Raw genomic sequence first — 288,358 nt, forward strand, 5'->3', positions numbered from 1 at the left:
AAACAAAGAAATGAAGTTTTATTTCAGTGATGAAACCTCTCGTCTGGCGGTGACAGTTGACGTTGTCATTCTTTAAAGGGCTTTAATACTTGACCAATGTAGTTGAATGGAGGAGACACCCACCCAGCTAGCATACAGACTTCCCTCCAGACTCTGAGGAGGAGTCATTTTTTTATCCATCCTAAACAGATTCTTATTGAACAGCAGATTTCATTAGCCCCAGTGAGGGTTGCGTAATGGAGTAGAGACGAAAGGGCGGCCATTTGGGTGTAAAACGGAGTGGGCCAAGATGAGGAGGAGAGAGAGTGAGCCAAGATAAGGAGGCGAGAGAGTGAGCCAAGATAAGGAGGCGAGAGAGTGAGCCAAGATAAGGAGGCGAGAGAGTGAGCCAAGATAAGGAGGCGAGAGAGTGAGCCAAGATAAGGAGGCGAGAGAGTGAGCCAAGATGAGGAGGATAGAGAGTGAGCCAAGATGAGGAGGAGAGAGAGTGGGCCAAGATGATGAGGAGGAGAGAGAGTGGGCCAAGATGATGAGGAGGAGAGAGTGAGCCAAGAAGAGGAGGAGAGAGAGTGAGACAATATGAGGAGTATAGAGAGTGAGCCAAGATGAGGAGGAGAGAGAGCGGGCCAAGATGAGGAGGAGAGAGAGTGGGCTAAGATGAGGAGGAGAGAGAGTGGGCTAAGATGAGGAGGAGAGAGAGTGGGCCAAGATGAGGAGAGCGTGAGCCAAGATGAGGAGGAGAGAGAGTGAGCCAAGATAAGGAGGCGAGAGAGTGAGCCAAGATAAGGAGGCGAGAGAGTGAGCCAAGATTAGGAGGATAGAGAGTGAGCCAAGATGAGGAGGAGAGAGAGTGGGCCAAGATGATGAGGAGGAGAGAGAGTGGGCCACGATGATGAGGAGGAGAGAGTGAGCCAAGAAGAGGAGGAGAGAGAGTGGGCCAAGATGAGGAGGAGAGAGAGTGGGCCAAGATGAGGAGAGCGTGAGCCAAGATGAGGAGGAGAGAGAGTGAGCCAAGATAAGGAGGCGAGAGAGTGAGCCAAGATAAGGAGGCGAGAGAGTGAGCCAAGATGAGGAGGATAGAGAGTGAGCCAAGATGAGGAGGAGAGAGAGTGGGCCAAGATGATGAGGAGGAGAGAGAGTGGGCCACGATGATGAGGAGGAGAGAGAGCCAAGAAGAGGAGGAGAGAGAGTGAGCCAATATGAGGAGGATAGAGAGTGAGCCAAGATGAGGAGGAGAGAGAGTGGGCCAAGATGAGGAGGAGAGAGAGTGGGCCAAGATGAGGAGGAGAGAGAGTGAGCCAAGAATAGGAAGAGAGATAGTGAGCCAAGAAGAGGAGGAGAGAGTGAGCCAAGAAGAGGAGGAGAGAGTGTGAGCCAAGAAGAGGAGGAGAGAGAGTGAGCCAAGAAGAGGAGGAGAGAGAGTGAGCCAAGAAGAGGAGGAGAGAGAGTGAGCCAAGATGAGGAGGAGAGAGAGTGAGCCAAGATGAGGAGGAGAGAGAGTGAGCCAAGATGAGGAGGAGAGAGAGTGAGCCAAGATGAGGAGGAGAGAGAGTGAGCCAAGATGAGGAGGAGAGAGAGTGAGCCAAGATTAGGAGAGAGGGAGTGAGCCAAGATTAGGAGAGAGGGAGTGAGCCAAGATTAGGAGAGAGGGAGTGAGCCAAGATTAGGAGAGAGGGAGTGGGCCAAGATAAGGAGAGAGGGAGTGGGCCAAGATAAGGAGAGAGGGAGTGAGCCAAGATAGGGAGAGAGGGAGTGAGCCAAGATAAGGAGAGAGGGAGTGAGCCAAGATAAGGAGAGAGGGAGTGAGCCAAGATAAGGAGAGAGGGAGTGAGCCAAGATAAGGAGAGAGGGAGTGAGCCAAGAAAAGGAGAGAGCGAGAGTGAGCCAAGATAAGGAGAGAGGGAGTGAGCCAGGGAGATGTTTGTGTGTGTGTGTGTACAAGAGAGGGAGATGAGGGTATTACATGCAGTGTTTCTAACGGTCCTCAAATAGTTTATCTCTGATATTGAGACACATTTTTCTTCAAGTGTGTAAGATGAGAGAAATAAAGAATGTGCAGTAGAAAGGTGTGTGTGTGTAGAATAGGAGTAGAGAAAGTGTGTGTGTGTGCGCGCAGGGAAATGAAAAATAATTTGCTTATTGAGCAGTTTCAGACCACACCCTTATCGCTGTGCGCAGGGCCACGGTCCAATGAGACTGCAACATGACCTCCAGCCCTCCAATCAGTACATGATCAGGAAGTAGAAATTAGTTGTGACAGAGTCAACAAGCAGAAGGCCTGGCGATGCACATGAATCAGTCTTGACCGTTTCTTACCAAACTGAACAGGGGTAATGGAAGCCCTCCTAGGACAGTAACGCAGGCACTGTGTGTGTGTTTGCTTGCGTGCCTGAGCATACTGTACGCCTTTGGGTGTGTGTGTGCACCTTCTCTTTTGTATATGTGAGTGTGGTTCTCTGCATACGCCTGTGTGTGTATGTCTATGCATGTATGTCTGTGTGCGTACGCCTGTGTGTGTATGTCTATGCATGTATGTCTGTGTGCGTACGCCTGTGTGTGTATGTCCATGCATGTATGTCTGTGTGCGTACGCCTGTGTGTGTATGTCCATGCATGTATGTCTGTGTGCGTACGCCTGTGTGTGTATGTCTATGCATCTATGTCTGTGTGCGTACGCCTGTGTGTGTATGTCCATGCATGTATGTCTGTGTGCGTACGCCTGTGTGTGTGTATGTCCATGCATGTATGTCTGTGTGCGTACGCCTGTGTGTGTATGTCTATGCATGTATGTCTGTGTGCGTACGTCTGTGTGTGTATGTCCATGCATGTATGTCTGTGTGCGTACGCCTGTGTGTGTATGTCCATGCATGTATGTCTGTGTGCGTACGTCTGTGTGTGTATGTCCATGCATGTATGTCTGTGTGCGTACGCCTGTGTGTGTGTATGTCCATGCATGTATGTCTGTGTGCGTACGCCTGTGTGTGTATGTCTATGCATGTATGTCTGTGTGCGTACGTCTGTGTGTGTACAGTAGGCTCATGCGTTGGAGGCTATGGGCAGAACAGTGAGCTCAAATACCTCAGAGAACCTTTAGCACAGGAAATGATTCATCATAACATATGTGGGGGAGATATTTTCCGTACTGAACCAATTAGGGCCTGTCCTCTATAACCTGGGATGTGTCCCAACATAGTATTCCCACTAGGGAACCATTTGGGATGTAGACCTGCTGCTGGACTGAGAGAAGCTGAGGGGGCTCTGGAGCGTGGTACACTGCAATAATTACATTGTGATTCAACACACATGGCTCGTGACCCTGCATGGATATACAGAGAGCCGTGACCTGTCCAGATATCTCTCTCTTGCTCTCCTTTCTCTCTATCAGAGCTGAGAAGTTGCCAGAAACCAGGACGTACTTAAGGAGTGAGGGAGGGAAGGAGGGATGGACGGAAAGATGTATGAACTTTATGAAAATAAAGGGACAGCTGGAGAACAAAGATTCCTTTATGTCCCAGCTGGCCACCGCCGCTGCGGCTGTTTTGCTGCGTTAGCGAACATGATGTGAAGCCTGGATATCTTCTCTGGTGTTCTACTGGAGCTGAAGATTAGGACGGTGTTCTACTGGAGCTGAAGACTAGGGCGGTGTTCTACTGGAGCTGAAGATTAGGGCGGTATTCTACTGGAGCTGAAGACTAGGGCGGTATTCTACTGGAGCTGAAGACTAGGGCGGTGTTCTACTGGAGCTGAAGACTAGGGCGGTATTCTACTGGAGCTGAAGACTAGGGAGGTGTTCTACTGGAGCTGAAGACTAGGGCGGTGTTCTACTGGAGCTGAAGACTAGGGCGGTATTCTACTGGAGCTGAAGACTAGGGCGGTGTTCTACTGGAGCTGAAGACTAGGGCGGTGTTCTACTGGAGCTGAAGACTAGGGCGGTGTTCTACTGGAGCTGAAGACTAGGGCGGTGTTCTACTGGAGCTGAAGACTAGGGCGGTGTTCTACTGGAGCTGAAGACTAGGGCGGTGTTCAACTGGAGCTGAAGACTGGGGCGGTGTTCTACTGGAGCTGAAGACTAGGGCGGTGTTCTACTGGAGCTGAAGATTAGGGCGGTGTTCTACTGGAGCTGAAGATTAGGGCGGTGTTCTACTGGAGCTGAAGATTAGGGCGGTGTTCTACTGGAGCTGAAGATTAGGGCGGTGTTCTACTGGAGCTGAAGACTAGGGCGGTGTTCTACTGGAGCTGAAGATTAGGGCGGTGTTCTACTGGAGCTGAAGATTAGGGCGGTGTTCTACTGGAGCTGAAGACTAGGGCGGTGTTCTACTGGAGCTGAAGATTAGGGCGGTGTTCTACTGGAGCTGAAGACTAGGGCGGTGTTCTACTGGAGCTGAAGACTAGGGCGGTATTCTACTGGAGCTGAAGATTAGGACGGTGTTCTACTGGAGCTGAAGACTAGGGCGGTGTTCTACTGGAGCTGAAGATTAGGGCGGTATTCTACTGGAGCTGAAGACTAGGGCGGTATTCTACTGGAGCTGAAGACTAGGGCGGTGTTCTACTGGAGCTGAAGACTAGGGCGGTATTCTACTGGAGCTGAAGACTAGGGAGGTGTTCTACTGGAGCTGAAGACTAGGGCGGTGTTCTACTGGAGCTGAAGACTAGGGCGGTGTTCTACTGGAGCTGAAGACTAGGGCGGTGTTCTACTGGAGCTGAAGATTAGGGCGGTGTTCTACTGGAGCTGAAGATTAGGGCGGTATTCTACTGGAGCTGAAGACTAGGGCGGTATTCTACTGGAGCTGAAGACTAGGGCGGTGTTCTACTGGAGCTGAAGACTAGGGCGGTATTCTACTGGAGCTGAAGACTAGGGCGGTGTTCTACTGGAGCTGAAGACTAGGGCGGTGTTCTACTGGAGCTGAAGACTAGGGCGGTGTTCTACTGGAGCTGAAGACTAGGGCGGTGTTCTACTGGAGCTGAAGACTAGGGCGGTGTTCTACTGGAGCTGAAGACTAGGGCGGTGTTCTACTGGAGCTGAAGACTGGGGCGGTGTTCTACTGGAGCTGAAGACTAGGGCGGTGTTCTACTGGAGCTGAAGATTAGGGCGGTGTTCTACTGGAGCTGAAGATTAGGGCGGTGTTCTACTGGAGCTGAAGATTAGGGCGGTGTTCTACTGGAGCTGAAGATTAGGGCGGTGTTCTACTGGAGCTGAAGACTAGGGCGGTGTTCTACTGGAGCTGAAGATTAGGGCGGTGTTCTACTGGAGCTGAAGATTAGGGCGGTGTTCTACTGGAGCTGAAGACTAGGGCGGTGTTCTACTGGAGCTGAAGATTAGGGCGGTGTTCTACTGGAGCTGAAGATTAGGGCGGTGTTCTACTGGAGCTGAAGATTAGGGCGGTGTTCTACTGGAGCTGAAGATTAGGGCGGTGTTCTACTGGAGCTGAAGATTAGGGCGGTGTTCTACTGGAGCTGAAGATTAGGGCGGTGTTCTACTGGAGCTGAAAATTAGGGCGGTGTTCTACTGGAGCTGAAGATTAGGGCGGTGTTCTACTGGAGCTGAAGATTAGGGCGGTGTTCTACTGGAGCTGAAGATTAGGGCGGTGTTCTACTGGAGCTGAAGATTAGGGCGGTGTTCTACTGGAGCTGAAGATTAGGGCGGTGTTCTACTGGAGCTGAAGATTAGGGCGGTGTTCTACCGGAGCTGAAGACTAGGGCGGTGTTCTACCGGAGCTGAAGACTAGGGCAGTGTTCTACCGGAGCTGAAGACTAGGGCGGTGTTCTACCGGAGCTGAAGACTAGGGCAGTGTTCTACCGGAGCTGAAGACTAGGGCGGTGTTCTACCGGAGCTGAAGACTAGGGCAGTGTTCTACCGGAGCTGAAGACTAGGGCGGTGTTCTACTGGAGCTGAAGACTAGGGCAGTGTTCTACCGGAGCTGAAGACTAGGGCGGTGTTCTACTGGAGCTGAAGACTAGGGCGGTGTTCTACTGGAGCTGAAGACTAGGGCGGTATTCTACTGGAGCTGAAGACTAGGGCGGTGTTCTACTGGAGCTGAAGACTAGGGCGGTGTTCTACTGGAGCTGAAGACTAGGGCGGTGTTCTACTGGAGCTGAAGACTAGGGCGGTGTTCTACTGGAGCTGAAGACTAGGGCAGTGTTCTACTGGAGCTGAAGAGGGCGGTGGAGCTGCCCTAGTCTTCAGCTCCAGTAGAACACCGCCCTAGTCTTCAGGGCGGTGTTCTACTGGAGCTGAAGACTAGGGCGGTGTTCTACTGGAGCTGAAGACTAGGGCGGTGTTCTACTGGAGCTGAAGACTAGGGCGGTGTTCTACTGGAGCTGAAGACTAGGACGGTGTTCTACTGGAGCTGAAGACTAGGGCGGTGTTCTACTGGAGCTGAAGACTAGGGCGGTGTTCTACTGGAGCTGAAGACTAGGGCGGTGTTCTACTGGAGCTGAAGACTAGGGCGGTGTTCTACTGGAGCTGAAGACTAGGGCGGTGTTCTACTGGAGCTGAAGACTAGGGCGGTGTTCTACTGGAGCTGAAAACTAGGGCGGTGTTCTACTGGAGCTGAAGACTAGGGCGGTGTTCTACTGGAGCTGAAGACTAGGGCGGTGTTCTACTGGAGCTGAAGACTAGGGCGGTGTTCTACTGGAGCTGAAGACTAGGGCGGTATTCTACTGGAGCTGAAGATTAGGGCGGTGTTCTACTGGAGCTGAAGATTAGGGCGGTGTTCTACTGGAGCTGAAGATTAGGGCGGTGTTCTACTGGAGCTGAAGATTAGGGCGGTGTTCTACTGGAGCTGAAGATTAGGGCGGTGTTCTACTGGAGCTGAAGATTAGGGCGGTGTTCTACTGGAGCTGAAGATTAGGGCGGTGTTCTACTGGAGCTGAAGATTAGGGCGGTGTTCTACTGGAGCTGAAGATTAGGGCGGTGTTCTACTGGAGCTGAAGATTAGGGCGGTGTTCTACTGGAGCTGAAGACTAGGGCGGTGTTCTACTGGAGCTGAAGACTAGGGCGGTGTTCTACTGGAGCTGAAGACTAGGGCGGTGTTCTACTGGAGCTGAAGACTAGGGCGGTGTTCTACTGGAGCTGAAAACTAGGGCGGTGTTCTACTGGAGCTGAAAACTAGGGCGGTGTTCTACTGGAGCTGAAGACTAGGGCGGTGTTCTACCGGAGCTGAAGACTAGGGCGATGTTCTACCGGAGCTGAAGACTAGGGCGGTGTTCTACTGGAGCTGAAGACTAGGGCGGTATTCTACTGGAGCTGAAGACTAGGGCGGTGTTCTACTGGAGCTGAAGACTAGGGCGGTGTTCTACTGGAGCTGAAGACTAGGGCGGTGTTCTACTGGAGCTGAAGACTAGGGCGGTGTTCTACTGGAGCTGAAGACTAGGGCGGTGTTCTACTGGAGCTGAAGACTAGGGCGGTGTTCTACTGGAGCTGAAGACTAGGGCGGTGTTCTACTGGAGCTGAAGACTAGGGCGGTATTCTACTGGAGCTGAAGACTAGGGCGGTGTTCTACTGGAGCTGAAGACTGGCGGTGTTCTACTGGAGCTGAAGACTAGGGCGGTGTTCTACTGGAGCTGAAGACTAAACTCCTAGCCTGGTTAAACTCCTAGCCTGGTTAAACTCCTAGCCTGGTTAAACTCCTAGCCTGGTTAAACTCCTAGCCTGGTTAAACTACTAGCCTGGTTAAACTCCTAGCCTGGTTAAACTCCTAGCCTGGTTAAACTCCTAGCCTGGTTAAACTACTAGCCTGGTTAAACTCCTAGCCTGGTTAAACTCCTAGCCTGGTTAAACTCCTAGCCTGGTTAAACCCCTAGCCTGGTTAAACTACTAGCCTGGTTAAACTACTAGCCTGGTTAAACTACTAGCCTGGTTAAACTCCTAGCCTGGTTAAACTCCTAGCCTGGTTAAACTCCTAGCCTGGTTAAACTCCTGCTAAACTCCTAGCCTGGTTAAACTCCTAGCCTGGTTAAACTCCTAGCCTGGTTAACCTCCTAGCCTGGTTAAACTCCTAGCCTGGTTAAACAACTAGCCTGGTTAAACTACTAGCCTAGTTAAACTCCCAGCCTGGTTAAACTACTAGCCTGGTTAAACTCCTAGCCTGGTTAAACTACTAGCCTGGTTAAACTACTAGCCTGGTTAAACTCCCAGCCTGGTTAAACTACTAGCCTGGTTAAACTACTAGCCTGGTTAAACTCCTAGCCTGGTCAAACTACTAGCCTGGTTAAACTCCTAGCCTGGTTAAACTCCCAGCCTGGTTAAACTCCCAGCCTGGTTAAACTACTAGCCTGGTTAAACTCCTAGCCTGGTTAAACTCCTAGCCTGGTTAAACTACTAGCCTGGTTAAACTACTAGCCTGGTTAAACTCCTAGCCTGGTTAAACTACTAGCCTGGTTAAACTACTAGCCTGGTTAAACTCCCAGCCTGGTTAAACTCCCAGCCTCGTTAAACTCCTAGCCTGGTTAAACTCCTAGCCTGGTTAAACTCCTAGCCTGGTTAAACTACTAGCCTGGTTAAACTCCTAGCCTGGTTAAACTACTAGCCTGGTTAAACTACTAGCCTGGTTAAACTCCTAGCCTGGTTAAACTACTAGCCTGGTTAAACTCCCAACCTGGTTAAACTCCTAGCCTGCTTAAACTCCTAGCCTGGTTAAACTCCTAGCCTGGTTAAACTCCCAGCCTGGTTAAACTCCCAGCCTGGTTAAACTCCCAGCCTGGTTAAACTCCTAGCCTGGTTAAACTACTAGCTTGGTTAAACTCCTAGCTTGGTTAAACTCCTAGCTTGGTTAAACTCCTAGCTTGGTTAAACTCCTAGCCTGGTTAAACTACTAGCCTGGTTAAACTACTAGCCTGGTTAAACTCCCAGCCTGGTTAAACTACTAGCCTGGTTAAACTCCTAGCCTGGTTACACTACTAGCCTGGTTAAACTCCTAGCCTGGTTACACTACTAGCCTGGTTAAACTCCTAGCCTGGTTAAACTACTAGCCTGGTTACACTACTAGCCTGGTTAAACTCCTAGCCTGGTTAAACTACTAGCCTGGTTAAACTCCTAGCCTGGTTAAACTACATGGTGAAGGCAGCGTTCAGTCTGGTTTAACCAAAGAACGTAATCCTAGAGTTGTTCCTCATCATGTGGCCCGACCTGGAAAGACTCTGATTATAACTCTGGTTGTAGGCAAGCTATAACTAGGGAGTTTTTCCTGGTTTGCGTCCCAAATGGCACCCAATTCCCTTTATTGTGTACTACTTTTGACCAGGGTCCATAAGGCTCTAGTAGTGCATCATATAGGGGAATAGGGTTCCATTTGGTACAGCCACCTGTCTGTAGGCTCTTTCAATAAGGACAGGCACCTGGCTGTAGGCCCTTCCAATAGGGACAGACCCCTGGCTGTAGGCCCTTCCAATAGGGACAGGCACCTGGCTGTAGGCCCTTCCAATAGGGACAGACCCCTGGCTGTAGGCCCTTCCAATAGGGACAGGCACCTGGCTGTAGGCCCTTCCAATAGGGACAGACCCCTGGCTGTAGGCCCTTCCAATAGGGACAGACCCTTGGCTGTAGGCCCTTCCAATAGGGACAGACCCCTTGCTGTAGGCCCTTCCAATAGGGTTCCATTTGGGACATACCCCTGGCTGTAGGGCCAAGCCTTCCAACCCTGGCTCTGAGTAACCAAACCAGCTGGGACTCTCCCTGTGCCACTTTATGATTTCACTCACTTGACTTCTAGAAAGACAAGCAAACGTTACTGAGGGGCCGGTGACCTCATCATCCCAGCCTTCCTGTTATTTCAGCTTAGGCTTTTCTCACAGTCCACTGTAGAGGTGCCTATAGGGGACAAGTTACTGCAGGGCCTCTCTGATTCTGAGAATGGAGTGTGTGTGTGTGAGAGAGCCTGGGAGAGAGGGAGGGAAGGGGTATGATGAGGTCACCGGCCCCTCAGTAACGTTTGTGTTTAAACTCCTTGACATCAGGGTTTGCTTGGGTGTCAGTGTGTGAGTCTGTAGAGCTACATCCTCCTCAGTCTGATCCAACTAGCACACGCTAAGGCCTGCATGCACTTCACAAATCACTGCAGACCAAACTATTATTTACTCATCTCTCCCCACACTCTCTCTCGCGCCTCTCTCTCCAGCCCCACGCTCCTCTCTCTCCCCTCTCTCTCCATGCTCGCTCCTCTCTCTCCAGCCCCACGCTCCTCTCTCTCCCCTCGCTCTCCAGCCCCATGCTCCTCTCTCTCCAGCCCCACGCTCCTCTCCCTCTCTCTTTCACTCTCTCTCCACTCTCCGTTGTCAGGCTGTGGGTGCAATCAATGGAGGTTGCAATGCAGGAGGATTTCTCCAAAGTGGTTGAGATTGTTTTCAGGGGAGCAGGTTTGGAGCGGGTGCAGGAGTCTGACTGTCTCTCCTCTACACTCTGTAATATCAGTGCTCCACACTAGGGGAATGTGAAGCTATAAAGCACTCTGCTATATGAGAAATGGCCTCCTCTTTGTCAGGCGTGTGGTGTGAGGGAGGGTTAGGCCCAGCTCAGCTCAGCTCAGCCTCTACTCTGCAGCTCTCTCCTCTCCTGGGAAGTGCCCTATAAATCTCCCCACTCTTATCCCTGTGCTGTATTGATGAGCTCTGGCTAGGGCAAAGGAAGAGGGAGAGTTGGGGTGAAGAGGTGGAGGGAGAGTTGGGGACTGGAGGTGAAGAGCAAGAAGGGGGAGAGGGAGTGGATTTGGGGGAGTTGTGAAAATAACTTAACCACCACTTGGTTCTTGGTTCACTTCATACTAAAACAAACTTTATTCAGTTCTAACAAGTTCCTTCCTTAGGATTGACCCATTATTGAACTTTAAAAAAAAGTTATCCCTTCATATGCATTTATTTTGAGAAGAAACCTTGAAAAGAGACTTCAAGTCCCACTGTCATTGAATATTATACATGTGCATCTGTAAACACACACTCAGCTCCTACGCCCTGAAACAGTCAAAACAACAACGGACCCCCTCCACCTCAAGCAACCTTCCACCTCGACGCAACTCTTGCTATAACAAATTCCATGAGCCACTGTATTCAATGCAGTGGTGTTGGATATCCATATCGACACAACATCTACAATCTTCAGCTGCACACCTACAGTACACACTGTTGCCTTTTATTGCACTGTGTTGATTAGTGGTGTCACAACCATACGTCTAAAGATGGCTTTCAGGCTCACGCATCTCCTGTATCAGGCCGTTCACACTACGGTTATGTTCCAAATGGCACCCTACTTTATCTGTAGTGCACTTCTTTTCACCAGAGCCTTATGGGCCTTGATCAAAAGTAGTGCACCGTGAAAATGATGGTGCCATTTGGGACACAGCCTGTATCAGGTACCCGATCAGGCAGACACACAGCAGGAAAGCTCTGCCTTGTGACTTTTCCCAAGAACCCCCACTTGGACCCTTTGTAATAAAAATGACACTAGGGATGGTTTTGGGGGGAGCGGGTGAAGATCTGTCTTCATCTGCAGGATGATGCTGAGAGCTAGCGTGTCATTTCTTTGACCTCTGAACTCCCTGCAGGACGATCGGTCACTGCCACAGTTCCTCCAATGAGCTCAGAGTTCGCCAAATGAACTGCTACTGCTCTGTGTTGGACTTAAACGGCAAGTTTGAACAGAACTTCATTTACAAAAGGCATCCATTTTCATAAAATAATTTTTTATTACAAAAAAAATTAAAAATAAATCGCTAATGACAAATCAACAAAACAGTCATACAGAACATAAATAGTTTCCTTGCTGCCAGACTTACTCAAATAACGCAATAGATAACATATTTCCAGAATACTGTTCTCAGTGCAGATTATAGATTCTTATAGGAGTATAACGATGACTTGAAGCTCTATGGCGGTGGTCATCAAGTCCTTGGTCCTGGAGAGCTACAGGGTGTGATAATGCTGGGTTGGAACAAAGGTCTGTACTACTCTAACGCTCCAGGACCTGAGCTGGTGACCACAGGTAAATATACAACGTTTTTGCTTGATTCATTTGCAACCTCTATCCTCATCTCCCCTGATCTTTTCAAATGTGTTTTGAGGAGGCGGCAAGGAATGAAGGTCACAAAGAATGAAGGAAAGACTAAAGAGATGCTGGGTAAAGTCTAAACCAAAATGAAGCCTTCACTCTTAAGAGTACCCATTTTAAAAAGCCAAGCTTCACCACATTGGGGTACATGCAGACAGGATCAATGATCAATGTGTTGACTGGGATGGTCTTAGTGTCCGTGTGTCAGAATGATCAAGTGAAAAATATCCCAAAAAGAGCGGCATAATTGACATGACAGGGTTGAGGGTAACGATAGTTGTTTTTCACTTTGGTCCTGAAACGAGAGAAAACAGGTCGTAAACAGTTGAACTTGGATACTCGAGGCAGTCAGTGTTACATTGTTATGTGGCCCTGAGATACATGCAGTAAAATGAAGGACTGAGAGACTGAAGAACTGTAGAGGTGTGGATGAAGATTTCATCGCTCTCTCTATTTGTCTGAGCGTAAACACTCAAGGGCTTGTAATGGACTCCACATGTGTATAATTGAACCAAACACCCCCGTCACCACAAACACACTGCAGCTTCTATAATGCTAACCAGAGACAAAGGAGCCATAGAAAACAGAGAGTGGGGAGAGCTGAAATCTTGGGAGATTTAAAAATGTAGATATTTTGTTGTTGTTGACAAACTGTGTGAAAGGGTGTGTGACTCTCGTTGCTCTGTGGTAGAGCTCAACCGACGAGGGACGCCTATGCCAGGTATAATAACTGCACTCTCACGACCCTTTTCCCCCTCAGTCCTGAAGTGCCACCCTCCCCAAACATTTACTTAGCAGGCTGACATTTAAAAATTCCCTCCCCAGGGTAGAAGGTCCGTCCTAGAGTACCAGAGAGAGAGGGGGGGGGGGGGGGGGGGGGTCCATATCCATGGATAGGCCAAGTTGTCCTTGACTGGGTGTTTGCCTTTACCCCCCATAGGTCATACAAGCTACAGAGTGGTGCAAAACCACACAACCTTGGGATCTGGTTCACTTTTAGTGTTAGAGACGTTCAGAGTTTGTCTTTCCACTTGACTGTGTACATGTCATTTTGTATTTTTTTATTTAACTCGGCAAGTCAGTTAAGAACAAATTCTTATTTACAATGACGTCCTAGAAACAGTGGGTTAACTGCCTTGTTCAGGGGCAGAACGACAGATATTGGGTTGCTAATTTCTGGGAACGTTCAATAGATTGGAAAGATGTAGAAGGCCAAAACACCAATCTTTTAAACTTGTCTAATAAAACTAGAGAGTGTTGCGCCTTTTCAATAGATTCCCTGGTTTCCCTGAAATCCCGGTTGGAGGATTCACAGAATTATGAGGTAATAAGCAGGAAATCCAGAATCCTCCAGCCACGATATCTGGAAAACCAGGGCATTTATTGAAAGTTAGAGAATTTCGCAACCCTATACAGATGTAATAATTAGACAATGAAATTGACATTAGTACAGGGGTAGGTGGAAAGACATACAAACTGTTACATAGTGAATAATCATTTGTGGACAGACTACGTAACATACGTTTAGTGTACAAAACAATAGACTAACCAGGTGAATCCAAGTGAAAGCTATGATCCCATAGGAACTCCCGGGTGGCGCAGTGGTCTAAGGCACTACATCGCAGTGCTAGCTGTGCCACCTTAAATGATGGGTTCGAGCCCAGGCTCTGTCGCAGCCGGCCGCGACCGGGAGGCCCATGGGGCGGCGCACAATTGGCCCAGCGTCGTCCGGGTTAGGGGAGGGTTTGGCCGGCAGGGATATCCTTGTCTCATCGCGCACTAGCGACTCCTGTGGCGGGCCGGGCGCAGTGCACGCTGATCAGATCACCAGGTGTACGGTGTTTCCTCCGACACATTGGTGCGGCTGGCTTCCGGGTTAAGTGGGCATTGTGTCAAGAAGCAGTGCGGCTTGGTTGTGTTTCGGAGGACGCATGGCTCTCGACCTTCGCCTCTCCTGAGTCTGTACAGGAGTTGCAGCGATGAGACAAGACTGTAGCAATTGGATACCACGAAATTGGGGAGAAAAAGGGGGTAGAAAAAGAAAGCGATGATCCCTTATTGATGTCACTTGTTAAATCCACTTCAATCAGTGTAGATGAAGGGGAGGAGACGGGTTAAAGAAGGATTTTTAAGCCTTTAGACATGTATGTGTGCCATTCAGAGGGTGCATGGGCAAGACAAAAGATTGTGCCTTTGAACGGGGTATGGTAGTAGGTGCACCGGTATGAGTGTGTCAAGTACTGCAACACTACTGGGTTTTTCACGCTCAACAGTTTCCTGTGTGTATCAAGAATGTTCCACCACCCAAAGGACATCCAGCCAACTTGACAACAGTGAGAAGCATTAGGCGTCAACATGGGCCAGCATCCCTGTGGAACGCTTTCGACACCTTGTAGAGTTCATGCCCCGACCAATTGAGGCTGTTCTGTCGGCAAAAGGGGGTGCAACTCAATATTAGGAAGGTGTTCCTAATGTTTTGTACACAGAGAACATGTAAATGGTAGCTGATGATGTTACATACAATTTTAGTTCTGAGTTTCCACAATTACACAGTGAATGACTCACCAAAGCCTATTGTCTATCTAACTAACACGTTACTAGTGTAGTTACCTTCAGGGAGACATCTGGGTTCTTCTGTAAGTCTCATTGGTGATGGAGAGGCGTGTGAGTCTGGCACCGTAGTAGTCCACTATGTAGTCAGACTTATCTGACGGACCCACAATCTAAAGGAAGAAACGAGAAAAGACATTAGGGTACAGACGGTGAAATCCTGGGTACAGCAGGTAACACATATCTGGCAATCACAGCTGAGGGGGACCAGTGACAGCACTCCACCTTCTGATTCCAGGCCAACAGCACTCCACCTACTGACCAACAGCACTCCACCTTCTGACTCCAGACCAACAGCACTCCACCTACTGACCAACAGCACTCCACCTACTGACCAACAGCACTCCACCTACTGACTCCAGGCCAACAGCACTCCACCTACTGACTCCAGGCCAACAGCACTCCACCTACTGACTCCAGACCAACAGCACTCCACCTACTGACCAACAGCACTCCACCTACTGACCAACAGCACTCCACCTACTGACTCCAGGCCAACAGCACTCCACCTACTGACTCCAGGCCAACAGCACTCCACCTACTGACTCCAGGCCAACAGCACTCCACCTACTGACCAACAGCACTCCACCTACTGACTCCAGGCCAACAGCACTCCACCTACTGACTGCAGGCCAACAGCACTCCACCTACTGACTGCAGGCCAACAGCACTCCACCTACTGACTCCAGACCAACAGCACTCCACCTACTGACTCCAGACCAACAGCACTCCACCTACTGACTCCAGACCAACAGCACTCCACCTACTGACCAACAGCACTCCACCTACTGACTCCAGACCAACAGCACTCCACCTACTGACCAACAGCACTCCACCTACTGACCAACAGCACTCCACCTACTGACCAACAGCACTCCACCTACTGACCAACAGCACTCCACCTACTGACCAACAGCACTCCACCTACTGACCAACAGCACTCCACCTACTGACCAACAGCACTCCACCTACTGACCAACAGCACTCCACCTACTGACCAACAGCACTCCACCTACTGACCAACAGCACTCCACCTACTGACCAACAGCACTCCACCTACTGACCAACAGCACTCCACCTACTGACCAACAGCACTCCACCTACTGACTCCAGACCAACAGCACTCCACCTACTGACTCCAGACCAACAGCACTCCACCTACTGACTCCAGACCAACAGCACTCCACCTACTGACCAACAGCACTCCACCTACTGACCAACAGCACTCCACCTACTGACCAACAGCACTCCACCTACTGACCAACAGCACTCCACCTACTGACCAACAGCACTCCACCTACTGACTCCAGACCAACAGCACTCCACCTACTGACTCCAGACCAACAACACTCCACCTACTGACTCCAGACCAACAGAACTCCACCTACTGACTCCAGGCCAACAGCACTCCACCTTCTGGACTTCAGGCCAACAGCACTCCACCTACTGACCAACAGCACTCCACCTACTGACTCCAGGCCAACAGCACTCCACCTACTGACTCCAGGCCAACAGCACTCCACCTACTGACTCCAGGCAAACAGCACTCCACCTACTGACTCCAGGCCAACAGCACTCCACCTACTGACTCCAGACCAACAGCACTCCACCTACTGACTCCAGACCAACAGCACTCCACCTACTGACTCCAGACCAACAGCACTCCACCTACTGACCAACAGCACTCCACCTACTGACCAACAGCACTCCACCTACTGACCAACAGCACTCCACCTACTGACCAACAGCACTCCACCTACTGACTCCAGACCAACAGCACTCCACCTACTGACTCCAGACCAACAGCACTCCACCTACTGACTCCAGACCAACAGAACTCCACCTACTGACTCCAGGCCAACAGCACTCCACCTTCTGGACTTCAGGCCAACAGCACTCCACCTACTGACCAACAGCACTCCACCTACTGACTCCAGGCCAACAGCACTCCACCTACTGACTCCAGGCCAACAGCACTCCACCTACTGACTCCAGGCAAACAGCACTCCACCTACTGACTCCAGGCCAACAGCACTCCACCTACTGACTCCAGACCAACAGCACTCCACCTACTGACCAACAGCACTCCACCTACTGACCAACAGCACTCCACCTACTGACCAACAGCACTCCACCTACTGACCAACAGCACTCCACCTACTGACCAACAGCACTCCACCTACTGACCAACAGCACTCCACCTACTGACCAACAGCACTCCACCTACTGACCAACAGCACTCCACCTACTGACCAACAGCACTCCACCTACTGACCAACAGCACTCCACCTACTGACCAACAGCACTCCACCTACTGACCAACAGCACTCCACCTACTGACCAACAGCACTCCACCTACTGACCAACAGCACTCCACCTACTGACCAACAGCACTCCACCTACTGACCAACAGCACTCCACCTACTGACTCCAGACCAACAGCACTCCACCTACTGACTCCAGACCAACAGCACTCCACCTACTGACTCCAGACCAACAGCACTCCACCTACTGACTCCAGACCAACAGCACTCCACCTACTGACTCCAGGCCAACAGCACTCCACCTTCTGGACTTCAGGCCAACAGCACTCCACCTACTGACTCCAGGCAAACAGCACTCCACCTTCTGGACTTCAGGCCAACAGCACTCCACCTACTGACCAACAGCACTCCACCTACTGACCAACAGCACTCCACCTACTGACCAACAGCACTCCACCTACTGACCAACAGCACTCCACCTACTGACCAACAGCACTCCACCTACTGACCAACAGCACTCCACCTACTGACTCCAGGCCAACAGCACTCCACCTACTGACTCCAGGCCAACAGCACTCCACCTACTGACTCCAGGCCAACAGCACTCCACCTACTGACCAACAGCACTCCACCTACTGACTCCAGGCCAACAGCACTCCACCTACTGACTGCAGGCCAACAGCACTCCACCTACTGACTGCAGGCCAACAGCACTCCACCTACTGACTCCAGACCAACAGCACTCCACCTACTGACTCCAGACCAACAGCACTCCACCTACTGACTCCAGACCAACAGCACTCCACCTACTGACCAACAGCACTCCACCTACTGACTCCAGACCAACAGCACTCCACCTACTGACCAACAGCACTCCACCTACTGACCAACAGCACTCCACCTACTGACCAACAGCACTCCACCTACTGACCAACAGCACTCCACCTACTGACCAACAGCACTCCACCTACTGACCAACAGCACTCCACCTACTGACCAACAGCACTCCACCTACTGACCAACAGCACTCCACCTACTGACCAACAGCACTCCACCTACTGACCAACAGCACTCCACCTACTGACCAACAGCACTCCACCTACTGACCAACAGCACTCCACCTACTGACCAACAGCACTCCACCTACTGACTCCAGACCAACAGCACTCCACCTACTGACTCCAGACCAACAGCACTCCACCTACTGACTCCAGACCAACAGCACTCCACCTACTGACCAACAGCACTCCACCTACTGACCAACAGCACTCCACCTACTGACCAACAGCACTCCACCTACTGACCAACAGCACTCCACCTACTGACTCCAGACCAACAGCACTCCACCTACTGACTCCAGACCAACAGCACTCCACCTACTGACTCCAGACCAACAGAACTCCACCTACTGACTCCAGGCCAACAGCACTCCACCTTCTGGACTTCAGGCCAACAGCACTCCACCTACTGACCAACAGCACTCCACCTACTGACTCCAGGCCAACAGCACTCCACCTACTGACTCCAGGCCAACAGCACTCCACCTACTGACTCCAGGCAAACAGCACTCCACCTACTGACTCCAGGCCAACAGCACTCCACCTACTGACTCCAGACCAACAGCACTCCACCTACTGACTCCAGACCAACAGCACTCCACCTACTGACTCCAGACCAACAGCACTCCACCTACTGACTCCAGACCAACAGCACTCCACCTACTGACCAACAGCACTCCACCTACTGACCAACAGCACTCCACCTACTGACCAACAGCACTCCACCTACTGACCAACAGCACTCCACCTACTGACTCCAGACCAACAGCACTCCACCTACTGACTCCAGACCAACAGCACTCCACCTACTGACTCCAGACCAACAGAACTCCACCTACTGACTCCAGGCCAACAGCACTCCACCTTCTGGACTTCAGGCCAACAGCACTCCACCTACTGACCAACAGCACTCCACCTACTGACTCCAGGCCAACAGCACTCCACCTACTGACTCCAGGCCAACAGCACTCCACCTACTGACTCCAGGCAAACAGCACTCCACCTACTGACTCCAGGCCAACAGCACTCCACCTACTGACTCCAGACCAACAGCACTCCACCTACTGACCAACAGCACTCCACCTACTGACCAACAGCACTCCACCTACTGACCAACAGCACTCCACCTACTGACCAACAGCACTCCACCTACTGACCAACAGCACTCCACCTACTGACCAACAGCACTCCACCTACTGACCAACAGCACTCCACCTACTGACCAACAGCACTCCACCTACTGACCAACAGCACTCCACCTACTGACCAACAGCACTCCACCTACTGACCAACAGCACTCCACCTACTGACCAACAGCACTCCACCTACTGACCAACAGCACTCCACCTACTGACCAACAGCACTCCACCTACTGACCAACAGCACTCCACCTACTGACCAACAGCACTCCACCTACTGACCAACAGCACTCCACCTACTGACCAACAGCACTCCACCTACTGACTCCAGACCAACAGCACTCCACCTACTGACTCCAGACCAACAGCACTCCACCTACTGACTCCAGACCAACAGCACTCCACCTACTGACTCCAGACCAACAGCACTCCACCTACTGACTCCAGGCCAACAGCACTCCACCTTCTGGACTTCAGGCCAACAGCACTCCACCTACTGACCAACAGCACTCCACCTACTGACTCCAGACCAACAGCACTCCACCTACTGACTCCAGGCCAACAGCACTCCACCTACTGACTCCAGGCAAACAGCACTCCACCTTCTGGACTTCAGGCCAACAGCACTCCACCTACTGACCAACAGCACTCCACCTACTGACCAACAGCACTCCACCTACTGACCAACAGCACTCCACCTACTGACCAACAGCACTCCACCTACTGACCAACAGCACTCCACCTACTGACCAACAGCACTCCACCTACTGACTCCAGACCAACAGCACTCCACCTACTGACTCCAGGCCAACAGCACTCCACCTTCTGGACTTCAGGCCAACAGCACTCCACCTACTGACCAACAGCACTCCACCTACTGACTCCAGACCAACAGCACTCCACCTACTGACTCCAGGCCAACAGCACTCCACCTACTGACTCCAGACCAACAGCACTCCACCTACTGACTCCAGACCAACAGCACTCCACCTACTGACCAACAGCACTCCACCTACTGACCAACAGCACTCCACCTACTGACCAACAGCACTCCACCTACTGACCAACAGCACTCCACCTACTGACCAACAGCACTCCACCTACTGACCAACAGCACTCCACCTACTGACCAACAGCACTCCACCTACTGACCAACAGCACTCCACCTACTGACCAACAGCACTCCACCTACTGACCAACAGCACTCCACCTACTGACCAACAGCACTCCACCTACTGACCAACAGCACTCCACCTACTGACCAACAGCACTCCACCTACTGACCAACAGCACTCCACCTACTGACCAACAGCACTCCACCTACTGACTCCAGGCCAACAGCACTCCACCTACTGACTCCAGACCAACAGCACTCCACCTACTGACTCCAGGCCAACAGCACTCCACCTACTGACCAACAGCACTCCACCTACTGACCAACAGCACTCCACCTACTGACCAACAGCACTCCACCTACTGACTCCAGGCCAACAGCACTCCACCTACTGACTCCAGGCCAACAGCACTCCACCTACTGACTCCAGGCCAACAGCACTCCACCTACTGACTCCAGACCAACAGCACTCCACCTACTGACTCCAGGCCAACAGCACTCCACCTACTGACCAACAGCACTCCACCTACTGACCAACAGCACTCCACCTACTGACCAACAGCACTCCACCTACTGACCAACAGCACTCCACCTTCTGGACTTCAGGCCAACAGCACTCCACCTACTGACCAACAGCACTCCACCTACTGACCAACAGCACTCCACCTACTGACCAACAGCACTCCACCTACTGACCAACAGCACTCCACCTACTGACCAACAGCACTCCACCTACTGACCAACAGCACTCCACCTACTGACTCCAGACCAACAGCACTCCACCTACTGACTCCAGGCCAACAGCACTCCACCTACTGACCAACAGCACTCCACCTACTGACCAACAGCACTCCACCTTCTGGACTTCAGGCCAACAGCACTCCACCTACTGACCAACAGCACTCCACCTACTGACTCCAGACCAACAGCACTCCACCTACTGACTCCAGGCCAACAGCACTCCACCTACTGACTCCAGGCCAACAGCACTCCACCTACTGACTCCAGGCCAACAGCACTCCACCTACTGACTCCAGGCAAACAGCACTCCACCTACTGACTCCAGGCAAACAGCACTCCACCTACTGACTCCAGACCAACAGCATTCCACCTACTGACTCCAGACCAACAGCACTCCACCTACTGACTCCAGACCAACAGCACTCCACCTACTGACCAACAGCACTCCACCTACTGACTCCAGGCCAACAGCACTCCACCTACTGACCAACAGCACTCCACCTACTGACCAACAGCACTCCACCTACTGACCAACAGCACTCCACCTACTGACTCCAGGCCAACAGCACTCCACCTACTGACTCCAGGCCAACAGCACTCCACCTACTGACTCCAGGCCAACAGCACTCCACCTACTGACTCCAGGCCAACAGCACTCCACCTACTGACTCCAGGCCAACAGCACTCCACCTACTGACTCCAGGCCAACAGCACTCCACCTACTGACTCCAGGCCAACAGCACTCCACCTTCTGGACTTCAGGCCAACAGCACTCCACCTTCTGGACTTCAGGCCAACAGCACTCCACCTACTGACTCCAGACCAACTTCAGCTAGGCTACCACTCAACTATGATGCATTCCAGCCTATATTTAATCCATAGCAGATAGTGGCTTTAGTGATCGGGTTTTCAGAAGTGGGTTTGATTTTCACAACAACGTATGCCGGCCTGGAAACCCACTACCTTGAATTTTTTTAATCCCATGCCTGACACACAGCTCCCTCCGTTCACGTTCCATCTATCTATCACATCTGTCTAGCTCCTCCTCTGCCCAGTTTGAGAGTAAATTGGAAAATTCCCCAACATCATTCATCTGGTGTGGACCTCGGTCTTTCAATAGAGAGAGAGCGAGAAGCCTCAAACAAACGCTGTCCGGTCTCCTTTCATCTAGCCCCGTCCAGCCAGAATCTATTAATAATAATCTCAGGTATTTATTCATTAGTTCAACTTCTCAAAAATGCATTTGCCTGCTCCGACATTGCGCTTAGTCACAATAGTTAGCCTTTCAAATATAGGGCAGCGCCTCGCTCGAAGGTTAAATGGGTTCTCCGGACACGCAGAACTCTTTATCAAAAGTGTCACTCTTTATAAAAGGTGAGAGAGCCCAGACGCAGCGTATACATCTAATTGAGAATGTAAGTGTTGCGCTGGGGCGTGCCAGCCAAAGCAGCTTAAAAGCATTCCTCTCCCAGGCCCTTCAATAATACATTAGGAGAACAATAAACAGTGTGACGGTCGCCTCGTTTAATCAAAGTGGCCGAACGGACGCTGCTGCCGTTTTCAAATGAAATCGCAAATTTATACAGGCCTGCTACACAGTCGGATGTAGTGTAGAACTGGAGAGGAAGAGGAAGGGGGTAAATAGAGGAAGAGGGGTATTCTGTTTCTTTGAAGGGTGTATTATAATTTGTGTTTTGGTCTCAGATGTGATACAGGGTGACTCCAGCAGCATAGGCCTTGGTTGAAATATAATTCAAGATGAAGGCATACAGTCCTAAAACTACACACACCGCCACTAGTCTATATGACAAACTAACACGGGGGGAAAAAACTATGAATCCCAAACAAATAAGCCTACTTTTCATTATAAACACATCCCACCATGTTGACTGAGTTAAATCTGAAGGTTTGCTCTATATGCTGATGCTTGTCGTATTCATTAGTCAAATCAAATTGTATTAGTCACATGCGCCGAATACAACAGGTGTTGACCTTAGTGAAATGCTTACTTACGAGCCCCTAACCAACACCACAGTTTAAAAAAAATACGGATAAGAATAAGAAATAAAAGTTAAGAGTCAATGTGCAGGGGCACCGGTTAGTTTAAAGTATGTACATGTAGGTAGAGTTATTAAAGTGACTATGCATAGATGATAACAACAGAGAGTAGCAGCGGTGTAAAATAGGGGGGCAATGCAAATAGTCTGGGTAGCCATTTGATTAGATGTTCAGGAGTCTTATGGCTTGGGGTTAGAAGCTGTTTAGAAGCCTATTGGACCTCGACTTGGCGCTCCGGTACCGCTTGCCATGCGGTAGCAGAGAGAACAGTCTATGAGTAGGGTGGCTGGAGTCTCTGACAATTTTTAGGGCATTCCTCTGACACCGCCTGGTATAGAGGTCCTTGACGGCAGGAAGCTTGGCCCCAGTGATGTACTAGGCCATACACATTACCCTCTGTAGTGCCTTGCGGTCGGAGGCAGAGCAATTGCCATACCTGGCAGTGATGCAAACAGTCAGGATGCTCTCGATGTTGGAGCTGTAGAACTTTGAGGATCTGAGGACCCATGCCAAATCCAGTTGCAGAGGGGGGTGTTTAGTCCCAGGGTCCTTAGCATAGTGATGAGATTTGAGGACACTATGGTGTTGAACGCTGAGCTGTAGTCAATGAATAGCGTTCTCACGTAGGTGTTCCTTTTGTCAAGGTAGGTAAAGGCAGTGTTGAGTGCAATAGAGGTAGAGATGGCAGGAAGCTTTGGCCCGGTGATGTACTGGACCGTTTGCACTACCCTCTGTAGTGCCTTGCGGTCGCAGACCGAGCAGTTGCCATACCAGGCAGTGATGCGACGAGTCAGGATGCTCTCGATGGTGCAGCTTTAGAACCTTTTGAGAATCTACAATTGGCTCATTCATCCCCCTCCTCTCCCCTGTAACTATTCCCCAGGTCGTTGCTGCAAATGAGAACGTGTTCTCAGTCAACTTACCTGGTAAAATAACGGTGGTAAAAAAAAAAAAAAAAAAAAAAAAAAAAATCTGAGGACAGATGCCAAATCTTTTCATTCTCCTGCAGGGGAATAGGTTTTGTCGTGCCCTCTTCACGACTGTCTTGGTGTGCTTGGACCATGTTAGTTTGTTGGTGATGTGGACACAAAGGAACTTGAAGCCCTCAACCTGCTCCACTGCAGCCCCGTCGATGAGAATGGGGGCGTGCTTGGTCCTCTTTTTCCTGTAGTTTACAATCATCTACTGTGTCTTGATCACGTTGACGGAGAGGTTCTTGTCCTGGCACCACACTGCCAGGTCTCTGACCTCCTCCCTATAAGCTGTCTCATCGTTGTCGGTGATCAGGCCTACCACTGTTGTGTCATCGGCAAATTTAATGATGGTGGTGTAGCCGTGCCTGGCCATGCAGTCGTGGGTGAACAGGGAGTATAGGAGGGGACTGAGCACGCACCCCTGAGGGGCTCTTGTGTTGAGGATCAGCGTGGCGGATGTGTTGTTACCTACCCTTACCACCTGGGGGCGGCCCATCAGGAAGTCCAGGATCCAGTTGCAGAGGGAGGTGTTTAGTCCCCGGGTCCTTAGCTTATTGATGAGGTTTGAGGTCACTATGGTGCTGAACGCTGAGCTGTAGTCAATGAATAGCATTCTCACATAGGTGTTCCGTTTGTCCAGGTGGGAAAGAGCAGTGTGGAGTGCAATAGAGATTGCATCATCTGTGGATCTGTTGGGGCGGTATGCAAATTGGAGTGGGTCTAGGGTTTCTGGGATAATGGTGTTGATGTGAGCCATGACCAGCCTTTCAAAGCGCTTCATGGCTACAGACGTGAGTGCTACAGGTCAATAGTCATTTAGGCAGGTTACCTTAGTGTTCTTGGGCACAGGCACTATGGTGGTCTGCTTAAAACATGTTGGTATTACAGACTCGGACAGGGAGAGGTTGAAAATGTCAGTGAAGACACTTGCCAGTTGGTCAGCACATGCTCACAGTACACGTCCTGGTAATCCATTTTGCCCTGTGGCCTTGGGAATGTTGACTTGTTTAAAAGGTCTTACTCACATCGGCTGAGGAGAGTGTGATCACACAGTCTCCCGGAACAGCAGGTGCTCCCATGCATGTTTCAGTGTTATTTGCCTTGAAGCGAGCATATAAGTAGTTTAGCTCGTCTGGTAGGCTCGTGTCACTGGGCACCTCTCGGCTGTGCTTCCCTTTGTAGGCTGTAATGGTTTGCAAGTCCTGCCACACCCAACGAACGTCAGGGCTGTTGTAGTACGATTCAATCTTGGTCCTGTATTGACGCTTTGCCTGTTTGATGGTTCGCCGGAGGGCATAGCGGGTCCGGGTTAGAGACCCGCTCCTTGAAAGCGGCAGCTCTAGCCTTTAGCTCAGTGCGGATGTTGCCTGTAATCCATGGCTTCTGGTTGGGGTATGTACGTACGGTCACTGTGGGGACGACGTCATCGATGCACTTATTGATGAAGCCAATGACAGATGTGGTGTACTCCTCAATGCCATCGGAGGAATCCTGGAACATATTCCAGTCTGTGCTAATAAAACAGTCCTGTAGCTTAGCATCCGCTTCCTCTGACCACTTTTTTTATTGTTCGAGTCACTGGTGCTTCCTGCTTTAATTTTTGCTTGTAAGCAGGAATTAGGAGGATCGAATTGTGGTTAGATATACCAAATGGATGGCGAGGGAGAGCTTTATATGCATCTCTGTGTGTGGAGTAGAGGGGGTCAATTTTTTCCCTTCTGGTTGCACATGCTGATAGAAATTTGGTTAAACAGATTTAAGTTTCCCTGCATTAAAGTCCCCGGCTACTAGGAGCACCGCCCCTGGGTGAGCGTTTTCTTGTTTGAGCAGTAGCAAAACATTTTCAGATGGAAGTTTAGCTAGATCCCTCTACACTTTGGTTCCTAGTGAATAGTACCCATGTTTGGCTTCCCGCTCCCACACTGGTTCCCCAATGAGGACGGAGAGGGGTGAGCTGAGGCCCTAACAGGATGAAAAATGGATTGGCTTCTCTCCCTGTCAGGCTCTGTGGACTAAACAGGTTAGGGGGGTCCTGGGGGAACGAGGGGGAGAGAAGTCCTTCTGCGAAAACAAACAAGTCTCATTAACCCCCATTTATAGAGAGCTTAGTGCTGAGAAGAGCAGAGGGCTGCGGCTGCACTGATTGAGACACAGGTGCCCTCTGAATACAAACAGATATTCACACACACACACACACTCCTCCTGACTGGCTTGGCTATGATTCTGCGCAATGTTCCATGGTTTACTCTGATTGGAGTGTGTGAAGCATGACCATTGTAGCAAAGCCCAGTCTGCTCTGTGATGAAAAAATGTGCTCCACTTCCTTGATTACCATCACTGTTAGTGGGAGAAAGAGCTACTGTTTATACATTAGTCTGTGCCCAAATTGAGCAAGTTGTTTTGAAATCTTACAATTATCAAACTTGTATGAAATCCATTCGATTCTGATATCACAGTTGTTCCCTAACTCACTTTGCAGTGTAACCCAACTCACCTTTTGTGTCTTGTGGCCAACCAATGTAATCATCAGCTGTGACCCAAAAGGAGTCAGCTTCTACCCAACATTAGGGAAATACTGACCTAACCCACCCTTGTCATCAACACACCACATAAACCATTCCTTTCATGGTTACTGTGAAAAGAGCATCTTCACAGACATAACCAACAGATAAGAGGGATTACTTAACAGCTCTGTGTTCCACAGCTGTCCCCTGAACGCCACTCACCTGCATTGAGATCAACATGAAATCCACCAAGCTCCCAATCCCACAGAAGCCAACTGTGCAGAATTTGAGCAGCCCTAGAGAGAGAGAGACATGTTGGAGTTAAATAGGGTATAAATCAGGGAGGGCTCTCCAACCGTGTTACTGGAGAGGTACCCTCCTGTAGGTTTACACCAGGGCTCTCCAACCATGTTACTGGAGAGGTACCCTCCTGTAGGTTTACACCAGGGCTCTCCAACCCTGTTACTGGAGAGCTACCCTCCTGTAGGTTTACACCAGGGCTCTCCAACCGTGTTACTGGAGAGCTACCCTCCTGTAGGTTTACACCAGGGCTCTCCAACCCTGTTACTGGAGAGGTACCCTCCTGTAGGTTTACACCAGGGCTCTCCAACCGTGTTACTGGAGAGGTACCCTCCTGTAGGTTTACACCAGGGCTCTCCAACCATGTTACTGGAGAGCTACCCTCCTGTAGGTTTACACCAGGGCTCTCCAACCGTGTTACTGGAGAGGTACCCTCCTGTAGGTTTACACCCGGGCTCTCCAACCGTGTTACTGGAGAGGTACCCTCCTGTAGGTTTACACCCGGGCTCTCCAACCGTGTTACTGGAGAGGTACCCTCCTGTAGGTTTACACCAGGGCTCTGCAACCCTGTTACTGGAGAGCTACCCTCCTGTAGGTTTACACCAGGGCTCTCCAACCGTGTTACTGGAGAGGTACCCTCCTGTAGGTTTACACCAGGGCTCTCCAACCGTGTTACTGGAGAGCTACCCTCCTGTAGGTTTACACCAGCACTCTCCAACCCTGTTACTGGAGAGCTACCCTCCTGTAGGTTTACACCAGGGCTCTCCAACCCTGTTACTGGAGAGCTACCCTCCTGTAGGTTTACACCAGGGCTCTCCAACCGTGTTACTGGAGAGGTACCCTCCTGTAGGTTTACACCAGGGCTCTCCAACCGTGTTACTGGAGAGCTACCCTCCCGCAGGTTTTCGCTCCAACCCCAGTTGTAACTAACCTGACTCACCTTCTCAACCTGTTAATTATTAGAATCAGGTGTGCTAGATTAGGGTTGGAGTGGAAAACCTACAGGACTGTAGCTCTCCAGGAACAGGGTTGGAGAGACCTGGTATAAAGCTTTATAGGGTACTCCATGCCTCTTTAAAGTTGGCGTAAATAAAACCCTACGTGCCCCTAATCATTATTTGCTAGCTATTGTGTGAGCGACGCTTTGTTGCTTACATGAAAACTCTCCAATCCAGGCGACTGGGCAAGGTTTCAGTTTATTCCCCATGTTCGGTTCCAACTTTGCCCATGTGTGGCTGAATGGGAAACTTGCGAGGCAAAGGTGAATGATATTGAACGCTTTCACTGCTGGGCGGCGGAGTGGAGAGGCTATGTGGGTATTGGGTGTTTAGTTGTTTACTGCTTTAAAAAAAAAAAAATTCTCCCCAATTTTCGTGGTATCCAATCGCTAGTAATAACTATCTTGTCTCATCGCTACAACTCACGTACGGGCTCGGGAGAGACGAAGGTCGAAAGCCATGCGTCCTCCGAAGCACAACCCAACCAAGCCGCACTGCTTCTTTAACACAGCGCGCCTCCAACCCGGAAGCCAGCCGCACCAATGTGTCGGAGGAAGCACCGTGCACCTGACCCCCTTGGTTAGTGCGCACTGCGCCCGGCCCGCCACAGGAGTCGCTGGAGCACGATGAGACAAGGATATCCCTACCGGCCAAACCCTCCCTAACCCGGACGCGACGCTAGGCCAATTGTGCGTCGCCCCACGAACCTCCCGGTTGCGGCCGACTGCAACAGAGCCTGGGCGCGATCCCAGAACCCTCCCTAACCCAGTTGTTTACGGCTTGATTTGCTTTCAGAGGGAAATCGTGCCAAGTCAACTTTGTGTCCAAAACAACTGAGGATTGGGAATAACAGGTCTTTATCGTTGAGAGGAGCAGTGAAGAAGAGTAAACATGAATGTGTGCAGCTGAGGGTGTGAATTGGATGTATGAAAACACAGGGCACGGCGAGCAGGTCATTCAACTAAACACATCATTCTGTCAACATTCACACTGTCACTAGCTTACGACATAACTGCAAGGTAGACCCGGGGATGACACTACTGCATGTCTGAGCGTACTCACTGCATTACTGGGCAATGACTACTGCTACACACACACACACACACACACACACTGAATTGCAGGTAAATTATGGAATCGCCAACTCTTGTAATTAAAACATAATTACTCCAAATGATTGTTAACACTATTGTAAATTGCTCCATTGGGAGGTAACAGGGGTAGCTTTGTTGATTCCAGGGTGGACGTTTTTAAAAACGATGCCAGTCGGGTGGCTCATCTACAAAGCAGAAGCCCACTTAATAACCCACCGTTCCATGGTGATGCCCGAGCCAACTGTGCCAAACCAGGCCAGGTGTTGCTCAGTGCAGCCTCTAAAGCCGGCTCATGCCCGTGTGGCTCTGCGATCCAAAGTACTCCATGCTAGTTGGAAAAACTAAAATCCCCCCCAAAAAACAAGGCAGGGCTTTCAGCCACCAGCCACGGTAATCTTGCAGGTGCCTAATTAAGAACAAGAATAAAGGAAAGGGACAAAAAGAGGAAGAAACAGCAGTGTGTTTCACTCCAGTGTCTGGGTTTACCACTGTTTTATAATGTCATGTAATAGTGGTTTCTTTCAGGTCCTCACAGGAAGTAGTGACCCTCTGTTTCTTATAGACCTGCTTCATTGATTAATGCTCAACTCTGATAAATGGTCTTCTTCATACTAATCCACAAACATGTAAGTTGTGTTTCTGTCCAAAACCAGCAGATCTTTTCAAAGTCTCATATAAAAAACATGATAAATAAATCCAATAAATGAATGGGTAGCTAGTCATGCATTTCAACATGTGTTCTTCCTTTTCTAACAAAAACAATTACAAAGAAAATATTTCATTGTATTTAGACCGGTATGTTAGCAGCAGATAGGATTTGAAAATGAATATACTTATAAATATAATATCCATTGCATCCCCATGTCAGTTGTTGAGAGTGTACAGCAATAACAACAGTCAGACTGTACCTAAAGCTGGGTATCCCAGGTAGAAGCGATCTGCTCCTAACCATCCCAGGAAGAGCGACAGGGCCACCGCTACTTTGTAGGAGTAACCGCTCCTGTAAGGAAATAACATGTTAGCTCAAAACAGTTCAATAATGTTTCACATTTGTACAAAAACATCACATAACTATATGATGGTATATGATTTAGCCTAATCAATATCAATTGAAAATAAAACATGTTCAGGGTCATCACAGCTAAAACGTTTTGCTATGGTGTGCCCTAATGAATACAACCCTGATACAGCCTATACAAAACATTAAGAACACCTGCTCTTTCTATGACCGACTGACCAGGTGAAAGCTATGACCCCTTATTGATGTCACGCATTAAATTCACTTCAAATCAGTGTAGATGAAGGGGAGGAGACGGCTTAAAGACAGATGTTTAAGCCTTTAGACAATTGAGACATGGATTGTGTGTGTGAGCCACTCAGAGGGTGAAAGGTCAAGACAAAAGATGCAAGTGCCTTTAAACGGGGTATGGTGTCAAGAACTGCAATGTTACTGGGTTTTTCATGCTCAACAGTTTCCTGTGTGTATCAAGAATGGTCTGCCACCCAAAGGACATCCAGCCAACTTGACAACTGTGGGAAGCATTGGAGTCAACATGGGTCAGCATCCCTGTGGAACACTTTCGACACCTTGTAGAGTCCATGCCCCGACAAATTAAGGCTGTTCTAAGGGCAAAGGGGGGTGGTGCAAGTCAATGTTAGGAAATTGTTCCTAATGTTTGGCATACTGGGTGTACATGTGCAACACTTCCACAGTGTCTGGTACTGTACATACACATTCCTGCAAGGGAGGCTTTTGTTAAAGCCCACTTCCTCTCCGCTGAATCGAAACTCTGTCCCATTGGACAAGCGGCAGCTGACGTTTGGAGCAGGTAGGCATTCCACTGAAAACCACAACAGATGGTTAAGCATAAAGCAACACAGAAAAGCAATTATGTGGGGACCAATGTGTAGATTCTGATGGAAATACACATTGATAAAAGTAGTACAAAATATTATGACAGTTAAGAACCAGGACCTAAATGACCTATTAGGGCTACCTATTATAATTTCTCGTCCCTGCAAATTAGTCTTTCAATTTGAGTTAGGCTACGTGGTACCTCCATGCATATACTGTGTCAACTACATTCTAATTCCCAAAGTACTTATAGATGGAGAAAGTATTAGAACCAATCATTATGGTGGTCCTCTGTAGCTCAGTTGGTAGACCATGACGCTTGCCACACCAGGATAGTGGGTTCTATTCCTGGGACCTTCCGTACGTAAAATGTGTGCATGAAAGACTAATGATCGTACGAACTCAAAAAGCACAAAAGAGGATTTCACCACCCATCATCTAAGATTGTTCTAAAATAATTTATGTTAAAAACAGATATGATTAGCATTCATGCAATCATTAAGCTCATTGATTGCATCCAAATTGGCCATCTACATTTTTAGGATTCATATACTACTCAATAAATATAGTCCCTAACATCCGATTTTGGACCTAACTTTGTTCTGACAATGAGTTAGACATTGGTCAACAGCCACCAACGGACCCACCCCCCCACCCCAACAATTGGTATACAGTATCAGTTCTGTGTCTGACCAGGAGTATGGAGCTGCGGCTCTAAGTGTTGTTTCTTCATACTATTCAATGTATTACCAGGGAATTTGGTGATGTTTGTTTTTACCCCTGTTCAGAGAAATTTGTCATTTAAGTTGTTAGGTTAATGTCCCATCTTACATCCGGATATTACCGGATTCTGACCACTAGATGGTGCTGTTCCTACTATTAAGTTAAAGTTTCAAGACCCCCGAACCCCCACCCTCAATGTTAAATGGATAGTTCACCCAAATTACTAAATGACATTGCTTACAGGGTAAGAAAACTGTCTGTTGACAAGGTATGGCAGAAACATATGCTTTGGTTTTGTTGGCCACTGTTTGAAATGCTAACTTTTTAGCATTTGTGGAACAAACCCAATGCAAGTCAATGGTCCCTCTATTAGCATTGTCACACTTCATGTTCAAATCATCCTAAAGTATCTAGAAATGTATTGCGTAACACAATGGATGTTACCACCCACGGTCCGTGGGTGGCTTCTAAAAATGTCTTTGGATTCCTCATGTCTTAGAAAAACATAACATACTATATTTATTGAATACTAAATGAATCATACAAATCTTTTTTTTAACTTAAATGATGTTCCAGGAATGCTTATCTAACTACAGGAACGATTTCAGAACAATCTGAGATGGTGGGTGCTAAATGGCATATTATTATTACAATGAACAAAAATAAACACAACATGCAACAAATTCAAAGATTACTGAGTTACAGTTCATTTAAAGGAAATCAGTCAACTTAAATCCATTAACTAGGCCCTAATCTATGGATTTCACATGACTGGGTATACAGGTATGCATCTGTTGGTCACAGACACCAATAAAATAAAAAAGTAGGGGCTTGGATCAGAAAAACAGTCAGTATCTGATGAGACCACCATTTGTGTCATGCACACATCTCCTTCACATAGCGTTGATCAGGCTGTTGATTGTGGCCAGTGGAATTTTGTCCCACTCCTCTTCAATGGCTGTGCGAAGTTGCTGAATATTGACGGGAACTGGAACACGCTGTCGTACATGTTGATCCAGAGCATCCCAAACATGCTCAATGGGTGACATGTCTGGCGACAGGTAGCCTAGTGGGTAGTGTGTTGGGCCAATAACCGAAAAGTTGCTGGATCGAATCCCCGAGCTGACAAGGTAGAAATCTGCCATTCTGCCCCTGAACAAGGCAGTTAACCTACTGTTCTGCGGTAGGTGTCATTGTAAATAAGAATTTGCTTTTAACTGAATAGCCTAGTTAAATAAAGGCTAAATAAATAAAATAAAAATATGCAGGCAATGAAAGAACTGGGACATTTTCAGCTTCCAGGAATTGTGTACAGATCCTTGTGACATTGTGCCATGCATTATCATGCTGCAACATGAAATGATGGTGGTCGATGAATGGCACGACAATGGGCCTCAGGATCTCGTTAAGGTATCTCTGTGCATTCAAATTGCCATTGATAAAATTCAATTGTGTTTGTTGTCTGTAGCTTATGCCTGTCCACACCTTAATCTGACCACCACCATGGGGTACTCTTGATCGCAACGTTGACATCAGCAAACCGCTCGACCACACGATGCTGTCTGTCATCTGCCCGGGACAGTCGAAACCGGGATTTATCCATGGAGAGCACACTTCTCCAGTGTGCCAGTGGCCATTGAAGGTGAGCAGTCTGTTATGATGCCAAACTGCAGTCAGGTCAAGACACTGGTGAGGACGACGAGCACGAAGATGAGCTTCCCCGTGCAAACCCACAGCTTCATCACCTGTCCGGGTGGTTGGTCTCATCCCACAGGTGAAGAAAGTGGATGTGAGGGTTCTGGGCTGGCGTGGTTATATGTGTTCTGCAGGTGTGAGGCCAATTGGACGTAATGCCAAATTCTCTAAAACAACACTTATGGTTGAGAAATTAACATTAAATTCTCTGGCAACAGTTCTGGTGGACAATCCTGCAATCAGCATACCAATTGGACGCTCCCTCACAACTTGAGACATCTGTGGCATTGTATTGTGTTCCAAAACTGCACATTTTAGAATGGCCTTTAATTGTTCCCAGCACAAGGTGCATCTGTGTAATGATCATGCTGTTTAATCAGCTTCTTGATATGCCACACCTGTCAGTTGGATGGATTATTTTGACAAAGCAGAAATGCTCACTAACAGGGATGTAAACAAATTTATGCACAACATTTGAGAGAAATAAGCTTTTTGTGCGTATGGAACATTTCTGGGATATTTTATTTAAGCTCATGAAACCAACACATCACATGTTGCGTTAAAATGTTTCTTTCTTTCAGTATATTATACCTCACTCAACCAGAACCACTTACCCCAAGCAATCATGTCCTTGCAATTCTCAGGTTCTTGAGTGGCATCGTCTATCCTTGGTTCTTTACAAATATACTTGAACAGTATTAAGGCAACAACAAAATATCAACTGTCATCCACAGAATATTAAATAATCTAACATGATATCTAACAAATTGTGCTTGTCAGGTTGATATACAGTACCAGTCAAAAGTTGACACACCTATATAAAGTGTTAAACAAATCAAAATATATTTTAGATTCTTCAAAGTAGACACCATTTGTCTTGATGACAGCTTTGCACAAGCTTGGCATTCTCTAAACCAGCTTCACCTGGAATGCTTTTCCAACAGTCTTGAAGGAGTTCCCACATATGCTGAGCACTTGTTGGCTGCTTTTCCTTCACTCTGTGGTCCAACTCATCCCAAACCATCTCAATTGGGTTGAGGTCGGGTGATTGTGGAGGCCAGGTCATCTGATGCAGCACTCCATCACTCTCCTTCTTGGTAAAATAGCCCTTATTTAACCTTTATTTCACTACACAAGTCAGTTAAGAACAAATTCTTATTTACAATGACGGCCTACCCCGGCCAAACCGGGACGACGCTGGGCCAATTATGCGCCGCCCTACTGAACTCCCAATCACGGCTAGTTGTGATACAGCCTCGAATCGAACCAGGGTCTGTAGTGACGCCTTTATCACTGAGATGCAGTGCCTTAGACCGCTGCGCCTTCTTGGAAAAATTATCCTTGCACAGCCTGGAGGTGTTTGGGTCATTGTCCTGTTGAAAAACAAATGATAGTCCCACTAAGTGCAAACCAGATGGGATGGTGTATCGCTGCAGAATGCTGCGGTAGCCATGCTGGTTAAGTGTGCCTTGAATTCTAAATAAATCACAGACAGTGTCACCAGCAAAGCACCCCCACACCATCACACTTCCTCATCCATGCTTCACGTGGGAACCACACATGGAGATCTGTTCACCTGCTCTGCGTCTCACAAAGACATGGCGGTTACAACCCAAAAAATCTCACATTTTGATTCATCAGACCAAAAGACATATTTCCACCGGTCTAATGTCCATTGCTCGTGTTTCTTGGCCCAAGCAAGTCTCCTCTTCTTATGGGTGTCCTTTAGTAGGAGTTTCTTTTAGAGGTCGACCGATTAATCGGAATGGCTGATTAATTAGGGCCAATTTCAAGTTTTCATAACAATCGGAAATCTGTATTTTTGGACACCGATTTGGCCGATTTTTTAAAATATATTTTTGACACCTTTATTTAACTAGGCAAGACAGTTAAGAACACATTCTTATTTTCAATGACGGCCTATGAACGGTGGGTTAACTGCCTTGTTCAGGGGCAGAATGACAGATTTTTACCTTGTCAGCTCGGGGATTTAATCTTGCAACCTTACAGTTAACTAGTCCAATGCTCTAACCATCTGATCACATTGCACTCCACGAGGAGAATGCCTGTTACGCGAATGCAGTAAGAAGCCAAGGTAAGTTGCTATCTAGCATTAAACTTATCTTATAAAAAACAATCAATCAATCATAATCACTAGTTAACTACACATGGTTGATGATATTACTAGTTTATCTAGCGTGTACTGCGTTGCATATAATTGATGCTTTGCGTATTCGCGAAAAAGGACTGTCGTTGCTCCAATGTATACCTAACCATAAACATCAATACACAAGTATATATTTTTAAACTTGCATATTTAGTTAATATTGCCTGGTAACATGACTCGTTGCGAACTGTGAAGACTATTTCTTCCTAACAAAGACAGCCAACTTTGCCAAACGGGGAATGATTTAACAAAAGCGCATTTGCGAAAAAAGCACAAATCGTTGTACCTAACCATAAACATCAATAAATTTCTTAAAATCAATACACAGAAGTATATATTTTTAAACCTGCATATTTAGCTAAAAGAAATCCAGGTTAGCAGGCAATATTAACCAGGTGAAATTGTGTCACTTCTCTTGCGTTCATTGCACGCAGTCAGTGTATATGCAACAGTTAGGGCCGCCTAATTTGCCAGAATTTTACGTAATTATGACATAACATTGAAGGTTGTGCAATGTAACAGGAATATTTAGACTTAGGGATGCCACCCGTTAGAATAAAATAATAAACGTCTTGTTTTCGAGATGATAGTTTCCGGATTCGACCATATTAATGACCTAAGGCTCGTATTTCTGTGTGTTATTATGTTATAATTAAGTCTATGATTTGATAGAGCAGTCTGACTGAGCGGTGGTAGGCAGCAGCAGGCTCGTAAGCATTCATTCAAATAGCACTTTCGTGCATTTTGCCAGCAGCTCTTTGCTATGCTTCAAGCATTGAGCTGTTTATGACTTCAAGCCTATCAACTCCCGAGATTAGGCTGGTGTAACCGATGTGAAATGGCTAGCTAGTTAGTGGGGTGCGCGCTAATGGCGTTTCAAACGTCACTCGCTCTAAGACTTGGAGTGGTTGTTCCCCTTGCTCTGCATGGGTAACGCTGCTTCGAGGGTGGCTGTTGTCGATGTGTTCCTGGTTCGAGCCCAGATAGGGGCGAGGAGAGGGATGGAAGCTATACTGTTACACTGGCAATACTAAAGTGCCTATAAGAACATCCAATAGTCAAAGGTATATGAAAATACAAATCGTACAGAGAGAAATAGTCCAATAATTCCTATAACAACTACAACCTAAAACTTCTTACCTGGGAATATTGAAGACTCATGTTAAAAGGAACCACCAGCTTTCATATTTTCATGTTCTGAGCAAGGAACTTAAACATTAGCTTTTTTACATGGCACATATTGCACTTTTACTTTCTTCTCCAACACTTTGTTTTTGCATTATTTAAACCAAATTGAACATGTTTCATTATTTATTTGAGGCTAAATTGATTTTATTGATGTATTATATTAAGTTAAAATAAGTGTTCATTCAGTATTGTTGTAATTGTCATTATTACAAATACATAAAAAAAAATAAGAACGATTAATCGGCTTTTTTTAAATCCTCCAATAATCGGTATCGGTGTTGAAAAATCATAATCGGTCGACCTCTAGTTTCTTTGCAGCTATTCGACCATAAAGGCCTGATTCACACAGTCTCTTCTGAACAGTTGATGTTGAGATTTGTCTGTTACTTGAACTCTGAAGCATTTATTTGGGCTGCAATTTCTGAGGCTGGTACTCTAATGAACTTATACTCTACCTTTCCTGTGGCGGTCCTCATGAGAGTCAGTTTCATCATAGCACTTGATGAAACTTTCAAAGTTCTTGAAATTTTCCAGAACGACTGACCTTCATTTCATCAAGTAACAATGGACTGTTGTTTCTCTGCTTTTTTGAGCTGTTCTTGCCATAATATGGACTTGATCTTTTACCAAATAGGGCTATCTACCAAATAGGGCTATCTTCCCTTACCTTGTCACAACACAACTCATTGGCTCAAACACATTAAGAAGGAAATTCACTTTTAACAAGGCACACATGTTAATTTAAATGAATTCCAGGTGACTACCTCAAGAAGCTGGTTGAGAGAATGCCAAGAGTGTGCAAAGCTGTCATCAAGGCAAAGTGTGGCTACTTTGAAGAATCTCAAATATAAAATGTGTTATTTCACAGTTTTGATGTCTTCACTATTATTCTACAATGTAAAAAAGTAGTAAAACTAAAGAAAAACCCTGGCATGAGTAGGCGTGTCCAAACTTTTGACTGGTACTGTATATTCATCCATTCGGTCATCAGCATCGTCCTGAGGAACATATCCACATGACATTACAAAAATGCATACCAATGATTAATGGTTGACAGAATAGTAGCGTTAGTTATCTATCTTACACATGCTGTCAATAAAGACCCGAGAACACATCTTGATGAAAAAAACAAGACTCTTGCCAAGAGTTAACGTTACATGGAAGATGACAGGTGAACAGACGAGACAACATAACTATACTATTCTTCTGCTTCAAAATCTGATTAGTTATGTTTTCCAAAAGTACACAACATGCAGGCTTATGTTTGCTAGCTAGCTAAGAGAATGCATGCTAACGTCAGTTAGCCAGGTAACATTAGCTAGCTAGGGTGCAAACCCTGTCATATTTTCGTGATTTGCAAGTAATCACGTGTAAAAGGATATTGTCCCAGGCGTAGACTTTCACAACTATCGACATCATTTGCTAAAACAAATTGGAAATGGCAATACGTACAGTAAAACAAAATGCCCAACGATATGGTCCGTAAAGAAAACAGACGACTTCTGGGAAACGCCATGTTGACAACGCTCCCACTTGGTCACGTGACATCGTTTTTAAAGCGACACCTCTGTCTGAGTATCATCCAAAACCAAAACCTTGTGAATTCGTACCAGTAAGACTTGTTTTCAACTTTAAAAGTAGTTTAACTGAAACATCTGAACAGGTTAAGCTATAAGAGTGTTACAATGCAAGTGCAATGCAAGTTAATGAAATTAATGTATCCTTGTAGTAGGATAATCTTACCCCATTTGCACACACTGTATATATATTTTTTTATATTGTGTTATTGACTGTACGTTTGTTTATTCCATGTATAACTCTATGTTGTTGTTTGTGTCGCACTGCTTTGCTTTATCTTGGCCAGGTCGCAGTTGTAAATGAGAACTTGTTCTCAACTGGCCTACCTGGTTAAATAAAGGTGAAATAAAATAAAATAGTATGCAGAAACATGTTCATGCTAGCTAGCAAATCACTTTCTGTATCGCAACAGCTAGCTAACGTTAGCTAAATAGAACAGTAGCTGACTCATTTAAGTTGGCTAACTACTGACTGTAGCTAGCTGACTCACTTAAGTTAGCGGAACATTTCGAGAAGCTCATTTAAAAGTTGTTTTATGGAGTTATTTGATGTTCAGTCAAAGCTCCTGTTAAAGAGAATCTACACTTTCTTTAAAAAAAAGTTTAGTTCATACATTTAGACTAGCTATGCTAGTTCGCTGGACAGAAAGAAATGATGATGTGCACCTGCTGATTGTAAAGCAAAGCAAGTGTTTGCTAACGTTAACTACATCTCTACATTTAGAGGGCTCTCACAGCTTAAACGTAGCTCACTAACAAAGTGATAGTTCAGTGATTTTTGTGGAGCAGTTTCTCCAGTTCGTTATTTTTCTCTCGCCCCACTGATTCGTTTAAAACTTTACATCCTGGTTCAGGTAAGGGGCGGGTTCATTTATAAACTTCCGCTGTACCGGTAAGGTGGAACAAAATCATATCTCTTCCTATAGCTAGATAGTTTAGTAGCTAGTTAGCTAGTTTTATCTTCTTTTGGGTTTAGCTTACACATTTGTTGTGGTTAACTTGAGACATCTGTGGCATTGTGTTACTTGGCAAATATAAACGTGGCTTAGCTTACCTGTCGAAACTTGTTTACCACTGGTTATGTAAATAGTTAACCCATGCTAATGGCTTGCTGACAGAAGGACAATTGTGTATTTCTCACAAAGATTTGAACGTATACTTTTAGTGTTGTATTGTGAAGTGTTGCAAAAGGGCTGTATTGTGATGATGCTTAGCCAACTTGATGGACCCAGCTCAAAAGCAGTACCACTTTGTACTCTGTAGTAATGGAGGCGATCACTAATTGTTCTTGATAGGCCTTTTATTCGATGCATTGTCATCTGCCTAAAGATGATTAGAATTGTTGTTATGAGCTTTGTTTTTCATGTAAACTTGCCCTGCTTCCTCACAGGCAGCATCACAAAGATACTCTGAGACCGAGCTAGGACAATGTATGAAAATGTCCCAACAAGTACGTTTAAGTCAGCTCCCATTATTGAACTGTTTTATGAACAGTACTGGATAAAAATGTGATACAAATGAACTTTTCCATAATAAACATTGTGTGTTTGCGTGCGTGCGTGTACGAGCACATGGGGCTGTGTGTTTATGATGTGTATGTGTGTGTCAGTCTCCACAGTGGAGCGCCAGCAGATATTGCAGGCTTTGGAGCGGCTGCAGGTCAAGATGGCCCAGAGGGAGGAGTGGACCCACAGTGAGAGGCTGGGGGTGCTGAGGGATGCCCTACAGAGCCCACTGCTAGGACACATCCTCACGCTGCAGCATTCAATCAAACAACTCAAAGACCAGGTAATGATGGATACCTGCAGAGAAAGGGAAAACCTGCTATTAAGACCCATGGCTTGTGAATAGCACTTAGGAGATTTCATTAGTGAGGGAAAGGGGGATACCTTGTCAGTTGTACAACTCAATGCATTCAACTGAATTGTGTTTTCTGTATTTAACCCAACCCCTCTGAATCAGTGAGGTGCCATAATCAACATCCGTGTCTTTGGTGCCTGGGAACAGTGGGTTAACTGCCTTGCACAGGGGCGAACGACAGATTTTTACCTTGTCAGCAACCTTTCGGTTACCGGCCCAATGCTCTAACCACTAGGCTACCTGCCGCCCCCTGTGGCCACTTATGAGGCTAAAAAGCAACAAATTTGAATTTTTGGAATGGAAGTGAAAGACCAGACCTAATCCTAATTGAGATGTTGTGGCAGGACTTGAAACGAGCAGTTCATGCTTGAAAACCCACAAATGTCGCTGAGTTAATGCAGTTCTGCATGGAAGAGTGGTCCAAAATTCCTCCACAGAGACGTGAGAGACTGATTAACAACTACAGGAAGTGTTTGTTGAGTCATTGCAGCTAAAGGTGGCACAACCAGTTATTCAGAGTAAGGGGGCAATACATTTTTCACACAGGGGAATAACTTTGTTTATGAAATTAATGAAATAGGTATGTCATTTGTGTTATTTGTTCACTCAGGTTCCATTTATCTAACATTACAGTAGGTTATGGTTGAAGATCTGATAACATTCAGTATAAAAAAAATATGCAAAAGTAGAGAATTAGAAAGGGGGCAAATACTTTTTCACAGCACTTTAGCAACAAATAAACCTTGTTTTGGAATATGTAACATTTCAGATTGTGATGAAATGGTAAAACCACTCAATATCAGTGTGCTTTAAGTCTACAGAACACAGCATTCCAAACCTTTCACTTGCGCTTAAAAGGAGGCATGGGAAAAACCTCCCAGCCACACTCGAAATCATTTGTATTCAGGTTGCATTGTTATTGACGTAAAAAAAAGAACCCTTGAAATAAACAATCCACATGCCAAATTAAGATAATGGCAATAACCAATGCCTGCCTTCATATTCTAAGTGCTGCGAAGGTCAGCCGATTGTCTATGAATGCTTCAGGTAAAAACGTATGGCGTGATAGCAAGGCGGAGGTGGCGTAGCGGCTTTCCTGTGCATTTATCAAGCTTTAATATCAACTGGCGGGGCTTGAGTAAGTGCCTTGTCCAAGATGTATTGATGAAATGGTGGGGAAAGGCTGCGCCGTCAGCCCGGGCTAAATAAGCAAGGAGACTGATAACTTTCCACAATGTGAGTCATTAATGCATTACCTGTTTGGGACCGGCCAGAGCTGCTGCAGAGGATTTTATTGTGGCTTACGGTTGTTGGTGAACGAAAGCAGCATAGAATGTCAGCCTTTCCTTGGATACTTTTTTTGTGTGGCTTTATCGAATTAGATGTCTCTGAACTATCTTAGTTCACAATCACATTAAATTATTCTACTGAATTTTTGTAAACGGTAAACAAAGCAGCTCTACCTTAGCTTTCTATGTATCCTCCTCCACTGTGAAATGACACACCAAACCTCCCTCTCCTCCCCCCCAGCTGAACTGCATGCCTCCAGACACCTGCAGTGATTTCAGCTTCTCTAGGAAGGGCCAGCTGATTGTCAGTGCCAGCCGCCCAGCCAGCAGCCTGTGCACGTCCGGCCCTGGCTCTGTGTTGTCCAACGGCTCGGCCCTTGCCTCCCCCGACCAGCTCCAGAGATGGTTCTGCACCTCCTCTAAGGTGGGCGGCTGTACCGGTTCTGCCCACACACACTGCCCACCTGATGCTATGGTCACAGCTAGCTAGGATATTCCACTGTGGAGAGATTATGGTTTTAGAGTAGACTGTCATTTTTGTGTTGGTGTGCTGTAATTGGTAGAGAATCAAGACAATATGGGTTTAAATAGTTTTACCTGGGTGTTTTATGTAGGCCAAACAGAGGTTTAATGCTTTTAATTGTTTTACTGCATCAGGGATAGCGTACACAGACGTTTCAGCTTTACAGCCTTCAGTGTATAGGTACAATTTTCTTTCATTCAAAACAGCATTTATAAAGAACAACGGATGAGCAGCTGGTGCTTCTAATCAGGGTTTCAGCTCATCTGCCAATCCAACACATTGGTTAAATCAGATGGGGTCAAAGAGAGAAAAGAGGGATTCATAAAAGGATGCTTCCCCTGTAGATCGTGTATCTCTTGTAGCACCATAAGGAAATGTTTTAACTTTGTATGCCCTCAGACTTCTAGGACCTATAAGATAGGTCCTAGAAGGATAGAACCTATAAGGTTCGCTGCCCTGGCACCCCAATGGTGGAACAAACTCCCTCACGACGCCAGGACAGCGGAGTCAATCACCACCTTCCGGAGACACCTGAAACCCCACCTCTTTAAGGAATACCTAGGATAGGATAAAGTAATCCTTCTAACCCCCCCCCCCCCCTTAAAAGATTTAGATGCACTATTGTAAAGTGGTTGTTCCACTGGATATCATAAGGTGAATGCACCAATTTGTAAGTCGCTCTGGATAAGAGCGTCTGCTAAATGACTTAAATGTAAATGTAATAAAGTCATGTATAACTTGCACTACTAAAGGAGTTACCTAGATGTTAGTGTTCTTGTAGTAAGATTTATATTGGAAAAACATCCTTGAAAGTACGCCTTGGAGAACATAAATCCACTATTAGATGTCAAGATATCACCTCGCCAGTTGCGAGACACTTTATAGAACAGAATCATTCTATTAATGAATTGCGTTGAGTCGGGATGGAAAAAGTTCATCCAGCACATAGAGGAGGTAACTATGACAACAAAATACGGTGGCTATATAAATCACATTCTTTATCTCCACACGGTTTAAACAAAGAATTCGATTTCACCTCCTTCCTATGAGCCACAGTTAGATTGTTATACAAGAACACTGTCCATATCAGATTTTGCATTTAGTTCATGAGTTGGCCCCACATGTTTATGAATGGCTTTGCCTGATGTGCTTTGTGGTGGGCTATCTCATGAATTGATGTGATGTATTTAGGTGAGCAGACATCTGGGCCAATTGATTTGTGAGTTGCCCTTCGTCCCTGCTCCCATAACCTATAATTCTGTATCTCTTTGTGACTTATTTGTATACAATTAGGGCAGAAAAGCCACGTCCCTGATTGGCAGATGAGTGTCAACCCTGATTAGAACCACCTGCTGCTCATCTGTAGTTCTTTACAAATGCTGTTTTGAATTAAATAACATCGCACTGAAGAAGGCTGTAAAGCCGAAATGTCTGTGTACGCTATCTCTAATACAGTTATATCTATATATTTTTAAGAATGAGGTAAGTTTTATGCAACGTACACCTCTTTTTGTTTGCCAGAATATGTGCGTTTTACGCACCAGCCAAGCTTTTGGGAAAGCACCAAGGATCCCTGTTGATTATGTAGGCCTACTGCTGTTGGTGGAGATATACATTCACCGGACAGTTTATTAGGTGGCTTGCTATATAAAGCTGGAAGATGGGCATCAAGGAATTCAGTTACTGTTCGATTGAACGTTAGAATGGGCAAAACGAGTTAACTAATCGACTTTGAGCGTGGGATGATCGTCAGTGCCAGGCATGCCGGATCCAGTGTCTCAGAAACTGACACCCTCCTGGGCTTTTCACACACGACAGTGTCTAGGGCTTCCAGAGAAGGGTGTGACAAACAAAAAACATCCAGTTAGCGGAAGACCTGTGGGCGAAAACCGCTTGTTGATGAAAGAGAATGGCAAATTCTGCCAGCTATCAGGCTGGCCACAAACAGACAATTAACGGCGCAGTACAACAGTGGTGTGCAGAACGTCATCTCGGAATGCACAACTTGTCGATTCTTGTCACCTAATGGGATATTGCAGCAGACGACCACACTAGGTTCCACTCCTATCAGTTGAAAACAACAAGAAGAAGCAGCTCCAGTGGGCTCGCAATCACCAACCTTGGACAATCGAGCGATGGAAAAACATTGTCTGGTCCGACAAATCCCGGTTCAGGATTTGGCGCAGGCAGCATGAATCCATGGACCCATCCTGCCTGGTGCCAACGGTACAGGCTGGTGGCGGTTGTGTACCGCCATCCAATATGCAGCAACTGCGTGATGCCACAGGGACCAACATCCCTGTGGAATGTTTCCGACTTGTAGAATCCATGCCCGGATAATTCAGGTTGTTCTGGAGGCAAAGGGGGGTCTGAACCAGTACTAGATGGGTGTACCTAATAAACTGTCTGGTGAGTGTAGCTTAAGGTTTTCCCTGGGTATTTGCAATCTGTAGATTTTGACCTGATTTCAGATTTTTCCCCTACCAATGCAATTTGAGTGTTTTTTAGATTTTTATTTGAAAGTTTTGACTGTGATGATTAATTCATTACCTATTTATTCACTGTGTCTTCTTGTGATGTAGGGGAGGCAGACAGAGCACATCAGCCTGCCCAAGCCCTTGTCTGGGGGCCTGGGCTTCAGTGTGGTGGGCCTAAGGGCTGAAGGGACAGGGGGCCACGGGGTCTTCATCAGACAGGTCCAGCCTAGGAGCATCGCATACTGGTACTGCCTACTCTCTCACCAGCTCCTCCTCCTCAATCTCTTTACCAAGCCAACACAATCTTAGTCAAGGATATCTCATGCTGATTTAGAATGTTTGACAGCTCGTATTAGAGCCCCTTTTAAAGGAAACATTACACATTTATGAGCATGCATGCACTCAACAATCATAAATGCTTCTATTAGCTTATGTTAACAACAAAGAGTATGCAGTGACATTTGTAGTTAAATTAGCACAGCTTGTAAAGGCACTGCCAAAAATGAGATACACAGACCACATACCGTTCTAGAAAAAGTAATATGAGCAAAGATGAGATAATCTTCTAAAAATACTTCCTGGTTCAGTAAACGTTACATGAAAAAAACCATACAAGATATACTTCTTGGTAGACTCCTGTGGCGGGCCGGGCGCCTGCACGCTGACACGGTCGCCAGGTGTGCGGTGTTTCCTCTGACACATTGGTGCGGCTGGCTTCCGGGTTAAGTGTGCATTGTGTCAAGAAGCAGTGTGGCTTGGCGGGGTTGTGTTTCAGTGGACGCACGGCTCTCGACCTTCGCCTCTCCCGAGTCTGTACGGGAGTTGCAGCGATGGGACAAGACTCTAACAACCAATTGGATACCGCAAAAAAGGGGGTCAAAAAAGTACATACATTATAATATATGAAAAATAAAAATAAACCTTTTGAGTCTTCTTGCTCTTTGGGATCAAGGCGGGGTTACTGTAAAAATACTTTGCGACCATTTCTGATGTACAAATTGCTTTATAAATACATTTGATTGATTTGTGTTCTGCGTGCCGGTAGGGATGGGCGCATACAGGAGAACGACCAGATCCTGGTGATCAACGGGACGCCCCTGGACCAGAGTGTCAAGAGTGTCACCCAGCATCAGGCCATCGCTCTCCTGCAGCAGCCTGGGGACAGGGTGGATCTAGTGGTGGCCAGGGACCCTGCCACCATCACACAGCATACAAACACCCCCCCGCCCCCACTCCCGCCTGGACCCAGTCACAAGGTAAGGGTGGAGGGCACATTTATGTATCTCAGTATGAAAATGTTTTTATACTGCCATGTTGGCAGGGTAGCCTAGTGGTTAGAGCGTTGGACTAGTAACTGAACGGTTGCAAGTTCGAATCCCAGAGCTGACAAGGTACAAATCTGTCGTTCTGCCCCTGAACAAGGCAGTTAACCCACTGTTTCTAGGCCGTCATTGAAAATAAGAATATGTTCTTAACTGACTTGCCTAGTTAATTAAAGTTAAAATAAAAATAAAAAAATAAATAAATGTCTTGATGCAATCAATCAATTAAGCTAGCATGGTGCTATCAATCAATCAAATGTATTTTCTAAAGCCCTTTTTACATAAGCAGTTGTTCATTGGATTTAATCCTTACACGGAACCCAAACCGACTGCGCGCGTGCGCTATCGTGCATACATTTATTTTGTGCCCCTACACCAAAGACGATCACGACACGCAGGTTAAAATATCAAAACAAACTCTGAACCAATGACATTCATTTGGGGACAGGTCGAAAAGCATTAAACATGTATGGCAATTTAGCTAGTTAGCTTGCACTTGCTAGCTAATTTGTCCTATTTAGCTAGCTTGCTGTTGCTAGCTAATTTGTCCTGGGATATAAACATTGAGTTGTTATTTTACCTGAACTGCACAAGGATCCTCTACTCCGACAAATTAATCCACACATTAAACAGTCAACCGAATCGTTTCTAGTCATCTCTCCTTCTTCCAGGCTTTTTTGTCGTTGAACCTATATGGTGATCGCATTTCAAACTTTCATAGTATTACCACGACTACAGGCAAAACAGTTCGTCTTTCAATCACCCATGTGGGTATAACCAATGAGGAGATGGAACGTGGGTACCTGCTTCTATAAACCAATGAGGAGATGGTAGAGGCAGGACTTTCAGCGCGATCTGCGTCAGAAATAGGAATTACTTCTATTTTAGCCCTTGGTAACGCAGACGCTCGTTGGCGCAATAATTGAATAACATGGATTTTAAAATTGATTTTGCGACGCTCGCGCACGTGACGTGTCCGGTCTGGTCTGCATGTTAGAATAAATACTTTTAAGGCATTGCGTTTTCACTGTTTTCAGTGTTGCATGTAGGACTGTGACGATCATGGAATTTGGGAGGACTGTAATTGTCCAACCAAATGACTGCGGTGTCTGTAATAACCGTTTGGGGAAAAAACATTTACACACATTTTCTCCTCCTCTCCTGACTGCATGTGCTGCCATAGAAATAGAATTAATAAAATGGGGAATCCCATTCAAGTCAATGATGGCTTAAGTGTGGACTGGCAGCCATGGATGCAGTGAAGTGGTAAATCGGTAGAGGTCAATAATAGAACGCAGATGTTACATTGACCAGATTGGCACACATTAAGACTGCTAAATGCTAACTCACGTTTGTATACAGTAAGCTGGTTTGCATAGCTAGCATACAGAAATGGGTGGTGGTAGTCATTCGTTTTTAACTGTAGTGCAGTTGATTGGTAAAGATGGCATGAACATGTGTTGGGGTAGACATCCATACAGGCGTTATACTCTGATTTTTACCTTAACATATTGTGAAATACACATATAACTAATAGTCTAAATGTAGGCTAATTTTACAGAGGGACAATGAGGCGACAGAATCTTCCCCCCACGCGTTTCCATGACAATTCCATTGTTTTTTAGAAGCAAAGCAGGAAGTAGAATATGTGCTAAAATATTTGTTGAGTCATCTCAACTGACAGTACAAAAAATACATTCCATTGCATGAGCCACATCAGTGGACATAATTTGAATGAACATTCTACATTACTATGGAAATGATTGCATCACAATATCAGGCAGTCATTTTGTGTGTACCCATGAGTTTGCCAGGGTTAAAGGTTCCAAGTATGTTCTATTCATTCTATTTCTGTGTGTGCTGCTGCATTGTGGGAGGCATTGCCTAGGCAAACAAAGTCTAGTTTGCTTGTTTTAGCAAGAATCAACCAAGTTTCATCACGTTGTTAAGAGTCCATGTTACGGCAGAAACGGACACAACCACACGAATGCCTGACCATCCTGTCTTCAGTTAGCTGTTCGTTCCACACAATTGTATTTTTTTTAAACAGTTTTGACTATTATTTTAATTTCATGAGTCTTGATCAATAACTGTCAGTTATATGGTAATTGTGCCAGCCCTACCTAGTTGCATGACACATAATCCTCCATTTAAGTGTCTTTTTTTGTTGTTACATAAGTAAGTTGAGATAAATTCAGGAAACCCGTCAGAAGATATAGGAGGCAACTCTTTCTCATTTGAAAAGTTGTCGATTTATTGTGGTACATTTTTGTATATATATATTTTTCTCTGATGGTCTTCTGGTCAATGTTTTTAACCAGACCAATAAACACAAGTACTAGAAAGGAGTCTGGTCCAGAACAATGCCCTGTGATTTCTGGCTGCACATCAACTCGTCTTGTCTACTGACCTCTCGCCATTTGACTCATATGCAGTGGTCAATAGGTCACAGGGCGTTGTTATGTTTAACTTTGTCATAAGGCTATTTCCTGTCACTCAAAACAGGCACTTGACCATCACTGGAGACTAACGTTTGGAGGGCAGTTTTTAGGTGACTGCTTAACTCTGTAGCAGTCAACATTCTGATTTGAAATTCATATTTATGCAGTAAGGTACCGGACTGTGGGCTGTTGACATTGAGTGTATGATGTTGATGTCCTTATAGCCTATAGGAAATTAAGTTAGTGCTTCATTTGCAGGATTGCCCTGACAATGTATTTAAGTTATACGCAATTGTATTTATAAAAAATGTCCAGACAGTCTGTCCAGATCTGGAAGGACAACAGTATCCAGTGGTGTTTTGACTGTACTATGTGGGAAGGTTTTGAGAACAGCAGCTTGATGAACTTACAGATGTTGTTACAGACTATGTAAACTTCTGTGTTGAATCAGTTGTGCTAAATAAAATCTGTAAAATCTTCCCTAACAATAAGCCTTGGGTATCAAAACATCTAAAATCACTACTTAATAGGAAGAAGGCAGTTCATGCTGAGGGTGATAGACAGGTTTTAAGAGATGTACAACGTGAGATCAAAAAACAGATACTGGTGGACAAGGAGGCATACAAGCAAAGGTTGGAGAGGACTCTCTCCCCTGGAAACTTGAGGGTGGCCTGGCAAGAGATTAAATCCACGGCTAGTGCCCCCCACATATACAGGGGAAAAACCAGTGCTGAGCTTGGGAGACATGAGGGCCAGAACATGACTAATGAACTGGACGTTTTCCTCTCAAGATTTGAGTCAGACAATTTTTGTGTCGGAGGTAAAACAACTGGAAGCATCATTACAAATGTTTGAGAGGGTTGTTGTTTTGTTTGACAGGCGGATGTTTTTTTATTTATTTTTTATTTATTTAACCTTTATTTAACCAGGTAGGCAAATTGAGAACACGTTCTCATTTACAATTGCGACCTGGCCAAGATAAAGCAAAGCAGTTCGACACATACAACAACACATAGTTACACATGGAGTAAAAACAAACATATAGTCAATAATACAGTGAAAAAAATAAATAAATAAGTCTATATACAATGTGAGCAAGTGAGGTGAGATAAGGGAGGTGAAGGCAAACAGATATATGTATAAATAAATAAAAATATAAAAAGGCCATGGAGGCGAAGTGAGTACAACACAGCAAGTAAAATAAAAACTAAAAAAAACACTGGAATGGTTGGTTTGCATTGGAAGAAAGTGCAAAGTAGAGACAGAAATAATGGGGTGCAAAGGAGCAAAATAAATTAATAAATAAATACAGTAGGTAAAGAGGTAGTTGTTTGGGCTAAATTGTAGATGGGTTATGTACAGGTGCAGTAATCTATGAGCTGCTCTGACAGCTGGTGCTTAAAGCTAGTGAGGGAGATAGGTGTTTCCAGTTTCAGAGATTTTTGTAGTTCGTTCCAGTCATTGGCAGCAGAGAACTGGAAGGAGAGGCGTCCAAAGGAAGAATTGGTTTTGGGGGTGACTAGAGAGATATACATGCTGGAGCGCGTGCTACAGGTAGGTGCTGCTATGGTGACCAGCGAGCTGAGATAAGGGGGGACTTTACCTAGCAGGGTCTTGTAGATGACCTGGAACCAGTGGGTTTGGCGACGAGTATGAAGCGAGGGCCAGCCAACGAGAGTGTACAGGTCGCAGTGGTGGGTAGTATATGGGGCTTTGGTGACAAAACGGATGGCACTGTGATAGACTGCATCCAATTTATTGAGTAGGGTTTTGGAGGCTATTTTGTAAATGACATCACCGAAGTCGAGGATTGGTAGGATGGTCAGTTTTACAAGGGAATGTTTGGCAGCATGAGTAAAGGATGCTTTGTTGCGGAATAGGAAGCCAATTCTAGATTTGACTTTGGATTGGAGATGTTTGATGTGGGTCTGGAAGGAGAGTTTACAGTCTAACCAGACACCTAGGTATTTGTAGTTGTCCACATATTCTAAGTCAGAGCCATCCAAAGTAGTGATGTTGGACAGGCGGGCAGGAGCAGGCAGCGATCGGTTGAAGAGCATGCATTTGGTTTTACTTGTATTTAAGAGCAGTTGGAGGCCACGGAAGGAGAGTTGTATGGCATTGAAGCTCGCCTGGAGGGTTGTTAACACAGTGTCAAAAGAAGGGCCAGAAGTATACAGAATAGTGTCGTCTGCGTAGAGGTGGATCAGAGAATCACCAGCAGCAAGAGCGACATCATTGATGTAAACAGAGAAGAGAGTCGGTCCAAGAATTGAACCCTGTGGCACCCCCATAGAGACTGCCAGAGGCCCGGACAACAGACCCTCCGATTTGACACACTGAACTCTATCAGAGAAGTAGTTGGTGAACCAGGCGAGGCAATCATTAGAGAAACCAAGGCTGTCGAGTCTGCCAATGAGGATGTGGTGATTGACAGAGTCAAAAGCCTTGGCCAGGTCAATGAATACGGCTGCACAGTATTGTTTCCTATCGATGGCGGTTACGATATCGTTTATGACCTTGAGCGTGGCTGAGGTGCACCCATGACCAGCTCTGAAACCAGATTGCATAGCGGAGAAGGTGTGGTGTGATTCGAAATGGTCGGTAATCTGTTTGTTGACTTGGCTTTCGAAGACCTTAGAAAGGCAGGGTAGGATAGATATAGGTCTGTAGCAGTTAGGGTCAAGGGTGTCCCCCCCTTTGAAGAGGGGGATAACCGCAGCTGCTTTCCAATCTTTGGGGATCTCAGACGACACGAAAGAGAGGTTGAAGAGGCTAGTAATAGGGGTGGCAACAATTTCAGCAGATAGTTTTAGAAAGAAAGGGTCCAGATTATCTAGCCCGGCTGATTTGTAAGGGTCCAGATTTTGCAGCTCATTAAGAACATCAGCTGACTGTATTTGGGAGAAAGAGAAATGGGGAAGGCTTGGGCGAGTAGCAGAGGTTTTGAAGTAGTTCAGGGGATGTAAAGCACACAAAAGCCCAGGCCCAGACAAAATATGTGGACGTGTTAACATACTGTGCTGAACAATTGGCAGGTGTTTTCACAGACATTTTCCAATCCTCACTCGACCAGCAACACGTGCCAGTATTGTGGAAAAACTCAATAACTATACCCATTCCTAAAGCTTCTAATCCCTCTGTGCTGAATGACTACCACCCTGTTGCCTTGACATCCTTGAGAAAATGCCTTGAGAAAATGATGAAAACTCATGTTCTCAGCAACACCCAGAAGCTCCTCAACCCGTTTCAGTTTGCCTATCAGCCCAGCAGAGGAGTTGATGATGCCATTCTTACTCTCCTCAACATGTTCGATAGACATCTGGAGGGAGCAAATCCCATGTCAGGGTTTTGTTGTTTGACTTTTCTTCTACCTTCAACACAATCCAGCCTTACATTCTGGCACAGAGACGTTTAGTCCCCACTCCACCACCAACACAGGCTCTCCTCAGGGATGTGTTTAGTCCCCACTCCACCACCAACACAGACTCTCCTCAGGGATGTGTTTAGTCCCCACTCCACCACCAACACAGGCTCTCCTCAGGGATGTGTTTAGTCCCCACTCCACCACCAACACAGGCTCTGTTGCATGATGACGAGGAACACCATGGCCCGGTCCTAAATGACTTTCTAGAGTGGTGTGAGGAATCACACTTGGTCCTCAATACCAACAAGATCAAAGAGATGTGCATAGACTTCAGGAAGCGTACAACACCTACCTCTGCAACGTCTATCAGAGGTCAGAACATAGAGATTGTAGAGGAATACACATATCTGGGTGTCCTCTTGGACAGTAAGTTTCAGTGGAGTAAATGTACAGACCTGATCTACAAAAAGAGTCAACAGAGACTGTGCTTTCTCAAAATGGTGGGATCTTTTAATGTTGACTGTACTATACTGACTCTGTTTTACAAATCTTTCATTGAGAGTATTTTAACATTTTGTATTGTTTGTTGGTTTGGCAATGCCCCTGTCAACCAGATAAATATGCTGAGAAGGATTATCAGCAAGCAATGTACTTGGAGTCAAACAGGCCTGGATGAGATCTTGAAGGTCAGGGCCTTCCAGAAGGGTCACAAAATCATTTTAGACCCAAGCCACCCCCTGTACCTGGACTTTGAATTACTCCCCTCTGGGCGCAGGTATAGGGCACCCCTCAGCAGGAAAAACAGAACTAGACAATCATTTGTGCCAGGTGTGATATCCCTCCTAAATAGCTCGGGCTAATGTTCCTATCCACCCAGTAAGATCAGCAGGCTAGTCTCTTTTTATTGGTTTGTAACTGTTATGAAAGTTGTATTGTCAATTTGTTTTGTATTTAAATGCCACTTTAAACGTGTACATGACACTGCAACAAAATTTCCCCATGGGGACAATAAAGTCAGTAAAGTAAAGTCGCTGTACACTGCTTTAATCAATGTAGACATGACATGGAAGTCAAGCAGATGAAAGCAGAGAGCGTTAGAACACGTAATGGAAAAAAATGTAGACCTAGATTACAGATTTGCTGTTGTTTTTAAAACTACGGTGAGCGATATGGTTCAATGTGCCAATATATCAACACAATCTACTTTTTCGTTTTTTTAACTTGCTGGCGTCTTGAAACTAAAGTTGGTGTATACTCTGCTAATGACCATACCAAAAAAGAGTAACGGAGAGCAATGTACAATACAGCAAACTTAGCTAAACAAGGAATTAGTGGTAAGTGCATGGGAGCTGCCATCTTCATGCACCTCAGCTATTGCAATTATTAGGCCTACAATCTGACAAAATGCAATACTTAACCTAACACTTTTCAGCAATGTTAATCTTGAAACTTTACGACTATAACAAGCTCTGTTTTTAGTGGATCCATTTTTCATTCAAACAATTAAATGAGGTTTAAATGTATTATGGTTATTCAGTGTAGGGTGACCCATACTTAAGCAAAGAGTAGTGGTTATTAACAAAGCATAATTTCCATTCAACTCAATAGGCTAAAATGGGTGTTAATTTACATCAGAACTGACAAGTAAAGGGAGTAGTAGAATGAAAAGCAACACAGACTGGCTGATCCCTCTGTTTTCTTACGGACGGAAAATAAACATGAGCGGATGAAAACGAGACTGGGATAGATCAACACTGGGGTGATCGACATGATTAACCTGAAGCTCCAACAACAAACAGAACCAGCTCCACCCGCCACAAGTTTAATTAAATAACCCCAAAGAAAAGCCTTCAGAAATCCCTCCTGAACAAAACTTTTCGGGGGGGGAAAATATGAGAAACGAGTGTCAGACGCCCAAATCTTAGTTTAATGCAAAGGATACGACACAGACAAGTTAGGCTGCCTAGTTCCAGCCATTATGATAATGTAGTGCCTATTTCTGGGTCATTATCGTGTGCTATTTCACTATTCCTGTTGTTTTTAATCCTGTTTGGATTGAGGCCATATCCTGCATTGTATCAAGCCTGGGCCTTGCTTTTGCCTTGTGTTTTATTCATGTGCTATTTCCCTTGAGGTTGTTTAATGGAACGCTGGCTTAAAAAAAGACTGATGTCTGGATTTGATTTTTATTGCCGTTTTCCCCGGCCTAACTATCTGTCACCCGAGCCAAGCTTCTACAAAAACCCAGATGCCGGTGCTGAGTCTCTTTATTAAAATGTTTAAGTGTCAGCTTGGCACCACTCCCTCTATTAGCTCTCTCCATTCTGATTTGTCAGAAAAACCTGACAATAAATACTGAAAATGTGGGAATAACAACTCCTGAAAGGCCCATATAAATTAAATTTACTGAACAAAAATATAAATGCAACATGATTAATTTTCAAAGATTTTACTGATTTACAGTTTGAGGAAATCAGGCAATTGAAATAATATATAATAATAATAATAATAATAATAATAATATATTCATTAGGCCCAAATCTATGAATTTCACATGACTGGGAATACAGATAAGCATCTATTGGCCACAGATACCTTAAAACAAGATACGGGCATTGATCAGAAAACCAGTGTGTGACCACCATTTTCCTAATGCAGCGCAACACATCTCCTTTGCATAGATTTGATCAGGCTATTGATTGTGTCCGGTGGAACCTTGTTCCACTCCTCTTCAATGGCTGTGTGAAGTTGCTGGATATTGGCAGGAACTGGAAAACTCTGTTGTACATGTCGATCCAGAGCATCCCAAACATGCTCAATGGGTGACATGTCTGGTGAGTATGTAGGCCATGGACAAACTGGGACATTTTCAGCTTCCAGGGATTGTGTACAGATCCTTATGACATGAGGCTGTGCATTATCATGCTGAAACATAAGGTGATGGTGGCGGATGAATGGCACGACAATGGGCCTCAGGAACTCATCACGGTATCTCTGTGCAGTCAAATTGCCATTGATAAAATGCAATGTGTTCATTGTCCGTAGCTAATTGCATGCCCACACCATAACCCCAACGCCAACATGGGGCACTCTGTTCACAACGTTCACTTCAGCAAACTTCTTATCCACATGACGCCATACATGTGGTCTGCAGTTGTGAGGCCGGTTGAACGTACTGCCAAATTCTCTACAACACCATTTGAGGTGGCTTATTGTAGAGAAATTAACATTAAATTATCTGCGAACAGCTCTGGTGGACATTCCTGCAGTCAGCATGCCAATTGCACGCTCCCTCAAAACTTAACATATATATTATATGTTATATATGTTATATGTGGTATTTCATAGTGTTGATGTGTTCACTATTATTCTACAATGTAAAAATAAACAAAAACTTTTGAATGAGTAGGTGTGTCTAACCTTTTGAATGGTACTGTACAGCAAAAGTCAAATCGCTCTGCCGCGATCCTGTTTATTGCGTGTTTATTCTGTCGTTGTTTTCCGTCTGTACAGGACCCTGTCATGATCTCCTCTTTCCTCTCGAGGAACTCCACAGGCAACCTGAACTCCGCATGATGAGTCGCATGTCAATCAAAGATGTCGTCCTGCCCCTCTCAACCCCAATACCCATTAAGTGATTCTTCCCCTTAAAAACAAATGTTCCTAATCCCTACTCTCCCCTTTAAACAAGCTCCCCTGCCCATCCAAACCGTCTCTCTAATTGTGAAAAGCTGAGAAAATATTGAGTTAGGTTGGCTTCAGGGATTCCTTCCCTTCCGTGCCTGAAATGGCAGATTGTACAGTCTGTTTCTCTGGTGCGTTGCTCGCTCTCATACACCCACCTGACCTCATACCTGTCATTCTCACCGAACATGGCTTCTAGAGGCTGTTGCCGTTATCTTGAACCCTAAGTTCCTTGAAACATTGTAAAACAAGTCTGACGTTATCCCTTTCTACACTGAGTAGGAGTGCTGATCTAGGATGAGTTTAGCCTTTTAAGTCAAGATAAACAGTATTATATCAACAAGGCTGATCTGATCCTAGATCAGCACTCCTACTCCAAGATGAATGATCTAGATGCCATGTTGTCCCAGGTTCACAGTAGAACAGTTTTTTTCTTTTCTCCCTGAAACAGAGTGCCTGGAATCCACGTTCCCATTATGGCTTTCTCATTAAAACTGTCATTAACCCACACTCTCTGTTTGTCTAATAATTCTGTAACGTCTCATGGGGCAGAACTGTCAATATGGAAGGACATGCAATTTTAGGCCAAACCTTGCAATCAGGATAATGTTTTGTATGTGTTGTTGAGAATATCTCTAATATGTTTAGTATTTAGTTCTTTTAATTAAGTGTGTTTAATTCAATCTCATGATGTCTAGTGAATATTTTCTGTCCTGACAAACATAATTCTGTTTTATGATAATTCAGACTCTGTTCCATTGTCAAGTTAACACAGTAGTATATAAACATACCATATTTCGGTGCTAAAATGAATTAGCCTAAGCCACAGAATGTATTTTTGAATACTGTAAAACCAGCAAGTAGACCTTCTCTTCACATCTAGATGTTGAGTTTTCAGTAGGGCTGGGCGATTTTTATATAGAATAAATTCAATTAATTAAAATGTATGATTTACTGCAATGTTCCACATTTTTATTTCGCAAGAATCAATTTTTTGTATTTTTTTTAATGAGTGTTTTGTCTTATTGTCCTCGTCTTCTCCCCCTTCATTGCTATGTGCACTGTGTACCTTCCCACTCACACAGACACCAAGCCCCTCCCACTCACAACAACAAAGACGAAAGACGTCTTCCTCTCTGACAACAAGCAATTTCAACTTGCTCTTTGCATTTGAGGTTTGGTTCCAACAGAATCGATCTATTCCCCTTCCAACGATAACGTTTTAAGTATCAACTCCCAAAATTTAGAACAGAGCAAACCCTACTAAAACGGGAGTATCAATTAACATGATTGTGGAAAATGTGTTTGCCGCCCATGACATTGCGGTACCAAGTACTGCTAACAGCATTTTAGTCTCCTGCTGTTATGTGCTAGCTGTATAAGGTGTGTTTATAAATGTGCAATGACTAAAAATACTAATTTATATAAGGAATTGGCAACTCATTCTCATTCTGAAAAATAGGTGTCTTCTTATTCAGGTAGGCCACTTGATTCAACATGTGAACAGGCCATGTTGTTCTAACAGTTGGAGACGGACAGGAGGGTCTATTCATAAGTTCTACCTTGTTAGAAAGCAAATAGGTCCGAGTTGTCTAGACCTTAAATACAAAGATTAGCTGGCTACTAAGTAGCACATGGGCTTGTACTTGAGAGATTGTTTATGAGACCTGTGTTAATTTTCTATAATGCGTGCTACCAGAAGTTGATCATTATTAGTGAATGTGCATGGTTCTGGTTAAATTTGTGTCAAAAAATACATTTTCATAGACAGACATGAAAGCCAGATCAGTAATTATTTCAAAACAGCAGGTTAAACTATTATGGTAAATTTAATACAATTATTAGTGGGTGTTAAGGTTGTGGAAGGCTTATATGTAGCCTTGGTATCATTTTACAAGCCCTAAATTCATTCAGTTATTACTGACTGGTTGAAATGCGGTGTATTGACCATTAATTGTGCAACAAAGCCTTTTTAGAGAACTGTGTTGTTGTTGATATACAGTATATTGTGAATCGCCCATAAGTTGGAAAAAATCAAGAACGTGTCTTATTTTCAGAGTAAGACATCTTCACACAGACCGTACAAATTGTCAAACAAGTTTCATGGAATCTGTTGTTTCACGAAATTGCTTATTGAACTAAACCAAGCCTGCTTACATCTCAACTTGTAAGGAAACAGGCAACACTTGTTCATTTGGCCTGAAAGCTATAGACGAAAACCAGCCCTCGACAAAAAAATAAACATCTGTGTTACTGACTGTGAAGCTCCACTTCTTATCTGGGGAAATGACTCTTAGTCATTTCTGTAGACGGGATAAGCAGTGAGCAGGAGGGGTAGAAAAGTGTTGACTCCCCAGGGGCTGCAGTACGTAAGACACCACAATAAGGTTTCATTAGATAGAGAGCAAACTGCACAGGACGTTAACTATCAGATAACGCTGTGTAATAAGAAAAAGAGCTGCTGTGATTGCAGCCTGCTAGTTGGTTAATAAAGAGCCTAGGAGGAGACGTCGTCGTGATTAGGCTGGGCTGTGTGTGTGTGTGTGTGTGTGTGTGTGTGTGTGTGTGAGAGAGAGAGATCAAAGAGGTAGTAACAGGGGCTAGACAACAGGACACAAGGGATTCCCTGACCTGGACATTAATCAGCCTCTGCTGCTCGTTTGTATTTCAAACGTTTAGTGAAAACCATTAAAAGTTGGTCTGATAATGCTCCACAGCCATGTGCAGTTAGACACCATGGTTAAGTTAATAAGGCTTGACTGTGGCAGGGACGAGACTAAATGTTCAGTGGACCTGCTGTACCATCCTACATGTATGCACTAATGTATGCATTGTCATTGGAGATGTGATTTCCCCCTGATTTAATCAGGATTACCTGATATTTTTACCTGAAAAAATCTGTAATACTTACATCTGTGTTTTATCCTTAAACTGAACCAGTAGCCTTTAATCACTGCTTCTTTATTGTACCAATCACGGCCCTCCTTAGGCTATATATTGGGTTATATCCACCAATCACAGCCCTGCTTAGGCTATATCTTGGGTTATATCCACCAATCATTGACGCTGTCTTCTCTTTATCTCCTTCTCTTCCTCTATGGAGCGTCCAGGAGCAGTGGGGCCACATGGAGGAGATGGAGCTGCTGAACGACGGCTCGGGCCTGGGCTTTGGGATTGTTGGAGGCAAGGCCACTGGGGTGGTGGTGAGGACTCTGGTTCCAAACAGTGTGGCTGACAAGGTACAATACTGGACATTACATACACTCTAAACAATCAAAGCTAACAGACAAAGCAGTCTGCTAAGACTGGTACCTGGGATGTGGTCATTAGGCACTAAACAGAAGAAAAGGGTCTAATCTGAACTGGTCCAATAAGACAGGGGTTTTCCAACTTTTCTTGACCAGGGACCCATGCTCCAGCAAACTGGCGACCCAAGGACCCCCATTGTATGTTAGAAAGAAATGATCACGTCTTATCAGGTGAATGATAATGGAAAGTAGAAGTAATCAACATTTTAAAATGAATAGATTTGGAACCAGAGTCCTGTTTCAATATGAAACAGTCTATCACAGTTCATTGGAAGAGGAAGTGTAAACTCAAACATAGTCTATTACCTAGAAAGGTAACAGACTATCTTGGTGGCGTAGAGAAAATGTTGCTGTTGTAAAGCACATTTTCTGCAAATGTATTTATTTTTAGCTGAGAGACAATTTAGCAATTTTGAAGCTCATTTCCAGCAATTATCTATAGTTTATCATGGAACTGAGACTATTTGTGTAACGTCCTGACCAGAGCTCGTATGTGTTTTGCTTGTTTAGTGTTGGTCAGGACGTGAGCTGGGTGGGAATTCTATGTTGTGTGTCTAGTTAGTCTGTTTCTGTGTTCAGCCTAATATGGTTCTCAGAGACAGCTGTCAATCGTTGTCCCTGATTGAGAGTCATATATAGGTGGCTTGTTTTGTGTTGGGGATTGTGGGTGGTTGTTTCCTGTCTCTGTGTTTTGCCTGCACCAGATAGGTCTGTCTCGGTTTTTTCACATTTGTTATTTTGTATGTTGTTTGTAGTGTTCCACTTGTTCTTTAATTTAACATGTTGAACACTAGCCGCGCTGCACTTTGGTCCTCTCCTTCACCCCTGGAAGAAAGCCGTTACAATTTGTCAGTTTTAAAGCACATTTTCTGCAATTCTATGCATTTTGCCATGGCTACTACTGTGTTCCTCTGCTCAAACATTGTAACAATCAATGGCCATGTGCCCTGAATGCCTGATTCTGCCTGACTGTCTAGCTTTTATTTAATTCTTAGTTCGTCTCAAGATGGTATTATTAAAACATATAATATATATATATTTGATTGAGGTTGGGGGATTGTGGAGGCCAGATCATCTTCATTCTTCATCTTCATTTTAAGATATTAAATTAAGATAATTTGGCAAGACGATTAAGATGTTGGCTGTGACCTTTTTCCATTGCACAACAGTTCTCCGCAGTAGGCCTACTAAACCATTACATACTCAGGGCTTCCTTCTCTCTCTTCCTCCTGATCCTTTGGTAACAGACTGGTCATCCCCTATGAATAGTAACCACCAGTTTAGCTGAATTAATGCTGAGCGTGTCCCACAAAGGGCTCAGTTACCTTGTAAGGAGATTACATCCTGGCTACACAGAGCACGCTAGGCCTGCGTCCTGCTCGAAGGACCGCTTTTCTGTTCGCAATTACAGAGATGTTCGCGAAAGGTTTTTTCGTAGAAGTCCCTGACACAGCCGATGCTCATTTACAAGCAGACCCTTTCTTTTCTTTTCCCACTAGAACGCTTTTCTTTGTCCTTCATTTTGTGAGCTTGGGGTGTATTCAGTTATTCAGCGAGTTAACATGGGAACATGTCATTTGATTTGTAAAAAAAAACTGTCTGTTGTAACCTTTTATAAGAAAGTGTTATCCAAGAGGGATCTGGATTTAAAAAACCTTGTCCCTTGTTTCTGAAACCACTTTGCACCACTCCTCTCTTTTTCTTTCTCTCTCTCGCTCTCTACCCCTCCCTCCTTTCCTTTTCACTCTCTCTCTCATTCTGTCTACCACACCCTCCCTTTCTCTCTCTCCTCTCCTCTCCTCTCTCTCTCTCTCTCTCTCTCTCTCTCTCTCTCTCTCTCTCTCTCTCTCTCTCTCTCTCTCTCTCTGTCTCTCTCTCTGTCTCTCTCTCTGTCTCTCTCTCTGTCTCTCTCTGTCTCTCTCTGTCTCTGTGTGTGAATGTCCAAGAGAGCCCAGGCTGGGCAACAAAACCCTGCTTGTTCAAAAGGCACAGTGCAGCATTTCACACATCACTGGATCTTATGCTCCAAAAAAGCTGTCAAAATTGGGGCTTTGTTAGACCCTGGCGTTTCCCATTTCAATGTTTAATGGCCAGGGCTGGCTTCAATGCGCCCCCGTTGTCCTGTGCACAGACCCAGGGAGAGAAGTTGGGGAGATTTCCTGCACCACGGTTATGCATCAAACACTTTTCATCCCTCTTTCCACAAAGGATGCTGTTCTCCCCTCTCTTTTGACTTTTTCCCTCGCTGAGTTTATTCTGCTTGACCTGCGAGTCGGTGAATACATTTCCTAGCTTAGTACCGCGGGGCCAGGCCCAGACCAGGGTGGGACTAGCCTGTTCAAGTGGGATGTAAAATGCGTTGGACCACATTGGCTGAAATAATCAAATGGTCCAACTAAGCGAAATGTTGAATATGAGCAGATTCTTTGGGGTAGTTCTTTCATGTACTAGCAACCAACAGTGGTGGGAAAAGTACCCAATTGTCATACTTGAGTCATTTTCTATTAAGGTATCTTTACTTTTACTCAAGTAAAAGTAAAATTCACCCAGTAAAATACTACTTGAGTAAAAGTCTAATTACGGATAGCCAGGGGTACACTCCAACACTCAGACATCATTTACAAAGGAAGCATTTGTGTTTAGTGAGTCTACCAGATCAGAGGCAGTAGGGATGACCAGGGATGTTCTCCTGATGTGTGTGTATTGAACCATTTTCCTGTCCTGCTAACCATTCAAAATGTAACAAGTACTTTTGTATGCCAGAGAAAATGTAAGGAGTAAAAAGTACATTATTTTGTTTAGGAATGTAGTGAAGTAAAAGTTGTCAAAAATATAAATAGTAAAGTAAAAAAAACGACTTAGGTAGTACTTTAACATATTTTTACTTAAGTACTTTACGCCACTGGCAAATAATACCATTCTGTAACAAATGGTGAAATACATATAGGTTGCTGTTATTGCTAGGCCCTGAACCTAACTATAATGCATGGTGTATTATTCATATTTCCAGTTTGTACAAATGTTAACATTGTCTTCTTTTTCTTTCCCTCCACCTCTCTCCCCCCTATAGGATGGGCGCCTGCGTACAGGTGACCACATCCTGCGTATTGGTGAGACCCCCACAGGTGGCCTGACCAGCGACCAGGTGGTCAAGGTGCTGCAGGGCTGCGGGAGCCACGTGCGCATGCTCATCGCCCGTGACCCCTCGGGACAGCACTCCACCTCCCCGCCACCCCCTCCCCCGCCCGCCACCAGCCCCGTCTCTGCCTTACCCGCTGGAGTCGAACCCCAGAGCAGGGTCAGCAGGACGGTGAGTGAGACAGGAGGATGGGGAACGCACACACACACATACACACACACACAAACCTAGACATGCACACACCTCCTCCTGTGACCCCTGCCCCTCGACTGCCCTACATATTGTGGTGAATATGTCCGTGACATTAGAACGTCAGTACATGTACAGCATATCTCTATGGTTTTCCAGCCCAACCTGGAGGGTTATGAGATCCATGAAGTGCCTCTGAGGAAGAAGGAGGGCCAGAGCCTGGGGATCACCATCATCGGATACAACTTCTTAACCTGCGAAGGTAGGCCCATGCGCAATACCATGTCAACTCCTGGCTCCTTAGCCTTTTACCCTTAACCCAGGTCCCGAACCCAGGCCCCTAATTCTAGTCCCCTAGCCCCTTACCCTGAACCCAGGTCCCTAATCCTACCTCTCTGACCCTTAACTGCAAAATCTGCAAAATCTGGACCCCTACAAATCAGCCGGGCTAGACAATCTGGACCCTTTCTTTCTAAAATTATCTGCCGAAATTGTTGCAACCCCTATTACTAGCCTGTTCAACCTCTCTTTCGTGTCGTCTAAGATTCCCAAAGATTGGAAAGCAGCTGCAGTCATCCCCTTCTTCGAAGGGGGGGACACTCTTGACCCAAACTGCTACAGACCTATATCTATCCTACCCTGCCTTTCTAAGGTCTTCCAAAGCCAAGTCAACAAACAGATTACCGACCATTTCGAATCCCACCATACCTTCTCCGCTATGCAATCTGGTTTCAGAGCTGGTCATGGGTGCACCTCAGCCACGCTCAAGGTCCTAAGCGATATCCTAACCGCCATCGATAAGAAACAATACTGTGCAGCCGTATTCATTGACCTGGCCAAGGCTTTCGACTCTGTCAATCACCACATCCTCATCGGCAGACTCGATAGCCTTGGTTTCTCAAATGATTGCCTCGCCTGGTTCACCAACTACTTCTCTGATAGAGTTCAGTGTGTCAAATTGGAGGGCTTGTTGTCCGGGCCTCTGGCCGTCTCTATGGGGGTGCCACAGGGTTCAATTCTTGGACCAACTCTCTTCTCTGTATACATCAATGATGTCGCTCTTGCTGCTGGTGAGTCTCTGATCCACCTCTACGCAGACGACACCATTCTGTATACTTCTGACCCTTCTTTGGACACTGTGTTAACAACCCTCCAGGCGAGCTTCAATGCCATACAACTTTCTTTCTGTGGCCTCCAATTGCTCTTAAATACAAGTTAAACTAAATGCATGCTCTTCAACCGATCGCTGTCTGCACCTGCCCGCCCGTCCAACATCACTACTCTGGACGCTTCTGACTTAGAATTTGTGGACAACTACAAATACCTAGGTGTCTGGTTAGACTGTAAACTCTCCTTCCAGACTCACAGCAAACATCTCCAATCCAAAGTTAAATCTAGAATTGTCTTCCTATTTCGCAACAAGGCATCCTTCACTCATGCTGCCAAACATACCCTTGTAAAACTGACCATCCTACCGATCCTCGACTTCGGCGATGTCATTTACAAAATAGCCTCCAATACCCTACTCAATAAATTGGATGCAGTCTATCACAGTGCCATCCGTTTTGTCACCAAAGCCTCATATACTACCCACCACTGCGACCTGTACGCTCTCGTTGGCTGGCCCTCGCTTCATACTCGTCGCCAAACCCACTGGCTCCAGGTCATCTACAAGACCCTGCTAGGTAAAGTCCCCCCTTATCTCAGCTTGCTGGTCACCATAGCAGCACCCACCTGTAGCACGCACTCCAGCAGGTATATCTCTCTGGTCACCCCCAAAATCAATTCTTCCTTTGGCCGCCTCTCCTTCCAGTTCTCTGCTGCCAATGACTGGAATGAACTACAAAAATCTCTGAAACTGGAAACACTTGTCTCCCTCACTAGCTTTAAGCACCAGCTGTCAGAGCAGCTTACAGATTACTGCACCTGTACATAGACCATCTATAATTTAGCCCAAACAACTACCTCTCCCCCTACTGTATTTATTTATTTATTTTGCTCCTTTGCACCCCATTATTTCTATCTCTACTTTGCACATTCTTCCACTGCAAATCTACCATTCCAGTGTTTTACTTGCTATATTGTATTTACTTCGCCACCATGGCCTTTTTTTTGCCTTTACTTCCCTTATCTCACCTCATTTGCTCACATTGTATTTACTTATTTTTCTACTGTATTATTGACTGTATGTTTGTTTTACGCCATGTGTAACTCTGTGTTGTTATGTGTCGAACTGCTTTGCTTTATCTTGGCCAGGTCGCAATTGTAAATGAGAACTTGTTCTCAACTTGCCTACCTGGTTAAATAAAGGTGAAATAAATAACCCAGGCCCCTAATCCTAGTCCCCTAGCCTCTTACCCCTACCCAGGCCCCTAATCCTAGTCCCCTAGCCCCTATTAGTACTCCGATCCAGTATTGTTGACACTGTTTGAGATGTATTGTTTTGATGGTGTCTCTCTATTCCCCTCTCCTTGGTCTCTCTCTCTGCTCTCTCATTCTTTCCTTCCGTCTGTCTCACTTTCTACACCCCACCTTCTCTCTCTCCTAGACGCGGTCGGCGTGTTTGTGAAGAACGTGGTTCCTGGGAGTGCCGCTGAGCAGAGCGGAAACATCCGGATCTATGACAGGATCATAGAGGTGAGACCATTAATCAGCTTTTAATGAGCGCAACCCTCATTAACCTCAAGGTGTGTGTGCGAGTGAGAGAGAGTGAGTGCGAGTGCATGCGAGAGAGTGAATATTCCAAAATAAGTGAATATTTTCTAGAAATAGGCATGGAATAATTGATGAGACAACCCATATTCAAGAATAGCTTAGGAAAATAACCCAAACTAAAAACATTTCTTTGAATTACCTTGCTTAAACCGAGTGATGCTTTGTGACATCCCTCTGGTAGTGGATCAAAACAAACCTAAAACCAACAGACAAACAAACAAACATGGGGAAACAATAGAAAAATACAGACACTGTTGAAAAACAGAAGGGGGGTAGAGCCTTCAATTAGGCGTTGATCAATACAAACAAATCGTTCTGTAATTGCAAAATGTCATCGGAATACAATATCGAATTAAACAAACATTCCAAAGGATACAGAGGCAACTTCAGGAGTAATGCAAGAGTGCGTGCGAGAGAGAGAGAGTGCGTGCGAGAGAGAGAGAGAGTGCGTGCGAGAGAGAGAGAGAGTGCGTGCGAGAGAGAGAGAGTGCGTGCGAGAGAGAGAGAGTGCGTGAGAGAGAGAGAGAGTGCGTGCGAGAGAGAGAGAGAGAGTGCGTGCGAGAGAGAGAGAGAGTGCGTGCGAGAGAGAGAGAGAGAGAGAGTGCGTGCGAGAGAGAGAGAGTGCGTGCGAGAGAGAGAGAGTGCGTGCGAGAGAGAGAGAGTGCGTGCGAGAGAGAGAGAGTGCGTGCGAGAGAGAGAGAGTGCGTGCGAGAGAGTGCGTGCGAGAGAGAGAGAGTGCGTGCGAGAGAGAGAGAGTGCGTGCGAGAGAGAGAGAGTGCGTGAGAGAGAGAGAGAGTGCGTGCGAGAGAGAGAGAGTGCGTGCGTGCGAGAGTGAGTGAGAGAGAGAGTGCGAGAGAGTGCGAGAAAGATAGAGAGAGTGCGAGAGAGTGCGAGAAAGAGAGAGGGAGTGCGAGAGAGAGAGAGAGAGTGCGAGAGAGAGAGAGAGAGTGCGAGAGAGAGAGAGAGTGCGAGAGAGAGAGAGAGAGTGCGAGAGAGAGAGAGAGAGTGCGAGAGAGAGAGAGAGTGCGAGAGAGAGAGAGAGAGTGCGAGAGAGAGAGAGAGAGTGCGAGAGAGAGAGAGAGAGTGCGAGAGAGAGAGAGAGTGCGAGAGAGAGAGAGAGAGTGCGAGAGAGAGAGAGAGAGTGCGAGAGAGAGAGAGAGAGTGCGAGAGAGAGAGAGAGAGTGCGAGAGAGAGAGAGAGAGAGCGAGAGAGAGAGAGAGTGCGAGAGAGAGTGAGTGCGAGCGATAGAGACTCTGACACAACCATACACCACACTATAACACATCCATACATCACACTATAACACATCCATATACCACACTATAACACATCCATACATCACACTATAACACATCCATATACCACACTATAACACAACCATACATCACACTATAACACATCCATATACCACACTATAACACAACCATACATCACACTATAACACATCCATATTGGGTCTTCATTGTCAGGTTTCTATTGAAAATGTGTTCTCACCGTCTTACCTGCTTAAAATAGAAAAATGTCATAAACCCCCTGTCAGAGTTTACGGGGCCAAGGGTGAGAAGTAATTTTGGCCTGTTTCATTGTGCCAGCTGGACGGGGTGAGCCTGCAGGGCTTCACTAACCAGGAGGTTCTGGAGGTGATGAAGCAGACAGGCCAGACGGTCCACCTCACCCTGGTCAGGAAGATAGCCTCGCCCAAACTGTCACTGGAGAGGACCCTGGACAAAGGTAAGGACTACTAGGACTCGTTACCTGTGAGTGTGTATCACTAGTCCTACTACAGCAGAAATACAGCCGGTATTATGCGTTTTGCATCACGTAAGGCTGCGTTTTGCATCACGTAAGGCTGCGTTTTGCATCACGTAAGGCTGCGTTTTGCATCACGTAAGGCTGCGTTTTGCATCACGTAAGGCTGAGTTTTGCATCACGTAAGGCTGCGTTTTGCATCACGTAAGGCTGCGTTTTGCATCACGTAAGGCTGCGTTTTGCATCACGTAAGGCTGCGTTTTGCATCACGTAAGGCTGCGTTTTGCATCACGTAAGGCTGCGTTTTGCATCACGTAAGGCTGCGTTTTGCATCACGTAAGGCTGCGTTTTGCGTCACGTAAGGCTGCGTTTTGCGTCACGTATTGATGCGTTTTGCGTCACGTCAGGATGATTTTTGCGTCACGTCAGGATGCGTTTTGCGTTTTGCGTAATGTAAGGATGCGTTTTGCGTCATACCGGCTGTATTTTGAATGTTACATATATCTTGATATATATCTTTGATATATATCTTTTGTGACTATATCAACAATGGACTAATGAAACAAATACCAGTTTGGTGGAATTTTCCTGTAAGACCAATGGATTTATTCAGAAATGCAGACTTTCATAAAGGGTACATTGGTGGCTTGGGAAGTGCACTGTCTAGCACTCGTTCTGTGCACCGGTGTAATTAGTGAAAGGACATCCCTAAACCCTCGGGAGTGTACATGTAACTGTGACAGGATGATAAGGTGGACACGAAGACAGGGCCTTTTAAACTACCATCCTAATAGATACATACTCCACTGTCCTGCAGTCCAATGAGTTCAACCTCCCTCCTGCCATCTGCAGTCCAATGAGTTCAACCTCCCTCCTGCCATCTGCAGTCCAATGAGTACAACCTCCCTCCTGCCATCTGCAGTCCAATGAGTTCAACCTCCCTCCTGCCATCTGCAGTCCAATGAGTTCAACCTCCCTCCTGCCATCTGCAATCCAATGAGTTCAACCTCCCTCCTGCCATCTGCAGTCCAATGAGTTCAACCTCCCTCCTGCCATCTGCAGTCCAATGAGTTCAACCTCCCTCCTGCCATCTGCAGTCCAATGAGTTCAACCTCCCTCCTGCCATTTCTAATTACCATCCAGCATCAGAGGGGAAGATTAATATGACAAATTTGTTTACTACTCTCTACAGTAATTTTCAAAAAGTCTCGGGGAAAGCATCCAAAGATCTATCAACTAATTTCCTGTGACTTCTCAGAGGCTTGCTGCATTGGTCACTTCCTTGGCCATTGGTCAGTTGAGTGTGTGACAGAGGTGATTTAGAAGAGGTTGAGTCACCATGGAACTCTTATCTCTCCTGGACTCTTTGTTTCATTACACCGGTTAGGGAGAGGGATACAACACCCTCTGAGCTAACTGGAGACTGCTAACCTTGTAAAGTGAGCGGTCTGATTTCACACACACGCACGCACTGGTGTTATCCCTCACGTACAGTCTGCTTGACTTGTTGTACTTGGATGGCCTAGTACAGTGTCTTCAGAAAGTATTCACACCCCCTGGACTTTTTACATGTTTTGCTGTGTCTGAATTAAAAAAAAAATATTAAACATATTTTTTTGTCTACACACAATACCGCATAATGAAAACATGCTTTTATAAATTCTTGCAAATTTATTGGAAATAAAATACAGAAATCTGATTTACATAAGTATTCACACCCCGAGTCAATACATGTTAGAATCAACTTTGGCAGCGATTACAGCTGTGAGTATTTCTGGGTAAGTCTCCAAAAGCTTTGCACACTTTGATTGTACAATATCTGCACATTATTCTTCAAGCTCTGTCAAGTTGGTTGTTGATCATTTCTAGACAGCCATTTTCAAGTCTTGCCAAAGATTTTCAAGCTGATATAAGTCAAAACTGTAACTAGGCCACTCGGGGACATTCAATGTCCTCTTGGTAAGCAACTGTATATTTGGCCTTGAGTTGTAGGTTATTGTCCTGCTGAAAGGCGAATTTGTCTCCCAGTGTCTGTACAGCAGGGATCATCAACTATACTGAACAAAAATATAAGCGCAACATGCAACAATTTCAACAATTTTACTGAGTTACAGTTCATATAATAAAATCAGTCAATTGAAATAAAGGAATTAGGCCCAAATGTATGGATTCCACATGACGGGAAGTGGCGCAGCCATGGGTTAGGCATAGACCCACCCACTGGGGAGCCAGGCCCAGCCAGTCAGAATAATTACACTTTGAATGTTGTATCAATACACCCAGTCACTACAAAGATACAGGCATCCTTTCTAACTCAGTTGCCGGAGAGGAAGGAAACCACTCAGGGATTTCACCATGAGGCCAATCGTGATTTTAAAACCAAGTTTAATAGCTGTGATAGAAGAAAACAATGGAGGATGGATCAACAAGATTGTAGTTACTCCACAATACTAATCTAAATGACAAACAGAAAAGAAGGAAGCCTGTACAGAATAAAAATATTCCAAAACATGCATCCTGTTTGCAATAAGGCACTAAAGTAATACTGCAAAAAAATGTGTCAAAGAAATGTACTTTTTGTCCTGAATACAAAGCATTATGCTTGCGGCAATCCAACACATCACTGAGTACCCACTCTTAAAATGTTCAAACATGGTGGTGGCTGCATCATAATAGGGGCATGCTTGTAATCAGGAAAGACTAGGGAGTTATTTTAGGATAAAAATAAACAGAATAGAGCTAAGCATAGGCAAAATCCTAGAGGAAAACCTGGATCAGTCTGCTTTCCAACAGACACTGGGAGACAAATTCACCTTTCAGCAGGACAATAACCCAAAACACAAGGCCAAATATACACTGGAGTTGCTTACAAGATGACATTGAATGTTCCTGAATGGCCTAGTTACAGTTTTGACTTTAGAATCTATAGCAAGACTTGAAAATGGCTGTCAAGCAATGATCAACAACCAACTTGACAGAGCTTGAAGAGTTTAAAACAGAATAATGTGCAAATATTGTACAATCCAGGTGTGCAAAGATCTTAGACTCACAGGTGTAATCGCTGCCAAAGGTGATTCTAACATGTATTTACTCAGGGGTGTACAAAAATAAATGTGCACAAAAAAATCCCAAAATCTCTTTTTACTTTGTCATTATGGGCTATTGTCTGTAGATGGGTGTGACAAATTCAGTCTGCAACAACAAAATGTGGAATAAGTCAAGGGGTATGAATACTTTCTGAAGGCACTGTACAAGTCTCCCCTTTTCATATGTGTCTGGTGTTAGCTAGTTACTGGATGGAACAAAAGAGGGTTATGATTTTGTAATGAGATGTTCGACGATCAGGTGTCCACATACTGTTGGTCATGTAATGTATGTTTTTCTCATTTAAAGGTGATAACTAGGGAAGTACCACCTGAAGCAGAAATACACGAGTTCTGTCCCAAATGGTAGTAAGTGCCAGGCGCACCGATTTGAGTGTGTCAAGAACCACAAAGCTGCTGAGTTTTTACACGCTCAACAGTTTTGTGTGTCTATCAAGAATGGTCCACCACCGAAAGGACATCCAGCCAACTTGACACAACTGTGGGAGGCATTGGAGTCAACATGAGCCAGCGTCCCTGTGGAACGCTTTCAACACCTTGTAGAGTCCATGCCCCGAGTGCAACTCAATATTAGGAAGGTGTTCCTAATGTTTTGTACACTCAGTGTATAGTGCACTTATTTTGAACAGAGCCCTATGGGCTCAAAGTAGTGCCCTAGGGAATAGGGTGCCATTTGGGACAAATACATGCTTTGTTATACAGTGGGGCAAAAAAGTATTTAGTCAGCCACCAATTGTGCAAGTTCTCCCACTTAAAAAGATGAGAGAGGCCTGTAATTTTCATCATAGGTACACTTCAACTATGACAGACAAAATGAGAAAAAAAATCCAGAAAATCACATTGTAGGATTTTTAATGAATTTATTTGCAAATTATGGTGGAAAATAAGTATTTGGTCACCTACAAACAAGCAAGATTTCTGGCTCTCACAGACCTGTAACTTCTTCTTTAAGAGGCTCCTCTGTCCTCCACTCGTTACCTGTATTAATGGCACCTGTTTGAACTTGTTATCAGTATAAAAGACACCTGTCCACAACCTCAAACAGTCACACTCCAAACTCCACTATGGCCAAGACCAAAGAGCTGTCAAAGGACACCAGAAACAAAATTGTAGACCTGCACCAGGCTGGGAGGACTGAATCTGCAATAGGTAAGCAGCTTGGTTTGAAGAAATCAACTGTGGGAGCAATTATTAGGAAATGGAAGACATACAAGACCACTGATAATCTCCCTCGATCTGGGGCTCCACGCAAGATCTCACACCGTGGGGTCAAAATGATCACAAGAACGGTGAGCAAAAATCCCAGATCCCAGAAACTGATTCTAGTCCATTCCACTGCAGAACAACTGTTGGCTGATGTGCACATGGAGGTTTTCAGTGAGTCCATTCTTAACTGAAGCGCTGATGTGGGCTTTTTAGTTTTTACTGTAGTTCAGTGTAGTGGCACAATGAGCTGTCAATCACGTAGAACAATGCATGTCTGAACCATTGACATTCGCAGTACATTACACAACACATTTGCAAAAAAATCTCTTATGGTAGTGCCACTGTGCCAGTACAGTAACTTAACACTTGAACCAGTCTGATTGTACTTGTCCACCCTGGCTCCCACGTCCGCCCTGGCTCCCACGTCCGCCCTGGCTCCCACGTCCGCCCTGGATCCCACGTCCGCCCTGGCTCCCACGTCCGCCCTGGCTCCCACGTCCAGCTGTTCTCTTTCTTTCTTTCTCTCTTGTTTCTCTCTCTCCCTTCCCTCTATTTTTCTTTGCTAACTGACTGAAATGTATTGTAAATATTTAGGGTGTGTGTATTATATTCATCAGGGATGGCCATTAGCTGTTTCAAGGCAGCTACTCTTCCTACGGTGCGAACACATTAAGGCACTTACGTCACTTCCAACTTTGTGGCAACAGTTTGGGGTGGGTGTGTGTGTTCGTGTGTGTCCTCCGCCTGGCCCACAGATGTTCCTTTCTTCTTGACATCCCAAAATCATGTATTAGGCTATTTATTCAGTGAAACGTTGGAGAGGAATTGCGCAACGGTGCGGGGTTAGCCATGTTAATTAATCAGGTACAGTACTGGAGCTCATGTCACAAGCCTTTGAGTTTTTACACACTGGGCTGACAGAAAGCGAGAGAGACACACCATGTAGGACTCAAACGGTTCCATGTGTGTGGGGAGTGGTTGTGGTCAGTCCAAGGGAGCTAGCTCTGAGGAGTTTCTCTTTACATCTTTACACTGGTAATGAACACGCAGCGTAAAATAATTCCTCCATGTCCTGCTGCTGATTTCCCCCCAGGTTCACTGTAAAAAGTCCTACAGTACAGTTGTGGGGGAGCAGAAATCATGTCTGTCTCATTACTTCCTGGATCACAATCAGCAATATTGTTACCCTGTCAGTGTCCCAGGGTTGACTTCTCACTCAGTTAAGCTTAAAGGGAAATTCTGCCACTTTTCAACGTCATGTTCATCACCTCCAGCAACAAACCAGTGTCTACGTAGAGTATGTGAAAACAGCAGGTTTCTATAATCTGTGGTTAAAAATATAAGAAGAATGGTCCTAAAAAAATGCTTCTCTGTGACAGGTAGGATTCAAAGTAAAAAACTATGATTTTCAAAACCTGCAATGATTTCTTAGCTCAAACGAGTTTTTTTTTGTGGAACTTTTGCTGATTTCTACAAAATGTAAATGTGCCGTTTTCACATATGTTGACGCTGGTATTGTGCTGGGGATGATGAAAGTGAGGTTGTAAAGTGGTGGAATTGCCCTTAACAGCGAAGTTCCATTCAAAATACAATTGAACATGTTTTGTGTTGTTCCTCATGTCCCAGAGTTATTAACATGTGCATTGACGCTGTCCTTGTGTCTTACAGGTGTGGAGGAGATATCTCTGTCTGAGCTGAAGGACAAATGGGAGCAGTCTCTGGGGCCACAGTACGATGTTCTGGTGAGATTCTAACTGACAGCAGGAAATGAACATATGGACAGAATACCAACACACCACAGACAAGCTCAGAGAAATCAGTCATGTCAAATCAGTAACAGTTTGATTTGATATCAAGCAAGGTTTGATCATCCCATAGGGAAGGAATTATATAATTAAGCAATAAGCCACGAGGGGTTGTGGTATGCTGACCAGACCGCTCGCACTCCCGCTATCACGCTCATGTTGATTTTGTCCACCCACACCAGACGCGATTAGGACACATGTTTATATATCAAAATATATCAACTTTATTAATTTCCGTCAATTTAGCTAGCTAGCTTGCTGTTGCTAACTAATTTGTCCTGGGATATAAACATTGGGTTGTTATTTTACCTGAAATGCACAAGGTCCTCTACTCCGACGATTTTGTTTCTAGTAATCTTTCTTCCTTCAGGCTTCTTCTTGGGATTTTATATGATGGTTGCAACCAATTTTAAGGTGCATTACCACCACCAACTGGACTGGAGTGTAAACCTTAGTTAATTTTTCAATCACCCACGTGGGTATATGCTCCTAAAATACAATGAGGAGATGGGAGAGGCAGGACTTGCAGCGTGTCAAGCGTCACAAATAGAACCAAGTTCTATTTTAGCGCCTGGCTACGCAGATGCTCGTTGACGCGCGCGATCAGTGTGGGTGCAATGATTGAATAACATGTATGTGTACATTTATTTTGCAATGCTTATGCACGCGTCAGCATGTAAGGGCTGTTCTTGACGCGGATACAGCCCGCAGCCGTGGTATATTGGCCATATACCACAAACCCACGAGGTGCTATTATTGCTATTATAAATTGGTTACCAATGTAATTAGAACAGTAAAAATAAATGTTTTGTCATACCCGTGGTATACCGTCTGATATACCACGGCTTTCAGCCAATCAGCATTCAGGGCTCAAACCACCCAGTTTATAATGACCATTGTTTGTGTGTTTTCCCTCCCAGGTGGTTGAACTGGACCCTGTTATTGAAGATGATGCTGAACTACAGAATTACTCCAAGGTGATCACCAGTTACCATCAAATATTGGCGCTTAATGCTTATGCCACACAGTTCCCTTTGACAAAACCGCCCCAGTTATCACAGGGATGTTAAAGAATGGCGCCGGAGGGGGAAGGCTGCCGTTTTACGGGCACCCAACCAACTGTGCTATTTTGTGTGTTTTCTCACATTGTTTGTAACTTATTTTGTACATAATGTTGCTGCTACCGTCTCTTATGACCGAGAAGAGCTTCTGGACATCAGAACAGCAATTACTCACCTCAAACTGGATGAATATATTTTCCTTTAATGAGTCTGACGCAAAGGACATACTGTTTCTCCCAGACCAGGCCCAAATCCCTGTCATTCGCGTGAAGAACAGACGGAGGTACAGGGGTTGGAGATCGGTGTGCCTTGTGAAAATTTGTTGGTGAGTGGGTAAGAATAAACTGGATGAGGTCCGTTCAAGACTATCCTACCAGCGGGACATTAAAACTGTGATATATTATGTTTCGCCAAGTCGTGGCTGAACGACGATACGGATAATATACAGTTGGCTGTGTTTTCCATGCACTGGCAGGACAGAACAGCTACGTCCGGTAAGATGAGGGGTGGTGGTGTGTGTCTATTTGTCAATAACAGCTGGTGCGCGATGTCTAATATTAAGCCTCAAGGTATTGCTTGCCTTAGGTAGAGTACTTAATGATAACCTCGGTTTGTTATTTTTGATTAAAACAAAACCATTATTCATTAAATACGAATACGGAACTTGTTTTGCGTGGATTCCACAAAGCGGTTAGCTTTTAACAGCTAGGACCGCTATTTCTTGTCCCGGAATCCTGCTTAACAGACAGGTTGAAGCCTGCTTGACAGAGACGATAAGCTGCTAGCCATCAAGCTAACTAAGTTGCTACCAGATGAGTTTAGCAATGGAGCCCTCTTTGTCTGGAGAAATAAATCAACGGTTTCTGCGCTGTAGGAGCTGGATCTACTACGCTTTGTTTCTGGACAAACTGGATCACTCAGAGTTCTGATGTGGCAATTGTTTGCTTGCCGAGGATTATAGACTTGAGGTGGCTTCCTTGATCACACAGGTCACCAGCCTACGTAAGAAACTGGGGAAAACGCAGAGTGGAACTTTTATATTTTCAACGCTGGTGGCTGGACGGCGTGCACGCATGTTGGATGCAAACAACAAATATTTTGGCCGTCCTGGATCTTCCTGCACTTTCATCGCTGGGTGTGCCTGTGTCTTGTCGGGCGCAGTGCCTACTACTATGATTTTGAAGTCGATATCGCCAACCTTCCATCCCTGCTCTGGATCGAGCGGGGTGTCTCCATCTGCCGGAGGACTGCGCCAGGAGAAATGGGCTCAAGTTATCCTTCTTCTCGCCCGTCCATAAAGGGTTCTCTGAATTCTGTGAAGCAAGGGTGTGGGCGGATTTCCTTGTCTTTCTTGCCAGCTGTGATTTTGGGCAGCTCCATGGTAACTAATGTGACTGTTCCTGGTACAAAAACGATGTCCTATCCCGGAGCTCGAGTAAAGGACATGTGGGTTTTAATGACATGAAGGGTAGCCCTGAACAGTTGAAACTGGATTTTAAAGGGCCGATTGACTCTCTGCTAGACACTAACAAAAGACCCATCTGGCCCTGTGCCCTCTCTGAATCATGGCATTAAATGCTTAAGCAGGATTATTTCTCTTCACAACTGGCTATGTGATTATTGCAGCTCAATGGGTATAACTTTTGTTGACATTTTCAATACCTTTTGGAAACAAAACACGTTTTATAAGGAGGATGGGATCCACCCAAATCATTTGGGTTCCTGGATCCTTTCACAGCATTTTAACGCTGTGTTGAGACAATGATTTTTCAATGACCCAAGCCCAGCCCAGCTAATCCCTACCATTGTGATGTGGAGTTGTCATAATGCTTCAGCAAATGTACATTACACCAGAGGCATTGGTAGACACAATCTTCCCAGTAACGCAATGAAAACAAGTAAACATCCCTGAAGAAAAGTGCTCACAATAGCCCACTTTAACATATAGGCTTAAGAAACAAGGTTCATGAAATCAATAATTTGCTAGCATAGGCTGTTGCTGTAAAAAAATGTATGTGTAATGGCTTTACACCCTCTGCAATATTGTGGATAAAGAGTTACCTGTCTAACAGAACACAGAGGATGTTCTTTAATGGAAGCCTCTCCAACATAATCCAGGTAGAATCAGTTATTCCCCAGGGCAGCTGTCTAGGCTCCTTACTTTGTTCAATCTTTACTAATGACATGCCACTGGCTTTGAGCATTATTTCAAATCAAATCAAACTTTATTTGTCACATGCGCCGAATACAGTATGTGTAGACCTTACCGTGAAATGCTTACTTGCAAGCCCTTAACCAACAGTGCAGTTCAAGAAAGAGTTAAGAAAATATTTACCAAATAAAAAGTAACACAATAAAATAACAGTAATGAGGCTATATACAGGGGATACTGGTACCGAGTTAAAGTTTGGGGGGTACATGTCAAGGTAATAGTCAAGGTAGTCAAGGTAATTTGTACAGTTAGGTAGGTGTGAAGAGACTATGCATAGATAATAAACAGATTGATTTGGGACAAATCATTCACTAAACCCTAAACTTCACTAAACCCTAAAATCAACTAAATCTTGTAATAAATCATGTGGAAATTGAGCAAGTTGAGGTGACTAAACTGCTTGGAGTAACCCTGAATTGTAAACTGTCATGGTCAAAGCTAATTGATACAACAGTAGCTAGGATGGGGAGAAGTCTGTCCATAATAAAGCGCTGCTCTGCATTCTTAACAACACTATCAACAAGGCAGATCCTACACGCCCTAGTTTTGTCACACCTGGAATACTGTTCAGTCATGTGGTCAGGTGTCACAAAAAGGGACTTTTTTTGCAATTGGCTCAGAACAGGGAAGCACGGCTTGCCCTTGGATGTACACAGAGAGCTAATATTAATAATATGCATGTCAATCTCTCATGGCTCAAAGTGGAGGACTTCATCACTACTTGTATTTATGAGAGGTATTGACATGTTGAACTCAAAGAGCTGTCTGTCTAAACTACTGGCACACAGCTCGGACACCCATGCACACCCCACAAGACATGCCACAAGAGGCCTCTTCACAGTCCCCAAGTCCAGAACAGACTATGGGAACTCTATTTCACATCAGGTAACTGATGCAAGTAGTAAAATTTTATTTAAAAAACATATAACAAACATTTTATGGAACAGCGGGGACTGTGAAGCAACACAAACATAGACACATGCATACACACACACACACACACACGATAACATACGCACTATACACACACATACACATGGATTTAGTACTGTGGATATGTGGTAGTGGTGGAGTAGGGGCCTGAGGGCACACAGTGTGTTGTGAAATCTGTGAATGTATTGTAATGTTTTTATAATAGTTTTTACACTGCTGCTACTCACTTTTTATTATCTATGCATAGTCACTTTACCCCTACCTACATGTACAAATTACCTCGACTAACCTTTACCCCCGCACACTGACTCGGTATATAGCCTCAGTATTGTTCTTTTATTGTGTTACTTTTTATAAAAATTTTATAAAATTGTACTTTCGTTTATTTAGTAAATATTTTCTTAACTCTATTTCCTGAACTGCATTGTTGGTTAAGGGCTTGTAAGTAAGCATTTCACGGTAAGGTCTACACCTGTTGTATTCGGCGCATTTGATTTGAAAATAAAGTATTCTATTCTTTTCTATCCTAGCTGCTACCCATCCACACCATGCGTCTGGGGGTGGAGTTGGACTCGTTTGACGGCCACCACTACATCTCCTCTGTGGCCCCAGGGGGCCCTGTGGCCAAACACGGCCTCCTGAGACCAGAGGACGAACTACTAGAGGTACTGGACAGGCATCGAACAACAACACACCGCACAACACACATACAACATTTTCCTTGTCTAAATGCATACAAAGTAACCAAACCATGACATTTAATAATGGATGGGATGTAGCATAAAGATCAGTAAGGGATAGATAACCCGTGATCTGCCAGTCATAATGCATTGGTTATACATGCAGGCTTTACCTGGCGGAACCTCAAAATTATGGTTGCACACATTTAATGTGTCATAACTTAAAATAATTTCCTAGTATATTTTGTTCCCTATCACCTTGAGCCTGTCCAATGACCTTGGTGGTCAGGCGATGTCCCTGGCTCCAGTTCAGATGTAGCTGTGACTGGAGGGGGTTAGTTAGACCTGTGTCTAATGTACACTACGGGGGAACTCTGGGCTGTTGTATTTTCTGTTGTTCATTAGGCTTTTTCATTATAGGTGTGTGTGTTTGTCTATATGAGTTTGTGGTTGGGGGAGTGTGTGTGTTTGTCTATATGAGTGTTTGGTTGGGGGAGTGTGTGTGTTTGTCTATATGAGTGTGTGGTTGGGGGAGTGTGTGTGTGCGTACATACTCCTGTGAAGAGGGGTTAGCAGGCTAACCGAGGCCATCTGTACGTCAGACCCCTGCCTCCCTCGCCCCCTCTGTGCCACCCCCTGCGCACCCCTACCCCTCTTCCTGCCCGCTCCCTCTTCCTGCCCGCTCCCCTCCCTGGCATGGCTTGGTGCAGATTCACCACTGTGCCCTCAGCCTGTTGCTGTTGGCAGTCGTGGCAGAAGCAACCACCATGTTACTGTGGCACACACAGGACAGGAATACTCTAGGAGAGGAGAGTGAGGAGGGGAGGGAGGCAAGTTTGTAGAGCTCCAAATGTATCGCTAGATTCATGTTTTAAATGCCCGAAGGTATAGCTCAATTTTATGTCAGGCTTCGTCACATCCCCAACCCTGCATACTAGTACACACACATTTTTCTGAGCCGCAGTCTCCCGGTAAGATGGCAGGCCCCTAAACCTTAGTAGAGGTGGCCAGGTCGTCCCTACATCTCTGGGCAGATGGCACGGAGCAGCCAGCGTCAGCCAGGCTCTCCAGATGCTCCTGCACATCCCGCTCCATTAAACAGCAATCAAGAGGCCCAGCGGCTCCCTGAGTCCCCTCACTGAGAATAGGGCTATACCACTGGGTTGGCCCCTCTGATCTCACACACACACGCGCACACACACATGCATGATCACGAGCACACACACACACACACACACACACACACACACACACACACACACACACACACAGGCGCATGTACAGACACACACACAGGCGCAAGTACCAACACACACCCTCCTCCGGGCTACTATATCTCTCTTGGTTCACTTCATTAACAGTGAGATAACCTTTGTTGGGAATTGTTGAAGTCACAAATTGACTCCATTAGCTTCTGATGTCTTACACTACATGACCAGAAGTATGTGGACACCTGCTCGTCGAACATCTCATTCCAAAATCATGGGCATTAACATAGAGTTGGTCCCCCCCTGCTGCTATAACAGCCTTCACTCTTTTGGGATGCCTTTCCACTAGATGTTGGAACATTGCTGCGGGACTTGTTTCCATTCAGCGACAAGAGCATTTGTGAGGTCGGGCACTGATTTTGTGCAATTAGCCCTGGCATGCAGTCGGCATTACAATTCATCCCAAAGGTCTTCGATGGGGTTGAGGTGAGGGCTCTGTGCAGGCCGATCAAGTTCTTACACACCGATCTCGACAAAACATTTCTGTATGGACCTTGCTTTGTGCACGGAGGCATTGTCATGCTGAAAGAGGAAAGGGCCTTCCCCAAACAATTGTCACAAAGTTGGAAACACAGAATCGTCTAGAATATCATTGTATGCTGTAGCATTAAGATTTCCCTTCACTGGAACTAAGGGGGCCCAAACCATGAAAAACATCCCCAGACCATTATTCCTCCACCAAACTATACAGTTGGCACTATGCATTGGGGCAGGTAGCTTTCTCCTGGGATCCGCCAAACCAAATTTGTCCATCGGACTGCCAGATGGCTCCAGAGAATGCGTTTCCGCTGCTCCAGAGTCCAATGGCGGCGAACTTTACACCACTCCAGCCGACGCTTGTTATTGCGCTTGGTGATGTTAGGCTTGTGAATCTGCTCGGCCATGGCAATCCATTTCATGAAGTTCCCAACTAAGTTATTGTGCTGACGTTGTGTCCAGAAGCAGTTTGGAATTTGGCAGGGAGGGCAGACGATTCTTACGCGTTACGCGCTTCAGCACTTACCGGTCCCGTTCTGTGAGCTTGGGTAATATACCACTACGCGACTGAGCCGTGGTTTCTCCTAGACATTTCCACTTCACAATAACAGCACGTACAGTGGACAGGGGCAGGTCTAGAAAGGCAGAAATGTGACGAACTGACTTGTTGGAAAGGTGCCATCCTATTATGGTGCCACGTTGAAAGTCACTGATCTATTTAGTAAGGCCATTCTACTGCCAATGTTTGTCTATGGAGATAGCATGGCTGTGTGCTCAATTTTTATACACCTGTCAGCAATGGGTGTGGCTGAAATAGCCGTATCCACTAATTTGAAGGCGTTTCCACATACTGTTGTATGTACGGTACCAGTCAAGAGTTTGGACACACCTACTCATTCAAGGGTTTTTGTTATTTGTACTATTTTCTACATTGTTGAATAATAATGAAGACACCAAAACTATAAAATAACACATATGGTATCATGTAGTAACCAAAAAGTGTTAAACAAATCAAAATATATTTGAGATTCTTCAAAGTAGCCACCCTTTGCCTTGATGACAGCTTTGCACACTCTTGGCATTCTCTCAACCAGCTACATGAGGTAGTCACCTGGAATGCATTTCAATTAACAGGTGTGCCTTGTTAAAAGTTAAGTTATGGGATTTCTTTCCTTAATGCGTTTGAGCCAATCAGTTGTGTTGTGACAAGGTAGCGGTGGTATAGAGAAGATAGTGTATATTATAGCAAGAACAGCTCAAATAAGCATTACTTTAAGACATGAAGGTCAGTCAATCCAGAAAGTTTCAAGAACTTTGAAAGTTTATTCAAATACAGTCGCAAAAACCATCAAGCGCTATGATGAAACTGGCTTTCATGAGGACCGTCACAGGAAAGGAAGACCCAGAGTTACCTCTGCTGCAGAGAATAAGTTCATTAGAGTTACCAGTCTCAGAAATTGCAGCCAAAATAAATGCTTTATTCAAGTAACTGACACATCTTAAGTTCAGAGGAGACTGCGTGAATCATGCATTTATTGTCGAAATGCTGCAAAGAAACCACTACTAAAGGACACCAATAAGAAGATGACTTGCTTGGGCCAAGAAACACGCACAATGGACATTAGACCGTGAAAATCTGTCCTTTGAGATTTTTGGTTCCAACCGCCGTGTGTTTGTGAGATGCAGAGTAGGTGAACGGATGATCTTTGCACCGTGAAGCATGGAGGAGGAGGTGTGATGGTTTGGGGGTGCTTTGCTGGTGACACTGTCAGTGATTGATTTAGAATTTAAGGCACACTTAACCAGCATGGCTACCACAGCATTCTGCAGTGATACACCATCCCATCTGGTTTGTGCTTAGTGGGACTATCATTTGTTTTTCAACAGAACAATGATCCAACACACCTCCAGCCTGTGTAAGGGCTATTTGACCAAGGAGGAGAGTGATGGAGTGCTGCATCAGATGACCTGGCCTCCACGATCACCCGACCTCAACCCAATTGAGATGGTTTGGGATGAGTTGGACCGCATAGTGTGCTCAGCATATGTGGGAACTCCTTCAAGACTGTTGGAAAAGCATTCCAGGTGAAGCTGGTTGAGAGAATGCCAAGAGTGTGCAAAGCTGTCATCAAGGCAAAGGATGGCTGATAGAATCTAAAATCTAAAATATATTTTGATTTGTTTAACACTTTTTTGGTTACTACATGATTCCATATGTATTATTTCATAGTTTAGATATCTTCACTATTATTCTACAATGTAAAATGAGTAGGGTGAGTAGGTGAATGAGTAGGTGTGTTCAAACTTTTTGAATTGTACTGTATAGTGTATCTTCCCTTTTGAAACTGGTCACCAGCCAAAAGTTGGCTGTGTATTTACTCTAAGTGAAATGTGTGTGTGTGTGTAGGTGAATGGCGTGCTTTTCTGTGTGTCTGCCTTGTGCAGGAGATAGAGCACCTCTGTGTGTTATTGTGTTTATGATATCTTAAGGGAATTTCCTGTACGCTACATGTGAATTGTGTTTGTGTCGCTGTACGTGCTTACGTGTGTCTCTGTCTACAGGTAAACGGAGTGCAGCTGTACGGCAAGTCGAGGCGCGAGGCGGTTGCGTTCCTTCGTGAGGTTCCCCCTCCCTTCACCCTGGTGTGCTGCAGACACCTGACAGAGGAGAACTCAGACTACCAGCTTGACCGGGACGATGAGTGGCGCTCGCCCAGCACCGCTGCCAGCCTCTCTGAGGTCAGGACACACATTCAGACAGTCACACACGTGCACACACACACACACACACACACATATGTAAGCACGCACACGCATGTAGACACACACACATACATACGTATGATAGCCATGCTGCATGTCCTTACTGTGTGTAATGTAGCAGATGACAGTTGCCAGGTGACAGTCAGTGTTGTAGCATGATGTACTACAGTACAACACATATCCGTTTTTATCTGGTAAAGATGTTCCGGAACCTAAAATATCCTGTCTTAACCGTGTTCCTCTTTCACCCAGCAGGACCAAGCCACCCTAAAGGAGATCTCAGAGGAGGAGCAAGCGCCCACATACCCCAGCCACCAGAAGGAGAAAGTGCTTGAGGAAGGAGAAGAGGAGGAGGATGAAGAGGGAGAGCTGGCTCTGTGGTCCCCAGACATCCAGTTGTTGGAGCTGGAGAAGAGAGAGAGAGGCCTGGGCTTCAGCATCCTAGACTACCAGGTAGGGAGAGAGAGGCCTGGGCTTCAGCATCCTAGACTACCAGGTAGGGAGAGAGAGGCCTGGGCTTCAGTATCCTAGACTACCAGGTAGGGAGAGAGAGGCCTGGGCTTCAGCATCCTAGACTACCGGGTAGGGAGAGCGAGAGAGGCCTGGGCTTCAGCATCCTAGACTACCGGGTAGGGAGAGCGAGAGAGGCCTGGGCTTCAGCATCCTAGACTACCAGGTAGGGGGAGAGAGGCCTGGGCTTCAGCATCCTAGACTACCAGGTAGGGGGAGAGAGAGGGAGGCCTGGGCTTCAGCATCCTAGACTAGCAGGTAGGGAGAGCGAGAGAGGCCTGGGCTTCAGCATCCTAGACTACCAGGTAGGGGGAGAGAGGCCTGGGCTTCAGCATCCTAGACTACCAGGTAGGGAGAGAGAGAGGGAGGCCTGGGCTTCAGCATCCTAGACTACCAGGTAGGGGGAGGGATGCCTGGGCTTCAGCATCCTAGACTACAAGGTAGGGAGACCGAGAGGGAGGCCTGGGCTTCAGCATCCTAGACTACCAGGTAGGGGGAGAGAGAGGGAGGCCTGGGCTTCAGCATCCTAGACTACCAGGTAGGGAGCGAGAGACCTGGGCTTCAGCATCCTAGACTACCAGGTAGGGAGAGCGAGAGAGGCTTGGGCTTCAGCATCCTAGACTACCAGGTAGGGAGAGAGAGACCTGGGCTTCAGCATCCTAGACTACCAGGTAGGGGGAGAGAGAGAGGCTTGGGCTTCAGCATCCTAGACTACCAGGTAGGGAGAGAGAGACCTGGGCTTCAGCATCCTAGACTACCAGGTAGGGGGAGAGAGAGAGGCCTGGGCTTCAGCATCCTAGACTACCGGGTAGGGAGAGCGAGAGAGGCCTGGGCTTCAGCATCCTAGACTACCAGGTAGGGGGAGAGAGGCCTGGGCTTCAGCATCCTAGACTACCAGGTAGGGGGAGAGAGAGGGAGGCCTGGGCTTCAGCATCCTAGACTAGCAGGTAGGGAGAGCGAGAGAGGCCTGGGCTTCAGCATCCTAGACTACCAGGTAGGGAGAGAGAGAGGGAGGCCTGGGCTTCAGCATCCTAGACTACCAGGGTAGGGGGAGAGAGAGGGAGGCCTGGGCTTCAGCATCCTAGACTACCAGGTAGGGAGCGAGAGACCTGGGCTTCAGCATCCTAGACTACCAGGTAGGGGGAGAGAGAGAGGCCTGGGCTTCAGCATCCTAGACTACCAGGTAGGGAGCGAGAGGCCTGGGCTTCAGCATCCTAGACTACCAGGTAGGGGGAGAGAGAGAGGCTTGGGCTTCAGCATCCTAGACTACCAGGTAGGGAGAGAGAGACCTGGGCTTCAGCATCCTAGACTACCAGGTAGGGGGAGAGAGAGAGGCTTGGGCTTCAGCATCCTAGACTACCAGGTAGGGAGAGAGAGACCTGGGCTTCAGCATCCTAGACTACCAGGTAGGGGGAGAGAGAGAGGCCTGGGCTTCAGCATCCTAGACTACCAGGTAGGGGGAGAGAGAGAGGCCTGGGCTTCAGCATCCTAGACTACCAGGTAGGGAGCGAGAGGCCTGGGCTTCAGCATCCTAGACTACCAGGTAGGGAGCGAGAGGCCTGGGCTTCAGCATCCTAGACTACCAGGTAGGGGGAGAGAGAGAGGCCTGGGCTTCAGCATCCTAGACTGCCAGGTAGGGAGAGAGAGGCTTGGGCTTCAGCATCCTAGACTACCAGGTAGGGAGAGAGAGAGGCCTGGGCTTCAGCATCCTAGACTACCAGGTAGGGAGAGAGAGAGAGAGGCCTGGGCTTCAGCATCCTAGACTAACAGGTAGGGAGAGAGAGAGAGAGGCCTGGGCTTCAGCATCCTAGACTACCAGGTAGGGAGAGCGAGAGAGGCCTGGGCTTCAGCATCCTAGACTACCAGGTAGGGAGAGAGAGAGAGGCCTGGGCTTCAGCATCCTAGACTACCAGGTAGGGAGAGAGAGAGAGAGATGCCTGGGCTTCAGCATCCTAGACTACCAGGTAGGGAGAGAGAGAGAGAGGCCTGGGCTTCAGCATCCTAGACTACCAGGTAGGGAGAGAGAGAGAGAGGCCTGGGCTTCAGCATCCTAGACTACCAGGTAGGGGGAGAGAGAGAGGCCTGGGCTTCAGCGTCCTAGACTACCAGGTAGGGAGAGAGAGAGAGAGGCCTGGGCTTCAGCATCCTAGACTACCAGGTAGGGGGAGAGCGAGAGGCCTGGGCTTCAGCATCCTAGACTACCAGGTAGGGAGAGAGAGAGGGAGGCCTGGGTTTCAGCATCCTAGACTACCAGGTAGGGGGAGAGAGACCTGGGCTTGAGCATCTTAGACTACCAGGTAGGGGGAGAGAGGCCTGGGCTTCAGCGTCCTAGACTACCAGGTAGGGAGAGAGAGAGAGAGGCCTGGGCTTCAGCATCCTAGACTACCAGGTAGGGGGAGAGCGAGAGGCCTGGGCTTCAGCATCCTAGACTACCAGGTAGGGAGAGAGAGAGGGAGGCCTGGGTTTCAGCATCCTAGACTACCAGGTAGGGGGAGAAAGACCTGGGCTTGAGCATCCTAGACTACCAGGTAGGGAGAGCGAGAGAGGCCTGGGCTTCAGCATCCTAGACTACCAGGTAGGGAAAGAGAGGCCTGGGCTTCAGCATCCTAGACTACCAGGTAGGGAGAGCAAGAGAGGCCTGGGCTTCAGCATCCTAGACTACCAGGTAGCGAGAGAGAGGCCTGGGCTTTAGCATCCTAGACTACCAGGTAGGGAGAGCAAGAGAGGCCTGGGCTTCAGCATCCTAGACTACCAGGTAGGGAAAGAGAGGCCTGGGCTTCAGCATCCTAGACTACCAGGTAGGGAGAGAGAGGCCTGGGCTTCAGCATCCGAGACCACCAGGTGTGGAGAGAGAGACCTGGGCTTCAGCATCCTAGACTACCAGGTAGGGAGAGAGAGGCCTGGGCTTCAGCATCCTAGACTACCAGGTAGGGAGAGAGAGGCCTGGGCTTCAGCATCCTAGACTACCAGGTAGGGAGAGAGAGGCCTGGGCTTCAGCATCCTAGACTACCAGGTAGGGAGAGAGAGGCCTGGGCTTCAGCATCCTAGACTAGCAGGTAGGGAGAGAGAGGGAGGCCTGGGCTTCAGCATCCTAGACTACCAGGTAGGGAGAGAGAGGCTTGGGCTTCAGCATCCTAGACTACCAGGTAGGGAGAGAGAGGCTTGGGCTTCAGCATCCTAGACTACCAGGTAGGGAGAGAGAGGCTTGGGCTTCAGCATCCTAGACTACCAGGTAGGGAGAGAGAGGCCTGGGCTTTAGCATCCTAGACTACCAGGTAGGGAGAGCAAGAGAGGCCTGGGCTTCAGCATCCTAGACTACCAGGTAGGGAGAGAGAGGCTTGGGCTTCAGCATCCTAGACTACCAGGTAGCGAGAGAGAGGCCTGGGCTTTAGCATCCTAGACTACCAGGTAGGGAGAGCAAGAGAGGCCTGGGCTTCAGCATCCTAGACTACCAGGTAGGGAAAGAGAGGCCTGGGCTTCAGCATCCTAGACTACCAGGTAGGGAGAGAGAGGCCTGGGCTTCAGCATCCGAGACCACCAGGTGTGGAGAGAGAGACCTGGGCTTCAGCATCCTAGACTACCAGGTAGGGAGAGAGAGGCCTGGGCTTCAGCATCCTAGACTACCAGGTAGGGAGAGAGAGGCCTGGGCTTCAGCATCCTAGACTACCAGGTAGGGAGAGAGAGGCCTGGGCTTCAGCATCCTAGACTACCAGGTAGGGAGAGAGAGGCCTGGGCTTCAGCATCCTAGACTAGCAGGTAGGGAGAGAGAGGGAGGCCTGGGCTTCAGCATCCTAGACTACCAGGTAGGGAGAGAGAGGCTTGGGCTTCAGCATCCTAGACTACCAGGTAGGGAGAGAGAGGCTTGGGCTTCAGCATCCTAGACTACCAGGTAGGGAGAGAGAGGCTTGGGCTTCAGCATCCTAGACTACCAGGTAGGGAGAGAGAGGCCTGGGCTTCAGCATCCTAGACTACCAGGTAGGGAGAGAGAGAGGGAGGCCTGGGTTTCAGCATCCTAGACTAGCAGGTAGGGAGAGAGAGGCCTGGGCTTCAGCATCCTAGACTACCAAGTAGGGAGAGCAAGAGAGGCCTGGGCTTTAGCATCCTAGACTACCAGGTAGGGAAAGAGAGGCCTGGGCTTCAGCATCCTAGACTACCAGGTAGGGAGAGCGAGAGAGGCCTGGGCTTCAGCATCCTAGACTACCAGGTAGGGAGAGCGAGAGAGGCCTGGGCTTCAGCATCCTAGACTACCAGGTAGGGAGAGAGAGGCCTGGGCTTCAGCATCCTAGACTAGCAGGTAGGGAGAGAGAGGGAGGCCTGGGCTTCAGCATCCTAGACTACCAGGTAGTGAGAGCGAGAGAGGCCTGGGCTTCAGCATCCTAGACCACCAGGTGTGGAGAGAGAGACCTGGGCTTCAGCATCCTAGACTACCAGGTAGGGAGAGAGAGGCCTGGGCTTCAGCATCCTAGACTACCAGGTAGGGAGAGAGAGGCCTGGGCTTCAGCATCCTAGACTAGCAGGTAGGGAGAGAGAGGGGGGCCTGGGCTTCAGCATCCTAGACTACCAGGTAGGGAGAGAGAGGCCTGGGCTTCAGCATCCTAGACTAGCAGGTAGGGAGAGAGAGGGAGGCCTGGGCTTCAGCATCCTAGACTACCAGGTAGGGAGAGAGAGGCTTGGGCTTCAGCATCCTAGACTACCAGGTAGGGAGCGAGAGGCCTGGGCTTCAGCATCCTAGACTACCAGGTAGGGAGAGGGAGGCCTGGGCTTCAGCATCCTAGACTACCAGGTAGTGAGAGCGAGAGAGAGGCCTGGGCTTCAGCATCCTAGACACCCAGTTGGGGAGAGAGAGGCCTGTACGACATACGTATTTGATCACCTACCAACCAATAAGAATTCCGGCTCTCACAGACCTGTTAGTTTTTCTTTAGAAAGCCCTCCTGTTCTCCATTCATTACCTGTATTAACTGCACCTGTTTGAACTCGTTACCTGTATCAAATACTTGTTCTCCCCACTGTAGGTAGGAGCTACCGAATGTCATTTTTGGTGAGTTTGGACACTTACAAGAGAATGTGAACGAGAGACATTGTCCAAATGAGCAGTACTGACTCTGGAGCAGCACGTGTACAGTTTCAACTGTATTGATGGTATTGAAAAAGCATCCCGTGTGCAGTAAATATGGTATATCGCCAAAGCCTAATTCCTGTTTCTTTTCTCTCACTCTCTCTCCCTCCTCCCTATCCCTCTTTCTCGCTCTATTCCTCCTCCTCCCTCTCCTCTAATTTGGGGAAAAATATGAACTGGAGGGAGAACGTGAGAGCTTGATCCCCATACCAACAGCAGTGACCCTTGCAAACTGCCAGGTGGTTTTACCAAGAAATAAACAAAGAACATTTTCTGGGAAAATAAACAAAGCAATTGATAATAGATGGAGCCTGGGGTGAGGAGGGGTAGAATGGAGGAGGAGTCTCAAAGGGACTGTCTGAGTTCTGTATGTGACCACAGTGGGGGAGGGAGTGGGCTGAAGCAGACTAATGCCTGGTTCATATTCATGACAGCAGACTAATGCCTGGTTCATATTCATGACAGCAGACTAAAGCCCGGTTCATTTTCATGACGGCAGACTAAAGCCTGGTTCATATTCATGACAGCAGACTAAAGCCTGGTTCATTTTCATGACAGCAGACTAATGCCTGGTTCATATTCATGACAGCAGACTAATGCCTGGTTCATATTCATGACAGCAGACTAATGCCTGGTTCATATTCATGACAGCAGACTAAAGCCTGGTTCATTTTCATGACAGCAGACTAATGCCTGGTTCATATTCATGACAGCAGACTAAAGCCTGGTTCATATTCATGACAGCAGACTAATGCCTGGTTCATATTCATGACAGCAGACTAATGCCTGGTTCATATTCATGACGGCAGACTAAAGCCTGGTTCATTTTCATGACGGCAGACTAAAGCCTGGTTCATTTTCATGACGGCAGACTAAAGCCTGGTTCATTTTCATGACGGCAGACTAAAGCCTGGTTCATTTTCATGACGGCAGACTAAAGCCTGGTTCATTTTCATGACGGCAGACTAAAGCCTGGTTCATTTTCATGACGGCAGACTAAAGCCTGGTTCATTTTCATGACGGCAGACTAAAGCCTGGTTCATTTTCATGACGGCAGACTAAAGCCTGGTTCATTTTCATGACGGCAGACTAAAGCCTGGTTCATTTTCATGACGGCAGAAGTTGAAACAGAAGAGGAAAATAAACGTGTTTTATTGTCGTCCCTCCCTATTTTAGTCTACCTTTTTTCTTCATTTTGGTGTCTAATGAACATGACCCGACCAAATCCTTCTACCTCGGCTGGTTCTCTTCAGGGATGGGGGGGATGCAACAGGAGGAGGGAAAATAAGCTAATGAAATCCCGCTTGTCTTTTCTCATGTAGTCCGATCGGAAAAAGAAATGTGCACGACCGTGTCACATGTCATCGTGTAAGGGACAACAAAAGGAAACAGTCTGTAGTTGGGCTTGGCAAGGGGCCGCGGTGTTGCCTGGAGCTGGGCTAGCCGCCAAACATCACACACGTCAGACACAGGCACCCAGCTCCATATCGCTTGATTGTGACTGGAAAACACAAGAACTACAGTGCCGTGAAAAAGTATTTGCCCCCTTTCTGATTTTCTCTATTTTTGCATATTTTTTATTCTGAATGTTATCAGATCTTCAACCAAAACCTACTAGATAAAGGGAACCTGAGTTTACAAAACAAGAGAAGTATACTTTATTTATTTATTTAATTTCTTAATAAATTAAATAAGTATTTAATTGTTGTGTTATTTGTTCACTCAGGTTCCTTTTTATCTTAAATTAGATTTTGGTTGAAGATTTGGCAAAACATTCCGTATAAACAAAATATTAAAAAGGAGATCAAATTAGAAAGGGGGTAAATACTTTTCACAGCACTGCATAATAAGGCCCTAATCACAGTCAGAATGAACTCCACAGCAGAAATCACTAAATGATCAATGGGGTAGACCCAGGGTACTGTTCAATCAAAATCAGATATCCAGGTATACCAGATTAAAACTAAAAAACATTTCAATATAACGTTATTTTTTTGTACTTTACAAAATGATGCTTCCAGTCAGAAGCAAACAACACTCACCTGCTAACAATACAAACAGAACACTCACCTGCTAACAATACAAACAGAACACTCACCTGCTAACAATACAAACAGAACACTCACCTGCTAACAATACAAACAGAACACTCACCTGCTAACAATACAAACAGAACACTCACCTGCTAACAATACAAACAGAACACTCACCTGCTAACAATACAAACAGAACACTCACCTGCTAACAATACAAACAGAACACTCTCCTGCTAACAACACAAACAGAACACTCACCTGCTAACAATACAAACAGAACACTCACCTGCTAACAATACAAACAGAACACTCACCTGCTAACAATACAAACAGAACACTCACCTGCTAACAATACAAACAGAACACTCGCCTGCTAACAATACAAACAGAACACTCACCTGCTAACAATACAAACAGAACACTCACCTGCTAACAATACAAACATAACACTCACCTGCTAACAATACAAACATAATACTCACCTGCTAACAATACAAACAGAACACTCACCTGCTAACAATACAAACAGAACACTCACCTGCTAACAATACAAACAGAACACTCACCTGCTAACAATACAAACAGAACACTCACCTGCTAACAATACAAACAGAACACTCACCTGCTAACAATACAAACAGAACACTCACCTGCTAACAATACAAACAGAACACTCACCTGCTAACAATACAAACAGAACACTCACCTGCTAACAATACAAACAGAACACTCACCTGCTAACAATACAAACAGAACACTCACCTACTAACAATACAAACAGAACACTCACCTGCTAACAATACAAACAGAACACTCACCTACTAACAATACAAACAGAACACTCACCTACTAACAATACAAACAGAACACTCACCTGCTAACAATACAAACAGAACACTCACCTGCTAACAATACAAACAGAACACTCACCTGCTAACAATACAAACAGAACACTCACCTGCTAACAATACAAACAGAACACTCACCTGCTAACAATACAAACAGAACACTCACCTGCTAACAATACAAACAGAACACTCACCTGCTAACAATACAAACAGAACACTCACCTGCTAACAATACAAACAGAACACTCACCTGCTAACAATACAAACAGAACACTCACCTGCTAACAATACAAACAGAACACTCACCTGCTAACAATACAAACAGAACACTCACCTGCTAACAATACAAACAGAACACTCACCTGCTAACAATACAAACAGAACACTCACCTGCTAACAATACAAACAGAACACTCACCTACTAACAATACAAACATAACACTCACCTGCTAACAATACAAACATAACACTCACCTGCTAACAATACAAACAGAACACTCACCTACTAACAATACAAACAGAACACTCACCTACTAACAATACAAACAGAACACTCACCTACTAACAATACAAACAGAACACTCACCTACTAACAATACAAACAGAACACTCACCTACTAACAATACAAACAGAACACTCACCTACTAACAATGCAAACATATTAACAATATAAACAGAACACTCACCTGCTAACAATACAAACAGAACACTCACCTGCTAACAATACAAACAGAACACTCACCTGCTAACAATACAAACAGAACACTCACCTGCAAACAATACAAACAGAACACTCACCTGCTAACAATACAAACAGAACACTCACCTGCTAACAATACAAACAGAACACTCACCTGCTAACAATACAAACAGAACACTCACCTGCTAACAATACAAACAGAACACTCACCTGCTAACAATACAAACAGAACACTCACCTGCTAACAATACAAACAGAACACTCACCTGCTAACAATACAAACAGAACACTCACCTGCTAACAATACAAACAGAACACTCACCTGCAAACAATACAAACAGAACACTCACCTACTAACAATACAAACCTATTAACAATACAAACAGAACACGCACCTGCTAACAATACAAACATAACACTCACCTGCTAACAATACAAACAGAACACTCACCTACTAACAATACAAACAGAACACTCACCTACTAACAATACAAACAGAACACTCACCTGATCACAATACAAACAGAACACTAACCTACTAACAATACAAACCTATTAACAATACAAACATAACACTCACCTGCTAACAATACAAACAGAACATTCACCTGCTAACAATACAAAACAGAACATTCACCTGCTAACAATACAAACAGAACATTCACCTGCTAACAATACAAACAGAACACTCACCTGCTAACAATACAAACAGAACACTCACCTGCTAACAATACAAACAGAACACTCACCTACTAACAATACAAACATAACACTCACCTGCTAACAATACAAACATAATACTCACCTGCTAACAATACAAACAGAACACTCACCTGCTAACAATACAAACAGAACACTCACCTGCTAACAATACAAACAGAACACTCACCTGCTAACAATACAAACAGAACACTCACCTGCTAACAATACAAACAGAACACTCACCTGCTAACAATACAAACAGAACACTCACCTGCTAACAATACAAACAGAACACTCACCTGCTAACAATACAAACAGAACACTCACCTACTAACAATACAAACAGAACACTCACCTGCTAACAATACAAACAGAACACTCACCTACTAACAATACAAACAGAACACTCACCTACTAACAATACAAACAGAACACTCACCTGCTAACAATACAAACAGAACACTCACCTGCTAACAATACAAACAGAACACTCACCTGCTAACAATACAAACAGAACACTCACCTGCTAACAATACAAACAGAACACTCACCTGCTAACAATACAAACATAACACTCACCTGCTAACAATACAAACAGAACACTCACCTACTAACAATACAAACAGAACACTCACCTACTAACAATACAAACAGAACACTCACCTGATCACAATACAAACAGAACACTAACCTACTAACAATACAAACCTATTAACAATACAAACATAACACTCACCTGCTAACAATACAAACAGAACATTCACCTGCTAACAATACAAAACAGAACATTCACCTGCTAACAATACAAACAGAACATTCACCTGCTAACAATACAAACAGAACACTCACCTGCTAACAATACAAACAGAACACTCACCTGCAAACAATACAAACAGAACACTCACCTGCTAACAATACAAACAGAACACTCACCTGCTAACAATACAAACAGAACACTCACCTGCTAACAATACAAACAGAACACTCACCTACTAACAATACAAACAGAACACTCACCTGCTAACAATACAAACAGAACACTCACCTACTAACAATACAAACAGAACACTCACCTACTAACAATACAAACAGAACACTCACCTACTAACAATACAAACAGAACACTCACCTACTAACAATACAAACAGAACACTCACCTACTAACAATACAAACAGAACACTCACCTACTAACAATACAAACAGAACACTCACCTACTAACAATGCAAACATATTAACAATATAAACAGAACACTCACCTGCTAACAATACAAACAGAACACTCACCTGCTAACAATACAAACAGAACACTCACCTGCTAACAATACAAACAGAACACTCACCTGCTAACAATACAAACAGAACACTCACCTGCTAACAATACAAACAGAACACTCACCTGCTAACAATACAAACAGAACACTCACCTGCTAACAATACAAACAGAACACTCACCTGCTAACAATACAAACAGAACACTCACCTGCAAACAATACAAACAGAACACTCACCTACTAACAATACAAACCTATTAACAATACAAACAGAACACGCACCTGCTAACAATACAAACATAACACTCACCTGCTAACAATACAAACAGAACACTCACCTACTAACAATACAAACAGAACACTCACCTACTAACAATACAAACAGAACACTCACCTGATCACAATACAAACAGAACACTAACCTACTAACAATACAAACCTATTAACAATACAAACATAACACTCACCTGCTAACAATACAAACAGAACATTCACCTGCTAACAATACAAAACAGAACATTCACCTGCTAACAATACAAACAGAACATTCACCTGCTAACAATACAAACAGAACACTCACCTGCTAACAATACAAACAGAACACTCACCTGCAAACAATACAAACAGAACACTCACCTGCTAACAATACAAACAGAACACTCACCTGCTAACAATACAAACAGAACACTCACCTGCTAACAATACAAACAGAACACTCACCTGCTAACAATACAAACAGAACACTCACCTGCTAACAATACAAACAGAACACTCACCTGCTAACAATACAAACAGAACACTCACCTGCTAACAATACAAACAGAACACTCACCTGCTAACAATACAAACAGAACACTCACCTGCTAACAATACAAACAGAACACTCACCTGCTAACAATACAAACAGAACACTCACCTGCTAACAATACAAACAGAACACTCACCTGCTAACAATACAAACAGAACACTCACCTGCTAACAATACAAACAGAACACTCACCTGCTAACAATACAAACAGAACACTCACCTGCTAACAATACAAACAGAACACTCACCTGCTAACAATACAAACAGAACACTCACCTGCTAACAATACAAACAAAACACTCACCTGCTAACAATACAAACAGAACACTCACCTGCTAACAATACAAACAGAACACTCACCTGCTAACAATACAAACAGAACACTCACCTGCTAACAATACAAACAGAACACTCACCTGCTAACAATACAAACAGAACACTCACCTGCTAACAATACAAACAGAACACTCACCTGCTAACAATACAAACAGAACACTCACCTGCTAACAATACAAACAGAACACTCACCTGCTAACAATACAAACAGAACACTCACCTGCTAACAATACAAACAGAACACTCACCTGCTAACAATACAAACAGAACACTCACCTGCTAACAATACAAACAGAACACTCACCTGCTAACAATACAAACAGAACACTCACCTGCTAACAATACAAACAGAACACTCACCTGCTAACAATACAAACAGAACACTCACCTGCTAACAATACAAACAGAACACTCACCTGCTAACAATACAAACAGAACACTCACCTGCTAACAATACAAACAGAACACTCACCTGCTAACAATACAAACAGAACACTAACCTACTAACAATACAAACCTATTAACAATACAAACAGAACACGCACCTGCTAACAATACAAACAACACTCACCTGCTAACAATACAAACAGAACACTCACCTGCAAACAATACAAACAGAACACTCACCTGCAAACAATACAAACAGAACACTCACCTGCTAACAATACAAACAGAACACTAACCTACTAACAATACAAACCTATTAACAATACAAACAGAACACGCACCTGCTAACAATACAAACAGAACATTCACCTACTAACAATACAAACAGAACATTCACCTACTAACAATACAAACAGAACATTCACCTGCTAACAATACAAACAGAACATTCACCTGCTAACAATACATTTACATTACATTTAAGTCATTTAGCAGACGCTCTTATCCAGAGCGACTTACAAATTGGTGCATTCACCTTATGATATCCAGTGGAACAACCACTTTACAATAGTGCATCTAACTCTTTTAAGGGGGGGGGGGGGGTTAGAAGGATTACTTTATCCTATCCTAGGTATTCCTTAAAGAGGTGGGGTTTCAGGTGTCTCCGGAAGGTGGTGATTGACTCCGCTGACCTGGCGTCGTGAGGGAGTTTGTTCCACCATTGGGGTGCCAGAGCAGCGAACAGTTTTGACTGGGCTGAGCAGGAACTGTACTTTCTCAGAGGTAGGGAGGCGAGCAGGCCAGAGGTGGATGAACGCAGTGCCCTTGTTTGGGTGTAGGGCCTGATCAGAGCCTGAAGGTACGGAGGTGCCGTTCCCCTCACAGCTCCGTAGGCAAGCACCATGGTCTTGTAGCGGATGCGAGCTTCAACTGGAAGCCAGTGGAGAGAGCGGAGGAGCGGGGTGACGTGAGAGAACTTGGGAAAGTTGAACACCAGACGGGCTGCAGCGTTCTGGATGAGTTGTAGGGGTTTAATGGCACAGGCAGGGAGCCCAGCCAACAGCGAGTTGCAGTAATCCAGACGGGAGATGACAAGTGCCTGGATTAGGACCTGCGCCGCTTCTTGTGTGAGGCAGGGTCGTACTCTGCGAATGTTGTAGAGCATGAACCTACAGGAACGGGTCACCGCCTTGATGTTAGTTGAGAACGACAGGGTGTTGTCCAGGATCACGCCAAGGTTCTTAGCACTCTGGGAGGAGGACACAATGGAGTTGTCAACCGTGATGGCGAGATCATGGAACGGGCAGTCCTTCCCCGGGAGGAAGAGCAGCTCCGTCTTGCCGAGGTTCAGCTTGAGGTGTTGATCCGTCATCCACACTGATATGTCTGCCAGACATGCAGAGATGCGATTCACCACCTGGTTATCAGAGGGGGGAAAGGAGAAGATTAATTGTGTGTCGTCTGCATAGCAATGATAGGAGAGACCATGTGAGGATATGACAGAGCCAAGTGACTTGGTGTATAGCGAGAATAGGAGAGGGCCTAGAACAGAGCCCTGGGGGACACCAGTGGTGAGAGCACGTGGTGCGGAGACAGATTCTCGCCACGCCACCTGGTAGGAGCGACCTGTCAGGTAGGACGCAATCCAAGCGTGGGCCGCGCCGGAGATGCCCAGCTCGGAGAGGGTGGAGAGGAGGATCTGATGGTTCACAGTATCAAAGGCAGCCGATAGGTCTAGAAGGATGAGAGCAGAGGAGAGAGAGTTAGCTTTAGCAGTGCGGAGCGCCTCCGTGACACAGAGAAGAGCAGTCTCAGTTGAATGACTAGTCTTGAAACCTGACAGATTTGGATCAAGAAGGTCATTCTGAGAGAGATAGCAGGAGAGCTGGCCAAGGACGGCACGTTCAAGAGTTTTGGAGAGAAAAGAAAGAAGGGATACTGGTCTGTAGTTGTTGACATCGGAGGGATCGAGTGTAGGTTTTTTCAGAAGGGGTGCAACTCTCGCTCTCTTGAAGACGGAAGGGACGTAGCCAGCGGTCAAGGATGAGTTGATGAGCGAGGTGAGGTAAGGGAGAAGGTCTCCGGAAATGGTCTGGAGAAGAGAGGAGGGGATAGGGTCAAGCGGGCAGGTTGTTGGGCGGCCGGCCGTCACAAGACGCGAGATTTCATCTGGAGAGAGAGGGGAGAAAGAGGTCAAAGCACAGGGTAGGGCAGTGTGAGCAGAACCAGCGGTGTCGTTTGACTTAGCAAACGAGGATCGGATGTCGTCGACCTTTTTTTCAAAATGGTTGACGAAGTCATCAGCAGAGAGGGAGGAGGGGGGAGGAGGGGGAGGAGGATTCAGGAGGGAGGAGAAGGTGGCAAAGAGCTTCCTAGGGTTAGAGGCAGATGCTTGGAATTTAGAGTGGTAGAAATTGGCTTTAGCAGCAGAGACAGAAGAGGAGAATGTAGAGAGGAGGGAGTGAAAGGATGCCAGGTCCGCAGGGAGGCGAGTTTTCCCTCATTTCCGCTCGGCTGCCCGGAGCCCTGTTCTGTGAGCTCGCAATGAGTCGTCGAGCCACGGAGCAGGAGGGGAGGACCGAGCCGGCCTGGAGGATAGGGGACATAGAGAGTCAAAGGATGCAGAAAGGGAGGAGAGAAGGGTTGAGGAGGCAGAATCAGGAGATAGGTTGGAGAAGGTTTGAGCAGAGGGAAGAGATGATAGGATGGAAGAGGAGAGAGTAGCGGGGGAGAGAGAGCGAAGGTTGGGACGGCGCGATACCATCCGAGTAGGGGCAGTGTGGGAAGTGTTGGATGAGAGAGAGAGGGAAAAGGATACAAGGTAGTGGTCGGAGACTTGGAGGGGAGTTGCAATGAGATTAGTGGAAGAACAGCATCTAGTAAAGATGAGGTCAAGCGTATTGCCTGCCTTGTGAGTAGGGGGGGAAGGTGAGAGGGTGAGGTCAAAAGAGGAGAGGAGTGGAAAGGAGGCAGAGAGGAATGAGTCAAAGGTAGACGTGGGGAGGTTAAAGTCACCCAGAACTGTGAGAGGTGAGCCATCCTCAGGAAAGGAACTTATCAGGGCGTCAAGCTCATTGATGAACTCTCCAAGGGAACCTGGAGGGCGATAAATGATAAGGATGTTAAGCTTGAAAGGGCTGGTAACTGTGACAGCATGGAATTCAAAGGAGGCGATAGACAGATGGGTCAGGGGAGAAAGAGAGAATGTCCACTTGGGAGAGATGAGGATCCCAGTGCCACCACCCCGCTGACCAGAAGCTCTCGGGGTGTACGAGAACACGTGGGCAGACGAGGAGAGTACAATAATACAATAGTACAATACAATACAAACAGAACATTCACCTGCTAACAATACAAACAGAACATTCACCTACTAACAATACAAACAGAACATTCACCTACTAACAATACAAACAGAACACTAACCTACTAACAATACAAACCTATTAACAATACAAACAGAACACTCACCTGCTAACAATACAAACATAACACTCACCTGCTAACAATACAAACAGAACACTCACCTACTAACAATACAAACAGAACACTCACCTACTAACAATACAAACAGAGACTTCATGTTGGCCACATTGGTAGCAGAAAGGATGCATCTGTAACCTTTATTTCTTAGTGTTAAAATAAAAGTCACATCAAAAGTTAAGGCTACACATCACCACCTCATAACTATTACCAAGTCGTTCAGGAATGAGTGAAGTCAGAAAGAATGGAGTCGCTCACAAATGAACTAAAGGAAGAATCCATAGGACTACAGTGCCTTCAGAAAGGAGTCATACCTCTCAACTTATTTCACATTTTGTTGTTACTCCCTGAATTCAAAATGAATGAACATTTTTCTCATCCATCTACAGTACCCCATAATGACAGTAGAAACATGTTCTTAGAAATATCTCATTTACATAAGTATTCACACCCCTTAGTCAATACATGTTAGAATCACCTTTGGCAGTGAATACAGCTGTTCCTTTTTCTTGGTAAGTCTCTAAGAGTTTTACACACCTGGATTGTAGAATATTTGCACATCTATTCATTTAAATATTCTTCAACCTCTGTCAAGTTGGTTGTTGATCATTCCTAGACAGACGTTTTCAAGTCTAGCAATAGATTTAAAGCCGATATAAGTCAAAACTGTAACTAGGCCACTCGGGAACAATCAATGTTGTCTTGGTAAGCGACTCCAGTGTATATGTGGCCTTGTGTTTTAGGTTATTGTCCTGCTGAAAGGTGAATTTGTCTCCCAGTGTCTGTTGGAAAACAGACTGAACCAATTTTTCCTCTAGGATTTTGCCTGTGCTAAACTCTATTCTGTTTATTTTTATCCTTAAAAACGACCTAGTCCTTGCCAATGACAAGCATACCCATAACATGATGCATCTACTACCATGTTTGAAAATATGAAGAGTGGTACTCAGTGACGTTTGTCCCAAACATAATGCTTTGTATTCAGGACATAAAGTTATTCTGTACAGTGTAATTATTAAATTCAGCATGTTCAAAGGGATATTCAATTTATTTTTACCCATCTAACAATAGGTGCTCTTCTTTGCAAGGCACTGGAAAACCTCCCTGGTCTTTGTGGTTGAATCTGTGGTTGAAATGAACTGCTGGACTGAGGGACCTCACAGACTATTGTATGTGTGGCGTACGGAGAAGAGGTAGTCATAAAATCATGTAAACACTATTATTGCACTCAGAGTCCATGCCACTTATGCGACTTGTTAAGCATATTTTTACTCCTGAATGTATTTAGGCTTGCCATAACAAAGGGGTTGAATACTTATTGACGAAAGACATTTCATTTCAGATTGAGATTTTTTAAAATAAAAAAAACGAACAAAAAAATGTACGTTATGGGGTATTGTGTGTTGGCCAGTGACGACAAAATCTCAATTGAATCCATTTTAAATTCAGGCTGTCCATCCATTTTATACACAATATGGAAAAAGTCAAGGGGTGTGAATCCCTTTCTGAAGGCACTGTATATAGTATATGACCTGAGTACATGACCCAGTCTCGTAGTGTGAGTGAAGTCATAAAGAACGGAGTCGCAGCTCAGAAATTAACTGAAGGAAGAATCTATAGGACTATTTAGGAGTATATACCGTGTGACCTAGTATTTAGGAGTATATACCGTGTGACCTAGTATTTAGGAGTATATACCGTGTGGCCTAGTATTTAGGAGTATACCGTGTGGCCTAGTATTTAGGAGTATAGTGTGGCCTAGTATTTAGGAGTATACCGTGTGACCTAGTATTTAGGAGTATACAGTGCACCCCCGTATTTAGGAGTATACAGTGCACCCCCGTATTTAGGAGTATACAGTGTGGCCTAGTATTTAGGAGTATACGGTGTGGCCTAGTATTTAGGAGTATACTGTGTGACCTAGTATTTAGGAGTATACAGTGCACCCCCGTATTTAGGAGTATACAGTGTGACCTAGTATTTAGGAGTATACGGTGTGGCCTAGTATTTAGGAGTATACTGTGTGACCTAGTATTTAGGAGTATACAGTGCACCCCCGTATTTAGGAGTATACAGTGTGACCTAGTATTTAGGAGTATACAGTGTGGCCTAGTATTTAGGAGTATACTGTGTGACCTAGTATTTAGGAGTATACAGTGTGACCTAGTATTTAGGAGTATACGGTGTGGCCTAGTATTTAGGAGTATACTGTGTGACCTAGTATTTAGGAGTATACGGTGTGGCCTAGTATTTAGGAGTATACTGTGTGACCTAGTATTTAGGAGTATACAGTGCACCCCCGTATTTAGGAGTATACAGTGTGACCTAGTATTTAGGAGTATACGGTGTGGCCTAGTATTTAGGAGTATACAGTGTGGCCTAGTATTTAGGAGTATACTGTGTGACCTAGTATTTAGGAGTATACAGTGTCCCCAGTATTTAGGAGTATACCGTGTGACCTAGTATTTAGGAGTATACAGTGTCCCCAGTATTTAGGAGTATACCGTGTGACCTAGTATTTAGGAGTATACAGTGCACCCCCGTATTTAGGAGTATACAGTGTGGCCTAGTATTTAGGAGTATACTGTGTGACCTAGTATTTAGGAGTATACAGTGTCCCCAGTATTTAGGAGTATACGGTGTGGCCTAGTATTTAGGAGTATACCGTGTGACCTAGTATTTAGGAGTATACAGTGTCCCCAGTATTTAGGAGTATACAGTGTGGCCTAGTATTTAGGAGTATACAGTGTGTCCTAGTATTTAGGAGAAGATAAGTATATAACATGAATGTGGGCATATGGCCTAGTATTTGGTATCGCTATGTACCTCAACGTTGTGGTTGTGATTGTCTAGCTCTTTTTCTCGTTGCTTTAGTTTGCAACAAGACAGCAAACACAAAGACAAATGACATACACAGCATTGAAGAAATAGGACATTCAAAAAGTATTATTCAAAAAGTATTATTCATATTGTCCCAATTTCAATCATTTGTAGATAGCATTGAACAGATAAGACAAGACACAAGATTAGATGAGATAGATTCAAGGAAGATGGGAAAGACTGTTGTGAACAAGTCAGAGCATTGCATAGGCTTTATATGAAGGGTTTAATGGATTGTTTGTGAATGTGTTATAGGGCCCCTTGTGTTTCAGAATAACTGTATCCTGGGGCCTTGAATCCTTAAATATAGGCATAGCTTCACCTCTAACACCTCTATTTCTACTCTCTCTCCCTCCTTTCCTACTCCACTCCTCTTCTCCTCTTTCCCTCTCTCCCTCCTCTCCTCCTCCAGCCCTCTCTCCCTCCTTTCCTACTCCACTCCTCTTCTCCTCTTTCCCTCTCTCCCTCCTCTCCTCCTCCAGCCCTCTCTCCCTCCTTTCCTACTCCACTCCTCTTCTCCTCTTTCCCTCTCTCCCTCCTCTCCTCCTCCAGCCCTCTCTCCCTCCTTTCCTACTCCACTCCTCTTCTCCTCTTTCCCTCTCTCCCTCCTCTCCTCCTCCAGCCCTCTCTCCCTCCTTTCCTACTCCACTCCTCTTCTCCTCTTTCCCTCTCTCCCTCCTCTCCTCCTCCAGCCCTCTCTCCCTCCTTTCCTACTCCACTCCTCTTCTCCTCTTTCCCTCTCTCCCTCCTCTCCTCCTCCAGCCCTCTCTCCCTCCTTTCCTACTCCACTCCTCTTCTCCTCTTTCCCTCTCTCCCTCCTCTCCTCCTCCAGCCCTCTCTCCCTCCTTTCCTCCTCCACTCCTCTTCTCCTCTTTCCCTCTCTCCCTCCTCTCCTCCTCCAGCCCTCTCTCCCTCCTTTCCTACTCCACTCCTCTTCTCCTCTTTCCCTCTCTCCCTCCTCTCCTCCTCCAGCCCTCTCTCCCTCCTTTCCTCCTCCAGCCCTCTCTCCTCCTCCTCCTATCGCTCCCTCCTCTCCTCCTCCAGCCCTCTCTCCCTCCTCTCCTCCTCCACTGCTCTCTCTCTTCCATCCCTCTTGCCCTCCCCTCCTCCATTCCTCTCTCCCTCCTCTCTTCATCCTGCGTCTTTCTCTCCTCCTCCTATCGCTCCCTCCTCTCCTCCTCCAGCCCTCTCTCCCTCCTCTCTTCATCCTGCGTCTCTCTCTCTCCTCCTCCTCCTCTCCTCCTCCAGCCCTCTCTCCCTCCTCTCCTCCTCCACTGCTCTCTCTTTTCCGTCCCTCTTGCCCTCCCCTCCTCCATTCCTCTCTCCCTCCTCTCCTCCTCCTCCTCTTCTCCTCCATTCCTCTCTCCCTCCTCTCCTCCTCCACTGCTCTCTCTCTTCCGTCCCTCTTGCCCTCCCCTCCTCCATTCCTCTCTCCCTCCTAATGGAAGTTACGCATCACTGCATATTAATGTAAAGAATGAGGTGTTTAGTTCACACACTAATTAATATGGATGAGATGGAGCTTTATACATTGACAACAATAACACAAGTTATATCATAGCAGCACTACATAGTTAAAGTGTCCGTCTTGCCTTACTACTCCCTCTCTTTCTCTTTTGCAGTCTCTCTCTCCTTCCCTGTTCTCTCTCTCTCTCTCTCTCTCTCTCTCTCTCTCTCTCTCCTTCCCTGTTCTTTCTCTCTCTCTCTCTCCTTCCCTGTTCTTTCTCTCTCTCTCTCTCTCTCTCTCCTTCCCCGTTCTTTCTCTCTCTCTCTCCTTCCCTGTTCTTTCTCTCTCTCTCTCCTTCCCCGTTCTTTCTCTCTCTCTCCTTCCCTGTTCTTTCTCTCTCTCTCTCTCTCTCTCCTTCCCCGTTCTTTCTCTCTCTCTCTCTTTCCTTCCCTGTTCTTTCTCTCTCTCTCTCTCTCCTTCCCCGTTCTTTCTCTCTCTCTCTCCTTCCCTGTTCTTTCTCTCTCTCTCTCCTTCCCTGTTCTTTCTCTCTCTCTCTCCTTCCCCGTTCTTTCTCTCTCTCTCCTTCCCCGTTCTTTCTTTCTCTCTCTCTCCTTCCCCGTTCTTTCTTTCTCTCTCTCTCATTCCCTGTTCTTTGTCTCTCTCTCCTTCCCTGTTCTTTCTCTCTCTCTCCTTCCATGTTCTTTTTCTCTCTCTCCTTCCATGTTCTTTCTCTCTCTCTCCTTCCCTGTTCTTTCTCTCTCTCTCCTTCCCTGTTCTTTCTCTCTCTCTCCTTCCCTGTTCTTTCTCTCTCTCTCTCCTTCCCTGTTCTTTCTCTCTCTCTCTCCTTCCCTGTTCTTTCTCTCTCTCTCTCCTTCCCCGTTCTTTCTCTCTCTCTCTCCTTCCCTGTTCTTTGTCTCTCTCCTTCCCTGTTCTTTCTCTCTCTCCTTCCCTGTTCTTTCTCTCTCTCTCCTTCCATGTTCTTTCTCTATCTCTCTCCTTCCCCGTTCTTTCTCTCTCTCTCCTTCCCTGTTCGTTCTCTCTCTCTGTCCTTCCCTGTTCTTTCTCCCTCTCTCTCTCTCCTTCCCTGTTATTTCTCTCTCTCTCTCTCTCTCTCTCTCTCCTTCCCTGTTCCTTTGCTCTCTCTCTCTCTCTCCTTCCCTGTTCTTTCTCTCTCTCTCTCTCTCTCTCTCTCCTTCCCTGTTCTTTCTCTCTCTCTCCTTCCCTGTTCTTTCTCTCTCTCTCTCTCTCCTTCCCTGTTCTTTCTATCTCTCTCTCTCCTTCCCTGTTCTTTCTCTCTCTCTCTCTCCTTCCCTGTTTTTTCTCTCTCTCTCTCTCCTTCCCTGTTCTCTCTCTCTCTCTCTCCTTCCCTGTTCTCTCTCTCTCTCTCCTTCCCTGTTCTTTCTCTCTCTCTCTCCTTCCCTGTTCTTTCTCTCTCTCTCTCCTTCCCTGTTCTTTCTCTCTCTCTCTCCTTCCCTGTTATTTCTCTCTCTCTCTCCTTCCCTGTTATTTCTCTCTCTCTCTCCTTCCCTGTTATTTCTCTCTCTCTTTCCTTCCCTGTTATTTCTCTCTCTCTCTCCTTCCCTGTTTTTTTTCTCTCTCTCTCCTTCCCTGTTCTCTCTCTCTCTCTCTCCTTCCCTGTTCTCTCTCTCTCTCACTACTTCCCTGTTCTTTCTCTCTCTCTCCTTCCCTGTTCTTTCTCTCTCTCTCCTTCCATGTTCTTTCTCTATCTCTCTCCTTCCCCGTTCTTTCTCTCTCTCTCCTTCCCTGTTCGTTCTCTCTCTCTGTCCTTCCCTGTTCTTTCTCCCTCTCTCTCTCTCCTTCCCTGTTCCTTTGCTCTCTCTCTCTCTCTCTCTCTCTCCTTCCCTGTTCTTTCTCTCTCTCTCTCTCTCCTTCCCTGTTCTTTCTCTCTCTCTCCTTCCCTGTTCTTTCTCTCTCTCTCTCTCTCCTTCCCTGTTCTTTCTCTCTCTCTCTCTCTCCTTCCCTGTTCTTTCTCTCTCTCTCTCTCCTTCCCTGTTTTTTCCCTCTCTCTCTCTCCTTCCCTGTTCTCTCTCTCTCTCTCTCCTTCCCTGTTCTCTCTCTCTCTCTCCTTCCCTGTTCTTTCAATCTCTCTCTCCTTCCCTGTTCTTTCTCTCTCTCTCTCCTTCCTTGTTCTTTCTCTCTCTCTCTCCTTCCCTGTTATTTCTCTCTCTCTCTCCTTCCCTGTTATTTCTCTCTCTCTCTCCTTCCCTGTTATTTCTCTCTCTCTCTCCTTCCCTGTTATTTCTCTCTCTCTCTCCTTCCCTGTTTTTTTTCTCTCTCTCTCCTTCCCTGTTCTCTCTCTCTCTCTCTCCTTCCCTGTTCTCTCTCTCTCTCACTACTTCCCTGTTCTTTCTCTCTCTCTCCTTCCCTGTTCTTTCTCTCTCTCTCTCTCCTTCCCTGTTCTTTCTCTCTCTCTCTCGCCTTCCCTGTTCTTTCTCTCTCTCTCTCGCCTTCCCTGTTCTTTCTCTCTCTCTCTCTCTCCTTCCCTGTTCTTTCTCTCTCTCTCTCTCTCTCCTTCCCTGTTATTTCTCTCTCTCTCTCCTTCCCTGTTCTTTCTCTCTCTCTCTCTCTCTCTCTCTCCTTCCCTGTTCTTTCTCTCTCTCTCTCTCTCCTTCCCTGTTCTTTCTCTCTCTCTCTCGCCTTCCCTGTTCTTTCTCTCTCTCTCTCTCCTTCCCTGTTCTTTCTCTCTCTCTCTCTCTCTCCTTCCCTGTTATTTCTCTCTCTCTCTCCTTCCCTGTTCTTTCTCTCTCTCTCTCTCTCCTTCCCTGTTCTTTCTCTCTCTCTCTCTCTCCTTCCCTGTTCTTTCTCTCTCTCTCTCTCTCCTTCCCTGTTCTTTCTCTCTCTCTCTCTCCTTCCCTGTTTTTTCTCTCTCTCTCTCTCCTTCCCTGTTCTCTCTCTCTCTCTCTCCTTCCCTGTTCTCTCTCTCTCTCTCTCCTTCCCTGTTCTCTCTCTCTCTCTCTCCTTCCCTGTTCTCTCTCTCTCTCTCCTTCCCTGTTCTTTCTCTCTCTCTCTCCTTCCCTGTTCTTTCTCTCTCTCTCTCCTTCCCTGTTATTTCTCTCTCTCTCTCCTTCCCTGTTATTTCTCTCTCTCTTTCCTTCCCTGTTATTTCTCTCTCTCTCTCCTTCCCTGTTTTTTTTCTCTCTCTCTCCTTCCCTGTTCTCTCTCTCTCTCTCTCCTTCCCTGTTCTCTCTCTCTCTCACTACTTCCCTGTTCTTTCTCTCTCTCTCCTTCCCTGTTCTTTCTCTCTCTCTCTCTCCTTCCCTGTTCTTTCTCTCTCTCTCTCGCCTTCCCTGTTCTTTCTCTCTCTCTCTCGCCTTCCCTGTTCTTTCTCTCTCTCTCGCCTTCCCTGTTCTTTCTCTCTCTCTCTGTCCTTCCCTGTTCTTTCTCTCTCTCTCTCTCTCTCCTTCCCTGTTATTTCTCTCTCTCTCTCTCTCTGTTCTTTCTCTCTCTCTCTCTCTCTCTCTGTTCTTTCTCTCTCTCTCTCTCCTTCCCTGTTCTTTCTCTCTCTCTCTCGCCTTCCCTGTTCTTTCTCTCTCTCTCTCCTTCCCTGTTCTTTCTCTCTCTCTCTCTCTCTCCTTCCCTGTTATTTCTCTCTCTCTCTCCTTCCCTGTTATTTCTCTCTCTCTCTCTCCTTCCCTGTTCTTTCTCTCTCTCTCTCTCTCCTTCCCTGTTCTTTCTCTCTCTCTCTCTCTCCTTCCCTGTTCTTTCTCTCTCTCTCTCTCCTTCCCTGTTTTTTCCCTCTCTCTCTCTCCTTCCCTGTTCTCTCTCTCTCTCTCTCCTTCCCTGTTCTCTCTCTCTCTCTCCTTCCCTGTTCTTTCAATCTCTCTCTCCTTCCCTGTTCTTTCTCTCTCTCTCTCCTTCCTTGTTCTTTCTCTCTCTCTCTCCTTCCCTGTTATTTCTCTCTCTCTCTCCTTCCCTGTTATTTCTCTCTCTCTCTCCTTCCCTGTTATTTCTCTCTCTCTCTCCTTCCCTGTTATTTCTCTCTCTCTCTCCTTCCCTGTTTTTTTTCTCTCTCTCTCCTTCCCTGTTCTCTCTCTCTCTCTCTCCTTCCCTGTTCTCTCTCTCTCTCACTACTTCCCTGTTCTTTCTCTCTCTCTCCTTCCCTGTTCTTTCTCTCTCTCTCTCTCCTTCCCTGTTCTTTCTCTCTCTCTCTCGCCTTCCCTGTTCTTTCTCTCTCTCTCTCGCCTTCCCTGTTCTTTCTCTCTCTCTCTCTCTCCTTCCCTGTTCTTTCTCTCTCTCTCTCTCTCTCCTTCCCTGTTATTTCTCTCTCTCTCTCCTTCCCTGTTCTTTCTCTCTCTCTCTCTCTCTCTCTCTCCTTCCCTGTTCTTTCTCTCTCTCTCTCTCTCCTTCCCTGTTCTTTCTCTCTCTCTCTCGCCTTCCCTGTTCTTTCTCTCTCTCTCTCTCCTTCCCTGTTCTTTCTCTCTCTCTCTCTCTCTCCTTCCCTGTTATTTCTCTCTCTCTCTCCTTCCCTGTTCTTTCTCTCTCTCTCTCTCTCCTTCCCTGTTCTTTCTCTCTCTCTCTCTCTCCTTCCCTGTTCTTTCTCTCTCTCTCTCTCCTTCCCTGTTTTTTCTCTCTCTCTCTCTCCTTCCCTGTTCTCTCTCTCTCTCTCTCCTTCCCTGTTCTCTCTCTCTCTCTCTCCTTCCCTGTTCTCTCTCTCTCTCTCTCCTTCCCTGTTCTCTCTCTCTCTCTCCTTCCCTGTTCTTTCTCTCTCTCTCTCCTTCCCTGTTCTTTCTCTCTCTCTCTCCTTCCCTGTTATTTCTCTCTCTCTCTCCTTCCCTGTTATTTCTCTCTCTCTTTCCTTCCCTGTTATTTCTCTCTCTCTCTCCTTCCCTGTTTTTTTTCTCTCTCTCTCCTTCCCTGTTCTCTCTCTCTCTCTCTCCTTCCCTGTTCTCTCTCTCTCTCACTACTTCCCTGTTCTTTCTCTCTCTCTCCTTCCCTGTTCTTTCTCTCTCTCTCTCTCCTTCCCTGTTCTTTCTCTCTCTCTCTCGCCTTCCCTGTTCTTTCTCTCTCTCTCTCGCCTTCCCTGTTCTTTCTCTCTCTCTCGCCTTCCCTGTTCTTTCTCTCTCTCTCTGTCCTTCCCTGTTCTTTCTCTCTCTCTCTCTCTCTCCTTCCCTGTTATTTCTCTCTCTCTCTCTCTCTGTTCTTTCTCTCTCTCTCTCTCTCTCTCTGTTCTTTCTCTCTCTCTCTCTCCTTCCCTGTTCTTTCTCTCTCTCTCTCGCCTTCCCTGTTCTTTCTCTCTCTCTCTCCTTCCCTGTTCTTTCTCTCTCTCTCTCTCTCTCCTTCCCTGTTATTTCTCTCTCTCTCTCCTTCCCTGTTATTTCTCTCTCTCTCTCTCCTTCCCTGTTCTTTCTCTCTCTCTCTCTCTCCTTCCCTGTTCTTTCTCTCTCTCTCTCTCTCCTTCCCTGTTCTTTCTCTCTCTCTCTCTCCTTCCCTGTTTTTTCCCTCTCTCTCTCTCCTTCCCTGTTCTCTCTCTCTCTCTCTCCTTCCCTGTTCTCTCTCTCTCTCTCCTTCCCTGTTCTTTCAATCTCTCTCTCCTTCCCTGTTCTTTCTCTCTCTCTCTCCTTCCTTGTTCTTTCTCTCTCTCTCTCCTTCCCTGTTATTTCTCTCTCTCTCTCCTTCCCTGTTATTTCTCTCTCTCTCTCCTTCCCTGTTATTTCTCTCTCTCTCTCCTTCCCTGTTATTTCTCTCTCTCTCTCCTTCCCTGTTTTTTTTCTCTCTCTCTCCTTCCCTGTTCTCTCTCTCTCTCTCTCCTTCCCTGTTCTCTCTCTCTCTCACTACTTCCCTGTTCTTTCTCTCTCTCTCCTTCCCTGTTCTTTCTCTCTCTCTCTCTCCTTCCCTGTTCTTTCTCTCTCTCTCTCGCCTTCCCTGTTCTTTCTCTCTCTCTCTCGCCTTCCCTGTTCTTTCTCTCTCTCTCTCTCTCCTTCCCTGTTCTTTCTCTCTCTCTCTCTCTCTCCTTCCCTGTTATTTCTCTCTCTCTCTCCTTCCCTGTTCTTTCTCTCTCTCTCTCTCTCTCTCTCTCCTTCCCTGTTCTTTCTCTCTCTCTCTCTCTCCTTCCCTGTTCTTTCTCTCTCTCTCTCGCCTTCCCTGTTCTTTCTCTCTCTCTCTCTCCTTCCCTGTTCTTTCTCTCTCTCTCTCTCTCTCCTTCCCTGTTATTTCTCTCTCTCTCTCCTTCCCTGTTCTTTCTCTCTCTCTCTCTCTCCTTCCCTGTTCTTTCTCTCTCTCTCTCTCTCCTTCCCTGTTCTTTCTCTCTCTCTCTCTCCTTCCCTGTTTTTTCTCTCTCTCTCTCTCCTTCCCTGTTCTCTCTCTCTCTCTCTCCTTCCCTGTTCTCTCTCTCTCTCTCTCCTTCCCTGTTCTCTCTCTCTCTCTCTCCTTCCCTGTTCTCTCTCTCTCTCTCCTTCCCTGTTCTTTCTCTCTCTCTCTCCTTCCCTGTTCTTTCTCTCTCTCTCTCCTTCCCTGTTATTTCTCTCTCTCTCTCCTTCCCTGTTATTTCTCTCTCTCTTTCCTTCCCTGTTATTTCTCTCTCTCTCTCCTTCCCTGTTTTTTTTCTCTCTCTCTCCTTCCCTGTTCTCTCTCTCTCTCTCTCCTTCCCTGTTCTCTCTCTCTCTCACTACTTCCCTGTTCTTTCTCTCTCTCTCCTTCCCTGTTCTTTCTCTCTCTCTCTCTCCTTCCCTGTTCTTTCTCTCTCTCTCTCGCCTTCCCTGTTCTTTCTCTCTCTCTCTCGCCTTCCCTGTTCTTTCTCTCTCTCTCGCCTTCCCTGTTCTTTCTCTCTCTCTCTGTCCTTCCCTGTTCTTTCTCTCTCTCTCTCTCTCTCCTTCCCTGTTATTTCTCTCTCTCTCTCTCTCTGTTCTTTCTCTCTCTCTCTCTCTCTCTCTCTGTTCTTTCTCTCTCTCTCTCTCCTTCCCTGTTCTTTCTCTCTCTCTCTCGCCTTCCCTGTTCTTTCTCTCTCTCTCTCCTTCCCTGTTCTTTCTCTCTCTCTCTCTCTCTCCTTCCCTGTTATTTCTCTCTCTCTCTCCTTCCCTGTTATTTCTCTCTCTCTCTCTCCTTCCCTGTTTTTTCTCTCTCTCTCTCTCTCCTTCCCTGTTTTTTCTCTCTCTCTCTCTCTCCTTCCCTGTTTTTTCTCTCTCTCTCTCTCTCCTTCCCTGTTCTTTCTCTCTCTCTCTCTCTCTCTCCTTCCCTGTTCTTTCTCTCTCTCTCTCTCTCCTTCCCTGTTCGTTCTCTCTCTCTCTCTCTCCTTCCCTGTTCTTTCTCTCTCTCTCTCTCTCTCCTTCCCTGTTCTTTCTCTCTCTCTCCTTCCCTGTTCTTTCTCTCTCTCTCTCTCCTTCCCTGTTTTTTCTCTCTCTCTCTCTCTCCTTCCCTGTTTTTTCTCTCTCTCTCTCTCTCCTTCCCTGTTTTTTCTCTCTCTCTCTCTCTCCTTCCCTGTTCTTTCTCTCTCTCTCTCTCTCTCTCTCCTTCCCTGTTCTTTCTCTCTCTCTCTCTCTCCTTCCCTGTTCTTTCTCTCTCTCTCTCTCTCCTTCCCTGTTCGTTCTCTCTCTCTCTCTCTCTCCTTCCCTGTTCTTTCTCTCTCTCTCCTTCCCTGTTCTTTCTCTCTCTCTCTCTCTCCTTCCCTGTTCTTTCTCTCTCTCTCTCTCTCTCCTTCCCTGTTCTTTCTCTCTCTCTCCTTCCCTGTTCTTTCTCTCTCTCTCTCTCTCCTTCCCTGTTCTTTCTCTCTCTCTCTCTCCTTCCCTGTTCTTTCTCTCTCTCTCCTTCCCTGTTCTCTCTCTCTCTCTCCTTCCCTGTTTTTTCTCTCTCTCTCTCTCTCCTTCCCTGTTTTTTCTCTCTCTCTCTCTCTCCTTCCCTGTTCTCTCTCTCTCTCTCTCTCCTTCCCTGTTCTTTCTCTCTCTCTCTCCTTCCCTGTTCTTTCACTCTCTCTCTCCTTCCCTGTTCTTTCACTCTCTCTCTCCTTCCCTGTTCTTTCACTCTCTCTCTCTCCTTCCCTGTTCTTTCACTCTCTCTCTCTCCTTCCCTGTTCTCTCTCTCTCTCTCCTTCCCTGTTATTTCTCTCTCTCTCTCCTTCCCTGTTATTTCTCTCTCTCTCTCCTTCCCTGTTATTTCTCTCTCTCTCTCCTTCCCTGTTATTTCTCTCTCTCTCTCCTTCCCTGTTATTTCTCTCTCTCTCTCTCCTTCCCTGTTATTTCTCTCTCTCTCTCTCCTTCCCTGTTATTTCTCTCTCTCTCTCTCCTTCCCTGTTATTTCTCTCTCTCTCTCTCCTTCCCTGTTATTTCTCTCTCTCTCTCTCCTTCCCTGTTATTTCTCTCTCTCTCTCTCCTTCCCTGTTATTTCTCTCTCTCTCTCTCTCTCCTTCCCTGTTATTTCTCTCTCTCTCTCTCTCTCCTTCCCTGTTATTTCTCTCTCTCTCTCTCTCTCCTTCCCTGTTATTTCTCTCTCTCTCTCTCTCTCCTTCCCTGTTCTTTCTCTCTCTCTCTCTCTCTCTCTCTCTCCTTCCCTGTTCTAACTCTCTCTCTCTCTCTCTCTCTCTCTCCTTCCCTGTTCTAACTCTCTCTCTCTCTCTCTCTCTCTCTCTCTCTCTCCTTCCCTGTTCTAACTCTCTCTCTCTCTCTCTCTCTCTCTCTCTCTCTCCTTCCCTGTTCTAACTCTCTCTCTCTCTCTCTCTCTCCTTCCCTGTTCTAACTCTCTCTCTCTCTCTCTCTCTCTCTCCTTCCCTGTTCTAACTCTCTCTCTCTCTCTCTCCTTCCCTGTTCTAACTCTCTCTCTCTCTCTCTCTCTCTCTCCTTCCCTGTTCTAACTCTCTCTCTCTCTCTCTCTCTCCTTCCCTGTTCTAACTCTCTCTCTCTCTCTCTCTCTCCTTCCCTGTTCTAACTCTCTCTCTCTCTCTCTCTCTCCTTCCCTGTTCTAACTCTCTCTCTCTCTCTCTCTCTCCTTCCCTGTTCTAACTCTCTCTCTCTCTCTCTCTCTCTCTCTCTCTCTCTCCTTCCCTGTTCTAACTCTCTCTCTCTCTCTCTCTCTGTTCTTTCTCTCTCTCTTCTAATCCATCTCTTACTGCAAGCCGAGGCATGCTGCCCTGGGCGAGAGGGTGAATAGATTTTTCAGGTCCGTATGAGTATCCGTTAGAGGCTTTAGGCTGATGAGACTGAATGGGATCCACTGTGCAGTCTGCAGCACCAATGCCTGTAGACACACTCTGGGCTGTAGTCTGCAGTACAGGAGGCTCTGTTTGTCTGTCTGTCTGTCTGCTGTACGAATGTTGGGGTCTGCAGCAGCAACACACACACACACACACACACACACACACACACACACACACACACACACACACACACACACACACACACAATAACACAAACTATCCACGCACAGTTCAATATACTGCACAATACATTCAGTACACAATTTATGCCCCGAGGACTATCGTTCGTTAAATGTTAAATTAGTGCACACTGTTGTAAATGGTTTTGCAACGGCATACGAGAATAAATGTTTCTTATTGGACGCGTTCCTGTTCCCCAGGACAGTACAACTTCATTATTTTAAATGTATGGAACGGACTACATCATAGTGAGACGTCATGTCATATGGCGTTACACCACGACCAGCGACTGCAGCCCGGACACTTCCGAGGTCATTCACTAGAAACATCACTCCGGGAGAAGCAGAAAGGCCCAAATCAGAGTGTCTAGTATCAGCTTAGCTGCGACAGCAAGCGTGTTTTAAAGGCGTGACGGGGATCAGCGCTAACGATAGTGGGGTGTAGGGACCGCCTCCCCGGCACCTCTTAATGGAGATAAATGGCAGGGGGTGCGCTTTTCAAACGGCCGTTCGACGCAGTGGGCCCAGGCTTAGTTTTACTTCAGTGGTATCAGGTTTGACCCAGCTCTTCTTACGGCCCAGCCATTTAAAAGTCATTATTCTCTTATTCTCCCCCATCTTGATTGATGACCCTGTGTGCGTGTGCGCGTGCGTGTGTGTGGCTGAAAGTGTGTGTTTGCATGCGTTCGTTTGTTCAGTATCACTTGTTCCATTAGGTATCAAAGTTCAACCTATTGTTTTGAAATTCTTTTACACACACTACTGTGTTTGACCCGATATGAACTGTATGTTGTTGGCATTGGCCTGTTCATTTCTATATGATCAGACATTGCAAAAGTGCACTTTGTAAATCATTTCATAGAACCAAATAGTTGAGAAAAAAAGGGAAGCTTACACCCCTTTGTAGTCTGTGACTACAGCCAAATGTTGTGTCTCAAATGGCACCATCTTCCCTATATAGTGCACTCCGTTTGACCGGAGCCCTGTGGCCCCTGGTCAAAAGTAGTGCCCTACATAGGGAATAGAGTTCCATTTTGGACAAAATAAATGTACTTCCGACCTTGTCATAAACCAATGCTATGTTTAGTTTAGTCTCCCTATATAAATCAGTGTGTGGCTACGTTCCCTTTGTTGGGACAAATGTACATTACCTATATGCCAAAATAAATCACTGGGAGAAGTAAGAAAACGAGAATTCAGTCTGAAACGGAATCCATTTTGAATTTTCGACCGGCAGTTGAAAAATAACCTCACCTGCACATCAATACAGCGTTTAGTTCGTTTCACCCAGACAAACATAAATCATCCTCTGTATTTGTTATTACTTAATTATACAGTTGTTACTGTAGCTCCAGTAGAATCCGATTTAATATATGTTATTTAAGTGAGTGGCCGACTGGTAAGTTGCTGTGTAAGCTAGATTGAATTGGATGACGATGGACATTAAAACGCACTGCTAAGCAGATGGCTTCGTCACACACTGCAATGATAAACAGTAGTCCTAATCACAGATCTAGGATCGGATAACCTAGCCCTAAAGTCTAGCCTTAACCATTAAGTAGGAGGATTAGATCTGATCCTTGGTCAGTCATTAGGGGCAACTGCTATGTTATTAAGTGTGGCTGTCTGGGGATGTTATGAAACAGGTTCCCAGCATACACATATCAGGGATGTTGGAGGAGGGGGTTTGCGTAAGGAAAATGTATTTCACTGGACATTTGACAAACCATATGCATTGGTTGCGTAACCTGATTAGGACATCCACCCACGGTGCTCAGAATGACAGAAGATTATTGTCTTTCATATTAACAGAATATGCAAGTCGAGGATGCAACAATGTGTAGTCCTTCCTACCGAATTCTGTTCCTACCGAATTCTGACTCCAATGCTTCCCACTGTTGAGTGTGAAAAACCTAGCACCTACTACCATACTCCGTTCAAAGACCCTTACAGTGCATTCGGAAAGTATTCAGACTACTTGACTTTTTTCACATTTTGTTACCTTACAGCCTTATTCTAAAATTGATTCAATTATTTTTTTCAGTCATCAATCTATTCACAATACCCCATAATAACAAAGCAAGAAAAAGTCTGCAGAGAAGATGGGAGAATCTCCCCAAATACAGGTGTGCCAAGCTTGTAGCGTCATACCCAGGAAGACTAGTGACTTTAATCTGCCAAAGGTGCTTCAACAAAGTACTGAATAAAGGCTCAGAATCCATTTCTAAACACATGTTTTTGCTTTGTTATTATGGGGTGTTGTGTGTAGATTGATGAGGGATTATTAAAAAAATTATAATAATTATAATAAGGCTGTAACATAACAAAATGTGGAACAAGTCAAAGGGTCTGACTAATTTCAGAATGCACTATACATCTTTTGTCTTGCTTCTTCACCCTCTGAATGGCACACATTCACAATCCATGTCTCAATTGTCCCGAGGCTTAAAAATCCTTCTTTAACCCGTCTCCTCCTTTTCATCTACACCGAGTGAAGTGGATTTAACAGGTGGCATCAATATGGATGCATAGCTTTCCCCATGAATTTACCTGGTCTGTCATGGAAAGGGCAGTTGTTCCTAATGTTTTGTATACTCAGTGTCCTGAGTATTCACGCCCCTCAACTTTTTCCACATTTTGTTGTTACAGCCTGAATTTAAATGGATTTAAATTGAGATTGTGTATCGCCTATCGCCTGTCCAATCGCACTCTAGCGACTCCTGTGGCGGGCCGGGCGCAGTGCAAGCTGACACGGTCACCAGGTGTACGGTGTTTCCTCCGACACATTGGTGCGGCTGGCTTCTGGGTTAAGTGGGCATTGTGTCAAGAAGCAGTGCGGTTTCGGAGGACGCACGGGTCTCGACCTGCGCCTCCCCCGAGTCCGTACGGGAGTAGCGATGGAACAAGACTCTAACAACCAATTGGATATCATGCAATTGGGTAGAAAAGGGGGGTATTTAAAAAAAAATACAAATACATTAAAAACACATTTTAAAATAATTGATTGTGTCACTGGCCTACACACAGGACATTGAAAGTTTCTGAGTGACCTAGTTACAGTTTTGACTGCTGTCGGCTTGAAAATCTATGGCTAAGACTTAAAAATGGCTAACTAGCAGTGATCAACAACCAACTTGACAGAGCTTGAAGAATTTTAAAAAGTATAATGTGCAAATATTGTACAATCCAGGTGTGCCAAGTCTTAGAGACAAAAAGACTCACAGCTCTAATTGCTGCCAAAGGTGATTCTAAAATGTGTTGACTCAGGGGAGTGAATACCTATGTAAATGAGATATTCCTGTATTTAATTTTCAATACATTTGCAAAAATGGCAAAAAATATGTTTTTACTTTGTCATTATGAAAGATTTTGTGTAGATGGATATTTTTTTTATATAATTCCAGTCAGGGGGTATGAATTCTTCCTGAAGGCACTTGTACGGTACTGTATGTCAAACTAACATAAGCATTTTTTTACATTTACATTACATTTAAGTCATTTAGCAGACGCTCTTATCCAGAGCGACTTACAAATTGGTGCATTCACCTTATGACATCCAGTGGAACAGCCACTTTACAATAGTGCATCTAAATCTTTTAAGGGGGGGGGGGGGGGGTGAGAAGGATTACTTTATCCTATCCTAGGTATTCCTTAAAGAGGTGGGGTTTCATTTTTCAATGGTAGGGCGCATCCCCTATGGTCCCTGGTCAAAAGTAGTGCACTATAAAGGGAATAAGGGGCCATTTAGGGCAGAGGCGTAATGTTCCTTCTCAAACACCCTTGCCAAACGCTACAGTTCAAAGGGTTAACTGGGATCTTAGCTAGCCGCTCTGCTTATCTCGTTTTCGGTCACTGCTAGTGGCTAGGTCATCCACCACGTTCCACTCAGAGAACAGTCAGCCTATGTCTGTGTCCCAAATGGGCCCCTATTCGCTACGTAGTGCACTACTTTTGACCAGAGGGAATAGGAGGACCATGTGGAACTCTTTGTTCTCCTCCAGAGACCAGAACAAAAAACAAACCCAAAGAGGCATCCAGGCTGAGATGGATGAGAGAGGGAGAGATGAATGGATAGAGAGAGCGAGAGAGGAGATGAATAGAGCGAGAGAGCATGAGTTCCAGGAATTGCGCTGAGGGAGATTAGCAGACGAGCTGAAGCGTTGCCTACGCAGACAGACACAGAGAGACAGGCGGACAGACAGACACAGAGAGACAGGCGGACAGACAGACACAGAGAGACAGGCGGACAGACAGACACAGAGAGACAGGCGGACAGACAGACACAGAGAGACAGGCGGACAGACAGACACAGAGAGACAGGCGGACAGACAGACACAGAGAGACAGGCGGACAGACAGACACAGAGAGACAGGCGGACAGACAGACACAGAGAGACAGGCGGACAGACAGACACAGAGAGACAGGCGGACAGACAGACACAGAGAGACACAGAGAGACAGGCGGACAGACAGACACAGAGAGACAGGCGGACAGACAGACACAGAGAGACAGGCGGACAGACAGACACAGAGAGACAGGCGGACAGACAGACACAGAGAGACAGGCGGACAGACAGACACAGAGAGACAGGCGGACAGACAGACACAGAGAGACAGGCGGACAGACAGACACAGAGAGACAGGCGGACAGACAGACACAGAGAGACAGGTGGACAGACAGCTCCAGATTGACCATCTGTCAGTCTGACATCGTGGCCCACCGTCTCACTACTCCCACCACAGCCCCACTTTTCTCCACACGGAGGCCCTGGCTGAAACACACAGCGTATAGCCCATACTCAATAGCTGGGACGATAAACAATTATCAACAACGACCATACCGATCACTTAAGCAGGGATTTTTCTGATAATTGTTCTTTATGATGAGTATAAAATGTGAGCCATTCGACCCCAAAGTATTCAACTCAAATAGTTGACAGCTATTCTCATGGTTTTCTTATGTACACACAGTGAAAACGTTCTGCAATTTAGTCCAATTTCTCCCTTTCGCTGTAGAGAAAAGTGCATCACCCAGCACCATAAATCCACTGCTGACGTTGTCATTGGTTACGTCCCAAATGGCACCCTATTCAATTCATAGTGAAGTGCACTTCATGGGTAGTAGGATGCAATTTGGGATTGAACCATTCTTTTTGAATCATAACTGACCTGAAGGTTGTTACATGGAAAGCAGCTGTTCCCTTTACAGAACCCCCCTCTAAACCCCTCCAACCCGATGAGACACTATTTTATATAGAGCCTTAAATCTCCTGCGCACTCCAGCAGAAACATAAATAAGAAATGTCTGATTTATTTCAAACTGACAGGCTTGAGAATCCATATTGGACGCGATGGGCTCGCCGTGCCGCGGCGGGCAGTTTCTCTCGTTCTCTCTCTCTCTCTCTGTCCCTCTCTCTCTCTCTGTCCCTCTGTCCGTCTCTTTCTCCCTCTCTGTCGCTCTGTTTTGTTGACATGCTATGTTGCCGTCTGTAGGCCCTAGTCCCCCCCCCCCCCTACACACACACACAAATTCAACCCCACGTCCCATTCCCTACTTTAAGAGCCACTGCTGACATCTCCGGCCCTGTAGGATGTGTGTGTATGTGCGTTTATTGTGTGTGTTTTCTTTGTGTGTGCGTGCCTGTGCGTGTGTGCTGCGGGTGAGGCGAAGCGAGGTGAATCACTCTTGGCTGAAACACCGGAGCAGGACAATGCTGCCTGTGTCTCTGGAAAGGACCAGCTGGAGTACAACTTACTTGTATACAAGTACAAATACCCCCCTTCTTCTTCATCATCTTCTTCTTCTTCTTCATCCTCTACTTCTTCTTCTTCATCCTCTACTTCTTCTTCATCCTCTACTACTTCTTCTTCATCCTCTACTTCTTCTTCCTCTACTTCTTCTTCTTCTTCTTCATCCTCTACTTCACCGTTACACTGGATCCCAGTGTTTGTGTTCTCCTTTCCAGCAGGCCTCGGATCTCCTCTTCTCCTAAATCCTCTCTCAACTCTCTCTCTCTGTCTCTCTCTCTTTCTCTCTCTCACCTCTCTCACATCTCTTGCTTTCACCTCTCTCACGTGTTTTGCTCTCATCTCTCACGTGTTTTGCTCTCACCTCTCTCACACTCGCTCTTCTCTCACATCTCTCACCTCGCTCTCTCACGTCTCTCAACTCTCGCTCTCACCTCTCTTTCAATTTCAATTCAATTTGTTTTATTGGCATGACGTAACAATATGCATATTGCCAAAGCATACTTTGGAAATTTACAATATTAAAATAATTAAAATAATAATAATCAATATTGTCAATGGGACAACGGTAACAAATATAATCATGGGTCAAAATAACCATACATTGAACAATAACAATAAGCACATAGGTCATGTTCAGGTTGGTTGGTCTGTCAGACACTGTCCCTCATCTTATGGCAGGCAGCAATGTAGTGCGCTGCCAACCCACAGCGCTCTGCGTCCTCCCACAACAGGACGGGTAGCCTACTCTCATCACAAAGGTCTTTGAAATTTAGAATAAGGGTTTCAAATTTGGGGAAATAACACTAATTGTTTTATATTTTTTTTAATTTTTCAGGAAATGCAGCTCCGTCTCAGGTTCTACTGTGGTGCAGTGGTTGCACAGCCTTTCCTCAACAGGGAGCCAGGTTTTCCTGTGTCTACCCTTCTCAATGGCAAGGTTGTGCTTACTGAGCCTGTATTTTGTCAAGGTTTTTCTAAGGTTTTGATCAGTAACCATGGTCAAATAGTTAGCCACGGTGTGCTGTCGATTTAGGGCCAGATAGCACTGCATTTTGCTTTGTGTTTGTGCTTGTGTTTCCCAATAAGCAATATATTTTTGTTTTGACTGTGTTGTAATTTGGTTTATTCTGATTGATTGGATGTTCTGGTCCTGAGGCTTCAGTGTGTTAGTAGAACAGGTTTGTGAACTCAGCCCCAGGACCAGCTGGATGAGGGGACTCTTTTCTTTGCTCAGCTCTTGGCATTGCAAGGGCTTGGTAGTGATATGAGAGAGGGTCACTGTATTTTAGATGTTTCCAAAACTGAATTGCTATTTTTTGAGTTTTCTTATTACTAATTCTGCCTTGAATGCATTGTCAGTAGTTTCCTCTGGACATGTAGGAGAATCTTACAAAACTCTATATGCAGGCTTTCAATTGGGTGTTTGTCCCATTGTGTGAAATCTTGATTTGCAAGTGGACCCCACACCTCACTGCTATGAAGTGCAATTGGTTCAATGACACATTCAATTCGTTTTAGCCAACTATTAATAGGTATTTCAATTTGAATTTGCTTTTTAATGGCGTACAATGCCCTGCGTGCTTTCTCTCTGTTCATTCACAGCCTCATTAAGGTGTACATTTTAGCTTATGTTTAAACCTAAATAATTGTAGTGTTTGCAGTACTCTATATATTTTGTACCAATTGTGAACTTTGGTCTAATTCCCTGAGATCTGGATCTTCTCTGGAAAATCATTATTTTAGTCTTGCTTGAGTAAACTGCCAGGGCCCAGGTCTGGCAGTACTGCTCTAGCAGGTCCAGGCTCTGCTGTAGGCCATGTGCTGTGGGTGACAGCAGGCACACAGGTTATCTGTGAAGGGCAGGCATTTAACTTCTGAATTGTGGAGACTAACGGTGTTGAACGGTGTTGTAGAGTGTTTTAAAATGGGTTGTCCACGTCACCATTTTGTGTCGCTAATTCTTCTAGTTTCGTTTATTTAATTTTTTTCCAATTTTGACAGAAGTTGTTTGTGTTTATGGACTGCTCAATTAGTGTCAGCTGCTTGCTGTTGTCCTGTGATATTTTTGGTTGTGAGTGCACGTTTATAGAGTTTTAAAGTCTCAGGAATTAAGGCGTAATTCATGATTATTTGGGATTCCTGTGATTTTGGTTTGATAATGTTCTAAGTTTTTTTCCTTATAGTTTTACAATCGGCATCGAACCAGTTGTCATCTGTGATCTTTTTTGGTTTGTTTTTTATCAGTTTCAGGTTTGCTTCTTTTGCCGTTTGCCTGAATATATAGTTGATGTTTTGTACTGCTAGATTGATGCCTTCTTTACTGTGAGTGAATGTGATATCCAGAAAGTTATCTAAGAGTGTTTGGATATTTTGGTTCCAGGTTGCTTTCTGGTATTGTTCTGTGCTGTTTTGGGCCCATCTGTATGAATTTCTGATGTTGTACAGTTTACTGGGCTGTGAATGTCTGGTTGTTTGCATGTCTGTTCTTTTGAGGAACAACGTCATTTGGCTGTGATCAGACAGAGGTGTTAGTGACTTGACAGGGAATGAGCTGAGAGAGAAGGGGTCAATGTCTGTGATCATATAGTCTACTGTGCTGTGGCCAAGAGGTGAGCAATAGGTGAATCTCCCCATAGAGTCACAATGTAACCTACCATTGACAAAATACAGACCCAGGCTTTGACAGAGCTGCAACAGATCCCTTCCGTTTTTGTTAATGTTGCTGTCACTGTTGTTTCTATGGGGGAGATGAAGACAGTTAGAAACAGTATGGCTGTCATGTGCTGACCATAGAAAGCCTGTATTTTCTATGGTAGAGTAGGTCAGAGCGTGACATGGGGTGTTTAGTCTAGTTTATTATTTCTATGTGGGGTTCAAGGTTTATTTTTCTATGTTGGTGTTTGTGTATGATTCCCAATTAGAGGTAATCATTGTCTCTAATTGGGGATCATACTTAAGTAGCATTTTTTCCACCTGTGGGTTCTGGGATATTGTTTCTGTGTAGTTGCCTGTTTAGCACTGCATTGTCATCACGGTTCAATTTGTTCTTTATTTAGTTTTTTTGAATTTGCTTAAGTTTAACTTTCATTAAAATGATGTGGAACTCAACTCGCCTTGGTCCGATCATTACTACGAACATCGTGACAATGGCCTGTAATAAAGCTGTCCCCTCGTGTGCTCGTTAGATCAGGTAGTGTTCCTATGCGTGCATTTGTGTCCCCATAGATGAGCACATTTCCCTGGGCCTGGAAATGGCATGTCTCTTCCTCAAGGGTGGGGAAGATCTCCTCTGAGTAATATGGGGATTCTGAGGGGGGATATATATTGCGCAAAGGAACACGTCTTTTTCTGTCAGTACAAGTTCTTTTTTCAGTTTTAACCAAATGTGATATTTACCAATTTTGAGGGGATCAATTAGATTTTGTAGTTCAGATTTGTACCAAATGATCAGTCCTCCAGAGTCTTTGCCTCTATTGACAGAGCTGTGTTTCTGTAACGGCACAATTACCTTTCTGTAGCCTGAGCAGCAGTGAGTGACAATGTCAGCCTTACACCATATCTCCTGCAGAATGATGTCATGTTTTATTGAACTCCATTGTCCCTGAATGTTCCACATGCTAACTGATACTGATTTCATGTTGCAAAAAGAAAGAATAGCACCATCAGAAATACAGTAACTACTGAGTTGTTCAGAGTGATAAACAGGATAACAGAAATACAGTAACTACTAAGTTGTTCAGAGTGATAAACAGGATAACAGTAATACAGTAACTACTAAGTTGTTCAGAGTGATAAACAGGATAACAGAAATACAGTAACTACTAAGTTGTTCAGAGTGATAAACAGGATAACAGAAATACAGTAACTACTAAGTTGTTCAGAGTGATAAACAGGATAACAGAAATACAGTAACTACTGACTAAGTTGTTCAGAGTGATAAACAGGATAACAGAAATACAGTAACTACTAAGTTGTTCAGAGTGATAAACAGGATAACAGAAATACAGTAACTACTGACTAAGTTGTTCAGAGTGATAAACAGGATAACAGAAATACAGTAACTACTAAGTTGTTCAGAGTGATAAACAGGATAACAGAAATACAGTAACTACTAAGTTGTTCAGAGTGATAAACAGGATAACAGTAATACAGTAACTACTAAGTTGTTCAGAGTGATAAACAGGATAACAGAAATACAGTAACTACTAAGTTGTTCAGAGTGATAAACAGGATAACAGAAATACAGTAACTACTGACTAAGTTGTTCAGAGTGATAAACAGGATAACAGAAATACAGTAACTACTGACTAAGTTGTTCAGAGTGATAAACAGGATAACAGAAATACAGTAACTACTAAGTTGTTCAGAGTGATAAACAGGATAACAGAAATACAGTAACTACTAAGTTGTTCAGAGTGATAAACAGGATAACAGAAATACAGTAACTACTAAGTTGTTCAGAGTGATAAACAGGATAACAGAAATACAGTAACTACTAAGTTGTTCAGAGTGATAAACAGGATAACATAAATACAGTAACTACTGACTACTAAGTTGTTCAGAGTGATAAACAGGATAACAGAAATACAGTAACTACTAAGTTGTTCAGTGATAAACAGGATAACAGAAATACAGTAACTACTAAGTTGTTCAGAGTGATAAACAGGATAACAGAAATACAGTAACTACTAAGTTGTTCAGAGTGATAAACAGGATAACAGAAATACAGTAACTACTAAGTTGTTCAGAGTGATAAACAGGATAACAGAAATACAGTAACTACTAAGTTGTTCAGAGTGATAAACAGGATAACAGAAATACAGTAACTACTGAGTTGTTCAGAGTGATAAACAGGATAACATAAATACAGTAACTACTGACTAAGTTGTTCAGAGTGATAAACAGGATAACAGAAATACAGTAACTACTGAGTTGTTCAGAGTGATAAACAGGATAACAGAAATACAGTAACTACTGACTACTGACATGTGTTCTCTTTTCCCCTTCTTCCTATTCATTGAACAAGTAAACATTTAGTACAATAGCTCTGTGTGTGTGTGTTTAGTGCACCCTCTCTCCATTAGAGGCCTAGAGCTGCCCTCTCAGCCCTGTGCCCCAAAGGTCCCCCCTAATCTTTGACCGGGGGTCAGATATCTATTTTTCTTCTCCAAATGGTTACAGTTAGACTTTCGGGTAGGGCATTCTGATCCTAGCTATGTGGTTAGGGCTTGACCTTTTATTATCTGACGAATTGCATAGTAGAGACCGTGTCACTTACATTTTACATTTGAGTCGGACGCTCTTATCCAGAGCCACTTACAGTTAGTGCATTCATCTTCAGATAGCTAGGTGGGACATTTTTCCTCCTTAAAGGAGCTATCAGTTTCCTCCTTAAAGGAGCTATCAGTTTCCTCCTTAAAGGAGCTATACATTTGCACACACTGTACATAGGTCTTTCTATTATGTTATTGACTGTACATTTGTTTATGTGTAACTCTATGTTGTTGTATGTGTCGCACTGCTTTGCTTTATCTTGGCCAGGTCGCAGTTGTAAATGAGAACTTGTTCTCTACTGCCCTACCTGGTTAAATAAAAGAATAAATCAGTGGAGTCAGATCTAGATGAGGCCACTCTGGAACCAGGTTGCTTGGCACGCAGCACATACATGTGTGCAGGCTTGTGCAAGTGCGTGTGTGTGTGTGTGTGTGTGTGTGTGTGTGTGTGTGTGTGTGTGTGTGCGTGCCCCAAACGTGGCTCCCATTGAGCTGCAACCAAACACACAAACACACACACACACACACACACACACACTCCCTTTCTCTGCTGCTTCCATGGATGATGGTAATGACTTCTGTCTTCCCATATTGGTACTGACTCTCCCCACTAATTACACTTGTATAGTTTTTATATAAATAACCACTTGTTAATCACTTTTATATCGGTGCTCGTCACATAAAAAGCTGCCCATATGGGTCGTCTAATATATTGTGAGGCATTAAATTGGTGCTGAATTACAGTTTTATGGCGCAGGCTGTCCAGGCCGTGATTGATACCAGTGACACTTGGCCTCAGAGGGGATGTGTGGCTGTGTTTGGCCATTCCATAAATGTACCTAACTCTCTGTAGGATGGTGATGGAGCGAGCAGCGCTTTCTGCTAGGGTTCTCAACTTCCCCATGGCTCAGCATAGGACCAGGCTAGCAAGCAACCCAGACCTGGGTGGGGGGAGGGTTTTTCTTTTAAATAGTTTAGGTTTGCTTCATTTATCTTAGTGGGTTTTGCACTTTTGGGGCTATTCCATTGGTTCCATTACGCTGCGGCAAGCTAGGCCTATATCAAAGATCACAAACGCTGTTTTCGACCCAGGTCTGATAGAAAACGTGTGGGTTTGATGCATTCCCACCTTGACACGTTCAATGCATACCATTTGCATTCATAGTACATCACATGAAGAAGGTGTAGCCAAGAGCATCATAAGACTTGCTGTGAGCAGTCATTACAGCTCATAGCTCCTTATAGCAGCCCATATAAATGCACAATGAACTCATAACACATCGGTGGCTAATAGGAACTAAGGAGTGTTCCCAGAAGGTCTCGAGGCTCCATGGAATGGCCTGTGTTTTGCTTTCAGGTGATTTCTGACTTCGTGTTGTTTGGCAGTGCCAAGCCTTTTTCCTGTTGCATTCCTATACTGATGCTGTAGTGAGCCACACACACGTGCGCACACACACACACACACACACACACACACACACACACACACATTAACGTAGCCACACACACACACTCATGAACACACACACAGGACGTGTGCATGCACGCACGAACACACGCACGCACACACACACACAGAGCAACTTTTTCTACCTAGATCAGCTCCATTCACCTCTTTTGCTTTATTGGCTATAGACTGTTCAAGGACACGACTCATGTTACTAAAGTGGTTACTATTAGCGAAGTGACCCGTCAGAAACCTGTCACATTTTGTGTGAAAGATAGACCCAGAGACATCTTTTCTGTAAATGCTGTTTCTTCTCCATGTGCGTGTGCCTTACTGTTTGTCAGTGTCAACATGTGTGTCAACATGCTTGTGACTGTGTGTGTGTGCTTGTGACTCTCTCGTTCTTTGTCTATGTCTCTCATTCTTTCACTCTCCTCTCTTTCTTTCTTCCTCTCGCTATCACTCTCTCTCTCTTCTGCTCCCCCTGTTCTCCATCCTTCTGACTTGGATAACTACGGTCCAATTTCCAAGCTATCTTGCCTTGTTTTAGAGTTTTAGAGTCCTGTTTATATCTCTTTAAACTTCTCATGATATACTTAATCAGCACCAAACTGGTGCTAGACCTGAACATAGCACTGTTTCAGCGTCTACACTCTTAGATCAGAGACGGGCAACTCCAGTCGTCAGGGGCCTGATTGGGGCTTTTGCCCCAGTCCCAGCTAACACACCTCAATCCAATAATCAACTAATCATGATAATTAGTTTAATCAGCTATGTTTTCTAGGAATGTGGACAAAGTGTGACATCTCTCCGGCCCCTGAGGACTGGAGTTGCCCATCCCTGTCGTAGATGATGTGTTATATGTTTTTGACAATAAAAAAACTACGTGCTGCTTTATTTATTGACCTGTCCAAGGTGTTTGATACGGTTGACCATTTCTTACTTGTTCAAAGGTTGTCTGAAATAGGTGTAGATCAGGCATGTTACAATTGGATCAAGAGCTATCTAACGGACAGGACACAATGTGTTTTTTCTGATGCCATCAATTCTATTTTCCTCAATATGAAAAGTTTTTGGGCCCTGTTCTCATCACTGTTTCTGTAGATAATATTGGTCTGTCTGTTAACCTGTAACATTCATCTCTATGTGGATCCTATAGCGATTTACTCCTGTGCCGTTAATGACCTTCAGCATGGATTTGACTCAATAAAAAAATCGCTAATCTTAAACTAGTGCTAAATGCTAATAAAACCAAGTTTATGTTGTTCTCTAGGTCTCATAATAGTGACCTGCATATTTGCACATTGAAGGGAGCCCAAATTGACCCATTATAAGTACTTGGATTGCTGATAAACTCTCTTTTAAAACACGCGTTGAAAAATTGACCAAAAGGCCGAGTTAAGATTGGTTTCTTTTATAGAAATAAATCATGCCTCACTTTGGAAAGTAGAAGGAAGAGCAATGCTTCTCCCACTACCTGATTATGGTGATGTAATCTACATGCATGCCACAGCCTGTTATCAAATCACATTTTATGAGTCACATGCGCCGAATACAACAGTGAAATGCTTACATAGAAGCCCCTAACCAACAATGCAGTTAAAAAAATACAAATAAGAATAAAAAATAAAAGTAACAAGTAGTTAAAGAGCAGCAGTAAAATAACAATAGCGAGACGATATACAGGCGGTACTGGTACAGAGGGCATACCGGGGTTCCTTTGAAACCGTTGTATTGTCTATTACACTGTGTTTTGTATAGTTCTGTTGCCTGGGAATCTCTGACTACCAGAAGGGCCCAGCATTGGCTACTTTTTGTATATAAATCGGTTCTTCAGATACTACCTCATTTAACGTTTACATTGGAGATCCATAAATGTTCAGATCTGCTCTCGGGACTGGCTGCTTCTGGAAGTCTTGTGGGTCTCCACTGACCTGGGGGAAAATGCTTTTAGACTTTATGCCCCCAGCTCATGGGATGGCCTTCACATTTAAATTAGACTTGCTTGTTTAGATGGAGTTTAAGGAAGGTGATATGTGAGTGTTGTTTGTTTTGATTCATCTTGTTGTATTCATTGTATTGGTATTATCTAACATGATGCGTATTAAATTGTGTGTGTTCATGTTCACAGGCCTCCCTTGTAAATGACACCCTCGTCTCAATAGTGACCCACCCTCAATAAGAAGAATAAAAAACTAATCTCCGCCTGCTTTCTCTCTCCATGGACTCTAACGGGTTTCCTACTTCCTGTGTTGCCCTCTGCAGGACCCTCTGGACAGGGCAGGCTCGGTCATCGTCATCCGCTCCCTGGTGCCCGGCAGTGTGGCAGAGCGCCATGGGTACATGCTCCCCGGGGACCAGCTGGTGTTTGTCAACGACACCTATCTGGACACGGTGAGCCTGTCCCAGGCCATGGAGGTGCTGAATGCCGCTCCGTCTGGAACAGTATACCTGGGCATCCGCAAGCCACTGGTGGTACGTGAGGGATCAGGGGCTTTACTTACTTGATTTGGGAGATGTTTTTTATACAATGCAACTTCATTGTCCCAAATGAATATGAATTTGACAGAGATGATCCACACATTTAATCAACCATTTAAAAAGTTTTCTTTGTGTTTTTGATTTAGCTTTTTTGTGTCTATTTTTTATTTATTTTTACTTTTCCCAATGCAAGCAATCGTCTGGATTTCCTTTTAGTTTTTTGAAGAATACTGAAATAGCTTAGTACTACAGTATATATATATTTTTTTAAATATATTATTTTATATATATATTATTGTCCCAAAATGCTGATGTCTATGGCAGAGACGTGAGGTGTTGTTAGTAAGTGTATCATCTCCTACAGAACTGGTGTGAGTGAATGTTGCAACCTCTGTGTGTGTCGCTGTAGGTGGAAGGGACCGAGGAAAGATGACTTTGGGGACCTGGGGCTCCAGAGGAAAGGGGACTTGGGGACCTGGGGCTCCAGAGGACAGGAAAGTGGACTTGGGGACCTGGGGCTCCAGAGGACAGGAAAGTGGACTTGGGGACCTGGGGCTCCAGAGGAAAGGGACTTGGGGACCTGGGGCTCCAGAGGAAAAGGGACTTGGGGACCTGGGGCTCCAGAGGAAAGGGACTTGGGGACCTGGGGCTCCAGAGGAAAGGGACTTGGGGACCTGGGGCTCCAGAGGAAAAGGGACTTGGGGACCTGGGGCTCCAGAGGAAAAGGGACTTGGGGACCTGGGGCTCCAGAGGAAAGGGACTTGGGGACCTGGGGCTCCAGAAGAAAGGGACTTGGGGACCTGGGGCTCCAGAGGAAAGGGACTTGGGGACCTGGGGCTCCAGAGGAAAGGGACTTGGGGACCTGGGGCTCCAGAGGAAAGGGACTTGGGGACCTGGGGCTCCAGAGGAAAGGGACTTGGGGACCTGGGGCTCCAGAGGAAAGGGACTTGGGGACCTGGGGCTCCAGAGGAAAGGGACTTGGGGACCTGGGGCTCCAGAGGAAAGGGGACTTGGGTACCTGGGGCTCCAGAGGAAAGGGGACTTGGGGACCTGGGGCTCCAGAGGAAAGGGACTTGGGGACCTGGGGCTCCAGAGGAAAGGGGACTTGGGGACCTGGGGCTCCAGAGGAAAGGGACTTGGGGACCTGGGGCTCCAGAGGAAAGGGACTTGGGGACCTGGGGCTCCAGAGGACAGAGCGAGGACAGTGAAAATAATAATAGCAACACCGCAGTATGTTTCTAAAGCACTTTTCAAACACTAGTAAAGGTCCTTTTCCTAAAGAAATGTGTGTACCTGCTTGTTTGAAAGTGTTTTTATGGTAGTGAAATACACTGAATGTACAAAACATTAGGAACATCCTCCTAATATTGAGTTGCACCCCTTTTTGTCCTCAGAACAGCCTCAATTTGTTAGGGCATGGACGCTACAAGGTGTCAAGCATTCCACAGGGATGCTGGCCCCCATGTTGGCTCCAATGCTTCCCACAGTTGTGTCAAGTTGGTTGGATGTCCTTTCATCTTCACTGATTATAGTGGATTTAACAGGTGACATCAATAAGGGACGACCACCTGGATTCACCTGGTCAGTCTGTCATGGAACGAGCAAGTGTTCCTAATGTTTCGTCCACTCAGTGTAAGTTGTAGTGACTGAATATATGCTGAAGCAAGCACACTAATGGTATCATTACAGTTGTCGAGGCAGCCCTACAGAAGTGATGCATAGCCTGCCCATCTCTCTCTCTCCCCCTCTCTATCTTTCCATATCTCCTACTCTCTCACCACATTTTTTACATTTTACATTTTAGTCATTTAGCAGACGCTCTTATCCAGAGCGACTTACAGTAGAGTGCATATATTTTATTACATTTTACATACTGAGACAAGGATATCCCTACCGGCCAAACCCTCCCTAACCCGGACGACGCTATGCCAATTGTGCGTCGCCCCACGGACCTCCCGGTTGCGGCCGGCTGCGACAGAGCCTGGGCGCGAACCCAGCCCAGCCTGGGCACGAACCCAGAGACTCTGGTGGCGCAGCTAGCACTGCGATGCAGTGCCCTAGACCACTGTGCCTAGACCACTACCTCCCATCCTCTCTTTCTCTCTTTCTTTCTCCCTCTCTCACTACCTCCCTCCCTCTGTCTTTCTTTCTGTCTCTCTTCTGTCTTTCTTTCTCTTTCTTTCTCCCTCCCTCTCTCTCACTACCTCCCTCCCTCTGTCTTTCTTTCTCTGTCTCTCTCCTGTCTTCCTCTCTCTTTCTTTCTCTCCTCCCTTTTTCTTTCTGTTTCCTTTCTTTTCTTTCTTTCTTTCTTTCTTTCTTTCTTTCTTTCTTTCTTTCTTTCTCTCCTCTCTCTTCTTTCTTTCTTTCTTTCCTTTCTCTCCTCTCTTTCGCTCTCTCCTCTTTCTTTTTCTTTCTCTTTCCTTCCTCCCCCACTCCCTGTCACATATTACCCTTGAATTTGAGTAAAGCGGTAATGATGGCGCGTCGGAATTAAAGTGACGGTCAGCCGTAAATCCACCAAAAATGAAATGAGACTAATTGTGCCATTAAGGTTATTTCTCTCTCTCTCTCATCTCTATCCCCCCCACCCCCCACTCCCTGTCCCATATTACCCTTGAATTTGAGTAAAGATGTAATGGCGGCGCATGGGAGTCAAAGTGGCGGCCGGCCGTAAATCCACCAAAAATGAGACTAATTGTACCATTAAGTTTTTAGACTCGGCACATTTCTCACTGTAAATTGTCCGGGGGGAGGGGTCTGGGTGTTGGGAAGAGCTCCTCTCCTTCTCCCCTTTTCGTGATGAAAGGCGCTGAGTCGGCGGGCTGGTCTGAGGGGAGAGCAGTGATTAAAGTACTCTCTCAGCTTCACGGGATGTCTTAAGTGCGTTCTAAGAACACAGCTCCTAAGTACCTGTGGCTGTGAGAGAGACGGAGAGAGAACCTAGCCCAGCTAATTGTAGCCATCATTGGTGGTACATCCTTTCGTTGTGTGTGTGTGTGTGTGTGTGTGTGTGTGTGTGTGTGTGTGTGTGTGTGTGTGTGTGTGTGTGTGTGTGTGTGTGTGTGTGTGTGCGTGCGTGCGTAAAACAGCCAGGTAGTCTTGACACCAGAGTTCTCTTTTGATCTGAGAGGGATGTTGGATTGTACTCCAGTAATAAACTTAGAGGGTGATATATATATATATATACACACGCACAACATTCTCAGTCAGACGAGGTTGGTCTTGAAGCACATATTGTGACTACATAGCTCCAGTTGTTCCTTTACATTTCTCCTAAAACAATGGGGCCCCAATTCAATCTATTGTAGTTAAAGGAAACTGCACTGCAGGTTCACTCCACTCAATACAACTCCAGTACATTAGAACGTTAGAAACACAAATGTGTGTTTCTCCAGGGGTTTCACGACGAAACCGAGCTGATCCTGGACAGTGGCTTTCCCGCGCTATGTCTCACCTCTGATCCCTGCCTTGACCCTTAACCCAACCCCCACCGTCACCCTTGGGAGCCTTAACCCCACTCCCACCTTGACCTCTGAGTCTTAACACCACCCCAACTCCTACCCTGACCACCATCCCCCTCCCTCCAGGAGAGGAGAGGGAAATGACAGTGGATGAAGAGGAAGAGGAGGATATGGTGGAGGTGAATGGTAGTGAGGGGCAAACCGTGGACTCCTACCCCAGAAAACCTCCACCGTCGTGGGGAGAGTGGGAGAGGGTCAACAGAGGCCCCCGTCCACTCTGGAGCTCAGGAGCAGGTGAATGCTCTACTCCTCTGCAATATTGTGCCTTGGCAAGTCAGACGACAGATGTCTGGCTTCCACCTCTGCATTGTGCCTTGGCCAACAGGGGGCAGCAGTGTGTGCCGGCTTTTACTCCAGCCCAGCTGGAACACACCAGACTTAAGTCAATCTCTCAAATCAAATCAAAGTTTATTTGTCACGTTGGCCGAATACAACAGGTATAGACCTTACAGTGAAATGCTTACTTACAGGCTCTAACCAATAGTGCAAAAAAGGTGTTAGGTGAACAATAGGTTAGTAAAGAAATAAAACAACAGTAAAAAGATAGTGAAAACAGTAGCGAGGCTATATACAGTAGCGAGGCTATATACAGTAGCGAGGCTATATACAGTAGCGAGGCTATATACAGTAGCGAGGCTATATACAGTAGCGAGGCTATAAAAGTAGCGAGGCTACATACAGACACCGGTTAGGTAGGTAGGTTGAGGTAGTATGTACATGTAGATATGGTTAAAGTGACTATGCATATATGATGAACAGAGAGTAGCAGTAGCGTAAAGAGGGGTTGGCGGGTGGCGGGACACAATGCAGATAGCCCGGTTAGCCAATGTGCGGGAGCACTGGTTAGTCAGGCCAATTGAGGTAGTATGTACATATGTACATTAATGTATAGTTAAAGTGACTGTGCATATATGATAAACAGAGAGTAGCAGCAATGTAAATTAGGGGTTGGGGGAGCACACAATGCAAATAGTCCGGGTAGCCATTTGATTACCTGTTCAGAAGTCTTATGGCTTGGGGGTAAAAACTGTTGAGAAGCCTTTTTGTCTTAGACTTGACACTCCGGTACCGTTTGCCATGCGGTAGTAGAGAGAACAGTCTATGACAGGGGTGGCTGGGGTCTTTGACAATTTTTAGGGCCTTCCTCTAAGGTCCTGGATGGCAGGCAGCTTAGCCCCAGTGATGTACTGGGCCGTACGCACTAACCTCTGTAGTGCCTTGCGTTCGGAGGCCGAGCAATTGCCGTACCAGGCAGTGATGCAACCAGTCAGGATGCTCTCGATGTTGCAGCTGTAGAACCTTTTGAGGATCTCAAGACCCATGCCAAATCTTTTTAGTTTCCTGAGGGGGAATAGGCTTTCACGACTGTCAGTGTCGTCAAACACAGTGTGTTTGGACCATTCTAGTTTGTTGTTGATGTGGACACCAAGGAACTTGAAGCTCTCAACCTGCTCCACTACAGCCCCGTCGATGAGAATGGATGCATGCTCGGTCCTCCTTTTCCTGTAGTCAACAATAATCTCCTTAGTCTTGGTTACGTTGAGGGACAGGTTGTTTTTCTGGCACCACCCGGCCAGGTCTCTGACCTCCTCCCTATAGGCTGTCTCGTTGTTGTCGGTGATCAGGCCTACCACTGTTTTGTCGTCTGCAAACATAATGATGGTGTTGGAGTCGTGCCTGGCCATGTAGTCGTGGGTGAACAGGGAGTACAGGAGGGGACTGAGCACGTACACCTGAGGGGCTCCAGTGTTGAGGATCAGCATGGCAGATGTGTTGTTACCTACCCTTACCACCTGGGGGCGGCCCGTCAGGAAGTCCAGAATCCAGTTGCAGAGGGAGGTGTTTAGTCCCAGGATCCTTAGCTTAGTGATGCGCTTTGAGGGTACTATGGTGTTGAACGCTAAGCTGTCTCTCATGTTGTCTTCAAGACCACCGTTGTTATTGGGTCAGTATTATATTAAACATGTTACTGCTATACATTCACAGTGCTGACCGTTGTTATTGGGTCAGTATTATATTAAACATATTACTGCTATACATTCACAGTGCTGACCGTTGTTATTGGGTCAGTATTATATTAAACATATTACTGCTATACATTCACAGTGCTGACCGTTGTTATTGGGTCAGTATTATATTAAACATATTACTGCTATACATTCACAGTGCTGACCGTTGTTATTGGGTCAGTATTATATTAAACATATTACTGCTATACATTCACAGTGCTGACCGTTGTTATTGGGTCAGTATTATATTAAACATATTACTGCTATACATTCACAGTGCTGACCGTTGTTATTGGGTCAGTATTATATTAAACATATTACTGCTATACATTCACAGTGCTGACCGTTGTTATTGGGTCAGTATTATATTAAACATATTACTGCTATACATTCACAGTGCTGACCGTTGTTATTGGGTCAGTATTATATTAAACATGTTACTGCTATACATTCACAGTGCTGACCGTTGTTATTTAGGGAGAAGGTGGTGGGAGTGTGGCTGGGAACAGGAAGAAACCATTTTGTCTTGCCATCTTGACAGGTGGAGGAGGAAGGTGGAGATGGTACTGTGGAGAAGCTGGAGTCCAGAGCCCTCTTTGATCAGCTCTCTCTAGGTCAGTCTGTGAATTCCTGGGTGGAGACTGCGGACAGCGAGGCGGACTCAGACTCCAGGAACGGAAGATCAGAACTCATCCTCACAGACACAGAGTTAGTACCGCTCTTCTTCGGAATACCAATATTGGTTTAAATGTTTTACCAATACCAACACTCAATTCAAAAATATTAGTCACATGCTTTGTAAACAGCAGCTGTAGACTAACAGTGAAATGCTTCCTTATGGGCCTTCCCAACAATGCAGAGAGAAAGAAAATAGAGAAGTAATAGAAAAGTAAAAACACGTAATAATAAATACACAATGAGTAATGATAACGTGGTTATATTCTGGCGCCGACAGAGATGGCCGCCTCGCTTCACTTCGCGTTCCTGGGAAACTATGCAGTATTTTGCAGTATAAGGTAGTTGTTGTGAAATTGTTAGGTTAGATTACTTGTCAGATATTACTACATGGTCGGAACTAGAAGCACAAGCATTTCGCTACACTTGCATTAACATCTGCTAACCATGTGTATGTGACAAATAAAATTTGATTTGATTTGGTACACGTATCGAGTCGATGTGCAGGGGTACCAGGTAATTGAGGTAGATATGTATATATAACTAGGAATAAATTGACAAGGCAACAGGATAGATAATAAACAGAAGTAGCAAGGTATGTGATGCGTCAAAGTGCAAAAAGGGTCGATGCAGATAGTCCGGGTAGCTATTTGGTTAACTAGAACCTGTTAGAAGCTGTTCAGGGTCCTGATGGTTCCACACTTGGTGCATCGGTGCCGTGCGGTAGCAGAGAGAACAGTCTATGACCAGGGTGGCTGGAGTCTTTGACCATTTTTAGTGCCTTCCTCTGACACCGCCTGGTATAGAGGTCCTGGATGGCAGTAAGCTTGGCCCCAGTGATGTACTGGGCCGTACACACTGCCCTCTGTAGTATTTTGTGGTCGGATGCCAAGCAGTTGCCATACCAAGCGGTGATGCAGCCAGTCAAGATTCTCTTGATGGTGCAGCTGTAGAACCTTTTGAGGTTCTGAGGGCCCAAGCCAAATCTTTTCAGTCTCCTGAGGGGCCTCCGTGTTGAGGGTCAGTGTGGTGGAGGTGTTCAGTCCCAGGGTCCTTGGACACACCTACTCATTCAAGGGTTTTCCTTTATTTTACTATTTTCTTCGTTGTAGAATAATAGTGAGGACATCAAAACTATGAAATAACACATATGGAATCATGTAGTAACCAAAAAAGTGTTAAACAAATCCAAATATATTTTACATTTTAGATTCTTCAAAGTAGCCACACTTTGCCTTGATGACAGCTTTTCCAACAGTCTTGAAGGAGTTCCCACATATGCTGAGCACTTGTTGGCTGCTTTTCCTTCACTCTGCAGTTCAACTCATCCCAAACCATCTCAATTGAGTAGGGGCCGGGTGATTGTGGAGGCCAGGTCATCTGATGCAGCACTCCATCACTCTCCTTCTTGGTAAAATAGCCCTTACACAACCTGGAGATGTGTTTTGTGTCATTGTCCTGTTGAAAAACAAATGATAGTCCCACTAAGCGCAAACCAGATGGAATGGCGTATCACTACTGCTGGTTAAGTGTGCCTTGAGTTCTAGATAAATCACAGACAGTGTCACCAGCAAAGCACCATCACACCACCTCCTCCATGCTTCACGGTGGGAACCACACATGCGGAGATCATCCGTTCACCTACACTGCGTCTCACAAAGACATGGCGGTTGGAGCCAAAAATCTCACATTACGACTCATCAGACCAAAGGACAGATTTGCACCGGTCTAATGTCCATAGCTCAAGTTTCTTGGCCCAAGCAAGTCTCTTCTTCTTATTGGTGTCCGTTAGTAGTGGTTTCTTTGCAGCAATTCGACCATGAATGCCTGATTCACGCAGTCTCCTCTGAACAGTTGATGTTGAGATGTCTGTTACTTGAACTCTGTGAAGCATTTATTTGGGCTGCAATCTGAGGTGCAGTTAACTCTAATGAACTTATCCTCTGCAGCAGAGGTTACTCTGGGTCTTCCTTTCCTGTTGCAGTCCTCATGAGAGCCAGTTTCATCATAGAGCTTGGTGGTTTTTGCGACTGCACTTGAAGAAACTTTAAAAGTTCTTGACATTTTCTGGATTGACTGACCTTCATGTCTTAAAGTAGTGATGGACTGTCGTTTCTCTTTGCTTATTTGAGCTGTTCTTGCCATAATATGGACTTGGTCTTGTATCAAATAGAGCTTTGTTCTGTATACCACCCTACCTTGTCACAACACAACTGATTGGCTGAAATGCATTAAGATGGAAAGAAATTCCACAAATTAATTTTTAACAAGGCACAACTGTTAATTGAAATGCATTCCAGGTAACTACCTCATGAAGCTGGTTGAGATAATTCCAAGAGTGTGTAAAGCTGTCATCAAGGCAAAGGGTGGCTACTATATAAAATATATTTTGATTTGTTTAACACTTTTTTTTGTTTACTACATGATTTCTTATGTGGTATGTCCTAGTTTTGATGTCTTCACTATTATTCTACAATGTAGAAAATAGTAAAATTAAAGAAAAACCCTTGAATGTGTAGGTATGTACAAACTTTTGACTGGTACTGTATATTATCCATGTCCTTGTTCAGCCACGACTCCGTGAAACATAGGATATTACAGTTTTCAGGTCCCGTTGTTAGGATAGTCTCGACCGGAGCTTGTTCAGTTTGTTCTGTACGTTTACCAAATGAACAGAAGGTAGAGGCAAATTATTTATTTGTTAGGGTGCCCGTACGTCGGTCTCTTTTACGCCACCTCTTCCTTTTAGTGAAAGCTTTTCTGAAGTCCAGAAGCTATTTTCGGTGGAAACATGCACAAAAAACAAAAAATATGAAAGTTTGTAATGACAGAATGAATAGAATGTAATCTACCCTGTTTAGTGTCATTTATGTCAGACAGTGTCTCCTCTTTAGTGGGTTGAGTAAGAGTTACATGTCATTACAGTTGTCTGTAGTAATTACATTCATTCTCAAAAATGTAGTTGATCTGCTCATTCTCTGGCTCTCTAGTAGGCTTGGAGCCCCCTCTGCTGGTAACATGATGGTATGGCAGGCAGTGACTCCAGTGACGTTGCCTGAGTCAGTCATACATACAGTATATCTGAACCATGATCTGAAAATACAGGATTGGACAGTGTATCCCAACTTGTTTTTGCCGTAGCACTAACAAACCTGATTCAAATCAAATGTATTTATAAAGCCCTTTTTACATCAGCAGATGTCACAAATACAGAAACCCAGCCTAAAACCCCAAACAGCAAGCAATGCAGATATAGAAGCACGGTGGCTAGGAAAAACTCCCTAGAAAGGAATAAAACTAGAGAGGAACCAGGCTCTGAGAGGTGGCTTGTCCTCTCCTGGCTGTGCCGGGTGGAGATTATAAGAGTACATGGTCATTAAGGCCAGATCGTTCTTCAAGATGTTCAAACATTTATAGATGACCAGCAGGGACAAATAATAATCACAGTGGTTGTAGAGGGTGCAACAGGTCAGCACCTCAGAAGTAAATGTCAGTTGGCAGTTGGAGAGAGGGAGAGAAGGAGAGAGAGAGGGAGGGAAGGAGAGAGAGAGGGAGGGAAGGAGAGAGAGAGGGAGGGAAGGAGAGAGAGAGGGAGGGAAGGAGAGAGAGAGGGAGGGAAGGAGAGAGAGAGGGAGGGAAGGAGAGAGAGAGGGAGGGAAGGAGAGAGAGAGGGAGGGAAGGAGAGAGAGTGGGGGAGGGAAGGAGAAAGAGGGGGAGGGAAGGAGAGAGAGAGAGAGGGAGGGAAGAAGAGAAAAGGAGAGAGAGAGGGAGGGAATGAGAGAGAGAGGGAGGGAATGAGAGAGAGAGGGAGGGAATGAGAGAGAGAGGGAGGGAATGAGAGAGAGAGGGAGGGAATGAGAGAGAGGGAGGGAATGAGAGAGAGAGGGAGGGAATGAGAGAGAGAGGGAGGGAATGAGAGAGAGAGGGGGGGAATGAGAGAGAGAGGGGGGGAATGAGAGAGAGAGGGGGGGAATGAGAGAGAGAGGGGGGGAATGAAAGAGAGAGAGGGAGGGAATGAGAGAGAGAGAGGGAGGGAATGAGAGAGAGAGAGAGAGGGAGGGAATGAGAGAGAGAGAGAGGGAGGGAATGAGAGAGAGAGAGGGAGGGAATGAGAGAGAGAGAGGGAGGGAATGAGAGAGAGAGGGAGGGGGAGAGAGAGAGAGGGAGGGGGAGAGAGAGAGGGAGGGAAGGAGAGAGAGAGGGAGGGAAGGAGAGAGAGAGGGAGGGAAGGAGAGAGAGAGGGAGGGAAGGAAGGAGAGAGAGAGAGAGGGAAGGAAGGAGAGGGAGAGGGAAGGAAGGAGAGGGAGAGAGGGAGGGAAGGAGAGAGAGAGAGGGAGGGAAGGAGAGAGAGAGAGGGAGGGAAGGAGAGGGAGAGAGGGAAGGAGAGGAGAGAGGGAGGGAAGGAGAGAGAGGGAGGGAAGGAGAGAGAGAGAGGGAGGGAAGGAGAGAGAGAGAGGGAGGGAAGGAGAGAGAGAGAGGGAGGGAAGGAGAGAGAGAGAGGGAGGGAAGGAGAGAGAGAGAGGGAGGGAAGGAGAGAGAGAGAGGGAGGGAAGGAGAGAGACAGGGAGGGAAGGAGAGAGACAGGGAGGGAAGGAGAGAGACAGGGAGGGAAGGAGAGAGACAGGGAGGGAAGGAGAGAGAGGGAAGGAAGGAGAGAGAGAGAGAGAGGGAGGGAATGAGAGAGGGAGAGGGAGGGAAGGAGAGAGGGAGAGGGAGGGAAGGAGAGAGGGAGAGGGAGGGAAGGAGAGAGGGAGAGGGAGGGAAGGAGAGAGAGAGAGGGAGGGAAGGAGAGAGAGAGGGAGGGAAGGCGAGAGAGAATGAGAGAGAGAGGGGGGGAAGGAGAGAGAGAGGGAGGGAAGGAGAGAGAGAGAGAGAGAGAGGGAGGGAAGGAGAGAGAGAGAGGGAGGGAAGGCGAGAGAGAATGAGAGAGAGAGGGAGGGAAGGAGAGAGAGAGGGAGGGAAGGAGAGAAAGAGGGAGGGAAGGGGCCAGGGAGGAGGACGACACTGGTAGGACAACAGATCTCGCTTTAGAGCCACAGTCAACACACACACAATCTACATTCACCATCACCTCTGGTTGTTATTTAAAGAGAAACATATATTCTACATTCACCATCACCTCTGGTTGTTATTTAAAGAGAAACACACAATCTACATTCACCATCACATCTGGTTGTTATTTAAAGAGAAACACACGTTCTACATTCACCATCACCTCTGGTTGTTATTTAAAGAGAAACACACAATCTACATTCACCATCACCTCTGGTTGTTATTTAAAGAGAAACACACAATCTACATTCACCATCACATCTGGTTGTTATTTAAAGAGAAACACACAATCTACATTCACCATCACCTCTGGTTGTTATTTAAAGAGCAACGAATCCCTTTAAAAACGGCCTATGTGGCATCATTATGAGTCAGAAACAGTTATTCTAGCGTCAAAATAGACTACAAAGTGTAAATAGGATCATTTTGGTTCTAAAGTCTCATCTAAAACGGAGTTAGGAACATCTGTGCCTCACAACAGGTAAATGAAGGCTGGGGTTGGATTTGATGTCCATGTGCCCACTAACATGGGGTGATCAGCTGTGGTGATTGGTCTCTATCCAATGGCATAGACGGTGAGACAGACCTGCCCAGCAGCTCCCACTTTGTTTACATAAGACAACACGTCACACATTTTTTTAAACTTGAGAAATACTGCATCAAACACCTTAGTTAGATGTAAAATTGCACGACTAAAACTTCCTCTGCAAAAACACCAAAATGAATGACCGATTTCTTGAGTTATCTTCGATTCATTCTGGGGATTTTCAGGAAGTGAAAAAGGTTTCCGCGTCTACAGTGTCTCATGGGGGACAAACATAATTAACCAAACCCAGAATCGGTCAGGAAACACCCCTCCAAGACTGAAATATATTTTTTCTAATGAGCAACAGAAAAACACATGTTCCAAACGACGTGTTCAGTCACTGTTTAACCTTTCGCTAACTGGGAAAAGACCCTTGGGGTCAGAAACCTGCAGGAGGTCAGCAGGAAGTAGTCAGCGTGTAGATACAGAACAGGTGAACGTACAGGGACAATACATTCAAATCAATTAGTGGTCAATTACAGTGGTTAACAACATCTTGGCGTGTGCTCTCAGTGATCTACCTGAGAGGGAGGAAGGAGAGGGAAAGGAAACCCCTGCCTTCAGTCACTGGGGACCCCCACGCAGGTAAGGGCTGTGTCCATGTGTGTCCGTTTGTCTGTCTGTATGTGTCAAAGTGGATACTGACAAAGTATCTTTTTTTAATTAAACATTTAACAGATTCACTAAATTCACCTTGTTTTTTGGGTCACGGTTCGTTTTTATTTTATCGGGTACAGAAGGACTGGGGAAAGAATCATTATAGAATGTGTAGTTTGGAACCTAGACGATAATTTATCACAGTTAAAAGAAATGTCAAACTCAAGGCCCACCTAATAGAGAGCAATGTGATCATAACTGCAGTGGTTGTGTGTGTATGTGGACCTGCGTGAGTGTGTGTGTGGTAGTGTGCAGGGCCGTAACCACGGTTTGTGTTTTAGTGTTATTAGATCGACTGAGATGAATGAACCTACAGCAGCCAAGGTCATAATGGCTAGGGTTATTTTTGCTTGCTTTTGCTGTTCTCCAAACAGTATTTAAGTTTTTTTTATTATATAGAAATGCAGTAAATGAGCTTCAACTTTCCCAAAAGGTGGTGGGGAATGTTCCCCCACAGTATTTTTGGGGGAAAGTTTAAACTAATATACTTCATTTCTATACAATAAAAAAAAACGTTCAAATACTGTTTGCAGAACAGCAAAATCAAGCATAAATAACCCTAGCCATTATGACCTTGGCTGCTGTAGGTTCATTCACCGCAGTCCATTTACAAACACACAGCCTATTAGCTACACAATTGTAATGTTATACCCCTGAAAGAATGGAAATATGACAAATGATTCACACTGACACATTTATCAGCGACGAAATGAAAACGTAGAACATTTTTTGGAACTATTGTTTGCGTGTTTATTGCATTTTAATGTAAGGCCTATAAGGAAGATGGGTCAATGGGAGAGGTTCATATATGAAACATATCGTATGTGTTTAAGTTCCTAACTTGTTTGATAAGATTAGTACAGATTTTCTCAGGGGTCCCCACATGGGGCCACGACCTCCAGTTTGGGAACCACTGTACTAACCTTTCCCTCTGCTCCCTCCCTCCTGCATGCATTGCGTCCCGCCTCAGCCTCACCACTGAGCGCCACATCATCACTGTCTTCCTCAGTAGCCTACTCTCTGTAAAGCAAAGTTATTGTGTGAATTTAGTAGCGTATTTTCTGCTCCTGCTGAGGTAGGCTCCGTTTAACGTTAGCTTTTGCTTCTTGCGTCATCTTTCTAGCTGGCTAAGTAATATTAGCCAGAGCCCTTCAATTGCAATCGAAGTCTCTGCCGACGGACCCACCTGACTGACTGACATATCTATAAGTTTGTGCACTCATTCTCCGAGTGTCGATTTTTGTTTGTGTGGGGGATGTCTGTAGACACGGCAGGAGTCGCAGGATCGTTTTAAAATGGCGTTTTGTCCGGCATTTCGCAAACACAGCAGCGTCTCTATTGCCTACTTGAGCCGACTGCGAGCTGGTTTAGTTTGTTCCTGGTCGGCCCTCGACCTGTGACAAGGGGGGGGAAGAGTTAGCCGTTTGAGAGCGTGGTGAATGTGCTTTTAAAAAGGCATATCCGGGGGACGCAGGCGGACATGATGAGCAAACCACTGTTCATGATTCCACTGGTTTTTGAAAGAAAAACACATTTTTTGTTCACTAAAATAGCATCATATTGATCATAAATACAGTGTAGACATTGTTAATGTTGTAAATGACATTTGTAGCTGGAAACGGTAGATTTGTTATGGAATATCTACATAGGCGTACAGAGGCTCATTATCAGCAACCATCACTCCTGTGTTCCAATGGCACGTTGTGTTAGCTAATCCAAGTTTATCATTTTAAAAGCTAATTGATCATTAGAAAACCCTTTTGCAATTATGTTAGTACAGCTGAAAACTGTTGTGCTGATTAAAGAAGCAATAAAACTGGCCTTCTTTAGACTAGTTGAGTATCTGGAGCATCAGCATTTGTGGGTTTCGATTACAGGCTCAAAATGTCTAGAAACAAAGAACTTTCTTCTGAAACTCGTCAGTCTATTCTTGTTCTGAGAAATGAAAGCTATTCCATGTGATAAATTGCCAAGAAACTGAAGATCTCGTACAACACTGTGTCCTACTCCCTTCACAGAAACTGAGTTTATATACATACAGTACCTGTCAAAAGATTGAACACACCTACTTATTCCAGGGTTTGTCTTTATTTTTACTTTTTTCTACATTGTTGAATAATAGACCCAGAGTTAACTCTGCTGCAGAGGCTAAGTTCATTAGAACTTACATGATTCCATATGAGTTATTAATATTTAATAACTCAATTAGTACAGACAGAGCTGTTGTAACTGAGTCAGATTTGTAGGCCTCCTTGCTCACACACAAGTTTTCTATAGGATTGACTTCAGGGCTTTGTGATGGCCACTCCAGTACCTTGACTTTGCTGTCCTTAAGCCATTTTGCCACAACTTTGGAAGTATGCTTGGGGTCATTGTCCATTTGGAAGACCCATTTGCGACCAAGCTTTAACTTACTGACTGATGTCTTGAGACGTTGCTTCAACATATCCACATAATTTTCCTCCCTCATGATGATCTATTTTGTGAAGTGCACAAGTTGTCTCGATTGCCGTCGGGAGAAGGAGAAGAGGACCAAAGTGCAGCGTGATAAGTATTCATAATACTTTTAATAAATATGAACACTCGAACAAAAACAACAAACCGACAAAAGAACAGTTCTGCAAGGTGCAACAAAACACTAAACAGAAAACAACCACCCACAACTCAGTGGGAAAACAGGCTACTTAAGTATGGTTCTCAATCAGAGACAACGATTGACAGCTGCCTCTGATTGGGAACCATACCAGGCCAAACACAATAGAAATAGAAAACATAGACATACAAACATAGAATGCCCACCCACATCACACCCCGACCAAACAATAAATAGAAACATACAAAGCAATCTATGGTCAGGGCGTGACACCAGTCCCTCCTGCAGTAAAGCACCCCCACAACATGATGCTACCACTGCCGTGCTTCACGGTTGGGATGATGTTCTTTTGCTCCCCCTTTTTCCACCAAACATAACAATGGTCATTATGGCCAAACAGTTCAATTTTGGTTTCATCAGACCAGAGGACATTTCTCCAAAAAGGGTGATCTTTGTCCCCATGTGCAGTTGCAAACCATAGACTGGCTTTTTAATGGCGGTTTTGGAGCAGTGGCTTCTTCCTTGCTGAGCGGCCTCATTTTACTGTGGATGTAGACACTTTTGTACCTGTTTCCTCCAGCATCTTCAGCATCTTGTACCTGTTTCCTCCAGCATCTTCACAGCACCTTTGCTGTTGTTCTGGGATTGATTTGCACTTTTCGCACCAACGTACGTTCATCTCTAGGAGACAGAACGCGTCTCCTTCCTGAGTGGTATGACGGCTGTGTGGTCCAATGGTGTTTATACTTGCGTACTATTGTTTGTACAGATGAACGTGGTTCCTTCAGGCGTTTGGAAATTGCTCTCAAGGATGAACCAGACTTGTGGAGGTCTACAATACTAAGGTCTTGGCTGATTTCTTTTGATTTTCCCATGATATCAAGCAAAGAGGCACTGACTTTGAAGTTAGGCCTTGAAATACATCCACAGGTACACCTCCAATTGACTCAAATTATATCAATTAGCCTATCAGAAGCTTTTAAAGCATGACATAATTTTCTGGAATTTTCCTAGCTGTTTCAAGGCACAGTTAACTTAGTGTATGTAAACTTCTGACCCACTGGAATTGTAAGTGAAATAATCTGTCTGTAAACAATTGTTGGAAAAATTACTTGTGTCATGCAGAAAGTAGATGTCCTAACCGACTTGCCAAAACTATAGTTTGTTAACAAGAAATGTGTGGAGGGGTTGAAAAACAAGTTTTAATGACTCCAACCTAAGTGTATGTAAAGTTCCGACTTCAACTGTATATACATTATCATTTTTTCTAATATTTCTTTTTTCTGAGGTCCGAGACTCGTCCTCATAATAGTAAGGGCCATGGTTGTGTGTGTGCCTGTCTTATCCCGAGAGCAGTCATGACTCATGAACACTTTAATGAGCTTTTCTGGTACATAATGGATGTAGGCCAGATGCCTGAGTAATGGAGATCACAGGCTTTGTGTGTGTACGTGTGTACGTGCGTCTGTCTCTTTCTGTGTGTGTGTGTGTGTGTGTGTGTGTGTGTTTTCGCTGGTCTGTGTGTGAACTTACCCTGGCATGTGCCCACGTGCTTCCAGAGTGGAGGTGTGGCAGGAGGATGGCGAGTCTCTTGGCATCAGCATCGTGGGCGGGCAAAGCGTCATCAAGAGACTGAAGAACGGAGAGGAACTCAAGGGCATCTTTATCAAACAGGTGACGCCGTGCCAACATTCTCCCTCCCTCCACTTTGTAGCTTAAAGCTTCAGTCAGGGATTTGTGAAGCCTTATACCAAAACAAGTGGTATCGTACCCTGTTTTGATTTTGTTTAAATCCCAGAATGTAGCTTTACATCTTTATATTGATTCAGAAATGTATCATAACTTGTATCTTTTTATTTCATTAACGAATTGAATTAATTAAAATAAATTCCAGGTACTGCCGGAGAGCCCAGCAGGACGCACTCGCTCCCTCAAGACTGGAGACAAGATAGTGCAGGTGAGGAGGAGAGAACGCTAGCACAATGCTATAGCAGTGACACAGCAATGATACAGAAATGCTAATTCAACACTGTAGCAACACTAGAGGAAACTACTTACGACACCATGTCAATGCTACAGCAACGCAAACCGCAAATTCCAGACAGGTTGGTGACCTCTGTTGAATCCTCTCCCCCCACCCCACTCTCTCTCTCTTTCTCCCCCCCCTCTCTCTCTCTCCCCCTCTCTATTTCTCTCTCTCTCCCCCCTCTCTTTCTCTCTCTCTCCCCCTCTTTCTCTCTCATCTCTCTCTTTCTGGCGTGTTCTCTCTCTTTTAACCCCTTTTCGTACTCTCTCCTCTTTCCATCTCTATCCCCTGTCTCACCACTCTCTCATGCCATCCCTTTTTCTTTCTGTATGTTCTTTCCTGTCTCCTCCCTCTCTTCCCCCTCTTCTCTCTCTCTTTCTCCTCTCTCTCTTCCCCATCTCCTCTCTCTCTTCCCCCTCTCCTCTCTCTTCCCCCTCTCCTCTCTCTTCCCCATCTCCTCTCTCTCTTCCCCCTCTCCTCTCTTTCTGTGTGCGTGTGTGCCTGTGTCTGTCTGTGTGTGTGTGTGTGTGAATGTGTGTGTGCGCTCGCACGAGCTTGTGTGTGTGTGTGTGTGTGTGTGTGTGTGTGTGTGTGTGTGTGTGTGTGTCAGGTATCAGGTGTGGACCTCCAGAATGTCAGTCATGAGGAGGCAGTCCAGGTCATCAAGACAGCTCCCAGTCCCGTGGTCTTTATCGTTCAGAGCCTCTCTGCCACGCCAAGGGTAAACATACACCCACACACACACACATGCAGCACAAATCATGACCCAACAAAATGTATTTATATTTTTATATCCCTCAGATGCTCAAGTGTTTTCTTAGGGGATAGGCAGTTTATTGGTGAGCATCTCTTCAGTGTTACAGTGTGTATCAGTGTGTAATTCGTGGTGCCCCCTCTTTGCCTTAGAGAATTGGTTGTGTTTGCTCTGCTGCTTCTCTTGTAGGTTATAATTTCTTGTAGTTGTTGTTATTTCAGCTGGTGCTTGGTGCATGAATGGAGTTTGACGCTCTTCCTTTCGCATGTCTATGTGTCTGTCCGTGTATGTGTGCTTGTGTGTGTGTCTGTCTCTGTCTGTCTGTCTGTCTGTCTGTCTGCCTGTGTGTGCGTCTCTCTGTCTGTCTGTCTGTCTGTCTGTATGTCTCTGTCTGTCTGTATGTCTCTGTCTGTCTGTCTGTGTGTCTCTGTCTGTCTGTCTGTATGTCTCTGTCTGTCTGTCTCTGTCTGTCTCTGTCTGTCTCTGTCTGTCTGTCTCTGTCTGTCTGTATGTCTGTCTCTGTCTGTCTGTCTGTGTGTGTGTCTCTGTCTGTCTGTGTGTCTGTATGTCTCTGTCTGTCTCTGTCTCTGTCTGTCTGTCTGTCTGTCTGTCTCTGTCTGTCTGTATGTGTCTGTCTGTCTGTATGTGTCTGTCTGTCTGTCTGTATGTGTCTGTCTGTCTGTATGTGTCTGTCTGTCTGTCTGTCTGTCTGTCTGTCTGTCTGTCTGTCTGTCTGTCTGTCTGTCTCTGTGTCTGTCTGTCTCTGTCTCTGTCTGTCTCTGTCTGTCTCTGTCTGTCTCTGTCTGTCTGTCTCTGTCTGTCTGTCTCTGTCTCTGTCTGTCTGTCTCTGTCTGTCTGTCTCTGTCTGTCTGTCTCTGTCTGTCTGTCTGTCTCTGTCTGTCTCTGTCTGTCTGTCTGTCTGTCTCTGTCTGTCTGTCTGTCTGTCTGTCTGTCTGTCTGTCTGTCTGTCTGTCTGTCTCTGTGTCTGTCTGTCTCTGTCTCTGTCTGTCTGTCTCTGTGTCTGTCTGTCTCTGTGTCTGTCTGTCTCTGTGTCTGTCTCTGTCTGTCTGTCTCTGTCTGTCTGTCTGTCTCTGTCTGTCTCTGTCTGTCTCTGTCTGTCTGTCTCTGTCTGTCTGTCTCTGTCTGTCTGTCTCTGTCTGTCTGTCTCTGTCTGTCTGTCTCTGTCTGTCTGTCTCTGTCTGTCTCTGTCTGTCTCTGTCTGTCTCTGTCTGTCTGTCTCTGTCTGTCTGTCTCTGTCTGTCTGTCTGTCTGTCTGTCTGTCTGTCTGTCTGTCTGCATTTGTCTTTCTCTTTCCAGCCTGTCTCACTAACGGCGCCCAGTTACAGAAAACACAAGGCAAAGAGCAGAGTCATGCCGGTAAGCAGCCCCCCACTTTCTGAGAAAAAGATTGGTGGTGAAAATGTCACAGGCTTGGTTATAACTTTTAACTTTTAAAATATGTTTATTAGGGCTGACCCCAATTAGTCGGATGGTCGATTGTTTGGTCGATCGGGAGTTGGTCGAGCTTTAGCTGTGTGTGTTTGTGTATGTGTGTGTATATGTGTATATATATATATATATAGCATGGTGCACAAGAAGACACCTGTCTGAGTGGACTGGTCCATTGTGGAGACCTTTGGGATGGCACAGTCCAAGTTTTGTGCTACTGAAATTGTATATGGTTATAATTACATAAGAACAATGAGTCAACACTAATACAAATAATATTATTTAATAACAAATGTGCTTTCTCCCGCATTGGATAGCGGTCGCTGTCCGCTGTTCAGAAACACATCATTGCTCTGTTGAATTGGAGCCCTTTCCTAGTCCATATTGCTATGAGCATAATAGCAAAGTTAACCAGCATATTGGTGTTAACAAAAACAATGCAGTGGAGGCAGCAGAATGAGGAGATGAGAAGACAACCACAACTTAATTAGGTCAACAGCCTAACTGTTAAATATGCCTGGCTTTATAAATCATCAATATACTGTTTCTACAGAAATAACACTGATCCTGCTTCTGTTGCCTGTTGCCTTGTTTAACAGCTTGCTGACTCCGTGAGCACCCAACTTCACACAACTAGTAAATCATTTCACAGATTTGGCTGTTTTTAATCTTTGCTATGCTGTAATAAAGGCTTTACAATTTTTGGGGCGTTAGAACAGACTGGTATTACTTATAATGAGATGTAGTGTTTTTTTACACTGTTCCAAACAGGCAAAAAATGATATTTCAATCTTGTTTGTCACACAGAATACACACAGCTTTCACTCCTGTACCCTCCTTGTTCTGGATCTCCTTCTTAATGTTATTATTACTATTATTACTATTATTGCTATTATTATTATTATTATGATGATAATCATTATAATAATAAGTCATGTCATTATCATTAGTAGGTTTAGTATAGCAGCCTTATATAACCACCATTGAGCTGTAGGCCTAAGAGCCCATCCTGTTTAGTCTTAATACTGTAACTTACTGAGGCCTATTTTTCAATACTTATATAGGCTACTGTATCAATCAATAATGTATTTGTTAATGTCATCACACAGCATACGAGTCATTCATGATGTGAAATGCAAACAAGTGTTTTAGTTTTAAAATACAATAAAGCGAGCCTTGAATAGTTAGCTAAAACAATAAATAAATCGCTCCATTTTGGAAATTTTATTCACGAATGAATGCGACTGCTTTTAGTCTTTAATAAATGCTTAACAAAGAAAACATTACAACAGACTCTCTGGCACGCTTATAATTTATTGAGTGTTTACGTTGTTCCAAACGCTCAGGGAAATGATATTGTATTCTATACAGAACCTGTTTGGCATAACATAATATACACGCAGCTCTTGCTCCGCACCTTCTTTTTCTTGATCTCCAGTATTTTCCACAACTAGTCACATTTATTCCACACACCTGACTTCCCCTCTACCTCCTGAGCAACCAGTAAACATTCCCCGGTTCAACTTTGTCACTTCCTCTGCATCCATTTTTCTGTCACATGTATTACGGTGTTCAGAGTTTGTTATAACTGTCGTGACTTTCATTAATCTGATGACTGTTATTTATCTAATCCACTAACTATGTTTAATTGTTATCCGATTAAAGTAAGCGTGTAACAATTAACTCATTAGGATTTGGGGCACCACGATCGCGGTTATTTAAAGAAATAGACTCTAAAGGTCTACCTATCACATCCATAAAACAGTCAACTTATTAATCATAACATCATATCATCATTCTGAACAGTCGTAGCCTCCTGCATCTGCAAAAAACCCAACCTTACTTATGATTCAGTTCTACACAAATTGGTTTAATTATTTATTTACTAGCTAACTAAATGATAACACAGGATAAACATACACACTTAATACAGTAGAAACAGGTCCCTAGCAGACTGACACAATAGAAATGGAGAGAGAGACAGAGAAAGAGACACATATCGTTGGTACATTTTAGAAACTACTCTCACAGTAATCATGTACTTTGCACACAGACCGCCGCCCGTTTGGAGTAAGAAATCATGAATGTATTTACAGTGGGGCAAAAAAGTATTTAGTCTGCCACCAATTGTGCAGGTTCTCCCACTTAAAAAGATGAGAGAGGCCTGTAATTTTCATCATAGGTACACTTCAACTATGACAGACAAAATGAGAGAAAAAAATCCAGAAAATCACATTGTAGGATTTTTTATGAATTTATTTGCAAATTATGGTGGAAAATAAGTATTTTAATTCTTAACCCCTCATTTTCTACAGTTCTTCAAAAGGGGCGGTTCGTCATGCTGACACGCTCTCTCAAAGGAGCGGTGACTACTCACTTGTACAAAGTTATAGAAACAATTTCCTCTTCTGGTTTATAAGATCACATCCCTTTCTTAACAAAAACACTCAGCGTCTGTCATATTTCATACACAACGTAGAGGATGGACACTTCCCACATAGTGTTAATACTTTTTAAGTTACAGTATTTCCTTTATAACATTTTTAATGACATCCCAAAATAACAACCCAAATGACATTATTATTCTGTAGATCGCCTTTGACCATTCCCCACGTTCTATATTAAAAATATTGTTCCAGTATTTGCTTTAGAACGTGTTAGAGTTTCAGCGGGAAACAAATGCATATTTTTGTTTGAATTTGGAGAGGGAGATAACTGAAAGTTCTAATCCCTAATTTACAACAGGGTGTGAAATGTCAACCCCCCACCAGCTCCACTCCCCCCTCTACAGGGGAGAGGGGGTCTGGCCGCACTCATCCACTGCAAAGCTGATCCGACCCATCTGGGTCCTCACAGGACAGTCATGACATAACCTATTAGTTTACTGGGGGAGGTCGGGTAATGTAATTATGTGCACAATCACAAAACACCACATCTGTAATTTGAGTCCCGTCCGAAAATTCAATGTCAGTAATTTTTTAAAATTCCAGTCAGAAGAGCCTTCTGAACTCCAAGGTCCTCTGATCATACTAGTCCCGTGTGAATCGACATTCCTGTGTTTTGAGAGATATGTCTGAGTTTGACAGGTGTTACTCGTGGTTTGTGCAAGAAAACAATAACTGAATGGATAAAATTAACGAAGTGCTGCATGTAAGCTATAGTTGAAGTCGGAAGTTTACATACATCTTAGCAAATACATTTAAACTCAGTTTTTCGCAATTCCTGACATTTAATCCTAGTAAAAATTCCCTGTTTTAGGTTAATTAGGATCACCACTTTATATTAAGAATGTGAAATTTCAGAATAATAGTAGAGCGAATTATTTATTTCAGCTTTTATTTCTTTCATCACATTCCAAGTGGGTCAGAAGTTTACATACACTCAATTAGTTTTTGGTAGCATTGCCTTTAAATTGTTTAACTTGGGTCAAACGTTTCGGGTAGCCTTCCACAAGCTTCCCACAATAAGTTCTGTGAATTTTGGCCCATTCCTCCTGACAGAGCTGGTGTAACTGAGTCAGGTTTGTAGGCCTCCCTGCTCGCACACGCTTTTTCAGTTCTGCCCACAAATGTTCTATAGAATTGAGGGCATGGTTTTGTGATGGCCACTCCAATACTTTGACTTTGTTGTCCTTAAGCCATTTTGCCACAACTTCGGTAGTATGCTTGGGGTCATTGTTAATTTGGAAGACCCATTTGCGACCAAGCTTTAACTTCCTGACTGATGTCTTGAGATGTTGCTTCATATAGTTGATTTGGTTAAAACAAATAGGATGTGTCTAATATATGGAAAAATACATGTTTTACATTTTTGACCAATCGATTGGTCACAAGAGCAGACGACTCTTGGTCAACCCACATTTCTTTTAGTCAGGGACAGCCCGAATGTTTATTACCTTGTATTTCCTTTTAAGTTACCAGGACGGAAGGAGGGAGGGAGAAAGGAATCTCATCACTCTAAAAGTGCCTTAGTGAGCCTAGCTTGATTAGAACAGTCAGTCTGCAATTAACCTTAATCATTTGGCTTAATAGACCCAGATTTATTAGCGTCACGTCCAACTCTGGAGGATGGAGGGCTGTTAAGCACAATTAATTAGCCGGTTTAATTACATTGAGATCATATGTCTCGGGTTGAACTGGATACTACTGTATATATCTCCCTTTGGATAATGTTGGATATTTAAAGTGCATTAGATGGATGGGGAAGTGACATTAGGGAACGTTGAGGAATAGAACCCATTTAGAGGTCTGAGAATGCAGACAAGGAGCCCATTCATGTACTGCACAGTTACATTTCCCAACTGCTTTAGTTGAATAGAGAGGTTCTGGAGTGCTGCCTGGCACCAAACACACCACACTTCATCCTTTCCCCTGTCATCTACTACCCCTCCTGGAGGCCCTCATCCTTTCCCCTGTCATCTACTACCCCTCCTGGAGGCCCTCATCCTTTCCCCTGTCATCTACTACTAGAGTTGCCCACTTCCTGACCTACACGTCATATCTTTGGTTTCCCCTCTGCAGAAAGCAGAAGTAGGAGGTGCTCCTCCCCCGATGAGACTCCCACCGCCCTACCGGCCACCCGGTCAGCTGACAGAGGACCAGGACGAAGAGCTGGAGGGAGTCAAAGGTCAGTCTCTATTCTCTTGACCAATCGGTAACTGTGTTGTTGGGTACATCCTCCTTAAGCATGTTAAGCATGTTAAAATTCATAAGCATGTTAAAATTCTGTTGACTTGTGCGTGGATCTTCTCATTAATGACTGCCAGTGAAAACACTGTCTTGCTGTGTGTATATAGGCTTTAAAGGGAAAGCTCACCTCAACAACAGAATTACTTGAGTGTCTCCTGTACCTTCACTTAGCTCAACATCTCAACTTTTGGGTGAACAATCCCTTTAAATGAAAGTCAGCCTACTGTCCATGTCTGGCTCTGAGCTCTACTCTATTGGCCTGGTCCCATCAGATTCGTGCAAGAATGGTGCAGCGGAGCATATCCGTTGAATTCCAGACTAGAGTTCTGCCACCCAAACAATGTCAAAGCGCTTTGAGTCCCCGGTGTAAAAGCACTCCACAAACCCAATCTATACTCGCGCAATAAGGCAGAGGGGGGTGTGGTATATGGCCAATATAACACCGATAAGGGCTGTTCTTAGGCACGACGCAACGCTGCGCTTGAACTACCCAGTTTATAATTATTATTGTGTCATTCCGCCATAGAATGCCCTTTACTAAAATCGATTTCCCGACAACCAAGAAAGTCAGTCAAGCTGGAACTATTTAAAGTGGGGCCAGTAGAGAATAGAGGTTTACCTTCTCACTCTTCACCTCGGCTAAACTATTAAAGTGGGTGACTATCGTCTGTCTGTCCAGTGGGCACCTGGGTTTTCCTCTGCTAAACTATTAAAGTGGGTGACTAGCGTCTGTCTGTCCAGTGGGCCCGTGGGTTTTCCTCTGCTAAGCTTTTAAAGTGGGTGACTAGCGTCTGTCTGTCCAGTGGGCCCGTGGGTTTTCCTCTGCTAAGCTTTTAAAGTGGGTGACTAGCGTCTGTCTGTCCAGTGGGCCCGTGGGTTTTCCTCTGCTAAGCTTTTAAAGTGGTGACTAGCGTCTGTCTGTCCAGTGGGCCCGTGGGTTTTCCTCTGCTAAGCTTTTAAAGTGGGTGACTAGCGTCTGTCTGTCCAGTGGGCCCGTGGGTTTTCCTCTGCTAAGCTTTTAACCTGTCTAGGATGAGGGTGCCGCTAGCGGCACTCCCCCCCCCCCCCCCCACTCCCACTGAAAAGGCAGAGCCGCGAAATTCAAAAAAAATATTTTTTTTAAATATTTAACTTTCACACATTAAAGTCCAATACAGCTAATGAAAGACACAGATCTTGTGAATCCAGCCAACATGTCCGATTTTTAAAATGTTTTACAGGGAAGACACAATATGTAAAGATGTACATCTATTACCTAAAAACACATTAGCATAATCCACCATCTTTTATTTGTCCACCAACACCAGTAGCTATCACCAATTCGGCTAAACTAAGATATTTATAGCCCCTAACCAAGAAAAAAACTCATCAGATGACAGTCTGATAACATATTTATGGTATGGGATAGGTTTTGTTAGAAAAAAGTGCATATTTCAGGTAGATGGCATAGGTTACAATTGCACCCACCGTCACAAATGGACTAGAAAAACTACATTGAGCAACGTGTTTACCTACTTACTAATCATCAAACATTTCGTAAAAATACACAGCATACACTAATCGAAAGACACAGATCCTGTGAATACAGACAATATTTCAGATTTTCTAAGTGTCTTACAGCGAAAACACAATAAATCGTTATATTAGCATAGCACATAGCACATAGCAGCCCAGCATTGATTCTAGCCAAAGTGAGCGATAAAAGTCAACATCGCCAAAATATATTAATTTTTTCACTAACCTTCTCAGAATTCTTCAGATGACACTCCTGTAACATCATATTACACAATCCATATAGAGTTTGATCGAAAATGTTTATATTTAGCCACCAAAATCATGGTTAGACAATGTGAAATGTAGCCAAGCTGGTGAGAAAATGTCCGTGCGCCACTTAGACAGTGATCTACTCTTATACATAAATACTCATAAACGTGACTAAAAAATATAGGGTGGACAGGGATTGATAGAAAATTTAATTCTTAATACAATTGCGTTATTACATTTTTTAATTTATCCTTACTTTTCAATACAGTTTGCGCCAAGCGAAGCTACGTCAAAAAACATGGCGTCCTAAGCCACTAACATTTTTCGACAGAAACACGATTTATCATAATAAAAATGTCCTACTTTGAGCTGTTCTTCCATCAGTATCTTGGGCAAAGGATCCTTTCTTGGGAGTAATCGTCTTTTGGTGGAAAGCTGTCCTCTTGCCATGTGGAAATGCCAACTGCGTTCGGGATGAACTGGAAGCGTGCCCAGCAATTCACAGCGTTTCAGAAATAAATGTCCCAAAATCGCACTAAACGGATATAAATTGCTATAAAACGCTTTAAATTAACTACCTTATGATGTTTTTAACTCCCATAACGAGTAGAAACATGACCCGAGTAATATTACTCCCTCCACTAATGCTTGGAACAGGTGCGGGTCGGTGTCCTCTAGGCGCATGACGCACCAAGAAAAGAGTGACTAGCCTCAGGGTTTTTTAATTTGTAGTGCCTGTGAACGCGCAAGCGACCCCATTCAAATCGTCATCACGTAAAGGCATCCAGGGGAAGACGTAAGCAGTGTCCGTATACTCATAGCAATAACAGTGCCCTTTTAACTGACTCCAGATCAGGGGCCAAAATTTCTGAAATCTGACTCCATGTCAGGGAAATTGCTGTAGAATGGGCTCTGTTCCACTTAGAGACAAAATTTCAACTCCTATAGAAACTATAGACTGTTTTCTATCCAATAATAATAATAATATGCATATTGTACGATCAAGGATTTTGTGGGAAGCCGTTTCAAAAATTACACGATTAGCATAAATAGTCACAACAGCGCCCCCATCCTCAACAGGTTAAAGTGGGTGACTAGCGTCTGTCTGTCCAGTGGGCCCGTGGGTTTTCCTCTGCTAAGCTTTTAAAGTGGGTGACTAGTGTCTGTCTGTCCAGTGGGCCCGTGTGTTTTCCTCTGCTAAGCTTTTAAAGTGGGTGACTAGTGTCTCTCTGTCCAGTGGGCCCGTGGGTTTTCCTCTGCTAAGCTTTTAAAGTGGGTGACTAGTGTCTCTCTGTCCAGTGGGCCCGTGTGTTTTCCTCTTTCAACATTTCCTTCCACACCACACACACACACCGGACGCACAAACACCGTCCATAAAAGCTTTTCCTTCTGACAACTTAAGGTGGGGTCTGATGAGGTCACCGTTGGACTTACCTCTGACACAATCAATGCTACTTAAACTCAGTCCATTTAAGAGCAGTGGTTGAAATGGACTTGTTAGGAATGGCTGGTACATTATGACACTTTTTCAAGCTTTGTTACTTTGCCTGACACACACGCTTTTCTATTTTGGCTGATAGGCGGTCGTTCAGATTTGATGGGGGTTTTACTTCTTTACATGTTAGATCAAAAGCTTTGAAATGGAATTGAGAGTAAAGACGTGCGACGATGGAGCGGAATATAAATATTGCTGATGCTTTTGGCTCACGTGTGTGTGTGTGGAAGCTTATGTGAACCACCGTTTCCTCTTGTGTGTGTGTGTGTGTGTGGAAGCTTACAGTTGAAGTCGGAACTTTACATACACTTAGGTTGGAGTCATTAAAACTCGTTTTTCAACCACTCCACACATTTCTTGTTAACAAACCATAGTTTTGGCAAGTTGGTTAGGACATCTACTTTGTGCATGACAAGTAATTTTTCCCACAATTGTTTACAGACAGATTATTTCACTTATAATTCACTTTGTCACAATTCCAGTGGGTCAGAAGTTTACATACACTAAGTTGACGGTGCCTTGAAACAGCTTGGAAAATTCCAGAGAATGATGACATGGCTTTAGAAGCATCTGATAGGCTAGTTGACATAATTTGAGTCAATTGGAGGTGTACCTGTGGATGTATTTCAAGGCCTAACTTCAAACTCAGTGCCTCTTTGCTTGGGAAAATCATGGGAAAATTAAAAGAAATCAGACCTCAGAAAAATAATTGTAGACCTCCACAAGTCTGGTTCATCCTTGGGAGCAATTTCCAAACGCCTGAAGGTACCACGTTCATCTGTACAAACAATAGTACGCAAGTATTAACACCATGGGACCACGCAGCCGTCATACCGCTCAGGAAGGAGATGCGTTGTCTCCTAGAGGTGAATAGTGCAAATCAATCCCAGAACAACAGCAAAGCACCTTGTGAAGATGCTGGAGGAAACAGGTACAAAAGTGTCTATATCCACAGTAAAACCAGTCCTATATCGACATAACCTGAAAGGCCGCACAGCAAGGAAGAAGCCACTACTCCAAAACCGCCATAAAAAAGCCAGACTACGGTTTGCAACTGCAGATGGGGACAAAGATCGTAATTTTTGGAGAAATGTCCTCTGGTCTGATGAAACAACAATAGAACTGTTTGGCCATAATGACCATCGTTATGTTTGGAGGAAAAAGGGGGAGGGTTGCAAGCCGAAGAACACCATCCCAACCATGAAGCACGGCATCATGTTGTGGGGGTGCTTTGCTGCAGGAAGGACTGGTGCACTTCACAAAATAGATGACATCGTGAGGCAGGAATATGATGTGGATATATTGAATCAACATCTCAAGACATCAGTCAGGAAGTTAAAGCTTGGTCGCAAATGGATCTTCCAAATGGACAATGACCCTAAGCATACTTCCAAAGTTGTGGCAAAATAGCTTAAGGACAGCAAAGTCAAGGTATTGGAGTGGCCATCACAAAGCCCTGACCTCAATTCTATAGAACATTTGTGGGCAGAACTGAAAAAGCGTGTGCGAGCAAGGAGGCCTACAAACCTGACTCAGTTACACCAGCTCTGTCAGGAGGAATGGGCCAAAATTCACCCAACTTATTGTGGGAAGCTTGTGGAAGGCTACCCAAAACATTTGATCCAAGTTAAACAATTTAAAGGCAATGCTACCAAATTACATGTCTAACCCGCACGTGTTACGTGTCTAACCCGTACGTGTTACGTGCCTAAACCGTGCGTGTTACATGTCTAACTCGTGCGTGTTACATGTCTAAACCGTGCGTGTTACATGTCTAACCCATACGTGTTACATGCCTAAACCGTGCGTGTTACATGTCTAACCCGTGCGTGTTACATGTCTAACCCGTGCGTGTTACATGTCTAACCCGTGCGTGTTACATGTCTAACCCGTGCGTGTTACATGTCTAACCCGTGCGTGTTACATGTCTAACCCGTACGTGTTACATGTCTAACCCGTACGTGTTACATGCCTAAACCGTGCGTGTTACATGTCTAACCCGTGCGTGTTACATGTCTAACCCGTGCGTGTTACATGTCTAACCCGTGCGTGTTACATGTCTAACCCGTGCGTGTTACATGCCTAAACCGTGCGTGTTACATGTCTAACCCGTGCGTGTTACATGTCTAACCCGTACGTGTTACATGCCTAAACCGTACGTGTTACGTGCCTAAACCGTACGTGTTACGTGCCTAAACCGTGCGTGTTACATGTCTAACTCGTGCGTGTTACATGTCTAAACCGTGCGTGTTACATGTCTAACCCGTACGTGTTACATGCCTAAACCGTGCGTGTTACATGTCTAACCCGTACGTGTTACATGTCTAACCCGTACGTGTTACGTGCCTAACCCGTGCGTGTTACGTGTCTAACCCGTGCGTGTTACATGTCTAACCCGTGCGTGTTACATGTCTAACCCGTGCGTGTTACATGTCTAACCCGTACGTGTTACATGTCTAACCCGTACGCGTTACATGCCTAAACCGTGCGTGTTACATGTCTAACCCGCACGTGTTACGTGTCTAACCCGCACGTGTTACGTGTCTAACCCGCACGTGTTACGTGTCTAACCCGCACGTGTTACGTGTCTAACCCGTACGTGTTACATGCCTAAACCGTGCGTGTTACATGTCTAACCCGCACGTGATACGTGTCTAACCCGTGCGTGTTACATGTCTAACCCGCACGTGTTACGTGTCTAACCCGTACGTGTTACATGTCTAACCCGCACGTGTTACATGTCTAACCCGCACGTGTTACATGTCTAACCCGTACGTGTTACATGCCTAACCCGTGCGTGTTACATGCCTAACCCGTGCGTGTTACATGTCTAACCCGTACGTGTTACATGCCTAAACCGTGCGTGTTACGTGTCTAACCCGTACGTGTTACGTGCCTAACCCGTACGTATTACGTGCCTAAACCGTGCGTGTTACATGTCTAACTCGTGCGTGTTACATGTCTAAACCGTGCGTGTTACATGTCTAACCCGTACGTGTTACATGCCTAAACCGTGCGTGTTACATGTCTAACCCGTACGTGTTACATGTCTAACCCGTGCGTTTTACATGTCTAACCCGTACGTGTTACGTGCCTAAACCGTACGTGTTCCATGTCTAACCCGTACGTGTTACATGCCTAAACCGTGCGTGTTACATGCCTAAACCGTGCGTGTTACATGCCTAAACCGTGCGTGTTACATGTCTAACCCGTACGTGTTACATGTCTAACCCGTACGTGTTACATGCCTAAACCGCACGTGTTACATGCCTAATCCGTGCGTGTTACATGTCTAACCCGTACGTGTTACATGTCTAACCCGTACGTGTTACATGCCTAAACCGTGCGTGTTACATGTCTAACCCGTGCGTGTTACATGTCTAACCCGTGCGTGTTACATGTCTAACCCGTGCGTGTTACATGTCTAACCCGTGCGTGTTACATGCCTAAACCGTGCGTGTTACATGTCTAACCCGTACGTGTTACATGTCTAACCCGTACGTGTTACATGCCTAAACCGTACGTGTTACATGCCTAAACCGTACGTGTTACATGCCTAACCCGTACGTGTTACGTGCCTAAACCGTGCGTGTTACATGTCTAACTCGTGCGTGTTACATGTCTAAACCGTGCGTGTTACATGTCTAACCCGTACGTGTTACATGCCTAAACCGTGCGTGTTACATGTCTAACCCGTACGTGTTACATGCCTAACCCGTGCGTGTTACATGTCTAACCCGTACGTGTTACATGCCTAAACCGTGCGTGTTACATGTCTAACCCGTACGTGTTACATGCCTAACCCGTGTGTGTTACATGTCTAACCTGTACGTGTTACATGCCTAAACCGTGCGTGTTACATGTCTAACCCGTGCGTGTTACATGTCTAACCCGTACGTGTTACATGCCTAACCCGTACGTGTTACATGCCTAACCCGTACGTGTTACATGCCTAAACCATGCGTGTTACATGCCTAAACCGTGCGTGTTACATGCCTAAACCGTGCGTGTTACATGTCTAACCCGTGCGTTTTACATGTCTAACCCGTACGTGTTACATGTCTAACCCGTACGTGTTACATGCCTAAACCGTGCGTGTTACGTGCCTAAACCGTGCGTGTTACATGTCTAACTCGTGCGTGTTACATGCCTAAACCGTACGTGTTACATGCCTAAACCTTGCGTGTTACATGTCTAACCCGTACGTGTTACATGCCTAAACCGCGCTTGTTACATGCCTAAACCGTGCATGTTACATGCCTAAACCGTGCGTGTTACATGCCTAAACCGTGCGTGTTACATGTCTAAACCGTGCGTGTTACATGTCTAACCCGTGCGTGTTACATGTCTAACCCGTGCGTGTTACATGCCTAAACCGTGCGTGTTACATGTCTAACCGGTACGTGTTACGTGCCTAAACCGTGCGTGTTACATGCCTAAACCGTACGTGTTACGTGCCTAAACCGTGCGTGTTACATGCCTAACCCGTGCGTGTTACATGTCTAACCCGTGCGTGTTACGTGCCTAACCCGTGCGTGTTACATGTCTAACCCGTACGTGTTACATGCCTAAACCGTGCGTGTTACATGCCTAACCCGTGCGTGTTACATGTCTAACCCGTGCGTGTTACATGCCTAACCCGTGCGTGTTACATGTCTAACCCGTGCGTGTTACGTGTCTAACCCGTACGTGTTACATGCCTAAACCGTGCGTGTTACATGTCTAACCCGTACGTGTTACATGTCTAACCCGTACGTGTTACATGTCTAACCCGCACGTGTTACATGCCTAACCCGTGAGTGTTACATGTCTAACCCGTGCGTGTTACATGTCTAGCCAGTCTGAATCAATCACTTCACTCTGACTGATAGGATCTCATGCATTAGCATTGGCTTACTGTGTCCCAAATGGTAACCTATTCCCTACATAGTGCACTACTTTTTAGTGCACTATATGTATGAGAGCCTGGTCAAAAGTAGTGCACTATATAGGGAATAGAGTGCCCCTTTGGGACGTAGACTTGTATTAGCAGTGGGTCTGACTGACTTAAGTCCCCCCTGCCTCCTTTCCTGCCCCAGTCATCCACTTCTTCTGTTCAATCAGATGGCTAAATACTGATCTGAGATCAGGACCACAGTGGAATGGACTCGCTTGGGGGAACTGCCACAGCATACTGATTCCAGACCTAGGTTCAAATACTATTCGCAATCTTTCCAATAGTTTGAGCATTTGCTCTAGGCTGGGGTTTTCTGTTTTGTGACCATGCTATTGGTCCGTTAAGACAGACTAGCTCAATCGAGCACAGATAAAGCCATTTGAAATTATTTTTTAAATGATCTGAACCCTGTTGTGCCTGATGGGATGTCATTGTGGAAATGAAGACGTAAATCCTGCAATAAGACAGGAGGCTGTTTGTCCATATTTAGGCTACTGTACGTGGAGGGGTTCTGACCGAGGCCTGTGATGGGATGTAATCTCAAGCTATACACAGAGACGTGTCCCTATAGGCTACAAGGCAGCGCTCTGCAGCCAGTGTAGTCAAGTTTTGAAACTAAAATAGTGTTTCTGATTGGACAAGTCATGGTAGTCCCTCCCTGTTTCACTCCAGTTTTCTTCCATTTGGTGCCTAATGAATACACCCCTGTTGTCCCAGGTCTCAATCAGTCCCTGATAAGAGGGCTCAGATCTGATTAACCCGCATATCCCTGATCTACCTTCATATTTGTTTACTGCATATTGAGTTGTGTTCTCCATGTCCACCTGGGGTTGTTGACAGTGTGAGTCCCAAATGGCACCCTATTGCCTATAGTGAACTACTGTTGCCCATTGCTCATAGTGCTTTGGTCTAAAGTAGTGCATTACATAGGGAATAGTAGTGCATTACATAGGAAATAGCAGTACATTATATGGGGAATAGCAGTGCATTATATGGGGAATAGCAGTGCATTATATGGGGAATAGCAGTGCATTATGTAGGGAATAGCAGTACATTATGTAGGGAATAGCAGTACATTATGTAGGGAATAGCAGTACATTATGTAGGGAATAGCATTACATTATGTAGGGAATAGCAGTACATTATGTAGGGAATAGCAGTACATTATGTAGGGAATAGCAGTAGATTATGTAGGGAATAGCAGTAGATTATGTAGGGAATAGCAGTAGATTATGTAGGGAATAGCAGTAGATTATGTAGGGAATAGCAGTACATTATGTAGGGAATAGCAGTACATTATGTAGGGAATAGCAGTACATTATGTAGGGAATAGCAGTACATTATGTGGGGAATAGCAGTACATTATGTGGGGAATAGCAGTACATTATGTGGGGAATAGCAGTACATTATGTGGGGAATAGCAGTACATTATGCAGGGAATAGCAGTACATTATGCAGGGAATAGCAGTACATTATGCAGGGAATAGCAGTACATTATGCAGGGAATAGCAGTACATTATGCAGGGAATAGCAGTACATTATGAAGGGAATAGCAGTACATTATGCAGGGAATAGCAGTACATTATGCAGGGAATAGCAGTACATTATGTAGGGAATAGCAGTAGATTATGTAGGGAATAGCAGTAGATTATGTAGGGAATAGCAGTAGATTATGTAGGGAATAGCAGTAGATTATGTAGGGAATAGCAGTAGATTATGTAGGGAATAGCAGTAGATTATGTAGGGAATAGCAGTAGATTATGTAGGGAATAGCAGTAGATTATGTAGGGAATAGCAGTACATTATGTGGGGAATAGCAGTACATTATGTAGGGAATAGCAGTACATTATGTGGGGAATAGCAGTACATTATGTGGGGAATAGCAGTACATTATGTGGGGAATAGCAGTACATTATGTAGGGAATAGCAGTACATTATGTAGGGAATAGCAGTACATTATGTAGGGAATAGCAGTACATTATGTAGGGAATAGCAGTACATTATGTAGGGAATAGCAGTACATTATGTGGGGAATAGCAGTACAATAGCAGTACATTATGTAGGGAATAGCAGTACATTATGTAGGGAGTAGCAGTACATTATGTAGGGAATAGCAGTACATTATGTAGGGAATAGCAGTACATTATGTAGGGAGTAGCAGTACATTATGTAGGGAATAGCAGTACATTATGTAGGGAATAGCAGTACATTATGTAGGGAATAGCAGTACATTATGTAGGGAATAGCAGTACATTATGTAGGGAATAGCAGTACATTATGTAGGGAATAGCAGTACATTATGTAGGGAATAGAGCTACATTATGTAGGGAATAGCAGTACATTATGTAGGAAATAGCAGTAGATTATGTAGGGAATAGCAGTACATTATGTAGGGAATAGCAGTACATTATGTAGGAAATAGCAGTAGATTATGTAGGGAATAGCAGTACATTATGTAGGGAATAGCAGTACATTATGTAGGGAATAGCAGTACATTATGTAGGGAATAGCAGTACATTATGTAGGGAATAGCAGTACATTATGTAGGGAATAGCAGTAGATTATGTAGGGAATAGCAGTACATTATGTAGGGAATAGCAGTACATTATGTAGGGAATAGCAGTAGATTATGTAGGGAATAGCAGTACATTATGTAGGGAATAGCAGTACATTATGTAGGGAATAGCAGTACATTATGTAGGGAATAGCAGTACATTATGTAGGGAATAGCAGTACATTATGTAGGGAATAGCAGTACATTATGTAGGGAATAGCAGTACATTATGTAGGGAATAGCAGTAGATTATGTAGGGAATAGCAGTACATTATGTAGGGAATAGCAGTACATTATGTAGGGAATAGCAGTACATTATTGTGGGAATAGCAGTACATTATGTAGGGAATAGCAGTACATTATGTAGGGAATAGCAGTACATTATGTAGGGAATAGCAGTACATTATGTAGGGAATAGCAGTACATTATGTAGGGAATAGCAGTACATTATGTGGGGAATAGCAGTACATTATGTGGGGAATAGCAGTACATTATGTGGGGAATAGCAGTACATTATGTAGGGAATAGCAGTACATTATGTAGGGAATAGCAGTACATTATGCAGGGAATAGCAGTACATTATGTAGGGAATAGCAGTACATTATGCAGGGAATAGCAGTACATTATGTAGGGAATAGCAGTACATTATGTAGGGAGTAGCAGTACATTATGTAGGGAATAGCAGTACATTATGTAGGGAATAGCAGTACATTATGTAGGGAATAGCAGTACATTATGTAGGGAATAGCAGTACATTATGTAGGGAATAGCAGTACATTATGTAGGGAATAGCAGTAGATTATGTAGGGAATAGCAGTACATTATGTAGGGAATAGCAGTACATTATGTAGGGAATAGCAGTACATTATGTAGGGAATAGCAGTACATTATGTAGGGAATAGCAGTACATTATGTAGGGAATAGCAGTACATTATGTAGGGAATAGCAGTACATTATGTAGGGAATAGCAGTAGATTATGTAGGGAATAGCAGTACATTATGTAGGGAATAGCAGTACATTATGTAGGGAATAGCAGTACATTATTGTGGGAATAGCAGTACATTATGTAGGGAATAGCAGTACATTATTGTGGGAATAGCAGTACATTATGTAGGGAATAGCAGTACATTATGTAGGGAATAGCAGTACATTATGTAGGGAATAGCAGTACATTATGTAGGGAATAGCAGTACATTATGTAGGGAATAGCAGTACATTATGTGGGGAATAGCAGTACATTATGTGGGGAATAGCAGTACATTATGTAGGGAATAGCAGTACATTATGTAGGGAATAGCAGTACATTATGTAGGGAATAGCAGTACATTATGTAGGGAATAGCAGTACATTATGTAGGGAATAGGTTGCCATGTGGGATGCATTCATTTTCTAATCTAATGAAGATTTGATGAATTTCTCATGAATGTGGTCGGCTGTAATTTAGTAATACTAGACATTTTGAAATCACTACTCAAACTACTATCAGATAATTGCTATCAGGCAGGCACTTTGAATAGACCTCTTTTTAAAAGCCCTCCATTATAGCCCTAATATCGTTGTTAAATTGTCGTAAACATTGTTCTATCAAATGGGCGAGGCCCAATAACCACACAGAACATCCTCAATCCATTCAACCTTGAGATGTACATCCCTGATTTATAGGCTCTGGGCTGGCAAGGGCTTCTGGCCTGAAGTCTGTGTGTGGTCGCTGTCGTGTGTGTCTGTGTCGATACACACACACACACACACACACACCTGCAAAGGCTTGTGGGCTGAACTGGTGTGTGTGTGCTGAATCGATGTGTGCAGTGTTGCAGTGAATGAATGCCACTATCCTGGCTGTATCACATCCGGCCGTGATTGGGAGTCCCATAGGGCGGCGCACAATTGGCCCAGCGTCGTCCGGGTTTGACTGGGGTAGGTCGTCATTGTAAATAAGAATTTGTTCTTCTTTGTGCAACAATACTAAATCTGAGTACAAATAGGGGCTAGGGGACTAGGATTAGGGGCCTGGGTTAAGGGTAGGGGGCTAGGATTAGGGGCCTGGGTTAAGGGTAGAGGGCTAGGATTAGGGGCTAGGGGTTAGGGGCTGGAGAGAGAGAGACCCAGTTGAGCAGGCATTTATCCCAGTCAGTCAGAACCTGGCACAATGTCTACTAGCTGAATGAATAATGGAGGAGCCAGCATAGTACCGTGTGTATGCTATGCTACAGTTGCCAAGGTGCTAGACCTTGACCACCCCTACTCAGTCTGGTTCAGCCCATCACTTACTTGCATCAACACAAATTATACAGATCCGTAAGTGGGCAATGTACGTAGACACTTGCCACGCAAACTGTGACTCATACTTGTGTTTACCAACTCAAACATGGGGACATTTCAGTAATTTAACAGACACATATCCAGAGTGACTTCGTCAGTGAAAAATGACAACATTACTTTACATTCTATATGGAGTTACGGCCGTTTAGATCTGTAAGGTATTACTCAGACATTGGAGAACTCAGAAGTGAGAACTTAGACATATAGCCCACCTACCTATACTGTAATAAATAACATATTTTAATAGTTTCTTTACTGTTTGTTTTGTTTCGATAAATGGCCTTGCCTCAGTGGCTCCCCTGTACTTACAAAAAAAAAAGATCGTATGTCATTATAGTATGAAGCTATCTGTGGTCTTACAAAGCCAGAAAGCATGTTTTGAGTTAGTACGCAATTGAGTTTTGTTTTGTTTCATACTATGATATTGGTTTCTGATTGATTGTTGTGCAGAGCAATTCCAAGGTGTGTGTGTGTGTGTGTGTGTGTGTGTGTGTGTGTGTGTGTGTGTGTGTGTGTGTGTGTGTGTGTGTGTGTGTGTGTGTGTGTGTGTGTGTGTGTGTGTGTGTGTGTGGCACTTGTAACTGGTCATGTTTGCAGTGACTCATTGTAAACCAGACTAAAGGGAAGTATCCCCAGTGTGCAGGAGAATTTGTATTGCTGTAGTAGAGCCTCTTTGTTTTCTTGATTGATTCTACCTTCTTTGCTCAGGAAAATCTATAAAATCCGCAGGCAGAGGCGTATAGAAGTCGGTGCAAGCACACACGCACCAGGGCTCAGAACTGCAACCAAAACACCTGCATTTGTGACCCTTTGACTTGGCAGTTCATTCTAATAAACACAACCATTTGATCGTTACCCAAAATGCAATTGTGGGATAAAGACAGTTTTCAAAGCAACTATTTTTGTTTCAGTTACAGAGAGGATAGTCACAACTTTCTGTGAGTATATAGTTTATTTCTCACCTCTCAATATTGACTTCATAGCACCACTTTACAACCGAAGTATGCTATGTAAGTATTAGACCTATATGGTTTTGATGCAGCCATGAAGCCAAGCGGAGTGCACCATTTGTGGTGAATAGGACTACATCAAGTAGCCTGTTGTAGGCCTAGCGCTGGAGAGTTTTTGTGGGACATTACATTTACTGATAGCCATTTAGGTTAATTGACTAATCTATCTAGCAAATATGATCATATTTAATTAGCAATCTGGTGAATAATAATATAGCCTTGGCTATTATGCACAAAAAATAAATGGGATAACTCTGGATGATAACCCTGGATGATAACCCTGGATTCCTATTTCAACAGGTTGCACATCAATATATCAATCATGCGTTCCCTGGATTTGTTAGATGAAATAGATGACTTTTTAAATCATAGGCTACCATCTCAGTTGTCTTACTTGTCACGTGGAAAACAATTGTCTACTGTACAAAAAGAAAGCTACAAAAGGACACCTAGCATGGTTTTGGCTAGACTACTGTAGGTCTTGGCTAGCCTACTGTAGGTCTTGGCTAGACTACTGTAGGTTTTGGCTAGACTACTTTAGGTCTTGGCTAGACTACTGTAGGTCTTGGCTAGACTACTGTAGGTCTTGGCTAGACTACTGTTTGTCTTGGCTAGACTACTGTAGGTCTTGGCTAGCCTACTGTAGGTCTTGGCTAGACTACTGTAGGTCTTGGCTAGACTACTGTAGGTCTTGGCTAGTCTAATGTAGGTTTTGGCTAGACTAATGTAGGTTTTGACTAGACTACTGTAGGTCTTGGCTAGCCTACTGTTGTCCTTGGCTAGACTAATGTAGGTTTTGACTAGACTACTGTAAGTTTTTAGTAGACTACTGTAGGTTTTGACTAGACTACTGTAGGTTTTGGCTAGACTACTGTAGGTTTTGGCTAGACTATTGTAGGTTTTGACTAGACTACTGTAGGTCTTGGCTAGACTACTGTAGGTTTTGGCTAGACTACTGTAGGTTTTGGCTAGACTACTGTAGATTTTGACTAGACTACTGTAGGTTTTGACTAGACTACTATAGGTTTTGGCTAGACTACTGTAGATTTTGACTAGACTACTGTAGGTTTTGACTAGACTAATGTAGGTTTTGGCTAGACTACTGTAGATTTTGACTAGACTACTGTAGGTTTTGACTAGACTACTGTAGGTTTTGGCAAGACTACTGTAGGTTTTGGCTAGACTACTGTAGGTTTTGACTAGACTACTGTAGGTTTTGGCTAGACTACTGTAGGTTTTGACTAGACTACTGTAGGTTTTGGCTAGACTACTGTACGTTTTGACTAGACTACTGTAGGTTTTGACTAGACTACTGTAGGTTTTGGCTAGACTACTGTAGGTTTTGGCTAGACTACTGTAGGTTTTGGCTAGACTACTGTAGGTTTTGGCTAGACTACTGTAGGTTTTGGCTAGACTACTGTAGGTTTTGACTAGACTACTGTAGGTTTTGGCTAGACTACTGTAGGTTTTGGCTCGACTACTGTAGGTTTTGGCTCGACTACTGTAGGTTTTGAGTAGACTACTGTAGGTTTTGGCTAGACTACTGTAGGTTTTGGCTAGACTACTGTAGGTTTTGGCTCGACTACTGTAGGTTTTGACTAGACTACTGTAGGTTTTGACTAGACTACTGTAGGTTTTGGCTAGACTACTGTAGGTTTTGGCTAGACTACTGTAGGTTTTGGCTAGACTACTGTAGGTTTTGACTAGACTACTGTAGGTTTTGGCTAGACTACTGTACGTTTTGACTAGACTACTGTAGGTTTTGACTAGACTACTGTAGGTTTTGGCTAGACTACTGTAGGTTTTGACTAGACTACTGTAGGTTTTGACTAGACTACTGTAGGTTTTGACTAGACTACTGTAGGTTTTGACTAGACTACTGCAGGTTTTGGCTAGACTACTGTAGGTTTTGGCTAGACTACTGTAGGTTTTGGCTAGACTACTGTAGGTTTTGCTAGACTACTGTAGGTTTTGAGTAGACTACTGTAGGTTTTGAGTAGACTACTGTAGGTTTTGGCTAGACTACTGTAGGTTTTGACTAGACTACTGTAGGTTTTGACTAAACTACTGTAGGTTTTGACTAGACTACTGTAGGTTTTGGCTAGACTACTGTAGGTTTTGACTAGACTACTGTAGGTTTTGACTAGACTACTGTAGGTTTTGACTAGACAACTTTAGGTTTTGACTAGACTACTGTAGGTTTTGGCTAGACTACTGTAGGTTTTGGCTAGACTACTGTAGGTTTTGGCTAGACTACTGTAGGTTTTGGCTAGACTACTGTAGGTTTTGACTAGACTACTGTAGGTTTTGGCTAGACTAATGTAGGTTTTGGCTAGACTACTGTAGATTTTGGCTAGGCTACTGTAGGTTTTGACTAGACTACTGTAGGTTTTGGCTAGACTACTATAGGTTTTGGCTAGACTACTATAGGTTTTGACTAGACTACTGTAGGTTTTGGCTAGACTACTGTAGGTTTTGACTAGACTACTGTAGGTTTTGGCTAGACTACTGTAGGTTTTGGCTAGACTACTGTAGGTTTTGGCTAGACTACTGTAGGTTTTGACTAGACTACTGTAGGTTTTGACTAGACTACTGTAGGTTTTGACTAGACTACTGTAGGGTTTGACTAGACTACTGTAGGTTTTGGCTAGACTACTGTAGGTTTTGGCTAGACTACTGTAGGTTTTGGCTAGCCTACTGTTGTCCTTGGCTAGACTACTGTAGGTTTTGGCTAGACTACTGTAGGTTTTGGCTAGACAACTGTAGGTTTTGACTAGACTACTGTAGGTTTTGACTAGACTACTGTAGGTTTTGACTAGACTACTGTAGGTTTTGACTAGACTACTGTAGATTTTGGCTAGACTACTGTAGGTTTTTAGTAGACTACTGTAGGTTTTGAGTAGACTACTGTAGGTTTTGGCTAGACTACTGTAGGTTTTGGCTAGACTACTGTAGGTTTTGGCTAGACAACTGTAGGTTTTGGCTAGACAACTGTAGGTTTTGGCTAGACTACTGTAGGTTTTGAGTAGACTACTGTAGGTTTTGGCTAGACTACTGTAGGTTTTGGCTAGACTACTGTAGGTTTTGGCTAGACTACTGTAGGTTTTGGCTAGACTACTGTAGGTTTTGGCTAGACTACTGTAGGTTTTGGCTAGACTACTGTAGGTTTTGGCTAGACTACTGTAGGTTTTGACTAGACTACTGTAGGTTTTTAGTAGACTACTGTAGGTTTTGACTAGACTACTGTAGGTTTTGACTAGACTACTGTAGGTTTTTAGTAGACTACTGTAGGTTTTTAGTAGACTACTGTAGGTTTTTAGTAGACTACTGTAGGTTTTTAGTAGACTACTGTAGGTTTTGGCTAGACTACTGTAGGTTTTGGCTAGACTACTGTTGTCCTTGGCTAGACTACTGTAGGTTTTGGCTAGACTACTGTAGATTTTGGCTAGACTACTGTAGATTTTGACTAGACTACTGTAGGTTTTGACTAGACAACTTTAGGTTTTGACTAGACTACTGTAGGTTTTGGCTAGGCTACTGTAGGTTTTGGCTAGACTACTGTAGGTTTTGACTAGACTACTGTAGGTTTTGGCTAGACTAATGTAGGTTTTGGCTAGACTACTGTAGATTTTGACTAGGCTACTGTAGGTTTTGACTAGACTACTGTAGGTTTTGGCTAGACTACTATAGGTTTTGGCTAGACTACTATAGGTTTTGACTAGACTACTGTAGGTTTTGGCTAGACTACTGTAGGTTTTGACTAGACTACTGTAGGTTTTGGCTAGACTACTGTAGGTTTTGGCTAGACTACTGTAGGTTTTGGCTAGACTACTGTAGGTTTTGGCTAGACTACTGTAGGTTTTGGCTAGACTACTGTAGGTTTTGACTAGACTACTGTAGGTTTTGACTAGACTACTGTAGGTTTTGACTAGACTACTGTAGGGTTTGACTAGACTACTGTAGGTTTTGGCTAGACTACTGTAGGTTTTGGCTAGACTACTGTAGGTTTTGGCTAGCCTACTGTTGTCCTTGGCTAGACTACTGTAGGTTTTGGCTAGACTACTGTAGGTTTTGGCTAGACAACTGTAGGTTTTGACTAGACTACTGTAGGTTTTGACTAGACTACTGTAGGTTTTGACTAGACTACTGTAGGTTTTGACTAGACTACTGTAGGTTTTGACTAGACTACTGTAGATTTTGGCTAGACTACTGTAGGTTTTGAGTAGACTACTGTAGGTTTTGAGTAGACTACTGTAGGTTTTGAGTAGACTACTGTAGGTTTTGGCTAGACTACTGTAGGTTTTGGCTAGACTACTGTAGGTTTTGGCTAGACTACTGTAGGTTTTGGCTAGACTATTGTAGGTTTTGACTAGACTACTGTAGGTCTTGGCTAGACTACTGTAGGTTTTGGCTAGACTACTGTAGGTTTTGGCTAGACTACTGTAGGTTTTGGCTAGACTACTGTAGGTTTTGGCTAGACTACTGTAGATTTTGACTAGACTACTGTAGATTTTGACTAGACTACTGTAGGTTTTGACTAGACTACTGTAGGTTTTGGCTAGACTACTGTAGATTTTGACTAGACTACTGTAGGTTTTGGCTAGACTACTGTAGGTTTTGGCTAGACTACTGTAGATTTTGACTAGACTACTGTAGGTTTTGACTAGACTACTGTAGGTTTTGGCAAGACTACTGTAGGTTTTTGCTAGACTACTGTAGGTTTTGACTAGACTACTGTAGGTTTTGGCTAGACTACTGTAGGTTTTGACTAGACTACTGTAGGTTTTGGCTAGACTACTGTAGGTTTTGGCTAGACTACTGTACGTTTTGACTAGACTACTGTAGGTTTTGACTAGACTACTGTAGGTTTTGGCTAGACTACTGTAGGTTTTGGCTAGACTACTGTAAGTTTTGACTAGACTACTGTAGGTTTTGGCTCGACTACTGTAGGTTTTGGCTCGACTACTGTAGGTTTTGGCTCGACTACTGTAGGTTTTGGCTCGACTACTGTAGGTTTTGAGTAGACTACTGTAGGTTTTGACTCGACTACTGTAGGTTTTGACTCGACTACTGTAGGTTTTGACTCGACTACTGTAGGTTTTGACTCGACTACTGTAGGTTTTGACTCGACTACTGTAGGTTTTGACTCGACTACTGTAGGTTTTGACTCGACTACTGTAGGTTTTGACTCGACTACTGTAGGTTTTGGCTAGACTACTGTAGGTTTTGGCTAGCCTACTGTTGTCCTTGGCTAGACTACTGTAGGTTTTGGCTAGACTACTGTAGGTTTTGGCTAGACTACTGTAGGTTTTGACTAGACTACTGTAGGTTTTGACTAGACTACTGTAGGTTTTGACTAGACTAATGTAGGTTTTGACTAGACTAATGTAGGTTTTGACTAGACTACTGTAGGTTTTGACTAGACTACTGTAGGTTTTGGCTAGACTACTGTAGGTTTTGACTAGACTACTGTAGGTTTTGGCTAGACTACTGTACGTTTTGACTAGACTACTGTAGGTTTTGGCTAGACTACTGTAGGTTTTGGCTAGACTACTGTAGGTTTTGGCTAGACTACTGTAAGTTTTGGCTAGACTACTGTAAGTTTTGACTAGACTACTGTAGGTTTTGGCTCGACTACTGTAGGTTTTGGCTCGACTACTGTAGGTTTTGACTCGACTACTGTAGGTTTTGACTCGACTACTGTAGGTTTTGGCTAGACTACTGTAGGTTTTGGCTAGACTACTGTAGGTTTTGGCTAGACTACTGTAGGTTTTGGCTAGACTACTGTAGGTTTTGGCTAGACTACTGTAGGTTTTGGCTAGACTACTGTAGGTTTTGGCTAGACTACTGTAGGTTTTGACTAGACTACTGTAGGTTTTGACTAGACTACTGTAGGTTTTGACTAGACTACTGTAGGTTTTTAGTAGACTACTGTAGGTTTTTAGTAGACTACTGTAGGTTTTTAGTAGACTACTGTAGGTTTTTAGTAGACTACTGTAGGTTTTTAGTAGACTACTGTAGGTTTTGGCTAGACTACTGTAGGTTTTGGCTAGACTACTGTAGGTTTTGGCTAGACTACTGTTGTCCTTGGCTAGACTACTGTAGGTTTTGGCTAGACTACTGTAGATTTTGGCTAGACTACTGTAGATTTTGACTAGACTACTGTAGGTTTTGGCTAGACTACTGTAGGTTTTGGCTAGACTACTGTAGGTTTTGGCTAGACTACTGTAGGTTTTGGCTAGACTACTGTAGGTTTTGGCTAGACTACTGTAGGTTTTGGCTAGACTACTGTAGGTTTTGGCTAGACTACTGTAGGTTTTGACTAGACTACTGTAGGTTTTGACTAGACTACTGTAGGTTTTGACTAGACTACTGTAGGTTTTGACTAGACTACTGTAGGTTTTGGCTAGACTACTGCAGGTTTTGGCTAGACTACTGCAGGTTTTGGCTAGACTACTGTAGGTTTTGGCTAGACTACTGCAGGTTTTGGCTAGACTACTGTAGGTTTTGGCTAGACTACTGCAGGTTTTGGCTAGACTACTGTAGGTTTTGGCTAGACTACTGTAGGTTTTGGCTAGACTACTGTAGGTTTTGCTAGACTACTGTAGGTTTTGAGTAGACTACTGTAGGTTTTGGCTAGACTACTGTAGGTTTTGACTAGACTACTGTAGGTTTTGACTAGACTACTGTAAGTTTTGGCTAGACTACTGTAGGTTTTGGCTCGACTACTGTAGGTTTTGACTCGACTACTGTAGGTTTTGACTAGACTACTGTAGGTTTTGACTAGACTACTGTAGGTTTTGGCTAGACTACTGTAGGTTTTGACTAGACTACTGTAGGTTTTGGCTAGACTACTGTAGGTTTTGGCTAGACTACTGTAGGTTTTGGCTAGACTACTGTAGGTTTTGGCTAGACTACTGTAGGTTTTGGCTAGACTACTGTAGGTTTTGGCTAGACTACTGTAGGTTTTGAGTAGACTACTGTAGGTTTTGAGTAGACTACTGTAGGTTTTTAGTAGACTACTGTAGGTTTTTAGTAGACTACTGTAGGTTTTGACTAGACTACTGTAGGTTTTGGCTAGACTACTGTAGGTTTTGGCTAGACTACTGTTGTCCTTGGCTAGACTACTGTTGTCCTTGGCTAGACTACTGTAGGTTTTGGCTAGACTACTGTAGATTTTGACTAGACTACTGTAGGTTTTGGCTAGACTACTGTAGGTTTTGGCTAGACTACTGTAGGTTTTGGCTAGACTACTGTAGGTTTTGGCTAGACTACTGTAGGTTTTGGCTAGACTACTGTAGGTTTTGACTAGACTACTGTAGGTTTTGGCTAGACTACTGTAGGTTTTGGCTAGACTACTGTAGGTTTTGGCTAGACTACTGTAGGTTTTGGCTAGACTACTGTAGGTTTTGGCTAGACTACTGTAGGTTTTGGCTAGACTACTGTAGGTTTTGGCTAGACTACTGTAGGTTTTGGCTAGACTACTGTAGGTTTTGAGTAGACTACTGTAGGTTTTGAGTAGACTACTGTAGGTTTTTAGTAGACTACTGTAGGTTTTGAGTAGACTACTGTAGGTTTTGACTAGACTACTGTAGGTTTTGGCTAGACTACTGTAGGTTTTGGCTAGACTACTGTTGTCCTTGGCTAGACTACTGTTGTCCTTGGCTAGACTACTGTAGGTTTTGGCTAGACTACTGTAGATTTTGACTAGACTACTGTAGGTTTTGGCTAGACTACTGTAGGTTTTGGCTAGACTACTGTAGGTTTTGGCTAGACTACTGTAGGTTTTGGCTAGACTACTGTAGGTTTTGGCTAGACTACTGTAGGTTTTGGCTAGACTACTGTAGGTTTTGGCTAGACTACTGTAGGTTTTGGCTAGACTACTGTAGGTTTTGACTAGACTACTGTAGGTTTTGACTAGACTACTGTAGGTTTTGACTAGACTACTGTAGGTTTTGGCTAGACTACTGCAGGTTTTGGCTAGACTACTGCAGGTTTTGGCTAGACTACTGTAGGTTTTGGCTAGACTACTGTAGGTTTTGGCTAGACTACTGTAGGTTTTGGCTAGACTACTGTAGGTTTTGGCTAGACAACTGTAGGTTTTGGCTAGACTACTGTAGGTTTTGGCTAGACTACTGTAGGTTTTGCTAGACTACTGTAGGTTTTGCTAGACTACTGTAGGTTTTGAGTAGACTACTGTAGGTTTTGGCTAGACTACTGTAGGTTTTGGCTAGACTACTGTAGGTTTTGACTAGACTACTGTAGGTTTTGACTAGACTACTGTAGGTTTTGACTAGACTTGTCACAAGCCGGCTCATAGCCTGTGACAAATGAGAGGACACGAACAACAGGTATAGGCCAATTCAAAAGTGTTCTTTATTATTAAACAAACTATTAACTTAAACTAAGAAATAGGAATGAGGGGTGGATGTATCATAATGTAAGGTGTATGTAAAGTGCATGGATGCATGAATATGTGTGTGTGAACATGACTGAGTGGAAACTATGCAAAACTAAAAAGGAACAAACAAATCATGAGCATACCTGGAGGAGCAGAGAGAGAGCAGAGAGGAAGAGTGATTAGTGACAGCTTTATACCCTGAGCCCAGGTGGCTCCAATCACTTAACGACCCTCCTCTGCCTGCAGGAGGAACCGCCCCCTGCACTGCAGAGGAGGAGCCGTGACACCCCCCTCCTTAAAATGAGGGTCCCACCCTCAACCCAACTTCCTCCAACATAATCAAAATAATTCAAATTTCCCAAAAAACAAATAAACAACAAAAATACCAATCCCGGCTCCTAGCAGTAGCCCCGTGTCCCCCAGCCGACTGTCCGTCCCTCAAACTCGGCAGCCCTGGTACCTGGGGAGCAATTTAAGAGGAAAGAGGCACAGACAGCCCGTAGGGGTCAACAGAGAAAACGTACAAGCTAGGTTAAAGGAGCACGGGACAGAGCATCAGCAATGATATTATCCTTACCCTTAATGTGCCTAATATCAAGGTTGAATGGTTGCAAGAACAAAGCCCAACGCATCAGGCGCTGGTTGGGGTTTTGCAGGGACCTCAGAAAAACAAGTGGGTTGTGGTCAGTGAACACAGTTAAAGGGGTCAAACCAGAACCAACATAGACCTCGAAGTGCTGTAAAGCCCAAATGAGACCTAAAGCCTCCTTTTCAATTACAGAATAGTTTTTCTGATACTTATAAAATTTTCGGGAGAAGAAACTGACTGGACACTCAACCTTGTCGTCATTCTCCTGGAGAAGCACAGTCCCAGCACCGATTTGACTGGCGTCTACCTGCAATTTGAAAGGTTTCCCAAAATTTGGTGCTGCCAACACAGGTGCCAAACACAAAAGAGTCTTAACTGCATCAAATGCCTCTTGACACTGGGTGGACCAGATAAATTCAGCCTTGGCCTTCAACAGATTGGTCAGTGGGGACACTACTACCGAAAAGTTTTTACAAAAAGCACGGTAGTACCCCGCCATTCCCAGGAAGCACATCAGTTCTTTCTTTGTAGAGGGCTGTGGGAACTGCTTCACAGCCTGAACCTTGGCTTCTACGGGACAGACAAATCCCTGACCAACAACCTTGCCTAGGTATGTGACTGTAGCTTTGGCAAACTCACATTTTGCCAAATCAATACCTGTGTCCAACATAGACTGCATCTCTGTTTCCAGTTTTAGTCTCTTCTCCTCAGATACACGATAAAATCTCTGTTTGATAGGCTTAGCATCTCCGATGTCTATATCATGTTCAATTAAGTGGGTTTGTGATGGAGTGTCAGAAAACAAAACAGGGTAGTTTCTAATAAGAGCTACCAATTCATCACGTTTCTCAGAGTCTAAATGATCTACCAAAACCCCAAGGTTTTTCTTACTTGTATACTGACACGTATGACAAGTTTTAATAAACTGAGATACATCCCGCTTTAAACGTGGCCAGAAAAAATAACGAAGTATACGATCATACGTTTTACGAACACCCATATGACCTGCCACATCACCATGTGAAGTTTGCAACACTTTATTTCGCAAAGTAGTAGGTACAACTATTTGAAAGACTGGTTCTCCTAGACCCTGATCATAGTGTGGAACCCATTTCCTGACCAACAGCCCATCAAGAAGAAAATAACACTGAGCACTATTCCTCACCACTGAATCAGGAACCACTTTATCAAACAGATCAGTCAAATTAGTATCGGCTTTTTGCTCAGCCATCAATGAATCTCTAGAACTAGTCAACTGTTCTGTCTGGAGTTTGACTGGCAACTCAAGACTTTCTGGCTTACTCTCAATCTTCTTACGAGAGGCTGCGCGGGTAACCGCACAAACTGGAAATATCTCAGGAGACACACAGTTCTGATCCGGAGATTCCCTTGCAGGGGACACTGAAGGTTGCTTCTTACAGATGTTTAATTTGCCATCTGCCCACACCTTACTACCTGCCAAGTCATTCCCCAAAATCATGTGCACTCCCTCTACTGGCAACTGAGGTCTAACCCCAACATCTACATCACCCTCTACCAGACCACATTTTAGGGTAACTTCATGTAAAGGACAAGAGAATGGAACTAAACCCATACCACATACCATTACACAACGGCCAGTATCAGACTCTTTAGAGAACGGCAAAACAGATTCCAGAATAAAAGAATCTAAAGCTCCAGTGTCTCTTAGGATCTTGATTTTAACATTCTGGTTGCCATCTACCAGGGACACTACACCATCTGAAATAAAGGCTGAAAAATCACAGCGGGAAAACTGAGAATCAAACTCAACTAGTGGCTGAAACAGCTCACCCTGGTGGTCAGAGGCTGTAACAGGACTTGCCATCACAGCAGGTTTAACTTGAACTGACTGTTTTGATTTAAGCAGAGGACAATTTTTCTTCCAATGTCCTTCAACTAAGCAGTAGCGACAGGTATTAGCATTAACCGGTGCTTTAAGTCCTCCAGACCCAAACTTCTGCTGAGGCCTTTGGAAAGATGCCCCCCAAAAAGGTGACCTACTATTCCTAGGAGTAAAGTTATTCTTATGGTACATATCACTGTTTGACTCAAAATGGCTTTTATGTGTTAGCCTGTACTCATCTGCAAGGATTGCTGCATCACTTGGAGACTTAACTTTACTTTCATTCAGGTATGTAGCAACCTGGTAAGAAACAGAATTTTTGAACTTTTCTAACACAATCAAATTAGACAGACCCTCAAAAGTACTAACTTCAGAAGCTGTACACCAACGATTAAATGCAGAAGTCAAATCACAAACAAACTCAGAATAGGTTTGTGAATCTAACTTTTTCCTGTAACGAAAACGTTGACGATATGCCTCTGGCACAAGCTCGTAGACCTTCAGAACTGCTGATTTAACTTTAGCATAAACTTTACTGTCAGCTACACTCAGTGCTGCGAAAGCCTCACGTGCTTTACCTGTAAGTACACATTGCAACAACGTAGTCATGTCCAAATCTGACCAAGCTCTAGCTTCCGCAATACGCTCAAATAAAGTAAAGTATGTGTCTGGATCTGACTCATCAAATTTAGGCAACAAATGAAGATTCTGTGAAACATCAAACTGTGGTAGTCTTTCCGGTCTATTAGCATTTCTCAATCGCTCTATCTCTAATTGCATTTGCATTTGCTCTAATTGCATTTGCCTTTGCATTTGCAACAGTTCCCTCTGCTGCTCAAAAGTTAATGAAGGGCTAGCCTGAAAACTTGCACCCTCACTACTAGCAGACTGACCGCCAAAAACACCCATTTCCCTAAGACCCTGCTTTAAGCTAGTTTTAACAGTCTCTTTATTTTTTTTTATCAACAATCTCAATCTGATAATGTTCAGCAATTTCAATTAACTGCTCCTTAGTACACAACTCTAAGGCTACCTCTGAAGGAGCTTGAACAAAACTACTCAAAATGGAAGACATTTTCCTTAACCAATACAACTATTACAAATGCTCAAAAAAAACACAACTCACCTGCTGTCAATCTGGGTTCAAGGACAAGAGCCACACCCCACTATCCTCCAAAAACTACTAACTAACTGGCCCTGGTCTTCGTGCAGTCACATGTGGTGGGGTTTTATGCACACAAAACCAGTGGAGTGGAAAAGACAACCAGAAACTGGCAGCCCTCCCATAACCACGGAGGTGCTCCCGAGCCGATGTAGGGGAAAAGGGAAAAGGATGTTCTACCCACGTTCACTGCCACCTAAAACAAAAACACCACAAGCCTCCTATGGACACTTGCTGATATGCCTGAACAGGAGAGGACTCCCACCTGAACAAAACCCAGAAAAACACAGAGTGAATTGCTTAGCTACCAAGCTAACTGAACCAAAAGAACACATGGCTCTCCATGCTCTCTTCAACAAAATTGGCCCAACCAAAACATCCACTCAAACAAAAAAAATTGTCAATCTGAACTAAACTAACCCAAGTTAACTACTATCCCGGACGAGCCCCCACTTGTCACAAGCCGGCTCATAGCCTGTGACAAATGAGAGGACACGAACAACAGGTATAGGCCAATTCAAAAGTGTTCTTTATTATTAAACAAACTATTAACTTAAACTAAGAAATAGGAATGAGGTGTGGATGTATCATAATGTAAGGTGTATGTAAAGTGCATGGGTGCATGAATATGTGTGTGTGAACATGACTGAGTGGAAACTATGCAAAACTAAAAAGGAACAAACAAATCATGAGCATACCTGGAGGAGCAGAGAGAGAGAGCAAGAGAGATTAGTGACAGCTTTATACCCTGAGCCCAGGTGGCTCCAATCACTTAACGACCCTCCTCTGCCTGCAGGAGGAACCGCCCCCTGCACTGCAGAGGAGGAGCCGTGACAGACTACTGTAGGTTTTGGCTAGACTACTGTAGGTTTTGACTAGACTACTGTAGGTTTTGACTAGACTACTGTAGGTTTTGACTAGACAACTTTAGGTTTTGACTAGACTACTGTAGGTTTTGGCTAGACTACTGTAGGTTTTGGCTAGACTACTGTAGGTTTTGGCTAGACTACTGTAGGTTTTGACTAGACTACTGTAGGTTTTGGCTAGACTACTATAGACATAGTATCAATCTCTAGAAAAGCAGTCGGTATTAAAGGGGCAACGTCCTATTTCTTCAAGTTACAGGCCTACTTTAGAAACAAAAATTTATGCTATGAATGCAATGCAATTCTAACATAGAGTAATGTCTTGCATTTTTTAATTACATCATACAGCTGTTTAATTAAATAATAACCAAATGTAGCCTATTACTAGCTGGATATAAAGAGAAAGCATACAACCCAATACATTTATAAACTGCCAGTGAGAAAAAAAAGTTAACATTGAACCCTGAGTAAATCTATCCAAATCAATGCAAGAACAGAAGGGCATGCTAATTTAAATGATGGCTAGTCATTATTAGCCTGTTTCCGTATGAACGCAGGAACATTACATGATATAGTTCAGGTCAGTGGTGGGACCAAAACATATGCTGGTGCCATCAACCGAAAGAGTTAGAATCACCAGTATCACTAGTGGATAAAGGACGTCTATAGCCCCCCCTGTCCATTCAGTCTGGTGTGTGTGCTCTGCTTTTCAAACAGCAGTGTCCAGACAGACTGACTGACTGCTTATCCATGTAGCTCCTTGTATATGCTGTGTGTGCATGTACATTCCTGAGGGCTGTAATGTGCTGATGTGGTACAAGGGGAATTCCCAGGTAATGGGGCGACAGGTAGCTTAGTGGTTAGAGAGTTGGGCCAGTCATCGAAAGGTTGCTGGATCAAATCCCCGAGCTGACAAAGTAAAAACCTGTTGTTCTGACCTGAACAAGGCAGTTACAATAAGTCCTAGTGATGACCGAGGCGCTCCGTATTCAAAGCCATATCAGATATCTTGAGTGTGCTTTGAGCTCAATAGTGATGGTTGAGAAATTCATTAAACCTACAGAAAGCTGATACTCTCCTCTCTTGACCAACGACAACTAGTTGCTTATACAATCGATGGGCAGTTGAGGGGGAGAGAGACGTTGAGAGGCTCGCTCATTACAGCAGAAGGCCCCAGTGGAACATGCAGGCACTGCAGCAGGGCAGACGGTTATATAATAGGAAGCATGAAGATAATGCACTTTGCTGTTTAACAAATTCCATGTTTATCCTTCCCAAAAATAGGATGTTTTGATCGAGGTGAATGTGCAGGTAGAATGTGCAGCTCGCACCAGTGCCACCAATTACATTTTTCACTTGTTTAATAGCCAAGTTAAAGGGTCGCAAAATGAGACCAAATAGTTGCAGTATGGAGCCCTGTGATGACTAGAATGTTTCATAAGATTGATATGTGATTTAATATTGGTATTAACTCCCGGTCCATATTTATTGTGAGCTGTGTGGTTTAATAGTGGTATTAACTCCCGGTCCATATTTATTGTGAGCTGTGTGGTTTAATAGTGGTATTAACTCCCGGACCATATTTATTGTGAGCTGTGTGGTTTAATATTTGTATTAACTCCCAGTCCATATTTATTGTGAGCTGTGTGGTTTAATAGTGGTATTAACTCCCGGACCATATTTAATGTGAGCTGTGTGGTTTAATAGTGGTATTAACTCCCGGACCATATTTAATGTGAGCTGTGTGGTTTAATATTGGTATTAACTCCCGGACCATATTTAATGTGAGCTGTGTGGTTTAATAGTGGTATTAACTCTCGGTCCATATTTAATGTGAGCTGTGTGGTTTAATAGTGGTATTAACTCTCGGTCCATATTTAATGTGAGCTGTGTGGTTTAATAGTGGTATTAACTCCCGGTCCATATTTAATGTGAGCTGTGTGATTGATAATTGTGGTGGAGAGCCCGGTGGTAGAAGGAGACGTATATGGATTTCTCTAATTACACTGTCCACACTGTGTGTGCGCGTGTGTGTGTGCATACGTGCGTGCATTTGTATGCCTGTGTGTGTGTCTCTGCGTGTGCATGTACACCACTCAGAGACTCAGTGTGTGTGTAAAGTCTCCAGTGTGTTGTGTTCCGTTCCTAGACAGCTTGTTATTGACTGTGTGTGTTTGTGATTGTGTGTTGAGGACTGAGTGGGTCGACAGCCAGCTACACCGCACTCTGTGTCACAGTGACTGGCACTCAGTCCCATCCCAGCATCTAGTTGTGTCTAAGAGTCTGGCTGGCTGGCTGGCTGGCTGACCGGCTGGCTGTCTAAGATTCTGGCGGCCCGTGAGTTTCAAGTTTGGGAAAGCATACAATTTATCTAAGTGTGTCTGTCTTAAAAGGCTGTCTGAGAGTCTGTCTGTATGGTCTGAGTCTGTCTGAGAGTCTGTCCACTGATTCTCTCACTGCATAGGAGGAGTCCCTTAAAGACCATTTGTTGCAGTCACAGCCCGGTCACACTTTATTTGGATAGTACATCTGTAGATGTTCTGCTTGCTAAGGTTAGGGTAAGGTTAGGGTTAGGATAAGGGTTAAGGTTAGGGTAAGGTTGGGGTTAAGGTTAGGGTAAGGTTAGGGTTAGGATAAGGGTTAAGGTTAGGATAAGGGTTAGGGTAAGGTTTGGGTTAGGATAAGGGTAAGGGTTAAGGTTAGGGTAAGGGTTAAGGTTAGGGTAAGGTTAGGGTTAGGATAAGGGTTAAGTTTAGGGTAAGGTTTGGGTTAGGTTAAGGTTAGGATAGGGTTAGGGTAAGGGTTAAGGTTAGGGTAAGGTTAGGGTTAGGATAAGGGTTAAGTTTAGGGTAAGGTTTGGGTTAGGTTAAGGTTAGGGTAAGGTTAGGGTTAGGATAAGGGTTAAGGTTAGGGTAAGGTTTGGGTTAGGTTAAGGTTAGGGTAAGGGTTAGTAGATGGTTGAAATTATAGTGATAGTCTATAGAGCATCTACAGATGGACTATCCAGATAAAAGTGTTATTCTCAGCCTCTCCGCTGCTGTAGTCCAGCTCTCACATAGTCCTTATGAACATAGTGTTGGTCTCTGGAGTGGGAAGAATGCTGGAGTACTCTGAACGATTGCATTTCACTCTGAGAGCCTTTGGTAAGGACTACACGACAGAGAAGGAAACAGTATTGGCATGAACATGATAACACATTCGCTGTGTCGCAAATGGCACACTATTCCCTTCATAGTGTGCACTACTTTTACAGTTGAAGTCGGAAGTTTACATACACCTTAGCCAAATACATTTAAACTCAGTTTTTCACAATTTCTGACATTTAATCCTAGTAAAAATGCCCTGTCTTAGGTCAGTTAAGATCACCACTTTATTTTAAGAATGTGAAATGTCAGAATAATAGTAGAGAGAAGGATTTATTTCAGCTTTTATTTATTTCATCACATTCCAAGTGGGTCAAAAGTGTACATACAGAAGTTACAGAACTTTACATACACTCAATTAGTATTTGGTAGCACTGCCTTTAAATTGTTTAACTTGGGTCGCAGTTTCGGGTAGCCTTCCACAAGCTTCCCACAATAAGTTGGGTGAATTTTGGCCCATTCCTCCTGACAGAGCTGGTGTAACTGAGTCAGGTTTGTAGGCCTCCTTGCTCACACACGCTTTTTCAGTTCTGCCCACAAATTGTCAGGGCTTTGTCATGGCCATTCCAATACCTTGACTTTGTTGTCCTTAAGCCATTTTGCCACAACTTTGGAAGTATGCTTGGGGTCATTGTCCATTTGGAAGACCCATTTGCAACCAAGCTTTAACTTCCTGACTGATGTCTTGAGATGTTGCTTCAATATATCCACATAATTTTCCTACCTCATGATACCATCTATTTTGTGAAGTGCACCAGTCCCTCCTGCAGCAAAGCACCCCCACCACATGATGCTGCCACCCCTGTGCTTCACGGTTTTGGATGGTATTCTTCGGCTTGCAAGCCTCCCCCTTTTTCCTCCAAACATAATGATGGTCATTATGGCCAAACAATTCTATTTTAGTTTCATCAGACCAGAGGACATTTCTCCAAAAAGTATGATCTTTGTCCCCATGTGCAGTTGCAAACCGTAGTCTGGCTTTTTTGTGGCGGTTTTGGAGCAGTGGCTTCTTCCTTGCCGAGCGGCCTTTCAGGTTATGTCGATATAGGACTCGTTTTAATGTGGATACTTTTGTACCTGTTTCCTCCAGCATCTTCACAGCACCTTTGCTGTTGTTCTGGGATTGATTTGCACTTTTCGCACCAACGTATGTTCATCTCTAGGAGACAGAACGTGTCTCCTTCCTGAGCGGTATGACGGCTGCGTACTATTGTTTGTACAGATGAACGTGGTACCTTCAGGCGTTTGGAAATTGCTCCCGAGGATGAACCAGACTTGTGGAGGTCTACAATATTTTTCTGAGGTCTTGGCTGATTTCTTTAGATTTTCCCATGATGTCAAGCAAAGAGGCACTGAGTTTGAAGGTAGGCCTTGAAATACATCCACAGGTACACCTCCAATTGACTCAAATTATGTCAATTAGCCTATCAGAAGCTTCTAAAGCCATGATGGAATTTTCTGGAATTTTCCAAGCTGTTTCAAGCACCGTCAACTTAGTGTATGTAAACTTCTGACCCACTGGAATTTTTATACAGTGAATTAAGTGAAATAATCTGTCTGTAAACAATTGTTGGAAAAATTACTTGTGTCATGCAGAAAGTAGATGTCCTAACCGACTTGCCAAAACTATAGTTTGTTAACAAGAAATTTGTGGAGTGGTTGAAAAACGAGTTTGAATGACTTCAACTTAAGTGTATGTAACGTTCCGACTTCAACTGTATAAAGGGCTGTGGTGAAAAGTTCTGCACAGTATAGGGAACAGGATGCCATTTTGGACGAGCCAAATGATTGTAATTCATTAAAGTCCTGATACCCTACAATATCTATGACGTGTCCTCTGGGGTCATTCATTAAAGTCCTGATACCCTACAACATCTATGATGTGTCCTCTGGGGTCATTCATTAAAGTCCTGATACCCTACAATATCAATGACGTGTCCTCTGGGGTCATTCATTAAAGTCCTGATACCCTACAATATCTATGACGTGTCCTCTGGGGTCATTCATTAAAGTCCTGATACCCTACAACATCTATGATGTGTCCTCTGGGGTCATTCATTAAAGTCCTGATACCCTACAATATCTATGACGTGTCCTCTGGGGTCATTCATTAAAGTCCTGATACCCTACAATATCTATGACGTGTCCTCTGGGGTCTGCTGTAATGGTGGACTGTGGGGTAAACCGTCCTTTTGTGGTCTGGGTTTCCAGGGTGACGGGAGCTCAGCTTTGTCTTGGTGTGTGTGCGTAGTGTTAATAAGTGTGTGTGGAGGTGAATGGTCAGTCAGTGTTGATGAGTGTGTGGTGATGGTGGGGTGAAGGGTCAGTCAGTCAGTGTTGATAAGTGTGTGGTGGTGGTGGGGTGAAGGGTCAGTCAGTCAGTGTTGATGAGTGTGTGGTGGTGGTGGGGTGAAGGGTCAGTCAGTCAGTGTTGATAAGTGTGTGGTGGTGGGGTGAAGGGTCAGTCAGTCAGTGTTGATAAGTGTGTGGTGATGGTGGGGTGAAGGGTCAGTCAGTCAGTGTTGATGAGTGTGTGGTGGTGGTGGGGTGAAGGGTCAGTCAGTCAGTGTTGATAAGTGTGTGGTGGTGGTGGGGTGAAGGGTCAGTCAGTCAGTGTTGATGAGTGTGTGGTGGTGGGGTGAAGGGTCAGTCAGTCAGTGTTGATAAGTGTGTGGTGGTGGGGTGAAGGGTCAGTCAGTCAGTGTTGATAAGTGTGTGGTGATGGTGGGGTGAAGGGTCAGTCAGTCAGTGTTGATAAGTGTGTGGTGGTGGTGGGGTGAAGGGTCAGTCAGTCAGTGTTGATGAGTGTGTGGTGGTGGGGTGAAGGGTCAGTCAGTCAGTGTTGATAAGTGTGGGGTGAAGGGTCAGTCAGTCAGTGTTTGCCAAGCTCTGGGTAGGACTGATGATGTCTTAGAAGTAGCTTGCAGGACTAGCTTTTCAAAGAAAATATGTGAGTGCTCTGTTGCTGTTTTCAAAGTTGCTTATGTTCAAAATGTAACAGAAACAAAATGTACTCATACTCTTTGTTGTATTAACCAATACAAAATGTGCCTAAATCACTTTAATAGCCTTCCGGCCTTGACCAGTCATCACTACCGGCCTTGACCATTAAATAACCCAGCAGAATACATTTACATTTGAGTCATTTAGCAGACTCTCTTATGCAGAGCGACGTATAGTAGTGAGTGCATACATTTTCATACTGGTTCCCCTTTGGAATCTATCCCACGACCCTGGCGTTGGAAGCTCCATGCTCTATCAACTGAGCTACACGGGACAGCTACCACTACCACTACCTCACAGTTCCACTAAGTCCATGATTTAAAGAACAATGGGAATGCAAGACATCTCACTTCAAAAGTGCTCCTTTGACTACTAAGGTGTTTTGGCGTAAAGCCTTCATCAGTGTGCTGGCCCTGCCTTGACAGACCAGACTAGAGCTTCAAGGCTATTTTCTCTGGCTGTATGTGTACATGTCTTGTTCCTCGTCCTGAGCTGTGATGCTCTGTTCCTCAGTCTTATTTAGGTCAGCCTTAATTAACAACAAGTAGGCCTAGCGAGCAAGCAGGCAGTGGAGCGAGAGCTCTCTCTCTCTCTCTCTCTCTTCCCCTCTTTCTTTGTCTTTCTCTGTTTCGCTCTACCCCTCTTTCTGTTTCGCTCTACCCCTCTTCCTTTCTGTCTCTCTTTCCATCTCTCTCTTTCCGTCTCTCTCCTGCCTTTATTTTGTGTTTTCTCTATCTTCTTGTCCTCCTCCTTCCTGCCATCTCTCACCTCTTTTTCACCACCTCGTGTCCGCCTCTTTACTTATCCTCGTGCCCTTTCTGTTTGTTTTTACTCCCCCCCTTCCCTTCTCTCCTCTCTCTCCAGTTCTGTCTCTTACCCTTTGGTCTGTCACTTCTGGTCATCTTCCTCCCTTGCCACCGTCTTCTGTCAGTCTCTTTTTCTCTCTCTCTTCCTTGTTTTTTTCTAAATCTCCCACTCCTTCTTCCCCCCTTCCCTTACACCTCCTACCTCTCCCCGGATTCCTGTGGCCACAAGACAGTGGAGTCCCCCCCCTCTCTCCCCTCCCCATCTCCCTCCCTCCCTCTTTCTTTCTCTCTTTCTCTCTCTCTTTCTCTCTCTCTCTCTCTCTCTCTCTCTCTCTCTCTCTCTCTCTCTCTCTCTCTCTCTCTCTCTCTCTCTCTCTCTCTCTCTCTCTCTCTCTCTCTCTCTCTCTCTCTCTCTCTCTCTCTCTCTCTCTCTCTCTCTCTCTCTCTCTCTCTCTCTCTCTCTCTCTCTCTCTCTCTCTCTCTCTCTCTCCCTTCCCCCTCTGTTCCTCGCTCCTTCCTCTGGGTGTTGATTTGTGGTTAGTGCTGTTTAATGGATCGTTCTGTAGCAGATAGCTGAATATCAGCATCTATCTGGCTGGGGCCGATAGTCTGACAGCCCAGCACCCCCCCTGTATACACTATATATATGGACCCCCCTTCAAACTAGTGGATTCGGCTATTTCAGCCACACTCGTTGCTGACATGTTTATAAAATTTGGGCATACAGCCATGCAATCTCCATAGACAAACATTGACAGTAGAAATGGCCTTACTGAAGAGCTCAGTGACTCTCAACATGGCACCGTTATAGGACGCCACCTTTCCAACAAAATTTCTGCCCTGCTAAACCTGCACCAGTCAACTGTAAGTGCTATTCTGAAGTGGAACGCCTAAAAGCAACAACGGTTCAGCCACGATGTGGTAGGCAACACAAACTCACAGAACGGGACACTTAAGCGCGTAGCGCCTAAAATCGTCTGTTCTCGGTTGCAACACTCCGTACCGGCACAAGAACTGTTCGTCGGGAGCTTCCTGAAATGGGCTTCCATGACCGAGCAGCCGCACGCAAGCCTAAGATCACCATGTGCAATGCCAAGCATCAGCTGGAGTGGTGTAAAGCTCGCCGCCATGGGACTCTGGAGCAGTGGAAACGCGTTCTCTGGAGTGATGAATCATGCTTCACCATCTGGCAGTCCAACGGATGAATCTGGGTTTAGCGTTCTCCTGGCATCCGCCAAACCCAGATTCGTCCTATGCATTGGGGCTACCTGCATAGTGCCAACTGTAAAGTTTGATGGAGGAGTAATAATGGTCTGGGGTTGTTTTTCATGGTTTGGGCTAAGCCCGTTAGTTCCAGTGAAGTGAAAGCTTAACGCTGCAGCATACAATTACATTCTAGATGATTCTGTGGTTCCAACTTTATGGCAACAGTTTGGGAAGGCCCTTTCCTGTTTCAGCATGACAATGCCCCCGGGCACAAAGCAAGGTCCATACAGAAATGGTTTGTCGAGATCGGTGTGGAAGAACTTGACTGGCCTGCACAGAGCGCTGACCTCAACCCTATCGAACACCTTTAGGATGAATTGGAACGCCGACTGCGAGCCAGGCCTAATCGCCCAACCTCAGTGCCCAACCTCACAAATGTTCTTGTGGCTAAATGGAAGCAAGTCCCCAGAGTAATGTTCCAACGTCTAGTGGAAAACCTTCCCAGAAGAGTGGAGGCTGTTTTAGAGGCAATTGGGGGACCAAATCCATATTAATGCCCATGATTTTGGAATGAGATGGTCGACGATACTTTTGGTCATGTAGTGTATTTAAGACCCAAATGACTCGCCTCAGCATTTTACAGAAGACAGACAATGTCAGGGGGTAGAGGTTAGAGCCCTGTTTTTAGTTCTCGATTGTAACACTCAGTTTGAGGGTATTCGTTTTCTCTCGTATTCTGTAGGGCTTAAAATAGGCTTAGCCCATAGTGGACATAGCAATTTTGAAAACGGCAACAAGCACTATTAACATGAAGTGAAAAAAACTAGTGATCTTTTAGCTTAAATGTAAGAGGTGGATAATAAATGTTCTATGATGGCTGGTGGTAATTGTATCTCTAATTCAGGCTAATGCTAATGTTTAGCCCCATTTTTCATTAGCCTTGCTAAAGAAGTTAGCACTTTTTGTAATGCCTGCTTATTATCAAACTTGTTATTAGGTAGGATTGGTAAGAAAGTTAGCGCTGTTAGCCCTGTTATCATTACCTTGCTAAGGAAGTTAGTGAGCAGCAGCAAAGGAAAATGCTTTAATCTGTGTTTCTCACTTTGTCTTTGCAGGGGGGCGTATTGGCTGACTGTTGTATCGGTTGCCTGGCGACTGAGTGTGGGCCAGGGATGCAACCTAACCAATAGAACTACTGTACTAACATGAGAGAGTGGGGAAGGTGGCCATCTTGTCTTGTCACTGCACTGTGTGTTGTTCCCCCTCTTTTACAGCTTTTTACTCTAATACAGTGCATTCAGAAAGTATTCAGACCACTTGACTTTTTCCACATTTTGTTACGTTACATCGTTATTCTAAAATTGATTCAATAGTTTTTTCCCCTCATCAATCTACACACTATACCCCATAATGACAAAGCAAAAACAAGCCACTCCTGCCTTGTCTTGGCTGTGTGCTTAGGGTCATTGTCCTGTTGGAAGGTGAACCTTCACCCCAGTCTGAGGTCCTGAGTGCTCTGGAGCAGGTTTTCCTCAAGGATCTCTGTACTTTGCTCCGTTCATCTTTGCCTTGATACTGAGTAGTTTCCCAGTCCCTGCCGCTGAAAAACATCCCCACAGCATGATGCTGCCACCACTGTGCATCACCACAGGGATGGTGCCAGGTTTCTTCCAGACGTGACGCTTGCCATTCAGGCCAAAGAGTTAAATCTTATTTTCATCAGACCAGAGAATCTTGTTTCTAATGGTCTGAGAGTCCTTTAGATGCCTTTTGGCAAACTCCAAGCGGGCTGTCATGTGCCTTTTACTAAGGAGTGGCTTCTGTCTGGCAACTCTACCATAAAGGCCTGATTGGTGGGGTGCTTCAGAGATGCTTGTTCTTCTGGAAGATTCTGCCATCTCCACAGAGGAACTCTGGAGCTCTGTCAGAGTGACCATCGGGTTCTTGATCACCTCCCTGACCAAGGCCTTTCTCCCCTGATTGCTCAGTTTGGCCAGGCGGGGGTTTCAAACTTATTCCATTTAAGAATGATGGAAGCCACTGTGTTCTTGGGGACCTTCAATGCTGCAGAAATTTTCTGGTACCCTTCCCCAGATCTGTGCCTCGACACAATCCTGTTTCAGAGTTCTATGGACAATTCCTTCAATCTCATGGCTTGGCTTATGCTCTGACATGCACTGTCAACTATGAGACCTTATATAGACAGATGTGCCTTTCCAAATCATGTTCAATCAAATTAATTTACCACAGGTGGACTCCAATCAAGTCGTAGAAACTTCTCAAATATGATCAATGTAAACAGGATTGCACCTGAGCTCAATTTCGAGTCTCATAACAAAAGGTCCTAATACTTATACAATGTATTTTTGTTTTTTATTTTGAATACATTTGCAACAAATCTGTTTTCGTTTTCTCATTATAGGGTATTGTGTGTAGATTTCTGAGGATGTTCTTTTTTTAAATCCATTTTAGAAAAAGGCTGTTATGTAACAAAATGTTGAAATAGTCAAGAGGTCTGAATACTTTCCGAAGGAACGGTAGATAGTTTCCTCAGAGCCGTCCCCTTAGGTTATGCACCTTTTTGTTACTGCCCAGCAATACACCTAATTCAACTAGCCTAATCAATGGCTTGGTGATTTGTTGACTAGTTGAATCAGGCGTGTTATCGCTGAGCTTGAACAAAAGGTTAAGACTTGAACTTTGTCAGCGTTTCCACTTGTTCCTAGGGATACCTTGCTGTAGATTTCTGTCTGGTTTCGGTATTGGGCCTCTATCTCTATGCTTCAAGGGGCTTATACCTCTAAATACTATTTTGCTGTATCAAACACTGGCTTTAACTTTACAGTGGCTTACTTTCAATTCAGTGCCATCTGGTCTTCTCTATTTACATTTACATTTTACATTTTAGTCATTTAGCAGACGCTCTTATCCAGAGCGACTTACAGTAGAGTGCATACATTTTATTACATTTTACATACTGAGACAAGGATATCCCTACCGGCCAAACCCTCACTAACCCGGACGACACTGTGCCAATTGTGCGTCGCCCCACAGACCTCCCGGTTGCGGCCGGCTGCGACAGAGCCTGGGCCCGAACCCAGCCCAGCCTGGGCGCGAACCCAGAGACTCTGGTGGCGCAGCTAGCACTGCGATGCAGTGCCCTAGACCACTGCGCCACCCTGCGCCACCCTGCGCCACACTGCGCCACCCGGGAGGCTCTATGTTGCTTCCCCAGTGGTGAGATGTTTAGGAACCTGTTTAAATAGCTGTTGTCATGAATATTGTTAAGAGCGTACTTGTCGGCTTTATCTCTCGCAGTGTCTTACATCGGCTCTTGTCAAGGTCTGCTTGGGCTGCTATGGCAGGCATGCCACAATGGGAATATAAGGTCATTAGGGTCTCTATCACTCTGGCTTGTTCACACTGTCAGGGGTTGAATGCAGGTTCCATTTTGAAAGGATTGACCTTGGCTAAGGTGAGATCCAACAACATGGACCTTGTGAACAATCTCCTTTCCCCACTCTCCTCTCCTCCTCCCTGAGGTTCCCTCCATTTGTTATGTCATGTTGCCACGACAATCAATCATGGTGACTGTTGCTGAAGCAGTCTGCTGCTCTCCTGCCATACTCTCCTTCATATCTATACTATACTGAACGGAAATATAAACGCAACATGCAACATTTCCAAAGATTTTACTGAGTTACAATTCATATAAGGAAATCAGTCAATTGAAATGAATTCATTAGACCCTAATCTATTGATTTCACATGACTGGGAATACAGATATGCACATTTTGGTCACAGATACCTTAAAATACAAGTAGGGGCGTGAATCAGAAAACCAGTCTGTATTTGGTGTGACCACCATTTGCCTCATGCAGTGTGACACATCTCCTTCACATACAGTTGATCAGGCTGTTGATTGTGGCCTGGGGAATGTTGTACCCACTCCTCTTAAATGGCTGTTTGAATTTGCTGGATATTATCGGGAACTGGAACACCCTGTTGTACACATCGATCCAGAGCATCCCAAACATGCTCAATGGGAGACATGACTGGTGAGTATGTAGGCCATGGAAGAACTGGGACATTTTCAGCTTCCAGGAATTGTGTACAGATCCTTGCGACATGGGGCTGTGCATTATCATGCAGAAACATGAGGTGATGGCGGCGGATGAATGGCACAACAATGGGCCTCAGGATCTCATCACGATATTTCTGTGATTTGAAATTTCCATTGATAAAATGCAATTGTGTTTGTTATCTGTAGCTTCTGGCCTTCTGCCACACTGTTAACAATGTTGACATCAGCAAATCCCTCACCCACACAATGCCATACACATGTCTTGCCGTTGTGTGGCCGGTTGGACGTACTGCCAAATTCTCTAAGACAAAGTTGGAGGCGGCTTATGGTAGAATTGAATGTTCATTTCTCTCTTGCAACGGGTCTGTTGGACATTGCTGCTGTCAGCATGCCAATTGCATGCTCCCTCAAAACTTGAGACATCTGGGGCATTGAGTTGTGTAACAAAACTGCACATTTTTTGTGGCATTTTATTGTCCCCAGCGCAAGGTGCACCTGTGTAATGATTATGCTGTTTATTCAGCTTCTTGATATGCCACCTGTCAGATGGATGGATTATCTTGGCAAAGGAGAAATGTTAACTAACAGGGATGTACTGTAAACAAATTTGTGCTCAACATTTTAGAGAAATTAGCTTTTTGTGTGTATGGAATATTTCTGGGATCTTTAATTTTATTTCTATAAAACATGGGACCAACACTTCACATGTCGCGTTTATATTTCTGTTCAGTGTATTTTGTGCAATAAATCATACTTGTTACTTGATTATTATTTTTTCTAAGGTGGTTTAATTAATTAAAAGCTTGTTTTGTTTCAAGTACCAGAATGCTGGGTGGGTGGAGTTTGTACTTTTGGGACTATTCAATGTTAGGCTATTGCGTTTTTTTTGTAAATCCAACATGGTGGGTTTGTTTTTACTTTTTTGAGAGATGAGCTTCCTCTTAAAAAGTTTTGTCAAGGGTGGAAGCTGTTACTATAGGTCTTAAGCCACAAATAAAAGTATCCAAAGCACCACTCTACCAATTTTCTATTTTTACAGAGCTCTACCGAGCTTTCATTCAGACATTATTTTGGAAGCCTGACACGCTCTACTCTCTCTGCGAGTGGCGATGGATGCAGCTAATGTTGACTTTTTGAGTGGCAGTCCTCTCTTCAATGTGTTTTTCCACTAGTGCTGAGCAGTGTCAGGAGGAGAATGGGATGGAGGGATGAAAAGGGAGGAGATTGACTGAGATTAAATACTGTATAGCTGCTTGCCTGTCTGTCTCAATGCGGAAGGCAGACAGATTTAACTCCTCAGTCGATCTCATGCAGCCTCAAGTGCACCCAGCTGGTTAGTGTACTATACAACAGTACCAGGGTATATGTACTGACAAGGGAAGGAACACACAAAGCCCATGGTGGTAAAACAGTTAAAACAGTGTGTGCGTTGATTGTACTTTGTGTGCCGTGCCTGCTAATACTAGTTCACTCATTACAAGCAAGATGGGGCCGACAGAGATGGTTGCCTCACTTCGAGTCCTTAGGAAACGATGCAGTATTTAGTTTTTTTAAATGTATTATTTGTTACATTGTTACCCAAGGAAATATTAAGTCTTATTACATAGAGCCGGGAAGATATATTGGATATAAGAGCCATGTCAATTTACCAACATTACGACCAGGAATACGACTTTCCCAAAGCGGATCCTCTGTTTGGACCACCACCCAGGACAATGGATCTAATCCTTTAAGCTGACCCAAAACAACGGCGCCACAGAAGGGGGAGACGGAGTGGCCTCCTGGTCAGGCTTCGTAGACGTGCACATCGCCTACCACTCCCGAGTATACTACTTGCCAATGTCCAGTCTCTTGACAACAAGGTAGACGAAATTCGAGCAAGGGTTGCCTTCCAGAGAGACATCAGAGATTGTACCATCCTCTGTTTCACGGAAACATGGCTCTCTCGGGATATGTTGTTGTAATCGGTTCAGCCACCGGGCTTCTCCATGCATTACGCCAACAGAGAGCGGAGGTGTATGATTCATGATTAACGACTCATGGTGTTATCATAACAACACACAGGAACTCAAGTCCTTTTGCTCACCCGACCTAGAATGCCTTACAATCAAATGCCGGCCATATTATCTCCCAAGAGAATTTTCGTTAGTTATCGTCACAGCTGTGTACATTTCCACTCAAGCAGACACCACGGCGGCCCTCAAGGAACTTCACTGGACTCTATGTTAACGAGAGACCATATATCTTAAGGCTACATTTATTGTAGCTTATAGGCAGAAACGCAAACAGGATGTACCAGTGACTAGAACCATTCAATGCTGGTCTTACCAATCGGAATTCATGCTTCAAGATTGTTTTGATCATGCAGACTGGGATATGTTTCGGTCAGCCTCCGAGAACAACATCGATCTATACGCTGACTCGGTGAGTGAGTTTATTAGGAAGTGCATTGGAGATGTTGTACCCACTGTGACTATTAAAACCTACCCTAACCAGAAACCGTGGATGGTGGCATTAGCGCAAAACTGAAAGGGCAAACCACCGCATTTAACCATGGAAAGAGGTCTGTGAATATGACTGATATTAACAGTATAGTTATTCCCTCCAAGGCAATCAAACAAGTGAAATGCCGGTACAGGGACAAAGTGGAGTCGCAATTCAACGGCTCAGACACGAGACATAGGTGGCAGGGTCTACAGGAAATCACGAACTACAAAAAGAAAACCAGCCACATCATGGACACTGACGTCACGCTTCTAGACAAACTAAACACCTCCTTTGCCCGCTTTGAGGATAATACAGTGCCGCCGTCACGGCCCGCTAACAAGGACTGCACCCCTCTCCTTCTCCATGGCCGACGTGAGTAAAACATTTAAACGCTTTAAACCTCGCAAGGCGGCTGGCCCAGACGGCATCCCTAGCCACGTGCTCAGAGCATGCTCAGACCAGCTGTCTGGTGTGTTTACAGACATATTCAATCGCTCCCTATCCCAGTCTGCTGTCCCCATGCTTCAAGATGGCCACAATTGTTACAGTATCCAAGAAGGCAAAGATAACTGAACTAAATTACTTCCGCCCCAAAGCACTCACTTCTGTCATCATTTGAGAGACTAGTCAAGGATCATATCACCTCCACCTTACCGGCCACCCTAGACCCACTTCAGTTTGCATACTGCCCCAACAGGTCCACAGACGATGCAATTGCCAACACTGGCCTATCCCATCTGGACAAGAGGAATACCTATGTAATAATGCTGTTCATTGACTACAACTTAGCATTCAACACCATAATACCCTCCAAGCTCATCATCAACAGGGAGGTCCTGGGTCTCAACCCCTCCCTGTGCAATTGGGTCCTGGACTTTCTGATGGGCAGCCCCCAGGTGGTAAAGGTAGGAAACATTATCTCCACTTCACTGACCCTAAACACTGGGGCCAAACAAGGGTGCGTGCTCAGCCCCCTCCTGTACTCCCTGTTCACCCATGACTGGGTGGCCTCCAACTCAATCATCAAGTTTGCAGACGACACAACAGTAGTGGGCTTGATTACCAACAACGATGAGACCGCCTACAGGGAGGAGGTGAGGGCACTCGGAGTGCGGTGTCAGGAAAACAACCTCTCACTCAACGTCAACAAAACAGAGGAGATGATCGTGGACTTCAGGAAACAACAGAGAGAGCACCCGCCTATGCCCCTCTTCAACTTCAGGAGGCTGAAGAAATTTCACTTGTCACCAAAAACTGACAAACTTTTACAGATGCACAATCGAGAGCATCCTGTATCACAGCCTGGTACGGCAACTGCACCGCCCTCAACCGCAAGGCTCTCCAGAGGGTGGTGCAGTCCGGACAACGCATCACCAGGGGCAAACTACCTGCCCTCCATGTCACCTACATCACCCGATGTCACAGGAAGGTCAAAAAGATCATCAAGGACAACAACCACCCGGGCCACTGCCTGTTCACACTGCTGCCATCCAGAAGGCAGGGTCAGTACAGGTGCAACGAAGCTGGGACCGAGAGAATGAAAACAGCTTCTATCTCAAGGACATCAGACTGCTAAACAGCAATCACTAACTCAGAGAGGCTGCTGCCTACACTGAGACCCAATCACTGGCCACTTTAATAAATGGACCACCAGCCACTTTAAACAATGCCACTTTAATAATGTTTACATATCTTACATTACTCATATCATATGTATATACTGTATTTTATACCATCTATTGCACCTTGCCTATGCCGCTCGGCCATCGCTCATCCATATATTTATATGTACATATTCTAATTCCATCCCTTTAGATTTGTGTGTATTAGGTAGTTGTTGGGGAATTGTTAGATTACTTGTTACATATTACTGCACTGTCGGAATTAGAAGGACAAGCATTTCGCTACACTCCCATTAACATCTGCTAACCATGTGACCAATAAGATTTGATTTGATTTAATTTGACACTGCGGTGTAGATAGTTTAGGGGCAAAGCTACACTGTGTCTTGTTTAGTTGATTGCCCTGGGTGGCCTGGCAGTGCCCTTGGTGGCCTGGCAGTACCCTTGGTGGCAGCCAGCTCTCTCTCATCCATCAGCCCAGCCCACATGCTGGCCTCGTTTATCTGTGCCCCTGGCACTCAGTGTAGTGCACTACCTTTGACCTGAGCCCTGGCTGAAGGTAGTGCACTACATAAGGACTAGGGTGCCATTTGCGACGCAGGAGAGTTGTGTCTGAAAGCAACAACAAAAAAACAAGGGGGTTAGGATTCTACACTGTTCTGCTGTGTAGAATCCTCCCAGAAATACACCGCATACACCATCTTTTTCAGTTTCTTCAAAACACGCACATACACTCTAAAGACCAGTCAACCGTGCACACACACACACACACACACACACACACACACACACACACACACACACACACACACACACACACACACACACACACACACACACACACACACACACACACAGAGCGATAAACCATCATCACATCTCATCACATCCACCTCATCTACAGGTGGATGGATCTCATACCCTACCCTATCTGTACCTTCAAGGGAACTGTCCTATCTTTCAAATGATGACAGACCCATTTTTACCACTCTGTTTTTTTACCTTGCTGTCAGGCCCTAGTGTCAATTCCAGAGCAGACACCCCAGATGTGTTCAGACAGATTGGGGATAAGAGGAGAGAGAAAATAGCATGGCTTCCTGTGGCCAACAGGGAATTGGAGGGGAGGAATGGGAGGGGGGAAGGGAAGAGGGAGAGAGGGTGGGAGGAATGGGAGGGGGGAAGGGAAGAGGAGGGAGGGAGGGAGGGAGGGGAGGAAAGCTTAAATGAATACTTGTCCTCAAACTATGAATGTCAAATATTTTTTCTCCCCATCCTACTTTAATTATCCATCACTTCATCTCTATATATACATTTTCCCTCCCTCTCCGCTGTTCAACTTCTCCCCTTCTTCTCTCTCTCCTTCCTTTCTTTTGCTCTCCCACTCCCACTCTGTCAAGAGTCTGGTATGTCCTCAATCAGTCATTATTAAAGACACTGCATCTCAGCGCTAGAGGTGTCACTACAGACACCCTGGTTTGAATCCAGGCTGTATCACAACCGGCCATGATTGGAAGTCCCATATGGCGGCGAACAATTGGCCCAGCGTGGTCCGGTTTAGGCCGTCATTGTAAATAAGAATTTTGTTCTTAACTGACTTGCCTACTTAAATTGAGGATAAATGTAAAAAATGTAAAATCGTCCTGAGCCTGCTTCACACGTAGACATAGACACGTACACAGACATGCACATTCCCTGTCCCAATCATCTGAGGACCTAGCCGTCTGACGCAAACAGTGCAGCCAGAGGAGATACTGTTGTTGACAAGACCGGAACCATGGGAGCATGGGGTGGCTTAATGTGAGATAGCACTAACAACCACAGGCAACATTCATAGATGCTATCTTGTTAGTGAATGACTCCACCAGCTTGGAACCACCAGATTGAAATTGTTCCGAGTTAATTTACTGTTGTTTTTTTTGGCTAGTGCTCTTTCCCATAATAGGTTTGCTCATGTCAAATTGGCAGTTGAATGCATTTAGTCTCACTGAAACAGGGGAAGAGATGGGCCTGGGTGTGTACGTGTGTGTATGTCTGTTAGTCATTACTCTCTGATGTCTCCTCATGTTTAAACCATGCAGAGCCTTGTGCTGTGTGTGTGTCTGTCTATCTCTTTCTCACTCCCATTGCTGTCTCTCTGTCTTTCTCTCTCTCTCAATTCAATTCAATTGACTTTATTGACATGGCAAGTTCATTATTACTTACATTGTCAAAGTATACATACCGAAAAATACAAATCAAATATGTATATATATACAAAATATATACTGTATATATTTATATATAAATAAATGGTGGGACCAACAGCAATAATAATAGTAGTAGTGGACATGGGATTACCATTAACAACAACTACAACAACAATATTAATCAGAACAACAATGCATTAAAGCAACAGTAGTAGACCAGTGTCAACATAACTGAGAAGACACATGACCTGGTATGAAAGACAAAACAAAACAAGATGGGAAATATTATCAACATTACTTTGCACTTTTCACTGGTTGTCCCTCAGGTTGTGGCAGGAGGACACATATTTGGCTGCCAAAACTGCACATTTTGGCTTTTCACCAAATAAATATTAGATTTTTTCTTCATCTTTTATAGTTTCAAATTATTTGTATTGAATTATAATCTCTCTCTCTCTCTCTCTTGTCCCGAAGCCACTCTTGCTTTATCTTGGCTGTGTGCTTAGTGTCGTTATCCTGTTGGAAGGTGAACCTTCGCCCCAGTCTGAGGTCCTGAGCGCTCTGCAGCAAGGATCTCTCTGTACTTTGTTCCATTCATCTTTCCCTAGACCTTGACTAGTCTCCCAGTCCGTGCTGCTGAAAAACATCCCCACAACATGATGCATCACCGTAGGGATGGTGCCAGGTTTCCTCCAGAATTGAGGCATTCAGGCCAAAGAGTCCAATCTTGGTTTCATCAGACCAGAGAATCTTGTTTCTAATGGTCTGGAGTCCTTTAGGTGCCTTTTGGAGAACTCCAAGCGGGCTGTCATGTGCCTTTTACTGAGGAGTGGCTACCGTCTGGCAACTCTACCATAAAGGCCTGATTGGTGGAGTTCTGCAGAGATGGTTGTCCTGGAAGGTTCTCCCATCTCCACAGAGGAACTCTGGAGCTCTGTCAGTGACCATCGGGTTCTTGGTCACCTGCCTGACCAAGGCCCTAATCCCCCGATTGCTCAGTTTGGCCGGGCTGCCAGCTCTAGGAAGAGTCTTGGTGGTTTCAAATGTCTTACTTTTAAGAATAATGGAGGCCACTGTGTTCTTGGGGACCGTCAATGCTGCAGAATTTTTTTTGAACCCTTCCCCAGATCTGTGCCTCGACACAATCCTGTCTCGGAGCTCTATGGACAATTCCTTCGACCTCATGGCTTGGTTTTGGCTCTGACATGCGATGTCAACTGTGGGACCTTATATAGACAGGTGTGTGCCTTTCCAAATCATGTTCAATCAATTGAGTTTACCACAGGTGGACTCCAATCAAGTTGTAGAAACATCTCAAGGATGATCAATGCAAACAGGATGCACTTGAGCTCAATTTTGAGTCTTATAGCAAAGTTAAGTGAAGAAGGTATTTCTGTTTTTTTTAAATAAATTTGCCCAACCTGTTTTCGCTTTGGGGTATTGTGTGTAGATTGATGTGAAAAAATATATAATGTAATCCATTTTAGAATAAGGCTGTAACGTATCAAAATGTGGAAAAAGTCAAGGGGTCTGAATACTTTCCGAATGCACTGTGTGTGTGTGTGTGTGTGTGTGTGTGTGTGTGTGTGTGTGTGTGTGTGTGTGTGTGTGTGTGTGTGTGTGTGTGTGTGTGTGTGTGTGTGTGTGTGTGTGTGTGTGTGTGTGTGTGTGTGTGTGTGTGTGTGTGTGTGTGTGTGTGTGTGTGTGTGAAGCAGGCTTAGGCCAAGGCTTTGATGCCTTTGCAATACTCATCTCCCAAGGTGAAAATTAACAAGCCTCTATATAAAGGGCTGCTTCTCTGCTCAAAGGTTCAACTGCTTCTTAATTTGTAGCTTTCCAAGCTTTGTATGCTTTTTAGAAATCTAGGATGGAGACTAACATTTCTCCCATTTTATTTTGTTTGTACATTTTATTAATTTTCTCTTTGGATTTTGAGTGGCATTTACAGATTTTGTGTGATTTTTAATAATTTTTTCCCCCAGGAAAGTCTTCTGAAAATCATTTTGAGGATTGTTTGGATGCTCAGCATCCATTCTTTAGCCTTTTAGCTAATGTGTTTAGCTAACTATTTCATAAGATGACACCACACTACGTGATTTTCCCCAAAAAAGTTAATTGGATGTACCAGATTCTTCATTTCAGCATTTCAGCCCTGCCACAAAAGGACCAGCTGACATCATGTCAGTGATTCTCTCATTAACACAGGTGTGAGTGTTGACGAGGACAAGGCTGGAGAGCACTCTGTCATGATGATTGAGTTCGAATAACAGACTGGAAGCTTCAAAAGGAGGGTGGTGCTTGGAATCATTGTTCTTCCTCTGTCAACCATGGTTACCCCCAAGGAAACACGTGTCGTCATCATTGCTTTGCATAAAAAGGGCTTCACAGGCAAGGATATTGCTGCAAGTAAGATTGCACCTAAATCAACCATTTATCGGATCATCAAGAACTTCAAGGAGAGTGGTTCAATTGTATGAAGAAGGCTTCAGGGCGCCCAAGAAAGTCCAGCAAGTGCCAGGACCGTCTCCTAAAGTTGATTCAGCTGCGGGATCGGGGCACCACCAGTACAGAGCTTGCTCAGGAATGGCAGCAGGCAGGTGTGAGTGCATCTGCACGCACAGTGAGGCGAAGACTTTTGGAGGATGGCCTGGTGTCAAGAAGGGCAGCAAAGAAGCCACTTCTTTCCAGGAAAACCATCAGGGACAGACTGTTTTTCTGCAAAAGGTACAGAGATTGGACTGCTGAGGACTGGGGTAAAGTCATTTTCTCTGATGAATCCCCTTTCCGATTGTTTTTGGACCCGGAAAAAAGCCTGTCCGGAGAAGACAAGGTGAGCGCTACCATCAGTCCTGTGTCATGCCAACAGTAAAGCATCCTGAGACCATTCATGTGTGGGGTTGCTTCTCAGCCAAGGGAGTGGTTCTTACTCACAATTTTGCCTAAGAACACAGCCATGAATAAAGAATGGTATCAACACATCCTCCGAGAGCAACTTCTCCCAACCATCCAGGAACAGTTTGGTGACGAACAATGCCTTTTCCAGCATGATGGAGCACCTTGCCATAAGGCAAAAGTGATGACTAAGTGGCTCGGGGGAAAAACATTGATATTTTGGGTCCATGGCCAGGAAACTCCCCAGACCTTAATCCCATTGAGAACTTGTGGTCAATCCTCAAGAGGCAGGTGGACAAACAAAACCCCACAAATTCTGACAAACTCCAAGCATTGATTATGCAAGAATGGTCTGCCATCAGTCAGGATGTGGCCCAGAAGTTAATTGACAGCATGCCAGGGCGGATTGCAGAGGTCTTGAAAAAGAAGGGTCAACACTGCAAATATTGACTCTTTTCATCAACTTCATGTAATGTCAATAAAAGCCTTTGACACATGAAATGCTTGTAATTATACTTCAGTATTCCATAGTAACATCTGAGAAAAATATCTAAAGACATTGAAGCAGCAAACTTTGTGGAAATTAATATTTGTGTCATTCTCAAAACTTTTGAGCCACAACTGTATGTTTGACCTTTCAATTGCAAATTTCTTGAAATGCCTGACTGTTCTGAAATATTTCAAGGTGACATCTGGTGTCTTTGAACTTTACATTTTCTACAGGTCTTGTACTATGAACAGTAATGTTACTATGGGGTTTCAAGAAATCCTTACAGCTTTGTAAGTTTCAAGTTTCAAAGTTTATTCGCCACGTGCACAGGATACAACAGGTGTAAAACAGTACAGTGAAATTCTTACCTTAACAACTCCTTTCCAACAATAATAATAATAATATAGATAATACTAGAAAATGTAAAAAACACAAGAAGTAAGATGTGAAATTACCCAGAATTGAAATATATTTTAAATGGCCTCCCGAGTGGCGCCGTGCTTGAGGCCTCACTACAGATCACGAAATGGGGAGAGAAATGGGGTAAAATACAAAAAAAACATATTTTAAATTGAAACCCAGATTTTGTCTAAATGTTTGTTTTTTCTTCTAATCTATACTGAATATAAATGCAACATGCAACAATTTCAAAGATTTTACTGAGTTACAGCTCATATAAGGAAATCAGTCAATTAAAATAACTTCATTAGGCCCTAATATATAGATTTCATATGACTGAGAATACAGATATGCATCTGTTGGTCACAGATACCTTAAAAAAGGCAGTGGCATGGATCAGAAAACCACTGTCTGGTGTGACCAACTTACCTGGTAAAATAAGGGTAAAATGAAAATAAAATACAAGACCACCATTTGCTTCATGCAGCATGACACATCTTCTTCGCATAGAGTTGATCAGGCTGTTAATTGTGACCTGTGGAATGTTGTCTCACTCCTCTTCAAAGGCTGTTTGAAGTTGCTGGATATTGGCGGGAACTGAAACATGCTGTCTTACACGTTGATCCAGAGCATCCCAAACATGCTCAATGGGTGACATGTCTGGTGAGTATGCAGTCCATGGAAGAACTGGGATACTTTCAGTTTCCTAGAATTGTGTACAGACATGGGGCCGTGCATTATCATGCTGAAATTATGAGGTGATGGCGGGTGGATGAATGGTGCGATAATGGGCCACAGGATCTCGCCATGGTATCTCTGTGCATTCAAATTTCCATCAATAAAATGCAATTGTGTTCGTTGTCCGTAGCTTATGCTTGCCCATAACCCCACCCATGTTGACATCATCAAACTGCTCGCCTACCGGTCGCCGGTTGGACGTACTGCAAAATTCTCTAAAACGGTAGAGAAATGGTAGAGAAATTAACATTCAATTCTCTGTAACAGCTCTGGTGGACATTCTTGCAGTCAGCATGCCAATTGCACACACCCTCAAATATTGAAACATCTGTGGCATTGTGTTGTGTGGCAAAACTGCGCATTTGAGAGTGGCCTTTAATTTTCCCCAGCACAAGGTGCATCTGTGTAATGGCCATACTGTTTAATCCGCTTCTTGATGTGCCACACCTGTCAGGTGGATGGATTATCTTGGCAAAGGATACATTTGTGCACAACATTTTAGAGAAATAAGAGTTTTTTTCAAATGGAATATTTTCTGGGATCTTTCAATTCAGCTCATGTTTATATTTTTGTTCAGTAGTGTTGCTGTTGCTGATGCTCTGAAAGGCCCAGTGCAGTCAAAAATGCATATTTTCACACTATGAGGTTGGAATAATACTGTGAAAATTATGATGCACTTTCAAAGTAAGAACTGTTTGAAAAGGTCGCCTGAAATTTCAGCCTGGTTTGTTGGGATGAAGTTTTGGCCTGCCTGGTGAAATCACCAGGCGGTAAATGAGTTAATAGATAAATGAGAAAGAGAGTTCCAAACCTCTCTTCCAATAACTGCTAGTTTTCAGTTTTCTCCAGTACAGAGCCCTGTATAGAATAAATGGCCATATAGATTATTACCGCGTTATTCTCAATGTCAGAGGCTATTTATGCTAGTTTGCTTGTATTAAGTCAACATTTAGATTTGAACTATTTTAACTTTTACAAGTCATCGCTATATATTCTATTTACTTTGTCCTTGTCCTTGAATATGCTGTTTATTTCTCCTGGGGAGATGATGTTTTGATATTGAGTTATATTATCCTGTAGCGATGATGACTTGTCCTGCTATGTATGCAGGTCAGAGGCAGAGTAATGGAGTCTTCAAGCGGCCCGTCGGTCTGTGGATGGGTATTCTGAGTCACTGTTCCACTCAATGACTGGCTAATTGAAGTGCAGAGACGACGAAGCAGCGATAACTAAGTTCCTGAAATGACTTAACCTAGCAATATTTTCTGAAAGGGATTTGTTTCTACGAGTTGTCGTGGACAGTTTAGGAAAACACAAACACACATTAATTTGGGGCAATTTTGACTGTCTTTCTGCGTGTGTTTTGTTTGATAAACATTTTATTTTATTTTTTTGTATTTTACCGCCTTTTTCTCTCCAATTCCGTGATATCCAATTACAGTCTTGTCTCAACGCTGCAACTCCCCGGGAGAGACAAAGGTTGAGTAATGCGTCCTCCAAAACATGACCTGCCAAACCTCGCTTCTTAACACCTGCCCACTTAACCCGGAAGCCAGCCGCACCAATGTCCCGGAGGAAAAAACGCTAAACTGATGACCGAAGTCAGCCTGCAGGCGCCCGACCCACCACAAGGAGTCGCTAGAGCGTGATGAGCCAAGTAAAGCCCCCCCGACCAAACCCTGCCCTAACCCGGCCGACGCTGGGCCAATTTTGCGCCGCCCTGAGTGACTCCTGGTCACTGCCAGTTGTGACACAGCCTCATGCGTGCATGCGTGCAGGTGTCTGAGATGCTGCTGCAGACAGTGTCTGTAAACTGGTAATTGAAATTGTACTGATATCAGATGATGGAGAAATACATGTGTTTTGATGTTTGAGTCATTGGGAGGGTCAGATGATGTTTGAGTCATTGGGAGGGTCAGATGATGTCTGAGTCGTTGGGAGGGTCAGATGATGTTTGAGTCATTGGGAGGGTCAGATGATGTCTGAGTCGTTGGGAGGGTCAGATGATGTTTGAGTCGTTGGGAGGGTCAGATGATGTTTGAGTCGTTGGGAGGGTCAGATGATGTCTGAGTCGTTGGGAGGGTCAGATGATGTATGAGTCATTGGGAGGGTCAGATGATGTATGAGTCATTGGGAGGGTCAGATGATGTATGAGTCATTGGGAGGGTCAGATGATGTATGAGTCATTGGGAGGGTCAGATGATGTATGAGTCATTGGGAGGGTCAGATGATGTATGAGTCATTGGGAGGGTCAGATGATGTTTGAGTCGTTGGGAGGGTCAGATGATGTCTGAGTCGTTGGGAGGGTCAGATGATGTTTGAGTCATTGGGAGGGTCAGATGATGTATGAGTCATTGGGAGGGTCAGATGATGTTTGAGTCATTGGGAGGGTCAGATGATGTCTGAGTCGTTGGGAGGGTCAGATGATGTTTGAGTCGTTGGGAGGGTCAGATGATGTTTGAGTCATTGGGAGGGTCAGATGATGTTTGAGTCGTTGGGAGGGTCAGATGATGTATGAGTCGTTGGGAGGGTCAGATGATGTATGAGTCATTGGGAGGGTCAGATGATGTATGAGTCATTGGGAGGGTCAGATGATGTATGAGTCATTGGGAGGGTCAGATGATGTTTGAGTCATTGGGAGGGTCAGATGATTTATGAGTCATTGAGATGGTTGTTTAGTATATTTCTTCTCTTTAACAGTCAGTCAACTGTTGATGTCTGTCTGTTTGACAGTGAGTGAGCGGCGTCACGTTGGATTTGTGACACCAGTTTGTCAGACAGGTGCTATGAGGAGAATAGCAATATCTCTGTGTGTGTGATCCAGTGGGCGGACTGGGCTGCCAAATCGTGAAGTGACTCAATAAGCCATCATAATGTGCTAAACAGATGGTAATGAAACGTTTGCTCTCGCACCCCACAGCTAGCACACAACACACACCAGTCCCTCTACTCTTGATTAATGAACCATGTCTGTTAAATGGTGCCCACATACACACACAGCTCCTGCTCTGCCAGCTAGAGCAGTGGTGCAGATCAGCCTCAATCACCACCAGTTTGTCGTGTCATTCCCCCCTCCCTCCCCTCAACCCCCATTGTCTCTACTGCAGCGATAGCTCCCTCCTCTCTGCCTCTCAATTTCTCTCACACAAACACACACACACACAAACTCTTATACACATGCAAACTTACACACATTTAATAAAGGGATGGATCAATGATTACAGCCTCACACAGGCACACAAACTGACGCACACCAAATCCAATCAGCCCTACCACATGCATGAGAGAGGTAGAGACAAGTGGCGAGGGCAAGATAGAGTAAAATATAATGATTCTCTATGGAGCAAGTGGGATAGATAAGAATAGTTGTCTCTTCTATGGTTTCTCATAGTGTGGAGGGGGAGAGGGGGAGAGAGAGGGGTAGAGGGATGCTGAGGCATGTAAGTGTGGTGCACTCAGCACAGGAGCTGGATGGCAAGCAGTCGCTCTCCTCTCTCCTCCTCCCTTCTCTCTCCTTTCTACGTGTGTTCTCTGTAGATTCTCACCATATTTCAGTATGCCTGCTCAGCCTTGCTCAAGGCAGCGCTGCCAACCAACACCACGAGGTTGACAACGGACAAACACACACACAAACACACACTGGCGTATGGGGATGTTAAGCTCAGGATTGCTGGGAGAGTGAAGCATGGACCATGCTGCCAGGTCAGTGTGTATCTTTAATAAGCTTGTTTGGCTTTCTAGTCTGGGCAGGCAGGAGGTGTGTGTGTGTGTGTGTGTGTGTCAGAGTGTGTGTTACTGTTCTTGCCAGTCTCATGTGAAGACATCCCTTTATTTTTATATGTGGGTTTCTAGTTTGTGTGTGTGTGTGTGTCCTCAGTGTGCTCTAAGGAGAGTTTTTGCCGGCCGCTGTGCAGTAACACAGGGGGACGAGGGAGTTAAGAGCGAGGGGCCAGTGAGTTGACTTGTGTGTAGACTGCAATATGGAGACATTGAGCCCACTTTTTGCCAATGCAACCACTCAGACAATAGCCAAGAGTCAACCACACCAATGTAGAGTCTGTCTGTCCACTTCAGACTGCTCTGATGAGACGTTGGCAGCCTTTCATCTCTGTCTCTCTCTTCATCTGTTTTACTCTCCTTTTATGTCCATCTGTTTTTTTCTCTCATTTGATCTCTTCCCTCGCTCTCCCTCTTTTCCTCCCCCCTCCCCCTTTCTCTCTCTCTCTCTCTCGCACCCAATTTCTCCCTCCCTCCCTCCCTCCCTCCCTCCCTCCCTCCCTCCCTCCCTCCCTCCCTCCCTCTCTATCCGCTACTCCTCTCCTTGTGCAAGGACCATTCTGTACAAACAGGTGTTGAGGAGTGGAGGAACACTCTCAGATAAACACTTGTCCTTACTGTGGTATTTCACCTCAGCTAAACCAGGCAATTATCTCTCTCACACATACACAATCTTCTGGAGTGTGTGTGTGTGTGTGTGTGTGTGTGTGTGTGTGTGTGTGTGTGTGTGTGTGTGTGTGTGTGTGTGTGTGTGTGTGTGTGTGGTATAGATCATTTAGTTTATCCTTGTCTAATATATATATTTTTATATCCTTTATTTTTTAAGGGGTGGATCAGCTTTAATATTGCAGATAGACTGGCTTCTATCAATGTAATTGTCTGCATCATTTCCAATCCCCCATGTATTTGGAATATATTTTCCTATTATCCCTGTCTACAATTAATTCTAACCAATGAGGGTCAGAGCAGAGGCAGCCTCTTGTGAATTCTTCTAATTACATCCCAAGTGAATGCAATGACATGGAAGTTCTCTCGATCAGTGTTTTAAAAGGAGAAGGTAGATGTCTGACTCTGATAGGAGAAACAGTCTAGCTTTGTGTTTATGTGGGAAAATGTATATGTGTGCATGGCAGCCTCTTTGTTTGTGCGCTCCACCCTTGTGTGTGTGTCTGTGTACTGTACGTGCCAGCTCATCTGTGTGTGTGTGTCTGTGTACTGTACGTGCCAGCTCATCTGTGTGTGTGTGTCTGTATACTGTACGTGCCAGCTCATCTGTGTGTGTGTGTCTGTGTACTGTACGTGCCAGCTCATCTGTGTGTGTGTGTCTGTGTACTGTACGTGCCAGCTCATCTGTGTGTGTGTGTCTGTGTACTGTACGTGCCAGCTCATCTGTGTGTGTGTGTCTGTGTACTGTACGTGCCAGCTCATCTGTGTGTGTGTGTGTGTGTGTGTGTGTGTGTCTTTGTACAATACGTGCCAGCTTATCTGTGTGTGCCTGCCTCTCTCTCTCTCTGTGTTTGTCTGCCCCTGCCCTCCACCTGTCGTTGCGTCCCCTACACTTGTGTGCCCTGGTGAATGTAAATCAGTTCTCTCATCCTCTTTATGTGGTCTCTGATGTAAGCAGTGTGCTGCTGCTCGGTGGACTTGGCTTCCCATGTTGGTGCTGCACCACTACTCATTCATCTTAGAGGGAGCATGGAGACACACACACATTCATCGTCTTGGAGGAAGCATGGACACATGCACACACACAGACACACACACATTCATCGTCTTGGAGGAAGCATGGACACATGCACACACACACACAGAGAGACACTCACACGCACAACCGTTGGTTGGGTGTGTGGTGCCTAGTTGGAACAAAATCCTGCAGTACCTGCAGCTCTCCAGGAACAGGGTTTGCCTACCCCTGCTGTAGATGATAGATAGGCCAGGCCATGTGCTTTATTCATATAGCAGTGTTTCTATGATAGGCCACATCCATCTGAACTGTCTTCCTCTCTCTGCGTCTCCATGTCTCCCTGTTAGATAAGCAGAATGATTACTGTATTCAGTAATTTGTCAGAAGTGTCTGGGAATGACTTCAGATGATTCCTGCTAATTGTCACGTAAAATCCCTGGGTAAACTGTCTATTTGTGCTTTATCAGAGAGCTTCATTTACTTTCACCATGCGTAGCCCTCTCTTAACTTAAGCATCAGTTCCTAGAAAGCAGCCGTGATGCTTTAGGGAAAGCTCTGAATAGAAAGTAGCATTTAATCATCTCTGTTGGAGTTGGATGGTACTGGATGGAGCTTCAATGGAGGACAGTGAGGACCACACCGCAGCATGCTACTCTGCTTCTTAAAGTTGAACTACACGGTTCACTGGGAGTTTCCTGAGAGGGCATCCGTCTCGTCTACTGTGGGCTATGCTAATGACGGCGTAGAATGTCTTGGTCATTAAGACCAGTGTTTATCAACTTGCGTCATATTGTAGGCTCGTTCCGAGGTTACACATTTTTGTTCCAGTAATATGCAACATCACAAGCAAAGGAAACCCGGCACACTGCTGAAAAGGTGATATCGGCTGAAAAGGTGATACTGGCTGAAAAGGGGATACCGGCTGAAAAGGGGATACCGGCTGAAAAGGGGATACCGGCTGAAAAGGTGATACCGGCTGAAAAGGTGATACTGGCTGAAAAGGGGATACCGGCTGAAAAGGTGATACTGGCTGAAAAGGGGATACCGGCTGAAAAGGGGATACCGGCTGAAAAGGGGATACCGGCTGAAAAGGGGATACTGGCTGAAAAGGGGATACCGGCTGAAAAGGGGATACCGGCTGAAAAGGGGATACCGGCTGAAAAGGGGATACCGGATGAAAAGGTGATACCGGATGAAAAGGTGATACCGGCTGAAAAGGTGATACCGGCTGAAAAGGTGATACCGGATGAAAAGGGGATACCGGCTGAAAAGGGGATGCCGGCTGAAAAGGGGATGCCGGCTGAAAAGGGGATGCCGGCTGAAAAGGTGATACCGGATGAAAAGGGGATGCCGGCTGAAAAGGTGATACCGGCTGAAAAGGGGATACCGGCTGAAAAGGTGATACTGGCTGAAAAGGGGATACCGGCTGAAAAGGGGATACCGGCTGAAAAGGGGATACCGGCTGAAAAGGGGATACTGGCTGAAAAGGGGATACCGGCTGAAAAGGGGATACCGGCTGAAAAGGGGATACCGGCTGAAAAGGGGATACCGGATGAAAAGGTGATACCGGATGAAAAGGTGATACCGGCTGAAAAGGTGATACCGGCTGAAAAGGTGATACCGGATGAAAAGGGGATACCGGCTGAAAAGGGGATGCCGGCTGAAAAGGGGATGCCGGCTGAAAAGGGGATGCCGGCTGAAAAGGTGATACCGGATGAAAAGGGGATGCCGGCTGAAAAGGTGATACCGGCTGAAAAGGTGATGCCGGCTGAAAAGGGGATACCGGCTGAAAAGGGGATGCCGGCTGAAAAGGGGATGCCGGCTGAAAAGGGGATGCCGGCTGAAAAGGTGATACCGGCTGAAAAGGGGATACCGGCTGAAAAGGGGATACCGGATGAAAAGGGGATGCCGGCTGAAAAGGTGATGCCGGCTGAAAAGGGGATACCGGATGAAAAGGGGATGCCGGCTGAAAAGGGGATGCCGGCTGAAAAGGGGATGCCGGATGAAAAGGGGATACCGGCTGAAAAGGGGATACCGGCTGAAAAGGGGATACCGGCTGAAAAGGGGATGCCGGCTGAAAAGGGGATGCCGGCTGAAAAGGGGATGCCGGATGAAAAGGGGATGCCGGCTGAAAAGGGGATGCCGGCTGAAAAGGGGATGCCGGCTGAAAAGGGGATGCCGGCTGAAAAGGGGATACCGGCTGAAAAGGGGATACCGGCTGAAAAGGGGATACCGGCTGAAAAGGGGATGCCGGCTGAAAAGGGGATGCCGGCTGAAAAGGGGATACCGGCTGAAAAGGGGATACCGGCTGAAAAGGGGATACCGGCTGAAAAGGGGATGCCGGCTGAAAAGGGGATACCGGCTGAAAAGGGGATGCCGGCTGAAAAGGGGATACCGGCTGAAAAGGGGATACCGGCTGAAAAGGGGATGCCGGCTGAAAAGGGGATGCCGGCTGAAAAGGGGATACCGGCTGAAAAGGGGATACCGGCTGAAAAGGGGATACCGGCTGAAAAGGGGATACCGGCTGAAAAGGGGATGCCGGCTGAAAAGGGGATGCCGGCTGAAAAGGGGATACCGGCTGAAAAGGGGATACCGGCTGAAAAGGGGATGCCGGCTGAAAAGGGGATGCCGGCTGAAAAGGGGATACCGGCTGAAAAGGTGATGCTGGCAAGATCAGTGTGCAGGTTTTCATTTTCTCTTAAGATATCATCAAATTATTCCCACGCACCTGCAACAATCAGACTCCGATGTGAACAATATCAAAAGTAAAGAAAAAAGGAACACGTAATTCAAAAGACTAGCAAAGATTTCCACAATGTACTGTGAGGAATCTACACAGTGAACTCTATTCCCCACATAGAGAGGAGAGACTTTGTTATGGGCAGAAACATTTCTGCTACTTCATAAGGGGCTGTAGCCATGCAGAGTTGGCTGTCATGTTTTAATGAGCTTTCATAGTGAGATGTGCTCCCTTTCCTCCCGTTTTAATATGATGCTACGCTAATATAGCATACAGAGCTACATCCCGCTCCAGGTAGTCTATTCCTAATTAGATACCCTGCTAGCTATCATAATAATGTAGCATTAGCCAGCATGGTTTCTGAATGGGAATTTATTTTAGGGGATAGAAGCTTTGTAGTCAACAGTTGGAACTTGTGTGTGTGTGTGTGTGTGTGTGTGTGTGTGTGTGTGTGTGTGTGTGTGTGTGTGTGTGTCGATCTGGTATTGTGGGTGTTTTAAGCGTTTGCTTGCATGCATGTCCAGCTAATCAGATTATCCTTATAACTCAACGAGATCCAATTCCACTGACAAATCCTGAGTTATCACAAACTACAACTGTGAGTCTGTCCTGATTTAGCAGCCCACATGTCTCCATGCGCAACACAAAATGGATTCTCACCTTCCCTTAACATCAGCAGCAATCCCTCCCCCCCAGTAGAATGTGTTGCTTGGACTGATAGACAGGCTTTTCCTAGGGTACATCCCAAATGGCACCCTATTCACTATACAGTGGACTTTTGACCAGAGCCCAGGATTTGGGATGCAGACTTAGTCAATAATCAACAGGCTTGTATTTATTTGAAGAGAGATATGCTAATATTAGTCTGATGTGGACAGTTTGTGCATCCTGCTTGTTGTAGAGCCTCGATGGGTTAGTAATGGAAGAAGATTCCCAATGTTTCCTTCAATGATCTTTTGTAGGGATGGTCTTTTTTTGTTTGTTTTTTTACCTTTATTTAACTAGGCAAGTCAGTTAAGAACCAATTCTTATTTACAATGACGGCCTACTCCAGCCAAACCCTAACCCAGTCAACGCTGGACAAATTGTGCGCCACCCTATGGGACTCCCAATCACGGCTGGTTGTTATACAGCCTGGAATGGAACCAGGGTCTGTAGTGACACCTCTAGCACTGAGATGCAGTGCCTTAGACCGCTGCACCACTCGGGAGTTATCACTGAACTGGAATTAAAACAACGTGCCAGTTTAATTCTACTGAATTATATAAATGGCCCTATAGACCGATAAGCATGACCGGTCAAATCTATTTTCCACAGGTAACCTATTAACGGTTAACCGTTAACATCCCTAACTGGTACCCAACCAAACACACACATACACACTTTCATACTCACCACGTAGGCTTTAGCTACAGCGCAGTCTTATCTGTCCTGTTGCCAAGTCAGTTTACCCCTACCTAAATGTACATAGCAAACTTAATTACCTCGTACCCCTGCACATTAACTCAGTACTGGTACTTCCTGTATGTAGCCATGTTATTACCTAGTAGTCCTGCACATTGACTCGGTACTGGTACTTCCTGTATATAGCCATGATATTATCTGGTACTCCCTGTATATAGCCATGTTATTATCTGGTACTGTCTATGTAGCCATGTTATTACCTGGTACTCCCTGTATGTAACCATGTTATTACCTGGTATTCCCTGTATATAGCCATGTTATTACTTGGTCCTCTCTGTATATAGCCATGTTATTAACTGGTACTCCCTGTATATAGCCATGTTATTACCTGGTACAACTGTACATTGTCTCAGTACTGGTGCTCCCTGTATATAGCCATGTTATTATCTGGTACTGTCTATGTAGCCATGTTATTACCTGGTACTCCCTGTATATAGCCATGTTATTACCTGGTACTCCCTGTATGTAACCATGTTATTACCTGGTATTCCCTGTATATAGCCATGTTATTACCTGGTATTCCCTATATATAGCCATGTTATTACTTGGTCCTCTCTGTATATAGCCATGTTATTAACTGGTACTCCCTGTATATAGCCATGTTATTACCTGGTACAACTGTACATTGTCTCAGTACTGGTGCTCCCTGTATATAGCCATGTTATTATATGGTACTGTCTGTATATAGCCATGTTATTATCTGGTACTCCATGTATATAGCCATGTTATTACCTGGTACTGTCTGTATATAGCCATGTTATTACCTGGTACTCCCTGTATATAGCCATGTTATTACCTGGTACTCCCTGTATATAGCCATGTTATTACCTGGTACTTCCTGTGTATAGCCATGTTATTACCTGGTACTGTCTGTATATAGCCATGTTATTACCTGGTACTCCCTGTATATAGCCATGTTATTACCTGGTACTCCCTGTATATAGCCATGTTATTACCTGGTACTCCCTGTATATAGCCATGTTATTACCTGGTACTTCCTGTATATAGCCATGTTATTACCTGGTACTGTCTGTATATAGCCATGTTATTACCTGGTACTGTCTGTATATAGCCATGGTATTACCTGGTACTGTCTGTATATAGCCATGGTATTACCTGGTACTGTCTGTATATAGCCATGTTATTACCTGGTACTGTCTGTATAATGCCATGTTATTTTCTGGTACTCCCTGTATATAGCCATGTTATTATCTGGTACTCCCTGTATATAGCCATGTTATTACCTGGTACTCCCTGTATATAGCCATGTTATTTTTACCCCTTATTTGTCTTTGTTATTCACTGGGTATTTATTCCTCATGTCACTATTTAAAAATATCTATGATCTTTAACTCTGTGGAGAGAGAGGGATGGAAAGGGGGACAGTGGCTGTCCTATATTCTGATGCCACCCCTAATATCCATAGAAACCATGTCTTTTGTTCAGGGAAAGGCCAGAGTCCCACTTCTGCCATTGTTTAGAATCCAACCATTCTGATCAGTACAGCTACAGTATGCTAAATTAACTCACATCCTGGGTCACCGACTCCCTACTGTAGGTGTCCAGGGAAGTGGATGCTTATTGTAGAAAGATGGAAGTTATGTATTTTTTGAATTTGTATTGTGTGTTCTCCCTTCCATCAAGAAGACAGCGAATCAACAAACATGAAACACCAGGGGACAACTACAATTTATGGACATGAGGTGTTTTGTCATGAGTTCACTGGATTGGGTTTGTTTTGATTTTCTGTGTGTGTGTGTGTGTGTGTGTGTGTGTGTGTGTGTGTGCGTGCGTGCGTGCGTCTTTGTGTGCACCTGTGTGTGCGTATGTGTTCCTCAGTAGGTTAATTGAGGCATCAGTGTGTGAAGGTGTCAACACTCTAGAGGCTGAGCAACGCTCCATGTGTTATACACCCCCTACTGTGTCTGTGTGTCATCTTTGGTTTCGGGGGAGGTTAATTCATATAACTCATTGGCACTGGCAGTTCTATTTACAAACAAGTGCAAGGGGCTGTAGTGTCCCACTGTTGGCGCTGTCATGCCAACTCGCTGCCACTCATTGTCATGACTTGATAATGACAGCAAACAAGTTTCAATGTCACGTGCACAAGTACAGTGAAATGCCTTTCTTGTAAACTCTAAGGGCACAAACAGAGCTGGGGCCAGACTACAGGGGCTGTACTTCTGACTGGAAACTAAAGTTACAGATTATGCCTTTAACAAATGTACAGTTGAAGTCGGAAGTTTACATACACCTTAGCTAAATACATTTAAACTCAGTTTTTCACAATTCCTGACATTTAATCCTAGTAAAAATGCCCTGTCTTAGGTCAGTTAGGATCACCACTTTATTTTAAGAATATGAACTGTCAGAATAATAGTAGAGAGAATGATTTATTTCAGCTTTTATTTCTTTCATCACATTCCCAGTGGGTCAGAAGTTTACATACACTCAATTAGTATTTGGTAGCATTGCCTTTAAATTGTTAAACTTGGGTCAAACATTTCGGGGAGGCTTCCACAAGCTTCCCACAAGTTGGGTGAATTTTGGCCCATTCCTCCTGACAGACCTGGTGTAACTGAGTCCGGTTTGTAGGCCTCCGTGCTCGCACACGCTTTTTCAGTTCTGCCCACACATTTTCTATAGGATTGAGGTCAGGGCTTTGTGATGGCCACTCCAATACCGTGACTTTGTTGTCCTTAAGCTATTTTGCCACAACTTTGGAAGTATGCTTGGGGTCATTGTCCAGTTGGAAGACCCATTTGCAACCAAGCTTTAACTTCCTGACTGATGTCTTGAGATGTTGCTTCAATATATCCACATCATTTTCCTACCTCATGATACCATCTATTTTGTGAAGTGCACCAGTCCCTCCTGCAGCAAAGCACCCCCACAACATGATGCTGCCACCCCCGTGCTGGTTGGGATGGTGTTTTTCAGCTTGCAAGCCTCCCCCTTTTTCCTCCAAACATAACAACGGTCATTATGGGCAAACAGTTCTATTTTTGTTTCATCAGACCAGAGGACATTTCTCCAAAAAGTACAGTCTTTGTCCCCATGTGCAGTTGCAAACCATAGTCTGGCTTTTTTGTGGCGGTTTTGGAGCAGTGGCTTCTTCTTGCCGAGCGGCCTTTCAGGTTATGTCAATATAGTGCTCGTTTTTACAGTGGAGGTACTTTTGTACTTTTGTACCTGTTTCCTGCAGCATCTTCACAAGGTTCTTTGCTGTTGTTCTGGGATTGATTTGCACTTCTCGCACCCAAGTACATTCATCTCTAGGAGACAGAACATCACTTCTTCCTGAGCGGTATGACGGCTGCGTGGTCCCATGGTGTTTATACTTGTGTACTATTGTTTGTACAGATAAATGTGGTACCTTCAGGCATTTGGAATTTGCTCCCAAGGATGAACCAGACATGTGGAGGTCTACAATTCTTTTTCTGAGGTCTTGGCTGATTTCTTCTGATTTTACCATGATGTCAAGCAAAGAGGCACTGAGTTTGAAGGTAGGCCTTGAAATACATCCACAGGTAGACCTCCAATTGACTAAAATGATGTCAATTAGCCTATCAGAAGCTTCTAAAGCCATGACATAATTTTGGGGAATTTTCCAAGCTGTTTCAAGGCACAGTTAACTTAGTGTATGTAAACTTCTGACCCACTGGAATTGTGATACAGTGAATTATAAGTGAAATAATCTGTCTGTAAACAATTGTTGTAAAAATGACTTGTGTCATGCGGAAAGTAGATGTCCTAACCGACTTGCCAAAACAATAGTTTGTTAACAAGACATTTGTGGAGTGGTTGAAAAACGAGTTTTAATGACTCCAACCTAAGTGAATGTAAACTTTCGACTTCAACTGTATATCTGATATGTGTAATTCATTACTTTTGACCAGAAGTAGGCACACACTGACACACACAAACACTGAGACACACACACACACACACACACACACACACACACACACACACACACACACACACACACACACAGCGGCCCTTCTGAGATGAGAGTGATCACTAATTAAGCCAGCAGCAGCTGTCCTGCCTCCCACACTGTTCCGATAGTGCTACTTAACCGTGTGCGTTTGCTTGTTTGTGTGCGTGCGTGACTCAAGGTCACAAAGAGTTCACGGTTGGTATTCTTATCAAAACTAAATTAAATATAAATTATCAATTTTTAAAGAATTTGGATTTTACCCAAATTTAATTATAGGCCTGCTTCATACTCAGAATGTCAACAAAGCATGTCAACACTAAAATAACAATCCATCTTTGACCTTTTGCTCTCTGTGCCACTGTCTTCTACTCAATGCAGATGTCGATCCCCAAAATCAAACAGCTGACTGAGATTAAAGCCTCTGCTGCCATCATGACTCAAATATCAAATGGTGATTGAGAAGAAAGAGAAAAAGAGAGGAGACCCTGTGTACAGCAGTGTGTCTAGACCCTGGTTTTGTCAGGAACAACTAGTATCCCAAAATACGCACACTAGAAACGACAGGTAACCGACCTTGATGTTAGTTATATTTATTGTTAATTTGCAGTGAATCAACAAACAAAGTGTTTTGCGTACAGCAACATGTCTATTGTTGATGGTTGGCTGTGGGCAAGATTCGCTTTATCTCCCTTTAGTGAGAATGGGGCTCTAGGTAGAAGTCACCGATGATAGGCCTGTTGTGGAAATTCTTACACAGGGACACTCAAAGTCGATCTTAAATTAATCATTGTTTATTGTCAGCGCACTAGAGGGGTTCCAACAAACTTGATGCACCATAGTAAATGTCTGTCAGGAGCTCTAATGGGGCAGTCCCGTTTAGTTCTCTTATATACTGCAGACCAGTCATATTTGCATGATTTAGCTTATTCATAATGAATTCATCATTAACGTTTGCTTCATTTATGTGACCGACCAATACTGGGTCATCCATGTAACAGACCAATACCTCACGAGGCTTCTTCTCTCTAAGCTGAGATCTTGAAACTGAGATATCCCTTTCCCTAAACAAGGTTCTGGGAGTACTGCTAAATTGCAGACACTATTAGTAAGGATTCGTTCAATCAGTCACTTGCATGAACACAAAAATTGGTTTATAGAAAAGCACAAACATAGACCACAGAAATGTATGAAGTAGAAGAGCACCAACATAAAATGTTCCATCACAGGCCTTGTCACAACCGGCCCATAGGTCGGCGCACAATTGGCCCAGCGTCGTCCGGGTTAGGAGAGGGTTTGGTTGGGGGGGGCTTTACTTGGCTGATCACGCTCTAGCGACTCCTTGTGGAGGGCCGCGCCCTAAAGGCTGACTTCGGTCATCAGTTGAACAGTGTTTCCTCCGACACATTGGTGCAGCTGGCTTCCGGGTTAAGTGAGCGCGTGTTAAGAAACACGGTTTGGCGGGTCATGTTCCGGACTATGCATGACTCGACCTTTGTCTCTACCGAGCCCGTTGGGGAGTTGCAGCGATGAGACAAGATCGTAATCACAAAATTGGGGAGAAAAAAGGGAGTAAAAAAATAAATATTAATAAATAAAATAAGTCACAGATGATAACAAATCTAGGATCAGATTACCCTACACCCTATCCTACCCTTAACCATAAGGGAATGAAAAAAATCTGACCCCGGATCAGGGTAATAATGTAGTCTCTCCTTGCAGATGGAGACGGATAAATTGGTGGATTGATAGAAATACTCTGCGTAGATCAACAGATGTTCACAATGTCTAGAGAGAGAAGCAATGTTCCCTCTAAACTGCGTGAGTGCATGGCCTTGCACCTCTTCTGGGACTGCCGCGCAGAAGAAATGCCAGGCCGCGCATAATGCAAGAGAATTCACTGAGTTCACCCCATTAGTTTGCATTATATAGATTGTTGTTTCTGTGATCGAATCAACATGTCAGCCCCTTTTCAATGCAACAATTTTGTTGTAAGCAGAGCCAGAGTGCAACGGAGCAGAATTTTATTGGTTGGGGTAATCCATGAACGGTCTTTCAATCACCCGCGAGTTAATGCCTTATCAGAGCATAGAACCGTGCGTCTGCACATTTGTTGATTTTCTTTGCTAGTTAGCGAGTTATTAGCCCAGTTCTAGATTAGTTTAGCACTGGGGAGTTACTGCTTCCTACAAGAGCACAAAATGTGTAGGCTTCATTTCAAGCTGTCTTTGAAAAGCCAGTCAGGTAAAAAGATTATGTCTTAATTAAAGGGGCAGTGTTGTATTTTGAGACAGACTTGAGTATGTAAATAAGCAGAGGGGTAGCCTACATTGTCACAAGCTGTGCATGAGTGTCCCCGCTGACCCAGAGGACTGGGTGATCTCGCTCTCCGAGGCCAACTTGAGTAAGGTTTTTAATCAGGCTAACACTCACGGGGTCGGACATTATTCCAGGGCGCATTCTCAGAGCATGCGCAGAACAGCTGGCAGACATATTTACGGTACTTTTTAACCTCTCCTTGTCCCATTCGACAGGGCTGTAGTAGACAAGGCTGTAGTGATGCGGGTCGAGAACTTCAAGTTCCTCTGTCCAAATCACTAAGGACTTAAAATGGTCCACACACACCAACACAGTCAGGAGGCTGTACAGATTTGTCATGAGCCCTCAAATCCTCAAAGGGTTCTACAGCTGCACCATTGAGAGGATCTTGACTGGCTGCATCACTGCTTGGTATGGCAACTGCACCCCCCTCGATCGAATGGCATTACGGAGGGTGGTGTGGACAGCCATAGACTGTTCTCTCTGCTTCCACACAGCAAGCAGTACTGCTTCTATCCCCAAGCCATAGATAGGACTGCTAAATAGCTAACAAATGACTACACAGATTATCAGCATTGTTATTCGTTCTACATTATTTTATAGTACTACTGATGTTGATTTCTGCATTGTTGGGATTAGAGCTTGCAAGAAAGGTGTTTCACTGTACTTGTGCACGTGACAATAGTACTTGAAACTTTAAAAAAAGGTGAATATTTTTTCATGTCCATAATTCTGAGGATTTCTCAATGGAAGTGTGTGTGTGTGTGTGTGTGTGTGTGTGTGTGTGTGTGTGTGTGTGTGTGTGTGTGTGTGTGTGGCACTGGACAGTGATAGACGAGTCTCATTAACCAGTAGATGTTGACACAGATGACCAGACACTCTATCCCCCTCTTCTCTCTATTCATATCTTTCTTTCACTCACTCACACACTCACACACACACAGCACCTATCCCACAACTGAGTATGGAGCTAATGGGGACCGACCTCTCAGTCAGAGAGGGAGAGAGTGAGTGAGTGATGAAGAAAAAGACAGAGGAGCTACTTTTCCACTCCTCCTCTCCACGGGGTCATTCACAGGCCCTCTGAGCCAGCTGCCTCACTAATGGTGCTTTCCCCATGAGACCTACACCACAGAAGTGGGACACCAGTGTTTTATGTTAATGTCAGCTCTAGTGTTGTGGTGTTTCCATCAAGTGTGACACTACAGACTTGTGGCGAGCAGAATCAACACCCTCTGCATCATTCAAGACTGTTGCTTTGTGACAAGGTGTTAAAGTCCACAGTTAGTCATTGTTATTTAAATTTCAGCTGAAAGTACCAGTGGGCTGGCTTTGGCCCCAAGTTAGAGCAGGTCCGCCTGAGCCATGGCCCAGTGAGTTACGGGTGCTGACCCACGCAGATGGAAACAGAAAAGTCTGAGCCTTTTGTGTAAAACAAATGCACCATAAGGGCCTTCAAACCTGTGCTTTCGTCCGAAATAGCACCCTATTCCCTACAGTATGTAGTGCACTGCATTCAACCAGCGCCCATAGGGCTGTGGTCAAAAGTAGTGCACTATATAGACAATAGGTTGCCATTTGTGATGCACCCCTGGTTATGCCTGTATACCCTTATTCCCCTACTTATGACAACTCTGTGGTCTCAACTAGGGCTGTTGCAGTAACCGTATTACCACCACACCTGCCAGTCAAATGCCACGTGATCGTTTAGTCACGGTAATTAGGCTACTCCAAGTTCTGATGCCGCTGATGGTCATTAGTAGCCTACTAAACTTACTAACTGCCTGGTACTCTAACCCTCTAATCAATGCAAATGTATTCGAAAATCGAATTAAACACTTCACGAGAGCCCATGAGCTCATGTTGCACAACATTTCAATAGGCTATGCAATTGCGCGAGAAAATGAGTGATGGCGTCTAATAAAAAGAAGAGAATCAGCTTTCTATAGGCTAGGGCTACTATATTTATTTTTCAACTTTCCTAATACTAAGCACATTGCTTATATTTACAACAGGATTATAGCCTACCTGGCTGGCATGAAAATAAACCACGGGGAAAAGCGTCCTCCTTTCGCTATTTAAGTGCATAGATGATGTGTATTTTTTCCCGCTGCCCCTGTTTCGATGCAGATGCATGATAATGGTCCATTCTAAATCAAAACAAATTTCACACATTTTATTTATTACATGTGAAGACAAGATTACATCAAGAATAGTATGATGGGTGACAATATTAGCCTATTACTTGTGAATTATATATTATCACTTGTGAATGATGCCCAACATAAGAAACAATGCCTTTTTTTGCGACTTTTTCGAATCATAGTCGCACACCTCATGTAGACTAGCCCATAGGCCTATATGTTTTAATACGGTTAGTATCACACCTCATATAGCCTAGCCCATAGGCCTATATGTTTTAATAAGGTTTGTATCACAACTCAAGTGGCCAAATAACTTCTTAAAATGAAGCACATTAATCCGCTTTACAAGGGGTGTAGAGCCTAACTGGCATATATAAGCAGCGCGTGAGTTTCAAGTTTTGGGAAGATAATTTTCACCATAAAAATGCACCTTTATAATTACATTTAAGTCATTTAGCAGACGCTCTTATCCAGAGCGACTTATATTACGTGCATAATTGCATTTGCGGTCACTTGATAATGGTGTTTTCCCTCTAATGGAACATTTGCCCTTATAGCCCACTACCATGTGCACATTGCTGCACTTATAATGTGAAGAAACAGCATAATAGTTTATCAACATTTTAAGACAAACTTTCTGATCTGTTGCATCAGCCACATTGCACAAATTTTTTTAGTGGTTGTATTCATTTGGGATCTATCGCATCCCACAACTGTCCCAGATTAGGTTTGGAATATTTATTTATTGTACAGAATAGAATAGGTCAACATTTGTACTATGGGGGATAGTAGATTTGACATAGGCTAGTGGTTTTGCTGTTCGTTAGGCCTACTCATCTTGTTGGCTGACAAAGTAAATGTGTACAGTTCTTCCAATATCTTCAATATGCACCTTGGAATTGGATAAGGATGTACACAGTTGCGTCCCCAATGTGTCTGTCTTCACTTGTAGCCTTTGAGAAAGACCCAATCACATGAAAAGTGCGCACAGCACTCAGGGAGAAGGCCGCAAAAGGCATGGATTTTTTTGGGGTGCATTACGGCCACACAAAGGGGATGCCGCTGTGAAATCCTAGGCATTATCAAGTGCTTGTCAAATTGTGAATGAGAGACTGATATATTGTGTACAGCCTGCGCAAAAAAAAACAAAGCAGAGCTCATGCCTTTCAAGCAACTTTTTTTAAAATCATCATTAGAGTTGCATCATGCAGCCTTACAATGTATTAAAAATCAAAATATATAGCCCAACGTTTATAGAACAACTGAAGTTATATGAATAACTCTAAATTAAGCATATAGAAGTACCTATTTCTTTGTTAACCGCGCAACAAAGAATAGCCACATGTGTGCACTCCGTCAAATCGCTTGGAGAAAATATAATTTATATTTTATTCAGCTTTGTTCAATTGTATTCTTCATACTATATAATAATGCCACGGAATTCTAAGCAAATCTTGTCTGCTAAATGAAATAGTGTCGCCCACAGCCATATGGCATAGCAAGATCAGGGCTATAACCTTTATTTAACTAGTCAAGTCAGTTAAGAACAAAATCTTATTTACAATGACGGCCTACCAGAAGGCAAAAGGCCTCCTGCGGAGAAGGGGGCTGGGTTTAAAAATTAAATAAAAATATAGGACAAAACACACATCACGACAAGAGAGACACGACCCTCCCTCTATCCGTTGTGTGTGGTCCTCACGTTGAGGCCACACACTTTAGTAGCCTAGTCCAGATGGAGGAGTGCTGATCTAGGATCATCTGCCCCCATGTCCATGTGGTCATATTCATTATGATCTAAAAAGAAAGACAGGTCCTAGATCAGCACTGAGATGCTTTATGAATATGGGCCCAAATCGGTATGTGTTTTAGCCAACTCCCCTGACTCCTAAACTCACCACATACCAGTTTTTAATAGTAAATATTAAATAATAATGTCTATCTCAACATAATTGATAATTTGGTCGTTAAAGATATTGGATGGAGTTATGGACGTGTTATTAATACCACTGAATGTTTTAAACGCTCCTAATAAAACGTTCTGGCAATGTTTCTGCGGTTGTTGTTAATGGGCTATGCTGGTTATCGGTTCGGACCAGTTCCCTGCACTTTACACCTCTATTTTCACAATCTTCCCTTTCTCACTATCCCCCTATCTCTTCATCCCTCTATCTTGCAACATTTCTCTGCCTGCCTTCTTTCCGGTCTCCCCTTTCTCAACTCATCCAGTTTCTTCTGCCTCTCCCTCTTTCTGTCCCTTTAGTTTCTCTGTCTTTCTCCCTCTCAACTCACCACCCTCAATCTCTTTTCCCCTCTTCTTACTTTTCTCCACATTTACTATCACAAAGGTCTGTCTCCCTCTTTTCCCTCCTTCCCTGCCTCTTTTCTCCTGTTCTCGCATCCTACTTTTTTTGTTTTCTCAACCCATCCACACGTACTGCCTCTAAAGTCGCTCTCTCTCTTCCTCTTTTCCCTCGTTCCCTCTGTTTCTGACCTCCTTTACGCTCATGGAGTGTTTCTCTCGCCCTCCTTTTTATCGGTTGGAATTGATGAACCTCTTGGGACTTTTAATTACTCTTCTCATAGCGTGACAGGAATGAAAGCCTTCTCTCTCTCTCTCTCTGTGTTTCTCTCTCCCTCCCGTTTTTCTTTCTCTTTGTCTCTGTCTTTCACTCCCTCTCGTTCTCTCGTTTCCCCTTTCTCACTACTGTAAAAAAGAAATAGCCCTCAATGTTTTTATTTTCAATCTCTGTTTTCTCGCCTTCCTCTCTCTCTCCCCCTCCTTCTCTAAGTGCCTAAAGAAAGTATCCACACCCCTTGTTCTTACAGCCTGAATTTAAAATGGATTAAATTGTCCTCAACCCAATTGAGATGGTTTGGGATGAGTTGGACCGCAGAGTGAAGGAAAAGCAGCCAACACGTGCTCAGCATATGTTGGAACTCCTTCAAGACTGTTGGAAGCTGGTTGAGAGAATGCCAAGAGTGTGCAAAGCTGTCAAGACAAAGGGTGGCTACACTGAAGAATCTGAAATATAAAATATCTTTTGATTTGTTTATCACTTTTTTGGTTACTACATGATTACATACGTGTTATTTCATAGTTTTGATATCTTCACTATTATTATACAATGTAGAAAATAGTAAAAATAAAGAAAAACCCTTGAATGCGTAGGTGTGTCCAAACCTTTGACTGCTAATATATGTATTTTGAAATGTTTACTAATTAATTACAAACGAAAAGCTGAAATGTCTTCAGTCAATAAGTGTTCAACCCCATTGTTATGGCAAGCCTAAATGGGTTAGGAGTAAAAAATATGCTTAAAAAGTAGTCACATAATAAGTTGCATGGACTCACTCTGTGTACACAATAATAGTGTTTAACATGATTTTTTAATCTCTGTACCCCAATCTCTGTACAATTATCTGTAAGGTCCCTCAGCCGAGTAGTGAATTGCAACCACAGATTCAATCACAAAGACCAAAGAGGTTTTTCAATGCCTTGCAAAGAAGGGCACCTATTGGTAGATTGGTATAAAAAAAAGAAGACATTGAGTATCGCTTTGAGCATTGTGAAGTTATTAATTGTACTTTGGATGGTGTTTTAATACAGCCAGTCAGTAGAAAAATCAAGGCGTACTTCCTAACTAAGTTGCCGGAGAGGAAGGAAACCATTCAAGGATTTCACCTTGAGGCCAATGGTGACTTTAAAACAGTTAGAGAATTTAATGGCTGTGATAGGAAAAAACTGAGGATGGATCAACAACATTGCAGTTACTCCACAATACTAACCTAATTGACAGAGTGAAAAGGAAGCCTGTACAGAATAAAAATATTCCAAAACATGCATCCTGTTTGCAACAAGGCACTAAAGTAATACTGCAAATAATGTGGCAAAGCAATTAACGTTTTGTCCTCAATACAAAGTGTTATGTTTGGGGCAAATCTAACACATAAAAACATAAAATAAACGGAATGTAGTTAAACACAGGCAAAATCCCAGAGGAAAACCTTGTTCAGTCTGCTTTCCACCAGGACACTGGGAGATTAATCTTTCAGCAGGATAATAACCTAAAACACAAGGCCAGATATACACTGGAGTTGCTGACCCTGAAGGCAGTGCATGTTCCTGAGTGGCCGAGTTACAGTTTTGACTTATAATGATTACGAATATAAACGCAACATTTAAAGTGTTGGTCCCCTTGTTTCATGAGCTGAAATAAAAGATCCCAGAAATGTAACATATGCACAAAAAGCTTATTTCTCTAAAACTTTGTGCACAAATTTGTTTACATCATTTGTTTACATCATTGTTTACATGTTTACTTCTTATGGCTGGGGGCAGTATTGAGTAGCTTGGATGAATAAGGTGCCCAGAGTAAACTGCCTGCTACTCAGTCCCAGAAGCTAAGCTATGCATATTATTAGTAGATTTGGATAGAAAACACTCTGAAGTTTCGAGAACTGTTTGAATGATGTTTGTGAGTATAATAGAACTCATATGGCAGGCAAAAACCTGAGAAAAAATCCAACCAGGAAGTGGGAAATCTGAGGTTTGTAGGTTTGCCTATCCAATATACAGTGTCTATGGGGTCATATTGCACTTCCTAAGGCTTCCACTAGATGTCAACAGTCTTTAGAACCTTGTTTGATGCTTCTACTGTGAAGGATGAGGGAATGAGAGCTGATTGAGTCATGGGTCTGGCAGAGTGCCACGGGCTCACTCAGGCGCGCCCCCGTGAGAGTTAGCTGCGTTCCATCGCATTTCTACAGACAAAGGAATTCTCCGGTTGAAACATTATTGAAGATTTATGTTAAAAACATCCTAAAGATTGATTCTATACATAGTTTGACATGTTTTACGAACTGTAACGGAACTGTTTGACTTTTCGTCTGATCTGCGCGTCATCAATTTGGATTTTGGAACTAAATGCGCGAACAAAAAGGAGGTATTTGGACATAAATTATGGACGTTATCGAACAAAACAAACATTTATTGTGGAACAGTGATTCCTGGGAGTGCATTCTGATGAAGATCATCAAAGGTAAGTGAATATTTATAATACTATTTCTGACTTCTGTTGACTCCACAACATGGCGGATATCTGTATGGCTTGATTTTGTGTCTGAGCGCTGTACTCAGATTATTGCATGGTGTGCTTTTTCCGTAATTTAAAAAAAAAATCTGACACAGCGGTTGCATTAAGGAGAAGGGCATCAAAAATTCCATGCATAACACTTGTATCTTTTATCAATGTTTATTATCAGTATTTCTGTAAATTGATGTGGCTCTCTACAAAATCACCGGATGTTTTGGAGGCAAAACATTACTGAACATAACGCGCCAATGTAAACTAAGATTTTGGGATATAAATATGAACTTTATCGAACAAAACATGTATTGTGTAACATGAAGTCCTATGAGTGTCATCTGATGAAGATCATCAAAGGTTAGTGATTAATTTTATCTCTTTCTGCTTTCGTGACTCCTCTCTTAGGCTGGAAAAATGGCTGTGTTTTTCTGTGACTAGGTACTGACCTAACATAAGCGTTTGGTGTGCTTTCGTCATAAAGCCTTTTTGAAATCGGACACTGTGGTGGAATTAATAACAAGTTTATCTTTAAAATGGTGTGAAATACTTGTATGTTTGAGGAATTTTAATTATGAGATTTCTGTTTGAATTTGGCGCCCTGCACTTTCACTGGCTGTTGTCAAGTCGATCCTGTTAATGGGATCTCAGCCATAAGAAGTTTAATGGGCATTTCTCCTTTGCCAAGATAATCCATCCACCTGACAGGTGTGGCATATCAAGAAGCAGATTAAACAGCATGATCATTACACAGGCACACCTTTTGCTGGGGACAATAAAAGGACACTCTAAAATGTGCAGTTTTGTCACACAACACAATGCCACAGATGTCTCAAGTTTTGAGGGAGCGTGCAATTGTCATGCTGACTGCCGGAATGTCCACCAGAGCTTTTGCCAGAGAATTTAACGTTCATTTCTCTACCATAAGGCGCCTCACACGTCGTTTTAGAGAATTTGGCAGTACGTCCAACCGGCCTCACAACCGCAGACCACGTGTAACCACGCCAGTCAGGATCTCCACATCAGGCTTCTTCACTTGGGGGATTATCTGAGACCAGCCATCCGGACAGCTAATGAAAATGTGGGATTGAACAACCAAAGAATTTCTGCACAAACGGTCAGTAACCGTCTCAGGGAAGCTTATCTACAGTGCATTCGGAAAGTATTCTGACCCCTTGACTTTCTCCTAATTCCTAATTGTTTTCCCTCATCAATCTACACACAAGACCCCATTATGACAAAGCAAAAACAGGTTTTTAGAAATGTTTGTTAATGTATACAAAAACAAAAATATAATTATCACATTTACATAAGAATTCAGATCCTTTACTTTGTTGAAGCAACTTTGGCAGTGATTACAGTCTTGAGTCTTCTTGGGTATGATGCTACAAGCTCCCATTCTTCTCTGCAGATCTTCTCAAGCTCTGCCAGGTTGGATGGGGAGCTTCGCTGCATAGCTATTTTCAGGTCTCCAGAGATGTTCGATCGAGTTGAAGTCCGGGCTCTGGCTGGGCCACTCAATGGCATTCAGAGACTTGTCCCGAAGCCACTCCTGCATTGTCTTGGCTGTGTGCTTAGGGACGTTATCCTATTTGAAGGTGAACATTTGCCCCCAGTCTGAAGTCCTGAGCACTCTTGAGCAGGTTTTCATCAAGGATCTCTCTGTACTTTGCTCTGTTTATCTTTTCCTCGATCCTGACTATTCTCCCAGTCCCTGCCGCTGACAAACATTCCCACAGCATGATGCTGCCGTCACCATGCTTCACCGTAGGGATGGTGCCAGGTTTTCTCCAGAAGTGACGCTTGGCATTCAAGCCAAAGTGTAGAATCTTGGTTTCATCAGACCAGAGAATCTTGTTTATCATGGTTTGAAGAGTCCTTTAGGTGCCTTTTAGCTGTCGTGTGCCTTTTACTGAGGAGTGGGTTCCGTCTGGCCACTCTACCATAAAGGCCTGATTGGTGGAGTGCTGCAGAGATGGTTGTTCTCCCTCTCCACAGAGGAACTCTGGAGCTTTGTCACAGTGACCATCGGGTTCTTGGTCACCTGCCTGACCAAGGCCCTTCTCCCCAGATTGCTCAGTTTGGCCTGGTGGCCAGCTCTAGGAAGAGTCTTGGTGGTTCCAAACTTCTTTAATTTAAGAATGATGGAGGCCACTGTGTTCTTGGGGACCTTTAATGCTGCAGACATTTTTTGGTACCCTTCCCCAGGTCTGTGCTCGACACAATCCTGTCTCGGAGCTTTACCGACAATTCCTTCGACCTCATGGCTTGGTTTTTGCTCTGACATGCACTTTCAACTGTGGGACCTTATATAGACAGGTGTGTGCCTTTCCAAATCATGTCCAATCAATTGAATGTACCACAGGTAGACTCCAATCAAGTTGTAGAAACATCTCAATGATGACCAATGTAAACAGGATGCACCTGAGCTCAATTTCGAGTCTCATAGCAAAGGGTCTGTCTGAATACTTATGTAAGTAAGATATCTCTGTTTTTATTTTTAATTAAAACAAAAAATTAAAATCTAAAAACTTGTTTTCGCTTTGTCATTATGGTTTATTGTGTGTAGATAGATTTTTTTTATTAAATCCATTTTAGAATATTGCTGTAACAAAACAAAATGTGGAAAAAGGGAAGGGGTCTGAATACTTTCCGAATGCACTGTACGTACTCGTCCTCCTCACCAGCGTTTTGACCTTACTGCAGTTCGGCGTCGTTACCGACTTCAGTGGACAAATGCTCACCTTCGAAGGCCGCTGGCACGCTGGAGAAGTGTGCTCCTCACGGATGAATCACGGTTTCAACTGTATCACATGTATGGTGTCGTGTGGGCGAGCGGTTTGCTGTTGTCAATATTGTGAACAGAGTGCACCATGGTGGCATTAGGGTTATGGTATGGGCAGGCATAAGCTACGGATAACTAACACAATTGCATTTTATTGATAGCAATTTGAATGCACAGAAATACCGTAATGACATAGACAATAACCCACAATACAAAACAGACCACCTAAATATGGTTCCCAATCAGAGACAACACAAAAGACCTGCCTCTGATTGAGAACCATGTCAGGCCAAACTAGAAACCCCCACAATGAAATAGACAACATAGAACTGCCCACCCCAACTCACGCCCTGACCATACTAACTAAAGACAACAGACAACATAGACTGCCCACCCCAACTCACGCCCTGACCATACTAACTAAAGACAACAGACAACATAGAACTGCCCACCCCAACTCACGCCCTGACCATACTAACTAAAGACAACAGACAACATAGAACTGCCCACCCCAACTCACGCCCTGACCATACTAACTAAAGACAACAGACAACATAGAAGTGCCCACCCCAACTCACGCCCTGACCATACTAACTAAAGACAACAGACAACATAGACTGCCCACCCCAACTCACGCCCTGACCATACTAACTAAAGACAACAGACAACATAGACTGCCCACCCCAACTCACGCCCTGACCATACTAACTAAAGACAACAGACAACATAGAACTGCCCACCCCAACTCACGCCCTGACCATACTAACTAAAGACAACAGACAACATAGAAGTGCCCACCCCAACTCACGCCCTGACCATACTAACTAAAGACAACAGACAACATAGACTGCCCACCCCAACTCACGCCCTGACCATACTAACTAAAGACAACAGACAACATAGACTGCCCACCCCAACTCACGCCCTGACCATACTAACTAAAGACAACAGACAACATAGACTGCCCACCCCAACTCACGCCCTGACCATACTAACTAAAGACAAAACAAAGGAAACTAAAGGTCAGAACGTGACACTGATGCATATCTGTATTCCCAGTCATGTGAAATTCGTAGATCAGGGCCTAATGTAGTTATTTCAATTGACTGATTTTCTTATAATGAACTAACTCAATAAAATCTTCGAAATTGTTGCATGTTGTGTTGATATGTTGTGTTCAGTGTAAATCTAATTGAAAATCTACGGCAAGACAGGAAAATGGTTGTCTAGCAATGATCAACAACCAATTTGACAGAAGTTTAAGAATTTTGTCAAGAATAATGGGCAAATGTTGCACAATTAAATTTTTTCTTTAACCTTTATTTAATTAGGCAAGTCAGTTAAGAACAAATTCTGATTTACAATGACGGCCTACCCTGGCCAAACCCGGACGACACTGGGCCAATTGTTCGCCGCCCTATGGGACTCCCAATCACGACCGGATGTGATACAGCCTGGATTCAAACCAGGGTCTGTATTGACGCCTCTTGCACTGAGATGCAGTGCCTTAGAACGCTGCGCCACTCGGGAGCCACAATCCAGGTGTGGAAAGCTCTTAGATGTTTACCCAGAAAGACTCACAGCTGTAATTGCTACCAAAGTTGCTTCTACAAAGTATTGACTCGGGAGTGAATACTTATGTAAATTAGATATTTCTGTGTTTCATTTTCAATACATTTACCCAAATTTCGAAAAAGATGTTTTCATTTTGTTATTATGGGGTATAGATGGGTGAGGGAAAAAATGATTTATTCAATTTTAAATTCAGGCTGTAACACAACAAATGTTGGAATAAGGCAAGGAGTATGAATACTTTCTGAAGGCACTGTAGCTCTCGCTCTCTTGCCCTTTCATGTTCACTGTGTGACAGCTGCAGGTTTTGAATCAAAACAGGAGTTGGAACTCTATGCTGGGCAGAAATACAAAGAAAGAGAGAGGGGGAGGAGAAAGAGAGGAAGGGCTGATCTGAGCCAAATAAAGACCTGTATATACAGTACCTCTGCTGATTGGACGATTGGGTGATGGATAAATGATGTGAGTTGGATGGGGGAATCAATGTGCAATGGATTGGGTGGAAGAGTGGCTTTTTACAAGGTGTTGCAGCACCTTCCCCAAACACACACATACACACACACACACACAGCGTACATGCACAGGGGTTGTTTGATCAGAAGATTTGAATCTCATTCTTTTGATTGACAGCTGCCTTTGAGGGTCATCTAATATAATCCTTTCATGAAAGATGGGCAGATCTTAAATGGGGGACACACACAGAGGAGTTTAAGTCAGGACCTCCGCTCTACCCAGACCTTTAGCTGTGGACAGAGAGGGGAAGAGCAAAGGTAGAGAGGGAGGACAAATAAGAGAGGGAGGACAGATAAGAGAGGAAGAGCAAATACGATAGGAGAAAAAGTGAGGACAGATGAGATAGGAGAAGAGGGGGAGGACAGATAAAATAGGAGAAGAGGGGGAGGACAGATAAGAGAGGCATGTGGTCAGCTAAGCCATCCCTCCCTAAACCAGAGGATTACAGAAAATAACAGCTAGTGTAGGAGCCTTTCTACAGTAACCTTGGGCTGGGCGATATGGCCAAAATATCATATCACTGTATTTTGTAAATTTTCTTTATGAGTAGTGTGTGACCCTAGTCTGCGTTCTCACCAGACATGTCACCCATAAAGCATGTTTGGGATGCTCTGGATTGATGTGTACGACAGCGTGTTCCAGTTCCAAATTCTAAGTGACTTCAATGGGTCTTTCTCCATTCTGATTTGTTTTATACTGTTCAATTAAACTTCAACAACAAAAAAAAAATCATAATTTCCTGCAATCATAAATTCATGCACATTTGTGGCCTGCTGGAGGTCATTTTGCAGGGCTCTGGCAGTGCACCTCCTTGCACAAAGGCGGAGGTAGCAGTCCTGCTGCTGGGTTGTTGCCCTCCTACGGCCTCCTCCACGTCTCCTGATGTACTGGCCTGTCTCCTGGTAGCGCCTCCATGCTCTGGACACTACGCTGACAGACACAGCAAACCTTTTTGCCACAGCTCGCATTGATGTGCCATCCTGGATGAGCTGCACTACCTGAGCCACTTGTGTGGGTTGTAGACTCCGTCTCATGCTACCACTAGAGTGAATGCACAGCCAGCATTCAAAAGTGACCAAAACATCAGCCAGGAAGCATAGGAACTGAGAAGTGGTCCGTGGTCACCACCTGCAGAACCATTCCTTTTTTGGGGGTGTCTTTCTAATTGCCTATAATTTCCACCTTTTGTCTATTCCATTTGCACAACAGCATGTGAAATTTATTGTCAATCAGTGTTGCTTCCTAAGTGGACAGTTTGATTTCACAGAAGTGTGATTGACTTGGAGTTACATTGTGTTGTTTAAGTGTTCCCTTTATTTGTTTGAGCAGTGTATTAGTGGGCACTTTGAATACAGTGTTGTTTGACATGACAACGAATGAAAATGCCAGAGAGGAGTTATTGTGACAGTGTAGGAACCAAAGTGTTGGTCAGTGTTTCCTAGGGACCCCATACTCTTTGGCTACATTAAATGTTTTCTCATAGCTACTTCATGTAGCTAACATATTCATGCTTTGCCTAATCCTCTTTGGTTTAGAAAATACTGTTGCACAAACAACTAGCTGATTTAGTCCTCACCATCACTGGTATAATCAGGCTGCATAGCCAGCTACATTTGCTCTGACTCAGTACATTTATTAGCTAGCCAGCTAACTTGTTGTTAGCATTAGTGGCTAACAGGTTTTAGCCACAATTTGCTAAGAAAAGACTAACTATCTGTTTGCAGACGTAAGAAACACCAACTAATAGTGTTATTATAGAACGCTTGTGGATTTATATTAAGATGCGAAGTGGAAACGGCATCGTTGTCATCAACGCAAGTGTCTCCTGGTCAAGCAACAACAAATGCGCTCCTTGTGTGAAAGGGGCAATGCTAGGTCTGTGTGGAAAGCGGCATGGATAGGTAGAGAGAGAGCGGAGAGAGATGACTCAAGTAGCGGAGCAAATTATAAAAATGGACGTTACACAGGGCTTACCACATTTAATAAACCAAACATTCAAATACCATTATCGAAGGTAAAGTAAAAACCCAAAGCGGTCCATGCATCAATACCTGTATATAGTAAAATACGGTATACAGACCAGCCCTACAGTAACCTGACACCTGTGTAGCTCTATCAGTATCACAGCAGGACTCCCACAGCCCTGGGGTACCCCAGAATGGATTGAAGATGACATTGTGTTAAATAGATGGCATGGTACATCCAATGTGACTTGAATACTGCAATTATAGGGATTATTGCATAGCAGAACTAGCTAGCATTATAAAACTAGAAAGCAGAGCTTAGACTTTAGCTAGAGAGCAGAGATGAACCTGTTCTGTGTATTGGAGGCAGCCCAGGGCCTCCTCAGTCAGGGAGATATTGTAATAATGTCCCTCGTGTTTAATGGAACAGACCAGGGTATTCCACCGACTGGACATGTCAAATAGATTCATCACAGGAAAGAAAAATAAGAAACTTGTGTGTGTGCCGCCTACATGTGTCTATGTCCAGTATTCATTCCGGGTGATTGCCTTTAAGAACTTTTCTAGTGCGTGTGTAAAACTAGATGTATGGTTTGGCACTGTTCTCTTTCACATGTAACTCTCTTCAACACTGAAACATAGAGCATTAAAACTAACATCTCTCTTTTGCTCCTGTCCCTCCAGAGCGGATCAGGTTGCGCTACGGGGAGCTGTGCGGGGAGCTGCTGTGTGTGGAGCTGGACAGGGAGCGTCAGGGCCTGGGTCTGAGCCTGGCGGGGAACAAGGACCGCTCCTGCCTCAGCATCTTCGTGGTAGGCATCAGCCCCGGGGGCCCCGCCGCCAAGGACGGACGCATCCGCGTAGGGGACGAGCTGCTGGAGGTGAGGGGGGGCCACACCTAAACACACACACTAGTGATGTGCGGGTTGACTCATAACCCACAGGCAGCTTTTGGGTCATGAAACATTATGTGGATGAAGGGTGGGTGGAGTAAAGAGAAAACAATGTATTAAAAATCCATGAATGTGTAATTACTGTGCAGTTGATATCTACAGGATACACTGAGGTTTATATTTTGTTCTTTGTATCTGGCGTTACTGTGTAGCCTCAGCTTAGGGCCTAACTGTAGCATGACAAATACACACCTACTGACAAATACACACCTACTGACAAATACACACCGGCTGACTAATACACGCCAGCTGACAAATACACACCAACTGACAAATACACACCAACTGACAAATACACACCAACTGACAAATACACGCCAGCTGACAAATACACGCCAACTGACAAATACACGCCAGCTGACAAATACGCGCCAGCTGACAAATACGCGCCAGCTGACAAATACGCGCCAGCTGACAAATACACGCCAGCTGACAAATACACACCAACTGACAAATACACACCAACTGACAAATACACACCAACTGACAAATACACGCCGGGAGGAGAAAGAGAGGAAGGGGTGGTCTGAGCCAATTAAAGACCTGTATATACAGTACCTCTGCTGATTGGACGATTGGGTGATGGATAAACGATGTGAGTTGGATGGGGGAATCGCTGTGCAATGGATTGGGTGGCAGAGTGGCTGGGACCGAGAGCCTGTAAAACAGCTTCTATCTCAAGGCCATCAGACTGTGAAATAGCCATCACTAGCTGGCTACCACCTGTTTACTCAACCCTGCACGTTAGAGGCTGCTGCCCTATATACATAGACATGGAATCACTGGTCACTTTAATAATGTTTACATACTGCTTTACTCATTTCATATATATAAATACTGTATTATATTCTACTGTAATTTAGTCAATGCCACTCCGAAATTGCTCGTCCTAATATTTATATATTTCTTAATTCCATTATTTTACTTTTAGATATGTGTGTATTGTTGTGAATTGTTAGATACTACTGCGCTGTTGGAGCTAGGAACACAAGCATTTCGCTACACCCACAATAACATCTGCAAAATATGTGTATGTGACCAATAAAAATGTATTTGATGAATGTGCAGTTAGGGACCGTCTGTAGAGGTGGTGTTGCTGTCTTTATCAGCATCATAAAAGCTGATTAGTATTTCAACCACATAAAGTATGCATACAAGCCAAACTGAAATCTTATCAAAAACATGTTTCATTTCCTTAAAACCGGTCAAACTGATTTTCATCAGTTTGACCGGTCAGTTCATCAGTTCATCAGCATGGAAAATGATTCCTGTCTTTTTTGTTATTGCATTTTCTCCCCGGTCCCTAAGCGTCTTCCCTGCCCAAGAGAAGCAGAGATGGGAACTCTTTACTCTTTATGAAAACTTTACCGATGTCAACTAGGTTGAAGCAGTCATTCTATCGATTTAAGACATTATTCTAGTGATCTAGGATTTATTTCATCTTCTTGGGCAACATGCAATGACAGAACAGAAGCTGCATAGATCTAAATAGAGTCAAGTTGACTAACAAATAACCTACCAAAATGTTGGAAATTATAAACAGAAACATAGGCCTGTCAGAAAAAATCCTGCCATCTTTGAATGTTCATTGCATTTTCTATATTTGCAGGTCAGGTGCCGGCCTCAGATTTTCACTTTTTCCCATATAGTCGGACAGTCCCAACTCCCAACACAACGCTGTCACTGTTGATGCCAGGGCTCCTCTCAGGCCACACAATTCATCACAACACAACAGCTGTGCGTGTTTGTGTGTGCACGCGTCTGAGTGTGTGTGTCTGCCTCTGAGGAATGAGGGGGAATAGCTGTCACTAAGGCCACAGGGGCTAACTTAAAACACTTTTCTCTATCCTCTTTCCATTCTCTGTCTATTGATGTTCACTTCTCTTTTCTGTATCTCCTCTTTTCTGTCTTCCTTAGGGAGTTTCAGCTCCTGAAAAGACTGCCTAGGTAGCGAGTAGCCATGCAATATAGATGTGATTGATTATTATGATTTGATTAGAGTAGTTGCTTGGTTTGAGCACTGCTACTGAATGCAATGAATTATATATGTGTCTACAGAGAGCTGTAGTGTTTTGATGTGTTCGTCGTAGATTATCTTCCACAACATTGATAGTAACATCGAAGAGCCTGAATTGGAACTGACAGTTGACCTTTTGTCTGTTGTCTGCCTTTTCGTGCCAATTCATTCATTCCTTCATATCGTTTTCTCCTCCCTCCCACTGTCAACCCTGTTGTTTATTCTCTCCATTCTTCCCACCCTCTCTGTCATGCCAGCTTTACTCATTACAACAAAGTCACTGCTGCCATGAAAAATGCATGTGGCTCGCCACAAGCAGCGGGAGAGGAGGGGGGCAGACCCGACACACTGCAATACACACACAGTCACAGGCTGATGCATGCGGACACACGTTCACACACACAGTCACATTTGCACACACACGCACACAGTCACAGGGACATGCACGCACGTGCACACACACACAAACACCACCTCAAACATTTAAGCCATCATTGGGCTTTATGTACCAATTATTTATGTTGATATGACCATGTAAATCCTGTCCAATAGGAACCGATGGAGCTAATCGGTTTTATTTAGACTTACTAAAGGTTGAATGGTATCATCATAAAAGCATTTAGTTAAAATGGGTTACCTATCTCTCTGCTGTGTGTGTGTGTGTGTGCGTGTGCGTGCGTGCGTGCGTGCGCACACGTAATCATGTGCTTAACACTGTTGTCCAACTTGAGCAGAGGCATCATCCTGTCATTTTCATCGCCAACAATAGGATGACTGTGTGTGGTGTGTGTTTGGTGCACGCTTGCTTACAGGGTGTATTTGTGTTTGCATGCCTGTGTTTGCATGCCTGTGTTTGCATGCCTGTGTTCATGTCTGTGTTCATGTCTGTGTTTGCATGTCTGTGTTTGCATGTCTGTGTTTGCATGCCTGTGTTTGCATGCCTGTGTTCATGTCTGTGTTTGCATGTCTGTGTTCATGTCTGTGTTCATGCCTGTGTTTGCATGCCTGTGTTTGCATGCCTGTGTTCATGTCTGTGTTCATGCCTGTGTTCATGTCTGTGTTTGCATGCCTGTGTTTGCATGCCTGTGTTCATGTCTGTGTTCATGTCTGTGTTCATGTCTGTGTTTGCATGTCTGTGTTCATGTCTGTGTTCATGTCTGTGTTTGCATGGCTGTGTTCATGTCTGTGTTCATGTCTGTGTTTGCATGTCTGTGTTCATGTCTGTGTTCATGTCTGTGTTTGCATGGCTGTGTTCATGTCTGTGTTTGCATGCCTGTGTTTGCATGCCTGTGTTTGCATGCCTGTGTTCATGTCTGTGTTCATGCCTGTGCTTGCATGCCTGTGTTCATGTCTGTGTTCATGTCTGTGTTCATGTTTATGTTGCTGTGTCTTTGTTAGAGAGATAAAGAAATGAAACCATCCCTTCTTCTTCCAGTATATGATATGGATCGTGTTTATTTACCATCAAACGGAAGAAAACTGACCGAAGCAGGGAGGGACTACATGAACTTGTCCATTAAGAAATGTTATTTTTTACCGTAATCTTTTGTTTTGCTACGGTGTGCCCTAATGAATACTCTCTATTGTAGTGTAATGCTCTCTCCTTCTCTCCTGCCCCATCAGATCAACAACCAGGTCCTGTATGGCCACAGCCACCTGAACGCATCGGCCATCATCAAGAGCGCCTCGTCCAAGGTCAAGATCACCCTGATCAGGTAGGGCTTTGGGACCAGAGGCGTCAATGCCTATCCTACTGAGGAGACCTCTGCCCTCCTTAGTTTCAAACTGTTTAAGCTTGAAGGTGCTCTAAGTCCCACCTGCACTGCTGTTTCAGAAACACCTTAGCAGTGTTGTAGTACCGGAGACCGGTCTCAAGACCACATTTTGAGTGTTTCGGTCTTGTCTCTGTGTTGGATACATTTGTACTCGGTCTTGACTCGGTCTTGGACACTGAGGACTAATTTCTTCCTGATACCAGCGGAGTAAAAAACTCATTATCAGCTTCCATTCAGTCAGCGCATAAAACCGCTTCGCCAGGCCAAATACACTATATGATCAAAAGTATGTGGACACCTGCTCGTCAAACATCTCATTCCAAAATCATGGGCATTAATATGGAGTTGGTCCCCCGTTTACTGCTATAACAGCCTTGACTCTTCTGGGAAGGCTTTCCACTAGATGTTGGAACATTGCTGCAGGCCTTGCTTCCATTCAGCCACAAGAGTATTAGTGAGGTTGGGCGATTAGGCCTGGCTAACAGTCGGTGTTCAAATGTATTCCAAAGGTGTTCGATGGGGTTGAGGTCATGGCTCTGTGCAGGCCAGTCAAGTTCTTCCACACCGATCTTGACAAACCATTTCTGTATGCACCTTGCTTTGTGCATGCTTAAACAGGAAAGGGCCTTCCCCAAACTGTTGCCACAACGTTGGAAGCACAGAATCGTCTAGAATGTCATTGTATGCTGTAGCGTTAAGATTTCCCTTCACTGGAACTAAGGGGCCCAAACCATGAAAAACAGCCCCAGACCATTATTCCTCCTCCACCAAACTTTACAGTTGGCACTATGCATTCGGGCAGGTAGCGTTCTCCTGGAAACACATTTCATAAAGCTCCCGACGAACAGTTATTGTGCCGACGTTGCTTCCAGAGGCAGTTTGGAACTAGGTAGTGAGTGTTGCAACCGAGGACAGATGATTTTTACACGCTACGCACTTCAGCACTTGCCGGTCCCGTTCTGTGAGCTAATGTGGCCTACCTCTTCGCGGCTGAGCCGCTGTTGCTTCTAGACGTTTCCAATTCACAATAACAGCAGTTACAGTTGACCGGGGCAGCTCTAGCAGGGCAGAAATTTGACGAACTGACTTGTTTGAAAGGGGGCATCCTATGATGGTGCCATGTTGAAAGTCAATAAGCTCTTCAGTAAGGTCATTCTACTGCCAATGTTTGTCTTACTGTAAAACACTAAGGACCAGTAGTGGAGTGTAGAGGAGTGTAGTGTAGAGGAGTGTAGAAGAGTGTAGTGTAGAGGAGTGTAGAGGAGTGTAGTATATAGTAGTGTACAGGAGTGTAGAAGAGTGTAGAATAGAGTAGTGTGGAGGAGTGTAGTGTAGAAGAGTGTAGAGCAGTGTAGAATAGTGTAGTGTAGAGTAGAGGACTGTAGTGTAGAGGAGTGTAGTGGAGTGTAGAAGGATGTAGTGTAGAGGAGTGTAGTGTAGAGTAGTGTAGAGCACTGTAGTGTAGTGTGGAGTGTAGTGTAGAGGAGTGTAGTGTAGAGGAGTGTACAGGAGTGTAGAAGAGTGTAGTGTAGAGTAGTGTAGAGTAGAGGAGTGTAGTGTGGAGGAGTGGAGTGGAGTGTAGAGGAGTGTAGTGGAGTGTAGAAGGATGTAGTGTAGAGGAGTGTAGTGTAGAGTAGTGTACAGGAGTGTAGAGTAGTGTAGAGCACTGTAGTGTAGTGTGGAGTGTAGTGTAGAGGAGTGTAGTGTAGAGGAGTGTAGTGGTGATTAGTGTAGAGTAGTGGAGAGGAGTGTAGAGGAGTGTAGAGAAGTGGAGTGTAGAGGAGTGTAGTGGTGATTAGTGTAGAGGAGTGTAGAGGAGTGTAGAGAAGTGGAGTGTAGAGGAGTGTAGTGTAGAGGAGTGTAGAATAGAGGAGTGTAGAGGAGTGTAGTGTAGAGGAGTGTAGTGTAGAGGAGTGTAGAATAGAGGAGTGTAGAATAGAGGAGTGTAGAATAGAGTAGTGTAGAGGAGTGTAGTGGAGAGGAGTGTAGTGTAGTGTAGAGGAGTGTAGTGTAGAGGAGTGTAGTGTAGAGGAGTGTAGAATAGGGTAGTGTGGAGGAGTGTAGAGGAGTGTAGAAGAGTATAGTGTAGTGTAGAGCAGTGTAGAGTAGTGTGGAGTGTAGTGTAGATTAGTGTAGTGTAGAGGAGTGTAGAGGAGTGGAGTGTAGAATAGTGTAGTGTAGAGGAGTGTAGAGGAGTGGAGTGTAGAGTAGAGTAGAGGAGTGTAGAGGAGTGTAGTGTAGAGGAGTGTAGAATAGGGTAGTGTGGAGGAGTGTAGAGGAGTGTAGAAGAGTGTAGTGTAGAATAGTGTAGAGTAGAGGAGTGTAGAATAGGGTAGTGTGGAGGAGTGTAGAGGAGTGTAGAAGAGTGTAGTGTAGAATAGTGTAGAGTAGAGGAGTGTAGAGTGTAGTGTAGATTAGTGTAGTGTAGAGGAGTGTAGAGGAGTGGAGTGTAGAGTAGAGGAGTGGAGTAGAGTGTAGAGGAGTGGAGTGTAGAGTAGAGGAGTGGAGTAGAGTGTAGAGGAGTGGAGTGTAGAGTAGTGTAGAGCAGTGGAGTGTAGAGTAGTGTAGAGCAGTGGAGTGTAGTGGAGATTAGTGTAGAGGAGTGGAGTGTAGTGGAGATTAGTGTAGAGGAGTGGAGTGTAGAGTAGTGTAGAGGAGTGGATAATAGTGTAGTGTAGAGTAGAGGAGTGTAGAGTAGTGGAGTAGAGTGTAGAGCAGTGTAGTGGAGTGTAGAGTAGTGTAGAGGAGTGGATAATAGTGTAGTGTAGAGTAGAGGAGTGTAGAGTAGAGTGTAGAGCAGTGTAGTGGAGTGTAGAGTAGTGTAGAGCAGTGTAGTGGAGTGTAGAGGAGTGTAGTGTAGAATGTGTAGAGGAGTGTAGAGGAGTGTAGTGGAGTGTAGTGTAGAATGTGTAGAGGAGTGTAGTGTAGAGTAGTGTGGAGTGGAGTGTAGAATGTGTAGAGGAGTGTAGTGTAGAGTAGTGTGGAGTGGAGTGTAGAGAAGAGGAGTGGAGAATAGTGTAGTGTAGAGGAGTGGAGTAGAGTGTAGTGTAGAGTAGTGTAGAGCAGTGTAGTGTAGAGAAGTGTGGTGTAGAGGAGTGTAGAGCAGTGTAGTGTAGAGAAGTGTGGTGTAGAGGAGTGTAGTGTAGTGTAGTGGAGTGTAGAGTAGTGTAGTGGAGTGTAGAGTAGTGTAGTGGAGTGTAGAGTAGTGTAGTGGAGTGTAGAGTAGTGTAATGGAGTGTAGTGTAGAGTAGTGGAGTGTAGAGTAGTGTAGTGGAGTGTAGAGTAGTGTAGTGGAGTGTAGAGTAGTGTAGTGGAGTGTAGAGTAGTGTAGTGGAGTGTAGTGTAGAGTAGTGGAGTGTAGAGTAGTGGAGTGTAGAGTAGTGTAGAGGAGTGTAGAGGAGTGGAGTAGAGTGTAGAGGAGTGTAGAGGAGTGGAGTAGAGTGTAGAGTAGAGTAGAGGAGTGGATAATAGTGGAGTGGAGTGGAGTGTAGAGGAGTGGAGTGTAGAGGAGTGGAGTGGAGTGTAGAGGAGTGGAGTGTAGAGGAGTGGAGTGTAGAGGAGTGGAGTGTAGAGGAGTGGAGTGTAGAGGAGTGGAGTGTAGAGTAGAGGAGTGGAGAATAGTGGAGTGTAGAGGAGTGGAGTAGAGTGTAGAGGAGTGTAGAGGATTGTAGTGTAGAGTAGTAGAGTAGAGTGTAGTGTAGAGGACTGTAGGGGATTGTAGTGTAGAGTGTAGTGTAGAGTAGAGTAGTGGAGTGGAGTGTAAAGTAGTGGAGTTGAGTGGAGTGGAAGTATACGACTTGTCAATTATGTAGTACAATAGTGAAATCATGCACAAAGTAACCTACACGCAAAGCATGTTGAACTACATTCATATGCGCGCCGTACACATAGCCTAGTTTCAGCAGGAATATCATCTGCAGGCAGCAAGAGCATGCAGCTCTCAGCTGGTTTTGGCACAGAGCAGCTCACAGCTGTAGCTGGTAGGGTAGAAAATATGTTTTAGCTTATGATATCTACCAGTAAATGCTAACTAAGGCAACAATAGCAATGCAAACCAGGTGCTGAGAAAGTTTGGTCCGAAGTCTTGTTTAGTAGGCTATTTATGATGCGCAATTCAGTCATGATGCACTGTTTGCATCAGGGGCGTAGGCTTGAGTGGGCCTGGGTGGTCAGCGTTGCACGCTCTGGGCATTCTCTCAACCAGCTTTACCTGGAATGCTTTTCCAATAGTCTTGAAGGAGTTCCCACATATGCAGAGAACTCGCAATTGGGTTGAGGTTATGTGATTGTGGAGGCCAGGTCATCTGATTTAGCACTCCATCACTCTCCCTCTTGGTCAAATAGCCCTTACACAGCCTGGGGGTGTTCTAAGCGCAAAACAGATGGGATGGCGTATCCCTGCAGAATGCTGTGGTAGCCATGCTGGTTAAGTGTGCCTTGAATTCTAAATAAATCACAGTGTCACCAGCAAAGCACCCCCACACCATCAAACCTCCTCCTCCATGCTTCACGGTGGGAACCACACATGCAGAGATTATCCATTTACCTACTCTGCATCTCACAAAGATGCAGCGGTTGGATCCAAAAATCTCAAATTTGGCCCAAGCAAGTATCTTCTTAGTGATTTCTTTGCAGCAAAGGCCTGATTCATGCAGTCACCTCTGAACAGTTGATGTTGAGATGTGTCTGTTACTTGAACTCTGTGAAGCATTTATTTGGGATGCAATTTCTGAGGCTGGTAACTCTTACGTACTTCTCCTCTGCAGCAGAGGGAACTCTGGTTCTTCTTTCCTGTGGCGGTCCTCATGAGATCCAGTTCCATCATAACGCTTGATGGTTGTTGCGACTGCACTTGAAGAAACGTTCAACGTTTTTGACATTTTCTGGATTGACTGACCTTCATGTCTTAAAATGTTTTAAAGTAATGATGGACTGTCATTTCTCTTTGCTTATTTGAGCTGTTCTTGCCATAATATGGACTTGGTCTTTTACCAAATAGGGCTATCTTCTATATACCACCCTACCTTAACACAACTGATTGTCTCAAACGCATTAAGAAGGAAAGACATTCCACAAATTAACTTTTAACTTAGGGCTAGGCCCCTTTTTTCTCCATTTCCGCCTGAATGACATGCCCAAAGTACACTGTCTGTAGCTCAGTCCCTGAAGCCAGGATATTCATATAATTGGTACCATTTGAAAGAAAACACTTTATAGAAAATTAAAATAATGTAGGAGAATATAACACAATAGATATGGTAGGAGAAAATCCAAAGAAAAACCAACCAAACAGAAAGCTCATATTGTAAAATAGCTCCCTGGATGCAATTCCTATGGCTTCCACAGGGTGTCCGCAGTCATGTTCAAGGTTTCAGGCCGTAACTTCAAAAACGAATAAGAAATAACAGTTTTTGTATGAGGACACAGTGTTGGAAATCCGTGTCTTTGCGCGTCATGATGAAGTTGTGCACCTGCTAAAATCGGTTTCCTATTGAACATACTTCTTTCTGAAATAAATATTATAGTTTGATTACATTTTAGGGTGTCTGAGTAGTGAATAGAAATGTATTTTGACTTGTTGAAACAAAGTTTAGGGGTAGATTTCTGGATTCCTTTCTCTGGAAGTTGAACGAGTGGATTACTCAAATCGATGGCGCCAACTGAACTGACTTTTTTGGATATAAAAAATGATTTTATCCAACAAAACGACACAACATGTTATAGCTGGGACCCTTTGGATGACAAATCAGAGGAATATTTTTTTAAAGTAAGTGAATATTTAATCTTTAAATGTTAATGTATGAAACCTGTGCCGGTGGAAAAATATTTTGACGTGGGGCGCCGTCCTCAAACAATCGCATGGCATTTTTACGCTATACTAGCTACTGAAAATCGGACAGTGCAGTTAGATTAACAATAATTTAAGCTTTCAGACGATATAAGACACTTATATGTACCTAAATGTTTAAAATTCATAATAACTATTAGAATATATTTGAATTATGCACCCTCCAGTTTCACCAGGAAGTTGTCCCGCTAGCGGGACACCGATCCTTTTAACAAGGAACACCTGTTAATTTAAAGGCATTCCCGGTGACTACCTCATGAAGCTGGTTGAGAAAATGCCAAGAGTGTGCAAAGCTGTCATCAAGGCAAAGGGTGGCTACTTTGAAGAATCTCAAAGTATCTTAAGACTTTTTTGGTTACTACATGATTCCATGTGTTATTTCATAGTGTTGATGTCTTCACTATTATTCTTCAATGTAGAAAATAGTAAAAAAAAAAAAAAAAACTAGAATAAGTAGGTGTGTCCAAATTTTGGAGTAGTACTGTATTCATAGTACTACATTGTACATGTTTTTTTGCCATAACAGACTAAGCATCGTCACTGACATAACTCCATTGAACTAAAGAGGTCGTTTCAACAAAATAATAATGTAGTCATAGCAACAAAAGACTACAGTATCATTCCGGGTTTTTTTTTTACTGTTTGCCTCTCACATGCATTCCAGCACAGGTTTCCTCCAACTCCGACTAAGTTCCTATTGTGACTCGGTGTCTTGACAAGATGGCTTGTGAGGCAGGTATAGAACATTGGGAAGTCACTCCTACGTACCATTATATACTACAGAAGTGCCTGTATGTTGACTTCTCATGTTAATGTAATAAAGTGGAAAAATAAGCATGTGCGTGTTACGTTCCCCAGTTTCTGTGTTGTAGTTTGTGTATTTAAGTGTGTGTTTCAGGAGATGGCTTCCTGAATTCTCCCCAAGCAGCTGATTGGTCGACTCCATGGCTAATTGGAGCTGACCCCGCCCCCTCGTCAAGACGCAGCTGTATCCAATTAGACTCCTGAAGCTATATAAGTGCCAGTGTTCCGTTTAGGAGAGAGGAACGTGCAGAGAGAGATTGATTGCGATAGAGCGAATTCAATTGCTGAGCGCGGTGTTGGTTGTTCATCAGGGAGCAGAGGGTTATATAGTGTTGGTTGTTTATCAGGGAGATGAGGGTTATATAGTGTTGGTTGTTTATCAGGGAGATGAGGGTTATATAGTGTTGGTTGTTTCTCAGGGAGATGAGGGTTATATAGTGTTGGTTGTTTATCAGGGAGATGAGGGTTATATAGTGTTGGTTGTTTCTCAGGGAGCAGAGGGTTATATAGTGTTGGTTGTTCAGGGAGCAGAGGGTTATATAGTGTTGGTTGTTTATCAGGGAGATGAGGGTTATATAGTGTTGGTTGTTTATCAGGGAGATGAGGGTTATATAGTGTTGGTTGTTTCTCAGGGAGATGAGGGTTATATAGTGTTGGTTGTTTATCAGGGAGATGAGGGTTATATAGTGTTGGTTGTTTCTCAGGGAGCAGAGGGTTATATAGTGTTGGTTGTTTCTCAGGGAGATGAGGGTTATATAGTGTTGGTTGTTTCTCAGGGAGCAGAGGGTTATATAGTGTTGGTTGTTCAGGGAGCAGAGGGTTATATAGTGTTGGTTGTTTATCAGGGAGATGAGGGTTATATAGTGTTGGTTGTTTATCAGGGAGATGAGGGTTATATAGTGTTGGTTGTTTCTCAGGGAGATGAGGGTTATATAGTGTTGGTTGTTTATCAGGGAGATGAGGGTTATATAGTGTTGGTTGTTTCTCAGGGAGCAGAGGGTTATATAGTGTTGGTTGTTTCTCAGGGAGATGAGGGTTATATAGTGTTGGTTGTTTCTCAGGGAGCAGAGGGTTATATAGTGTTGGTTGTTCATCAGGGAGCAGAGGGTTATATAGTGTTGGTTGTTTCTCAGGGAGATGAGGGTTATATAGTGTTGGTTGTTTATCAGGGAGCAGAGGGTTATATAGTGTTGGTTGTTTATCAGGGAGATGAGGGTTATATAGTGTTGGTTGTTTCTCAGGGAGCAGAGGGTTATATAGTGTTGGTTGTTTCTCAGGGAGCAGAGGGTTATATAGTGTTGGTTGTTTTTCAGGGAGCAAAGGGTTATATAGTGTTGGTTGTTCATCAGGGAGCAGAGGGTTATATAGTGTTGGTTGTTTATCAGGGAGCAGAGGGTTATATAGTGTTGGTTGTTTCTCAGGGAGCAGAGGGTTATATAGTGTTGGTTGTTTCTCAGGGAGCAGAGGGTTATATAGTGTTGGTTGTTTCTCAGGGAGCAGAGGGTTATATAGTGTTGGTTGTTTCTCAGGGAGATGAGGGTTATATAGTGTTGGTTGTTTCTCAGGGAGATGAGGGTTATATAGTGTTGGTTGTTTCTCAGGGAGCAGTGGGTTATATAGTGTTGGTTGTTTCTCAGGGAGCAGAGGGTTATATAGTGTTGGTTGTTTCTCAGGGAGCAGAGGGTTATATAGTGTTGGTTGTTTCTCAGGGAGCTGAGGGTTATATAGTGTTGGTTGTTTCTCAGGGAGCAGAGGGTTATATAGTGTTGGTTGTTTATCAGGGAGCAGAGGGTTATATAGTGTTGGTTGTTTCTCAGGGAGCAGAGGGTTATATAGTGTTGGTTGTTTCTCAGGGAGCAGAGGGTTATATAGTGTTGGTTGTTTCTCAGGGAGCAGAGGGTTATATAGTGTTGGTTGTTTCTCAGGGAGCAGAGGGTTATATAGTGTTGGTTGTTTATCAGGGAGCTGAGGGTTATATAGTGTTGGTTGTTTCTCAGGGAGCAGAGGGTTATATAGTGTTGGTTGTTTATCAGGGAGCTGAGGGTTATATAGTGTTGGTTGTTTATCAGGGAGATGAGGGTTATATAGTGTTGGTTGTTTATCAGGGAGCTGAGGGTTATATAGTGTTGGTTGTTTCTCAGGGAGCAGAGGGTTATATAGTGTTGGTTGTTTATCAGGGAGCTGAGGGTTATATAGTGTTGGTTGTTCAGGGAGCAGAGGGTTATATAGTGTTGGTTGTTTCTCAGGGAGCAGAGGGTTATATAGTGTTGGTTGTTTCTCAGGGAGCAGAGGGTTATATAGTGTTGGTTGTTCATCAGGGAGCAGAGGGTTATATAGTGTTGGTTGTTTCTCAGGGAGCAGAGGGTTATATAGTGTTGGTTGTTCATCAGGGAGCAGAGGGTTATATAGTGTTGGTTGTTCATCAGGGAGATGAGGGTTATATAGTGTTGGTTGTTTTTCAGGGAGCAAAGGGTTATATAGTGTTGGTTGTTCATCAGGGAGCAGAGGGTTATATAGTGTTGGTTGTTTATCAGGGAGATGAGGGTTATATAGTGTTGGTTGTTTCTCAGGGAGCAGAGGGTTATATAGTGTTGGTTGTTCAGGGAGCAGAGGGTTATATAGTGTTGGTTGTTTCTCAGGGAGCAGAGGGTTATATAGTGTTGGTTGTTTCTCAGGGAGATGAGGGTTATATAGTGTTGGTTGTTTCTCAGGGAGATGAGGGTTATATAGTGTTGGTTGTTTCTCAGGGAGCAGAGGGTTATATAGTGTTGGTTGTTTATCAGGGAGATGAGGGTTATATAGTGTTGGTTGTTTCTCAGGGAGCAGAGGGTTATATAGTGTTGGTTGTTTATCAGGGAGCTGAGGGTTATATAGTGTTGGTTGTTTCTCAGGGAGATGAGGGTTATATAGTGTTGGTTGTTTCTCAGGGAGATGAGGGTTATATAGTGTTGGTTGTTCAGGGAGCAGAGGGTTATATAGTGTTGGTTGTTTCTCAGGGAGATGAGGGTTATATAGTGTTGGTTGTTTCTCAGGGAGATGAGGGTTATATAGTGTTGGTTGTTTCTCAGGGAGATGAGGGTTATATAGTGTTGGTTGTTCAGGGAGCAGAGGGTTATATAGTGTTGGTTGTTTCTCAGGGAGATGAGGGTTATATAGTGTTGGTTGTTTATCAGGGAGCTGAGGGTTATATAGTGTTGGTTGTTTCTCAGGGAGCAGAGGGTTATATAGTGTTGGTTGTTCAGGGAGCAAAGGGTTATATAGTGTTGGTTGTTTCTCAGGGAGATGAGGGTTATATAGTGTTGGTTGTTCAGGGAGCAGAGGGTTATATAGTGTTGGTTGTTTCTCAGGGAGATGAGGGTTATATAGTGTTGGTTGTTCAGGGAGCAGAGGGTTATATAGTGTTGGTTGTTTCTCAGGGAGATGAGGGTTATATAGTGTTGGTTGTTTATCAGGGAGATGAGGGTTATATAGTGTTGGTTGTTTCTCAGGGAGCAGAGGGTTATATAGTGTTGGTTGTTCATCAGGGAGATGAGGGTTATATAGTGTTGGTTGTTTATCAGGGAGATGAGGGTTATATAGTGTTGGTTGTTTCTCAGGGAGCAGAGGGTTATATAGTGTTGGTTGTTTATCAGGGAGATGAGGGTTATATAGTGTTGGTTGTTTCTCAGGGAGATGAGGGTTATATAGTGTTGGTTGTTTCTCAGGGAGCAGAGGGTTATATAGTGTTGGTTGTTTCTCAGGGAGCAGAGGGTTATATAGTGTTGGTTGTTTCTCAGGGAGCAGAGGGTTATATAGTGTTGGTTGTTTATCAGGGAGCTGAGGGTTATATAGTGTTGGTTGTTTATCAGGGAGATGAGGGTTATATAGTGTTGGTTGTTTCTCAGGGAGCAGAGGGTTATATAGTGTTGGTTGTTTTTCAGGGAGATGAGGGTTATATAGTGTTGGTTGTTTCTCAGGGAGATGAGGGTTATATAGTGTTGGTTGTTTCTCAGGGAGATGAGGGTTATATAGTGTTGGTTGTTTCTCAGGGAGATGAGGGTTATATAGTGTTGGTTGTTTTTCAGGGAGATGAGGGTTATATAGTGTTGGTTGTTTCTCAGGGAGATGAGGGTTATATAGTGTTGGTTGTTTCTCAGGGAGATGAGGGTTATATAGTGTTGGTTGTTTCTCAGGGAGCAGAGGGTTATATAGTGTTGGTTGTTTCTCAGGGAGATGAGGGTTATATAGTGTTGGTTGTTTCTCAGGGAGATGAGGGTTATATAGTGTTGGTTGTTTCTCAGGGAGCAGAGGGTTATATAGTGTTGGTTGTTTCTCAGGGAGCAGAGGGTTATATAGTGTTGGTTGTTTTTCAGGGAGCAAAGGGTTATATAGTGTTGGTTGTTCATCAGGGAGCAGAGGGTTATATAGTGTTGGTTGTTTATCAGGGAGCAGAGGGTTATATAGTGTTGGTTGTTTCTCAGGGAGCAGAGGGTTATATAGTGTTGGTTGTTTCTCAGGGAGCAGAGGGTTATATAGTGTTGGTTGTTTCTCAGGGAGCAGAGGGTTATATAGTGTTGGTTGTTTCTCAGGGAGATGAGGGTTATATAGTGTTGGTTGTTTCTCAGGGAGATGAGGGTTATATAGTGTTGGTTGTTTCTCAGGGAGCAGTGGGTTATATAGTGTTGGTTGTTTCTCAGGGAGCAGAGGGTTATATAGTGTTGGTTGTTTCTCAGGGAGCAGAGGGTTATATAGTGTTGGTTGTTTCTCAGGGAGCTGAGGGTTATATAGTGTTGGTTGTTTCTCAGGGAGCAGAGGGTTATATAGTGTTGGTTGTTTATCAGGGAGCAGAGGGTTATATAGTGTTGGTTGTTTCTCAGGGAGCAGAGGGTTATATAGTGTTGGTTGTTTCTCAGGGAGCAGAGGGTTATATAGTGTTGGTTGTTTCTCAGGGAGCAGAGGGTTATATAGTGTTGGTTGTTTCTCAGGGAGCAGAGGGTTATATAGTGTTGGTTGTTTATCAGGGAGCTGAGGGTTATATAGTGTTGGTTGTTTCTCAGGGAGCAGAGGGTTATATAGTGTTGGTTGTTTATCAGGGAGCTGAGGGTTATATAGTGTTGGTTGTTTATCAGGGAGATGAGGGTTATATAGTGTTGGTTGTTTATCAGGGAGCTGAGGGTTATATAGTGTTGGTTGTTTCTCAGGGAGCAGAGGGTTATATAGTGTTGGTTGTTTATCAGGGAGCTGAGGGTTATATAGTGTTGGTTGTTCAGGGAGCAGAGGGTTATATAGTGTTGGTTGTTTCTCAGGGAGCAGAGGGTTATATAGTGTTGGTTGTTTCTCAGGGAGCAGAGGGTTATATAGTGTTGGTTGTTCATCAGGGAGCAGAGGGTTATATAGTGTTGGTTGTTTCTCAGGGAGCAGAGGGTTATATAGTGTTGGTTGTTCATCAGGGAGCAGAGGGTTATATAGTGTTGGTTGTTCATCAGGGAGATGAGGGTTATATAGTGTTGGTTGTTTTTCAGGGAGCAAAGGGTTATATAGTGTTGGTTGTTCATCAGGGAGCAGAGGGTTATATAGTGTTGGTTGTTTCTCAGGGAGCAGAGGGTTATATAGTGTTGGTTGTTCAGGGAGCAGAGGGTTATATAGTGTTGGTTGTTTCTCAGGGAGCAGAGGGTTATATAGTGTTGGTTGTTTCTCAGGGAGATGAGGGTTATATAGTGTTGGTTGTTTCTCAGGGAGATGAGGGTTATATAGTGTTGGTTGTTTCTCAGGGAGCAGAGGGTTATATAGTGTTGGTTGTTTATCAGGGAGATGAGGGTTATATAGTGTTGGTTGTTTCTCAGGGAGCAGAGGGTTATATAGTGTTGGTTGTTTATCAGGGAGCTGAGGGTTATATAGTGTTGGTTGTTTCTCAGGGAGATGAGGGTTATATAGTGTTGGTTGTTTCTCAGGGAGATGAGGGTTATATAGTGTTGGTTGTTCAGGGAGCAGAGGGTTATATAGTGTTGGTTGTTTCTCAGGGAGATGAGGGTTATATAGTGTTGGTTGTTTCTCAGGGAGATGAGGGTTATATAGTGTTGGTTGTTTCTCAGGGAGATGAGGGTTATATAGTGTTGGTTGTTCAGGGAGCAGAGGGTTATATAGTGTTGGTTGTTTCTCAGGGAGATGAGGGTTATATAGTGTTGGTTGTTTATCAGGGAGCTGAGGGTTATATAGTGTTGGTTGTTTCTCAGGGAGCAGAGGGTTATATAGTGTTGGTTGTTCAGGGAGCAAAGGGTTATATAGTGTTGGTTGTTTCTCAGGGAGATGAGGGTTATATAGTGTTGGTTGTTCAGGGAGCAGAGGGTTATATAGTGTTGGTTGTTTCTCAGGGAGATGAGGGTTATATAGTGTTGGTTGTTCAGGGAGCAGAGGGTTATATAGTGTTGGTTGTTTCTCAGGGAGATGAGGGTTATATAGTGTTGGTTGTTTATCAGGGAGATGAGGGTTATATAGTGTTGGTTGTTTCTCAGGGAGCAGAGGGTTATATAGTGTTGGTTGTTCATCAGGGAGATGAGGGTTATATAGTGTTGGTTGTTTATCAGGGAGATGAGGGTTATATAGTGTTGGTTGTTTCTCAGGGAGCAGAGGGTTATATAGTGTTGGTTGTTTATCAGGGAGATGAGGGTTATATAGTGTTGGTTGTTTCTCAGGGAGATGAGGGTTATATAGTGTTGGTTGTTTCTCAGGGAGCAGAGGGTTATATAGTGTTGGTTGTTTCTCAGGGAGCAGAGGGTTATATAGTGTTGGTTGTTTCTCAGGGAGCAGAGGGTTATATAGTGTTGGTTGTTTATCAGGGAGCTGAGGGTTATATAGTGTTGGTTGTTTATCAGGGAGATGAGGGTTATATAGTGTTGGTTGTTTCTCAGGGAGCAGAGGGTTATATAGTGTTGGTTGTTTTTCAGGGAGATGAGGGTTATATAGTGTTGGTTGTTTCTCAGGGAGATGAGGGTTATATAGTGTTGGTTGTTTCTCAGGGAGATGAGGGTTATATAGTGTTGGTTGTTTCTCAGGGAGATGAGGGTTATATAGTGTTGGTTGTTTTTCAGGGAGATGAGGGTTATATAGTGTTGGTTGTTTCTCAGGGAGATGAGGGTTATATAGTGTTGGTTGTTTCTCAGGGAGATGAGGGTTATATAGTGTTGGTTGTTTCTCAGGGAGCAGAGGGTTATATAGTGTTGGTTGTTTCTCAGGGAGATGAGGGTTATATAGTGTTGGTTGTTTCTCAGGGAGATGAGGGTTATATAGTGTTGGTTGTTTCTCAGGGAGCAGAGGGTTATATAGTGTTGGTTGTTTCTCAGGGAGATGAGGGTTATATAGTGTTGGTTGTTCATCAGGGAGCAGAGGGTTATATAGTGTTGGTTGTTTCTCAGGGAGATGAGGGTTATATAGTGTTGGTTGTTTCTCAGGGAGCAGTGGGTTATATAGTGTTGGTTGTTTCTCAGGGAGATGAGGGTTATATAGTGTTGGTTGTTTATCAGGGAGCAGAGGGTTATATAGTGTTGGTTGTTTTTCAGGGAGATGAGGGTTATATAGTGTTGGTTGTTTCTCAGAAAGTGATTTGGCATGTACTGTGTTAGTTTGTTGCATTATCAGATAGAGCTTCTTTGATGTCCTTGGTTTCTTAGTTTGTTTGAGTAATTGTTTGATATTCTGTTTCATTTGTTGCCAGGGGGGAAGGGGAAGACACCTAGGGAGTGCTTAGGCAAGAGGCCCGCGGGCATACATATACCCGTAGTATATTCACTGTCTAGGCACACTAGGTAAGACCTGGGCGGACCACCCCCTGTATTTTGGTTAGGTCACCAGGTGGTGGTAAGTAGTGGGTAGGCAGGTTAGGTAGGAGAGAGGGAGCTTTGACATTTATTTTCTTTGCTTTGGTTCCGTCCAGCCCCTTTTCCCCATATTACCGTGTAAAGGAATAAAGTCATTGTAAACGGTACCACATTCTGCCTTTTTGTCATCCTTACTCGCACCAACAGTCCATACCTCTTTCACTTGACGGGGAGTTGAGTTGTAGCAGGGTGTTGGGTTCCCTCTTCACAGAGGTGTGCGTAACAGTGCGTAGGTCAGTCAGCCTACATATTGCACCTACCATCCTTTTGTTTGTGCTCCCTTTGAACAGTGAGCAAAGATGGGGGAGTTTGTTACCATCCTTTCTCAGTGTACCAGTCAAGTACTGAGGTGAACAGTAGAATAGTACTAGAGAAAGATTGTACCGCCTTCCATTTCTTTCTTCCCTACTCAGTGGTGCCAGATACACCGGCTCTCTGTAGAAGAAAGGTATTTTACCCTTGGAGAGGATGTTAGAACCAAATGTACATTTTCAAGGTTGTCCGCTTCTATTTCTCTCCCTCAGCCAACGTTGACAGAAGGCGTATGTAACATTCTGACACAAGCATTAGGCAGGCGGCAGCATCACTCTCCGTCGTCTACGTCGTTTACACACTATTACACAGCAACATCTAACGAAACAACCACAACCTTGGTGTAATTTGGGGTGGAGCGGGGAAGAGGTAGTGAGAGGGGAAGGAAAGAGCAAGCGATGGAGAGGATGAGAGAGGGAGAGGCAGGAGAGGACTGAAAGAGGGAGGTAGGGAGAGGAGAGAGGAAGGAAAGAGCGAATGAGAGGATGGTAAGGATGAGGGAGGCAGAGAGGAGGAAAGGAGAGAGGGAGAAGAGGAGGGAGAGAGAACTGAAAGAGGGAGGGTGACATTGTGAACATCTCTGCTTGAGAGAGAGAGAGTCTCATTAACTGGGATTTGATATCCGTCCACTCAAACACCAGCTATGAAGCCTGCTACTGACTTACTAAGTCCCAATGGCAATTTATTTCCTGTACAGTGTATTACTTTTGACCAGGGCTCAGTGGGGAATAGGGTGCCGTATGAGGAGCAGACAGTGACAGTCACTTGTTCATTCTTTCTTGCTCTCTACCTTTCTTTCTCTCTACGTCTATATACATCTTTATATCTCTATATACCTCTCTACCTCTATATACCTCTCTACCTCTATATACCTCTCTACCTCTCCTTCTCTCTACCTTTCTTTCTCTCTACGTCTATATACCTCTCTACCTCTATATACCTCTCTACCTCTATATACCTCTCTACCTCTCCTTCTCTCTACCTTTCTTTCTCTCTACGTCTATATACCTCTCTACCTCTATATACCTCTCTACCTCTATATACCTCTCTACCTCTCCTTCTCTCTACCTTTCTTTCTCTCTACGTCTATATACATCTTTAATCTCTATATACCTCTCTACGTCTATATACATCTTTATATCTCTATATACCTCTCTACCTCTATATACCTCTATCTACCTCTCCTTCTCTCTACCTTTCTTTCTACGTCTATATACATCTTTATATCTCTATATACCTCTATACCTCTATACCTCTCTACCTCTATATCTCTCCTTCTCTCTACCTTTCTTTCTCTCTACGTCTATATACATCTTTATATCTCTATATACCTCTCTACCTCTATATACCTCTCTACCTCTCCTTCTCTCTACCTTTCTTTCTCTCTACGTCTTTATACATCTTTATATCTCTATATACCTCTATACCTCTATATACCTATATATACCTATCTACCTCTCTATCTCTATATACCTCTATACCTCTCTATACCTCTCTATCTCTATATACCTATCTACCTCTATATACCTCTCTATCTCCTTCTCTCTACCTTTCTTTCTCTCTACGTCTATATACATCTTTATATATCTATATACCTCTATACCTCTATATACCTCTCTATCTCTATATACCTATCTACCTCTATCTCTATCTACCTCTATCTCTATCTACCTCTATCTCTATCTACCTCTATCTCTATATACCTCTATCTCTATACACCTCTATCTCTATATACCTATATATACCTCTCTACCTCTATATACCTCTCTATCTCTATATACCTATCTACCTCTATATACCTCTATCTCTATATACCTCTATCTCTGTATACCTCTCTACCTCTCCTTCTCTCTACCTCTCTATATCTCTCTTATCTCTATATATATCTCTATATCTATATACCTCTCTACCTCTATATACCTCTATCTCTATATACCTCTCTATGTCTATATACCTCTCTATATCTCTCTTATCTCTATATACCTCTCTACCTCTATATACCTCTATCTCTATATACCTCTCTATATCTCTCTATCTCTGTATATCTCTATACCTCTCTACCTCTATGTACCTCTATATACCTCTACCTCTATATACCTATCTATCTCTCTATACCTCTATATACCTCTCTATCTCTATATACCTCTCTATCTCTATATACCTCTCTATCTCTATATATCTCTATCAACCTCTATATACCTCTCTCTCCTCTCTACCTCTATATACCTCTCTCTCTCCTCTACCTCTATATACCTCTCTACCTCTATCTCTCCTTTCTACTTCTATATACATCTCTACCTCTATATACCTCTCTACCCCTATATACCTGTCTACCTCTATATACCTCTCTACCTCTCCTTCTCTCTACCTTTCTTTCTCTCTACCTCTATATACCTCTCTACCTCTCCTTCTCTCTACCTCTATGTACCTCTCTACCTCTATGTACCTCTCTACCTCTATATACCTGTCTACCTCTCCTTCTCTCTATCTCTATATACCTCTCTACCTCTATATACCTCTCTACCTCTATATACCTCGCTACCTCTATATACCTCTCTACATCTCCTTCTCTCTACCTCTATATACCTCTCTGTCTCTCTTCCTCTCCTTCTCTCTACCTCAATATACCTTTCTACCTCTATATACATTTGAAGTCAGCCAAATACATTTAAACTCAGTTTTTCACAATTCCTGACATGTAATCCTAGTAAAAATTCCCTGTTTTAGGTCAGATAGGATCACCACTTTATTTTAAGAATGTGAAATGTCAGAATAATAGTAGAGAGAATGATTTATTTCCACTTTTAATTTCTTTCATCACATTCCCAGTGGGTCAGAAGTTTACATACACTCATTCGGTAGCATTGCCTTTAAATTGTTTAACTTGCGTCAAATGTTTCAAGTAGCCTTCCACAAGCTTCCCACAATAAGTTGGGTGAATTTTGGCCCATTCCTCCTGACAGAGCTGGTGTAACTGAGTCAGGTTTTGTAAGCCTCCTTGCTCACACACACTTTTTCAGTTCTGCCCACAAATGTTCAAAAGGATTGAGGTCAGGGCTTTGTGATGGCCATTCCAATACCTTGACTTTGTTGTCCTTAAGCCATTTTGCCACAAATTTGGAAGTATGCTTGGGGTCATTGTCCATTTGGAAGACCCATTTGCGACCAAGCTTTAACTTCTTGACTGATGTCTTGAGATGTTGCTTCAATATATCCACATCATTTTCATTCCTAATGAAGCCATCTATTTTGTGAAGTGCACCAGTCCCTCCTGCAGCAAAGCACCCCGACAACATGATGCTGACGCCCCCGTGCTTCACGGTTGGGATGGTGTTCTTCAGCTTCCCCCTTTTTTTCCTCCAAACATAACGATGGTCATTATGTCCAAACAGTTCTGTTTTTGTTTCATCAGACCAGAGGACATTTCTCCAAAAAGTGTGATCTTTATCCCCATGTACAGTTGCAAACCGTAGTCTGGCTTTTTTATGGCGGTTTTGGAGCAGTGGCTTCTTCCTTGCCGAGCAGCCTTTCAGGTTATGTCGATATAGGACTCGTTTTACTGTGGATATAGATACTTTTGTACCTGTTTCCTCCAGCATCTTCACAAGATCCTTTGCTGTTGTTCTGGGATTGATTTGCACTTTTCGCACCAAAGTACCTTCATCTCTAGGAGACAGAATGCATCTCCTTCCTGAGTGGTATGACGACTGCGTGATCCCATAGTGTTTATACTTGCGTACTATTGTTTGCACAGATGAGTGTGGTACCTTCAGGCGTTTGGAAATTGCTCCCAAGGATGAACCAGACTTGTGGAGGGTCTACAATTTTTTTTCTGAGGTTTTGGCTGAGTTCTTTTGATTTTCCCATGATGTCAAGCAAAGAGGCACTGAGTTTGAAGGTAGGCCTTGAAATACATCCCCAGGTACACCTCCAATTGACTCAAATTATGTCAATTAGCCTATCAGAAGCTTCTAAAGCCATGAAATCATTTTCTGGAATTTTCCAAGCTGTTTCACGGCACAGTCAACTTAGTGTATTAAAAACTTCTGACCTACTGGAATTGTGATACAGTGAAATAATCTGTCTGTAAACAATTGTTGGAAAAGTGACTTGTATCGTGCACAAAGTAGATGTCCTTACCGACTTGCCGAAACTATAGTTTGTTAACAAGAAACTTGTGGAGTGGTTGAAAAACGAGTTTTAATGACTCCAGCCTAAGTGTATGTAAACTTCCGACTTGAACTGTACTTCTCTATCTATATATACCTTTCTATCGCTGTATACCTCTCTCCCTCTATATACCTCTCTACCTCTCCTTCTCTCTACCTCTATATACCTCTCTACCTCTCCTTCTCTCTACCTCTATATACCTCTCCTTCTCTCTACCTCTATATACCTCTCCTTCTCTCTACCTCTATATACCTATATATACCTTTTCCGCTCTCCTTCTCTCTACCTCTATATACCTCTCTACTAATATATACATCTCTATCTCTCTTCCTCTATTTCTCTCCTTCTCTCTACCTCTATATACCTCTCTATCTCCATATACATCTCTACCTCTATATACCCCTCTACCTCTATATACCGCTCTCTCTACCTCTATATACCTCTCTCTCTCCCCTTCTCTCTACCTCTATATACCTCTCTACCTCTCTCTTCCTCTATACCTCTCCTTCTCTCTACCGCTATATACCTATCTACCTCCATATACATCTATACCTCTATATACCCCTCTACCTCTATATACTGCTCTCTATACCTCTCTCTACCTCTCTCTCTCCCCTTCTCTCTACCTCTATATACCTCTCTACCTCTATGTACCTCTCTACCTCTATATACCTCTCTTTCTCCCCTTCTCTCTACCTCTATATCTCTCCTTCTCTCTACCTCTATATACCTCTCTACCTCTATATATCTCTCCATCTCTATATACCTCTCTCTCTCATTCTCTCTACTTCTATATACCGCTCTACCTCTATACACCTCTCTATCTCTCCTTCTCTCTACCTCTATATACATCTGTCTCTCCTTCTCTCTACCTCTATATACATCTGTCTCTCCTTCTCTCTACCTCTATATACCTCTCTACCTCTCCTTCTCTCTACCTCTCATTCATTATCTTCTTCTCTACCGTTCCTTCTCTCTACCTGTCCTTCTCTCAGAAAGCTTATTTCACTGTACCTCTTTCTTCCTCCCTCTCTCCAGAGCCGCCCCCCTCCCCTGCTCTCAAACCCTCCGTCTCTTATCCTAATCTCTCTCTCAACCTCTTTTTCTCTCCCCCCGCACCCCCCGTCTTCTGCTTAATCATCTCTCTGAGGAGCTAGGAGCACACAGAGCACAATGGCGATGCAGCACTTCATTTCCTCCCCGCGCCTCTTCTCGTCGCTCGCCGCAATCCTTAAGTCCCTTTAATTGAACACAGCGGGCCAGAGCCCAATCACATATTAAAACGAGAGAGAGAGAGATAGAGAGAGGAGCTGAGCATGCCCAATTTGACTGGAGCGTGGAGACAGATTCCCAAAGTGTAGAGCGTCGGCCTTCTCGCCCGCTCCAGTAGCTACTGTCATGGAGTTCAATACATATTTTCATAAAGAAGCTGATAAAACACACAGGTGAAAAATCAAGATGACTTACATAGATGAGGGCCAAGAGAGGGAGTGTGGTGATGTACTCTTAAAAGTTGCATCATACTGCAGCACAGCTTGGTACAGCATGTTACAGTGCATGATGTCATAGTATTTTACAGTCAGCCATTGTAGCCGTCAATGCTCGTTGAAACCACCAGAGGGCGACTTTATGAGGGTTCTTGGCACTTACTTATAATAGTCCTACAGAGGTCCACGCAGACCAGACATTTTGATTGTTATACCCTATCAGAGGTCCACACAGACCAGACATTTTGATTTTTATACCCTATCAGAGGTCCACGCAGACCAGACATTTTGATTGTGATACCCTATCAGAGGTCCACACAGACCAGACATTTTGATTGTTATACCCTATCAGAGGTCCACACAGACCAGACATTTTGATTGTGATACCCTATCAGAGGTCCATGTAGACCAGACATTTTGATTGTGATAGCCTATCAGAGGTCCACACAGACCAGACATTTTGATTGTGATACCCTATCAGAGGTCCATGCAGACCAGACATTTTGATTGTTATGCCCTATCAGAGGTCCATGTAGACCAGACATTTTGATTGTGATACCCTATCAGAGGTCCATGTAGACCAGACATTTTGATTGTGATACCCTATCAGAGGTCCATGTAGACCAGACATTTTGATTGTGATACCCAATCAGAGGTCCACACAGACCAGACATTTTGATTGTGATACCCTATCAGAGGTCCACACAGACCAGACATTTTGATTGTTATACCCTATCAGAGGTCCACACAGACCAGACATTTTGATTGTTATACCCTATCAGAGGTCCATGTAGACCAGACATTTTGATTGTTATACCCTATCAGAGGTCCATGTAGACCAGACATTTTGATTGTTATACCCTATCAGAGGTCCATGCAGACCAGACATTTTGATTGTGATACCCTATCAGAGGTCCATGTAGACCAGACATTTTGATTGTGATACCCTATCAGAGGTCCATGTAGACCAGACATTTTGATTGTGATACCCTATCAGAGGTCCATGTAGACCAGACATTTTGATTGTTATACCCTATCAGAGGTCCATGTAGACCAGACATTTTGATTGTGATACCCAATCAGAGGTCCACACAGACCAGACATTTTGATTGTGATACCCTATCAGAGGTCCACACAGACCAGACATTTTGATTGTTATACCCTATCAGAGGTCCACACAGACCAGACATTTTGATTGTTATACCCTATCAGAGGTCCATGTAGACCAGACATTTTGATTGTTATACCCTATCAGAGGTCCATGTAGACCAGACATTTTGATTGTTATACCCTATCAGAGGTCCACGCAGACCAGACATTTTGATTGTGATACCCTATCAGAGGTCCATGTAGACCAGACATTTTGATTGTGATACCCTATCAGAGGTCCATGTAGACCAGACATTTTGATTGTTATGCCCTATCAGAGGTCCACGCAGACCAGACATTTTGATTGTGATACCCTATCAGAGGTCCATGTAGACCAGACATTTTGAATGTGATACCCAATCAGAGGTCCATGTAGACCAGACATTTTGATTGTGATACCCAATCAGAGGTCCACATAGACCAGACATTTTGATTGTTATACCCTATCAGAGGTCCACGCAGACCAGACATTTTGATTGTGATACCCTATCAGAGGTCCATGTAGACCAGACATTTTGATTGTGATACCCAATCAGAGGTCCACATAGACCAGACAGTTTGATTGTTATACCCTATCAGAGGTCCATGTTGACCAGACATTTTGATTGTGATACCCTATCAGAGGTCCATGTAGACCAGACATTTTGATTGTTATACCCTATCAGAGGTCCATGTAGACCAGACATTTTGATTGTGATACCCTATCAGAGGTCCATGTAGACCAGACATTTTGATTGTTATGCCCAATCAGAGGTCCACACAGACCAGACATTTTGATTGTGATACCCTATCAGAGGTCCATGTAGATCAGACATTTTGATTGTGATACCCAATCAGAGGTCCATGCAGACCAGACATTTTGATTGTTATACCCTATCAGAGGTCCACAAAGACCAGACATTTTGATTGTTATACCCTATCAGAGGTCCACGTAGACCAGACATTTTGATTGTGATACCCTATCAGAGGTCCACGCAGACCAGACATTTTGATTGTGATACCTTACAGAGGTCCACACAGACCAGACATTTTGATTGTGATACCCTATCAGAGGTCCATGTAGACCAGACATTTTGATTGTGATACCCTATCAGAGGTCCACACAGACCAGACATTTTGATTGTGATACCCTATCAGAGGTCCATGCAGACCAGACATTTTGATTGTTATACCCTATCAGAGGTCCACACAGACCAGACATTTTGATTGTTATACCCTATCAGAGGTCCATGTAGACCAGACATTTTGATTGTGATACCCAATCAGAGGTCCATGTAGACCAGACATTTTGATTGTGATACCCAATCAGAGGTCCATGTAGACCAGACATTTTGATTGTGATACCCTATCAGAGGTCCACGCGGACCAGACATTTTGATTGTGATACCCTATCAGAGGTCCATGTAGACCAGTCATTTTGATTGTGATACCCTATCAGAGGTCCATGCAGACCAGACATTTTGATTGTTATGCCCTATCAGAGGTCCATGTAGACCAGACATTTTGATTGTGATACCCTATCAGAGGTCCATGTAGACCAGACATTTTGATTGTGATACCCTATCAGAGGTCCATGTAGACCAGACATTTTGATTGTTATACCCTATCAGAGGTCCATGTAGACCAGACATTTTGATTGTGATACCCAATCAGAGGTCCACACAGACCAGACATTTTGATTGTGATACCCTATCAGAGGTCCACACAGACCAGACATTTTGATTGTTATACCCTATCAGAGGTCCACACAGACCAGACATTTTGATTGTTATACCCTATCAGAGGTCCATGTAGACCAGACATTTTGATTGTTATACCCTATCAGAGGTCCATGTAGACCAGACATTTTGATTGTTATACCCTATCAGAGGTCCACGCAGACCAGACATTTTGATTGTGATACCCTATCAGAGGTCCATGTAGACCAGACATTTTGATTGTGATACCCTATCAGAGGTCCATGTAGACCAGACATTTTGATTGTTATGCCCTATCAGAGGTCCACGCAGACCAGACATTTTGATTGTGATACCCTATCAGAGGTCCATGTAGACCAGACATTTTGATTGTGATACCCAATCAGAGGTCCACATAGACCAGACAGTTTGATTGTTATACCCTATCAGAGGTCCATGTTGACCAGACATTTTGATTGTGATACCCTATCAGAGGTCCATGTAGACCAGACATTTTGATTGTTATACCCTATCAGAGGTCCATGTAGACCAGACATTTTGATTGTTATGCCCTATCAGAGGTCCATGTAGACCAGACATTTTGATTGTTATGCCCTATCAGAGGTCCATGTAGACCAGACATTTTGATTGTGATACCCTATCAGAGGTCCATGTAGACCAGACATTTTGATTGTTATGCCCTATCAGAGGTCCATGTAGACCAGACATTTTGATTGTTATGCCCTGTCAGAGGTCCACGCAGACCAGACATTTTGATTGTGATACCCTATCAGAGGTCCATGTAGATCAGACATTTTGATTGTGATACCCAATCAGAGGTCCATGCAGACCAGACATTTTGATTGTTATACCCTATCAGAGGTCCACACAGACCAGACATTTTGATTGTTATACCCTATCAGAGGTCCACGTAGACCAGACATTTTGATTGTGATACCCTATCAGAGGTCCACGCAGACCAGACATTTTGATTGTGATACCTTACAGAGGTTCACACAGACCAGACATTTTGATTGTGATACCCTATCAGAGGTCCATGTAGACCAGACATTTTGATTGTGATAGCCTATCAGAGGTCCACACAGACCAGACATTTTGATTGTGATACCCTATCAGAGGTCCATGCAGACCAGACATTTTGATTGTTATACCCTATCAGAGGTCCACACAGACCAGACATTTTGATTGTTATACCCTATCAGAGGTCCATGTAGACCAGACATTTTGATTGTGATACCCAATCAGAGGTCCATGTAGACCAGACATTTTCATTGTGATACCCAATCAGAGGTCCATGTAGACCAGACATTTTGATTGTGATACCCTATCAGAGGTCCACGCGGACCAGACATTTTGATTGTGATACCCTATCAGAGGTCCATGTAGACCAGTCATTTTGATTGTGATACCCTATCAGAGGTCCATGCAGAGCAGACATTTTGATTGTTATGCCCTATCAGAGGTCCATGTAGACCAGACATTTTGATTGTTATACCCTATCAGAGGTCCATGTAGACCAGACATTTTGATTGTGATACCCTATCAGAGGTCCACACAGACCAGACATTTTGATTGTTATACCCTATCAGAGGTCCACACAGACCAGACATTTTGATTGTTATACCCTATCAGAGGTCCATGTAGACCAGACATTTTGATTGTTATACCCTATCAGAGGTCCATGTAGACCAGACATTTTGATTGTTATACCCTATCAGAGGTCCACGCAGACCAGACATTTTGATTGTGATACCCTATCAGAGGTCCATGTAGACCAGACATTTTGATTGTGATACCCTATCAGAGGTCCATGTAGACCAGACATTTTGATTGTTATGCCCTATCAGAGGTCCATGTAGACCAGACATTTTGATTGTGATACCCAATCAGAGGTCCATGTAGACCAGACATTTTGATTGTGATACCCAATCAGAGGTCCACATAGACCAGTCATTTTGATTGTTATACCCTATCAGAGGTCCACGCAGACCAGACATTTTGATTGTGATACCCTATCAGAGGTCCATGTAGACCAGACATTTTGATTGTGATACCCAATCAGAGGTCCACATAGACCAGACAGTTTGATTGTTATACCCTATCAGAGGTCCATGTTGACCAGACATTTTGATTGTGATACCCTATCAGAGGTCCATGTAGACCAGACATTTTGATTGTTATACCCTATCAGAGGTCCATGTAGACCAGACATTTTGATTGTGATACCCTATCAGAGGTCCATGTAGACCAGACATTTTGATTGTTATGCCCAATCAGAGGTCCACACAGACCAGACATTTTGATTGTGATACCCTATCAGAGGTCCATGTAGATCAGACATTTTGATTGTGATACCCAATCAGAGGTCCATGCAGACCAGACATTTTGATTGTTATACCCTATCAGAGGTCCACACAGACCAGACATTTTGATTGTTATACCCTATCAGAGGTCCACGTAGACCAGACATTTTGATTGTGATACCCTATCAGAGGTCCATGTAGACCAGACATTTTGATTGTGATACCCTATCAGAGGTCCATGTAGACCAGACATTTTGATTGTTATGCCCAATCAGAGGTCCACACAGACCAGACATTTTGATTGTGATACCCTATCAGAGGTCCATGTAGATCAGACATTTTGATTGTGATACCCAATCAGAGGTCCATGCAGACCAGACATTTTGATTGTTATACCCTATCAGAGGTCCACACAGACCAGACATTTTGATTGTTATACCCTATCAGAGGTCCACGTAGACCAGACATTTTGATTGTGATACCCTATCAGAGGTCCACGCAGACCAGACATTTTGATTGTGATACCTTACAGAGGTCCACACAGACCAGACATTTTGATTGTGATACCCTATCAGAGGTCCATGTAGACCAGACATTTTGATTGTGATACCCTATCAGAGGTCCACACAGACCAGACATTTTGATTGTTATACCCTATCAGAGGTCCACACAGACCAGACATTTTGATTGTGATACCCTATCAGAGGTCCATGTAGACAAGACATTTTGATTGTGATAGCCTATCAGAGGTCCACACAGACCAGACATTTTGATTGTGATACCCTATCAGAGGTCCATGCAGACCAGACATTTTGATTGTTATACCCTATCAGAGGTCCACACAGACCAGACATTTTGATTGTTATACCCTATCAGAGGTCCATGTAGACCAGACATTTTGATTGTGATACCCAATCAGAGGTCCATGTAGACCAGACATTTTGATTGTGATACCCAATCAGAGGTCCATGTAGACCAGACATTTTGATTGTGATACCCTATCAGAGGTCCACGCGGACCAGACATTTTGATTGTGATACCCTATCAGAGGTCCATGTAGACCAGTCATTTTGATTGTGATACCCTATCAGAGGTCCATGCAGACCAGACATTTTGATTGTTATGCCCTATCAGAGGTCCATGTAGACCAGACATTTTGATTGTGATACCCTATCAGAGGTCCATGTAGACCAGACATTTTGATTGTGATACCCTATCAGAGGTCCATGTAGACCAGACATTTTGATTGTTATACCCTATCAGAGGTCCATGTAGACCAGACATTTTGATTGTGATACCCAATCAGAGGTCCACACAGACGAGACATTTTGATTGTGATACCCTATCAGAGGTCCACACAGACCAGACATTTTGATTGTTATACCCTATCAGAGGTCCACACAGACCAGACATTTTGATTGTTATACCCTATCAGAGGTCCATGTAGACCAGACATTTTGATTGTTATACCCTATCAGAGGTCCATGTAGACCAGACATTTTGATTGTTATACCCTATCAGAGGTCCACGCAGACCAGACATTTTGATTGTGATACCCTATCAGAGGTCCATGTAGACCAGACATTTTGATTGTGATACCCTATCAGAGGTCCATGTAGACCAGACATTTTGATTGTTATGCCCTATCAGAGGTCCACGCAGACCAGACATTTTGATTGTGATACCCTATCAGAGGTCCATGTAGACCAGACATTTTGATTGTGATACCCAATCAGAGGTCCACATAGACCAGACAGTTTGATTGTTATACCCTATCAGAGGTCCATGTTGACCAGACATTTTGATTGTTATACCCTATCAGAGGTCCACGCAGACCAGACATTTTGATTGTGATACCCTATCAGAGGTCCATGTAGACCAGACATTTTGATTGTGATAGCCTATCAGAGGTCCACACAGACCAGACATTTTGATTGTTATACCCTATCAGAGGTCCATGTAGACCAGACATTTTGATTGTGATACCCAATCAGAGGTCCATGTAGACCAGACATTTTCATTGTGATACCCAATCAGAGGTCCATGTAGACCAGACATTTTGATTGTGATACCCTATCAGAGGTCCACGCGGACCAGACATTTTGATTGTGATACCCTATCAGAGGTCCATGTAGACCAGTCATTTTGATTGTGATACCCTATCAGAGGTCCATGCAGACCAGACATTTTGATTGTTATGCCCTATCAGAGGTCCATGTAGACCAGACATTTTGATTGTGATACCCTATCAGAGGTCCATGTAGACCAGACATTTTGATTGTGATACCCTATCAGAGGTCCATGTAGACCAGACATTTTGATTGTTATACCCTATCAGAGGTCCATGTAGACCAGACATTTTGATTGTGATACCCTATCAGAGGTCCACACAGACCAGACATTTTGATTGTTATACCCTATCAGAGGTCCACACAGACCAGACATTTTGATTGTTATACCCTATCAGAGGTCCATGTAGACCAGACATTTTGATTGTGATACCCTATCAGAGGTCCATGTAGACCAGACATTTTGATTGTGATACCCTATCAGAGGTCCATGTAGACCAGACATTTTGATTGTTATGCCCTATCAGAGGTCCATGTAGACCAGACATTTTGATTGTGATACCCAATCAGAGGTCCATGTAGACCAGACATTTTGATTGTGATACCCAATCAGAGGTCCACATAGACCAGTCATTTTGATTGTTATACCCTATCAGAGGTCCACGCAGACCAGACATTTTGATTGTGATACCCTATCAGAGGTCCATGTAGACCAGATATTTTGATTGTGATACCCAATCAGAGGTCCACATAGACCAGACATTTTGATTGTTATACCCTATCAGAGGTCCACGTAGACCAGACATTTTGATTGTTATACCCTATCAGAGGTCCACGTAGACCAGACATTTTGATTGTGATACCCTATCAGAGGTCCATGTAGACCAGACATTTTGATTGTGATACCCTATCAGAGGTCCATGTAGACCAGACATTTTGATTGTTATGCCCAATCAGAGGTCCACACAGACCAGACATTTTGATTGTGATACCCTATCAGAGGTCCATGTAGATCAGACATTTTGATTGTGATACCCAATCAGAGGTCCATGCAGACCAGACATTTTGATTGTTATACCCTATCAGAGGTCCACACAGACCAGACATTTTGATTGTTATACCCTATCAGAGGTCCACGTAGACCAGACATTTTGATTGTGATACCCTATCAGAGGTCCACGCAGACCAGACATTTTGATTGTGATACCTTACAGAGGTCCACACAGACCAGACATTTTGATTGTGATACCCTATCAGAGGTCCATGTAGACCAGACATTTTGATTGTGATACCCTATCAGAGGTCCACACAGACCAGACATTTTGATTGTTATACCCTATCAGAGGTCCACACAGACCAGACATTTTGATTGTGATACCCTATCAGAGGTCCATGTAGACAAGACATTTTGATTGTGATAGCCTATCAGAGGTCCATGTAGACCAGACATTTTGATTGTGATACCCTATCAGAGGTCCACGCAGACCAGACATTTTGATTGTGATACCCTATCAGAGGTCCATGTAGACCAGACATTTTGATTGTGATACCCTATCAGAGGTCCATGTAGACCAGACATTTTGATTGTTATGCCCTATCAGAGGTCCACGCAGACCAGACATTTTGATTGTGATACCCTATCAGAGGTCCATGTAGACCAGACATTTTGATTGTGATACCCAATCAGAGGTCCACATAGACCAGACAGTTTGATTGTTATACCCTATCAGAGGTCCATGTTGACCAGACATTTTGATTGTTATACCCTATCAGAGGTCCACGCAGACCAGACATTTTGATTGTGATACCCTATCAGAGGTCCACACAGACCAGACATTTTGATTGTGATACCCTATCAGAGGTCCATGCAGACCAGACATTTTGATTGTTATACCCTATCAGAGGTCCACACAGACCAGACATTTTGATTGTTATACCCTATCAGAGGTCCATGTAGACCAGACATTTTGATTGTGATACCCAATCAGAGGTCCATGTAGACCAGACATTTTCATTGTGATACCCAATCAGAGGTCCATGTAGACCAGACATTTTGATTGTGATACCCTATCAGAGGTCCACGCGGACCAGACATTTTGATTGTGATACCCTATCAGAGGTCCATGTAGACCAGTCATTTTGATTGTGATACCCTATCAGAGGTCCATGCAGACCAGACATTTTGATTGTTATGCCCTATCAGAGGTCCATGTAGACCAGACATTTTGATTGTGATACCCTATCAGAGGTCCATGTAGACCAGACATTTTGATTGTGATACCCTATCAGAGGTCCATGTAGACCAGACATTTTGATTGTTATACCCTATCAGAGGTCCATGTAGACCAGACATTTTGATTGTGATACCCTATCAGAGGTCCACACAGACCAGACATTTTGATTGTTATACCCTATCAGAGGTCCACACAGACCAGACATTTTGATTGTTATACCCTATCAGAGGTCCATGTAGACCAGACATTTTGATTGTGATACCCTATCAGAGGTCCATGTAGACCAGACATTTTGATTGTGATACCCTATCAGAGGTCCATGTAGACCAGACATTTTGATTGTTATGCCCTATCAGAGGTCCATGTAGACCAGACATTTTGATTGTGATACCCAATCAGAGGTCCATGTAGACCAGACATTTTGATTGTGATACCCAATCAGAGGTCCACATAGACCAGTCATTTTGATTGTTATACCCTATCAGAGGTCCACGCAGACCAGACATTTTGATTGTGATACCCTATCAGAGGTCCATGTAGACCAGACATTTTGATTGTGATACCCAATCAGAGGTCCACATAGACCAGACAGTTTGATTGTTATACCCTATCAGAGGTCCATGTTGACCAGACATTTTGATTGTGATACCCTATCAGAGGTCCATGTAGACCAGACATTTTGATTGTTATACCCTATCAGAGGTCCATGTAGACCAGACATTTTGATTGTGATACCCTATCAGAGGTCCATGTAGACCAGACATTTTGATTGTTATGCCCAATCAGAGGTCCACACAGACCAGACATTTTGATTGTGATACCCTATCAGAGGTCCATGTAGATCAGACATTTTGATTGTGATACCCAATCAGAGGTCCATGCAGACCAGACATTTTGATTGTTATACCCTATCAGAGGTCCACACAGACCAGACATTTTGATTGTTATACCCTATCAGAGGTCCACGTAGACCAGACATTTTGATTGTGATACCCTATCAGAGGTCCATGTAGACCAGACATTTTGATTGTGATACCCTATCAGAGGTCCATGTAGACCAGACATTTTGATTGTTATGCCCAATCAGAGGTCCACACAGACCAGACATTTTGATTGTGATACCCTATCAGAGGTCCACACAGACCAGACATTTTGATTGTGATACCCTATCAGAGGTCCACACAGACCAGACATTTTGATTGTGATACCCTATCAGAGGTCCACACAGACCAGACATTTTGATTGTGATACCCTATCAGAGGTCCATGTAGACCAGACATTTTGATTGTGATAGCCTATCAGAGGTCCACACAGACCAGACATTTTGATTGTGATACCCTATCAGAGGTCCATGCAGACCAGACATTTTGATTGTTATACCCTATCAGAGGTCCACACAGACCAGACATTTTGATTGTTATACCCTATCAGAGGTCCATGTAGACCAGACATTTTGATTGTGATACCCAATCAGAGGTCCATGTAGACCAGACATTTTCATTGTGATACCCAATCAGAGGTCCATGTAGACCAGACATTTTGATTGTGATACCCTATCAGAGGTCCACGCGGACCAGACATTTTGATTGTGATACCCTATCAGAGGTCCATGTAGACCAGTCATTTTGATTGTGATACCCTATCAGAGGTCCATGCAGACCAGACATTTTGATTGTTATGCCCTATCAGAGGTCCATGTAGACCAGACATTTTGATTGTGATACCCTATCAGAGGTCCATGTAGACCAGACATTTTGATTGTGATACCCTATCAGAGGTCCATGTAGACCAGACATTTTGATTGTTATACCCTATCAGAGGTCCATGTAGACCAGACATTTTGATTGTGATACCCTATCAGAGGTCCACACAGACCAGACATTTTGATTGTTATACCCTATCAGAGGTCCACACAGACCAGACATTTTGATTGTTATACCCTATCAGAGGTCCATGTAGACCAGACATTTTGATTGTGATACCCTATCAGAGGTCCATGTAGACCAGACATTTTGATTGTGATACCCTATCAGAGGTCCATGTAGACCAGACATTTTGATTGTTATGCCCTATCAGAGGTCCATGTAGACCAGACATTTTGATTGTGATACCCAATCAGAGGTCCATGTAGACCAGACATTTTGATTGTGATACCCAATCAGAGGTCCACATAGACCAGTCATTTTGATTGTTATACCCTATCAGAGGTCCACGCAGACCAGACATTTTGATTGTGATACCCTATCAGAGGTCCATGTAGACCAGACATTTTGATTGTGATACCCAATCAGAGGTCCACATAGACCAGACAGTTTGATTGTTATACCCTATCAGAGGTCCATGTTGACCAGACATTTTGATTGTGATACCCTATCAGAGGTCCATGTAGACCAGACATTTTGATTGTTATACCCTATCAGAGGTCCATGTAGACCAGACATTTTGATTGTGATACCCAATCAGAGGTCCATGCAGACCAGACATTTTGATTGTTATACCCTATCAGAGGTCCACACAGACCAGACATTTTGATTGTTATACCCTATCAGAGGTCCATGTAGACCAGACATTTTGATTGTGATACCCAATCAGAGGTCCATGCAGACCAGACATTTTGATTGTTATACCCTATCAGAGGTCCACACAGACCAGACATTTTGATTGTTATACCCTATCAGAGGTCCACGTAGACCAGACATTTTGATTGTGATACCCTATCAGAGGTCCATGTAGACCAGACATTTTGATTGTGATACCCTATCAGAGGTCCATGTAGACCAGACATTTTGATTGTTATGCCCAATCAGAGGTCCACACAGACCAGACATTTTGATTGTGATACCCTATCAGAGGTCCATGTAGATCAGACATTTTGATTGTGATACCCAATCAGAGGTCCATGCAGACCAGACATTTTGATTGTTATACCCTATCAGAGGTCCACACAGACCAGACATTTTGATTGTGATACCCTATCAGAGGTCCACGCAGACCAGACATTTTGATTGTGATACCTTACAGAGGTCCACACAGACCAGACATTTTGATTGTGATACCCTATCAGAGGTCCATGTAGACCAGACATTTTGATTGTGATACCCTATCAGAGGTCCACACAGACCAGACATTTTGATTGTTATACCCTATCAGAGGTCCACACAGACCAGACATTTTGATTGTGATACCCTATCAGAGGTCCATGTAGACCAGACATTTTGATTGTGATACCCTATCAGAGGTCCACACAGACCAGACATTTTGATTGTGATACCCTATCAGAGGTCCATGCAGACCAGACATTTTGATTGTTATACCCTATCAGAGGTCCACACAGACCAGACATTTTGATTGTTATACCCTATCAGAGGTCCATGTAGACCAGACATTTTGATTGTGATACCCAATCAGAGGTCCATGTAGACCAGACATTTTGATTGTGATACCCAATCAGAGGTCCATGTAGACCAGACATTTTGATTGTGATACCCTATCAGAGGTCCATGTAGACCAGACATTTTGATTGTTATACCCTATCAGAGGTCCATGTAGACCAGACATTTTGATTGTGATACCCAATCAGAGGTCCACACAGACCAGACATTTTGATTGTGATACCCTATCAGAGGTCCACGCAGACCAGACATTTTGATTGTTATACTCTATCAGAGGTCCACGCAGACCAGACATTTTGATTGTTATACCCTATCAGAGGTCCATGTAGACCAGACATTTTGATTGTTATACCCTATCAGAGGTCCATGTAGACCAGACATTTTGATTGTTATACCCTATCAGAGGTCCACGCAGACCAGACATTTTGATTGTGATACCCTATCAGAGGTCCATGTAGACCAGACATTTTGATTGTGATACCCTATCAGAGGTCCATGTAGACCAGACATTTTGATTGTTATGCCCTATCAGAGGTCCACGCAGACCAGACATTTTGATTGTGATACCCTATCAGAGGTCCATGTAGACCAGACATTTTGATTGTGATACCCAATCAGAGGTCCACATAGACCAGACAGTTTGATTGTTATACCCTATCAGAGGTCCATGTTGACCAGACATTTTGATTGTGATACCCTATCAGAGGTCCATGTAGACCAGACATTTTGATTGTTATACCCTATCAGAGGTCCATGTAGACCAGACATTTTGATTGTGATACCCTATCAGAGGTCCATGTAGACCAGACATTTTGATTGTTATGCCCTGTCAGAGGTCCACGCAGACCAGACATTTTGATTGTGATACCCTATCAGAGGTCCATGTAGATCAGACATTTTGATTGTGATACCCAATCAGAGGTCCATGCAGACCAGACATTTTGATTGTTATACCCTATCAGAGGTCCACACAGACCAGACATTTTGATTGTTATACCCTATCAGAGGTCCACGTAGACCAGACATTTTGATTGTGATACCCTATCAGAGGTCCACGCAGACCAGACATTTTGATTGTGATACCTTACAGAGGTTCACACAGACCAGACATTTTGATTGTGATACCCTATCAGAGGTCCATGTAGACCAGACATTTTGATTGTGATAGCCTATCAGAGGTCCACACAGACCAGACATTTTGATTGTGATACCCTATCAGAGGTCCATGCAGACCAGACATTTTGATTGTTATACCCTATCAGAGGTCCACACAGACCAGACATTTTGATTGTTATACCCTATCAGAGGTCCATGTAGACCAGACATTTTGATTGTGATACCCAATCAGAGGTCCATGTAGACCAGACATTTTGATTGTGATACCCAATCAGAGGTCCATGTAGACCAGACATTTTGATTGTGATACCCTATCAGAGGTCCACGCGGACCAGACATTTTGATTGTGATACCCTATCAGAGGTCCATGTAGACCAGTCATTTTGATTGTGATACCCTATCAGAGGTCCATGCAGACCAGACATTTTGATTGTTATACCCTATCAGAGGTCCATGTAGACCAGACATTTTGATTGTGATACCCTATCAGAGGTCCATGTAGACCAGACATTTTGATTGTGATACCCTATCAGAGGTCCATGTAGACCAGACATTTTGATTGTTATACCCTATCAGAGGTCCATGTAGACCAGACATTTTGATTGTGATACCCAATCAGAGGTCCACACAGACCAGACATTTTGATTGTGATACCCTATCAGAGGTCCATGTAGACCAGACATTTTGATTGTTATACCCTATCAGAGGTCCATGTAGACCAGACATTTTGATTGTTATACCCTATCAGAGGTCCACGCAGACCAGACATTTTGATTGTGATACCCTATCAGAGGTCCATGTAGACCAGACATTTTGATTGTGATACCCTATCAGAGGTCCATGTAGACCAGACATTTTGATTGTTATGCCCTATCAGAGGTCCACGCAGACCAGACATTTTGATTGTGATACCCTATCAGAGGTCCATGTAGACCAGATATTTTGATTGTGATACCCAATCAGAGGTCCATGTAGACCAGACATTTTGATTGTGATACCCAATCAGAGGTCCACATAGACCAGACATTTTGATTGTTATACCCTATCAGAGGTCCACGCAGACCAGACATTTTGATTGTGATACCCTATCAGAGGTCCATGTAGACCAGACATTTTGATTGTGATACCCAATCAGAGGTCCACATAGACCAGACAGTTTGATTGTTATACCCTATCAGAGGTCCATGTTGACCAGACATTTTGATTGTGATACCCTATCAGAGGTCCATGTAGACCAGACATTTTGATTGTTATACCCTATCAGAGGTCCATGTAGACCAGACATTTTGATTGTGATACCCTATCAGAGGTCCATGTAGACCAGACATTTTGATTGTTATGCCCAATCAGAGGTCCACACAGACCAGACATTTTGATTGTGATACCCTATCAGAGGTCCATGTAGATCAGACATTTTGATTGTGATACCCAATCAGAGGTCCATGCAGACCAGACATTTTGATTGTTATACCCTATCAGAGGTCCACACAGACCAGACATTTTGATTGTTATACCCTATCAGAGGTCCACGTAGACCAGACATTTTGATTGTGATACCCTATCAGAGGTCCACGCAGACCAGACATTTTGATTGTGATACCTTACAGAGGTCCACACAGACCAGACATTTTGATTGTGATACCCTATCAGAGGTCCATGTAGACCAGACATTTTGATTGTGATACCCAATCAGAGGTCCACGCGGACCAGACATTTTGATTGTGATACCCTATCAGAGGTCCATGTAGACCAGTCATTTTGATTGTTATACCCTATCAGAGGTCCATGCAGACCAGACATTTTGATTGTTATGCCCTATCAGAGGTCCATGTAGACCAGACATTTTGATTGTGATACCCTATCAGAGGTCCATGTAGACCAGACATTTTGATTGTGATACCCTATCAGAGGTCCATGTAGACCAGACATTTTGATTGTGATACCCAATCAGAGGTCCACACAGACCAGACATTTTGATTGTGATACCCTATCAGAGGTCCACACAGACCAGACATTTTGATTGTTATACCCTATCAGAGGTCCACACAGACCAGACATTTTGATTGTGATACCCTATCAGAGGTCCATGTAGACCAGTCATTTTGATTGTGATACCCTATCAGAGGTCCATGTAGACCAGACATTTTGATTGTGATACCCTATCAGAGGTCCATGTAGACCAGACATTTTGATTGTTATGCCCTATCAGAGGTCCACGCAGACCAGACATTTTGATTGTGATACCCTATCAGAGGTCCATGTAGACCAGACATTTTGATTGTGATACCCAATCAGAGGTCCACATAGACCAGACAGTTTGATTGTTATACCCTATCAGAGGTCCATGTTGACCAGACATTTTGATTGTGATACCCTATCAGAGGTCCATGTAGACCAGACATTTTGATTGTTATACCCTATCAGAGGTCCATGTAGACCAGACATTTTGATTGTGATACCCTATCAGAGGTCCATGTAGACCAGACATTTTGATTGTTATGCCCTATCAGAGGTCCACGCAGACCAGACATTTTGATTGTGATACCCTATCAGAGGTCCATGTAGACCAGACATTTTGATTGTGATACCCAATCAGAGGTCCATGCAGACCAGACATTTTGATTGTTATACCCTATCAGAGGTCCACACAGACCAGACATTTTGATTGTTATACCCTATCAGAGGTCCACGCAGACCAGACATTTTGATTGTGATACCCTATCAGAGGTCCACACAGACCAGACATTTTGATTGTGATACCCTATCAGAGGTCCATGTAGACCAGACATTTTGATTGTGATACCCTATCAGAGGTCCATGTAGACCAGACATTTTGATTGTGATACCCTATCAGAGGTCCATGTAGACCAGACATTTTGATTGTGATACCCTATCAGAGGTCCATGTAGACCAGACATTTTGATTGTGATACCCAATCAGAGGTCCACACAGACCAGACATTTTGATTGTGATACCCTATCAGAGGTCCATGTAGACCAGTCATTTTGATTGTGATACCCTATCAGAGGTCCACACAGACCAGACATTTAGATTGTGAAACTCTATCAGAGGTCCACGTAGACCAGACATTTTAATTGTTATACTCTATCAGAGGTCCATGTAGACCAGACATTTTGATTGTTATACTCTATCAGAGGTCCATGTAGACCAGACATTTTGATTGTTATACCCTATCAGAGGTCCACACAGACCAGACATTTTGATTGTTATACCCTATCAGAGGTCCACGTAGACCAGACATTTTGATTGTGATACCCTATCAGAGGTCCACGCAGACCAGACATTTTGATTGTGATACCCTATCAGAGGTCCACACAGACCAGACATTTTGATTGTGATACCCTATCAGAGGTCCATGTAGACCAGACATTTTGATTGTGATACCCAATCAGAGGTCCACGCGGACCAGACATTTTGATTGTGATACCCTATCAGAGGTCCATGTAGACCAGTCATTTTGATTGTGATACCCTATCAGAGGTCCATGCAGACCAGACATTTTGATTGTTATGCCCTATCAGAGGTCCATGTAGACCAGACATTTTGATTGTGATACCCTATCAGAGGTCCATGTAGACCAGACATTTTGATTGTGATACCCTATCAGAGGTCCATGTAGACCAGACATTTTGATTGTGATACCCAATCAGAGGTCCACACAGACCAGACATTTTGATTGTGATACCCTATCAGAGGTCCACACAGACCAGACATTTTGATTGTTATACCCTATCAGAGGTCCACACAGACCAGACATTTTGATTGTTATACCCTATCAGAGGTCCATGTAGACCAGACATTTTGATTGTTATACCCTATCAGAGGTCCATGTAGACCAGACATTTTGATTGTTATACCCTATCAGAGGTCCACGCAGACCAGACATTTTGATTGTGATACCCTATCAGAGGTCCATGTAGACCAGACATTTTGATTGTGATACCCTATCAGAGGTCCATGTAGACCAGACATTTTGATTGTTATGCCCTATCAGAGGTCCACGCAGACCAGACATTTTGATTGTGATACCCTATCAGAGGTCCATGTAGACCAGACATTTTGATTGTGATACCCAATCAGAGGTCCACATAGACCAGACAGTTTGATTGTTATACCCTATCAGAGGTCCATGTTGACCAGACATTTTGATTGTGATACCCTATCAGAGGTCCATGTAGACCAGACATTTTGATTGTTATACCCTATCAGAGGTCCATGTAGACCAGACATTTTGATTGTGATACCCTATCAGAGGTCCATGTAGACCAGACATTTTGATTGTTATGCCCTATCAGAGGTCCACGCAGACCAGACATTTTGATTGTGATACCCTATCAGAGGTCCATGTAGATCAGACATTTTGATTGTGATACCCAATCAGAGGTCCATGCAGACCAGACATTTTGATTGTTATACCCTATCAGAGGTCCACACAGACCAGACATTTTGATTGTTATACCCTATCAGAGGTCCACGTAGACCAGACATTTTGATTGTGATACCCTATCAGAGGTCCACGCAGACCAGACATTTTGATTGTGATACCCTATCAGAGGTCCATGTAGACCAGACATTTTGATTGTGATACCCTATCAGAGGTCCATGTAGACCAGACATTTTGATTGTGATACCCTATCAGAGGTCCAAGTAGACCAGACATTTTGATTGTGATACCCTATCAGAGGTCCATGTAGACCAGACATTTTGATTGTGATACCCTATCAGAGGTCCACACAGACCAGACATTTTGATTGTGATACCCTATCAGAGGTCGATGTAGACCAGACATTTTGATTGTGATACCCAATCAGAGGTCCACACAGACCAGACATTTTGATTGTGATACCCTATCAGAGGTCCATGTAGACCAGACATTTTGATTGTTATACCCTATCAGAGGTCCATGTAGACCAGACATTTTGATTGTTATACCCTATCAGAGGTCCATGTAGACCAGACATTTTGATTGTGATACCCTATCAGAGGTCCACGCGGACCAGACATTTTGATTGTGATACCCTATCAGAGGTCCATGTAGACCAGTCATTTTGATTGTGATACCCTATCAGAGGTCCATGCAGACCAGACATTTTGATTGTTATACCCTATCAGAGGTCCATGTAGACCAGACATTTTGATTGTGATACCCTATCAGAGGTCCATGTAGACCAGACATTTTGATTGTGATACCCTATCAGAGGTCCATGTAGACCAGACATTTTGATTGTTATACCCTATCAGAGGTCCATGTAGACCAGACATTTTGATTGTGATACCCTATCAGAGGTCCACACAGACCAGACATTTTGATTGTGATACCCTATCAGAGGTCCACACAGACCAGACATTTTGATTGTTATACCCTATCAGAGGTCCACACAGACCAGACATTTTGATTGTTATACCCTATCAGAGGTCCATGTAGACCAGACATTTTGATTGTTATACCCTATCAGAGGTCCATGTAGACCAGACATTTTGATTGTTATACCCTATCAGAGGTCCACGCAGACCAGACATTTTGATTGTGATACCCTATCAGAGGTCCATGTAGACCAGACATTTTGATTGTGATACCCTATCAGAGGTCCATGTAGACCAGACATTTTGATTGTTATACCCTATCAGAGGTCCACGCAGACCAGACATTTTGATTGTGATACCCTATCAGAGGTCCATGTAGACCAGACATTTTGATTGTGATACCCAATCAGAGGTCCACATAGACCAGACAGTTTGATTGTTATACCCTATCAGAGGTCCATGTTGACCAGACATTTTGATTGTGATACCCTATCAGAGGTCCATGTAGACCAGACATTTTGATTGTTATACCCTATCAGAGGTCCATGTAGACCAGACATTTTGATTGTGATACCCTATCAGAGGTCCATGTAGACCAGACATTTTGATTGTTATGCCCTATCAGAGGTCCACGCAGACCAGACATTTTGATTGTGATACCCTATCAGAGGTCCATGTAGATCAGACATTTTGATTGTGATACCCAATCAGAGGTCCATGCAGACCAGACATTTTGATTGTTATACCCTATCAGAGGTCCACACAGACCAGACATTTTGATTGTTATACCCTATCAGAGGTCCACGTAGACCAGACATTTTGATTGTGATACCCTATCAGAGGTCCACGCAGACCAGACATTTTGATTGTGATACCTTACAGAGGTTCACACAGACCAGACATTTTGATTGTGATACCCTATCAGAGGTCCATGTAGACCAGACATTTTTATTGTGATACCCTATCAGAGGTCCATGTAGACCAGACATTTTGATTGTGATACCCTATCAGAGGTCCATGCAGACCAGACATTTTGATTGTGATACCCTATCAGAGGTCCATGTAGACCAGACATTTTGATTGTGATACCCAATCAGAGGTCCACACAGACCAGTCATTTTGATTGTGATACCCTATCAGAGGTCCATGTAGACCAGACATTTTGATTGTGATACCCTATCAGAGGTCCACACAGACCAGACATTTTGATTGTTATACCCTATCAGAGGTCCATGTAGACCAGACATTTTGATTGTGATACCCTATCAGAGGTCCATGTAGACCAGACATTTTGATTGTGATACCCTATCAGAGGTCCATGTAGACCAGACATTTTGATTGTTATACCCTATCAGAGGTCCACGCAGACCAGACATTTTGATTGTGATACCCTATCAGAGGTCCATGTAGACCAGACATTTTGATTGTGATACCCTATCAGAGGTCCACATAGACCAGACATTTTGATTGTTATACCCTATCAGAGGTCCATGTAGACCAGACATTTTGATTTTGATACCCTATCAGAGGTCCACACAGACCAGACATTTTGATTGTTATACCCTATCAGAGGTCCATGTAGACCAGACATTTTGATTGTGATACCCTATCAGAGGTCCACGCAGACCAGACATTTTGATTGTGATACCCTATCAGAGGTCCACGTAGACCAGACATTTTGATTGTGATACCCTATCAGAGGTCCATGTAGACCAGACATTTTGATTGTGATACCCTATCAGAGGTCCATGTAGACCAGACATTTTGATTGTGATACCCTATCAGAGGTCCATGTAGACCAGACATTTTGATTGTTATGCCCTATCAGAGGTCCACGCAGACCAGACATTTTGATTGTGATACCCTATCAGAGGTCCATGTAGACCAGACATTTTGATTGTGATACCCAATCAGAGGTCCATGCAGACCAGACATTTTGATTGTTATACCCTATCAGAGGTCCACACAGACCAGACATTTTGATTGTTATACCCTATCAGAGGTCCACGTAGACCAGACATTTTGATTGTGATACCCTATCAGAGGTCCACGCAGACCAGACATTTTGATTGTGATACCCTATCAGAGGTCCACACAGACCAGACATTTTGATTGTGATACCCTATCAGAGGTCCATGTAGACCAGACATTTTTATTGTGATACCCTATCAGAGGTCCATGTAGACCAGACATTTTGATTGTGATACCCTATCAGAGGTCCATGCAGACCAGACATTTTGATTGTGATACCCTATCAGAGGTCCATGTAGACCAGACATTTTGATTGTGATACCCAATCAGAGGTCCACACAGACCAGTCATTTTGATTGTGATACCCTATCAGAGGTCCATGTAGACCAGACATTTTGATTGTGATACCCTATCAGAGGTCCACACAGACCAGACATTTTGATTGTTATACCCTATCAGAGGTCCATGTAGACCAGACATTTTGATTGTGATACCCTATCAGAGGTCCATGCAGACCAGACATTTTGATTGTTATGCCCTATCAGAGGTCCATGTAGACCAGACATTTTGATTGTTATGCCCTATCAGAGGTCCACGCAGAACAGACATTTTGATTGTGATACCCTATCAGAGGTCCATGTAGATCAGACATTTTGATTGTGATACCCAATCAGAGGTCCACATAGACCAGACATTTTGATTGTTATACCCTATCAGAGGTCCATGTAGACCAGACATTTTGATTGTTATACCCTATCAGAGGTCCACACAGACCAGACATTTTGATTGTTATACCCTATCAGAGGTCCACGTAGACCAGACATTTTGATTGTGATACCCTATCAGAGGTCCACGCAGACCAGACATTTTGATTGTGATACCTTACAGAGGTTCACACAGACCAGACATTTTGATTGTGATACCCTATCAGAGGTCCATGTAGACCAGACATTTTGATTGTGATACCCTATCAGAGGTCCATGTAGACCAGACATTTTGATTGTGATACCCTATCAGAGGTCCACGCAGACCAGACATTTTGATTGTGATACCCTATCAGAGGTCCATGTAGACCAGACATTTTGATTGTGATACCCAATCAGAGGTCCACACAGACCAGTCATTTTGATTGTTATACCCTATCAGAGGTCCACGCAGACCAGACATTTTGATTGTGATACCCTATCAGAGGTCCACGCAGACCAGACATTTTGATTGTTATACTCTATCAGAGGTCCACGCAGACCAGACATTTTGATTGTTATACCCTATCAGAGGTCCATGCAGACCAGACATTTTGATTGTGATACCCTATCAGAGGTCCACGCAGACCAGACATTTTGATTGTTATACCCTATCAGAGGTCCATGTAGACCAGACATTTTGATTGTGATACCCAATCAGAGGTCCATGTAGACCAGACATTTTGATTGTTATGCCCTATCAGAGGTCCACGCAGACCAGACATTTTGATTGTGATACCCTATCAGAGGTCCATGTAGATCAGACATTTTGATTGTGATACCCAATCAGAGGTCCACATAGACCAGACATTTTGATTGTTATGCCCTATCAGAGGTCCACGCAGACCAGACATTTTGATTGTGATACCCTATCAGAGGTCCATGTAGACCAGACATTTTGATTGTGATACCCTATCAGAGGTCCATGTAGACCAGACATTTTGATTGTTATGCCCTATCAGAGGTCCACACAGACCAGACATTTTGATTGTTATACCCTATCAGAGGTCCATGTAGACCAGACATTTTGATTGTGATACCCTATCAGAGGTCCATGTAGACCAGACATTTTGATTGTTATGCCCTATCAGAGGTCCACGCAGACCAGACATTTTGATTGTTATACCCTATCAGAGGTCCACGTAGACCAGACATTTTGAGTGTTATACCCTATCAGAGGTCCATGCAGACCAGACATTTTGATTGTGATACCCTATCAGAGGTCCACGTAGACCAGACATTTTGATTGTGATACTCTATCAGAGGTCCACACAGACCAGACATTTTGATTGTGATACCCTATCAGAGGTCGATGTAGACCAGACATTTTGATTGTGATACCCAATCAGAGGTCCACACAGACCAGTCATTTTGATTGTTATACCCTATCAGAGGTCCACGCAGACCAGACATTTTGATTGTGATACCCTATCAGAGGTCCATGTAGACCAGACATTTTGATTGTATCCCTATCAGAGGTCCACGCAGACCAGATGTTTTGATTGTACCCTATCAGAGGTCCATGCAGACCAGATGTTTTGATTATACCCTATCAGAGGTCCATGTAGACCAGATGTTTTGATTATACCCTATCAGAGGTCCATGCAGACCAGACATTTTGATTGTTATACCCTATCAGAGGTCCACGCAGACCAGACGTTTTGATTGTTATACCCTATCAGAGGTCCATGTAGACCAGACATTTTGATTGTTATACCCTATCAGAGGTCCATGTAGACCAGACATTTTGATTGTTATACCCTATCAGAGGTCCATGTAGACCAGACATTTTGATTGTGATACCCTATCAGAGGTCCATGTAGACCAGACATTTTGATTGTTATGCCCTATCAGAGGTCCACGCAGACCAGACATTTTGATTGTTATACCCTATCAGAGGTCCACGTAGACCAGACATTTTGAGTGTTATACCCTATCAGAGGTCCATGCAGACCAGACATTTTGATTGTGATACCCTATCAGAGGTCCACGTAGACCAGACATTTTGATTGTGATACTCTATCAGAGGTCCACACAGACCAGACATTTTGATTGTGATACCCTATCAGAGGTCCATGTAGACCAGACATTTTGATTGTGATACCCTATCAGAGGTCCACGCAGACCAGACATTTTGATTGTTATACCCTATCAGAGGTCCACGCAGACCAGACATTTTGATTGTGATACCCTATCAGAGGTCCATGTAGACCAGACATTTTGATTGTTATGCCCTATCAGAGGTCCACACAGACCAGACATTTTGATTGTTATACCCTATCAGAGGTCCATGTAGACCAGACATTTTGATTGTGATACCCTATCAGAGGTCCATGTAGACCAGACATTTTGATTGTGATACCCAATCAGAGGTCCACACAGACCAGTCATTTTGATTGTTATACCCTATCAGAGGTCCACGCAGACCAGACATTTTGATTGTGATACCCTATCAGAGGTCCATGTAGACCAGACATTTTGATTGTTATGCCCTATCAGAGGTCCACACAGACCAGACATTTTGATTGTTATACCCTATCAGAGGTCCATGCAGACCAGACATTTTGATTGTGATACCCTATCAGAGGTCCACGTAGACCAGACATTTTGATTGTTATACCCTATCAGAGGTCCATGTAGACCAGACATTTTGATTGTTATGCCCTATCAGAGGTCCACGCAGACCAGACATTTTGATTGTGATACCCTATCAGAGGTCCATGTAGACCAGACATTTTGATTGTGATACCCAATCAGAGGTCCACACAGACCAGTCATTTTGATTGTTATACCCTATCAGAGGTCCACGCAGACCAGACATTTTGATTGTGATACCCTATCAGAGGTCCATGTAGACCAGACATTTTGATTGTTATACCCTATCAGAGGTCCATGTAGACCAGACATTTTGATTGTGATACCCTATCAGAGGTCCATGTAGACCAGACATTTTGATTGTTATACCCTATCAGAGGTCCACGCAGACCAGACATTTTGATTGTTATACCCTATCAGAGGTCCACGTAGACCAGACATTTTGATTGTATACCCTATCAGAGGTCCATGCAGACCAGACATTTTGATTGTTATACCCTATCAGAGGTCCACGCAGACCAGACATTTTGATTGTGATACCCTATCAGAGGTCCACGTAGACCAGACATTTTGATTGTGATACCCTATCAGAGGTCCATGTAGACCAGACATTTTGATTGTTATACCCTATCAGAGGTCCACACAGACCAGACATTTTGATTGTGATACCCTATCAGAGGTCGATGTAGACCAGACATTTTGATTGTGATACCCTATCAGAGGTCCACGCAGACCAGATCATTTTGATTGTTATACCCTATCAGAGGTCCATGCAGACCAGACATTTTGATTGTGATACCCTATCAGAGGTCCATGTAGACCAGACATTTTGATTGTTATACCCTATCAGAGGTCCATGTAGACCAGACATTTTGATTGTATACCCTATCAGAGGTCCATGTAGACCAGACATTTTGATTGTGATACCCTATCAGAGGTCCATGTAGACCAGACATTTTGATTGTGATACCCAATCAGAGGTCCACGCAGACCAGCATTTTGATTGTTATACCCTATCAGAGGTCCACGTAGACCAGACATTTTGATTGTGATACCCTATCAGAGGTCCACGCAGACCAGACATTTTGATTGTTATACTCTATCAGAGGTCCACGCAGACCAGACATTTTGATTGTTATACCCTATCAGAGGTCCATGCAGACCAGACATTTTGATTGTGATACCCTATCAGAGGTCCACGCAGACCAGACATTTTGATTGTTATACCCTATCAGAGGTCCATGTAGACCAGACATTTTGATTGTTATGCCCTATCAGAGGTCCACGCAGACCAGACATTTTGATTGTGATACCCTATCAGAGGTCCATGTAGATCAGACATTTTGATTGTGATACCCAATCAGAGGTCCACATAGACCAGACATTTTGATTGTTATGCCCTATCAGAGGTCCACGCAGACCAGACATTTTGATTGTGATACCCTATCAGAGGTCCATGTAGATCAGACATTTTGATTGTTATACCCTATCAGAGGTCCATGTAGACCAGACATTTTGATTGTGATACCCTATCAGAGGTCCATGTAGACCAGACATTTTGATTGTTATGCCCTATCAGAGGTCCACGCAGACCAGACATTTTGATTGTTATACCCTATCAGAGGTCCACGTAGACCAGACATTTTGAGTGTTATACCCTATCAGAGGTCCATGCAGACCAGACATTTTGATTGTGATACCCTATCAGAGGTCCACGTAGACCAGACATTTTGATTGTGATACTCTATCAGAGGTCCACACAGACCAGACATTTTGATTGTGATACCCTATCAGAGGTCGATGTAGACCAGACATTTTGATTGTTATACCCTATCAGAGGTCCACACAGACCAGACATTTTGATTGTGATACCTTACAGAGGTCCACGCAGACCAGACATTTTGATTGTGATACCCTATCAGAGGTCCATGTAGACCAGACATTTTAATTGTGATACCCTATCAGAGGTCCACGCAGACCAGACATTTTGATTGTGATACCCAATCAGAGGTCCACACAGACCAGACATTTTGATTGTGATACCCTATCAGAGGTCCACGTAGACCAGACATTTTGATTGTTATACCCTATCAGAGGTCCACACAGACCAGACATTTTGATTCTGATACCTTACAGAGGTCCACGCAGACCAGACATTTTGATTGTGATACCCTATCAGAGGTCCATGTAGACCAGACATTTTGATTGTTATACCCTATCAGAAAGAGCAAAACAATGAATTAATTTCATGGACATGAAGCAACCGTATCCTCAGCTCTATAGCACAGAGAAATATATCTTAAAACATGCTTTTTTGCCTATTTTATGACCTAATTGTAGGCTAACCATTATACAGTGAAAATAAAAATCTGATTTATCAAGACCAGTCCCCATGCTTATAGTTGACCTCACCCGGGTAGGCTAATCCTTCAAATCCTATTATAATCCTATTATAATGATGACTTTGGTTGTTTCAGTAAGCAACACTTTGTTGCCTTCAATTGCATTAGCCTGCTTTATTCCAATATTTCTGTCATTCAGTGATATTTATTCCTATCGTAATTCGTTATGGATCCATCCAGACGTGGTTAGAAAACTGTGGTGGGCTATACAAAGAGATGAGTGAAGGGACATGCCTCACAAACATCCATTAATACATTTAAAGTCCCTAAACTCAGGCAAGAGTCTATTGTCCTGCTATAGAGTCCACAACAACAAAAAATCATTGTGGAATGTGAAAAGACACGTATCTTGAAAGCGTGATTGTGTACTTGATAGGTGCACATGCTAAAAGGAATCAACAAGGTGGGTAGATAACTGTGTCACTAAGTGTGTCAGTGTAGCAAAATATTTATAATAAAAACATCTGATCTCTTAAACATTTCATTCATTTTTCTATTATCTATACAATAGTCCATAATTTTTCCCACATTCAAGGAGGTTTCCGTTTTGATTGGGTTATTTTGCCTAAAAACCTTTAGGCCTACCTATAGAAAAATAAAAAAATAAAAATTCTGCATCGCTGCCCAGCCTGGCAAGAGTGACCAACATGGTGTTTAGCATCCCCAGTAGCTCTGCAGGTGTGGAGAGGATATTCTCCGTTGCTGGCCGGCTCTCCGGGCTCCAACACATGAGTGGCCAAACTCCTATTTCTAAAAATGAATTCAAAGGCACTAATAAGACATTTTTTGTTTAATATGTATTTAATTCTAAGTAAGTTACAGACTCAAAGCGCAATTTCTAGACTATAATGATTTAATACAACAAATTGTTGTTTAAATGCTGAACACTGTACGTCCCTACCAGCCTATTGTGTCTCACTCCCAAATCCTTCGCAATGTATTTCTTTGTAGGCCATAGCCTTGAAATAATATAAATAATATAGCCTAAATAATTCCCTTTTGTTCCTTCTTAGTCTCCCTGTCTGGCTCCTGACCTATTTAGAGTGTATATATGCTGTTTAATATGACATGTAACCTATTTAGAGTGTATATATGCTGTTTAATATGACATGTAACCTATTTAGAGTGTATATATGCTGTTTAATATGACATGTAACCTATTTAGAGTGTAATATGCTGTTTAATATGACATGTAACCTATTGTTTATATGTTGTTTAATATGACATGTAACCTATTGTTTATATGCTGTTTAATATGACATGTAACCTATTTAGAGTGTATATATGCTGTTTAATATGACATGTAACCTATTTAGAGTGTATATATGCTGTTTAATATGACATGTAACCTATTTAGAGTGTAATATGCTGTTTAATATGACATGTAACCTATTGTTTATATGCTGTTTAATATGACATGTAACCTATTTAGGGTGTAATATGCTGTTTAATATGACATGTAACCTATTGTTTATATGCTGTTTAATATGACATGTAACCTATTGTTTATATGCTGTTTAATATGACATGTAACCTATTTAGAGTGTATATATGATGTTTAATATGACATGTAACCTATTTAGAGTGTTTATATGCTGTTTAATATGACATGTAACCTATTGTTTATATGCTGTTTAATATGACATGTAACCTATTGTTTATATGCTGTTTAATATGACATGTAACCTATTGTTTATATGCTGTTTAATATGACATGTAACCTATTTAGAGTGTATATATGATGTTTAATATGACATGTAACCTGTTTAGAGTGTTTATATGCTGTTTAATATGACATGTAACCTATTTAGAGTGTTTATATGCTGTTTAATATGACATGTAACCTATTTAGAGTGTTATATGCTGTTTAATATGACATGTAACCTATTTAGAGTGTTATATGCTGTTTAATATGACATGTAACCTATTTAGAGTGTTTATATGCTGTTTAATATGACATGTAACCTATTTAGAGTGTTTATATGCTGTTTAATATGACATGTAACCTATTGTTTATATGCTGTTTAATATGACATGTAACCTATTGTTTATATGCTGTTTAATATGACATGTAACCTATTTAGAGTGTTTATATGCTGTTTAATATGACATGTAACCTATTGTTTATATGCTGTTTAATATGACATGTAACCTATTGTTTACATGCTGTTTAATATGACATGTAACCTATTTAGAGTGTTTATATGCTGTTTAATATGACATGTAACCTATTTAGAGTGTTTATATGCTGTTTAATATGACATGTAACCTATTTAGAGTGTTTATATGCTGTTTAATATGACATGTAACCTATTGTTTATATGCTGTTTAATATGACATGTAACCTATTTAGAGTGTTTATATGCTGTTTAATATGACATGTAACCTATTGTTTACATGCTGTTTAATATGACATGTAACCTATTTAGAGTGTTTATATGCTGTTTAATATGACATGTAACCTATTGTTTATATGCTGTTTAATATGACATGTAACCTGTTTAGAGTGTATATATGCTGTTTAATATGACATGTAACCTATTTAGAGTGTTTATATGCTGTTTAATATGACATGTAACCTATTTAGAGTGTTTATATGCTGTTTAATATGACATGTAACATATTTAGAGTGTATATATGCTGTTTAATATGACATGTAACCTATTTAGAGTGTTTATATGCTGTTTAATATGACATGTAACCTATTTAGAGTGTTTATATGCTGTTTAATATGACATGTAACCTATTGTTTATATGCTGTTTAATATGACATGTAACCTATTTAGATTGTATATATGCTGTTTAATATGACATGTAACCTATTTAGAGTGTTTATATGCTGTTTAATATGACATGTAACCTATTTAGAGTGTTTATATGCTGTTTAATATGACATGTAACATATTTAGAGTGTTTAAATGCTGTTTAATATGACATGTAACCTATTTAGAGTGTAATATGCTGTTTAATATGACATGTAACCTATTTAGAGTGTTTATATGCTGTTTAATATGACATGTAACCTATTTATAGTGTTTATATGCTGTTTAATATGACATGTAACCTATTTAGAGTGTATATATGCTGTTTAATATGACATGTAACCTATTGTTTATATGCTGTTTAATATGACATGTAACCTATTGTTTATATGCTGTTTAATATGACATGTAACCTATTGTTTATATGCTGTTTAATATGACATGTAACCTATTTAGAGTGTTTATATGCTGTTTAATATGACATGTAACCTATTGTTTATATGCTGTTTAATATGACATGTAACCTATTTAGAGTGTTTATATGCTGTTTAATATGACATGTAACCTATTTAGAGTGTATATATGCTGTTTAATATGACATGTAACCTATTTAGAGTGTATATATGCTGTTTAATATGACATGTAACCTATTTAGGGTGTAATATGCTGTTTAATATGACATGTAACCTATTGTTTATATGCTGTTTAATATGACATGTAACCTATTGTTTATATGCTGTTTAATATGACATGTAACCTATTTAGAGTGTATATATGATGTTTAATATGACATGTAACCTATTTAGAGTGTTTATATGCTGTTTAATATGACATGTAACCTATTGTTTATATGCTGTTTAATATGACATGTAACCTATTGTTTATATGCTGTTTAATATGACATGTAACCTATTGTTTATATGCTGTTTAATATGACATGTAACCTATTTAGAGTGTATATATGATGTTTAATATGACATGTAACCTGTTTAGAGTGTTTATATGCTGTTTAATATGACATGTAACCTATTTAGAGTGTTTATATGCTGTTTAATATGACATGTAACCTATTTAGAGTGTTATATGCTGTTTAATATGACATGTAACCTATTTAGAGTGTTATATGCTGTTTAATATGACATGTAACCTATTTAGAGTGTTTATATGCTGTTTAATATGACATGTAACCTATTTAGAGTGTTTATATGCTGTTTAATATGACATGTAACCTATTGTTTATATGCTGTTTAATATGACATGTAACCTATTGTTTATATGCTGTTTAATATGACATGTAACCTATTTAGAGTGTTTATATGCTGTTTAATATGACATGTAACCTATTGTTTATATGCTGTTTAATATGACATGTAACCTATTGTTTACATGCTGTTTAATATGACATGTAACCTATTTAGAGTGTTTATATGCTGTTTAATATGACATGTAACCTATTTAGAGTGTTTATATGCTGTTTAATATGACATGTAACCTATTTAGAGTGTTTATATGCTGTTTAATATGACATGTAACCTATTGTTTATATGCTGTTTAATATGACATGTAACCTATTTAGAGTGTTTATATGCTGTTTAATATGACATGTAACCTATTGTTTACATGCTGTTTAATATGACATGTAACCTATTTAGAGTGTTTATATGCTGTTTAATATGACATGTAACCTATTGTTTATATGCTGTTTAATATGACATGTAACCTGTTTAGAGTGTATATATGCTGTTTAATATGACATGTAACCTATTTAGAGTGTTTATATGCTGTTTAATATGACATGTAACCTATTTAGAGTGTTTATATGCTGTTTAATATGACATGTAACCTATTTAGAGTGTATATATGCTGTTTAATATGACATGTAACCTATTTAGAGTGTTTATATGCTGTTTAATATGACATGTAACCTATTTAGAGTGTTTATATGCTGTTTAATATGACATGTAACCTATTGTTTATATGCTGTTTAATATGACATGTAACCTATTTAGATTGTATATATGCTGTTTAATATGACATGTAACCTATTTAGAGTGTTTATATGCTGTTTAATATGACATGTAACCTATTTAGAGTGTTTATATGCTGTTTAATATGACATGTAACCTATTTAGAGTGTTTAAATGCTGTTTAATATGACATGTAACCTATTTAGAGTGTAATATGCTGTTTAATATGACATGTAACCTATTTAGAGTGTTTATATGCTGTTTAATATGACATGTAACCTATTTAGAGTGTTTATATGCTGTTTAATATGACATGTAACCTATTTAGAGTGTATATATGCTGTTTAATATGACATGTAACCTATTGTTTATATGCTGTTTAATATGACATGTAACCTATTGTTTATATGCTGTTTAATATGACATGTAACCTATTGTTTATATGCTGTTTAATATGACATGTAACCTATTTAGAGTGTTTATATGCTGTTTAATATGACATGTAACCTATTGTTTATATGCTGTTTAATATGACATGTAACCTATTTAGAGTGTTTATATGCTGTTTAATATGACATGTAACCTATTTAGAGTGTATATATGCTGTTTAATATGACATGTAACCTATTTAGAGTGTATATATGCTGTTTAATATGACATGTAACCTATTTAGAGTGTTTATATGCTGTTTAATATGACATGTAACCTATTTAGAGTGTTTATATGCTGTTTAATATGACATGTAACCTATTTAGAGTGTTTATATGCTGTTTAATATGACATGTAACCTATTTAGAGTGTTTATATGCTGTTTAATATGACATGTAACCTATTGTTTATATGCTGTTTAATATGACATGTAACCTATTTAGAGTGTTTATATCCTGTTTAATATGACATGTAACCTATTGTTTATATGCTGTTTA

General features: G+C 44.0%; 2 protein-coding genes across 2 annotated transcripts; one reads left to right on the top strand and one right to left on the bottom strand.

Annotated features, from left to right (window-relative positions):
• Window positions 1-11,650: 11,650 nt before the first annotated feature.
• On the bottom strand, window positions 11,651-38,071 carry tm2d1 (TM2 domain containing 1). Its single transcript, XM_055941093.1, has 7 exons — window positions 37,901-38,071; window positions 33,778-33,851; window positions 30,623-30,731; window positions 29,799-29,890; window positions 26,721-26,794; window positions 14,647-14,759; window positions 11,651-12,331 (listed from the first exon to the last, which is right to left on the bottom strand). The coding sequence occupies exons 1-6, from the start codon at window positions 38,032-38,034 to the stop codon at window positions 14,649-14,651; spliced, it is 594 nt and encodes a 197-aa protein (XP_055797068.1). The 5' UTR covers window positions 38,035-38,071; the 3' UTR covers window positions 11,651-12,331; window positions 14,647-14,648.
• Window positions 38,068-241,240, top strand: LOC129867588 (inaD-like protein). The gene is made up of 26 exons (XM_055941092.1): window positions 38,068-38,130; window positions 39,486-39,545; window positions 39,705-39,883; window positions 41,486-41,668; window positions 44,350-44,489; window positions 45,290-45,500; window positions 58,169-58,297; window positions 61,437-61,676; window positions 61,854-61,956; window positions 64,243-64,331; window positions 66,002-66,140; window positions 72,137-72,210; window positions 73,194-73,250; window positions 77,010-77,144; window positions 81,467-81,643; window positions 81,920-82,120; window positions 126,254-126,463; window positions 132,541-132,707; window positions 138,826-138,897; window positions 143,122-143,236; window positions 143,457-143,519; window positions 144,199-144,309; window positions 145,660-145,719; window positions 150,312-150,417; window positions 231,173-231,369; window positions 235,082-241,240. Exons 2-26 carry the CDS (start codon window positions 39,524-39,526, stop codon window positions 235,175-235,177), a joined length of 3,276 nt encoding a protein of 1,091 aa, XP_055797067.1. The 5' UTR covers window positions 38,068-38,130; window positions 39,486-39,523; the 3' UTR covers window positions 235,178-241,240.
• The last annotated feature ends 47,118 nt before the right edge of the window (window positions 241,241-288,358 follow it).

Source organism: Salvelinus fontinalis, chromosome 12, assembly GCF_029448725.1.
Source record: "Salvelinus fontinalis isolate EN_2023a chromosome 12, ASM2944872v1, whole genome shotgun sequence".
Lineage (NCBI taxonomy): Eukaryota > Metazoa > Chordata > Actinopteri > Salmoniformes > Salmonidae > Salvelinus > Salvelinus fontinalis.

What these genes read in the sequence shown, in the direction of transcription:
- LOC129867588 (XM_055941092.1), top strand. Translation starts at nt 39,524, where the DNA reads ATGTATGAAAATGTCCCAACAA. An exon ending in CCTAGGAGCATCGCATACTG is followed by an intron (nt 44,490 to 45,289) that starts GTACTGCCTACT and finishes GCGTGCCGGTAG; the next exon opens with GGATGGGCGCATACAGGAGA. An exon ending in CTCATCCTCACAGACACAGA is followed by an intron (nt 132,708 to 138,825) that starts GTTAGTACCGCT and finishes GTGTGCTCTCAG; the next exon opens with TGATCTACCTGAGAGGGAGG.
- tm2d1 (XM_055941093.1), bottom strand. Translation starts at nt 38,034, where the DNA reads ATGGCGTTTCCCAGAAGTCGTCTGTTTTCTTTACGGACCATATCGTTG. An exon ending in AGCCTCCCTTGCAGGAATGT is followed by an intron (nt 29,891 to 30,622) that starts GTATGTACAGTA and finishes ATTTCCTTACAG; the next exon opens with GAGCGGTTACTCCTACAAAG. An exon ending in TCATGTTGATCTCAATGCAG is followed by an intron (nt 14,760 to 26,720) that starts GTGAGTGGCGTT and finishes TTCTTCCTTTAG; the next exon opens with ATTGTGGGTCCGTCAGATAA.